Raw genomic sequence first — 288,358 nt, forward strand, 5'->3', positions numbered from 1 at the left:
TATGTTTTATTTCTTATTTTTACTTTTAATTACTATTTTACTTTCTTTTTCTAACTTTTTTCTATAACTTTTGTTTACAATTTAAAAAATCTAAAACTGGAATTATCTACTCAAATATTCAGAATAATTATTAAAAACTTTTTGAAAAATTTTTAAGCAATTTTTTAAGTTTATTTTTTCAAAGAACAATTGTTATAAAAATGTAATTAAAGTTTTAAAATGAATGATGTTCTTTATTCCCTTTTTTTAAAGAGTCAAAAATTTACTTAAATTTCTCTCAATTAATATTATAATCTTTTAATAAATTAAAATTATTAAAAAATTTAATTTCAAAATTTAAATTTTTTAAATTATAAAAAAAATTAATTCAGTTATTTAAAAGTTTTTCTTTTGGTTTCAAAATTTCTTCTTATGTTCCAAATTTTAGCTTTCTAAACGATTACTTTCTCGCGAAGTATTTTTTGTTCGTCAATGAAGCCAAATTGGCAAACCTATAATCACTACAGTCGTGAATTCACTTGCTTCCATTGAAGTCTAATGAAAATGCTTGAGGTTTTTAATTTCTTATTTGAGTTAAGTTTCTTCACCTAAGTTTTATAATTTCACTAAAGTTTAAAATACTTTGGATTATGTGATATATGTTTAAAGGTAAAATTTAATTTATTTTTTTCAGTGAAGTATTAAAATTATTCACTTTCGGTTTTGAATTCTTTAAAAATAATAGAATTCTCCTTATTTAAAGTTCGAACTGAAATTTTTCCCTTGTTTTGGGGATGGACCAGAATTTTCGGGTGAATTATTATAACTAAAATACATTGAAATGATTCATCGGCTAGTTCTGGATACAGAAAAACAAAGATTTTTATAGAAGAGAGATCTGAACTAACTTCAATGTTCCTTTTCCTTGATGAAGTAGCATTGAAGTTGAAGAGTGACCGCCGCCCAGACGGTAAAGTAGTGAAGGGAGCCTACTGCGATACCGAAGGGCCCGGTTTCAAATTTTGGAGAAAGCATGGATGTTTGTAAGTGTACAGTGTCTGTGATACATGGGCGTTCTCTAAATATGGGACGAGCTGAAAGTCCTCTCGAGAGTTTGGGGTTAGGTATAGAAGGCGGGAGCTTTTGTGATCCGTCCTCAACTCAGCTTATGCAAATAAGGCGAAAGGGCGTCCTAAAATGCAACCCAGTCGTGAAACTTCTGAGATGTTCTGTCAAGTGTATTCCAGAATTAATCTGTCTTGAAGTTACATATGACAACAAACTTTCATGGATGCCTCATCTTCATGGCATTAAAAAAAAGGTGCTGTATCTATTAATTCTTGAAAATAACAACTTCTCTCGCTTGGAGAATTCTCCAATATTACTTGAAATTGCGGAATAAAGCCATAACAGAAAGAGTTATACTTCACGCAGCTCCAGTTTAGAGGCAATATCTTAGAACACATATAAAGAAACAACTGATAGCGATTCAACGAAACCAACTACTTTTAATATGTAGAGCTTATCGGATTTCACCTGCTTCAGCTCTTCAAGTATTAGCGAGAATTCCTTCCTTAGATCTTACAATGGAGGCAACAATTAGAAAGGGAAGCAACAATCACAAGAATCACAAGGCTACAAAGTAACGCAAAACTTTGGTATGATAAGTTTTTCAGTACGGATTTTTAGCCGCATAACCATGTTATACTGGGACATCCAGCACACATAGATCTCACAAAGAATATATCTATGATCTATAAACCTGTCTCTTCCAACAAAACTGTGATATATACGAACGGCTCACGCACGGAGTTAGGGACCGGAAGTAATTACCTCGCTGTACAAAACAATTAGCGGCTAAATGCTTGAACTAGACGAGTGAATATCAACAATACGGTCTTTGAAGCTGAGCTGACAGCATTGAAAGCAGCCAAAATAATAAAAGCGAGCTAATCAATAGCATAAAACGTCTGCTAACAAATTCTCCACTGCACCAAAGACCTTTGCTGTGCTGAGTGCCAGCACACATTGGTATTCAAAGCAATGAGCAAGCAGATGAATTAGCTAAACAAACTGCGAACAAATATCTCACTACAGGACTACCCGATAAAATTATCTGTGTCATACCCGAAAAAGATCATATCTGCAAAACTCACTGTGGCAGAACAAATGGGCTGAGGTCGCAACAGGACGCAGAACATTTAAGTTTTACCCAAAAGTAAACTTCAAGCTTAATACTCGCAACTGCTATATAACTCAGTTTCTAACGAGCACGGCCCCTTTCCGAGTTATCTTAAAAGATTTAATCACCGTACCTCGGATAACTGCAACTGCGGTGAAGTGGGGGATTCAAATCATTTCTTGTATCACTGCAGGAATGCTTCTCAAATACATTTGATAAAAACGGGTGAAAATAACTGGCACATGTGGACTGAAAATTAATTAGAAAATAAAACTGCGCTTAACAAACTATCACAGACCATAAAATATTGTGCAGCACAATATGCCCGGTTGGAACTAAACCTTTTCTACATTACTTTTCTTCTTCAATCCTGTAACGTACGCTCTTAGACAAAAAAAAAAAAAAAAAAAAAAAGACGCACCACGATGCACCAAGAAGATATAAAGCAAATTGGACACAAATTGATACGCATACAGGTTTCGACGGAAAATGCAAAATTTTACATTTTGGCTACCAATGAAAGAACAGTTGTTGCTACAGCGCGTCTGATCTGCGCAACTGGCAGGATATTTAAGAGAAGAAATTACGATTCCATGTCATAAATTCTTCACGAATTTCATTCCGTGTACTCTGGTAGACAGTAACAATGCCTCGAATACAGGTGCGCAACGATATGCGCAGATGTCAGAATTTGAGAGAGGTGGTGTAGTTGGGCTCAAAGAAGCCGGTTGATCTTATCGTCGAATAGCTCGACATTTGAACAGGAGCGATGTCAATATTAGACGATGTTGGCAGGAATGAGTGACCCATGGCCGCACACAGTGTCAAGAAGGAAGCGGTAGGCCTAGAGAAACGACAGAACTTGAAGACCGAGCAATCGTAAGAGCGGCACTCACAGCCCCAGATGCATCATTATCAACGACTGTACGTGCAACTAATGCTTCAGTGACCGCAAGGACCATTCATAGATGGCTCACAGAAAGGGGGCTGAGGTCACGGCGCCCCTTGCGCAGACTGCCATTGACCTCTGTACAATGTCAAGCCCGTTTGCAGTGGTGTCGGTCTCATTCGCACTGGAATGTCACTGACTGGAGTAGAATAGTCTTCAGTGATGAGTCCCGCTTTGAACTGAGCCCCGATGACCAGCAAAAGCGAGTCTGGAGACGCTCCGGACAGCGGTGTGATACCAACCTGACTGTCTTCCGGCAGACAAGCAGACAACCAGGAATGTTGGTCTGGGATGCCATTTTCATTTCATAATAGGACCCCTTTGGTTGTCATCCGTCGCAACCTTACAGCACAGCGATTACGTCGACGAAGTTCTAAGGCCCGCTGTGTTGCCCTTCATATCACGCTACTCTGGGCTTACATTTCAGCAAGATAATGCCCGCTCCCACACTGCACATGTTTCTACTGCTTGCCTTAGTGCTTTCCGAACATTACCTTGGCCAGAAAGGTCGCCGGATCTCTCTTCTATTGAGCACGTTTGGAGCATTATGGACAGGGCCCTCCAACTAGCTCGGAATGTTGACGATCTAACGCTCCAGTTGGACAGAATTTGGCACGATATCCCTCAGGAGTGCATCCGCAACCTCTATCAATCGATGCCAAGCCGAATAACTGCTTGCATAAGGGCCAGAGGTGGACAAACGCGTTACTGACTTTTTCACTTTGTGACGCTCTATCACTTCAATAAATCATCCAAATTTTTTAAAACTGTAATCATTTGTCTTTCTGTACGTGTACATTACTTCTACCAATTTTCGTCCCATTCGGATTTTTTTTTTTTTTTTGTCTAAGAGTGTATATTTCTAATTAGAAACTCTGTTGTAACATCTTCTGTTCCCGAGGAAGTACTATTTAGTGTACCTGTATAATATATTCTAAATAACTTTTATAATTACTTGTGATTATGTCAACTGAATAGTATCACTGTATTTTGTTTCCCTAATTTTTGTATCCCTAAACAAACACATCTAGTGTTATTAATCAAATGCATTTGGCTGATCAATCAAATTATTTCATACTTTGTTTGTTTCTCTAGAATCCAATATATATATATATATATATTGATATTGTAACTAATTTATAAGTAGTTAATATTTTGTACTATATTTAATTATTAGGGTTATAGCTTCCTTTTGCATATTTGTTTACTTTGGTCATTTGGGTATATTGATTTTAATCGATTCTGTTGTAACTATTTTTTTATGTAAAAGTGTCGATTTTGTATTTAATTCATAACAGGATCTTTTACCATTGTGCAACTATAAATTTTGTATTTAATTAGTAACGTGCTTTGTTAACCTCCTTGTAAAGTAACCTCTTGAAACTGTTCAGTAAAATGGATCTTTGGTAATGTCTAACTAAAAGAAATTGTAACTGCTAAGCTAAGTAAATCGTAACAAACAGCTGTATTGAAAATCCTAGCATTGGAAATGTATAGCATTACATGTAAAAATGTCTCTGTAAACCTGTATATATATCTGGTACTATAACCTTTTGGAGAATTGTTAAAAATGCCATCCTGCCAGCTAGATGTAAAACGAATAACAGATATTAGATGGCATCTGCCAACATGATAATTACACCGAGAGACTCGTCAATTCCTAGGATCGGTGGTCATTTTGGTAGTGTGTCCGGGATGCTCTCCGTTAGAATTGGAGTGGAAGTGTAGGGTGCTTAAGGTTCTTGCCAAGAACTGGCTCAATCTTGCAATCGTGCCACAATGAATTTCGTGGGCTTGTTCTGATATTATTGTCACACAAGTGAGATATGTCTCACACACACCTACATACTAACAGAACCAACTATACCGCACACCACCTATTCATTAGCTTTATTTATTGATTACAGGCTGTATATGAAATGGGGTAATATTTCTATATTGCTTCTTGAACGTGTATAACGTGTATATTCCTCCCGCCTTCCTAGCGTACCTTCGTAGTGTAGTGGTTCTGCACGCTGGGCCGGTATTACAGAGGTCCGTGGTTCGATTGCCGGCGAAGGCGATTGTTTATTTTTCATCTTGCCTGATTTTTAAAAATAACCTATGTCTCTACAGTGGCGCCCGAACTAAAAGGGTTGTGGATGATGATTCTCTTCAACCGAGATTTGACGATTGTGTCCCCTAAAAACCCCAGTCGCCCTTTAAAAGGGGAGTATATAAGGTATTCCTCCCGCCTTCCTAGCGTGCCTTTGTGGTGTAGTGGTTCTGCACTCTGGACCGGTAATTCAGAGGTCCGTGGTTTGATTCCCGGCGAAGGCGTTGTTAATTTTTCACCTTGCCTGCCTCCAAAAAATGCCTAACACATGAAAAAAAATTATTTAAAGCTAAACTATTTTTAGTTTATTTTCTACCTTGCAAAAACTAATGCACTTTATAAAGAAACTTTCTTATCACTTCCTGACTGAAATATTAGATTACACTTATCTCTTATTTGAGTTTGAAAACGGATTTCCATACCTTCCTTTGTTGAAATAATATGACTAAAGCGTGTATGTTTTTCTCTGATCTCTATTTATTACATTCATTCAGTTTAACTTAAATGAACTCAGAAAATTTTGGAGAGTAAAAATTATTAACTTATATAACAAAAGATACAGCAACGCCAAGGAAGTATCTTACCTTGTAGGTAAGTTTATTAAGTATGAAATTTTCACATTAAGCTACTATTATAATTAGTTTCCTTTAATTTCCACTCTTTTAATTCCACTTTTAATTTGTTTTTCTTATTTAAAAATGTTTAAGCATTCATCTCAGCAGGTTATACAAATTAATTCGAGCAAGACAAACGAATTGTTTCGATTAGTTTTTAAGATAATTCCTCTACTGCAACCTAGTATAAGAGTATACAATCATCTAGAATACCGAGTACCTCGTTATTTTAGGAAGAATTGGACACTGTTTCATAAATCCAGCAAATTTCTTACTGTGTTTCCAACAATCCAAGAGATTTTTAAGGCTCTCATACTACTTAATGAAAGATACTTAGTTTGGGTATTGTTTTTTTTACTTTGTTATGAAATTGGTTTGTAAACCCTTGACCAGAGATAAATCGGCATATAAGCACTACAGTCATTAATGATAAAAACTAAATTTTTAGTTGTTAGTTTGAATACAAATATCAAATAGACTAGAAATTACAAGTAAAAGGCTTTTATTTAACCTAATTATATCATATTACTCATTTTAAACCAAAACATGTGCCTATCTACAAACAGTACCAGTATTAAAATTTAATTAAACGCCATGTACATTTGACAACTGTGCAGCATCGAGAGGCGTTTTAAATCAAAAATATTACATTTCCCCTTAGGCATTCCTAATATCACAAATACATTATGTTAGGACTTCGTTGATTGCTTTATAGTTCCATCCCTCTGTAAAAGAGACCCCCGGTGGTATACTTTTACATTAAATCATGAAACTCAATCAGACTTTCTCTGTTTTTGTCATTTGCAGCCTTTTGAACATTATATGACAAGACATCTCATTACATCTGATTATAAAGAACAATCTTGAATATTTATACAAATATTATTCAAGATATATCCTGCAAAATGTTCTGGATTTCGTAGAAGTCGATATAAATTTTCCTATTGCTGCTTCTTTAATACTTTTTGCAGCACCAATGCAGAAATATATTTAGCAGTCAAATAATCGTATATTCTAGATACATGTTTCAGGGAACTCGAACAGTTAGCAAAAATAATTCCTGGATGATCTGCAAAAGAATTTTGCGGTTCTGTTTCAAATGCGTTTTGCTAAAACAAGCAATACGCTTAAATTAACAATGGAAATTTAAGCGGACTGCTCTGAAAACGTTAGCGTAAAAGTTTAACTTTTGCAAAAGAATATTTTTACGCAAAAAAGTTATATAATTATTTAATGAAATGCTCATTAAAGAAACATATATAACTAATGAAAACTGAAATAGTGGTTCGAATGCTAAACAAAAATTAAGACATAGTAGACGATTTCCCCTAATTTTCAGAGCAATCTTGTTTCTTTCATAACAGATATATTAAATATACAGGGTTTTCATAGATCATGGGACAAACTTGGAGGGGTGGTGGAGCGTACTAAAACATGCATTTTTTGTATAGGAATGTAGGGTCTAAAGTGACGGGTTAAGGCAGGAACGCAAAAAAAAAAAAAAAAAAAAAAAAAAAAAAAAAAAAAAAAAAAAAAAGACACGACAGGAAAATGCGTTTATGTACGAAATCAACGCAAAGTGCTTCTTTGCAGCAATACAGTATTCACAATAAATGTTCAAAAAAGGGAACACTAATAGTAATAGGAACTACAGCTGTGATTGGCTGGCAATGTAGCGGTAGAGGGAGGTAGTGAACCGGACAAACCCCAATCCGATGCATCAGAGGATCATTCGCAACTCTGATGTCGAGTGTGATGGGTGAGTTTACGCACAGGGTAAAAGCTGACATGCATCTCATGTATGGTGCTGCTAATGGGAACGGCAGAGCATCGCTACTGTTGTACCAGGTACGGTTTCCGAACAGGCGTATGCCGAAGCACCCAATGTTCGAGAGGTTGCAACAGTATCTGTGTGAAAACGGGTCATTTAGGACCACCTCTGACACTAGGTGTGGAAGAAGTGCACGACAACCTCGCATTGAAGAATCCATCTTGAACATTGTGCATGAATCACCTCAGACAAGTACAAAAGCTATTGGATGTCGTCTGCAGCTGAGTCATTCCACCGTATGGAGAGTATTGCATGAAAATGGTTTGCACCCATACCATTTTCAGAAAGTCCAAGCCTTGCAAGAGACAGATTACCCTCTTCGAGTTCATTTCTGTCATTGGTTCTTGCATCAATGTACGGCGAAGGCGGATTTCCCATCGGATGTCCTATTCACGGAAGAGACAACTTTCTCACAGGACGGCATCTTCAATAGCCACAACATGTACGTGTGGGCAACTCATAATCCACACGTCCACATGCATTTCAAACCCGCTTCTCCGTGAATGTGTCGGCGAGTATTATTAACGACTACCTCATAGGCCCATACCTCTTAACTGCACGTACAAATGACTTATGTTACCATATGTTTTTGCAAGAGGTGCTACCGGAATTGCTGCAGGACGTTCCGGCTGTTGTTCGTGATCGCATGTGTTTCCAGCATGATGGTGCACCAGCCCATAACCACGTGCGGGTCCGCAATTACTCGGATAGGACATTTCCGAGCCGATGGATTGGCCGTGGTGGACCCGTTCGATGGCCACCCCGTTCGCCAGATTTATCCAGCTTGGATTTTTTATGGGGCCATCTGAAGAGCATCATTTACGAGATTCCCGTTGACTCACTGGAGGACCTCGTTGCACGACTATCCATTGCGGCTGCAAGCGTGAGCGAAATGCCTGTCATTTTTCAAAATGTTCGTCAATCCTTTCTCCGATGTTACCAAGCATGTATTACTTCTGGTGGTCGCAATTTTGAACATTTATTGTCAATACTGTATTGCTACAAAGAAGCACTTTAGTTGATTTTGTACATAAACACATTTTCCTCTCGTGCCTTTTTTTTTTTTTTTCGTTCCTGCCTTAACCCGTCACTTTAAGACCCTACATTCCTATAAAAAATGCATCTTTTATTACGCTCCACCACCCCTTCAAGTTTGTCCCATGATCTCTGAAACACCCTGTAATTTAATCAAGTTTTATTTAACAGAAAACATTTTCATAAATTTTTTAAATAGGCAAATTTCAATTTTTAAACTAAACTACTTTTTACATACACAATCGTAAAATATAACCTAGAGATAAACTATTTCGACTGTTTATAAAAATTTCATGTTTCTATAAACTACTTAGATTCATCAATACCATCTGTGGACATTTAAGGCCCACCAGCGGCCGAGTGGTAAAGTCGCTAAGCGCTAGTAGTTCGAACCACAGCGAACGGGCTGGCTGCATGAGGTTTTCTTGATTTTCTCCATGTGTAACGTATATACAAGCCAGGTTTCCTTAGAAATTCTCCCACTTAAGTATCCCTTATTTTAGGCAGATAACCCTCGAGTGATTTGCCATAATCAAATAAATCAAAAAAAATGTGGACACTTGAGGAAAGCGACGAATTGCCTACATGTTTAACCTTAATCACATGTAAGATGGGTATCTTTATTTTACGCTGCGTATTTTCTTTGTATTAGCTTCTCTTATTCAGGGCTTTGTGACAGGGACTGTCCCTCCCCTTTTTTCTTTCTCCATTTGCATTTCTTTCATAATAACTACTTGCCGTTTGCCATCGAACGGGAAAAGACACTGTTATCTTCTAAGAAAATTAAATTATGCTAGGCGCTAGGCTTTGTGAAAAGACATCATGGCAAAACAATCATGAAATGAAACTTTACACGGACATACAGTTAAACAATGACTCAAAGAGAAGAGCATTTATGACAGAAACTGATTTTTTTTTTCATGTATCAAAAATTCCTTTTCCGACCTCATTATGCTTTATCGTTTTTGTTGGTACGGAGAAATGACATTAAGTTGAGTGCGAAATGATTACTTATTTGAAATAACACAATCATTGATTGAAATAATTAAAGAGGGGCTCACTCAAAACATACTAAAAGCCCCTAAACCCATAAAATTGTCAAAGTCGACACAGTCTCTTTGCACGAATAAAAAAGATACCTTAAACGATGGTTAATCAAGAGCATGTGTTGTGAAACATGAATAATGTGAAGTACGATAAATATTAATAATAAAAAGAAGAAAATTCAAGCTTTCTGCTTGAAATCCTCACCAGAGACGCCAAAATAATTTTGTAAAGTAGTTAGTTCACTGAAGTCTTACAACACCGAATTTTATATGGTAGAAGGATAAAAGCCTTGAAAATTTTTTCGAGGCTATTCTTGTGGCAATAGCCTATTTTTAACCGCCAAACATTTCTTGTGATTTCTTGATCGGTTAACCAGATATCTAGACCTAAACCTTACATGTATATCTGGGGAACTCTTAGGAAAGTTTCACATCGTTTTACCTTTCTCAAAAGGACTGCAAACAGCGTTACTGCAGGAATGGAACCGATTGCCATAAAAACTCATAAACTGCCTGATTTCCAGACAAAATCCATAGACCCTTTAGGCCTCGTTTCTTGTTCGATCTTAAAATTTCTGTTTCAGACTTTCCTTTCAGACTGTACTGGTCCGATGAGCCTTATGTATACGATCCTTTGTGTGTACTACGGGTGTTGCATGGCATATATTTTTGGATTATATCAACTTCTGTCTGTACTTTGGAAATTTTTCTGGAGACTATGAATTCTTCTCTTTTATTGGAGTTTCTTAGTGTAAATTATTTTTTAGTCTTGTACTAGTTGTTTCTATTCTTTCATTTGCAAATAATTCGAACAATTTTTTAAACTAGCCACGTAATCCCAAGTACATTAATTGAACTGCTGGACAATTTCTAAGGATGGATGGCAGTAGCAGAGATAGCAACCACAAAATGTACATCAAGAAAATAGAAAAATTACTTGTACAGTAAACCGCGTCTTGTATATGCAAATTTTGCACTGCCGAAGTTTTTCGTTACGTGATGCACTGATAAAAGAGACAAAGGTTTTGACATATTGTTGTTCAAAAGCAAAATTTAACGGGAAAGTATCAGTTGATGAACTTTTAGTTTTCGATATGTCTTCACGACATCACTAAGATCATTTTATGCTTGGCCGTATTTTTGGCAACATTGAAAAGGGGCAAAAAATAACAGATGTTTCTAGCGTTTTCGATGTCAGTCACAGTGTTGTTTCAAGGCTTTGGAAATCATTTCAGACAAATGGAATGTGTAGCAAACGTCACAGGGTAAGTCGTGTTCGAAGAGCGACGCCTGCAGAATATAGATACTTAGTGCTACCGACAAAACCAACTGGTACAGCAAAGCTATTAAGGTAGAAAATCAGTTACCTGCTGCTACTGACAAGCGAATCTCTCGAAAAACTGTAGCCAGACGTTTACATTAAGGAGGACTATAGGCCTGCCTCCCTGTTGTGTTCAGATTCTGTGTCCAGATAGCAACATACTGTTCGTTTGTAATGGTATCCCGAGCATCGTAATTTGACTCAACAGAACTGAGCTTGTGCACTATTCTTAGATGAGAGTAGATTCAGTGTGTTACCGGATCATACACGCAGACTGATCTGTCGTGTTAGTTGTACTGCTTGTTGTCCAGGAAATATTTAGGAAAGGACTAGTATTCTAGAGGCAGTATAATGGTATGGGCTGGCACCATGATCAATGACCGCCCGCCTCTTACAATTGGGACTATGACTGGCCACGATACATTAACGATGTTCTGTTGCCTCATGTACCCATGATTTGCTGTGCTGTCGTTAATAAATTTTTTTCAAGGACCACAACGCAACGTTTCATCCAACAGTCGATGTCCGCTTATGTCTAGAAAGCGAGGATATTCAATGCCTCGTACACCCAGCACATTCTACAGAACTAAAAACCATTGAAAGTGTTTGGGATGATTGCTGGTTGACAATGCTCTCCAAAACACAAGGACACCCCCATCCGTTCACTAACACAGGAATGGGACACATTACCCCCAACAACTGTTGGATAATGTTGAGAAAAGCTAGAAAAGATGTGTGGAATGCTTACATCGCCCTCCATGGTGCCATATCCCGAAATATCTTCTTACGATAGAATGCCTGCGGAAAGTAACTGCATTTTTTCACTTTCGTGTATTCAGCAAAATATGATCATTTTGTCCCTTGAACGTTTTTAAAAGCCTTCTAGATTTCACAGCACAATAAATTGTAAGGATCTTAAGTTTTACTAACGTTTATTTTATTTTAAATCTTTACTATCACTTCTTATTTTCTACTTCCGGCCAGAATTATAAGCGTGAAGGTTTTTATGCAAAGTTTGTCTGGCGAACGCCAAGTATTTAAGTGTGGCCTTTTTGCCAAGCAAAAGAGAGGAAGCAGTGAGTCAACGCAGGCCGCTTACCTTAGAAGTTACGCAGTTGCTGTTTGCCTTCCAGGCCAGAGGTTTTAATCCTCTTGATAAATTAAAACGTATTGTAGTGTTCACAGTCTCTGTGCTACATACGCTTCCTGTTATTATAAGGCCAATCTTCCACGTGTATTATTCTAAAGTTAAATTAGAGTTTAGTTTTATTTTATACTTTTACGTTAGACCCCGAGTGGCGGGTCATTGTATTCCGAAGTACGGAAGTTATTGTATATAGAGAAAAAATAAAGGGTTTTGTATACCCTTCGTCTGTATCCTGTCTACTTACCACAATTAGTGAACATAGCTTTAGTAAGCTCTCTGTTCCGAGTCAGGTCCTTGTATGTTCCCGAAGAAGGTTAGAAGGAACATTGAACTTGATATTGGCGCCCAACGAAGAAGAATAACCATGGCCGAGTTTCAAGAAGAACCTGTGCTGCCTGCAGAAACGGCTCAGAATCCAGAAATGCCAGCTGCCGCCCTGGAAGGATTCGGTTACATCGTCCAGACCATGCGCGCTTCGATGAAACCAGAAGCAACGTTTAATGGAAACTCACCGGTAACCAGTTTTTTGGGAAAATTGGATGACCACTTCATGCTCTACCCCGTGCACGAATTTCAAAAAGTTACCTTAGCTACCAGCGCTTTGAGGGGCCAAGCGCTTAACTGGTTCAAATGTATCGGCAGAAGTCTCTTGGGTCAAGCAGGAAGTCCCACCTATACTTACGAAAATTTCAAGACTGCCCTACTAAAAGCCTTCCCTGTTGTAAGGGATCGTGCGAAATTAGAAACGGAACTTTTTAGTATATATCAACAAAGAATCGAAAACCTCTCGAGCTTTATATTAAGAAAAATTCACGTTTTCAAGCTCTTGTACGGAAACCGTCCGGATCCTGAAATAATTCAAGTGATTTTGCCGAGGTTACTGCCCCAAGTGCAAGACTTTATTGAATTAATAAATCCGACTACACTGGAAAAGTTATTTGAGCTAGCAATCCAGTTTGAAAGTAGAAGAACGGCGGACGTCGAAAGAAGACGCCAATATGAACAGCGAAACCAATTTGGTACGCCAAGACTACAACAAACTCAAGCACATGGCTACGGAGAAAAAGCGAATCAGTGGGCAAGGAAACCCGAGCATTCAAAAACAGCCGGCGAACGTCGACAGTTCAATAGCAACCCAGGAAAAAAGTCTCAAGGCCAGTGGAAAAAGAAGGAAAGCACGGAAAGGAAAAATAATTTAAACTAAAACGGATTTCTGCGGACGAGAGGGTGCGGAAATCTGAAGGCCACGAAAATCCCTCTTCCTACAAGTTAAATACAGTAATGGTGAAAAATTTGACTCTTCCGAAGATTGAAGTCTTGGTGAATAATATCCCAGCCACCGCAATCCTGGATACCGGCGCGCAGTGTTCCTGTGTGGCAGAGGAGTTTTTTAGAAAGTATTTTCGCGAATACCGCATATATAATGCGGATAATACGACAGTATTAGCGGCGCAAGGAGAAAAATGTAAGTGCGTAGGTAAAGTACCTTTGTATATCCGTATCAAGGACGAACAAGTAAAGGTGATGTTTTTATAGTAAAAAATCTGCAAGCACATTTGATCTTAGGAGTAGATTTTCTTTCAGACGCACAAGCTACACTGGATTTTAATGAAGCGTCCCTTAAGCTGACAATGAAACCAGTGCGTGTAGAAAAGGCTGAACCGCCAAGGTTAAATCTTGACCACCTGCCTAATGACGAGCAAGATAGAATCCGACAAGTGGTAAGTGAATTTGCTTCGTTATTTAGTGATATTCCAGGATTTACTCAGGTTACTAACCATAGTATTGACACCGGAGATGCATTGCCAGTTCGTCAAAAACCATACCGGTATGATAAGAATAAGGAAAAAATTATAGAATGGCATATTACCGATATGCTACGTAAAAAGATCATAACGCCCATCTCAAGTAGTTATGCTAGCCCGGCGGTTTTATGTAAGAAAAATAATGACTATCCTTTGGAGCATAAAAAAAGGTGGAGATTCGCTATTGATTACCGTAAATTAAATTCCATAACGAAATATCCGGTATATCCGTTACCGATCATAGAAGAAATTTTAAGGAACATAAAATCAACCAAATTTATGACGACTTTAGACTTAACGACTGGTTATTTTCAAATAGGGCTTAGGCCTGAGGACCTGCCTAAGACTGCTTTTATAACCAAGTCTGGCACTTATGCATTTTTGCGTATGCCGTTCGGCCTTTCAGGGGCCCCGGCAACATTTCAGCGATGCATGGACATTGTGTTAAGACCTGTTCTTGGAAAGTCCACATTTATCTATTTAGACGATATCATTATTACTAGTGATAATCTCGACCAACATGTACAGGATTTAAGACAGGTGTTTTCTTTATTAAATGAGGCCGGTCTAAAAGTTAATGTCGAAAAGTGCAAATTTGCAGCCCCTGAATTAAAATATTTAGGTTACAAAATATCTCAAAAAGGGATCGAGACAGATGAATCAAAAATAATTGCTGTACAAAAGTATCCGACTCCAAACACGGCAAAGAAGCTCTCTTCTTTTCTAGGACTTTGTTCATATTATAGGTCCTTTATAAAAGATTTTGCGGCTATCGCTGAGCCATTGTTAAAATTAAAAAGGAAAAAGGCAAGATCCTCGTGGACGGCCGAAGCCAATAGTGCTTTCGAAAAATTAAAACAAGCATTAACGCAAGCCCCTGTGTTGAAATTTCCTGAAAAGGATGAAAATTTAGAAATTTCAGCGGATGTTTCGGATTATGCGGTAGGAGCGGTACTTTCGCAAAATCAGCAGCCCGTGGCATTTTTTAGCCGAACTTTAAATCAAACACAAAGAAACTATTCCGCGACCGAGAGAGAGGCACTTCCAGTTCTGTTAGCAGTGCAAAAGTTCCGAGTCTATTTTGGAAAGGCGCCGATAACAGTATACTCTGATCACGCGGCGGTAACTAGATTGTACTCAGGGAAAAATTTATCCCCAAGGTTAATAAGATGGGCACTCAAGCTGCAAGAATATAATCTGCTAATCAAGCATACCCCTGGAAAGGAAAATATCGTAGCAGATGCCCTATCAAGGATTAAAATAGACGAACAAGGCAATACCGTAAAGATGGCAATGCTGACAGCATGTACAATAAATTCCCGAGAAACTGTAGTAACCGAACTGGGTAAGGATCCTGAGTTTGGAAGTATTTATGAGTATTTGAAGGATCCTGAAAATTTTAGCCACCAAGATATTGTGGCGATAAGAAATAGGGCGGCCCATTACGAACTAATAGATGGTCTATTATTTTATACAAAAACTACGAATTCCAACAACGAATTTCGACCTGTTATCCCAGCTAGTCTTAGATTAAATATCCTGCAGGAGCTCCATGACAGCCCTTTAGCTTCTCATGCTGGTATTCGAAAAACTATCCAACGCGTACGCGAGGCAGTCTACTTTCCTGAACTGCAAAAGTTAACAAGGGCGTATGTCTAGTCCTAATTCTAGAGCTAAAAGTCAACATGTCAAGCAGTTAATTATATTAATTTCCGCCCGGCCGGGTTTCTAAATAGTATTAAATCCGAATTTCCAAATGAAATAATTGGCATCGATTTATTGGGCCCTTTCCCAAAAAGTCAGTTAAATAAAAGTCGCTATCTCCTTGTTATGGTTGATCATTTTAGTAAATGGACCGAAATTGTTCCCTTAAAACGAGCCTCCGCGAAATTAGTTACCGATTCTATTTTAAATAAATATATTTTAAAATACGGGGCGCCCCTAAAAGTTATATCGGATAATGGTCCTCAATTTGTAAGTAATATATTTGAAGACATGTGCAAAAAACTGGGCATACGTCATTTAAAAATGGTCCCGTATCGGCCGTAATCAAATATAGCGAAACGGGTCAACAGAAATATAATGAAAATTATCCGTAGTTATGTTAAAAATTTTCATAAAAGCTGGGATAACTATGTCAATGAATTTGCTTTCGCCCTTAGGACCGCAAAACATGATACAACGGGCAAAACTCCTGCTGAGTTATTTCTAGGCAGAAAGATTATAACACCGTTAGATAAATTATTTTATGTGCAATAAAGAGCCCCAGAATTTAAAATGGGTGATATAGAAAAACTAATAAAAGAAGCAAAAAAGAATACGGAAGTAGCACAAAGAAAACAGAAGCTATATTATGATTTGAAACGAAGGGGAGTAACTTATAAAGTAGGGGATGAAGTTTTAAAAATTAAGCATTCACTTTCTTCAGCACCAGAAGATAAAACTGCCAAATTTTTTCCACGATTTGAAGGACCATATGTTATAGAAAAAATAACTCACGCTGTTGTAGTGTTAAAAGCCAGAAATGGTGAAACCTGTTCCGCAAACATTGATCAAATCAAGCCCTACTTCGATCGTAATAAAATGCAAATCTTTTCAGATCTTTTGCAGGATCCGGCACGGCATACACCGCAGGTACAAGTTCCAGAGGTGAAAAAACGACAAGTACAAGGGCAAGCCAATGAGAGACAGAAGCAAGTGAAAAGAAAATTGCCCCGCGGAAAAATTGAAGGTAACAAGAAAAAGAAGCCGTTCCACCGTCCAGAAAACAGAGTTCACGAACACCCCCAGAATGAAGAAGGGAGAAGGACGACGTATGTGAAGAGGACCAGGAGAAATGACGGCAACTATAACCCGGCTTTAAAACGGAAGATCTACTCATCCGACAGAACTCTCCGCAGCAATAGTCGCCGAACTACAGAAGGGCCATCAGCGGCGTAGGAAAAAGTACAAGGAAAATTTGAACGGCCAACAACGAGGTCCAAGCAGGATCCCGACAGAAGTTTCCCGGTTCCGCCAAGACCAGCTGCCTTCAAACGGCCAAGACCACAAGCAGAGGAGAAAAGGAAGGTGTTCAAGGGTGGCCGAACTGGTGAAAAACGGAAGCTTCCAGAGGAAAGCACTGAAGGGCGAGCCCGTACAAGAAGGAGGATAAATCAAGCTACTATCTGCAGTACCTTTAAAGACTGGGCCCAGAAAAGGATGTCCGAATATTACAAAGATAAGTAAAATTTTATGTTACTTTGCAAACTTAAGTTAATCTTTCATTCTTACTGCAAGTGGCAGATTTCAAGAAGTTTTACCTCATGCGAGGTCTACCTTTATCGCCAAAAAGGCGAGAAATGAGTAGTGACCGATTTTCGTATTATGTTTTTCAATTACTCGTGCGTAAAACTAAAGTTGATGTATAATAGCGTTGTGTAAAGACTTAAATATTGTAAAAAGTTATTGTATAAATTTTATTTAAAACATTCTAGCAAAGTTTTAGTCTGAAAGACTTTTTGAAATGTATTATTTCAATGTAGAAAGAATTGGCACTTGCTTTGAAAAGAATAGAAGTTAACAATGTACTACTAATGTATGTTTTCAAATCTGTAAAATTAACGGCATGTTGATATGTTCTGTTATTTTAAATGTTAAGAAATACCGTGATATGGTAAAGGTGAAAGTAATGTTAAAAATTTGTTATTCGTGTGACTGTAAAGACTAAATCATGGCGAATATGTGTTAAAGGTTCAATGATGTAGTTAGGCTCTCTGACGCTACACTTTAGAGTTAGCCACTTTTAGAATAGTACCTCAGGGTTTAGAGTTGAAATTAGGGTGTGTTAAGATGTCTCGTTATGTTGAATTTTAACACGTTAGTGTTTGGATTGTAAAAGGAAGTGTGGCACACGTAGACAGAAACACATTCGTGTTTGGTGTTCTTTTACAACACATGTCAGAGAGCACGGGGAGAGATAATTAAAATAGTCATGAATGAAATAAGAATGTTAAGAGAAGTATATTCTATATGTTATTTGCAATGTCATTGTGTAACATTTCATTAAACTAGTTTTCCTTCCAGATCTCTGGAAGGAACCAGAATTGAATAAAGCTCCTGTTTAGATGCAGTACAGATGAAAAAAAGATTGTTGTATATCCTGGGAGCTGCTATTGTAACAAATTTCTTTCTTTTAAATTTTCTAGTTTCTAGCGAAGTTATGTTTGTAAAAGATTGGCCTCGCGTTAGATTCTAGAGCTAAAAGTTTTCAACAAGGTCGTTTTAGACCTCAGTTTCAAACTAATTAACTCTGGCGGGAAGTATGTAAGGATCTTAAGTTTTACTAACGTTTATTTTATTTTAAATCTTTACTATCACTTCTTATTTTCTACTTCCGGCCAGAATTATAAGCGTGAAGGTTTTTATGCAAAGTTTGTCTGGCGAACGCCAAGTATTTAAGTGTGGCCTTTTTGCCAAGCAAAAGAGAGGAAGCAGTGAGTCAACGCAGGCCGCTTACCTTAGAAGTTACGCAGTTGCTGTTTGCCTTCCAGGCCAGAGGTTTTAATCCTCTTGATAAATTAAAACGTATTGTAGTGTTCACAGTCTCTGTGCTACATACGCTTCCTGTTATTATAAGGCCAATCTTCCACGTGTATTATTCTAAAGTTAAATTAGAGTTTAGTTTTATTTTTATACTTTTACGTTAGACCCCGAGTGGCGGGTCATTGTATTCCGAAGTACGGAAGTTATTGTATATAGAGAAAAAATAAAGGGTTTTGTATACCCTTCGTCTGTATCCTGTCTACTTACCACAATTAGTGAACATAGCTTTAGTAAGCTCTCTGTTCCGAGTCAGGTCCTTGTATGTTCCCGAAGAAGGTTAGAAGGAACATTGAACTTGATAAAATTACCTATAGTGTTATGTTCTTGTATTCTGTCATTAATTTATTTCACATGGCACCAAACACACTTACTTTTTAAAGCGCTATATAGCCGTTTGTAGTCCGTCCTTAGCAATTGTCTACCAGTGTACAAGTGGATTTATCTTCTTGTATGAGAGGTACGAAAAGTGATCGCAATCACATTTTACTCACTTTGAAGGGCTGTAATTTGATCAACTATGCAAACAGTTAGGGGTTGAACCATAGGGTCAGACTTGCTCTAGCTCTGCAGCTTTGAACCTTCAAGTAGAGAGGCTGAGAGATATTGTAATCGTTCTGCCGACGGTTCGACTAAGAATACTGGAAACAGAATCCGTACGTCCTTCTTCATCGTGGTAAATTTCTGTACCTTCAAAAGTTTTGTGATTTCAGGTCCTTAGCAGTTACAAAACTGTGATATTTCTTGGCAAGTTCTTAGTGACTGATTAGATGGTTTCAAATGCTTTCGTCAAACATTTCATCCCATATGGAAGGGCCGATATTATTCTTCAATAGCCTTCCAACAATGGGGGAAATATCACTGTTTTTCGGAAAAATTCTGAGCAGGTCATTTTCAAACTTTCAGTTCAAATTTCGTTTTCAGAACTCTGTCATGTATCTTATGATTAACTAACCATTAATTATGATATTGATCTTTACTATAACTTTTTCCTTCCACATTCTTCAGCAGAATGCAAACTAAGTACATTTAAGCTGATGGCTTTGAATCTTAGAAAGAGGAAGCCTCTGGTACTCGTAGTTTGCTCTTAGTTTTCTCCAGCTCTATTTGAAAGTACACTGTAAAAAAAAAGTTCGCTCTTTACAGGCAAAAGTTTTGTAAAGTTACAGAAATCAAAAAGTTACACAAGAATTCCCTGTAATGGTAACAGGTTGAAAGCAAACTGTGGCGGGTACAGCTGATTTGCCTGTAGCATTACAGATAATGTTTCAGAAGCCGCGCGGAAAAATCACGTGACTGACTGGAAGTTAGCCAATTAGGAGAAAAGTGTTTGAAAGCTAGTTGCAGAAAAAAACATGGCTGAATGCATGTTGGTTGTATAGCGCAGGTAAGTAAGAAAATGTTTACAATTACTGCTTGAAATATTTTTTGTTCATTTTATGCAGATTATTCTCATGCACTTTGCACTGTTATATGTAGTGAGTAAGTATTTAAACGTTTAAGCTTTGCGATTAATTAATATCAGCGTTCGTAATGTCTAATGAGTTGAAAGAGTGCAAAATATTTATTCCAAATGCAGATCTAATAGCAGTATTTTGTCATTGTGCATCCGATAAATTACGCCTTAAATTGCCCGTATTATTATTTATAACTAATTTTCCAAAATTTAATCACTGTTGTGGTATTTAATTGAAACGGTAATGTGGTTGTTGAAAACAAAATTAATCATGTTAGCGTTCGTTTGCAATCGTCTGACCAAAGAACGTTTGACATCTTTTTCCCGGCAGGCCTTGCGAGAAAAGTTTATGTAAACATTTAGAATTCTGAATGTAATGTATATATTTTTTGCTTACTAGGTTTAGTTTATTCTTTTTCTAGGATTACCTAATTAATTATACTTGGTTTATAATTCAGTCTAATATGTTTATGTACGAGTGTGTTATGAAGTAAAATTACAAAAACTTGAACAACGCGGTCGAGAATCTCTTTTATTCTTTAGTGTAATAATATTATTTTTTTCAATGGTATTAATTTCTTAGGAAAATGTTATAATTCCAAAATGAAGTAATTATATTGATTAAAAATATGTCGCATCATACCTTTCGTAATGTTTTGTTTTACTAACTAGATGCAACTTAATTATCCCATATATTTTAATATGCCAATATTAACAGGGACAACATGGAAATAAACTACTACTATCACAATATTATTTCTTTAAAAGAAACCTCTATTTCAATAAGAATACACATAATTGCAACATCTAATAAGTTATCTCATTTCTTTATAATTTGAATTTCTCTCATTCTCATTATTGTTCTTGCAACTCCTTAGGCCTCAGATCATACATACATAATTAGAGAAGATGAATATGCAGCTGATATGGCGAAATTGCACAGTGAATGGCAGTTGGTATTTGCTTTCACTATCATAGATCATTTTTTGTATTAGGCTGACATAATATTCAACAGTTAGAAGAGAAAGATTCAATGAGGCCTTTAGTGTAAAAAAGTTTGCCTTCGTTAGATGACGAAAACAATCATTATGTCGATAAATCCATTTTAAAATCAGGACAATTAATTAACAGGGACAACATGGAAAAATATTTTACGATGATAAAATATTTTTCTAAAAATTCGCTAGACTAGTTATAAAAGAAAACTAAAATTTCGTACATTATTTCCAAAAATATCATAATATTTTATGAATTACAAAATATATTATATTGTATATATAACTACCATTGCATACTTATAAGTTTTTAAACATTTAATGTAGAATTTATGTTGATTTTATTTTGCCCAATTTTAATACAGTTTTGAAGCATGATAGTCTTGTTACTAGGATAGCATGAATCTGCTAATACAAGTTTAATACATTTCTTGAAAAATGTTTCTTTTATTCATGTAATATAATATATAAATCATAAAATAAGTTTTCTTAAAAATAAATTATGATTGTTTATTGGAATTTAAAACAATTCTGTATCTGTATGTTAGTATTAAAAATAAAATAAAATGAAAATATTTTTTTTAATGAAGCAATTGATTTTAGCATGGAAATGCAAGCTATTTTTTCTTACAAAGCCGTCCATGAATATATACTTCCTTTTAGGCTGATAGCCTTTGCATGCTTTGCCATATTCTATCATTCCAAATGATGCAAATTTTTACTTTCTTTGAAAGTTAATGCTGGAAATAAAATTCAGTGCATTTGTAAACTACATTAGTTCTCTTATAGCTTGGCATTTAATTGTCCAATGATTTACTAGTCCAAACTAATGTAGAATTCAGATATCTTTCAAATCAAGCCCACCAGAGGCCGAGCGGTAAAGTCGCTGAACACTGGTAGTTCGGTCCGAGGTTCGAATCCCGCGAACGGGCTGGCTGCATGGGCGTTTTCGTGGTTTTCCCCATGTGCAGCGTGTATGCGAGTCACTTTCCCTTAGAAAATCCTCCACGAAGGCATCCCTCCCCTTACGCAAAGAGTCCTTGTGTGCTTTGCCGTAATTAAATACACCAACGTTCAAATCCAAAGAAAATTAATATGGTCTGATTTTTAGAAGTATATATGAAGATTTATTTTTTAAATATTATTTTAATTGAACTAAATTAATTTTAAATTTAAGTAAGTATTCATACCTTTCAATGGCATTATTTTTGGAAATCTTAAATTAAATAATTGAATGCAATATTTCTTGTTAATAAAAGAAAAGCAATGTTATGAAAGACTAGCGAAGTGGATTTGCATGTTCTAATTACGAAAGGTCCCATGCTCTAAGGGGTCATTTTTAAAAATACTTAATTAAAAAAAAGTATTTAACGTAAAACTTCCAACTTCGCACATGTGGAATATTAATTCTATATATTTTATCTCATTTTATTGATTAATTTCATAGCATTTCGTGTGACACTAGTAGAAATTATTTATTAAATTTTATGCAGTTTCTGATCTATGTTTTGATTTTGTTATTAATTACGTTAAGTTACACAAGATTTAAAATTATGTAAGGTACAAAAACCTTCTGCATCTATTAATATATGCTGAAGTGAATGAAGTTATGCCAGTGAAATGTTTTAAAATCAAAAACAAATTTCTGTGGAAAATTAAAGTTATAAATTCTAAATGCAAACAAAGGAGTGAATTTGAAAGTTCTCAAATAAGCCAAAGTGTTGGTAATTTTTGCAGTTTTGCAGAAGAATTTTTATACTGTGCAGAATGGGAATATGACGTTTGGTTTTGTTAGTATTAATTATTACAACTGAAGTATTGCAACTTAAACACGTAATTTAGCTGAAAATTTATTTGAACTTAATTTTCTAATTTATTTTGATCATGTATATTTCATAAGTCTTTAAAATGAACTTAATTCTCATCCTAATTATTAACACAAATTTTTTAAAGAAGAAAAAGTCACATTTGTTTTGCTTGGTTGCACACGAAGATACATGCCTCTATATATAGAGAGAAAGAGGAGTTATGTTTACTTGCAGACTTTTTTTCCTCCTTTTTACTAATATTATAGTATGAAAATCAAGAGGGAAATTAAGCAATCAATTTAACTTTGAAGGATATGATTACAGTGTAAGACCATAACCAATCAAAAATATTCATGAATGAACTACTGGTAACTATCATAGTATTATTATATAAAATAAACCTACATTCCAATAAGAGTGCTTAGTAACATTAACATTTCAGTATCTGATAATAATAATTTTCATTCCTACTTCCCTATACCTTGAATTTCATTCTTATTATTGCCCACTGCGATTCCCTAGACCTCAAAGCATTTAATGCATCTGAAACTGCAATTTATGTCGTCTTCTACAGCATACAAGTTATCACCACTCAGTTTGTACTACCACGAGCAATGATCTTCCGAATTACCGTATTGCGTTGCATATTCCACCCCACCCAGCTTTAGAACGAGATTCTGAAAATTAAAAAAAATATTTGCATAATTTTCCCCCTTTTAATGCATTTAGAAAATGAATATCCCAAGATTTTAAAATGGATTTATCGACATAATGATTGTTTTCGTCATCTAACAAAGGCAAACTTTTTTACACTAAAGGCCTCATTGAATCTTTCTCTTCTAACTGTTGAATATTATGTCAGCCTAATACAAAAAATGATCTATGATAGTGAAAGCAAATACCAACTGCCATTCACTGTGCAATTTCACCATATCAGCTGCATATTCATCTTCTCTAATTATGTATGTATGATCTGAGGCCTAAGGAGTTGCAAGAACAATAATGAGAATGAGAGAAATTCAAATTATAAAGAAATGAGATAACTTATTAGATGTTGCAATTATGTGTATTCTTATTGAAATAGAGGTTTCTTTTAAAGAAATAATATTGTGATAGTAGTAGTTTATCCATTATTACTTTTCATTTGTTATATTCCTACTGTGACTGTGTTCTTCGGAAATTAAATTATTCGTTTAATTTTTCCCTCTTAATTTTCGGAAGGTAAAATTAGTAAAAATAAGTGGGAATAGGGCATCAAGAGCATTAGATATCCCCATTTTCTCGAAGCTGTTCACTATTATTGTTTCATCAATAATTGTTTCATCAATAATAGGCCATGCACGCAAAATCCACTAGCAAATTAGTTAGTAAGATGAAAACGACCACTATGAGAACGAAAAATTTAGGTTAACTTGTTTTGTGAGCACCTTAAGGAAGACAAACATTACCTAAATCATTAAAACAATTTCAGAATCCTATTGCTAAAAGAAAGCTAGGGGGAAAATGTTGTCCGATTCCTAGTGATTCATTTGGACCAATATGTAATATTGTTTTAGAAATTTAAGGTAATAAATATAATATTTTTCGAATGCTAAAACAGTTCGAGAAATTTATTCAAGTTCTGAATTCTGAATATAAGTATACTGTATGTTATATTTAATAACTATGGTGGCTTCATTTATGAAAAGATTTGCATATTGGCTGTTTTTGTACAATGAACCTTCTCTAAGCTAGCTATGCGTGATTCCTGAAGATTTTGATCTTCAATGATAGTGGGCATCTTAGAGAAGTTATGTTTACTAATTAGTTATTTTATGAGGAATGCTGGTTAAATTTAAAAAGTGATTGACTGAGGTAGCTTGTCGTAATGAGACGGTTCACTGTAATCCAATTTTTTAAAGTGTTTAAGCTGTTCCTAATTACTTAAGATATTATAAAGAAATATGATTAAAAGTGTTATATGAGCACATGTTTAAAACATCTATTAAAATAATTTTATAAGCTTTTTAAGAGCATGATTATGGTTTTAAAAGAAATGTTTTTGTTCTTTATTTAGGAGATATGGTGTACACAAAGGGGAAAAACCATTCATTTTTTCCAAGCAATCGAAACGAGATTTTATGAAATGTTATATTGTGTTATTTTTTAATTCTTTTTTCATGTTTTATGTAAAGTTTATGAATTAAGTAATAAATTACTTTTACTTCTGTATTTTAATTAGCATATTATTTGCTTCATAATGTTTCACAATAAAATTATAAATTCAATAAACTTCTTAATTAACATGCTGTAATATATATAGAGAAAGAGCATAAAGTTTGTTTTCTGTTGTCACATGTATATTTCACAATTGTGTTTGCAAATCTCGAAATTTATAATAACTAGGAATACTTTTTAGTATCACTTTCTAAATGGTAGATATTAAGCTTAGGTTTATTACATTATCATGCTTGTAAAAAATTATAGGTAAAATTAAAATGCATTAAATTTTAAGCTAAACTGAAGTATTAATTTTTGAAACAAATTTGTTAAAGGCATAATTGTATTAAGCATCAAGAATTTTAATGGAAGCAAGGCTTTAAAAATTAAGGTCAGTTGGTGAAGTTTTATGCTTATTCAAAAAGCATGATATTAGGGTTTTAATGAAAGACTTCTATCTGTTAATTCAAAGGAAATTATTTGAAGGTAAGGTAAAAACGTTATGCAGTTACCATCTATTATTTCAAACAATAGCAGACTGTTGACAAACACTGAGTGCAGATAAGAATAAAAAGATTAGTTGGACGTTGTAATTCAAGTGTATGAACACAGTTTTGAAATCCTTGTAATAACAAAATGAAGTTCATTGCTATGTTGAATTCTTTAATTTACTGAAAATGTCATTTTTTAGAAGGAGAGAATATAATATTTTTGAAACATGAAGAACAGCTGTTCTGAGTTTTTCATAGAAATATTTCACAAAATGTCTTTTACTGTAATAATATGATCATATGAACATGCAACACGTTTACTCATATAAGTTAAATCTAAAGCAACGTGTGCCTATTTTAGCTAAAATTACTAAAAAGAAATTTCTAGAACATATCTTATTAATTGACACTAAAACATACAAATAAAACATACTGTTTTTTTTTCAGCTATTTTACAGGGCAAATATAAATTCCAGATGTCTTCCATTATTTTATGTAAAGGATATGCGTGTGATTTAACGTAAGGAGTAGCATATCAATTTGGACTTTTAAATTAATCAAAATGATAATATGAAAGGCCTTTTAATAATATCAGACATAAGTTTCTCTTCATAAAACAAAAATACTCTGCAACCGAATAATATCACTTTTTGAAAAAGAACACTAAATGCTGTTGAAAGCACATCTTTTAAATTATTGCTATTCTGAGGTCAAACTGGCTAATTTAAAAAGCCAAACTATTATGCTTCAATTGCATATATCTGTATAATGATATCTGTATGTATATATATATATACAGATATCATTGTTTTACTCAAAACAAATTGATTTCACTATGTTTTATTATAATGAGCATCATTTTAGACAAAAAATCGATTACTTTTATAGACATATCCTTTAGTGTTTCATCAATGAAAAATATATTCTACACACATAGTTACTTAATGGGATATTAAAAGGAAATAATCTGAAACCTATAGATATAACAGATACAACCATTGGAATTTTACGTAAGAAAAGTATCTTCTACTCACATAATAACTTGCTGTAATAATACAAGCAAATAACCTGTAACGGTTACAGATATATCTGTTGAGATTTTACATGAGAAAAACATGTTCCTTTTACATAATTATTTGCTGTATTACACGCAAATAATCTGTAACCATTACAGATATATCGTTTGCGATTTTACATGAGAAAAATATGTTCTACTTACATAACTATATGCTGTGATATTACAAGAAAAAGATCTGTAACCATTACAGATAAAACTCTTGTAAAGTTACAAAGAAAACACCTGTTACTATTACTCAAATAACTCATGGCATCCCAGTTTCCATGAGTTTTTTTAGTAACCTTACAGATTTTTTTTTTACAGTGTAGATAGCTTGAAATTTCATGCCCACCGTCATATATTCCAGTGCACTCTTATATGACTAAATAAATTTAAATTAATTTCAAACATCTGGAAGCTCTTTTAATAATGGAAAACAGTTGTTAATCATATAACAATAGGAAGCGTATATAATTTTCACCATATATATAAAATGATACGTCAGCATAATAACGAACAACAATGTAAATAAATTGCTGCAGAGGAAGTACGCATTAAACAGTATTAGAAACGTCTTTTATTGATTGTACTAACAATACACTGACGAATCAAATTCAGTGCTTAAATTGCGCAGGGCCCGGCTCCGGTACTTCTCAATTTTAAGATGAATTACAATTCTAGCCGGAGCGCACCGGAGCCCTAAATAAGATGAGCTCCGGTGCTTCTTTTTATAAAACTGTGCCACAATTCAAAGGGGAAAAAATTTAGAATTCCTAACTTTTTAGTTTAACAATAAGCTCACCTTGCGATACTCTATTTCTCTACAAATATGAACTCATGAGAACATGAAACGTTCAAGTAAAGTCCCATGACTCACATGCGGAAACCTTTTGCTGTAACAAGAGCAATAAATTTGGGGGAGTTTGTTTGGGAACGTGTAAATTTCTCACCATGCCATCCTATCTAGTGTATTGTTATCGATGTTTACTGTTAGTTATCCTCGCAGGAAGGAAAATTTGGGTTCTTAAATGTGCGTTAAGTGACAGCGAGTACAATAAAAGTGAAATACTGGGATACACTGCTCAAGTACGTCCTATATATGGTCTGTCCCACAGTATCCACTAATGTAACCAAATACGGGGGAAGGTAGGGCGAAAAGTGTAATCACTGTAACGTCGTCAGCTATTTTCCCACGGACTCCCACGAAGTCTGGGAAAAGGAGACTTCAAATGGGCGCCAGATGACCACCCTGATGACACTTACGAATTCTTGAGGTCGAACGCGACCCCCAACAAAGTGCGGAAAGCATATTGTTTTTACGAAAGGAGAAAACTTTCATACAAGTTCTCACGGGTTGTGGAGTGTCCATTGTGTGTATGCGACAGACTGTCGCCAACTGCCTGTTTCTCGAAATAATTTAGATAGACCTCCCAAAAAGACGTTCTGAATTTTCCCACGGAAAATTTCAGTTTCTCAGGCTGTCAAGACAGTATCTGAGAACAAATCAGCGCCTGTTAACCAATGGAGAGATGCTCCGAAAAAGACGTTTAGCGAATCACTGCAGCAGACGCACAAGACACGCCCAGAAAACCTGGACATAAAAACAGTGAGTGAAAATAATTAGAGAGATTAGTCTGAAGAATACGAAGTCGTTGCGTAGAGAAGAGAGAGCCTTTCTCTTGTATTTTACGGCTCGTCCCGAGTCGCTAGTAAGCTTTAGAGAGCCCCTTTCTCTCTTGTGTATTTTACGGCTCGTCCCGAGTCGCTACTAAGCTCTTTCAAGAGCGGAAAAAGAAACTCTGAAAGAAGCGTAGCCGGACTTTTTCTCCGCTACCTTTGTTTGAACTCAAGTGATTATCCTTTCCTATGTAAACGGACTATTTTGCTAAGCAAACTACTTTGTTATGATAAGCAGTTGAACTGACCTTAAAATTCAACTTGTGTAATTCAGCACATATCCTTCAGTTAAATAAATATTTTATTTACGCTACCCAAAATAAAAATCTGACTGTTCTCAAATCGCTACAGCTAGAAGGTATGTGTTAATTGGTGGCAGCGGTGGGATCGTAAAAACCCAATAGACAAACAAAGACGTGATCATTTTGGAGAACCGTCCCGGTTCTTATCTTCATTCAAATCAGCCGATTCTAGCAGTGGAAAAGAATTCTTTCGCAGTAAAGTTTGGAGAGTTTAACCAGCAGCTGAAAAGGGATCATCGATGAGAAGCGTTCGTGAAGAATCAACTACTACAAAGACTAGTTCCGTTCTCCCTCGGTATAAAGACAAGATATAAGAAGTCCGGACAAGAGTGAAGTGTTGTGAATTCGCGTTTGGTGTTTACCACCCTCTGTGCAGTGAAAGTGCTTTTGGTGTTTAGTGAAAGAAGAATCGCCCAGTCGACTATTGTTCAATTGGTTTCCTTCTTCGGTCATTGAATCGCGTGTGCAAATAGAAAAGAAAGGAAAGAAGAGCTGTTATTGTTTTTGTCTGCAATAAGTAAGTTGATATGTCATTATCTTTTTAAAGAGGCATTTTAATGGAGTTTGTCTTTTGTGTATCGAAATTATATGTTTAAATGGTTACTCGTAAATGTTTTGTTTTTGATGAGTAGAGAATTTTATAATAGTATTTTCAACCTTTAGAAAGCACGCATCAGTTGTAAATTGAGTCAATAAGTATTGCTCTTTGTGACTAATATTCTTTTGCCAATAAATATTTAGCAAATTTTTTTTTATACTGCATTAAGTATGGTTATGTGTTAAGCTGCAACAGATTATTTAAGAAATGCTTAATTTACTTTAATGTTTTTCCTATGTTGCTAATGGTACGTATTTTATGTCATAAATACCATAAATTGCATTGCTATGTTGTTTTACTGTAGTATTTCTGGATAGTGTGAAACTTTCAGAGTAGACAAACTGGTACCTTTAGTTTTATTTTATTGTATCATTTTAAAATTTTGTCACTGGCAAAATGTCATATCTTGGCAAGGGTAGAAAGCAAGACCTCATAAATCTGTCTGTAGAATTAGGTCTAGAAGTTCCCCCAAATGCAAAAATACAAGATCTTAAAAACCTCATTGTACAGAGCCCTCAGTATGACGAAAAATTCGTCGAGGCAACACTAGAGTCGATTATCGAAGCGCGAATTGAACAACATAGACTCGAAGAAGCCGAAGAGCGTAAACTTGAAAGGGAAAGGGAGAGAGAATTTGAATTAGAACGTCTAAGGTTGACAAACGCCAATAATGGCAGAGAAAATTCTCAAAATAATATTCCGAGATCTATGAGAGATTTTCAAAATTTAATGCAGAGATATAATCCCGAATCATCGGATATTTCGCTTTACTTAGCGATGTTTGAGCGTCAGGCTCGCAAAGCGAAGATAGAGGAAGGAGACTGGGTGTCACATTTGATGGCTCTATTGCGAATGGACAGTGTTTCTATTATTCTACGAGAGCCGGAACAGGAGCTAGATAATTACTCCTACGTAAAGAAAATTCTTTTGCAGCGGTTTAAGTTGAACCCAGAGGCGTTCCGCGTCAAATTTGTTCAACACCAGAGTCGTGCGGGTAGTTTATATAAAGACTTTGCTTTTGAGTTAAAAAACTATCTAGAGGAATGGTTAAACGGAGTAGACGTACGAGATTTCGATGCGCTAAAAGACTTAATGTTAACGTATCAAATTAAACGTCGAGTAAACAGCGAAATTCGCGAACACTTCGTGGATGAGTGGCCGAGTATAATATCTTCTGCCGAACTAGTGAAGAAATTAGACGAATATGAAGCAGTACGAAAGTCCGTAAAAAAACCACCAGGTTTTACTAAAAATACCGAACAGGATTCAAATATTAAAGAAAGGAAAAAAGGAGAATTTTCAGATCGAGTACGTCGCCATAATAATGTTTCGAAAGAAAAAACTGTGGAGAAATGGAAGTCAAGTGTTTTCCAAAAACGAAGAATACCTAGATGTTATGAATGTAATTCAGATAGTCATCTCCGACCTCAGTGTCCTCGGTTAAAAAGACAAGAGGCCGCTGAAGCTTTAACCCTTTAACTGTCAAGTTATTTTGATGATTTGGGTACAAAAATTGTCAAATTTTTTTATTGGAAAAACCAAATGTAGCCGAAATAAACATCTCCCGATATATATTCGAGTATGACAATACGATGCACTCAAAAAAATTACCCCGAGAAATATTCGGGCGTGACATTTTCGAACACCAGTGGTGTGCCCGAGATAATCTCGGGCATGACAGTTAAAAGATTAAACAAACTAGGCACTTCAGGATCTCCAGATACATGGCTAGCTCCCTATATGAGTATAGCAAGAGTAAATAATCGAGAAATGCCTGTACTCCGAGATACTGGCTCCACTATCGATCTGATCGGATGGGACCAAGTAACACATCAGATGCTTCTAGGAGAGACAGTATGGGTTAAGCAGCCGCTAGATTTACATTCCTTGTGTTTACCCTTGGCTCGAATTGAATTAGAGGGAGAGGACTTTGGGAAAGTCATTACTAAAGCCGCAGTGATTAGCTCCGACCTGAATCAAGAATATTATCTGCTGGGAAATCGAACAGCCCGATTGATAGAACAGAATAAAATGCAGCCCCATAAAATCAATGCTGTTATGACTCGCAGTCAAACGAAAGCTTGCAGCAGGAAAGAAAATTCCCCTAGCCAAGGTCCAGAGAACAAAGAAGTTGAGCGCCCCGCGGGGCGAAAGAATGACGAGGAGGAAGGTGAAATTTCCCCCGTTAGAAGGGTCAGCGCGGGATGCGCAGAAGGAGAAAACCACTTACCCCCCCCCCCCCGGTCGAATGACGAGCCGATGAATACTCTATTAAGAGTGACTAAGGAAGATTTTATCAAGGCTCAAGATGAGTGCAATACCTTAAGCGATCTCCGAAGGCAGGTACAAGAACAAAGGACCGCTGGAAAACGGGAGTTTGTCCGAGAAGACGGTTTGTTTTTTCGAATTTCCGAAGATCACCATGGGAATAAAAGAAAACAGCTAATCATTCCTGAAAAGCTACGGGAAAAGGTAAAGGTTTTGTGCCATGAAGGAACGGCTGCAGCACATTTAGGGATTACGAAAACGAAGATAAACTTTTCAGGTATTTTTATTGGCCAGGTTGCTTTAAAGAGATAGAAGAGCATGTTCGCACGTGTGACCCGTGTCAAAAGGTGGGAAAACTCGGAGAAAAGAAAAAGGCACCTATGAAATTAGTGCCCATTATAACTGAGATTTTTTCTAAAATCAATATCGATGCTTGCGGACCCCTACCAATCACTCCGAACGGAAATAAATATATCATAATTGCCATCTGTATGTCCTCCAAATATCCTGATGCAGTCCCCGTTGCGGATATCAGTTCCGTGACGGTAACGGATGCGTTGATGAAAATTTTTAGCAGAATGGGGTACCCCAAAGAGGTCCTATGTGATCAGGGAACTTCCTTCACGAGCAACCTAACAACCGAGTTTTTCACAAAATTTGGTATCAAAGTGACTCACAGCTCTGTTTATCACCCGCAGTCGAACCCCGTAGAGAGACTTCACCGCACAATCAAGAGACTCTTGCGAGTGCTGTGTTTAGAGGCCGGATCGGAGTGGGAGAAACATCTCCCATCTGTTCTGCTAGCATTGCGTACGGTTACACACGAAAGTATGGGATTTAGTCCCGCCGAATTAGTCCATGGTAAGAACCTAAGGACCCCAGAAACACTATTGTATCAACACTGGGTTGAGCCCCAAGAGGAGAATGTCACTGTTACGGATTATGTTCTCTCGTTAATAAATAGACTGAAGAGGTGCCAAGATCTAGCTTTTGAAAGGTTAGGAGAGTTGCAGGGAAAACGTAAACTCTGGTATGATAAGAAAGCAGTTAAGAGACAATTTAAAGAAGGGGACTGTGTGTTAGTCGTTGCCCCCTCGAAAGCAAATCGATTATCAGTTCAATGGTTCGGCCCTGGTATTATTGAGAGTCAACTCTCAGAGACTAATTACGTAGTGAAATTACCGGGAAAAAAAGAGCGGTCTCAGATATATCATGTTAATATGCTGAAGCCGTACCATCAGCGGCCGGAGACAATTAATCTACTATTGCAAGAGGTTGATGATAAAGGTTTAGAACCGAAAGTTGATATTCCATACTTCACTGCTGATCCAAATGTGTACGACTTTGAAGATATAACTCGGGAGAGTAAACTAGAAGAACGGTTGAGTTCTGAACAGATAGCTCACTTGCAGACTTTGCTAAATACATACATGTCAGTGCTCTCTAACGAACCTGGGATAACCGATTTAGTAGTTCACGACATTGAATTAATCAATAATCAGCCCGTGAGATCGAAGCCATACCGCACATCACCTAGGAGAAATGATATTTTAAAGTCAGAAATCCGGAGAATGCTGGATATGAAAATAATCGAAATCGGCGAATCGGATTACACCTCTCCTATGATTTTGGTGGAGGCTCCGAACAAAGACCCCCGGCCTTGTATTGTATTACAGACGTCTGAATCAAGTAATTAGGACCGAATTTTTCCCGTTACCGAATATTGAAGAAAGGGTCGAGACGGTAGCTTCGGCTAAATATATTACTATATTAGATTTAGCAAAGGGTTATTGGCAGATTCCGCTCAGCCCCAAGGCCCAGCGTCTTGCCGCGTTTGTAACTTCCTTTGGCACTTACCGTCCGCTAAGAATGCCCTTCGGGCTTAAAAACGCTCCGTATTTCTTCAGCAAATTAATGGCACAAATACTTCAAGGATGCGAAACATACGCAATTCCCTATCTAGATGACATCGCCATATTTTCAAATGTCTGGAGTGAGCATTTAAAGCACTTAGGCCAAGTGCTACAAAGAATATTGCACGCAAATCTTAAAATTAAATCGTCAAAATGCAAGTTTGCACAAAATCATGTAAAATACTTAGGGCATGTGGTAGGAAACGGTTTCCGAACGCCTACGGAAGTGAAAACAGAAGCGATTCTGCAGTTTCCTCAACCCACAACAAAGACTCAAGTCAGAGCGTTCCTTGGTTTAACAGGATATTACGGACACTACATCTCTAAGTACTCTATAATAGCTGCACCCCTCACAAACTCACTGAAGGGGAAATCTAAGAAAGGAGCTATAGACTGGACTGAAGAATGCGAGCGAGCCTTCCTAAAGTTAAAAAGGCTATTAACCGAAAAACCTGTGTTATTCGCACCTGACTATACAAAGGAATTCATTGTACAAACAGACTCCTCCGATGTTGGAATGGGAATCGTTCTTTCGCAACGGGATGATCTCAACAAGGAGCACCCGATTTTATATTTAAGTAAAAAGTTCTCAAAGGCAGAACAAAACTACAGCACTACGGAAAAGGAGTGCGCGAGTATCATTTTTGCCATAAAAAAATTGCATCATTATTTAGATGGGCAAAGGTTCAAAATCGAAACAGATCATAATCCCCTGGTGTGGCTAAACAAAAACGCAAGTTCAAATCCGAGATTATTGAGGTGGTCTCTAGTGTTGCAACCTTATAACTTTGAGGTAGTTTACCGCCCAGGCAAATTGAATAAAAATGCCGATGGGCTGAGTCGTTTCGAATCGGGCGAAACATAGAGTGTAAAGAGGTGATCATGCCAGTTTCTTATCTGAATAAGTATTTTGTATACAGTAAAAGTGTAATATAAGAATATATCATCATTATTTTGTCCCTTTGTTAAGAATATTTGTGATGTGTATATGTATATATATATATATGTGTGTGTGTGTGTGTGTGATTCTGATTTTAAATATCCTATTAATTCTCGCCTCTAAAGTTAATGCCTTATTGACTTATATGTGAACTTTTCAATAGTGACATTACTAGTACTGTTATTAATCAATGTAGCTGTGTTCCTGTAAAGGTGTGTTTGAAAGTGTTATTGAGAGAACAGTTTATTTCGTGTCATTTTTAAATTAGTGAAATGATGAGGAGAACTTTCCTCTTCGTTTCAACTCGAGAAAAGTTCTTCCGAAGGGGGAAGGAATCTATAGCTGTAACGTCGTCAGCTATTTTCCCACGGACTCCCACGAAGTCTGGGAAAAGGAGACTTCAAATGGGCGCCAGATGACCACCCTGATGACACTTACGAATTCTTGAGGTCGAACGCGACCCCCAACAAAGTGCGGAAAGCATATTGTTTTTACGAAAGGAGAAAACTTTCATACAAGTTCTCACGGGTTGTGGAGTGTCCATTGTGTGTATGCGACAGACTGTCGCCAACTGCCTGTTTCTCGAAATAATTTAGATAGACCTCCCAAAAACACGTTCTGAATTTTCCCACGGAAAATTTCAGTTTCTCAGGCTGTCAAGACAGTACCTGAGAACAAATCAGCGCCTGTTAACCAATGGAGAGATGCTCCGAAAAAGACGTTTAGCGAATCACTGCAGCAGACGCACAAGACACGCCCAGAAAATCTGGACATAAAAACAGTGAGTGAGAATAATTAGAGAGATTAGTCTGAAGAATACGAAGTCGTTGCGTAGAGAAGAGAGAGCCTTTCTCTTGTATTTTACGGCTCGTCCCGAGTCGCTAGTAAGCTTTAGAGAGCCCCTTTCTCTCTTGTGTATTTTACGGCTCGTCCCGAGTCGCTACTAAGCTCTGTCAAGAGCGGAAAAAGAAACACTCAAAGAAGCGTAGCCGGACTTTTTCTCCGCTACCTTTGTTTGGACTTTGTTTGAACTCAAGTGATTATCCTTTCCTATGTAAACGGACTATTTTGCTAAGCAAACTACTTTGTTATGATAAGCAGTTGAACTGACCTTAAAATTCAACTTGTGTAATTTAGCACATATCCTTCAGTTAAATAAATATTTTATTTACGCTACCCAAAATAAAAATCTGACTGTTCTCAAATCGCTACATCACCAACTTTACATTCATCCTTAGAAGTCGGATTCAGGACTCATTTTACCCCAGACACACATCGTGGCCTTCGAGAAGGCCACGCACACTGCTTTCAAATGTCACGTACTTATCCGCTTGATGGCTATGATTCTATCAGCAGAGAGCCGCGGTCAAAGAGAACGTTCTCTCTCTCACCAAGATTCCCCTCATTTTTTGTTTCCACCCACTCATACCCTCACGCCCTCATTCTGTTTCGCCCTGTTTTTAACATTATCTGAATTTTCATCAGCTATACTTTAAGCATATTGAATTTTTGTTATGATAAAAAAACATTTCCCCCCTCCCCTACGATCAGAGCTTAAATTGTGCCGGGGCCTCCGAGTTACGGCTCAGATGCTTCTTAGTTTTTTTAATAAGTCCTAATTCTAGCCGGAGCACACTGGAGCCTTAAATAAGAAGGCTGCGGCACTTCTTTTATGTAACTGAATAACAATTTCAGCAGAAATTTTATCTCGAAAATTTTTTTAAGCAATAAAATTATATTAAAAATAGCTTATTAAATTTTAACTTATCTCTTTACATTTAATATAATTATTTAATTACTTTAATCTTTAATTATTTAATTATTTCAATAAATAAAAAAAGAGGTTTCACACTTTAAATTACGTGCAAAGGGTTTTTTTTTAATCTTTTCAATTAAATTACAATTAATTAATCACATAATAATTATTGATTAAATAACAATTAATAAACATTAATAAAATAGTTGTTGATTAATTTGATAAAAATTAACTATTTAATTTAAAAATTATTAACGAGATTAATAGTCATTTTATTTATTTATTTACTCTTGTTCCTCTTTGCTGACGGTGTTCCATATGGCTCTGGCACTTCTAATTTTAGAAATTAAGCCCTGATCAAAACATTATGATAATCCTCACATTTTTCTGTAAAATCATCTGCACGACATGGAAAGCAAGTGATTGGGATCGAATGGTATTTAACTGCTTGCTGGAGAAAGTAAGGAATTTTGCACTTACTTTTGTGAGTGATAGGAAAGGTTGCTGATCTAAGCGAATTTGTCAGAGGCCCGAAGACTCGGAATGAGTATTTCCAAAACTGCTTTTATTGGTAGGATGTTCATTATGCGTCGTTGTTACTATTTATGCAAAGTGAAACCAGCAGTAGACCAGCAGTAGACGGTGAATTTTATGCAAAGTGAAACCAGCAGTAGACGCCAAGGTGTTGGACTTCCATGCGTCATCAAAGAAAAAGGACGTAGGAGACTGTCCCGCTTGGTACACAAAATCGTCGCTAGGCAGTGGCTCAGATAACAGCCCAATACAATGCAGGTTCAAGTGCAAGTGATTCGAAACACACAGTTCAGCAGACACTGTTGGATATGAGACTGCGTAGTAGACGTCCCATTCGTGTTCCTCTGTTGACCAAGTGTCATTATCAGCACGCCTACCTGCGTCCAGGAACATCGAGACTAGACTATAGATAAGTGGAATACAGTTGTCTGGTCGTATAAATCACGATTTCTCATTATCACGTCGATGCTCGTGTCAGCGTACGCCGTCCTTCAGGCGAACTGTTGCTCCCCTCTGTACAGCACGTTACACACAATCTGGTGTTGGCGGCATTATGCTTTAAAAGTTGTTCTCATGGGGCGCCTCTGGGACCCTTAGTTGAGGTAGAACATACCACGGACACTATGTAATATCGGAATATAAATGTAAATCAGTTTTACCCCTACATGGCATCGGTCTTCCTAACTTGAAATGGAATCTTCCAACAAGACAACGCCCCATGTCACAAGGCTCGAATTCTGTTGGAGTGGTTCAACGAGCATAAGGATGAATTCCAATTAATGTCTTGGCCACCTAACTCGCCAGATCTTAACCCGATAAAGTATACTTTGGATACCATGGAGCAGCAGCTTAAAGCTCAAACACCACCATGCTGGAATATCTCGACTTTGCGTGATTGCTGCTTAGACATATGGTACAACCTGTTTCCAATAAATTTACCAAGAACCTGTAGCATCCATGTCAAGATGAGTTGCAGGTCAAATGTCGCGCAGCCTGCTATTCAGTAGGTGGTCATAATGTTTTGGCCCTTCAGTGTATACAGCTTAATAATACAAAATGATATACAGCAAACTCTTGCCGAACATTGGGGCTACGTCATTAGCAGTTTGCGCGTACTGCAAAATCGTGTTACACGCAGCTCTATGGAAAAAATGTGCTAAGTTTAGTTCAGATTAAGAAAATATATAGACGTTAAACATATCTAAATTTTGTTTTAAGAAAAAAAAATTAATTTAAACTTTAAAGGATTGTTATTACCGCACAGTAAATACACCATACAATTATTTTTTGCAATTGGCATCATTTCAGTCCCCAATAAGCACGAGTCAGGGACTGACGTCACATGATGAACTGATACGTTTAAAATTCTTAGACATGGACCTTATAAGAGATAGACTAACCCAGTGGGCGAGGCGCGCGTCACCGACATGTCGGCAAGAAAGAGTAGGGACGATCTGGTTTACTTTAACACTGAAACCTATGGCGTTTGTATCATATAACTCTATTTAATTATTAAATGTGATACGTTGTATAGTGATGAGATTATGAAAGCCACAGTTTTTTCCAAATAGGATTTAATATATCTCATTAAAGCACTTTTAACTGCATTTCGCGCAATTTTTTTCACGCATAATTCTTGTTCAAACATCTTTACTTTGATAAAACAATAAAAACTCTAACCACAAAATTTATGAACTTAATTTTGCATACAAATAACGTAAAATTAAATAAGATTGATAATGCATGATGCTTTGAAATAAATAAGGTAAAATTAAACAAGATCTGATAATTTTTTTTAATTTAATGACCGTTTACAGGCAGTGATTTTTCAAAACTATAATAACATTACAAAACAATCATTTATTTGATTATATCATCATTAACTTATTAACATGAGGAATATTTATTTTAGAAATTTATAAAATTCGGAGCATAAAATTTTCTGAGTGTAATGAAGGGTAAAAAAAAAGGTAAAATAAAATCTACAAGCATTCAGATTTTATATTACGCCCAAAAGGAACCTTTTTTTAACGTTTTGTGTGTTACCCATATTTATTGAATATCATGTTCTTCGCCCGTAAACTCCATACATTTGAAAACAGCATATCTTTAGAATTTCCGCACTGGAAATAAAACTGTTATTTGCCTTACAGTGCTCGCTCTGAACTCGTTGAGTTTGTTAATCAAAAATTTGTTAAAGTTTTACAAAATGAAATAGATTAAAACAAATTCGAAATTCGGCCGTCCAGATGCCCATGCTCGGAAGGAGGATTACATTATTCAAAATGTGATGTCTCTAGATACTGTCGTTTTTGTTACAGTGCGAGAAACATACATATATTCATGCAGATTCTTCATTATTTAATTTCTTTAAATATAATACAAGGCGATAATATTTGGTAACAACAATTTGCAAGGAGACACGGACATTTATAGTAAAACAGCACAAAATGCCGCTTCTAAACTTTCTTTCTAGGCTGCCGCCCCTTTGGCTAATAAATTAAAATAACCATCAATTTAAAAAAATCTTATGCAGAACTAAAAATAAATTAAAAAAATAATCACTATAAAATACAAGCAAAATTAATTATTACGGTTAAATACAATTTTAATATTAGAATTAAATGTATAAAAATTTTTAAGGAGTCAAAAGTATTTATCACTATAATGTATTATGAAATATAATTGAAATAAAATTCCTTTATAGAAATTGTGCCGTAATACTCATCTATAATTTTAAAAAAGCAGCACAATTTAGAATTTTAACCAAAACTTTCAAAAATTCGTTTTTAAATATTTTAGTATTTTTTACTTATTTACACCAATAAAAAGCATAAAAATTGCAAGAGAAAATTGCTTGTTTGAAATTTTCTGTTAGTTAAGGTTTAAAATGTTATTCTCTAAAAGAAGTAGTTACAAATTTCCTTACAGCATAGGAAAAGCTTAAAAAATATCCAGCCCTGAAAGCATGCAATAGCTTTACAATTATTTGGAACGTTAATTATGCTTGATAAATATGCTAAATTTTTAAAAATCAATCTCAATTTCAAAATAAAAATATGTAGAAATTCTAATTTGTGAAATGAAGCACTACAACCAGCTTTTTCTTGACGCTGCATACACGCTGCAATAGGCAACCACTGTTAAATTTCTGTAAGTCGTCCCTACTCCTCTGGATGCATATTTCACAAGTGCACATCTGTGTAGCCACCGAGGGAATGGCTTTTAGGATGAACCAATGAGCATCCAGTAATATTTCTGTCATATCACATGACTTTTCGCGTGCTTTAAGATGGTTTAAGATGTTTGAAAATATTCTGCCACGCAATTTTCTGAACAAAATAATTAAAGCATCTTCGATTTCTTCCGAAATTTGCGAAGTTAAATTATTATTCTGAAGATTTCACTACCTGGTTGAAATAAATGCAAATACATGTTGGATACTTCGCAAAAATATCGATGTGAAATATTACTTAATAAGTGGTAAATAAAATGAAGAAAGAAATATGTGATAAAGATCTGAGCCCAAATGCAATCTTTACATAAAACTATGCATATGAGAAAAATATTTACACCAATTATATATGTAAATAGAAGTCAGCATTTTTTATTGCAGTCTGTATGAAAAAGATGTTCTATAATAATAACCAATGCAGAATTTTATTCAAAGTGAGCTTTACTAATTTGCATTCGAATACATTTAGTGTGTTAAACACTAAATGGGATCGAATTTAATTTAATAACTGCTCACATTTAATAACTGCTCACTCTTAAAGCCCTTTTTATTCCACTTTAAAAATAACAGCTGCGTTCACTTGACGCTCACAAACTACGCCGAACCGGCGGTTTAACAGAAATAGAAATGTGAAACTAAAAAATAATGACTGGATGAATAAATAGCTAGATCACTACCTACGAGGCTCTGAGATCTTAACTAACCTAACCGCGTTCTAAAATACAGCTGAGATTCAGCGAGCTTACTAATTAAGCAGTTGAAAGATTCAGCAAACTGCCGAGATAGGCACACAGGCCGAAACGCGCGGTTCTTAAATTTCTACCTAGCAACCTTCACGTTCGCGATTCAAGAAGCACACATACAATCTCGTTTTCCTTCTATTTAAACTCAACTTACTTCTGCTAAAATTTGAATATACTGCGCGCTCCAATACAATTTACATACTCTAGCATTGGCAATTCTAGGGGAAAGTAAAGGCTTGACAGGAAAGATATCTTAAACCCTTCTTACGTGTTTGTGTAAATTTACATTTCGTAGCAGTCACTACCACAGTTGCTGACAAGTTGGCGCCACCACGTTACCACAACTTAAACAACATACGCTCACAGGCACGAAGGTTTAGCGTCACATGAGCAATAGCACCTCATTAGTTCATTTTCGAAACCCCTCCCTTAGTAGCTATGCTGATGTGCGCTTGTGAAATATGCCCTCCGGATGTGATCAAGGTGACAACCGGGAACGCCTCGTATAGGTGTATGTGTATATGCATGTGTATACACGCACATATTCGCTCTTTAAAATTCACTATATTTATTTACCATAGCGACACTCTGGCGCTAAGTTCACTTACAGCGCTCATTTCGTTTATATTATAACTCAGAATTTATATCAGAATGCACAAAATTTATATCATTTGAAGAATTATCTAATCGTTGCCACATGTTCTATTCAAATACTGTAATAAATCTAGAACGATGTATAAAAGAAATTAAGAAAACGAAACAAAAAAGAAACAGTTTTTCGCAGACGATTTAGTACTTCTCATTCAATTAATTCAGTTCGCGACAAGGCAAATTTACATAAAAATTCAAAATACCCATATTAAAAATTACGAAGTAAATTTTAAACACTTATTTCCTCGAAAAAATTCCAGAAAGGATTAAGCATGATTTAATTCGCAATAATAAATGAAGGCGTTATCTTTGTTGTTGTGAAACTTAGTCTCTCTACTATTCTGCTGTTTCAAATGTACTATTCTGCTGCAACAAATCTACTATTCTGCTGTTTCAAATGTACTATTCTGCTGCAACAAATCTACTATTCTGCTGTTTCAAATGTACTATTCTGCTGCAACAAATCTACTATTCTGCTGTTTCAAATGTAAACAAATATGTTCGTAATGTTATTCAAAAATTAGCCTTGGTTAAAATGTGCTTTAGCCCACTGCTTGGCGATCTTCAGTAGTAACGAAGTTTTGAAGATCGCCAGTAAAATCTCAGAATACGTTGCATAAACAAATTTGCGAAGGCGGAGCTAACTGACGTTTATAAATGGATGGGACTAAAATTGTGACATCAGAATATATTCTCTATAAATATAGAAATAAGTATAATAAATTCTTTATATTTTAAGTTACAATAATGCAGTAAGTGAATTGTACCAGGTATTAAAACGGTAAATAACGTCGCAGTCTCTCATATTTGCATTTCATTCAGCTTCAGTATTTTCAAAGATTTTTAAGCTTTAGAATTTATACAAATAAAAAAAAGATTTTTTATTAAATTTATTGCGGCAATTATATCAGAATGTTGTAAATTATTGCCTATCTTTTAAATAAAATAGTATATACTCCAATTTGTGTTTTAAATCTATTTAATATAAGGGCTCAATAAATTTCAAGACTTACCCCTTTGATGCTTTTCTTGATGCTGGATTATATTCCGGATAGCTGCTAGAAAAAAACTAATGTCTTCTTTTGTGAATGATTCATAACGTAAAATAAATCATACACATGACTTTGCTTTTTCTTGGTTGTATATTGACATAATATTACATACATTTTTAGTTTAAAAGGATAACAATTTAAAAAACAATATCCGATTACAGCCGATTCAAAAACTACCAGAAATCGAATTTCAGTTCTAAAAAGAATGCTAGTTCTACGGTTTTCGTCTGGTTTCTCTCTGTTGCCAAAACGCTCGAATCAATAACTATTTCCCTCTTCCCTTTTTTTTTTTTTTTTTTTTTTTTTTTTTTTTCTTTTGTCGGAGTAGTTGCCAACAAATTTAAATTCATATTATCGAACATTTTAATTTTATCATTTTTACAAATTACCTTGTTGCTATGTAACGACACAATCCCTTAGGTACTAGTAAGTAGACAATCTTCATTATTTTCTAAAAATTTTAAACTTTACATTAATAAAAAATACTTATTGCATATCAACATCATGCACAGCTTTCATACTGTTTCTTAAATTCTTAAATCATGTCATATTCTGTAGTCATACTAGAATTCTACACATTCTACAAATAAAAAAATCTAATTTCTCACAATGAAAGAAAATAAACACTACAAATTTGGAACACTAAGCAATGCTTCACACACACACACAAAATATCAATGAACTCATACTATCAAGTGCAATTGCGATAGCAAATAAACTTCGACCGCCTCATCCACGACCATGAGCGCAAACACGCATCCGAATTATTCTCAAAATAAGGTGGAAGGAGGGGGACTTTTACCCCCTCCAGCATAGCTCTTTCCTCAGAAGAGAAGACCTTTCACGTCGCAGCAAGTAATACTGCCCCTTTTTGATGAGTCTATGTGTTTTGGCAAAATGCCAACCAGGGTTGCGCTTCAGACGGTCGAACTATACTACGTATTAAAATAACAAAGTAAAAGTTATTTATAGGGTCAAAGTTTACAGTTTTGCTACTATTGAGTAGATCGTCGGATTATCGATATTTTTCGGAAAGCATTATCAACATATCAAAAACAAACAATTAAAAATACAATTTAAATTTAAAAAAAAAAGTCTAAAGTATAACTTGCAATTAAAACAACAATACAAATTTAAAATACACACGTTACATTACTGCTCGGTATAACATACAGCCTCCCTTTGCCCATGTGCACAATGATTTCTATTCGCTCGAAAAACATCAAAAAATTGCAAAAACTTGGTGGTGTCGATGTACACATCGATCTATTTTCACACAAAAAAATCACAGAGAATTGCTCAAACTCGGCATTGCGCACTGCCTTGGCTTTGTCCATGTGCACGTCGATCTATTTTTACTTAGAAAAATTAGAGAATTGCACAAACTCGGCATTGCGCGCTGCATTGGCTTTTCCCATGTGCACATCGATCTATTTTCAATTAAAAACATAAGAGAATTGCACAACCTCGGCATTGCGCACTACATTGGCTTTGCCCATGTACACATCGATCTATTTTCACTTAAAAAACATCAGAGAGTTGTACAAATTTGGCATTGCGCACTGCATTGACATTGCCCATGTACACATCGATCTACTTAAAAAAAAAAAAAAAACATTAGAGAATTGCACAAACTCGGCATTGCGCACTGCATTGGCTTTGCCCATGTACACATCGATCTATTTTCACTTAAAAAATCAGAGAATTGCACAACCTCAGCTTTTCCAATCATCTAGGATTAAGCCAAAAAGATAACAAAATATTTAAAAAAGCAACTTTAAAACGAAGCATACAAGAAAAAAATTTTTCACTTACCTTTTTCAGGAAAAATGTAAAGTCTTTCTAAGGGGTTTTATATATGTACGTATATATTTTTTAAATTTATCTCAGGGGGAAACCCTTTTGCCCCCCTCTCATCATTAAATACATTTACTAACGTTTTATCCGCCTTTTCCGTAATATATGCAGAAAAATGGGAAAAACTTACAGGGAAAAAAACACTCGATTAAGAACCACCGCATGAGAACATTCAAACCGCAACAGAATTAACTGCTCAAATTAACAAGTAAAAATTTTTTTAAAAAATAAAAGCTTTCAGATTTTACGAGCATTGCGCCCGTTTTTTTAACGTTTTGTGAGTTACCTTTCTTAATCAAATATCATATTCTTCGCACTTAAACCCTAAAATTCAGTTCAACAGCAATATCGCAAAATAATTTTAAAATGAACATAGCTTTAAATTTCCGATACATAGTTTCGCGCTCCGTACATAAAAATGTTTCCCCCGCCCCGTACTCTGTTGCTGTTGCTCACTTTGAAATCTTTGAGTTTGTTAATACAAAATTCGTTAAAGTTTTACAAAATATGAAACAGATATTAAACAAATTCCAGATTCCAAGTATGGGCCTCCAGATGCCCATATTCGATTGGAAACGTACGTTATTCAAAATTTGATGGATCTAGGTACCAATTCAAAATTTGATGGATCTAGGTTTATCACAATGCGAGAAACATTTATGCAGATTTTTCAATATTTAATTTCTGTAAATATAACACAGGGTGATAACATTTAGTGGCAACAGAATAACAACACAGCTTCAAAATATCGGGTTAGCCATGTTTGCGCGTTTATTGTCCATTGAAAAAAAATCGCCAAGCAGTGAGCTAAGCCGCATTTCAAAAGAAAGAGTGCTTCGAAAAGAGTGCTGAAACGAGCATTGTTGTCAATGAACTGACCGATAAAATGCGAAGAAAGAAAGAATACAGACTCTCAGTTGTCCTAGATTATCGGTGAGCCCGGTCTGGGCACACCTAGGGTTCGCCGTTTGATTTTAGGCAAGATTTCAAGATAAAAATTTTAAACTTATATAGAATAAGAAGATTAGCATACAGCCAAAAAAAAAAAAAAAAAAAAAAAAAAAAAAAAAAAAAAACAGCTTTTCAAACAATTCCTTTTATACCCTAAAAAAAATCTGGAAGATTTCTTTGAAAAATGAGGGTCTTAAAAAACTAAACATGGCTAAAATATATGGATTGGTTTGTGTTGAGCTGCCATCTACTATAAATAAAGAAGGTTCAGAGTAACCTATAGTAACCTATAAATTTTTCTGTGCGTAAAAAGGGAAATTTTTAGCTGTGTACAGACCGGACACACTGTGCCGCAAAGGGTTAGACAAGAATTCATTTCACTTCTGTTTATTTAATTTCAGTTTTATTATATGAAACTGAAGTATAAATCACTTTCGCATATTCTAACTCATGCGAAATTCAGCACAAAGCAAATGCAAGTAGGAAAATTATTTCGTTCACCTTAAGTTATAAAGTCAGATCAAACAGCATTCTGGTATATGGATTTTTCAGTTTTATTTACATCACAAGGCTTAATATACAGAATAAGTAAGCATATATACGAAAATTAACTACCTTTACTTCAAATTTCTCATTTCACAATTTACTGGATAAACGGTAGAGCCTTTTTCCTCCGGGTTTCAGTTGCTGTTTTTCTACATCGTTTGGAGGGCTATGCTTTCCTTAATGCTTTCAAAATCGATCGGTGAGTATTACTCACACTAAATTCAAGAAGTTTATCCGAGTTAAAACTCTACTTGTTTTGGAAGAAATCTTGAAAATAAAAAACCGAATGCCTCACATTAAAATAGACAAAAGATTGTTTATTTATTTGAGTAGATGCAAACGCACATGAAGCTATCTACCTAACATAAGGAATGCCTTAGGGGGAACTGTCTAAGAAAAGCTGACTCGTATTGACGTTACGCATCGAGAAGTTCAGGGAATCACCCAAGCAGTAGCCCGTTTGTCAGACTATACCGAAGTTAAATTATTAGAGTTCAGCGATTAGCTCGATCAAAAATGAATTAGATTGTATTATTTGAGTTATGGAAAGCACATAAGAGCTACCTTCCGAAGAGAAGGAATATCTTCATAGAGAACCATTTAAAAGAAACTGTCTTGCATTCGCATTATACACATTATTCACATATGTAAAACCATGAGAACTTCCATACAGACAGCCCATTTGCAAGGACGTGAACAACAATGTATCCAAATAAATAAGACAAATAACTTTTGAAACTTCACTGATCATGTAAATAGAAGGAATACGCGAATACATGTTTTCACTTAGTATACATCTTTTTTGAAATTTCATTTTGGGGTTGAGTTTAGATTTATCAGATTATTGCAAAGCCCACCAGAACTATCTTCCTGAGAGAAGTTATGCCTTTATGGGGGACTTGTAGGGAAACCTGACTCACAATGACGTTACCCGTGAGAAAAGTTACGAAATGCTTATGAAGGCAGCCCATTTTACCGGTATTTGAACTTAGGCCGAACTAAAAGTGCTTCAGCAGTTGTATCCGCTCAGCCGAATGTGAGTTTTCTTCTTTTTTAAATAACACTAGCACTTAATACACAATGCAATATTTCATTCTGATATTTAATGTTCAAGCAGGTCTTATTTAAGGTGATATTTCAATGCTTATTTCCAATTCGATTCATGTATTTCGAAAAAAATGTAAGTTATCTTAAAATTTTAGAAGACTATAGAAAAATAATACTCAAAATGTGTATAATTTTAAAATGAAAAAGAAAAAAAAAAAAAAAAAAAAGCTTTTAGAAACCCCAAGTTTTTGACAATTCAGTTAAAATAAATAATTTTTTAAATTATAAAGTGTAACAATTAACTTGTAGGCCCACCAGCGGCCGAGCGGTAAAGTCGCTGAACACTGGTAGTTCGGTCCGAGGTTCGAATCCCTTCGAATTCGACCGGGCTGGCTGCATGGGTGTTTTCGTGGTTTCCCCATGTGTAACGTGTATACGAGCCAGTTTCCCTTAGAAAGTCCTCCACGAAGGCATCCCTCCCCTTAGGCAGATATCCCTCGAGGCTTTGCCATAATCACACAATTAATTTGCAAAGATATTGTACTAATTTTTAAGGCATTATTTGGAAAGTTATTTTTTCATTTATTAAAGAAAATAAGGGATAACTTTTTCAAAAATTATCTAAGTATTATGGAGTGCATATCCACGTTTGAGAGATTTTTTCCCTTGGCTGAGTGATGTCCTGATATAACTATTTATTATTTAAAATTTACTGAATTTTTTTCCATTTCTGCAAAGTAACTGTAATGTTAAAAATATTCTTATGAATATACACCTAAAATTTTCATATTCGGGTGTGATTGAACTAAATCATATTCGTGAATTATATTTAAATTATCTTATAACTGTTTTATTTTCTGGTGTTATATAGATAGCTGTCCTTTTAAATGATTGATTTCTGACGAAATTTCTCTTGCATTTATTTCATTCAGGTATTTAATTTAACTTTTCAAGCTGCTGCTCCAATGACTCGACAAGCCTGAGTGGACCCTGGCTTTCTCCGAAAGTCTTGTCCAGGCATCTCTTTTGGCAACTGTTTTCTAGTTTTTAATCTTTAAAATTTTAAGATAACAATCAATCCATCTTAGCGGGGATCTACCCCAAGGTCTATTTCTCATGGGCTTTGCTAGAAAGATTTTCTTCCAGCAACGATCTTCATTCATTCTAGCCAGATGGCCAGTCCATTTACGTCTCCGTAATTTGATGAAATTTACAATATCATATTGTTTCTAAATTTTATAGAGTTCTAAATTAGATCTTCTTCTCCATGATCCATTCACTTGGACCCCAGCAAGAATGCAAAGTACGATCTTTCGCTCAAAAATTCCCAGAGCTTTCTCATCACGTAAAGTCTCCGATACTACCCAAGTCAAAGTCTCCGATACGACTCAAGTCGAGACAGATCGTTTAACACTTTTTTGTAAGGAAGCAGTTTAATTCTTAATTTAAGAAAGCTGGATTTTAAATAACTATTCAGGGAATAAAGTTATCTATATGCAGCAATGATACTTTTATATATTTCTGGGCCCAACGCATTTTTAATATTTACCTCCGTTCCCAAATAAGTAAAACTGTTAACTTTTTCAAATTTATAATTGCCAATTTCTAGGTGACTAAGTTGAACTTCAGACGTTAGACAAGATAAATATTTAGTTTTATTTTCTTTTACAAATAAATTCATTATTTTAGCACTTTGTTCCAATACCGTAAATGTTTATTTGAGAATCGGTGCGGTTCAGGCAATAAGACCAATGTCATCAGCATAAGCCAGTATTTGAACTGAGTAAAAATATTTTCTCTAATATTGATCTTTCAGTCTCTAATAACTTTTCCGAGTGCTATATTAGCAAGCTGCTTCTTTAATTGTTAAAATCCTAAAGCATTAATTTTTCAGGCCTAAGAAACTAAGAATCTAAAGTGCATAAAGGAAGTATTCTGTTACAGTAGTTTATCATAATGGAACTGGTGAAGAAAATTAAATAAGATTAAAAAGCGTTGTTACTATTTTTAGATACGAAGAAGAACCCAAATTAAATTGAAATAGAAATTAATGGACTGTTTCTATTTGAAAGTATATTTAGTTTAAAGCTAATTTAAAGTATATTGCATGTGTTAGTATTTACAGTACATTATAGTTACATTATAAGTACATTATAGTTATTCAAAAATGAAGTATTCGATCAAATCCATAAACTGACTGATCTGTGTCTACTTTCCATTATATGTTTTGAAATTTCAAGCCAGAAATGGCACCACTCCTGGAAGAATTGTCATGTTCCCCACGATGCGTGAAACGCGCTGGACTCATGAGACTCAAGACTGGATAAAGGACGCTTAGACGTCCTTAAGTGCTGCAACTGCGGAAACGAGGGTCACTCAGCCTCGTATAGGAGTTGTGAAAATTTCCCTAGCCTTACGAGACCTAAAAAGCCTTCTTCGAATCGCCGCAAAGGTGGGAGTTATGCTCAAGCTTCAAAATCAGATAGTGAACAACAAAATGCCAATTCTTCTTGTTTAGAACCTGCTGCTATGGACTGCTTCTGTGGAAAATTTCTGCAAATCTGATCAACGGTAGAAATGCCATGAACCTTGGTAGTTTGCCAAACGGCAGTAATCTTATGGAATTATTGGAACTAATGAAAACTCTATCTAAATTTCAAAGAGCATTTGGAACTAACCTACACAGGGTCCCACAATTTTTTTAAAGTAATCTGCCTGTGATGCAAGCTGCAAATGACTTAGGTACTAAATCTAACATCATCTAATGGAGGAAATAAACGCTTTAAAGTAACTTGCTATAGCGCCTATTTTAGTGCTAATGCACTTAGTAGATCTCTCATATATTAATTCTATAATACATTTATATTAATATATATATATAATTTTCTGTATTTAAATGTTTATATTTAACTGTTTAACTTTTGGTACCATCTCTTGCTTTGTCAGACAGATGGGTATTTTTGCACTCCTTAATTTTTGCTTCCTTTTAGTTAAAGTCTACTCCTCATCTTACTTGCATTTTCTAGCCTAATTTGAGCTTCGCCACTGGTATAGCCCTGAAACATTTCATCGACGACTTTTTCCACTTCTACACCGTTCCTGATCGACGTGATATCTATTTCGGAAACTCTATAATTGCTTTTCCCTACGACTTCTTCAACCTAATCTTCTCCCTCTTCTGTGCTCGGACACATTACCAGATCGAACATTGTCATAATTATTGTCAAAATTGTTAGCCCGGGATAGAGCTGCCGCGCGGTTGCCTGATGTTTGCGAACTGCAATCGCCTGAGTCGACTAAATCTAGATTTCAAAGGTACTTTGTCTACAGATTCCAGGAACATGTTCCTTCTTACTGTGTCCGCCATTGTTCATGCAAGGGAAGAACAACATCGCTTTTTAGTCCATCATTTACTCTCAAGATTTATATCACCGGACGCGCAATCGTGTCAGGTTTTCCTTGGAACTATTTTCGTAGTGATCAGATTATTATTACGTTAATTACGTAAGATTATTTAGCTAGCACGTGGTGTGATGAGTCATCTGTGAAATTGCAGGAAAAAGTACGGTTTCATCCCTGAACGTATTGCTAACTATGACAAAGAGCTCCAAAGAGATAAGAAAAGCTGGTGATAACAAAAGGTACTAGTGGTTTCTTTATCAGGCAGTTTCTCCAGTTTTTACAGACCTTTTTTCATGAAAAAAAAGATGACAACAATTAGCGGAAAATGACGATTAAGGATTTCTAAATTAAAAGATTCTCCGTCAAATAGTTCAGAAAATATAAAATTTGGCTTATTTTCTCCTTTCTACCCACCGCAGCAATCCCCACAAGGAAGGAATCTACAACGTTCTCCTTTTTCCCCCAGGACTCTTACGAACAAAGAGCCTCTCCCACTACGTTTGCGGTTTTTATGACAATGGATATTCCTCAATTGTGCAGTCACTCTTTTTTCAATTAGAAAACGGAAACAGGACAGAGAAATTCCCTCTCAAGTCTTCCAGAGTACTTTAAAAGTGAACTTTACATCTCTATCGGTCATCTACTTCAATTTCAGTGCTTTTGGTGAAATTTTGATTTTAGTAACAGCTTGTACAGACTCTATATTGTGTGATAAGATTAGTGTTTCATTGTTTTCACACTCTTTTCTTAACAAGAATTGAGAATTTTCTCTCTTGGAGATAGTCTAACTTACGGAAGAAATACTGCTACCAAGGTAGGACTTTTTACTCTTTCGTCCCCGCTTCTCATTCTCCTTGCTTTTGTAATTGATTAATTATACCACATGCATTGCATAGTTTAATAACAAACAGAGTTAATTGCTTAGTGTTTAAAGAGATGAATTAAGGTGCCTAATATTCCTTATTTTCTTAAGTGCTGAATAACGCAGTTGACTGAATATATATTCGACCTAACATTTTTCATTTCATTTTACCAATGTTTTTAATAAGTTACATTCTTATATTAGTTACTTTTTTCATTTATTGCACTGAATAGAATCTATTTGTTCTTAACATTCTATTATTATGATTGTACTTGTTTTTTGTTATATATTTTATATTTAACTCATCTAATCTGATTAGTAATTAATACTGGTATTATTCATCCTAAAAAAAAAATTGGCTCTCTACGTATAGAAAGCATTTCCATTCAATTATCTCTGTACTACGACATTTCTCAGGAGTGTGTGCAACTTATCACAGTATAACTGTTCACAATTTATAATATTAATTCCCTCATAGTCAGCTTCCAGCATGGCTCAAACTACACGTCCTTCGAGCCCAGTGTCCGTCAACTCGGAAAGTATGCTTTTACCACCGGAAAAAGCAGCAACAGTACGCCAAGAAACGCATATAAGAGCCGTAAATCTTTATCATGCATGTCTAGATCTAGCCAGTACTAGACGAGGCGGAAAACGCATCATCCCACCAGGAATGTTCACAAAGCTTAAAAAGATGCTCGATGAGCTCAGAGATATTGCTACAAGTAATGGGATCAGTAACGTAAGCGACGTTCCGTTTCCGATAGGTATTCCGCATCCCTCCCACGCCGTCACATGTCAGTGCGATGATTCCACCACAGACTTAATTAATACAGAAACAATGCCGTCATTATTAGAGGATAATAATGTTCCTAAAATTTCATATGCTAATGCTGTAGCAAAGGTACCAAGAAAAAATAACCCAACTATTTTGCTATACCCAAAGCAAGAGCTAAAATGCCATATTACAGAGAAACTAAATCAGATCCTTCCCCTCAAAGAAATAAATGCCAATATTGATTATATAGCAAATATTAAGAATGGAGGCATCGCGATCAGCAGCACTTCAAAGGAAGAACTCAACAAGATTACTAACGCCATAAACGTTTCCGAAGAAGCAAATAACTTAATAGAAATAAAAACACCAAGGGTTAAAAAACCGAAAATCTCAATCAATAATATCCCGAATACGTTACCACCAAAATTAGTTCTCGAAGAACTAGTTGACCAACTAATGATTGATAAAGAGGAGATTTCACCTCTCTTTTACACAAAAGGCAAAAACCCCAACACCATTAAGTGGGTTCTCGAATGCTCCCCTCGTCCTCTATCAAAATGTATTGAACGTAGGAAAATTATAATTAATTGGAGCATTCTCCCAATCGCAGAATTCTACGGAGTGAGGAGATGCTACAGATGCCAAGATTTATCACATTCTGGTAGTGCATGCAAATTTAGGACTTATTGCGCTTTCTGTGGCGGACCTCACTCCATAAGGAATTGCAAAGAAGACGTACCGGATTGTATCAACTGTAAACTGTTCAACTGCACATATGGAACCTACATCAATACTTCACATGCTGCATTCTCCCCCAAATGCCCATTATATCAGAGGGAAATCTCAAAAATTAAAGCTGCTGCAGTTTACACATCAAAGCAAGAAGAATAGTTAGCTTACTACCTAGTTTCTTTTAAGTTAATTTAAACTTCCCTTTCTGTACATGAATCCATCAAGTACTACCGCCGCCCCTTCAGTTCCCCAATCTCAACTGTTTACGACAATTTTACACAATAATTCGCCTCCACAGGACAAGCTTAGAATCCTTCAAATAAACTTAGGCAGAGGAAAAAAGGCGTCAGAACAACTTAGTGAAGTAATTGAAAATAACAATCATGATGTAATTTGCATTACTGAGCCGTATTGCGTAAAAGGTGAAGTTAGATGCCCTCCCCTTCACTGGCAAATATTTCAATCTACCGAAAAGGATCCTCTAGTTAACCCACATGCCAGTATTATAGTCACCAATACCAAATGGTCCCCTACAATTATATTAAGCCATAGAGATGTGATGACGATAAGTATTAATTGTAAATCAGAACAGCTATTAATTACTTCCATTTACTGCTCACCACGAGAGGATATGGGGCCGAATCTCCACACATTAGAAAATATCTTTAGTAATCTCAGAAGATCACAGCACGTGATTACAGGTGACTTCAATGCTCACCATCAAATGTGGCATTACAATAATACAGATAATAGAGGACATACACTAGCTGACTTTATTGCTACACACAATCTGTATATACATAACCTCTCTTCAGACACTCCTACATTTGAAACAACAAATGGTAAAGGATGGCCGGACTTAATACTGTCAACATTGAGTATCTCCAATAAAATACAAGAATGGAAAGTTCTTGATGATCCAAGCCACTCAGATCATAACTACATCTCATTTGAATTATCAGAAGAAATCCCTGACCTCAAATTAAGAAGATTTTCAATCTCAAAGCAAAAAGCAAGGCAATTTGGAAGAAAAATCTCCACATGTCTTCAGTATGCGGAGAAACTTATAGATAAATGCACATCACCCGATGCAGTCCATGATTTAATGGAAACAATTATCAAAACAATACAGGAGACAGCGACCAACACATTTAAACTCCGTAACAACAACAAGATTACGAAGACTAACTGGTGGACAAAGGAATTAAGACGTGAAAAGCAACATACAAGGGCCCTTCGTAGAAAAATGAAAAGTGCTCCGGAAGGGTTGAAAATGGAAATATGGATAAAATACAAGCAACAATTAGCAAATTACAAAAAGAAAATAACTGAAGCAAAATTACGCAGCTGGAAGAATTACTGCTGTAGTAATAAAGATACATACGGCCAGCTGTATAAAATGGCTACAAGTAAAGTTTTTAGTCCCGCGCATATCGGTCTTTCGAGAGATCAACTCTCACGTAACAGCCAGCTTGGTAATGTCACTGAAAAGATTCTCAACAATATTCTAGATGTTGTTTTCCTAAAAGATAATGCAGAAGACGATGGCCACTCACATTCCGACATTAGATACAATAATACCGCTCCAAATACTCCAGACGATGTGGAATTACACTCACAAGAAATTTCAAAAATTATTAAGTATCTTCCGAATAATAAAGCTCCGGGATCTGACGGATTAGACAACAGGATTATTAAGATAATTCACCACGCAATGCCTTTTCTGTTCCACAAACTACTAAACCTCTGCCTCAAATTTTATGTCTTCCCGAATTGTCTCAAACAGGGACAAACAATACTATTCAAGAAAAATAATAAAGATCCTACGGATCCGGAAGCCTTCAGACCCATCAACCTCTTACCTGCAATAAGTAAACTTTTGGAACGTGCAATCGCGGGCAGATTACGCCACCACTTAGAGAAAAACGAAACCATAAGCCCCAACCAATACGGCTTCAGACCTCTCAAATCTACATCACATGCGATAGTAGAACTTCAAGAGCAGATCCGTAGGAATAAATCTTCAGCTCTCCATACAGCAGTACTCTGCATGAATCTCAAAAATGCGTTTGATTCCGTGTGGTGGCCTGGTATCCTTGAAGCCTTGCGCAACATTAAATGCCCTCGGAACATATTCAAGCTAATGAATAGTTTCCTAACAAACAGAGCAACGATAATCATCAGCAACAACTGTATAGTAGAAAGAAGAATAACGAGGGGCTGTCCACAGGGCTCTTGTCTAAGTGCAGACCTGTGGAACATCACCTTCAATTATATCACCTCCTACAAGTGGCCGGACCATACAAAGCTCATCGCCTTTGCCGACGATGTGGCCTTTGTAACAAATGGGCATTCAAGAGACATACTAGAAAAGAATAGTAACGAGACTCTCTCCATATTCCATTCCCTCTGCGTCAATCAAAAACTAATAATTTCAGAGCCCAAATCACATATTATTTTATTTCCAAAACCGGGCAAATCGCTACAAAGGCTACCTTGCATTAAAATCAATAATAGAAGAATCAAGATCTCAAAAGAAATCAAATTCCTCGGATTGAAAATTGACCAAAAGTTTTCTTGGATCCCACACCTCATGGAAATTCGGAAGAAGACCCACACTATTTCTAGAGCCCTCGCAAGGATGCAAGGCACAACGTGGGGCCTCAAGTCGAGGATGCAAAACATTCTCTATAATACCGTGATCGAAAAAATAATCCTCTACGGGGCATCAGCATGGACTCACCCTATGACAGTGAAAAAGAAAAGACTCTTAGCTTCGATCCAACGCCCCTTCCTCTTACAAATAGCAAAAGCATACAGAACTACCTCAACGGCAGCTCTCTGTGTATTAACAGGAATCCCACCCCTCCACCTGAAAGCAAAAGAAGATGCAGACTTAGCCACGTTATTCCACCTCAAGAAAAACATAGAGGTAGAAGATCAAAACATGTGCCCCCTTGATTTTGAACAGCCACGAAATCCTTACCTAAGACATCCTGCAGTACATGCAAAACTCAGAATATCTACAAAAGAAGACACCCTCAGTGTACCTTCATTTCCAGTCGTGTACACAGATGGGTCAAAGTTAAACGAAGAAGTAGGATGCGCGTTCTTTGCACTCCTCTCAGAACAAGAAACAACAGAATAGAAAGGACACCTAAGGAACAACAACAGCGTTTTCCAAGCTGAGCTTTCAGCCATAAAACACGCTATTCTATGGTCTCATCAAAAGCATCTAACATATGTTACCATCTACGGTGATAGCCAAGCGGCAATTAAAGCTGTCAATGATGCAACAAACAAATCATCAATAGTGCAAGATATCTACGATTTATTATCACAGCGCAAGAGAACATCTATAAAAATAAAGTGGGTAAGAGCGCATGCTGGACAAGCCCAAAATGAAAGGGCAGATGAGCTTGCTAAAAATGCAGCTCAAGACCCATCTCTACCTCCAATCAATGTCCCATTCCCTAAATCGTATGTGAAACATATGTTGAAAAAAATTACATTAAAAAATGGCAAACTGAATGGGAAAATGCAGAAGTAGGTAGAAGGCTTTTCAACTTCTACAAGAAACCCACATATGACCCAATCTCTTATAACTTCTTCATCAACATATTCTTATCTGGACATGGTCCTTTCCCCACGTACTACTTTGCACGAAATTTGAGCGAATCAGACAAGTGCGTATGTGGGGAAAAGAGAGACCCAGAGCACTATATTTTCAAGTGCCAGCTCACAAAAGAGCTACACTGCAAAGGAAGGTCACAAATTACGCCTGAGTACATTAAATGCATGCTAACGATACCTCATTTACAACAAAAGGTTTCCTTGATTATGAAGAAACTTTTTGCATATAAAAGAGAAGGCATATGTCAAGATGCTATCGCATCTGTATAAATACCTCTTATTCTACAACTTGCAAAAATAATGCAAGATTTCAGAAATATTGCAAGTGTCTGAAACAGGCTAAATATGGTATAAATAGTTTTTATAAAATAGTTACATTAAGAATTTGGACTGTATTAGTGTAATAATTAAATCGTTAATTAAAAAATAATGTAAATAATATACGACTCTATTAGATACATTAGTGTAAATGTAAGTATTATGTGATTTTCTAATGTATATTTTCTGTATTTATGATACATTAATTTACAAAAATAATAATGTAAGACTTCAGTGCTGATGCATTTGTATGTAACAAGTTAAAAAAATGAAAGGAAATGTATTAATAAGAGAATTCGCCTTAGTAATTCAACTAAGTATGATAAAATGCACACAAAAAAAAAAATCTTCAATTAGCTCCTTAAAATGATGTTTATTTTAATTCGATGTAACTAGATATACTGATGTAAATATATTGTTTGTATGAAGTACAATGTACAATGAAAGTTTGTATGTATGTTCGAAGTAATTATGTTATTTCAATCTGCCATAATCCAACTTTTGTTGATAGGTTAATTTCTTTGCAATAATTGTATACTATGTCTTTGTAATTGTATATTCAATACGTAAGTCTAATATTAATGTAAAATTACTATGTAAATGTCTTGGTAGGCTAGCATCCGATGCGGGCCAACTAAAAGCCTAGCGGGGTACAGTAGTGCGGCGGAGCAACACCTGTAAAAGTCACTGACGAAGTTCTGGTGCTCCGTCCACTTTTCCCTGTCCCTGTTCCTTCTTACTATCGTGGGCGAGTTTTCAAGATTCCCTTTTTGCAATACCTTGCCCTGATATGTTATCTGGTACTATTATTGCTTCTCTGCCAAACAGTTTCTCAATTTTTGAGATGCTAGCTCATATACATTCTGATAGAAGATCTTCATTTATGTTCATCCATGTTAGAAGATCCTATAACAAACGCTGTTTACCTATATGGATACCACAACCCGGAACAGTATTTATGAAGAACCATACACGAGCTAATGATTATGACCCGATTGTGCAGGAAGTAGAGCTCATTGAGGCTAACCCAGATTATGCTTATATTAAACTTCCATATGGTTGTGAAACCAATGTTTGAATATGATGTTTAGCACCTATATATGCGATATGCCATGATATCAGGTTAGATGAAAATCAGCAATTTTCAGATTCTTTAGCTCAATAGAATGAAGATTTGGCCACTGAAGATCCTAAACCTGTATAAAAAGTTGTAAGAAAATCAACAGAAGAGGATTCCCAAAGTAGTGATTTACCATGCCCTAGCAGACCCGAAGATCTTAAAAAGACTTCAAATAATTACTTGTATGCGAGGAATCCTTGAGTCAGAGACATCAGCCTTCTTATCTGGCAGACTATATAACTTATTAATAATCTTTGGAAGGGGTGAATGTGGTAATATTATTATTTGTTATTATTATTATTACTGGCAGCACCGAAGATGTTCTGTTTTATGCGTTATTTTAGTTAATTAAAGCTTTATTTGAACTTATTAAAGAAAATGATTTACTATAGTTACAACATCCTATTTATTCAACAATAGCCAAGTGTCAGAAGAAAATTCTACAGACTTTTCAAAATAAGGTTCTTTGTATAATCTCCATGGTTTATTAGAAACCAGCAGATTCATGACGATCACAAACTTGAAACGCTGGGTAACTTCTTTCATCTTGAGGACAAATCTGAGTAAGAACTATTACGTAGCCTAAGTAATTATGATCCTACAGAAAACTGTTAATACGAAAGATAAGCGATTTTTCCCAACAAAGCATGGTAAACGTTAGTAGAAAGTTGAGCTTTAATCTCTTTTAAACGACATCGCTAAGAATATGAATTATAACGAATAAGCAAAGATGCTCTCGTCAGCACTGTAGTTTGAACATTCTTCGTGAAGGGTAAGTAGTAACGAGAACGGAGAACGCTAAAAATTTATCGAAAAATCAACTGGCAAGAACCAGACTTTGTTATTAGATAGCGTAGTACCAATAAGAAAAGTATTCTGTTCTTCGAACTTCTTTTTCGTACTAACTTAACAATTCTTACCAGACATCTGAAGTTGCAGAATTTATAAGAATTGTTAACACTTTTGCAGAAGGGGTAAAGGAAGAAATAAATTTATTCTTTGACATGGTCTTTGGTTAACCTTTATAAAATAGAGGACTTTAAGTAAGTAATCCTGAAATATAGAAAATTTAAATTAATGAATGATAGTGTTATAAAACTGCACAATAATTTTATACTTATTACTTTATTTTAACACTGCCCTATGAGCATATCGCGGTAGAAACATCTATTTTCATAAAGCTAAGAAAAAGGAACAAAATGGTAATAATTTATGTATTTCTATTAGACAGCATAATCAGCTGGCTGAAAAAGATGGATGCTTGTGAAATATTAAGTTTCTGTATCTCGGAATTTCAAATTTTTAACTCCAAAATATAAATGATCTCTAATTAATTTATGAAATGCAATTATCGGAAAATCAGCTCCGGCTTTACTTATGTAGTTCTAAGAATCATCTAGACTGAAAGCTGTGCATGGCAACGTCATTTTCTGATTGTTGTGTTCGCATGCTGATAAATAATGCCATGCGTTGTTGCTCTAAATATGCGGGTTTTACAGCATTTTAAAAACTTCTAAGTTATAATTTAATAGGTAAGAACTATTTATGATTCTTTTAAGGTGCCGTGAAGTAAAAAGTCATTTCTCTTGGGCTGATTTCTTTTTGAAAAACATTTCAGACCTGGCTTGCACTTAGCACCTGTTATACCTATCGGAACTAGAAATGTCACTTTTAACATTTCTCTATACGCTTTTAGAAGTCTTACTATTTTATTAATTTATTGTAATGAAACTCAAGAAGAATAGTAATGCCTTAAATACTATATAAGGGATTTTAATTGCTATATGTTGAACTATAAATTTATTTTTTTGTGTCAACTTGTTTTGTTAATATAATAAAACGAAATACAATATTGTAATTTACGTTTCGTGGTTCATTTTGTGCATCGGGATTTCTCTTAAAAGAACTAATTTCATTATGGTCATTCTTTAACTTTAGGTATCACATAGATATGTTATTTCAGACTGAAAGATTAAAAAAAAAAGATTTTTGTAAAATAATAAACTAACCATAATAAACTGAGTACACGCTTTGTTTTTTAAAACCTTCAGTAGTGAATGTATCAAATAGTTAAACTGAATCTTCAACAATGTCATCTTTGATATGTAATTAAGTTTATAAACTTAATGAGTTTTGTTAAAATTGTTTAAAAAAGAATGAGAATTATGCATAATATTATGTGCAATTGACAACATCAAAATTACAAAATATTATGCAGCCTATATATTTTTAATAGTTTCCTGTGTGAAACATTGCATCCTTTTCAAAATACAGTTTCCTCTTTAAAATGTTGTGGGATTTAATTTAAGAAAAACATAATAAACCTCATGTGCTTATGTTACTTTGTATGTATGTTTGAAGTTAGTGCACTTTACTTTAACTCTACAAGAGAAGGAAATAGGCATATTAATTTTTAAATGTATGGAAAAGTATCAAACCATCTTTTAATTTTCAAATTGTAGATAACCATTATAATGTAAATTTAGCTTATATTTTCTTTTTATTTATACTTGCCTTTATTGTAAATAACTACTAATATGCAAACTTTCCTCTTTTCTGGCCTTTATGCATCATTTATTTAAGTTAATTTATAAAGGATATTTTTATGAATATTTGATATATATACAATAAAAAATTGTATATATATCAAATATAGATTAAACAAAAATTTTGTTTGTTCATCTTATGATATTTATTTTATTTAAAACTGGATATGGAAAAGAAATAGTATAGTTTATTCCCTGCTTTTATTATGTAATTTCATATGTAACCTTGAATGGATACATTAACATCTGCAATTTTATGTTCATATTTCGTTTTACTACTATTTTACATTCAAAATTCAAAAAATTTTTCATCTTCAAATGTTTTTTATTATAACCACCATTTTGCAATTCACTTCAGAAAAATCTGGAAGCATTAAAACTGTCTTGGTAATCAGAAATGGGGCTTCATCGCCAAAACTGGACAAAATTTGTTGCTAACCAAACAGCCACCTAATTCTACAATAGAGCCATAATTTTATTTAAAAAATAATCATTTAGTTTAGTTTGTTTTGATTGTTATGAACAACGTTTCATGTCATAATAAGTCTCAAATCTTTGCAATGGATGGAAAATGTCTTCTTGGTTGATCTGTACATTATGGTAACTTGGCGTTTTTTTTGCGAAAATTTGGCGACCAACTCTCCTACAGCAACCCTCTATTTTTTTTTCCCGCCGCCATTTTGTCTTCACGAAGTAAAGACATGTTTCTTTTCTTTTCATCTACTGAACACTTCTTCCAACAATCTACTAGCCGAATTACACTTATGCTAGAAATTTTATCTAACAAAACTGCTTAATCATGACAAATATTCACTGCAAAATTGGGAAAAAGTGCACAATACCATACTCCTTACGCGTTTTTCAAAATAACACATACACATAAACCATGTACACGCCGACTTATTTTTACTTAAAAAAACATCCCAGAATTGCACAAAAATGGCATTGCGCACACTCTTCACTATATCCATGTACACTGCTTTTTTCTCATAAATTAGAAAAATTCCACGAAAATGCATAACAATTTTTTGAATCTTTAAACCCGGTAAAAAGAACATATATGAAATTACCTGATTGCGAAAAAGTACAAACCCTTTCCAAATATGAACATTTCCCCGTATAAAATAAATAAAATATCCAAAAACTTTTACCTCTACATTATCTATTATATTACAAACGTCACTAACTAATTCATACCTTTACTTCATTACAAATGGTTACAAATACTTAGTGTCAAATATTTAAATTATTTCCATGCACGTTTACGCAAATTTACTTCCACCTTACATTTAGAACAATGCATAAAAATAATATCCTCAAATAATTAAAAATACTAACTTACCTATTCTTCTTCAGAATCTTGATTACGTGTCTGATAAATTTTTCTTATTTCTGTTTCAGGATCTTTAAAATCATACTTATAGTTCACACCAAGGTACCAGGTAAAATAAATAACTTAATAAAACATCTTTACTTCTATCTCGCACAACCTTAAAGAAACACTTATTACCCCTTTCAATCCCACTAAATACCCATTTCGAATTCACTTTACTTACGGCCATGGATCCAAAAATTCACAAACACTGTTTCACACAACACAGAATAAAGGCAAATACAAAATTTCCAGATTTTTTCCCGATTTCCCCCCTTTTCGATTAAAGAACCATAATTCGTCCATTAATATCGCATGACATATCACATGATCTCTCATTTCCCTCACACAAAATAATGCGTAATCAGAACTGAGTACTGCTCACATTATTACCAAAGTCCCAGGTAGTAACCTTTATCGCCTCGAAAATGTCGCCAAACTACCAGTTACCATATTGTAAAGATCAGCCGTTTTCTTGTGCACTTTCTTCAAACTTAAAACTGTGTCATAGACACAGTGTAACAAATCTTCTGGCAAAGATTTTGTATATTAATTTTCATCATCATGATCAGCTTTCTGGCTGGCTTGTTTTTCTTGTGCTTTTCAGTAAGATATTCCTGGAGTCTCACCATCATTATCTATAAATAAATAAGCATGTAGTTAGTTATTCATTATTCTTTAATTCTCTGTAATTTTTTTCAACTGCAGATACATATTACTCAGTTCCATGTCTTGCCCATCAACAGTACTGACACTGCTCTTATCAATATTATCAATCTTGGTGATGAAGCCAGCTTTTTTTAAACCAATTGCGAAGTTTTTCTCAGTGAAATCATAATTCTATATTTTTGCGTGTTCAGGTATGTAATCGTGTAAAATTAATACACATAAAGGCTGATTACTTTGAATTCCCATTTGGGTCTTCTTCAAAATTCTTTTGTGACAATGTGTTTTAACATTTTTATTGGTTCTTCATCCATAGGCTGCAGTTTTGAAGTGTTATGTTGAGGTAAGAATCAAGCCTTAACATTTTTATGTTTGTCTTTGATACCTTTAGGGAGATCGATATAATTGTCTGTCACTAGCGCAATTTTTCATTTCTGTGTAGCCATGATTTTATATAAATGTTTTAACCACTTTTCAAAAATATCTAAAGTCATCCATGAATTTTTCTTGAAATAGTAATCTACTTCCAGTGATTTAATATCTCAAATAATCTTGGATGCTTACTCTTTTATATTTGTCTATATAAAAGTTTTTATATAAGTAATATATAAGTTAATATTTTTATACGTAAGGTTTAAATTTTTCATTTCCTTCCATATTTGCACATAGAGGTTCAGTAACTCTAACCTTGCTATACTTGTCTCTTGAACTTTTTTTTTTTTTTTTTTTTTGTTCTTCTTTAGTTTTAGATCCTTCTATATGATACAGTCATTTTCATTAACATCTCTGCTTTTGGCACATACAAATTTTGAACAACTTGGTACGTTTTTTCTTTTTATTTCGTTAGCCACACAATGGTTGTATGAAATTCACTTTGTCCTAATGCTTTGGCAAACTTTGTAGCCTTTTTTTCAGTATTGGTGGCATTGATATTGGTATACAGTCAAAAGTCTTTAATCCGGACTCGTCGGGACTTCGGCGATTCCGGATTATCGATCATCAGTTTAAATCCGGTAAGATGGCATGCAGAAATAATAAAATTAAAAATATGAAACCGTAATTTATAAAATAATGAGCAATTATGATCTAAAGGGTATCAAAATTTACAAAAAAAGAAGCTTAATATTTATTTGTTTACTTTATTAAAAATTTCTTTCAACGTGCGCATGTGTACCTTACGAATAGCCGAAATTAGAAAATTGCAACCAGAAAACTATTTGATTTGTATTTGTGATATTTATAATAACGAGGAATTTGATTTAAATCATATCAAAGACGGAGTACATCGAGATGAAATACTACATTTAGTAAGGAATTATAAGCCGAATAAAATAAAAACATCTGCCCTGAAGATAACGATAGTGGTGACAGATCAACTTCCACTTCATTGCACGCTGCGACATCCCCCCCCTCCCCGCGCAGAGCAGCGTGAGTGAAATTGATAAACATATTTTGGAACAGTTAGATAAACAAAGGATATACCTTTATCCATTTTTTGTAGCAATTCATTTTTTGTTTGATGGACATTGAATCATACTTTCGTTTTCTAGATCCTTTGGGCGCTCCAGCATCGGAAATTGTATTTGACATAATCGAAAGTTCAAGCTTACTTTTATAAAATTGCTCTTACAGTCTGCAAAAAATAATAAGCCGGATCCAATTCGAAGATTAAGAAACAACGCAATCATCAACATTAACTGAAATAGATAATTAGATAATTTTAGCTTATACCATCCGTTATACATTAAACGCGCACGCGAAAACATATTCTGCACTTGCGCAGACGCATATGCGCAGTCGTAAATGTCTTGCGCACACGCTTAAAACGCCTATGAGCATGCGTCAACGCGGCGCATGCGCAGAAAGATTTTAGCTTTGAGGTCCGGATTATGGGTGTCCGAATTAACGACTTTTGACTGTACTATGTTTTATCTCACCGAGCACATACTTTCTATTTTCTGTGTCTGCGTTCCAGTTTCGGTTTGACAAAATTATATGGTTGATCTTTACATTACGGTAACTTGGCGATTTTTTGGCGAAAATTTGGCGACCAACTCCCCTACAGCAACCCTCTATTTTTTTTTTCCCCGCCGCCATTTTGTCTTCACGAAGTAAAGACATGTTTCTTTTCTTCTTATCTACTGAACACTTCTTCCAACAATCTACTAGCCGAATTACACTTATGCTAGAAATTTTATCAAACAAAACTGCTTAATCATGACAAATATTCACTGCAGAATTCGGCAAAAGTGCATATACCATACTCCTTACGCGTTTTTCAAAATAACACATACACATAAACCATGTACACGCCGACTTATTTTTACTTAAAAAACATCCCAGAATTGCACAAAAATGGCATTGCGCACACTCTTCACTATATCCATGTACACTGCTTTTTTCTCATAAATTCGAAAAATTTCACGAAAATACATGACAATTTTCTCAGTCTTTAAACCCGGTAAAAAGAACATATATGAAATTACCTGATCGCGAAAAAGTATTTACCCTTTACAAATATGAACATTTCCACATATAAAATAAATAAAATATCCAAAAACTTTTACCTCTAAATCATCTATTACATTATACACGTCACCAACGAATTCATACATGAAGCATTACAAATATTTAGTATCAAATATTTAAATTATTTCCATGCACGTTTATTTCAACTTAAACGTAACCCAAATTCCTACAAGCATAAAATTCACAAAATAACTATCATTTCATTAAAATATCACTGAACCATGTACACGTCGACTTATTTTTACTTAAAAAAACATCCCAGAATTGCACAAAAATGGCATTGCGCACACTCTTCACTATATCCATGTACACTGCTTTTATCTCATAAATTAAAAAAATTTCACGAAAATACATGACAATTTTCTCAATCTTTAAACCCAGTAAAAAGAACATATATGAAATTACATGATCACGAAAAAGTATTTACCCTTTACAAATATGAACATTTCCACATATAAAATAAATAAAATATCCAAAAACTTTTACCTCTAAATCATCTATTACATTATACACGTCACCAACGAATTCATACATGAAGCATTACAAATATTTATTATCAAATATTTAAATTATTTCCGTGCACATTTATTTCAACTTAAACATACACCAAATTCCTACAAGTATAAAATTCACAAAATAACTATCATTTCATTAAAATATAATTAAATTCAAAAACACCACTTAAAATATACATGAGCACATACATTCAATTAATAAAAATTACCTTACAATCCTAATTACTTTAAACTAAATCATTGCTAATAACAATTTTCCCAATAATACCAAATTCCTTTCCACCTTACATTTCCAACAATGCATAAAAATAATTAAAAATATTAACTTACGTAATCTCCTTCAGAATCTTCATTACGTGGCGGATACACTTTACTTCATTCTCTTTCAGAATCTTTAAAATCATACTTATCTTTCAAAGCAAGATACCAGGTAAAATAAATAACATAATAAACCATGTTTATTTCTCTCTCACACAACCTTAAAAAACATTTCTTACTATCCTTTTCAATACCACTAAATACCCATTTCGAATTCACTTTACTTACGGCCATGGGATCCAAAAATTCACAAACACTATTTCACACAACACAGAATAAAGCCAAATACAAAATTTCCAGATTTTTTCCCGATTTCCCCCCTTTTCCGATTAAAGAACCGTAATTCGTCCATTAATATCACATGACATATCCCATGATCTCTCATTTCCCCCACACAAAATAATGCGTAATCGGAACTGAGTACTGCTCACATTATTACCAAAGTCCCAGGTAGTAACCTTTATCGCCTCCAAAATGTCGCCAAACTACCAGTTACCGTAATGTAAAGATCAACCAATTATATTTATGGTTCACTTTGAAATGCTCGAAACTTTCCTTTTCTGTTTTTCAGTGCAGTATAATTTCCACGAATCGGAATATATCATAGTTCCTTTTTTGATATTTTCCTTAATTACTTCTAATATAATGTTCATGGATCGGTTTGGCTCCTTCACAAGGAAACATTCGTTTGTTTCAGGGCAAACTCCACCAAAGATCCACTGCTGTGATAGAATCTGCCCCACATTATTTTTGTGCTTTGTGAACATATTTTCATTTACTTCTATGATCATACCAGGTCCTCTTATTTTCTGTTGTTGATGTTTAAGCAAAGAATTCACACAAACCTTGGGCATGTAGTTATTCCAGTCCACAACTGTTCTGTGATTGATTTCTAACTGATTTTCACACCATTTAACTGAAGTTACTTCTCTCTGACCATAAATAAGCCTCGCACACTTCAAGAAATAACTTCGATGACTCAGATCATGTGCCTTTCCCAGTAGTTATTTTACTGGGACAAGTTGAAAGGTTGCAACATCATTAAATTGGTCTCCGAAATACAATTTCATTTCATGATTATTAACACAAGTAGCAATTTTAGCCAAAATGCCTTTCACTTGAAAGAATCTGACAAATTCTTCCTCTGTTTGTGACAAATCTCAAATGTTTCATTGGTTTTTCATCAATTTTTGATGTATTAGGAGAAAGACGTCACTGATAAGTAGGGCTGTGAATAGGGTTCCCATCTCTCCCGAAATTCCGCGATTCTCCCGGAATTGAGTCGTGAAAATTAAAATCTCCTGGCTCCTGGAAGGAATTTAAAATAAATATTACTCTCCCGGAATACCAAGTTTCTCGAAAATAACAACACAATGCGCAAAATGGTTGAGAGCATCGAAAATCACACAACCGAGCACAACAGCCAAAAAACGTCTATGTCAATACATAGTCTTTGGGGCAGCGATCTACGGTGAATGGTGAGTAAGCGCCTTATGGGATGAGCAGTGATTTCATGCCGGCGTATCGCGCGCACATGCCCTCATCTCCCGTCACCCTCTCATTTTCAATCCATTCATTCATTTAGTCTGCAATTACCTAGCTATCCACAAACAAGTGCATATTTTGAAATTATTTAAATGCTTTCATAATAATGTCTAGTGAAAAAAACGATTCTGACTCTGCAAGTGAACAAGTGCCACAAAAAAAGACAAAATATTCGGCGTCGCTTCAAGACAAGTGGTTAACTCAATTTGATTAGCTTATAAAGAGAGACAACTTTAACAAAGAATGTAAAGTATGTCGGAAAATGGTTAATATTAAGTACGAGGATGTTAGAGCTTTAACTGTACATTCCCAAAGCAAGAAATACCAGTCGTTAATATTGAATAGGGATTCATCGCAAATGGTTTCGAACTTTTTCGTGAAGAATTTTTCAAAAGAACAGGACAATATATTAGCAGTTGAAATTACTTCAGTCTATCATAGGATTAAGCCATCACACTTTTAATAGCTAGGATTTCACAAATTGTTATAGCGCTCTATTTCCAGATTCTTCTTTGGCAAAAATGATTTCTTGTGGTGGAACAAAATGTACAAGTATTTGCGAGAGTGTGCTTGCTCCTGCAGCTCAAAAAATACTTTTAAACGAGATTAAGGAGGCGAAGTTTTTTTCAGTTGCGATTGAAAAAAATGCTAATCTTTGGAATATGGTAACAGGTAGTTTGGCGACATTTTGGTAAGGCGATAAAGGTTAGGTACATGGATAAAGTCAAGTGTGTGCACAATGCCATTTTTGTGCAATTCTGGGATTTTTTTTTAAGTGAAAGTAGGTCGACGTGTACATGGATGATACCGTGTATGTGCAATTCTTAAAAACACGGCAAGCAGTGGGCGATTCTGCACTTTGTCCCAATTTCGCACCTAATCTTTGTCATGATTAAGCACTTTTGTTCCATAAAAGTTCTAGCATAAGCGTAATTCGGCTAGCAGATTGTTGGAAAAAAACGTTGAGTAAAAAAAAAAAAAAAAAAAAGCCTTTACTTCGTGAAAACAAAATGGCGTCCAAACAAAAACTAGCGGGTTGCTGTAACAAGGTTGGTCGCCTAAAAATCGCCAAGTTACCATAATACGAAGATTAACCAAAAAAACCCTTTTTTTCTTCTCCCTTAAACTTTTTTTCCTCTCCCGGATTTTGACAGCCAAGAGGTGGCAACGCTAGCTGTAAAGTCAGTAGGGAAAATGACTGACTTCGACTGACTCCGACTCCTGGAATTTTAAAGACTTCAACATCCTCATACAGTCAAAAGTCTTTAATCCGGACTCGTCGGGACTTCGGCGATTCCGCATTATAGATTATCAGTTTAAATCTGGTGAGATTGCATGCAGAAATTATAAAATTAAAAATATGAAACCGTAATTTATTAAATAAAGAGCAATTATGATTTAAAGGGTATCAAAATTTACAAAAAAAAAAAAAAAAAAAAAAGGCTTAATATTTATTTGTTTGCTTTATTAAACATTTCGTTCAATGTAAGTTGTTTAAGTTGCTTCGTTTTATGTGCTAATACTTTCTCTTTAATTCTATAAACAGGCATAATTTCTTGTTCAGTTACAAAGTTCCTCTGTTCAAGTCCCATAATTGCTGTGTCGAAGAATATCGACTTATTTGTCAATCGAAATTTTTTCGTTTTCAATAACCTCTCTGTCACTTTCTTCACTATTGGAAGCAGTACATCAAAACATGCTTTTGCTTTGTAGATGCTTTGGCAGCTCCAGAATCGAAAACTCTTTTTGACATAATCGAAAGTTCAAGCTTACTTTTTATAAAATTGCTCTAACAGTCTGCAAAAAATAATAAGGCAGATTCAATTAGAAGATTAAGGTACAACACAATCTGCAACATTAACTGAAATAGATAATTAGATAATTTTAGCCTAGCTTATACTGTCCGTTATACATTAAATGTGCATGCGTAATAAGAAAGTTTGTAGCTTTGAGGTCCGGATTATAGTTGGACATCCGGGGATTAAAAACTTTTGACTGTATATGTAAACATAGGTATGGGTTACAGCTTTTTTTTTTAACATAAAAGAAGTAATAGATGCTACAGAAAAAAAAAAAAAAAAAAAAAATTGATGGCATAGCAAATTATTTATATTAATTAGCATTTCTAACGAAATGGAAAAATTAGCTTTAATTATTTCTAAGAAACATTATAGCATCAGCAAAATCTTCTTTCTTGGAGGACTGTAGATCCGATTTGATAAACTTCAGAGCTGAGAAGAGTCTTTCCACACTGTCTTGAGTAGGAGGAGGAGGAGCTGTTACTGTTAGGGCTACTTCTTAACTTTTCAGTATAGATTTTTAGAAGTTCGAAAAGAGGTGTCTTGCAAGAGCAATCATATTTCTCTATTTCTTCTTCAAAAGCCATGTAGAAATCTTGTTTGTATTTCTTCATTTTTATATTTAAAGGCTCTTGGTTCTTTATTTTCATTCGCGTTGCCTTAGCCTTTTCAATATTATGCAAAAATATAACTCAAAATCTAATTCATCACTGAAAGAGACTCAACTGCAGTGTCTGCAGTTTGACTGTGCAGATTCAAATTCTCCAATTGTTCCGAGAATAATTTAATTCTTAATGAAAGTTCATAGATGGCTTTCTTTGCCTTTTTAATTTGTTTGTCATCCAAGAAAAGTCGGTGTTTCGGAACTACATGATTTTGAACCCAGCAAGATCTCGTTGTCTAGAAAACAAGTTTCTCTTTTCTTCATAGAAAAAATGATTCCTTCCACAATAAACCCTCCATTTCAGAAAGAACAAACTTCACATTCTTCCATTCTTGTCTCCTGTCAATTCTTCAGATTGCAGCCTTTCTGTGGCTATATACGGTGTAGAAAGAAGAGTTTCCAATTTTGCAAAATCATTCCACAGTCTTTCTGTTAGTGAAACATTAGAGTTACCTACATCTTCTAAAAAAGTTCTTAACCTCTTTATCTTAAAAGGTTGCCAGTGGGGATATTACATTTGGTGTCAGTTGTATCATCTTTGGCGACTTTATTGCTTACACTGGCGAAATGGAAAAGTACCCCCGTGTTGTGAAATCCATTTTTTTTTCTATAAAATGTGCTTTTAGTCAAATAATGAACATAAAAGTAAAGGAATAAGTAAAAAGTATTAGGAAAAAGATGTGACTGATAAGAAAGGCCGTGATTTGTTTTGAAAATATAGTGCTAAAAGGTTGCCAGCAGGCTATTATGTTTAGTGTCGGTTCATCTTTGGCAACTTGAACCATCTTAACACTGGCAAAATGGAAAAGACCCCCAGATTATGAAATTCATTTTCTTTTTCTATAAAAATTGTTTTTAGTCAAATAATGTATGCAAAGAAAGTTGTCTACCAAATTATGTTTCATACAGCTCTAAAAAGGCTGCAAATCATAGCACGTGAATATCTGTCTCAGTTTCACTCATAAAACCAAGATGACTTAGCTGATCACTCTGTTGCTATCTTCGGTATGTTACTACACATTTTAACTTCCGCCCTCTGGTACCTGTAAAACAGAAAAGTATCCAGAAAGAGAGCCAATTGCTTTTCTGTAGGACCACGACTGCATGCGAACACATATCACAGGAAACGAATATATTTCAGAGTTGAAAGAAAAATCGGTACTTTTCTATAATCGGAACCGGATTTAGAAATGTATGCATATATGCTGTGTATACACGCACATATATACATACAAGCACATGGAAATGTCCAGCCACACATATATACATTTCTGAATCTGGTTCCGATAACAGAAGAGTACTGAAAAATCATCCATTTAAAAATTTCATAAGTGTACTTTACTATTTAAAGTTTTTATCCAAAGAAATCCACACAAAAAACTTCGGTAAATAGAGGCGTTCATAAAATGGATTTTTTCAGTAAAAGTTTGACTGTAATTTTTTTTAGGCCTACTCAGTCAGGTACATAATAAATAACTGCATATCTTACATAAATATAGAATTTTTCTATTGCCATCATAGTTGGATGTGAAAGGAAATTTAGCACATTTCTGTTATTTTTTTTATTTTCTAGTAAAGCAAGTTTTTAAAATTTATAGCTATCACTATTATTTAACTTTTCTCTCCTTACATTAATTCATTTCATATAAATCATATTTTCTTAAAGTGATTGAAATAATAGTTGTTTTTAGCATATTAATATAATTATGCTTTTCTGTTTTGGTAATATTTAAAATAAAATTGATTCAACTATTCTTGATTTGAATATACTTTTAAAAAATGTATCATGGCAAGAAAATTTTTCTCTAGGAAATAGTATTTGCCTGTTTATCTTTTCAAAAGTTTTTAAGAGCAATTTTTTTAATAAAATTTGTTTATAATTACAATGAGAACTTTAATTTATTCTCACATCATTTTTTAATTTAAGAAAACCTTTATGTTGCACACTTTAGTTATATGGATCACTGTAAAGTTTTTATCGAGCTATAAAATCCTAGAATCACCATGTTGAAATAAATTAACCCATATAATGGCATTTAAAGAAGCAAAAATTCTTTACTGATCTGTTTGGTATTTTTATTTTTCTATTTATATTTTCTATGTCTATTTAATATTGAATAATTTTATAGTTAGTTACATAAGTCATAGGTACATAAAAAGTTATAGTAAGTTACATAGGTAATAGTTACATAAAAATTTGTCCTTTTTAAGTACAGTCAAAAGTTGTTAATTCGGACACCCATAATCCGGACCTCAAAGCTACAAACTTTCTGCGCACGCGTCGCGTTCATGCATGCGCACAGGCGTTTATGAGAGCGCGTAAGACCTTTATGGCTGCTAATATGTTTGTGCGCATGCGCGTTTAATGTGTAACAGAGGTATAAGCTGAGCTAAAATTATCTAATTCAGTTAATGTTGCAGATTGCATTGTTCCTTAATCTTTGAATTGGATCCGGCTTATTATTTTTTGCAGACTGTTAGAGCAATTTCATAAAAGTAAGCTTGAACTTTCAATTATGTCAAATAGAATTTCCTATATATATATATTTACTAATATGTAATTTGTATCTACAAAGCGAAAGTATGTTTTGAAATCCGAAATCTGTTTATCAATTTCATGCCGCGGATCGGAAGTTGATCTGTCAGCACTATCCTTATCTTCAGGGCAGATGTTTTTATTTTATTTGGCTTATAATTCCTTACTAAGTGTAGTATTTCATCTCGATGTACTCCGTCTTTGATATGATTTAAATCAAGTTCCTCGTCATTATAATTTGCTTCCGATAGTGAAGAAAGTGACCCACAGGTTATTGAAAACGAAAACATTTCGATTGACAAGTAAGTCGGTATTCTCGGCACAGCAATTACGGGACTTGAACAGCGGAACTTTGTAACTGAACAAGAAATTATGTCTGTTTATAGAATTAAAGAGAAAGTATTATCACAGAAAACGAAGCAACTTAAACAACTTACATTGAAAGAAATGTTTAATAAAGTAAACAAATAAATTTTAAGGTTTTTTTTTTGTAAATTTTGATACCCTTTAGATCATAATTGTTCTTTATTTCATAAATTACGGTTTCATATTTTTAATTTTATAATTTCTGCATGCCATCTTACCAGATTTAAATTGATGATCTATAATCCGGAAAAATCGATTTCATAAATTACGGTTTCATATTTTTAATTTTATAATTTCTGCATGCCATCTTACCAGATTTAAATTGATGATCTATAATCCGGAAAAATTGATAATTGCCGAAGTCCCCACGAGTCCGGATTAACGACTTTTGACTGTACACCTAAACCTCAGTTCATGAATTTAATTTGTTCCTGAAAACCATTCATGAAGCAAAAAAGTTGTATAAAACGATTTTCCCTATAGGAATTGATGTAACATGGATTAATTTGTTTCTGCATCAAAGATGATTGTTTATTTATACTTTACAACAGCATTTTGTGCACAAGTTTAAAATCCCAAACCAACAGAAATCATTAAATAGAAAATGAAGATAAGTCCAATATTAAACAGATGAAATAAACAGAAACTGATTTTGTTGTACCCATGCAAAGAAGAATATATAGCAAAAGCGAAAAGTCCTGAGGAAGTAGTTTTTCTTTGTATGTAAAATTTTTTCCGTAAAAATATCAAATAACTGTCTTTAGGAAGAATCTTTGGTCTCTGAGTGCCTCTCGACGCTGTTCAAAACTCACTGGGCTTTTATTTCCTTCAAAATTTCTCCATTGTGATTTGTTATTTCACATATTTAAAAATATTTCTAAGTGAGACTTTGCATTCTCATTAAAAATGCTTATGCTGTTCTTTTATTAGTGTGATATCGTAGGGTTTATATTTATTTTAACTAACATTTATTTTAAGCTATCTTTCCTGTCAAGCCTTTACTTTCCCCTAGAATTGCCAATGCCAGAGTATGTAAATTGTAGTAGAATGTGCAGTATATTCAAATTTTAGCAGAAGTAAGTTGAATTTAAATAGAAGGGAAACGAGATTGTATGTGTGCTTCTTGAATCGCGAGCGTGAAGGTTGCTAGGTAGAAATTTTAAGAACCGCGCGTTTCGGCCTTTGTGCCTATTTCAACAGTTCGTTGAATCTGCAACTGCTTAATCAGTAAGCTTGCTGAATCTCAGCTGTATCTTAGAACGCAGTTAAGTTAGTTAAGATTTTAGAGCCTCGTAGGTAGTGATCTCGTTATTTATTCATCGTGTCATTTATTTTTAGTTTCACATTTCTGTTTTGTTAAACCGCCGGGTCGGCGTAGTTTGTGAGCGTCAAGTGAACGCAGCTGTTATTTCTAAAGTGTTAAAAAAGGGATTTAAAACCTTTCTTACGAGTTTGTGTAATTTACAGTTCATAGCAGTCACTACCATAGTTGCTAACAAGTTGGGGCCACGCAACACTACATTGGCGCCCGAACATCTTACGAACTTAGATGGCTGATAACTGGATGGAAGCTCCTGTACAACTCCAACAGCAAGAAATGGCAAACCAGTTAGAAGGGTTTGGATACCTGGTCCAAACGATGAGAGCATCTATCAAGCCAAATGTCAATTTCAACGGAAAAAATTCGGTGGCGATATTTTTAGAAGGCCTCGAAAATCACTTCCAGTTATACCCTGTGCCTGAAAGACAAAAAGTTGCCATTGCCACGTCTGCACTTAGAGGACAGGCCTCACTATGGTGGAAGAGTATAGGGAAATTTTTATTAGGAGAATTCGGAGGCCAAACATATACCTTTGAAAATTTTAAAATATCATCATTAAAGGCCTTCCCCATAGTGAAAGACCGAGCAAAGTTAGAAGCCGAACTGTATAGTTTTTATCAACGTAATATGGAAGATTTCACGGACTTTATTCTGCGAAAAGTTAAGCTGACGGACATGCTGTATGGAAAGAAACTCGACACGGAGATAATTTAAATAATCTTACCAAGATTGCTACCTGCTGTCCAAGATTACTTCGAAATCCGAGCACCTTGCATGAACTCTTCGAGTTGGCGGTCAAATTCCAAAACCGAAGAATAGCGGAAAAATCTAGAGGGGCATCGTATTCTCAAGGTCCCCGCAGGCAATTTTCAAATCAACAGACCGGAAACACAAATTGCTCTTATGGGGAAAGAGCTATCAAGCCAACTCATCGAAGCTAGAAAATCAAGGCGCAAAAAGGAAATTTGAAAAAAACCGTCCGCGTACCCAAAAGACTGAAGTTGAAAGGAAAGCTTTAAACGATTAGAGGGGCCTGTAAAAGCGAGGGTCTAGACCCCGGAAGTTTCGAAAAAACCCTCAAAAAGATACTTAAACACGGTCGTGGTAAAGAATTCCCAATTACCAATTTTACAAGTCCTGGTTGGCGATGTTCCAGCGGAAGCCCTCATTGATACAGGGCAGAAGGTAATTTTATTAGTGATAAATTTTTTAGGAAGAATTTTAATAGGTTACGGTTATTTAAAAATAAAAACACAGAAATTATAGCGACCCAAGGAAAAATCTATCAATGTATTGGGAAATTATCATTAAAAATACAGATAAAAGAGGAGAGCCTTAAAGTATTAATTTTTGTGGTGAAAAATAGAGTCCAGTCATCTTAGGCATGGAGTTCTTAAAGGCCACAAAAGCCAAGCTAAATTTTCAGGAGAATTCGATCATGCCGGAAATGGATCGGAGGGTGGTGGAGCCAGTGAAACAATCACAGGTAGACCTTAGCCATTTGAGTGTCCAGGAAAGCCAAACCATCCAGCAAGTGGTGAGTACTTTTTCAAACTTGTTTTCAGAACGGCCTGGTAACTGTCAAATTGTAACACGTGATATACAACTAACTGCTGTTAAACCCTGTAGGACTAAACCCTACCGGTATGATAAACAGAAAGAGCAAATTATTGAGGAACACGTTCAGGAAATGCTGCAGAACCAGATAATAACGCCCATAAATAGTGAGTATGCGAGTCCAGTCGTACTATGTAGGAAAAGGAACGATTTCCCTACTTCAGATAAAAGGGCTTGGAGGTTTGCTATCGATTATAGAAAACTAAATAGCATAACTAAATTCCCAGTTTACCCTTTGCCGGTTATAGACGAGATCATTAGACAGATCAAATCGACGAGATACATGACTACATTGGACTTAACGTCTGGCTACTATCAAATAGTTATGAGACCTGAAGATATACATAAAACCACGTTTATCATAAAATCAGGCACTTATGCATTTTTACGCATGCCCTTTGGGTTGTGTGGGGCAACGTTCCAGAGAGCTATGGACGTAGTTCTAAAACCTGTTCTAGGAAAATTGAGTTTAATCTATCTAGATGATATAATTATAACGAGTAGTACGTTGGAACAACATATTAAAGACTTGGAAGATGTTTTTAAATTATTAAAAGAGGTCGGTCTTACAGTTAACACATCAAAATGCAAGTTCACGACTAAAGAACTTAAATATCTGGGTTATAAAATTTCGCAAAAGGGTATAGAAACTCAGTATTCAAAAATAAAAGCCATCAAGAATTTCCCACCTCCCAACACCGCCAAGAAACTTTCTTCTTTCCTTGGGTTATGTTCTAATTATCGGTCGTTCATAAAAGATTTCGCGCACATTGTTGAACCGTTGTTAGTAATTAAAAGAAAAAAAAGTAAGTTTACGTGGACGGCAGAAGCAAATACATCATTTGAAAGGTTAAAAGAAGCACTCATCAATGCCGCTGTGTTTAAATTCCCGAAAGGGGACGAAAACCTGGAAATTGCAGCAGATGCGTCGGACTATGCCGTAGGTGCGGTTCCCATGCAGAATGGCCATCCTTTGGCATTTTTTAGTAAAACTTTAAATTCTACGCAAAGGAATTATACAGCTACAGAGAGCGTATTAATGGCTGTACAGAAATTTCGAGTTTATTTCGGCAAAGCACCAGTAACAATCTTTTCGGATCATGCGGCTGTTGGTAGACTTTACTCGGGGAAAAACCTAACGCCCAGGTTAATAAGATGGACTTTAAAACTTCAAGAATATAATCTAATAATTAAATTTAAACCAGGGAAAGAAAATAATGTAGCTGACGCACTTTCTCGTATGAAACTGGACGATGAAGGGAATGAACTGAAATGCGCTGTGTTGACTTCTAAAATTTTAGATTCTAGAGAAACATTTATTGCTGAATTGAAAGCTGATCTTGAATTTGGAAGTATTTATGCTTATTTAAAAGACCCCGAAATCTTTGAACATACAGATGTCGCCGCAATAAGAAGTAGAGCAGAAAACTATGAAATAATAGATAATTTATTGGTTTATACGAAATCAACAAACGAAAATTTTGAGTTTGGACCAGTCATCCCAGCCTCTCTTCGATTGAGCATTTTGAAGGAATTGCACGACGCACCAACATCGGGTCATTTAGGGGTCAGAAAGACTATAAAAAGGGTACGTGAGGCTGTATATTTCCCGCAGTTATACAAAATAGTAACTGTGTATTAATTACAGCCTGGCCGGGTACTTAAATAGCATTCGTGCTACATTTCCGAACGAAATTTTAGGCATAGATCTTCTTGGTCCTTTTCCCCAGAGTGAGTTAAATAAAAATCGTTTTCTTTTAGTAATTGTAGATCATTTTTCAAAGTGGACAGAAATTATTACACTTAAACGCGCGTCAGCCAAAACAGTTGCAGATGCATTCTTACACAGGTACATTTTAAAATACGGTGCACCGATAAAAGTCATTAGCGATAACGGTAAACAATTCGTTAGGCAAATTTTTGAAAACATTTGCTCTGGACTTGTCATACGCCATATCAAAATGGTTCCGTATAGACCACAGGCAAACATCGCAGAAAGAGTTAATAAAAATATTGTAAAAATAATTCGAAGCTATGTTAGCACACATCACAAGTGCTGGGATGGCTATATAAATGAGTTAGCTTATGTTTTAAGAGCAGCAAATCATGATACTACTGAAAAAACTCCAGCAGAATTATTTTTAAGACGTAAGTTAATTATGCCACTAGATAAATTATTCTTTGTGCAACAAAGTGAAGAAGAATTTAAACAAAAAGATATACAGAAACTTATTGATCAGGCAGTTAAAAGTTTAGATACGGGAAAAAATAGAAAGAAACTTTACTATGATCGAAAACGCCGTGAAGCAGATTTTAGAGTAGGCGATAAAGTGTTAAAGCGGAAATTTTCTTTATCAAGTGCCCCAGATAATTTCACTGCAAAATTGGCTCTAAAGTTTGAAGGCCCCTATGTAATACAGGAAATCAAGGGAGTCATATTGTACCTTAAGAACGAGAGAGGGGAAACCTGTAAAGCAAGTCCCGACAAGGTGAAAAAATATTATAATCAAAATGATTTTGAAATCCTTAAAAGTTTCTTGCAGGACTCAAACACAAAAGAAGTGGAAATTCCAGAATTAATGCCACCCGCTCCACCACCCAAGAAGCAGAGAAAGAAGAGGAACCTAGCCCTTATACAAGTCATTCTAGGGTCCCAAAAAGGAGGAAGGAAAATGGTCACACTCCAGCATTCAAGAAGTGCAGGAAATCAACGCCGCCGCGTAAAGAATCTTTGGTGAACAGGAAAAGACCAGGTACAACTTCCCACAGTAGAAAATCTGCATCGAGGAAACCATTTCCAGGGCCAGATAGGAGCAAACAAGGCCGCCGTTCACGAAAAGAAAAAGACAGCAAGAGGAAAGAAAAGATTGGCACCAGCAGAAAAAATTCAAGCAAGAATGCAGACCGGAAGCCGCCAAGACCAGCCGTCCAGGGACCAAATGGAAAAGACAGGAACCTGAAGACTACCACCCCAAGAGGCCGGTGTACAGAGGGCGAAAAAGGAACGTCACCATGGAGGAAACTCGAAGAAACCAAAAGCGGAGATTAAGTTCCATGAACTCTGTAACTTGAGATCAATTTTGCCAGAAGAGGATGTCGGAGTTCCAAGCATCGAAAACTCAAAGATAAGTTAAAATCTTCAATAAATTTTTCTTTTGTTCTGAAATGTTATGATTAAATACGAAGTTCTATGTGTTGATGGAAGTCAATTTGTCTCGGTTGAGACTTAGTTTTGTTTTACTTTATTTAGCTAAGGCATAAGCATTATTTTCTTTAAGTGTAAAATCTAAGAGCAAGCAGTTCGAGTTGGTCGAAAGACTGGTTCTGTTATGTTGAAGCCAAAATTTGGCCGAAAGTAAAATAACTTCGTATTCTTGTATTAATGTAAAATTTAGTTTCAATGCTGCCAGCTTGGCGAAGAAAGCGTGAAGTAAATTTTTATTTTTCTCTTATTCATTTTATGGTAAATTGTAAAAATCATATATATTAGAATTTTATAAATTATAGGTAAATACTTGAAAGTTACGTAAAAGTAGAATTTAGTCTAGAAGCATAAAATTTTAGATTCTAAAAGTAAAATGCTCAAAAGAAACGAGTTCAAATCTAAGTATTAAACAGTAGATAAAATCATGCCTTAGAGCGAAAGCCTGCATGTCTAAAGATGAATGAAGGGGAATTTAGAATGAATGTGTTTTGTAGGGTTCTCCACCTACACTTGAATTTTAAGAATGTTAAACTTAGCTCATTGAGTTTCAGTATGTTGGATTAAAGTGTGTCATATTTGGTCGTTTGAATTCTAACAAATCATTGTGGTTAGGAGGAAGTGTTGTAATACAAAAACACGAAGATTCCCGTTTGACACCACACATGGTGGAGAACCAGGGTAAAGTTAAATTCATGTTTTAATATTTGAATGAATGTGAATGTAAGCAGTTAATTAAGTAAAAGAAAAGGATCAAAAATGAAAACTTTATCCAGCGTTAAGAAAGTGTAAATCATAATGTATTTAGAATATACTGATACTTATTCCTTCCAGATGCTGGAAGGAAGAGAAAAAGATTGATTGATGAAGACCAAATACCAGAAAGGATCCTGTAAGAAGATATGGTATTTTAATCATCTACAGAAACCATTGTAATTGTTTAAGACAAAAGTTTGTTTTATGTAAACGGGGCTCTTGAGTTTTAGGTCAGAATATGGAAACTTTACCACAGGTCGTTTCTAGGACCTGCTTCCAAGTTTACCAAATTCTGGCAGCGCCAAATGTAGGGTTTATATTTATTTTAACTAACATTTATTTTAAGTTATCTATCCTGTCAAGCCTTTACTTTTCCCTAAAATTGCCAATGCCAGAGTATGTGAATTGTAGTATATTCAAATTTTAGCAGAAGTAAGTTTAGTTTAAATAAAAGGGAAACGATATTGTATGTGTGCTTCTTGAATCGCGAGCATGAAGGTTGCTAGGTAGAAATTTAAAAACCGCGCGTTTCGGCCTTTGTGCCTATTTCGGCAGTTCGTTGAATCTGCAACTGCTTAATCAGTAAGCTTGCTGAATCTCGGCTGTATCTTAGAACGCAGTTAAGTTAGTTACGATTTTAGAGCCTCGTAGGTAGTGATCTCGTATCATTTATTTTTATCTCGTTATCATTATTAGTTATCATGTCATTTATTTTTAGTTTCACATTTCTGTTTTGTTAAACTGCCGGGTCGGCGTAGTTTGTGATCGTCAAGTGAATGCAGTTGTTATTTCTAAAGTGGAATAAAAAGGGATTTAAAACCCTTCTTACGAGTTTGTGTAATTTACAGTTCATAGCAGTCGCTACCATAGTTGCTGACAAGTTGGGGCCATGCAGTACTACAATATTATTATACAAAAACTTAACATCTTAAGCCATCTTGTGCAAATTTTGCAGAAAAAAGAACTAGGTTCATTTTTCTTTAGAAAAGGAATATGAACCTAGTTCGAAAAACCTCAGTTTAAATGTTACCTAACTAAACATGGTGAGGCAATCTAATTTAAGAACAGAAACAATCAAATTTAAGTTAAATTTGTAACCATAGTCAAAGACTAGAGAGTTTTAAATCTTAATCAAAGCTGGCTCAGCAATTCTACCCAAGCATTAAAATCAATGTGTCAACTGCAATATAATGCATAGATGGTTAATAGCAACTATCAAAACTGGCAGGAACTAAGTATGTGCATGCTGCCAGAAACACACACTGTCATTAAATCCAAAAACCTCAGTTTTAATGTTAGCTAACTCGTTTATATTATGGTGGGGAAAATTGGAAAGAGAAGTTAAAGTACAGATCCAAATCAAAATAACTGTCTAGTTTCAATTATGCACACATTTTCAGTAAGAGATAAATTCCTTTTGTTCTAATGGTCAAGAATAGATTTATCGTTTGTCGTATATGTTGAGTGGTCAATTTGTTATGACTAACAATTTTTTACAAATCAACTGGAATAATATGTATTATTAATATAAATGCTGTTACTATTAAATAATAAGATAGGGATTACTAGGTAGTGGTAAAGTGTATTGCTTGTGAAAGAATGAATAAATTTGCAGCATAATTATGCATGTCCAAAGCAATTACCGTATATACCCCCGTATAAGTCGAGATATTTTGGACAAAAAAAGACTTCAAAGTGGGGGGGTCGACTTATACACGGGGCCATAAAAAATTAAAAGAATCGGAAGTTAAAAAATTTCTTTATATAATGCAGTTGTTTTTTTCCCGCACTCAAATTGGACGACTTATCAAATAAGTCACTTACTTGAAGTAATTTCATGACTTAAATTATGTGATGAACTAATCACAGAGTTTCATACTTTAACTAGAGTAAGTTTCGATAAAACGTACGTATAAGTCTTTATAATAGTTATTGTTCATTCATGAAATACTTTTGTTAACAGGCGTACACATCAAAATTTAAAAAAATAGCCCACGCAATAACTGAACAGTTTTGAATATTTCTTTTAACTTTTAAAAAGGGGAAATGCAAATAGATTTTACGTACGCGAATCTTTTCCGCAACAAATTCTAGAAGAAGGATTTTGATTTTGTTTATTTACCAAGGTATTTTTTATCGTATATTTGCTTTTTTTTTTTTTTTTTTTCTCAGATGATTTTGAATAAATGTAGTACTTAAAAAAAATTTTTCGAAGTTTCTCGATCGATTTCGGAAGTGGGGGGTCGACTTACACGCGGGTTTCTTATTGTCTACGCATTTTTTATGTTGAAGTGTGGGGGGGTCGACTTATACGCGGGTATATACGGTAGCTATCATCAAGCAAACAGGTGCACATATAAAATGGATTAGCAACAAGCTCGAGGCTTGCAATTTGTTGATTACTGGATGCTGAGCAGAAATAAAAGTTTCTAGATTTGTTCAGGCCAACACAAGGGAGGGATAACAGCAATGATAGCAAATAGTGTTATGATATTTATAACATGAAAATGTATTGCTGTTATCCTAAGTGTTTTTTTCCATGACAGTGCATGTTTTGACATAGATAAGCATTTAATATTAAGCACAAAAGCAATCATAATTTGGTACAGATTTTGAGGGCTTTACCTGACTAAGGCTTCCTTTTTGGCTAATTTTAGATTGCCATGTTTGTCTCTTACTGTGATGTATAATTGCCATGTTTCTCTTTTACTGTGATGTGTAAGCATTATTAAATCATTTGTTAAAAATATATTGCTGAATCATTGAAAAAAAGTGTACAGCCATTAATTTTCTGTTTCCCATTGACTCCTATTGAAATACTAGAGCAATATAAACAAAAATATTGTTCTTACTATTTTGAAATGTGTTCTTGTTCTGAACTTATTCTCTAAAGTAAACTGCTTAAAAATACATATAAATTGTTAACAGTGTTTTTTTATGAATTGTAGGATAGGTGGCTAGCTATGAAAACTTTAACAAAGGGCTCATAATCTTATAAAAAAATATCAAATTTGGATTGTTTTATTTTTTACAAAAATGAAATACAAATAATTGAAAACAAACAAGAAAACATTTAATTTTTTTTTTAATCTTTAAAATTACTAATGATCACAAAGTATTACAGAAATTACATAAAATAATGAGCAAATTTAATTTATGCATCAGAATGTATGCCGGAAGCTGCCACACACAGATCCCTATTTATATAGGTTATCACAAACACTTTCTATAAACAGGTTATCACATTTAGCACTTTGATGCATGATTATGGCTAACACTGCATTAATAAAAAAGAACCGGCTTTTTTTTCCCCCCCCCTCTATTTTTATCTTGTTCACTTATCTGGATTGGTCTCATAAAAAGTATGTTTTCTGTTCTAAAACTTATTGTTTGGGTTTAAGATAATCATTTTTAATTTCAAGAACAAAAAGAAGGGGCCACTGCAAGTGTTTTGTCTTAAACTAGAAATACTGTGCCAGATTTCCAAAAAAGTGAAAACTGTAGTTGTATAATATGTGTACTGTTTAACCCTTTCTGGCACACTACCTCTTAAAGTTAGAATTTCAAAAAAAAAGTTAGGAAGTCTAATCAGGCCTAGAAAAAAGTTAGGAAGTTTAATCAGGCCTAGAGAAGTGCACAGGTAACATTTTGTAAATTTTGTGGGTGGCACTTGCCGTTTTAATTATGCGCAAAGTGGGCTCACTGAATGAATAGAGCTTCGAAAAGAGTGCTTAAGCGAGCATTTCTGGGAAGCACGCAATAGAGAATAAAACTTGCCTCTGATTAAAAAACATTAGATTCTGATTACCCTTATGTTGAGCATTATCCAGGGTGCACTACAGAGAAACGTTCTACACTACAACCCCCAAAAAATCTCTTCTTGGTTATATAATGATTTGAATGAATGGAAAAATTAACTTGGCTATATGATACAGTCAAAAGTCGTTAATCTGGATTCGCCAGGACTTCGGCGATTCTGGATTATCGATTTTTCCGGATTGTAGATCATCAATTTAAATCTGGTAAGATGGCATGCAGAAATTATAAAATTAAAAATATGAAACCGTAATTTATGAAATAAAGAACAATTATGATCTAAAGGGTATCAAAATTTACAAAAAAAACCTTAAAATTTATTTGTTTACTTTATTAAACATTTCTTTCAATGTAAGTTGTTTAAGTTGCTTCGTTTTCTGTGATAATACTTTCTCTTTAATTCTATAAACAAACATAATTTCTTGTTCAGTTACAAAGTTCCGCTATTCAAGTCCCGTAATTGCTGTGCCGAGAATACCGACTTACTTGTCAATCGAAATGTTTTCGTTTTCAATAACCTGTGGGTCACTTTCTTCACTATCGGAAGCAAATTATAATGACGAGGAACTTGATTTAAATCATATCAAAGACGGAGTGCATCGAGATGAAATACTACACTTAGTAAGGAATTATAAGCCAAATAAAATAAAAACATCTGTCTTGAAGATAAGGATAGTGCTGACAGATCAACTTCCGATCCGCGGCATGAAATTGATAAACAGATTTCGGATTTCAAAACATACTTTCGCTTTGTAGATACAAATTACATATTAGTAAATATATATCGACATAATCGAAAGTTCAAGCGTACTTTTATGAAATTGCTCTAACAGTCTGCAAAAAATAATAAGCCGGATCCAATTTGAAGATTAAGGAACAACGCAATCTGCAACATTAACTGAATTAGATAATTTTAGCTCAGCTTATACCTCCGTTACACATTAAACGCGCATGTGCACAAACATATTAGCAGCCGTAAAGGTCTTACGCGCTCTCGTAAATGCCTGTGCGCATGCGTGAACGCGACACATGCGCAGAAAGTTTGTAGCTTTGAGGCCCGGATTATAGATCATTCCAGATTATGGGTGTCCGAATTAACGACTTTTGACTGTATTTACATTATTTGCATTTCATATTTACACTTGCGTCTATTTTTTTTTTTTTTTTTTTTCCACGCTAGTACTTTTCAAAACAAGTGACACCACCTTTTAAAGAGCAAAACACAGCGCTGCATGTTTTGCACATGTACCAGGATCCGTATCTGATTCATTATCTGAAGGCAATTCATTTAGCACTTTCACTGCTTCAGGAATGGTCAGCTTCTCTAATCCATTTGCAAAATAATTAAAAATCAGAAGAAAAAAGAAAAACTTATATCTACAATTAAGAAAATTTAAACTATAAAATTAAATAAACATCTTTAAGTCAAAACTATCAAAACATTGAGCTAACTGATAAAATTACCCCTGACCTTCAGAAAAACACCCTAACAGTTTCTTAGTTAATAACCAAACATCAACTTTAAGGGGGAAAAAAGAAAGAAAGAAAAACAAATGAGACACATGTGCACCCATCTTTGTGTTGTGAATGAGTTCAGCGATGAAAATACTGCAGTTGTTGGTCTGATCCTGGTGTTTCAGTCATCCCACTCTGGGCACACCAAATGTTTGTCGTTCGATTTTAGGCAAGATTTCAAGGTAAAAATTTAAAACAAATATAGAATAAAGAGATCAGCTTACAATCAAGAAAATAACATAGAAATTTCTTTTCAAATGATTCCTTTTATATCCTAAAAAAAGTCTGGAAGATTTTGAAAAATAAGGGTTTTTAAAAACTAAGCTAAAATGTATGGACTTTTTTTTTTTTTTTTTTTGTGTGTGTGTGTGCTGCTATCTAGTATAAGGTGGTTAAAAGTAACCTATGAAGCCTCTTCCATTCAATTTTTCTGTGTGTACAGAGGGGATTTTTTGGGTATACCAGAAAGGGTTAATGTTTGCAATATCAAGGCTATGTGCAGGGCTGAATTTGTGCAATTCTTATATTTTTTTTAGGGAAAACTGATTATTGTGTACATGGGAATTAAGAAGTACCATTTTTTTCTTGCCCCACATAAGTCATCACATAAATATTTATCAGCAAACATTAATGATATATTTAAAAAAAATGGTTAAAAACAAATTTGAATTATTAAATAAGAATTATATGATACATAACTGTTTTTCTCTCCATGTACACAGTGAGCGGTTTCTGTTTAAGAAAAATCATAGAATCGCACAAGTTTGGTATTGCATTCATTAAACATTATATATTACACTCATGTCCATAAATTAAGGATAATTCGGAGTCACGTGGAAATCGAACTCCAAAATAAATATATCATCTGTAAAATCACTACACACATCTTCAAGAATCGTATGCAAATTTCAGGAAGTAACCAGATGACACCGATGGTACATCACAATGACGAAAGTGTAAGAGAGTGATATATAAGAAATACAGGCAAAGAAGTAAAATTGTTCGCAGGCGCTTTATAAGCATTTCAGTGCAATAACAGAATAGTTATGACACAAAGGATGCATTTGGATGATTTTTTACGTGGTAGAATTATCGGCCGTCTGAAATGTAGATGTACCCAACTGGAAGTATCAGACGAACTTGGAATTGCCCAGAGTGTCATCTCCAGGCTTTTGCAACGGTTCCAAGATGATGGTAATGTGGGTAGACGTTACAGCACAGGTCGCCCCAGAGTTACAATGCCGAATGAGGACCAGTATTTGGCAGTTACTGCTAAAAGAAACAGGCGGAGCACAGCCTCAGACCTGTCTCGTCAGCTCTCTTCAGCCACTGGTACGACAATTTCAAGGCAGACCGTGTACAGATGCTTAGGGCAGATTGGTCTATATGCTCGTAGACCTGTCAGATGTGTTCCACTTACTGCAACTCACTGTCGCCTGCGGTTAGCCTGGAGTAGAGAGCATGCATTGTTGACACCGCAACAGTGGACTTGTGTAATGTTTTCCGACAAGTCCAGGTTTAGCTTGCAGTCTGATTCACGCCGGACTTTCATATGGAGAGCTCCAGATACCCGTTACCACTAAGAAAACATCATTGAACGACACCATTACGGTAGTGCAGGAGGGCTCCTTTGGGGTGGAATTATTCTGGGTTCCAGAACTGATCTGCATGTTCAAATTCGAACCATGACAAGCCAAATCTATCGAGACGTCATTCTGGTACAACATGCACGTTTGTTTCAGGGCGCCATGAGCGCACAATTTGTGTTTATGGATGACCAAGCCGTCCTCACCATGCAAACATCATAAGCGAATGCCTTCAATCGGAGGATATCACCCGTATGGACTGGCCAGCATTCTCACCGGACATGAATCCAGTAGAGTACGTGTGGGACATGCTTGGCCGACGAGTTACAGCCCGTCAACCTCCTCCTACATGTCTACTGGAACTTCGGAGAGCATTGCTTTTTGAGTGGTGTAATATCCCCCAAGATCAGATCGATAATTTGATACTCAGCATGCCTAGGCGTTGTACGGACTGTATTGCATCGTCTGGGAGACATACAATGCATTAACAATCAACACCAACCATGTAATATTGTTTTTTGGTAAATAAATTTTTTGTAATTTGCTCCAGGGAGAAAAAATCACTAAATTTTTTAATAATATCAAACATATAGCATCTTTGTTTTGCTCTTTACTATTTGCTTAATAAATAAGTTTTACAAATAAGTCAAATTTGTTTTACTTCTAACTCTTCGTTTGCCTGATTTTGCATTATCCTTAATTTATGGACATGAGTGTATATGATATATTACTGGTATTACTAGTTTACTCTTATTGTTATTTCTGGAATTACAAATTTGCCAGTTCTGAAGACAGCCGCTTTAACAAAGAAGTATTGAAGATTTTTTTAAAGTAATGTATAATTTTTTTTTTTTTTCTCATTTTAAGAAAAATATATAACTGTCTGTTATTCCTAGAAGTAGCAATTTTTGTGCTTTTTAAATTTAAATTGCTCAGAAATATAAAAATAGTGTAGAGTTCTTCATGGCTTTGATTATTGTGTCTTAATTATTTTTTTAATGTTGTAACTTATTTGTTAGAATTAACATTTTACCCCTTTTTCAGGTTTTCTTAATTTTGTTATGGCGTAAATGATAGAAAAAAATGAACAGCATTACAATGAAATCCAGCTTCAACAAAGAAACATAGCTGCTTAAAGCCTTTGCAGTTTACATGGTTGTATACCGTAAAGAGTCAAATAATTTGGATAATTTAACTGGAACTACGGCTGCTCAGTCAGTTGAAGACACAACAAATGAAGCTGGAAAAACTACTACCACTGTATGTCATCTGGTACCTAGAGCCATCCTGACATCTAGACCTAATTCTCATCCTTTTCAGGAAAGGCACCTCTTTCTTGACCAGCCAATTAAAGTTGGTCGTTCTGTAGCTAGGTGTAGACCTGCACCTAGCAATGCAATCTTTGATTGTAAAGTTTTATCTAGGAACCATGCCCTCCTTTGGTATGAGAACGGAAAGGTAAAGTTCATTTTATAAGTGTATTATCATGTATTTTCATCCTCAAATAACAAACAATGAGACATTGTCTCGTATTTCATTCCATTAGTCAGAAATTGTTTTAATAACTTTCTCTCTTCTCAACCAGTTACTGTAATAAACCACAACACTGTGGACTATTGTCCATTCTTGTGTCAGAAACTTTTAGAATCGATGGTGATTTAACTGTTTTGCTATAATAAAGTTGCTAACAATCATAGTAACTCATACATTCTTAAATCCGAGAAATTCTTGCACATTTTTCTTAGTGGAGTAAACAGTGGTAATAGGCAGTCACAGCCGGATTTAGATTTGATAAGGCCCTAAGCTGTTTGAGATATGGGAGTTTAATTTTTTTGGGCCCTCAAGAGAGTGGAGGGCTAAGCTGTAGTTTGTGTAGCTGATACATAAATCCTGCACTGTAGGCAATCTTGTCTTAGTTTCAGCTGTTATCATAGCAGCACTACAGAATCTTTAGAAGCAAGAAAATCTTTAGGCTTTGGCGTAGTAACAAACAGCAAAATAGGGCACTTAGGGTTGGGATTAGAATTAGGGATGGAATAGGACAAACTTTATAGAATTTAGGGGAGCATTGGGCAATAAAATTTAGGATCGAAAAATTTTTGGAATTTAGTGAAATTCTAGGTAACAAAATATAGGACTTGCAGAAATTGCACCAGGCAGCAAAATATCCAGTGCTGGACCTGTGAGCCATAGTAGTTCTGTTGCATAGTTTTTCAATACCATGTGTAAATATAGTCTTTTTTGCTGTATCTTTTCTGTCTGTGCTCTTGTATAAAGTACTGCAATTATGTAAAATGAGACAGCTTTTTTTTAAAGGCCTGCCATTGTTGGGGATAAGTTCATTGACATAATGAACAGCAGTTACCCCTGTCAGACTCAGATTTTTAAGCACTTCTAATGGCTCACCCTGCATGAATGATATTACATTTTTTGCAATATTTTCAGCTATTTTGTAATTAGTGGATCATGACGCACACTCCTTGTCTTTGCCCTAGCTCTTTGTAAAAAACTATGCTGCCATTTTAAATCACTTTTGCCCACATGAAGTTGTCAGTGTCAACAATATATAATTCCTTTGTAGTCTCACTGCATGCAAATGATTACTTTTTTGAAATGCAGCCACTCTCTTGATATTACTGAAGGAGTTTCATTCGGCCTACTCTGATTTTTTCTTGTAACATCTTTATATGTTATCCACTTTTCATGTCCAGTAATGAGCAGTTTCTTCATTTTGTTTCAGCAAAGAATCACATGCCAAAATTCAAGCAAGCATATTCTACACTGTTAAAATATGGAGTACAAATACATCATACCATAGTGGCTTACATGCCCAGTCTTCTTGAAAAGATGATATGCTATAGTTTTGGGGATATTTAGTCTGGCTAATAGTTCTTGAACTATATAATATAATATGGATTTTCAGAGACAGCTTCTTTTAATAAGTCCTTGTGTACAGAGGATGGTCATTCTGAGTGAGCATCATCTTTGCAGCTGAAATTTCTCTGCTTGAACATCTCAAACCCACTTCAAACTGTGACATCAGAAACCATGCCTATATGCAGCGCAAGTTTAATGAGCAATCTGATTAGCATTTTTTTTCTCCCCTTTTTTAAAACAAATGAGAATAATATGACAGAAATGAACTTTTGGGTTCTTCATTCTTAACACTGTACCGAAATAAAAATTTTGTCACAACACTGCTAGAATTATGCAACATAAATAGAGAAAATGATATTTACACATTTGCTTCGATCTATGTTACTGCTTGTCAGTGCTAGCAAAATAATTATATGGTTTAGTTTGGTTTGGTTTATTAGATTACGGCAAAGCACTCGAGGGCTATCTGCCTTAAGGGAGGGATGCCTTCGTGGAGGACTTTTTAAGGGAAACTGGCTCGTATACACGTTACACATGGGAAAACCACGAAAACACCCATGCAGCCAGCCTGTTTTCGGGATTCGAACCTCGGACCGAACTACCAGTGTTCAGCGACGTTACCGCTCGGCCGCTGGTGGGCCCCAAATAATTATATGATAGTGCACTTTGATTTAAAAGACCGTCAAAATTTCCAATGGCCCAGTACCGTTAACTATGGCAAAACATTTCAATTTTCTGTATATTCTAATTTTGTGAATTTACCATTAGAACTTTTAGGCACCTGAAATATTTTCTTTTTTGTCTGGATATATGGCTTTTTCTAAAATTTTGTTAGTATTGTCAAAACATATAATTTAACTATTGCATTAGAAAATATTTTAAACTTTCAGTAATAATTTAATATGTAATTTTTATTCACAGTTTTTACAATGCTTGTTATGTAATACAACATTAGGAAAAGGCAAAATATTATGTAAGAAATTTTCCTCAATAATTTTGGTTATTGCACATGGTAATCCAACTTTTTGAATTTTAAAATGACTAGAATTTACTGTATGTTAAAAACATTGGTAGCATAAACTAATTTGTATATTTCTTTTCCTTTAATTTTTCAATGTGATATTCACAGCACATTAGTTATGTTACAAAACGTGTTAAATATGTCTAAAATTATGCATCATGAGACTTCCAAAAATTTTGAAGTAAGAAACTTCTAGATTTATCTCCTTTTTTTAGGCCATGCATTGTTTTTATCTGCTTCTGAAACTTGGAAGTCAGCAGCAGTGATATATTAATTAAAATAAAAGTCTAACTCCAAGCGACAATTTTAAAGGACAGAATTGAGGTAGTTTAAACTTCTCGTAACTCAAACCTTTTATCCCCTATTTTTACTACATTTTATTCCCTTCTAACTGCCAAAGCATTTTTAATTTTTGATGTGTTTGAAAGAAAATATTGGTTTTTATTTGCAAATCATATGTATAAATACCAAAGGCAATATCATTATTATCTGAACTGTAATATTTTATTTTGTAAAAGGTATCTTTTTTTTTATTCAAGTTTCTGAGCTCCGAGTTCCATATTAGTTCTTATTTTTGGCTGTTATTTTCATCATTGATGTAATGAATTTAAATGTAATTTAATTTTCTAGATAACTGTAATATGATTAATTTCTTCAGTCTACAAATAAGTCACTTATTTGAAGCACGTTTTGAATAATAATAAATTTTATTAATTAAGAGCACTTTAAAAATGAATTTTTGCTGTAATATAAATATTATCAACAACTTAGATAGTTCTTAATCTTAAAAAATAGTATTGTCAGCAAATGCTAAGGTCAATATATTGTATGTATGTGCACACTGGAGTCTATTTATAAATCTGTATTTACAAACTACCAAATTAGCTTCTGATATTACTTTAAATGGCTTTTATAATGCCATTCCTATTTACAAACATTTTTTTGGTGGGCCCATGCTATTTGAGTATGTAAAATTGGTCTGCTATTTTTTTAAAAAGCTAAATCTTTTAGCAGATTACAGAATTTACTAAGCATATATTTGTTGGTATGTAAAGTGTGCATTTTTTAGTTGATTATGAAACATGTAAAAATACAATGCTAGTGCTTTTAATGTTATTTCTGTATTAATCACATTGTGCTTCATTCAGGTAACTGTATGAGCTTTAATTATGCTGACATATGAACTCAGTTATAGTATTAGTTATACTTAACAATGATTGCAGAATTAAATATTAAGTATAAAATGTATTATTCACATTAGTTCATATGATTGCCAAATCCTGAGTATACAAAATATAGTAGAGTTTGAACAAATTAAGTAAGGTAAAATATAACATTGGCTTTTAAGCTGTGAGGTTTATATGTGCATTTCTCTAAAAGATTATTAAAAATTACATATTCTTGAACTATTTTTCAGTCATGCAATTAGTTGATCCACTGGTAAGTGGTTCAACAGCTAAAATGGTTAAATGCTGGTACAGTAAAAGCAGTATTTGCCATTCAATTAACTGGACAATTTTAATTTTATTTCAGTTTTTTTTAACGTCCCTTTAAAAAAATTAAACAAATGGAAGACTTGTAAAGCCATTAAAAAGCATGTACAGGATTCTGGAAACTGTACTGATAGCTTCGAAAATGTGAACAGAATTACATGGCTCTCATTCAGAAGACTTTGCTTTTACTTACTTGTATCATTATATTGATGGTATTATTGGATGTATGAAGTACTGGAAGATATCGAATATCTTGCAATATTTCATTCATGTCCTACTGGCTGTTTGCAGTCCCGGTAACATAATACAGTCAAAAATAGTTCATGAATGATCTATAATCCGGACCTCAAAGCTAGAAGCTTTCTGCGCATGCGTCAACACAAATCCGTTGACTCATGTGCGTGTACGAATGCGCATAATATGTTTGCGCATGCGCGTTTAATGTATAACGGACCGTATAAGCTAAGCTTAAATTATCTTATTATCTATTTCAGTTAATGTTGCAGATTGCGTTGTTCCTTAATCTTCGAATGGGAACCGGCTTATTATTTTTTGCAGACTGTTAGAGCAATTTAATAAAAGTAAGTTGGAACTTTCGATTATCTCAAATAGAATTTCCAATGCTGGATCTACAGAGGGAAAGCATGTTTCGATGTCCATCAAACAAAAAGTGGAATTGCTGCAAAAAATGGATAAAGGCTTCTTTGTTTATCAATTTCATGCTGCTCCTCGTGGGGGGGGGACGTTGCGGTGCGCAATGAAGTGGAAGTTGATCTGTCAGCACTATCCTTATCTTCAGGGCAGATGTTTCTATTTTATTCAGCTTATAATGTAGTATTTCATCTCGATGTACTCCGTCTTTGATATGATTTAAATTAAATTCCTCCTTATTATAAATATCACGAATACAAATCAAATAGTTTTCTGGTTGCAATTTTCTAATTTCGACTATGCGTAATGTATGCTTTACGCATGCGCGCGTTGAAAGAAGTGTTTAATAAAGTAAATAAATAAATGTTAAGCTTTTTTTTTTGTAAATTTTGATATCCTTTAGATCATAATTGCTCTTTATTTCATAAATTACGGTTTCATATTTTTAATTTTATAATTTCTGCATGCCATCTTACCAGATTTAAACTGATGATCTATAATCCAGAAAAATCGATAATCCGGAATCGCCGAAGTCCCGACGAGTCCGGATTAAAGACTTTTGACTGTATGACACGTGAGCAATATTAATTCAAGGCTGCACTTTGGGTTATACCATATGATACTAGGTATGAACCTTATTATTAGTCACTGTAATGTGTATAATACAGAACCTTTCACATTTGTGTCCCCAGAAACTGATTCGACCATTATAGTATTCACACAGAACTTAGATTTGTTTAAAAGGATGCTGTGATGCAAGGCGCTCATTCATATTTAATATTCGTTTTATCAATAAATGTCTGTGTTGTTCAATTTTAATTGTCAAACTGTATCTGCCTCATAAAGATATCTATCTCTTTTTTGAATCAGTTTTGTCTTCTTCGTTCTGGTGATATCTTTTATTTGTGTTAGTATTCTAAATTGAATTTATATAATTTTCCCAAGTAAACTCATTTTGTAACTGTATTATATAGAAATTATGCTTACATTAATTATTTTAAGAATAATTGGAAGATAAATATTTAATTAAAATACTAAAAGAAATTCAAGAAAATTTGGAAAATGTACAAATTTTAAATTTAGTGTGCGTTTTGTGCTATTAATTTCTGTTATTTCCCTGTATACATATTGTATTTTTCTTTAGAAGTATCCCACAATTGTTGTCTTAGATTGCTAGTAGTTTGCAGTAACCAGTTAATGATTAAAAATGGATCTAATTATTGTATTAGTCTATTTACATTTTAAGAGAATCCAATTTTAAACATAACAAATTTTCAATCAATTGTTTCGATTAACTAAATTATTTGATATGTGCTGATTTTGCTAGTTCTTGTGAATTCTGGAGAACATGTCAAATAAACCATCAAAATTAATGAAGAAAAATTCAATTCACTATAGTCTTTCCCTTGAAGTGTTGTTTTCAGGTGTTTCCCCTCTTTTACAGGTGTAATTCATTTATCCCTCTTGGTATATCTTGCACAATGTTCTGAGTCATGTGGCAGCTAAATGACTGATCTCTTCAGCCCTACTAGTAAAATATCCAGTTGCTAGGAAAAATACTGAAATGATCGCCACTAAAATGTAAATTCGTTATCAGACCTGCTAAATATGTATTTGTTACTGCATGCCGAAAGAAACATTTTCAGGAAAATTGCGTTTGAGATATCTGACTGGTTGACTTGCATGATAACCAGTTCTTTGGTGAAAATCTATGTGAGATACAGCTGCAAGCCATTCATTTTCTCCAGCATCACAAATGTCCCATGTATGTAGTAGGGACATAGCTTCAAGTGGGAAAGTTTCGGCAAGAAACCCTCTAATTTGAACCATTGCTGGAAGGAACTTGTAGCTCTGAAAAGTTTCTTCTAGTTTTGCACATCACTAAATGTGATAAGCCATAAAGTTTACTGTACACTTAACTGCTAAGAGAAAGCAATCTAATAATATTTTTGTTACACGAAGAAAATATACTCATAAAAGTATACAAAATGTACTGAAAAACTGTTTAAAGGAAAAGATTTTATGAAATTGACCACCGAGACAAAAAGTCATGACGACTTTTTTTCAGATTGAAAGAATATTGACAAATAAGTGGAAGTTTATTCTTCATTAAACCAAGCCAGCAGAGCTACACCAAAACTAGAGCAAGAAGATGTTCTCGATTTATTATCTTATGTACATTGTTTGATTGCCTATAATTAGTTATTGTTTAGCCATAAAAATTAAATTACAAAAATTAAAATACAGAATATCTTTATTAGTTTTGTTCTTATTACCATTTTTACTTCCTTGTATGAAGTAAAAAGGAAATATTGTAATCGCAAAAAATTTCAGGTATCATATTTCAATGAAAATATCCTTTTTGACCGTTATCGAATGCAATGTAACGATGTTTTTGCATGACATCCATATGTAAGGACAGAATAAAGGACTGTTTTTCCCTAAACGAATTGGAAAACTGATTTAAAATGGATTCAGAAGAGATTTTTTTATGACGTCTGTACATACATAGGTATGTATGTATCTCGCATAATTCAAAAACTAATACCTCAGAACGTTGAAATTTTGTATGTGGAACTGCTATAACATGTAGATGTGCACCTCCCTTTGGGTTGCAATTGGCCGCACCATAAGTATATAGATTGAATTATGTTGTTCTTATCATCCGATTAAGATTTTTATGCTTTTAGTTAACCTGCATGTTTTAGTTGTATAACTATCAACAATTTAAAAGTTGTTTAATTGTGGCTATCCCATATATTGTTTCAGCGTAGCGTCTATAACAAATTAAATGTTGGTTTGTGCATGAGCACTGAAGGCGTAATTAGTAAGTTTCCTCAAGCACAGTTTTCATTAAAGAATCTTAAGTGAAAAAATTAATTACGAAATCTTTATTTAATAAAATAGGATAATTTTGCTTAACTTAAGCATAACAAAAAATGTAATAATCTTCTCAGACATTAAAACACTGAAGTATTGAAAAGAATAACTTGCATAGAATCATCATCAGTCCTAAATATCATCAGGCTTACCTATTTAGGCAATAAGAAAAGAGCATACATACTTTGACACCGTACCTGAAAAGAGAAAGTACTAACTGAATACACTCCACGTAGCTAAGGTGAAAGTCAAATATACTGCATTGCTCACAAACTTTACTTTCTCTCACCAATATATATCTTGGCGCACGTTCGTTTCGTATGCCTTTCGAGTTTCATTATGCAAAATACCTAAATTGATGCTAACATTGCCCCTGTTTTGCCAATGAAACTCATACCAATTGTAATTCATTCCTGCAAAACTGAAATTTAGCTTTAGGAATTGGTTTAGTCATAATATCAGCAACCATTTGCTCTGTTGAAAGATAAGCAAGTTTTATTATTCCTTTGTTATTCAAGTTGTGTATATGATGAACTTTTGTATCAATATGTTTTGTGCGCGAACTGAATTTTTCAGATTCTACAAGTCTTATTGTAGACTGATTATCTTCAAATACCTTTATCGGTAGAGTTTGGGTTAGATTGAAATCTTCTGTTAATTTTAATAGCCATAATAGTTCTTGCGTAGCTTGCGATAGTGCAACATATTCAGCTTCTGCTGAGGATAAAGAAACACAAGTTTGTTTTCTTGAAAACCATGAAATACGGTTTTTTCCTAATAAAATAACACTTCCTGATGTAGATTTTCTATCTTTAATATCTTGTCAACAATCAGCATCTGAATAAACTGTAATATTAGGTTCTTCACTCGACGAAATTTGTAAGGATAGATTCTTTGTCGTGTTTAAGTATCTAATGATTCTTTTAACAGCATTCCAGTCCTTTTGACGTGGATTATTACACCTTCTGCTGAGTATATGAGTTGAAGCTGTGATATCTGGTCTTGTGATAGACGATATATACAAAAGACTTCCAATAGCTTGGCGAAATTTATCATTTGAAGTTAAGAGATTTTCTTCCTTGTTTAGGTTATAATAGTTTGTTTCCATTGGTGTGCTAGCGGGTTTCGCTTCTTCAAGTTGAAATTGCTTGACAAGTTGATTTATTTTATTTTTCTGTGATAAGAGATAACTTCCATCTTCTTTGCAATTTATTTCCATGCCTAAGAAATATTTAGCTTCACCAAGATGCGTTATTTGGTAACATTTCTTTAAATCATTAATTGTTTGAAGAATTAGTCCTTCTTCTGTAGAACTTATTAGGATGTCATCAACATACAATATTAAATTAATTCTTTTATCACGAACCACTTTTGTGAAAAGACACGGATCTGCTTTGCTTTGACTGAACCCAAGATTCTTCAATGTATTTTCAATTTCTGCATTCCAGCACCTAGCTGCTTGTTTGAGACCATATATCGACTTCTGTAATTTACAAACTTTATGTCTTTCTTCCGGAACCATGAATCCTTCTGGTTGTTCCATATATATTTCTTCATTTAAGTGGCCATACAAAAAAAGCTGTTTTAACATCTAGTTGATGTACCTTGGCATTATTATACGCTGCCCATGCTAAGAAAACTCTTATCGTAATGTGTTTCACTACTGGTGAAAACGTTTTATCATAATCACTGCCGTATTTTTGAGTAAATCCTTTGGCTACTAAGTGTGCTTTGTATTTTATATTTTTACCATTTTCATCTTATTTTGTCTTAAACACCCATTTGCTGCCTACTGCATGTTTTCCTGGTGGTAATTCTGTAAGTGTATAGGTTTCATTTTCTTTTAGAGAATGTATTTCTTCTTGCATAGCCTTGATCCAAGCTTCTTGTTCACATTTTGGTAAGTTTAGAATTTCTTCAAAGCTTTCTGGATCTTTATTTTTAGGTAAGATTGATTCTTCGTCTTCTGCTTTATAAGAGAATCTTTCCGGTGGGACCCCTTTGGTTGATCTGCTAGAAACCCTTCTTTCTACATTTTCTTCACATTTAATTAACTCTTCAGAACTTTTTGAATCTTCTGTAAAATTATCGCCAAGAGATGTTTCTTCATTATTTTCTTCATCTTCTTGCGAGTTATTGAAGTGAATTAATTCTAAATCTTCAGCATTATTTTCTGCATGTTTGTCAGATAAAGACGCGTTTTCTGAAAATTTAACAGTTCTACTTACTATTATTTTCCTTCCACCTACATAAATCCTGTATCCGTTACTTCGTAAATCGTATCCTACGAATATTCCTTCTTCAGCTTTGTTGTCGAATTTACGCCATTTTTGTTTGTTCACATAATAAAATGCTTTACAGCCAAATACTCGTAAGTGACTTAAGTTTGGTTTTCTACCATTCCACAATTCATATGGTGTTCTATCTGTGGCTTTAGTTGGTACCCTATTTTGAAGATATGCAGCAGTAACTGCTGCTTCAGCCCAGAATCCTTTCGGTAATTTAGAGTTTATTAGCATAGCTTTTGTCATTTCTTTTAAAGAGTGATTTTTCCTTTCTGCGACACCGTTCTATGCCGGACAATAAGGAACCGAAGTTTGATGAAAAATATCAAGTTTCTTTAAATAATTTTCAGTGGTTTCGTTACAGTATTCTGTACCGTTGTCGGATCTGAGAACCTTTATTTTCTTTCTAAATTTATTTGTTGTCGATGCAACATACTGTTTAAGTTTGTCGAATGCTTCATCTTTTGAAGTAATAAAATAAATTTGAGTATAACGTGAATAGTCATCAATGAAAGTTACGAAATATCTTTTCCCTCCTAAGCTGTTGACTTCAATTGGCCCACACACATCTATGTGCACTAAATCCAGTGGATTTTTAGATCTAAAACCAGTTTTAGGATAAGTTTTTCAGTTAGTTTCGCTTTTACACAAGTAGAACATTCCACACTATGAGTGCATTTGCCAAGTTTAATGCCGTCTGCCAAATAATTTTTCTCAAGTGTTTTTATGGCATCTCTATTTCTGTGGCCTAATCTTTGATGCCATTTTAGTATACAGTTCGTATTAGAACATGAAACATCATTAGCTAAGTATGCTTTCTCGTCAGTTGAGTTTACGGTCAATTTATATAAACCTTGCTGAGCATTGCCGTCGGCTACGAGTATATTGTTACGCTTTATGTAACACTTATTACTATCAAATGTAACAATGCAGCCTTCATTCGTAACAGATTGAACAGAAAGTAAATTACTATCTAAACCTGGTACATACAATACATTTTCTAATTTTATTTGTGTAACCTGACCCTTGAAGTTTTGAACTTTAAAATAGCCTTTACCAATACCATAAGAATTTAATTTAGCACCATTGGCTACAGTTACTATTTGTTTATTAGAGTCATTTAACTGAGAGAAAAAAGTCTTATCACTCGTTATATGAGTTGAGGCTCCTGAGTCAATAACCCATTCTTGCATTTGCGTATTTTCATGTTTATTTTCCACTTTTAGAACTTGATTAAACTGAATCTGCGAATTTTTAGTTTCAATACTTTTAAGATACTTATTTTCTTTAAGTTTTGTTGTGTTTTCTACACTTTGCGTATTTGCTATTTGACATGATTTACTTTTATAATTTTGAAAATAATTTCTTATTTTACTGTTATTTACATCTGTTTTCGGGGAAGTTCTAGTGTTGCGTTTTAAATGAAAACAGTCATTTATCGTATGATTATTTCTCTTTCAATAAGTACAGTATCGTGTAACATACTATGATTTATTTTCGCTTTTACTTTTTAAAGCAACTGAATCGTATTTTTTAACTTTCTTAGTTTCCACACGTCTACAGTACTCATCTATTAGTTTGTTTTTAACATATTCTAGCGACAATTCAGCTTCCGATTTACTTTCTATTGCAGTTATTAAGGAGTTGTATGAATTTGGTAAAGAACATAGTAATATTGCTATTAAGTTATTTTCTATAATTTCTTCACCTATACTACGCAGCTTTTCAGCCAATTCTAGTACTCCTTTGATATGTTCCTGCATTTTAGAACTTTCATTATATCTAATAGAATATAGTTTTCTAAGAAGAAATAACTTGTTTGTTAAATTTGCACGTTCATGGACACATTTTAACTTCTGCCAAACTTCTTTTGCAGATTTACTATGCAAAACATGGATAATTTGTGAATCCGAAATGTTTAGGCATATTAAAGCTTTAGCTTTACGATCATTCTTTAACCAAATATCAGTAACAGTTTCCGGTTTTTCTTCCAATACAACATCATCTAAACCTTCTTTTATTAGAAGTTGTTCTATTTTAAATTTCCACACAATAATTTTCATCTGTTAATTTTTCTATACAAATTGATTCTTTTAGAATAGACATAATTATTCATTAAAATTATTCTTTTAAACTTTGTAACTAGTATTTTCAACAATGAGTTTTAATACTTTATGCCCCTGGAATCTTACAACATTTCAGTTTTTTTAGAAACATTTCTACAAGGCAATTACCCTATTCAGTCTCATAATCTTTTGTTGGTTTGTGCATGAGCACTGAAGGCGTAATGAGTAAGTTTCCTCAAGTACAGTTTTCATTAAAGAATCATAAGTCAAAAAATTAACTATGAAATCTTTATTTAATAAAACAGGATAATTTTGCTTAACTTAAGCATAACAAAAAAGTAATAATCTTCTCAGACATTAAAACACTGAAGTATTGAAAAGAATAACTTACATAGAATCATCATCAGTCCTAAATATCATCAGGCTTACCTATTTAGGCAATAAAAAAAAGAACATACTTTGACACCGTACCTGAAAAGAGAAAGTACTAACTGAATACACTCCACGTAGCTAAGGTGAAAGTCAAATATACTGCATTGCTCACGAACTTTACTTTCTCTCGCCAATATGTATCTTGGCGCACGTTCATTTCGTATGCCTTTCGAGTTTCATTATGCAAAATACCTAAATTTATGTTAACATTGAATCAGTTTCTACACATTCAGTGTCTTTTTGTCAAGCGAGACCAAAAGTAAACTTTCAGTTTTGTGCACCGAAAAATCTGTCTTCTTGCCCGCTGGCCGATTGCTTGTTTTGCACAGAAACTGTAATTGTAATTGTGAAAATTAATTTTTTAACTGTATTTGCTGTTTTATGTCTTTCTATATCTTTAAATTTTTTATGAAGATATTTTGTGTTTTTATTATTTTTGCCTTGCCGTGAAGTAAGAACTGGATTAATTGAATGAGAAATACATCTCTTATGAAATTTGAGAAAATAAGTATTTCATAGTAGTAGAAAATACTGTCGTCAGTCTATTTCGGACAAAGCAGAATGTTTACGAGTAGTGCATGTGCAGTAGGTAAGCACTAAATAATCTGTGAAAAACTATGATTTTTTATTTGTTTAATTTCTTTTAGACATTGTTTTAGATTTATTATAATATTTGAATAGAACATGTGGCAATGATTAGATAATTCTTCAGACAATTTTTTTTAAAAAATTCATTCTGAGTAATAAAATGAATGAGATGCAAGTCTCTTAAGTGAGCCTAGTGCCAGAGTATCGCTATGGTAAATAAATATAGTGAATTTTAAAAAGGCACATTTATTCTATTCTAATTTATGCACTATCGAGGAAGTAGATTTAATTCAATAAATTTAAATGAAATGCTGGAAAAAATGCATATAGTTTAATGTTCTGTAGAAGGAAGTCGTGGTTTACACATCACATTTTTTACTTTTTAATCAATGTCAGCTTATGTCTACAGGGACTATTTTGAAAACTTTAGTATCATATGATTAGTGAAGTCACTGAGCAGTATCAAATGCTTATGAATAATTATCTCATTCTACATAGTGTACGGAAGGAAGAGTTAATTCCAACTGAAGTGTGAAATTTTATTTGGATTATGCATAGGAGCTGGAACCATGTGGTTAACAGAAACATATTATGAGAATGAGCTACCAAATATTTATTTATTATTAATGAGTAAGTGTCTTATTGATATTTTCAATGAATGAATGACTGATTAGAGCCTGATATTTAAATTCATTATAATGTCTATGAAAAACTGTAGGAAGATGAACCACAAACTTTCAGTTATTGGCTTGGACAGTTATTGGTCCTATAGTAGTTAAGAATTCCTTTTTATAAAGTGGTTCAAAAGCATCTGGCAAAAATGTAAAGTTAGATGCAAATGAATAAGTTTCATAATGTAATGTGTTGCATCTTTACCTCGTATTTGAGAGCGATGCATAACTCACAAAATTCACATGGAGAATGATAATTTAGGTCCGAAGGATAGTTTTACCTTCCACTCAACAGCATCTTGGATCATCTGTATGCATCTTTTTGGCACATATTCCATTAAAAAATCTGCTTATTTCTATCCTCTCTACCTGCTTCTACATTTTTGTCAAGTATTTTTTAATTATCATGTATATGCTTCAGCTGTAATACAATTCTAAGTTTTAACAGTTTCTCACACTTTATTTTGAATGTAGATAAATATCTTAAATTATTTAAGCTGGCTATGATTTTATTGCTATCATATAAATGCCTGTTTGAGAAATTGAATTTTACAGAGCGTAATTTTTCATTATTTTCAAGTAAAAAATATACTGTTTCAAATTCTTTATTGTTTAAGATTTATTTAAAATATTTTTAAACTTTATTATTTTTTAACATTTATTCCTTTTTGTTTTTTTTGTTTTTTGTTTTGTTTTGTTGTTGTTGTAATGAAGCCTGTCCTCTCCAAATTATGGGCCCTAGACAATTGTCTTGTTTACTGATTGATTTATCCTGCACTGCGTGTATGAAATCTAATTAATCTTAAATTTGTTTGGTGAAAATTGTGTCTATAGTTGTCATAGTCAAGTACTGACTCTTAAATAATATTGTAATTCTGAGAAAATGTTTTAAAATATTTTATTCACAGACATGATTAATAATTTTATTTTAAAGTTGAAATGATAAGAGTTTTACTGAAAATGAAAAAAATATTAAGATATTCTTCAGGTGGTCTATGAACACTAAAATTTATAAATCCAAAATAAAAAATTATGTTACATAAAAATATGATAGCCATGTCCTTGGGACTCATACCATATGAGTTATGGCTGATTTCAAAGTAAATCTAATATTTATGTATTCGCCATGTTTGATTCATTGAAGTATTACTGATTTTGTGCATTTGAAGTTTTTAGTCACTATTTTTACGCTCCTGCTCAAAAGATAAGCAAAGGTAAAACATAGAATAAAACAAAAACTAATTAATGGATATGTGTGAAATTGACCAAAGAGGTTGGTGTGACATTACTAGAGCAAATACAAATAACAAAGACACACAAAAACATATGTATTATGATCATCACATCGCAAGTGATCAAATGGGTTGGAAGAATATGCAAAGGAAACATCGCGTTAATAACAGTTATACCCTCTAGCTGGAATCCATGCTTGACAATGAAGTAAGCTGGCAGTAGTGTCGGTGACCACTTGTTGTGGCTGTTATGCCCATTTCTGTAATAATGCATGTTGGAGCTTTGGGAGGGTGCCTGGCACTATGACCTGCTATCCACATGTTGGGACATGCATGACATGTTGGTTTTTGGGATTCAGGTTCGGTGATCTAGCAGACCACGGCAGGTGTGGAATGGTTTCACTCTATATAACTCTGCACCACCTGAGCTCTATGCAGGTGGCCGTTATCCTCCATAAACTTTGTGTTGGACCCATTGCAGCAGTAAAAGGATACGCAAGAGGGTGTAGATTTTATATTGCGACTTCGGCAGCTGACTTCGGTTGTGACTTCAAGCTTCCATCAAGAACTACCAGGCAGAGGTCAGGCCAGCCATTCATTGCTATCTCAATCCACACAAGTAAGTCTCTATCTCTGTAATGGTCTCTTTCGATGATGTTTGGCACCCAGTAGCAGTTGGCCCCACTGTCCAACTGCAATGTTCATGGGCCCAGTTCAACTGTACTCTGACATGTGATGGGAATAAAGGAACACAAACAAGAGGTCACCGGGCGTGCAGTCCACCTCTATATAGTAGATGCGACACAGTTTGCTGGCTATCCAGCAACAGCAGAGAAATGCCAGCTGCTATGCTGTTAGTGATGTATATAGTGATGTATGCCGTCTTTCACATAGCAACGGAAAGCAATCATGTGCTGCTATGGTAATCCTCCGGTGTCCAGACCCACATCTTCTACAGGGGTTTTATCCCTCTGGTAATGATTCTACAGTCTATGATGACACTACGATGATAATGATGACATTGAGGATCATTATCACAAGATGATGATTGATGACACTACGATTGCACATTCTGCTCTATCACAAAAGCAGATTGTCTTGCACCAGCTTACAGCATCCTGACAGTCCTCCAATGCATTTCATCGTACAGATAATATCTTCGGCTCATGCTTTCTGCTTTGGCTATCTTGGATTGTGCAGAAATATTGTTGCTTGCAAACATATATCTAGGTTTGGCAGCCTTTTTTTAAGGTGTTGAGATATGACTGCAGGATTGGGTTTTATGCTAATTTTGGTTGCATATTTGTATTCAGTGGTGTAACCTCTACCTGTTATGTAAATTGTTTGTTTTAATTCTCTTTTTTACATTCATGCCTTTTCTTTTAGCTTTCCCCCTTAATATATTATCATATTTTATCTTTTCTGTGGTGAAACTGAAATAGTATGTAGTTTTATTTCCTTATATTTTGTATTAAAGCTGTGAAGAACTGAAGTGCCCTGCATATATGACCATAGAACTTGGATAATTTGAAACGTTTCCTAATGATAAAAAATTTATTTAAAAAAGTGAATTTTTTGTGTTAAATCAAATATTATTCCAAAATCATGTAGTATCTAAGTAGAATTTTTAAATATAAAATTATTTATACTCTCATTATTTGGGGATCATTTAATTTTGCCTGCAAGCAGTTATGCTCTCCTTCATGTGTTTTAAAATGCACTGTAAAATTAATTTGCAAGAAAGTCTCTATTTGGAATAGAGAAAAGTTCAGCTGTTTGGCATACTGCATTTTTGTTTTAAAACTGAACATAATTTTTTAAAGACGATTTCTTTAAAACACGATTTTTTTATTCTAACATTTAATGCTGTAAGAAGAAAACTAGAATTATTGAATACAAAGAAAACATTTTATTAACTTTCATTATGACTCTCAAGCATATGCTCTCCACTGTTATTTTTGTATGACAATTTTAAGGTAAATTATAATTTTGCTTCATTATTTTTATGTATAAAAATTTTCAGCATTAATATAGTCATTCATTTTTGTGTAGCTGTGTGAAACATATGCATATCTTTGAAGAATCCTATTTTTTAGGCACAATTTTGAGGAAAATATTGTATAATAGAACTTGGTATTACTCAAAAAAAAAAAAAAAAAAATTCTCTTCAGTTTAGTTTATCAACATTATGTTGTATTTGTAATTTGAAATACCACTTAAGCTTAAATTCTGCTTCTGTTTTCAGGAAAATTGAAGAAAAAAGTAATTTTGTTAGCTTTATGGCTAAAGGGAAATTGAAACTTAATTTCAAAAGCCAATATGTTATCTTTAAGGTTAATTTTATTTTTACAAGCTGTAATTAATTTATTTATTTATATTTACTTACTGTTTCTCTTAAATGGCATATTAAAAATGTGTGCCTTTATAGTTCTATCTTCAGGATACGAAGAGTAGCAATGGGACCTTTGTCAATAACCAGAGACTTAGTAAAGGCTCTGAAGAATCACCAGCACGTGAAGTTTGCTCAGGTGACATAGTACAATTTGGAGTTGATGTTGTTGAAAATTCTAGGAAAGGTAACGAATAATGTTTAATTTAACATTAGTTTCTTTATATACTGTATATCTTAATAGGAATTAAAATGTATTTTATAATTTTGTAGTGGTTCATGGTTGCATTGTTGCAACTTTGAAATTGTATTTACCTGATGGAAAGGAAGCTAAAGCCAGGTAATACCAAAATTTCAGCCTTAATCTTATGTTTATGATTATTCCATATTTTATAGTAATTAGGCTTTAATTCAGTGTGGGGATTTGGGGGGATTATAGTATGTGTTATTTAATTTTAGTAATGTAATGTATAATATTAATATTGATATTTTTATGACTATTTTGAAATTTGTTTTGATTGCTGTTTTTCTATTATATATATTTAAAACTTATTTTAAATTGTACTAAGGAATATAAAATATTATATAAAAGTACTTTGTAACATATTTTGATTTAAGAAGTTAATTAATTTTATTATTGAAGTTATTTAGCATTTTTTATCCCATGTCTGCACTTTCATTTTATAATAAGGATGGGTTGTGGATCTCTGTACATCTTGTAAAAAATGTCTTTGTCTGCAACTTTCCAGATGATGAGTTTCAACTTAAATGCACCTCATAGCTAGCTTCTTTACATTCTGCACAAAAAGCAAGTTTGTTTACATCTGTTTTGAATAGGAATAGATTATTAAAGATAGCAGTAGTAGAGATTTTTCTGGCATGAGAAATGGAAAATATGGTGAAGGAAAGTGTGCTTAAGAAGAACAATAAATTCTAAATTTCAATTCTTAACTTTTTTTATATAAATTTGTAATGATATTATTAATCCAATATGAAATATGCAAAATATGATGGTGAAATTAATGTAGGATTTGAATTTTGGGAAAATCTTGCTATAGAGATGATTACCATCTCTCTCTATCTTCTGATTATCATCTTATTAGATAGCAGTAGTACAGATTTTTTTGGCATGAGAAATGGAAAATATGGTGAAGAAAAGTGTGCTTAAGAAGAACAATAAATTCTAAATTTCAATTCTTAACTTTTTTTATATAAATTTGTAATGATATTATTAGTCCAATATGAAATATGCAAAATATGATGGTGAAATTAATGTATGATTTGAATTTTGGGAAAATCTTGCTATAGAGATTTTTGTGAGCAGTTAGTTATTCCCCCTTTTCATTTAAAGAACATAAAAATGACTTATTTTTCCATCAAATCTGTACCATGCATTTTTGGTGCCATGTTGGCATATTTCTTTCCATACAGCTTTGGTGTGATGCTAGATGAAATGGAACAGTTAGGAGTAGCAGTAAGGAAACATTCTCTAATTTCACTTAAAATGCATTGTATGGGGAGAAAGTAATTTATATTGTATTTTTCTTTTTGTGAATAAGCTTTTGTCAAGTTTCGATATTTAGTTGTGGCCATCAATTTTAACATTAGAGTGAGATAGAAAGAATTCATTGCATTCCCATGCACTGATATTATTATTATTTTTTGGGTTGTATGGTAGTGTCACCATATCCAGAGATAAAACATTAGACTTATTACGGATAATAATGAACACTTTATACCAGATATTCATATAAAGTACCGCTTACAGTTAGTTGATGACTTATAAGACCTTACTATCAGGAAATGAAGTAACGATAGAGTATTATATGCATAACCATCAAAAAATAGTAATAGTTGTTTTGCACATTCTTTATATTTTGGATCAGCGCATAAGGTGGTGCCATTCTTTATTGGGTTGGCAGCACTGCATTGCTTCGTTTTTCATTATTCAATTGTTTCTGTTCAGTTTTGGGTTTGATTGGTGTGAACAAGAGCTCGTATATTGTTAACAAGTTGTTTAGGCTATTTGGTATGGAGTATCAAGTAAAAACAAATTAACATGTCTGACACATTAATTCCCCTTCTGATTACCATCTCTCTCTAACAACATTCAGAAGCCCACCAATGGCTGAGCTGTAAAGTCGCTGAACACCGGTAGTCGGTCTGAGGTTTGAATCCCGCAAATGGGCTGGCTGCATGGGCGTTTTCATGGTTTTTCCCATGTGTAACATGTATACGAGCCAGTTCCCCTTAGAAAGTCCTCCATGAAGGCATCCCTCCTCTTAGGCAGATAGCCCTCGAGGCTTTGCCATAATCACACACACATTAACCACATTCAGGATCAAAAGCTTCATAATGAAGCTTGTGTTATCAACTGGCCAACAGATATCTTTAACTCAAAACCACAACATTTCTACAGTAGAGGCACTGATTTCCTACCTGAACGTTGGCAGGCAGTCATTGACAAAGCTGATGATTATGTCTCTGCTATTGATTTATGACATGAGATAGCATATCAGTGTCATTTTATTGTGTATTGTAGTGTATCTTACATTAATTAAATCTTAGCATGTAAAAACAGCATGAACTTATGCACCGACTCAAGAATACATTATGTAAAATTTTTTGTATGCTAGAATATACTGTTTCTCAAACATATTTAACAAAAGATTCCCACATTTTAATTTAATCTATGAAAGGCAAATGAGAAATAAAGAAGTGTAAATCTTGTACTGTGTTGCATAACGTACTGTTTCAATGAAAAGTAGAAATACGTCATACATTTTCTTGGCCCTAATAGCGTGCCAGTAATTTCCACACACTTGTAGCATCAATATTTGACCATTCTCACATTTTGCATCCTTTACTTGTGATAGATAAGATTGTTTAGAGCAGGAGAGCTGCAGTAACATATTATTAATGAGAAAGATGGAAATGCTGAAGCAAGAATAAAAGAAAAAAAATTGGGTATGGAAATGAAGATAAGCCAGTCTCTAACCACTCGATAATTTATGTTCCCTAAGAATATATTTATGACCAAGTTAGTTTGTAAACTCAGAGTTTGAGAGATAAACTGTGAATGCACATTAGGCTCTAACGTGACCACTTCCATTCTTTTTGTTTAGTTGCATTAGTTAGTTGGACCATTGTAGATTGTGTTTTTATGTGTGTAAGCATTATTATCCATCACATCAGTACCTATATTGAGAATTCTTACACATCTTTCTCTGAATGGTCCATCACAATTTCCATAGTGTTTAACAGCAATGGTCAGCATTTACGATTTCACTCTGGGAAATTAATGAGCAGAATGCCCTCTTCCAGAATAATATGTATATCAGTTGTTATGCAGACAGAGTGCTTGAATTTTGTCCTGCACGACAATCCACCATGATGCCAGTATATTGATTTCTGCTTGTTTTCTGGGATAAAGTGAACAACCCATATTTCATTTTGTCTGTGAAAATTTTCTTGAGAAAATCTTGTGTCATCATGGTATGGCTGAAGGAAAGGCAATGATGATACCATACGTTGGTTGTGTTTGGTATCTTATTGTTTGGTACCACCTGAAAGACAATTTCCAAAACAAGAGGCTCTTAGTGATAATTTCGTGCATTAAAGTGGATGCTTAGTTCCATAATTGTGTAGTGACAATTTTCCAAAATGCATTGTCTAATCTGCTGCATGAGACCATTATATACTATTGATAAACAGCCTGTTAGTGCTTTCCTCGTTATGTACAACTTGATTATTTTTGTAAAATTGCTGCACAACAGCATACTATCTTCATGCTCATGATATCAGGTGCATAGACTTGACATAGCTTATGATAATATTTGATAAGTACTATGTTCTCTGTGTTCGAAAACTTTATTGCAGGCCTGATGTTGTACTTGGAAGATTGGCGATGGAGTGCGGAGACTCCTAGTGGTTATCAAAGGTTAGCAGGAATTATCTCCACCTTCCTATCAGAGTTTATTACTAAAATAATAATTATTGTAATTGTTTTATCACGGCCAGACAAGGGTAAGAGTACATAAATGAACAGTTTGTTTTCTTTAGCATTTGTCCTTTTGTAACTATCATTTTGAATTGTATTGGCATCTTCATTCTTTTTGACAAATGTCTTAACCCATAGTGAAAAATAGTGTTGATTGTATTGCTAATGAATTGATGCATGGTTTTTTATAATAAATTTCTTAAGAGAGCTCATACTGCAGGTTGATTGAGGTAAATAAGTGGCAGCTGTAAGTGGACAGTAGAGGGCATAATAGTCAAGTGAGCCTTCTAATCTGCAAACACATGTACTTGTATTTGAGATGCAAAAGCGATGAAATTAGATTGGAAAGGGGCCATGCCCCGTAATAAAATTAGTTAGCTGTGAGATGGCTATGTATTTATACTGACTGAAATGAAAGTACTTGGAAGGAGAAAATATAAGTGCTGCTGACATTTTAAGCTACTGTAACTGCAGTACTGCCTGAGATGACAAGCATTATGAGTTATGAACAATCTTGGTAATGAATGATTTTCAAAGGTGTTTTGAGAGAATTTGAGGTACAGAATTAACACTTAGAGACTTCCTGAAAAGTCGTTTTAATATTTTCTATTGCTTAACCCTTATTAATAAGATCTAGCAGCAGATGACATAGAGGACCTGGAATTATTGCCAGATTGTGTTGAAGGCAGAGACTTTGAAGGTTATGACATTTAGATCATTTTTTGTTACCTACAATATTGTGGCATACTTAAGCTTTTAAATTAATAATGAATATGTGGAAAAATTACTACTGAATTTTAAAAGTGAGCTAGTCAAAACGGAACTGTAACAATGAAAGGTGATAGTGATAGAAATGTCTTCAGAAGAAGTGGGAGGAAGAAAGGATGATCTAATTCTTCAACCAATAAATTTTTCCAACAGAAAGCAAGATGATATCATTCTGATGGTGGAATTCAGATTAAAATAGTGGGAAGCTACAGTGTATGCATTTACAGTGGCAGTGCCATGTTTCCCTTAGAAACATTTTTAAAACTTAGAACATAATAAATCACATGGAATAAATTTGTAATGAAACTGTGGCCCAGTGATTCTCAAGCAGAGTGGTGCTAAGGCTCAAGGAAAACTGAAAGGTGCTCCAGGAACAGTCCAAACAGTAATATCTCTTTCTCATCACTTCAAACTTAAGGTGCTTTTATGCCCCTTCATATAGGTATACTAAACTTAAGTTTTCATTTCTTTTATGTTTAATATTGAAATTATCTTTTTTGTCATAGGTTTTATTGATTTTCATTAGTTTTCTTTTTATGAACTTTTCCCAACAATATGCAAATTACTGCTGTAAAGTTTAAATAAGTAATCATTTGTGATCCAAGACCAAATTAACCCATTTTACATTGATTCCTATACGCGAAATAGTTTTTGGTTGATAAACGGCTTCAGAAATGAATTAAATTCATGAATTAATAGCATCAGCATTCATGAATTATTAGCATGAATTAGCATCAGCATTGACATGACAGTCCTTTGTGGGCCATCTTCAGTAGCCTTTCCCATTCTGCCCTCCTTCCAGCAATTGATTTCCAGTTCTTAATTTTTAGAATGGCAAAATCCTCATCCAGAAAGTCCTTCATCTTTTCTTAAGTCTTCCTCTTGATCTTCTGCAAACAGGAGTTGCATTAAATACCTTAAGGAATTTTAGAAATTAAGTGCGTTAAAATGTCAAGATGGTTCTAGTCTCTGTAAAACACCTCATTTTTAATGTGCATTATTCAAAAAGAAGTGTGAATTCATGAAGATGTACCTTACAACAGGATCCTGGCATCCTGATTAAGCTTTGGATGTGTTTGATCAGATTTGAAATAAAAGTGGTATGTGAAATCTTGGTTATAAAATGTATTAAGTTTTGCTGACAATGTGTACAATGTGTGGGATTTTGTTAATCTTGCATATATATATATATATATATATAAGATAAAAAAATATGATCAAAATTATAATTTAAACTAATGGTAAAACATTAATTCTCCCTCTCTATTCTAAAAATCGCAATAATTTTTCTGCATTGCGTCATTTCTAGATCTTTCCTTTCCTCCCTTTTTTGCATGGCCTATGCAGCGCTGATGACGTAATAATCGGGAACTGAAACTACCATTGCAAACCAAAACTTTTCTTTGCGAGTGCTTCCATCTTGCATAACTACGCACTTCAGCTTCTGTCTGTGCTGTCAATGGATACAATTTCCCTATGCTGCTTCCTATTACAGTAATATCAATATTGTAAATGGTCTTGAACAGGCATGACTAGGGCGCCAAGTGATCTGTGGCCACATATGTCATTTGGAAATAAAAATGGAATTAAAATTGCCTCGGCTGCCAAGTTTTATTTACGAAGTCAACACATTAGCTTACGACGCAATCAGAATACTTCCTTTTCAGTATAGGATAACTACACATCAATGGTGCTCCGTCTTTTCCTGTGATTTTATTATGTCATAAATATATATTTTATAAAAAATATAAATAAATTTTACATTATCATTCTGTTATCTTTAGCTTTTCTGCTAAATAGGAAAATATTACAAACAATTATAACAAATATATTAACATTTCATCCCTAATTAATTTTTTTAAACCTAAGAACCATTTTAATTCTAAACTTTAGGAATATTAGTTTTATTGAAATCTGGTAGAATGGTCATTAAAAAAAAACGAGCTTTCAAATGTATATGTCAGTGCAACCATTCAGCATGATGCCTACCTATGCCATAATTCCACCACCTTCATACTGATGCTTTTTATGCATGTTTTCATGTTTATTGCATGTTTTATCCCCCCCACACACACTAGAATAGATGTAGAATTATAATACAAACAGAATAAAGATTCATCAATGAAGAAAACTTGGGTCCAGTCTCAATTTTGCTTTCAAATTTTTTGTCTTCTGTGGATTTCTTTTAATTTTTTTTTATTCCTTTTCTTTAATTCTTTTAAAATGGTGCAGGAACAGCCTTTATCAGTGCCACACAGTTCAGCGAACAATGTTGGATATGGGACTGTGCAGTAGACATACCTCTCGTATGTGTCTGCTTACCAAGCATCATAGTCAACTATGCCTACAGTGAGCCTGGGAACATCAAGATTGGACCATGGATGATTTGAAGACAGTTGCCTGATAAAATGAATCATGATTTCTCATTCATCACGTCAATGGCTATGTCAGGGTATGCCGTCTTTAGGCAAACAGGGTCATTCCCTCCGTACATCAGGTCATACACAGGCTGGTGGTGGCAGTATTATGCTTTGGGGGCAATCTCATGGGGTGGCTCTGAGACCCTTTGTTATGGTAAAACAGACACTGAAAGCTGCAGTCTGTCTAAACATAGCTGCAGTTCAGTTGGTTACCTTTACCTGTCATTTATCTTCCTTACTGGCAGTGGAATCTTGCAGCAGGATAATGCCCCATGTCACAAAACTCAAATTGTGTTGGATTGTTTCAAGGAGCATAAGGCTGAATTCCATTTAATTAGATATTTGGTACAATCTGTCTCCAGTCATCTTCCAAGAACTTGTGGCATCTATGCCAAGGCGAGTTGCAATTGTTTTGCAGGTCGAAGGTCACATAAGGCATTACTGAGTAGGAGGTTATAATGTTTTCTCTCTTCAGTGTACATAAGAACTTTCGTTGTAGCTCCCATTTTCTGAATGATTTAAGTTTTTGCTTTCTGTGTATTTTATTTCTACCTTGCTTAGTATCTACAGGCAAACTCTTTGGATTATATGCTACTGTTTAAAGGTAAAATTTTGATTTGAATTTTTCACTGACATATTTTATTATTTCACTTTCGGTTTGAATTCTTTAAATAGAATTCTCTTCATTTAAGGTACAAGATTCTTATTAGAATTTACTTTTTCTTCCTTGCTTTGGGAAGGGGTCAGAATTTTTGGGTGAACTATTATAATTAAAAAACATTGAAATGGTTCATCGGCAACCTCTGGATACAGGAAAGCAAGAATATTTGTGGAGAGATTTCAATTGATTTCATTGTTCCTCCCCCTGATGAAGTGGCATTGAAAGTTGATTGAATTCCTCTTCTATTATGTTTGTTTTAAGTTTCATAATTTTCTTTAATTGGAGTTTTGCTTGTTTGAAGTTTTGGTTTTAACATTTTTTAAATCCATTATTGCATTTATAGGATTATATGAAATTTATTAATTATGAATTTCAATTTTTGGTATTTGTGAAAAATTAGTTCTAAATTTCTTACTTTATGTCTTTACTGATAATTTTTCAGCAGCTTAATGTGCGAAAATACTGGGCATGTTTATATTTTGTTTTTAAAAAATTGTTTTATAATTATATTTATGTATATCTATATAAACTTACCTTTCCTTGTAAATTGTTGTTTCCTCATAAATGAAGTCCTACTACTGCAGTTGTGCCATTATCACCTGAAACTTCTGTTTCTTCACAAGAATTATATCAGCTTTCTCAGTACCTGCAGGTAAGTAAAATATATATATATATATATTTTAAAAGAGTATATTATTTTTTGTTACAAAATTAGTTCATAATAGTTAAATTCCTGAAGTCTTCTTCAAAAAACATACTTTATCTGCAATGAAACTTCAGTTGTTATTATTCAGACAGTTCTTTTTCTTTAAAAATAATTAATAAAAATCGGTGTTTTTGATAAACTGTGTATTTTTGGATGAAAATGTGGAGATCTGAAAGCAAGCAAATGTTGAGTAATGAAAGCTATAAGAAATATTAAGCTTTTTTTGGCTAAATTTTTAATGGTTTTGAAAAATTAGTTTAAAACTAAGTAGTAATGAAAATAAATTTATTATATAGTAAATGCAGTTATGATATTGTTGCCTACATACGAGTGCATAATAGATTGAAAGCACACAGAACCAATGAAATTAATTTTTTCCAGAAACAAGTTTTGGAACTTTTCACACTAAAGTACTTGTACAATTGTTCTCAGTATCACAGAGCTAAACTGAAAACTGATGCTTTCACTGCTCCTATGTAATTCTGCCCCATCTCCTCAGAAATTTCTAACACCTTCGGTTTCTCAAAATTGCTAGATGGAATGCACAGTTACAGTTAGATAAGGTCAAATTTGCTAAATGATCATCGTCAGATTATGCCAGTTCCTCTGCCACAATCAAAGGCAATGTGTTCAAAAGGTGCTCCTATATTGTAACACTGCAGCTTTCCCATCTGTGTTTCATCGGTCTTTTCCAACCCGCACAGGCATTATACAATGTACGTCCAGAAAGTAAGTTCCATTTGGTAATAAAAGTAAATTGTGTACAGCTACAGAAAAGTTATTTATTGCACAAAATTCAACAACTCTTAAACTACTTTTCCACATAACTGCCGAAATGTTGCAGGCATTTGTCATAGCGTGGCACAAGTTTTTGTATACCTTCTTCATAGAAATTTGCCGCCTGTGTCTTCAACCATTTGGAAACAGTTTCTTTCAGCTCATCGTCATTGTTCAAGTGTTGACCGCCAAGGAAAGACTTAAGATGTAAGAACAGATGAAAGTCGCTAGGAGCGAGGTCAGGGCTGTACGAAGGTTGGTCAAACACGTCCCAGCCAAATCCCTGTAGGAGGTTTTTCGTCACATTTGCAGTGTGTGGTCGTGCGTTGTCGTGAAGAAAAACACCTTTTGACAGCAATCCTCGGCGCTTATTCTGTATTGTGCTGCGCAATTTCCGAAGTGTCTCGCAATAAGCATCTGCTCTGATTGTTTGACCACGTGGTAAGAAATCAATGAGTAAGATTCCAGTCCCAGAACATTGTGCACATTATTTTTCGAGGTGTCAAGATTTGCGTCGGATTAACCTTTGCTGGGGATGAAGTGTGCCTCCATTTCATTGATTGCTGCTTACTTTCAGGGGTGTCGTAAGAAACCCAAGTTTCATCTCCTGTGACTATCTGTGTCAGAAATTCTTCGCCGCTTTCAGCATAACGGGTCAAAAACTGAAGTGCACTACCCATCCGTTTTGTTTTGTGTTGCTCAGTAAGAATCTTTGGTACCCAACATGAGCAAAGTTTACGAAATTTCAGTTTTTTGGTAACAATTTCATGCATTAGTGATCGTGAAATTTGGGGAAATTCCATAGCGAGAGCACTAATTGTAAACCTTCGGTTTTCATGGATCTTGTCATCAATCGTGTGAACCAGTTCTTCTGTAACCAAAGATGGACACCCACTTCGTTCTTCATCGTGCACATCACTATGTCCGTCATTGAACTTTCGGACCCATCTTCTCACCATTGAATCACTCATCACTTTTGGTCCGTAAACATCGCAAATTTGCCAATAAATTTCACTAGGTTTCACTTTCCTTGTATTCAGAAAACATATCACAGATCTGATTTCACAAGCGGCGGGATTTTCAATCAACACCGACATTGTAAACAAGGACAACAAAGCGTACGTGACTGACAGCGATCTCCAAATGGCGCGCGTTTCTTCTCCTTGATACAGAGTGTCTACTGCGCATGTGTGGAACTGCGATCGCAGAGCTGCAGCGGAGATAAATTGAAACGGATCTTACTTTCTGGACGTGCCTCGTAAGATTGGCACTACATTTTGCATGTCATCCCTTGCATTGCTCTAGTAGAAGCGATCTCGAACTCTATGTAACATCTTCATTTTTCCAAAATGGCCTCCTATTGGACTGCTATGTAATTTTTTAAGAACATCTAGGATCATGGAAGTATCAGCTGCCATCGGAATGCCTTTCCATTATTCGATTCGAACTTAGGATACAAGGCGCTGTTTTGAATATGAAGTGAGTCCTAGAGAGCCCAGCATTGTTTTGTTGTAGGACTATAGAAGAAAATGTCCTGCCAAGTAGGTTTCTTGTTTGAAGATTCCATTAAATCAATTATAGATTTAATGTTGCCGTCTTCCGATAGGTCTTTCCTGATTTCTTCATCACTCCGTGGGTCTCAATCAGCCGATGCTGAAGTTGTAACTTGTCATGTGACCGAATTCAGCTGCTCATATTTCACTTCGACCCTGGAGCAATATCAGCAGCTTTCTAGACAGGACATCAGCATTTCCATGTGATGGTCCCTATGTAAACAGATAGTTATATCATATTCCTGGAATCTCTGTATCTACTTAGCTGTTTGACCTTCAGGATTCTTAAAATTCAATAGCCAGGTCAACAATGCTTGGTCTGTGTGGAGCTGGAATTTTCTTCTGTAGAGATAATTACGGAAATATTTATTCTGTGGCTTTAACTGTTTGCGAGTAACTCTTTCCTGGTGGCATAATAATTCCTCTCTAGTTTACATAGACACTTGCTCCAGTAGGCCATGACTCATTCTTGACTATTTATTTTTTGGCACAAAACAGCACCAGCACTTTCATTGCTCGCATCTATGTCAAGAATAAATTATTTGTCGAGCCGAGGATACTCAGGATTGTAGCAGATATTAAAGCTTCCTTCAGTTTGTTAAATGTAACTTCACACTCTTTTGGCCAGAACTTTTGTTTTCTTTTTGTCAGTTTGTGCAAGTGTCTTGTGATGGAAGAAAAGTCCTTCACAAATCCTGTATACTATGTGAAAAGTCCCAGGAAACTTCTCAGCTGATAGAGATTTTCGGAGCTTCTCCAATCTTTAATTGCTGACATTTTTTTCTGGATCCGTACACTCTCTTTCAGCAGAGATGCCATATCTGAGGTAAGTTACTTCTAGTCAGAATAGTTTACATTTGGCTGGACTTAACTTTAGATTCAAATCGTTCAATTGGCTTCTTTTACTGAAGTACTTTCCTAATATTTTCTGAATGCTCTTGTAAACTTTTCCTCATGATGATATCATCCAGAATATCAGGCAGGCTTCAAGGAAAGGCCTCTCAGCACAGTCCCCATGAGGTGCTCGACTGTTGCCAGTGTTCTGCGTAATTCAGACAAATTATCCTTAACTAAGTCCTTGTATGGTAGTAAATGCTATCTCTTCCTGATCATCAGGATCTATCTCTACCCATCAATATCCTCCCTTGGGTAGGATGCAGGAAAACCTGTGAAGCTACTGGTTAGGATCTGTACCTAGTCAGTCTCGGCTACATGGGCATAAAATTGCTGACCGGGTTCCTGATGCCTGAAGGGTAATCAATACTATCCTGGAAGGTAGGTGGCTTTGGCCTTCCGAGTAGACTGGTGTTGCATCCAGCCCTTCGTCTCTGCTCTTCGTGCATGCGTGTTGGATTGAGCTTTCCGAGCTCAACTGCTCCTCCCTGAAACGGGGTATAATTGTGAGACATGTTGTACATTCTTGAATAGATGCTGCACAAGTAATCTCAGACTAATTACCTACCAGTATCTACACTTCAAATCAAGCGTCGAAAATCACTTGCTTTCAGGAAGAATGTCCTCGCCTTAGAAGAGATTAGCCATCTTTCTTCCTGATATCGTTCAACTGGCGATAATCAATGCAGAATCTAGTTGAGCCATCATTCTTTTTTACCAGGATAGCAGGAGAGGTGCAAGGACTTGCTGAAGGGTCTATAACATCACTTTCTTGCTTGTCCTTTAGATGTTTTCCTCCGTCTTCCTGTTTAGCAATGAGTAGATGTCTCAGATGTTGCTTGATTGGTGGATGATCTTCCATATCAATTTTATGTTGTGCCAAATCATTTCAATCTACATCAGAATAGTGCAAAAGAAATTATCTTGAAATTTTTGAATGGCACATTCTTCAGCACTCCTCTCTTCACTGCTTAGTTGTGCATTCTACAATAACTCCAATGTTATGCTGTCCAAAAACACATTGACTGGAGTACTGTTGGTCTGTTTCATGCAGGTCACCAAAATATATGCTGCAAGCAATTCACATTTCCTAATCACTTTTGCAACATCACTTATATTGGCAACTCTCACCAGGATAAGCCAGCAAGTGCTGAAGCTTCTAATATTTCTTTCGGGCTGATCTTAGGATATTCCGTTATGCCATACTGGAAACTCCTGTTTTTAGATGTGGATCCAGGTAGTAAAAATTCTGGTCTTGCTGATACTGTGATATTGTTCTGAGCTGTTTTGTAAATGGATTTCATTCTGAGTAGAGTTTTGTGCATTAAGGCAGAATGCAATTTATTATTTTTGAAATCGGAGAAAAAATTTTATTTCCTTAGGGAGTCTAATTCCAACTATACAAGGGTCTTTAATATCTGCTAAATATGCTGTGTGATGGTAGTCAGCATGTCAAATGCAATGTTAGCATTTAACTTTCCATCGATGTCGATTTTATCACTAGACATAGTCTAGAGGGTGCCGCCCAGATGAGTTCACCTTCCGCTCATTGAGCCGTATCTTTTCAGATAATGATAACAGTGGCTCCTGTATCGATGGTCATACTGCAAGGAACTCCTTTTATATACCCCATCATGAAAAGTTCATTATTACTGCCACTCATTGTAGAAATCTGAAGTGCTTTAAAATAGGTCTTCTCAATAATCTGGCAACATACGCCTCTTGAGATGCCACTAATTAGTTTCCCTCTTTCTCGCTGGGAGGTAATGTTTTATTTGATTATGCCAAAGCACTTGGTTATCTGAGGAAAGGAAGATGCCTTCGTGAAGGACTTTCTAAGAGAAACTAGCTCATATACAAGTTACACACGGGGAAAACCATGAAAATGCCATGATAGGCAGTCAGCCCGTTTGCCAGCATTCAAACCTTGGACACCAGTGTTTAGAAGGTCCTGTTGTGAGTGGTCTTAACTTACATGTCTTGAAGTGTTCTGCAATTCCTTCATACATGGCCTTCACCGCTGTAGTTCTAGCAATTTAGGATCAATTTGTTGTCGCTCATATTCTGCCTGAATGCATTGGTAAAACATCTAAACGAGCAGTCACTTATCTGTGACTGCTGGACATAAGCAGCTCTGACTGTGTGGTTGTCTGTATGAGTTGTTTACTATGCTGCCTCGAACTTCATAGCATATGCTTAAGGGCTTTTTACATCCTTGACATCTGCCATTCACAGGACTTTCTGCATCTTGGAATCCCGAATGTGCTCAACAAAGTACTGCAGTGACAGGATTTCCCTTGTTTCTGTTGGGCATTCCAAAAAGGCACGATGAGACAGCCTTTCAACATCTGTGGAAAGTTCCTAGAATGTTTCCATAAGCCTCTGGTGGTAAGATTTTAACTGAAACCTGCTATGGCCTTTTTGTTGTAAAACATTTTATAGCCTCGAAATTTCACAACAAATTAATAAAAATAGAGAGCAAAATGATTCTTCTTACCTTGTATCCAGTGCAGCATCAAGCGAGATCATACCTAATTAACTTGTAATCCAAAATAGCTGTAGACGGAAATTCTAAGATCACAAAACACATTCTTTATTAATACATGAAAATAGATAAAAATGCCTTAGTATTCCAAATATATACATTGAAAAAAAGGAGTTATATTTTAGAGTGTCATATCACTGTCCTTTCCTGAAGAAGTGAGAAAAGTAAGGTGTAAAGAATAAGCGATTTACACAGTTAACTCTTTTGCAGGGTTTCCAGTTCATACAGTTTATCGCGCTATTGACGACAGTCCATCACTATATGCATACCAACACTTTTAAATATTTTGTATCAAAGCACAGCTCCAAAGTGCCATACAAAGCTGACCTCTGGTTTGGGGGTAGTCTAGACTCTTGTTTTCGAGCAGAGTTTGATGGCTATCCACTGTGTCTGCTCTTAGAGAACTGAGTCTTGTACACTTTCCAGGAGGTCCCTCCATCATGCATAGATAGCTTTAGAACAGAACTTTATTCTCAACTATGTCAGTTCTACTTTCCATGACCTTGAATTTGTTTTTTTATTATGGCAATAATTTCTGTTCTCATTTCCTCTTGATCTGCTTCAATGTCCCCTTTCATCAATTCTTGGCCTGCTTCATCTGTTCTTGAACTGACTTGACAGCTCTTTCCATCTTCTGCCATTTTCACCGTGAAGTCTATTCCATTATTTATTGGAATGCAGCAAAGACTGTTGCAAGCTGCCTTAGTTGCCTTTCTGTCACTCTTGTCACCAGCATTCAGCCCCACTCCTGACACCAAGCATTGTTACACATAATGGATTGAATGCAAACAGAAGCAATGAAAGCTTGATGAAATTTATTGTTTCCTAAAAACCCTTAACAGTTCTGGAACTTTTCATGCAAAAGTGCTTTTACATCTGTTCTCAGTGTGACATAACACAGTCAGTAGTTGCCACCTCAAGCATAAGCTCATACAGGGATCTCTCAGAACTCTGAGCTAAACTCAAAACTGGTATGCTCTTCACTCTTTTCTGTCGAAAAATTTCTAGTGCCTTTTATTTCTCAAAATTGCTAGAAGGCATGCACAGAGACCATACCAGTTACAGTAACATAGAAAATGGAGCAAAATGTCAATGATTTTGGAGGTTTCTCGTCAAATTTGGCAATAAAAATGAATTACCAAAATCATCGCATTGTTAAATGAACTTACCCCCTTAAGTCTGTTTTTCCAGCTATGGTTTGCATTCTGATGTCTTTCATATTACTTTGCAAGAAATGCTACCATTTATATACATTTTCAAAAAAATTATTTCTATATGTAACAAATTTGTAGCAGTATTAAAAAAATGATTGCTGTGATACATTTTGGGCCCCTTTCTCCTTGTGGTGGCCTTTAATCTTAATTGAACTATTGCTAGTTAATAGTTTACAAAAATATAGATACTTATTTAAGTTTTGAAAGCAAACTAATTTTTTTATCCTTATAATCAATATGTTAATCACAGGAAATATGTAATTCATTTCTCCTTATCTGTTTCTGACAAGAATATGAGAAACATATTTTGAGAATGATTTTAATGTGTTTAAAATACTGCTTTTTTAGGAAGCTCTTCATAGGGAACAAATACTTGAAAATAAATTGGGAACACTTCAGAAAGTAGTTGCAAATACACAAGATGAATCTGATATAGGATGGAAGGTATTTTAATGTTTTTTTATTTATCAGCTTTTTATCTGAAATATAGTTATATATTTGGTTATAATGATATAAACAGAGTTGCCAACTCTTCCGATTTAGGCGGGAGACTCCCGATTTTCGACCGCTCTCCCGCCAATCCGATTTACAATATATTTCTCCAGACTTTTTCTTATTCTTAATATTTCTCACAATTTTTATGGAACTTGGCTTAATACTTCGTTATATGAACCAAAAAAAAAAAAAAAAAAAAAGTGACTTTGGACGTCTGGAAAGCAACTGAATTTTCTCTAGATTATATCTAAAATAAAACCTTGTTAATCAGATGAGAATTTCTGCTTTGTGAGTGACAGCAAACGTATCCAGAAATGTCATTCTCCAGTTCTCCAATGGGCATCAAGCTCCACTGCATGTCATCTGACATATATTAGCCAATGAGCACAAAGCAAGCTCAAGGCCGTTATTTGGATGTTCTTTCGTTATTTCGTTCATCTTGTCCTGAGTTGTGTGAGTACACGTGCGTTTGGGAAATAGTTTTAGAAATTATCATCTTTTGTTATGTCTGCAAGAAAGGTGAAATACTCGTGCACGTTTCAAAAATCGTACACAGTTGACTTTCCTTCCATTATTTCCTCAAGGAAATGTAATAAATTTGCGATGTGTACAATCTGTCATTGCGATTTTTCGATTTTGCATGGTGGAAGGGCAGATGTTCTCAAACATGTGCGTACACAAAAACACAAAGACAACATGAGTTGTTTTGAAAAAAACGAAAAATTAAATTTTTCTTCAGAAACAAAAGACCAAAAAGTGATTAATGCAAAATATCTGTTCTCTGCCCATATACTGGAGCACAACCTGTCACTGAATGCATCGGATCACGCTGCAGCTTTATTTAGAAAAATGTTTCCCGATAGTGAAATTGCTAAGAAATACTCAAGTGCAAGAACCAAAACAGGTGCAATTGTTAAAGAAATGGGTTTGAAAAATAAATCTTCAGTTATTGATTGCACAAAACAACTCTGTTCTGCCTCTCTACGGATAGAAGCAATAATACCGATTCAAAACTGTATCCAATTGTTGTTTCTTTTTTTAATACAGATTCTTAAGAAATTGAGTGCAGTTTACTTTCTGTCTCCATTTTAGAAGGACATTTGACAGGCTTTAATATACCACAGCTAATTATTAAACTTTAAAAGAAAATGCAGGCCCTCTGGATAATTGCTTAGCACTTGGTGCTGATAATGCACCAGTATTGGTACGCTTGAAGACTGGTGTTGCAGGCATCTTAAGAAGGGAAAATTCAGATTTGCAGATTATGAGGTGCACCTGTCACCTCTTAAATTTAGCAGCTGAAAAAAGGGCAGCTTATTTACCAATAAATGTGGATGAACACATTGTTGATATTTATTATTATCTTGAAAGGATTTCTAAAAGAAAGGAAAAATTGAAACAGTTCCAACAGCTGCGTAATACTGAAATAAGAAAAATTTTGAAATGTGTGTACACGCTGGCTGTCTTTAAAGAAATGTTTATCTAGAATCCTCGATCAATGGAACCCACTTCTTGCATTTTTTAAAGAAGAAGTAAATGCTTCGAGCGTTAAGATAAAAGGCTCTATTGAAAGTTATAAAGTACCTAAAGTAAATGGAGATGTAGTTACTACTTCCATTGTTAAAAATAGGTTTGAGAAAAATAAAGTAATTTCTGCATCATTCAGCAATTCAACTGGCAGTTGTCATGCAAAATATAAGCGTAAAACTGATACAAATTTCTCTCAAAATAAAAAAATTGCTCAACACACAAAACATTTTCCGATTACTTTAAGTTTATCTTGTGAAGAACGAATATTTATGTTTTTTTCTTCGGACCTTAACAAAGCTTTTTGCTTTTTTTTACAATTCATATTGCCATCATTCGATGTTCTTAACACAGTTCTACAAAGCAGAATTCCATTAATTCATGTTTTGCAATCAATGATTTATGATCTGTTTAAAGACATTTTATCAAAGTTTGTAAAACCAGTCTGTGTTTTGTCTTGTAATTCTATATATAATGTGATTTATGGTGAAATAGAAAATCAGAAGAAAGATGAAGATTTGGTAATAGGAGCTGCAACTACAAAAGTTGTGGAAGAACTTTCAGAAGAAGACAAAAGTATGTTTTATCTTCATGTTAGAAGTTACTTCTGTCGAGTATGTGATTACATACTACATAAATTTCCAGTCAACGATGAAGTGATTTTGCATGCTAAAGTTTGTGATGTTTCTGGTCTAGCAAATGCATTTTTTTTCTGATACAAGGTACTTTTTGAACAGATTTCCTGTGTTACTTTGTTTAGTCATGAAAGATGATGATATTGATGTTGCTACTGATATACTGCAGTTGCAATTTTGCAGTTTACAATTATAAAACTTGGATGAAGTTATAAAATCAGCTAGGATTGACACCCATGGAGTTTAATTGGAAAACTGAAAGGTGCTGATGGAATTTTAAAATATAGTGAACTGTCTAGAATTATGTTGGCCATTTTGACAGTTAATTCATTATTAAAAACTATATTTTTATCATTTAAAAAATATAGTTTAAGTCTTTTTAACATTGTGAAAAATCTCCTGATTTTTGAGTGTCATAGGTTGGAAAGTATGTATAAACTTCAGTTAAATTTTTGCTGATAAACTTCAGTTAAATTTTTGCTCTTTGTTAGTTCCATTTTCATTTTATAACCTGTTAACTGCCAAAACTACAAGACAGAATTTTTTTCCTTATGTAAATAATGATAAGTATTAAATTAAGTATTTATGACATAAATTTATACTGAAAATTTTTTAAAAAAGTGCTCTTACCTGTGGAAAAATTGAGTTTTGCTTTTGCACAGCGTCAGCGGAATAAGAATGTGGCGTTTAGTAAGTAGGCTTGTACTCTTGTGAAGTTTTCTTTGAGTGGAGCATTGGATTACTTTTTAGTACTATACTATGACATTTTATAAATCTACAAATAATTTTACTTGTAATTAGTAATTTACATTGTGTTTCTTTTATAAATACAGATTATTTTCAATTGAAAGATTCAAGCAAGGAAAGCTTCACTACAATCATGATTTAAAGTTACATTACATACTTTGCATCTGTAAACAGTCTGGCTATAGCACTCTTTACAATGAAATCTTCTGTTATCCTCAGATTTATGATGAAATGTCTACCACCTCCAGGCAGTGGTTTTTGAATGCTGAATTTTCTAGGTCTTTTTGTAGCTTGTTCTAGGCATTTTTAAAGAATGGATGAATCTCGACCAATTCATCTAAAGGCAGGAGTAAAATAGTGGAATACCTTTCCCCCACTGACATTTCACTAATACAACGCCTATTTTCCCTTCCATCCCCACTCAAATACAAACAGCCGTTTGATGGAATGTTCTGATTAGTAGTGACTTTGGCTAAAAATAGAACACTCCTAAAGATGGTGAGGTGATTCTTTTGTTATATTTCTTCTGCAAAAGTACCTGGTCAAAAATTTTGTTTAAATTTTGCTTCAGGTACGAGACTTAATTATTATGAACAAAATTATTGTTGAAGACAAATATTTTTTATAGAAATAATCTTCATAAAATCATCTACTAGTATAAAATATCTTTTGCAGTTATACTTTTATACACATTTATTTTATCATTTGCTTCAATGCATCACCAACGTCAATGCAAGCTGCTAATGGGTTAAAGGATTCTTTTTTCTATAATAACCATCCCTTCCATATTATAACTTACAAACTTGTTCTTTCATTTGACTTTTACCCAGTATTGTTAATTTTCGTACATTTCACCATGTAAGTAACTGATATGCAATGTGTACCAGAATTAAAAATAATCTTTTTTTTAAATAATCTTTTTCATTTTTTGCTATTTTTATGCATTAAAAAAATAGGATATTGTAAAAATGATTTTATTTTTATCATAGTGGTACTCATCTGTAGAAAGGAATTTCTGTTTTAATAAGCTATCAAAAATTTAAAAGATGCATCTTATACATCATCTCTTAAAGTTTTCTAGAGTTGTTCTCAGCACTTAAATACTCAAGTAAGACTGAATAACTTTTGCACATTCTAGATAAATGATGGTTTTTAGAACAACAGAATTTTTATTTAAATCTGAAAATTCAAATATGAAGAAAAAAATTATTGAAGAAACGATTGATTACATAGAGCAAAAAGAATTTGCATATTGACAAAGGTAAAGAATATTGATAAAGATATTAACAGATTAGTGGATATTTGAGAAGCTGATTCAGAAACTAGTAAGAACATTGATTTATTTATTAGAGTATATGAACTTGAAAAGTGAATAAAGGAAAGAAAATAAATTAGCAAATCTATCCAGAAAAATTTCAAATTATAATGGTGTAAGTATTTTGCGGTGTTATAGATGTTTTTCATCATTTAATGTGTAACTGTTCTACTAATTTTTTAAACCTACATAATGAATTATGCATGTAGTCGTCTATTACTCTAAACTGCAAAAGTTCATTGATTGAGATTTCAGTAATGTTTTTAATGAATATTTAAAATAAAAGAACTTTTTGATTGTGAATATATAAATCTCCTTTAAAATATGTGGGACAATGCTGGCGAAAAAAATATAGGAACAATTATGTAATCTTGTGTATGTATGATATTGCAACTAAGAATGTGGAATTTGCATAAGATCTTTATTTTGTGGTACCTGTTCTATCTTAAAAATGTAGAAAAGCCTATTTCTGAAAAAAATCAGTTTTGAGCTATAGCACTCTTTACTAGTGGGACACAAGCTATGAGTTATGAAAAGTTGGTGTTAAAACTTTTTATAGCTAAACAAGGGGGGGGGATTAATAAGATGTATATGATCACTCTTGACTGAAATGCAAACAGTGCTATGATTTTCATTTCTGTGCATTGATTGCCTGTGAGTTCCTGCTATAACAAAGTTTACTTGCTATAAACAATGTCTTAAAGCTCCAGGAGAATGCTAGGTGGAGGCTAAATAGATGCAAATTAGCATCTTGGTGTATTCTATATGTGTTCTATCAAATTTTAATTTGGAGAGTATGCAGGTCACTCTATCTGTTGGACTCCTTTGCTCTCAAGATAATTAATTGTTCCTAGTGCAGCATAGTGGATATGAGCATTCTCTTTCAATAGGAGGAAGGTATCACCAATTACACCCCTAAATAAGGATCAGGGACCTCATCTTTGTATATTTCTGCACTTATAGTTGCACTGGTAAAATTTTGTAGGTCACTGTGTCCATTCAGAATGATGCCTACTCGTACCATGGTACTACCATCTTTGTACTGATACTTTTCATTGTTGCTTTCAGGTTATGGTAATATATTTTGCTTTTTCCAGATTTGTAAAACATCTAGAATTACTCTCTGAACAAAAATCATAATCCTCTGTCAACAAAACTCGGCTTCAGTCTCTGATACTCCAATCACAATGGTCACTTCACCAATGCAACCCAGTACATTTCATAGCCCAAGCTAGTGGGACATAAATCATGAATTTCCTTGTATACTGTCCGCTTATATGCAAACTGTCCTGGTAATTACCTGGATACTTCAGGTTTTGTAGCTGTAGCAATAAATAAGATGTATGTGATCACTCTTGACCGAAATGCAAACAGTGCAATGATTTTCATTTCTGTGCATTGATTGCCTGTGAGTTCTTAACATGCAAATGCAAACTGTCCTGGTAATTACCTGGATACTTCAGCTTTTGTAGCTGTAGCGAACTCCCTTGCAATCCAGCCTAACGTCATTTCTGAATTTCTGTTAGAAATCGTTGCTAGATAACAGTTCTAAATAATTTTTAGATTCTTCATATAATTCTGTTCGCTATATAGACCTATGTCGGTGTCTCTCATACTTCCAAAATCCCATTTTCATGCTGTTCCTCATAATACATCAGATGCCGTTTTGATAACATATTCTACCTTTCACATACGAAAATTTTATCCAACTATTCATAATCAGAATTTGAACCATCCCCTGGTGCTGAAAGAATGGACATAAAAATTTTGCATATATCAGTACATCGAAGATTAATCCCAAAATTGATCTTAAATTGCCAAACAACTCTATTTCATTAGACTTCATTTAATAGAATTAACATTGGCTCTTTTTTATAGTTGTTTCATTAATATTTCTCAGTGTATTATAAGTGTAAAATATAAGTGTTTCAAAAAATTATGTTTGCAATAATGTTTACTTGAAAACTTTTAGGAATTAATAAGATGTATATGATCACTCTTGACCGAAATGCAAACAGTGCAATGATTTTCATTTCTGTGCATTGATTGCCTGTGAGTTCCTGCTATAACAAAGTTTACTTGCTATGAACAATGTCTTAAAGCTCCAGGAGAATGCTAGGTGGAGGCTAAATAGATGCAAATTAGCATCTTGGTGTATTCTATATGTGTTCTATCAAATTTTAATTTGGAGAGTATGCAGGGCACTCTATCTGTTGGATTCCTTTGCTCTCAAGGTAATTAATTGGTCCTAGTGCAGCATAGTGGACATGAGCATTATCTTTCAATAGGAGGAAGGTATCACCAATTACACCCCTAAATAAGGATCAGGGACCTCATCTTTGTATATTTCTGCACTTATAGTTGCACTGGTAAAATTTTGTAGGTCACTGTGTCCATTGAAAATGATGCCTACTCGTACCATGGCACTACCATCTTTGTACTGATACTTTTCATTGTTGCTTTCAGGTTATGGTAATATATTTTGCTCTTTCCAGATTTGTAACACATCTAGAATTACTCTCTAAACAAAAATCATAATCCTCTGTCAACAAAACTCGGCTCCAGTCTCTGATACTCCAATCACAATGGTCACTTCACCAATGCAACCCAGTACATTTCATAGCCCAAGTTAGTGGGACATAAATCATGAATTTTCTTGTATACTGTCCTCTCATATGCAAACTGTCCTGGTAATTACCTGGATACTTCAGCTTTTGTAGCTGTAGCGATAAATAAGATGTATATGATCACTCTTGACCGAAATGCAAACAGTGCAATGATTTTCATTTCTGTGCATTGATTTCCTGTGAGTTCCTGCTATAACAAAGTTTACTTGCTATGAACAATGTCTTAAAGCTCCAGGAGAATGCTAGGTGGAGGCTAAATAGATGCAAATTAGCATCTTGGTGTATTCTATATGTGTTCTATCAAATTTTAATTTGGAGAGTATGCAGGTCACTCTATCTGTTGGATTCTTTGCTCTTAAGATAATTAATTGTTCCTGCAGCATAGTAGACATGAGCATTATCTTTCAATAAGAGGAAGGTATCACCAATTGCACCCCTAAATAAGGATCAGGGACCTCATCTTTGTATATTTCTGCACTTATAGTTGCACTGATAAAATTTTGTAGGTCACTGTGTCCATTCAGAATGATGCCTACTCGTAGCATGGTACTACCATCTTTGTACTGATAGTTTTCATTGTTGCTTTCAGGTTATGGTAATATATTTTGCTCTCTCCAGATTTGTAACACATCTAGAATTACTCTCTAAACAAAAATCATAATCCTCTGTCAACAAAACTCGGCTCCAGTCTCTGATACTCCAATCACAATGGTCGCTTCACCAATGCAACCCAGTACATTTCATAGCCCAAGTTAGTGGGGTATAAATCATGAATTTCCTTGTGTACAGTCCTCTCATATGCAAACTGTCCTGGTAATTACCTGGATACTTCAGCTTTTGTAGCTATAGCAAACTCCGTTGCAATCCAGTCTAATGTCGTTTCTGAATTTCTTTTAGAAATCGTTGCTAGATAACAGTTCTAAATAATTTTTAGATTCTTGATATGATTCTGTGTGCTATATAGACCTATATCAATGTCTGTCATACTTCCAAAATCCCATTTTCATGCTGTTCCTCATAATACATCAGATGCCTTTTTGATAACATATTCTACCTTTCACTTATGAAAATTTTATCCAACTATTCATAATTAGAATTTGAACCATCCCCTGGTACTTTTTTTAACACGTGCTGAAAGAATGGACACAAAAATTTTGCATATATCAGTATATCGAAGGTTAATCCCAAAACTAATCTGAAATTGCCAAACAACTCTATTTCATGGGAATTCATTTAATAGAATTAACATTGGCACTTTTTTATAGTTGTTTCATTAATATTTCCCAGTGTGTTATAAGTGTGTCAAAAAATTATGTTTGCAATAATGTTTACTTGAAAACTTTTAGGAATTATATTTTATACTCAAACTTGTTTTTTGTTAAATAATATTGGATTGTATGGAATAATAATTATGCACATTACATATTTTTTCATTATTTTTAAAATAATATTACAAGAAAGAAGGTTGCACAGATAACTGCTTTAATTTATTCAATTCTGTTTTCTGATAGGGCCTTTAAATTTTTTTCATTTATGTGCCTTAATATCCTTAAAAGTCCTTAACTTTCATTTAAATAAATGTATACAAACCTTGCTAAAAGTTTCATGTTCTTAGCTGCAAAATTGTGCAAGTTACTGGAGGTTTCACAGTTATTCCTTTAAATTCCACCCCCATTCTATTTTTCACGAAAGCGGAATTTCTCAATCCGGTCTTGGGCAAATATTACATTGGAAGTGCTTATTTCTTTTTCACGTATAATGGATACAACTACAGGAAGCAGGAGATTAGCCAAAATGGTGACTCATCATTTTGATTTTTGTAATACTGTGCTAAAATCCAGTCTGCCTTGTGTGGATTCTTTCTGTGAAGCTACTTCTGACATGAGTGTTTTTAATGTTCACAGAGCAAACATGTGGATGCATGACAAATCGCAAACCTCATGTTGCTCAGTAATGGTTGCACTATTAATGTTTGGATGAGCATAGTCTTAAATTGTTTCATTTTACTGTACATTATTCTTTTCTGACTTGACGGACAAGTTTATAAAAGATCTCTGGCAATCTTTCCAGAAATGCTGCACAAATCATTTGCCATGCCATGCCAAAACATATAGTTACAACACAATAGGGCTTTGTATTTTTGTGCAAGAGCATTTATGCATCGTCATTGGCACACTGGATTGGTTGGGATGGATAATCCATTGCTTAATTGCAGTGATCAGCTGATGTGTACTGCATCTTCTTGTGAGGCTATGCAAGCATCTGGCTTTTTGATATCTGCAACCCCTCTCCCAATGAATTGAAAAATGACCTTATTGTATTATTGATGCAGCTGTGTATGTTAGAGCCCTGTGTTATATTTAAAGAAAATAAATAATGAAGAATCTGCATAAACTTATCTATGTTTCTTGCATTGTGATAAAACCACATTACCTAGAACCATCAAATTTTGAATAAGGTAATTCTTCACCGAATATGCTATCTGCAAGCTCTACTTTGGAATTTGTTTCATTATCGATTTCATATTTTGTAACACTTTAATGAACTTTTGATTAACAAACTCGGTGATTTCATAACAAACAATGGCAACATTGTACGGATGGATGTACAAGTGGAAAAAAAAAATTATCTCCAGCGTGCAAGACTGTGTATCGGAAATTCTAAAGATATGCTCATTTTTAAATTATTTTGTGATATTGCTGTTGAATTGAATTTTATGGTTTAAGTGCGAACAACATGGTATTTAATAAATAAAGGTAACACACCAAACGTTATTTTTTTTAAAAAAAAAAGCCCTTGTGACCATAATATGAAATCTGAAAACTTTCTCCCTCCCCCTTTTTTTAGTAGTTAGCAAAATTCTAGTAAATAGCATGATTACTTGTGTCTAAATGTAGAACACCTGATATACTCTAAAAGAGGTGTCGGTAATAAAGGATACAATTTGCAGCATAGTTTTAGTGAATTTATTCCCCCTTCTCTTTCCCCTCTTTTTTAAGGCTCTTATTGAAGAAGACAGGCTTTTGAGTAGAATAGAAACATTAGAAAGCCAGTTGCAAACATGTGGAAAAGTAAGTTCTTTTGTTATTTTCCTCCTTTATTTAAGAAAAGATTATTAATATGGGTAATAATTATTAAAATAAGACAATTTTAACCAGAATTTCTAAACAACTGCATTATAAGCAGCATAATACAACTTTAATATATGTAATTGTTACTTCAAACTATGTGTAATTTATTGTAAGAAATTTCACTCATTTTTACTTAGCCATTCATCTTAAATATTACACACAACTGCTTATCTAAAATATAACACCATGTAGGACTTCAATAGTCTATGTAAATGATTAACATTGTAGCATATATACGCAAATGTGACAGTAGCAGCACATAGAAACACAATAAAATGGGAGGAGAGTAGATAGGTTTTAAGCACTGAAATTCTGTGTTTTTTTCCTACTAATTAACTGCATGGGAAGCTTTAGTGTGTCTCCAGAAATAAATAGATAATAGTCATGTTTGTTCTGATCAGTGGTTCTCTGTCTCTAAGCAGTCTGCTACAGGGGGGGGGGACAACAGCCAAGTTTCTGTTATAGGTCATGGCTGATTATTATTTTACTTCACTATGCCTCTTGATATAAAATTTGCATAAATGCTGGTCTAAATGAATACATGACAAAAATAAGGCATAAAAAAAATCAGTATAAAGCTATCTGTTCATAAAATTTAAATAAAAAGCTACTAATCTCCTTTAAAATATGTGGGACTATAAGTGTAAAATATAAATGTTTAAAAAAATTATAATTTAACGGTAATTACTTAAAAAAATTAATGAAGTCGATTTTATTTTTGGATTTATTTTATAATTAAGATAGATATTAGATTATTTAATAATAATGCACCCTACTTACAGATTAATTTTATAATTACAAATTACAGAAGTGAAATTAGAAAAGTGGTATTACAAAAGTGAAGTTTGGATGTAGATAATTGCTTTACTTTATTCAGTTCCTATTTGCTTGATAAGCCTTTAATTTTTTTTTTTTTTTTTTTTCATTGATGTGCCTTAAAAGTCCTTAAAAGTATAAGCATAAAATTAGCAAACAGCAACCTTACATTTGGCATAGGTTTAGACAAGAATTCAGTCGATTGAAAGAGCAATTAGGTACAGCTTCCTCTTCATCACAAGCAAAAAAAAAGACTGGAAAGAGCTGGTGCAAGAGTCATATTTATAAATAAAGTAAACGAGAAAGTAGTGCCGTCTGTCAGCAAAAATAGTAACAAAACTTGAAAAATTAAGTAATTAGAATTTTAAAAGCATTAGATAGGACTGGATTGAACTTAAAGTTGTTAACTAAGAAAGATTAAACTTTATGAATGTCAAAAGCATCAAGAAAATTCAGTTTCAGTAATGGAAAAAGTTTTTAATTAATTTTTGCAGATCCAAAGTCAAAATTATGATTAAATTTCCAACTATGATTATAATCAGAAATGGAATCTTTAAGAATCAAAACGGGGATCTGACTGATAGGTGAGAAGATGGCTTTAAAATTTAACTCTGGAGAATCTATGCAATTTTATAACTGACAGTAGGATAAAATGGAAGCATGACAAGGTTTTTAATGTTATTGCTAATAGCAGAATGTCATTTAATGGCAAGCTGAAAAATTTGTAAAGCCTTTATCAATTACCACTTGAGAAAATGGCAATCGAACTCAATAGTTTAGTTCATTAGGAAGGAGATGTTTTAAGGAACAAACTGTGAAAGCATGAAATACATAATAATAAAATAAAAAAAAAGCTTAGTCAGATGGCATGACTTATTATGGGATTGGGGGGAAAAAAAATGGTTTATGGTAAACAGTAGTGCTGAAATTGGATTCATTACAAATTTTAAGAATATCAGTGAAGGGAATATATTGTCGGATTCAGTTTCAAAAGTGAACTGGATTGCAGGATCAGTCAAATTTATAATAGATAAAATTTGGGATAAATAATTTTTATTATCTTCAGAAAGCACAAAAATATTGTCTACATAATGAATTTAGAAACAAAGAGATAAGGAAAGTCCTTAAAATTATTATTATTTCATTCATGCAGAAATGTATATGAATCCTGTTTGTTGATGGCTGGAAATCAAATTATACAGCATGAACTTTGCCTGTGTGAGGAAACTGCAAAGATTGCCATATCCTAAATATATATCCAAAACTGTTTTCATTCTGTGACAAAATGTGCTACAACAATTATTAACAATGGTGCTACCCAAAATACTTATTTCTTCATCTTTCACAAATCAGATAGGGTTGTAATTTTAATCAATTCAACTTTTATCTTACATTATTTGTCCAGTAATTATAGCTTTAATATCTTTTGTACTTTTTGATGTTGCATTTTGGATGTTTAGTATAAAAGCATTACCTGAATTTTTTTGTTCTATTGCCAAAAAAAAAAAAAAAAAAAAACACAAGACTGTATCTTAAAATAAAAAGTATAGGTGCTAGTTCCCAAAAAATTCAAGATAGACAGTTACAGGTAAGGTTGATTCTCTTAATTATTATATAGGGCACTAAAAATATTTAACACACTGAACGTGGTGCCAAATTTGCTGTCCTTTCCGTTCAGCTGGCAGCGAGCTAAGCCATATTTTTGTTTAGAATGTTTCTTTATATTTCATTAAAACTAAATTTGATCACATTTCATTGAGACTATATTTATTTTTTAACTTTAATACTGTTGGTCCCATGGACCGACACCGGCCACATAGAAAGTTCACTGCCTAGGGACCGGCGCCGCGTTCAACGTGTTGATGAGAATTAGCCTGTGCATTTACTCGTATTTGTATACCTTGAAAACTTAATCGTAGCTTCCCATTTATGAAAACATTAAAGGAATAGTTCATTTGCAGTAATAGCACTGTAGTAATTTAATGTGCAGTTAAAAACTTATAAAGATTGATACATTCAACAATCACCAGTTATCCAAACTCTAGGTAATTGCCAAGCAAATTATTGCTATGTCTAAAACAATAACTGAAACTTAAAAAGGGTGTAAAAAGATCCTTTTATTGAAAACTAAGAATAAAAGGCGCATCTGGTGCTTACAACTCAGCCAGTATGGTGAGATAACTTGAATGAACAATCAAATATAAATTTAAATTCAAGTAAGCTAAGCAAACCAATTATGGGAAGTTGTCTCACGAACCTAACCACTGTAGATATTCAAATACAGTCAAAAGTCTTTAATCCGGACTCGTCGGGACTTTGGCGATTCCGGATTATAGATCATCAGTTTAAATCTGGTAAGATGGCATGCAGAAATTATAAAATTAAAAATATGAAACCGTAATTTATGAAATAAAGAGCAATTATGATCTAAAGGGTATCAAAATTTACCCCAAAAAAACCTTTATATTTATTTTTTACTTTATTAAACTTTCCTCTCAACGCACGCATGCTTAATGCATATAAGCCGAATAAAATAAAAACATTGTTTGATGGACATCGGAACATGCTTTCACTTTGTAGATCCTTTGGTAGCTCCAGAATCGGAAATTCTTTTTGACATAATCGAAAGTTCAAGCTTTTATAAAATTGCTCTAACAGTCTGCAAAAAATAATAAGCCGAATCCAGTTAGAAGATTAAGGAACAATGTAATCTGCAACATTAACTGAAATAGATAATTAGATAATTTTAGCTTAGCTTATACCATCCGTTATACATTAAACATGCATGCGTAAACGTGATGCATGCGCCAAAAGTTTGTAGCTTTGAGGTCCGGATTATAGATCATTCTGGATTATGGATGTCCAGATTAAAGACTTTTGACTGTATTGGCAATTATAATGCAAAAACAACTTAAAAACTAAAAATCTTATCTAAGCTTGCAACACTTAGTAATTTGGTTGCGAGAGGCAGAACACGCTCAAATGAACAGGAAGTGTCAATCAAGGTCTAAAAAGTAACATAAAGATTAATTAGTGAAAGTGAATTTTGCATTGTTCCCCACCAGAATTTAAATAATCGCAACGAAGGTCTTTAGCGACATTGATAAGCTCTTAAATTCTTAAGATTAAAATCCTTCTTCAAACCTACTCTTACAAGCAGTAACTTACAAAATAAGATATAAAGATTTTACAGAAGTCTCCTCCCAGGCCTTGTTTCCTTGAACAGCTCTACACTTTTTATTTTCCTGTATGAAGTAAGAAAGTATTCTAATTGCAAAAAATTTCGGTTATCATTCCATGAAAATATCCATGTCAACTGCCCTCGAAACTATTTGAATGATATATTTTTGCATGACATCTGTATGTATGAACAGTGTAAAACCTTTTGCCAAAAAGGATTGTGAAATAGATTTAAAATGGATTCAGAAGAGATTTTTCTTGACATCTGTACGTATGTATGAATCTCACATGACCCAAGAACGAGTAGCCATAGAACGTTGGAATTTCATATATGCGATTGCTATAACAAGCAGTTGTGCATCTCCCTTTTTTGTTGCAGTCGGCTTTGCTATATATATTCCCTCTCTATTACCTGTCTGGGTGAGCTTAGTTTTTTTTTTTTTTTTTCTTATATGTTGGTAAATTGTACATATTTTACTTTAAAAGAGATTGAATTATGTGGTTTTTTATGTTTTTTGTTAATCTGCATCCAATAGTTCTAGAGTGATCGACAATTAAAAAGTTTAAGTGCTGAGTTGAGCCTAACGAGCCGCCATTTATTTACATTTGAAACTCGGTATAATAGTGAATTAAGTTAGTTTCTGTGCCTTCAGTGTCTTTTTGCAGTGTGGAACCAAAAGTGAACTTTGTTTTGTGCACCAAAAAATCTGCCTTCTTGCTCACTGCCCAAATGCTTGTTTTTGTGTAGAATTTCTAATTTTAACTGTTTTAATTGTAGTTGGTATTTTATTTTCTTCTGTATTTTACAATTTTAATGAAGATGTTATGAGTTTTTATGTATTTTTGCTTTGCCGTGAAGAGAGAATGAAATTAATTGAATGAGAAATGTATCACCAATGTAACTCGAGGAAATAAGTTTAAATGAAATGCAGCAAAAAATGTGTATAACTTAATAGGCCATGGAATGAAGTCATCAGATATTTTAATCAAGATGTCTTTCCACTTGGAAGGTAATAAATTTTTCCCAGAATTAACCTTTTAACTGTCATGCCCAAGATAATCTCGGGCACGGCACTGATGCTCGAAAATGTCATGCCCGACTATTACTCGGGGTAAATTTTTTTTTTTTTTTTTTTTTGAGTGCATTGTATTGTTATATCCGAATATATATCGAGAGACGTTTATTTCGGCTTCATCTCTTTGTCAAACCCGAATGTATCTCGGGAAAAGTTAATGTACACTCAATTCAATAGATGACAGCACTTTACTGAAGATTTCAAAGGTTAGAGGTAATAAGTTCTTTGGTTCAAAGGGCACGGTTCAAATTGCTGATTTTATTTTTTACTGTTTTCAGTTTTTTTTTTTTTTTTTTTTTTTTTTTGTGCATATAAGACATTTGTAAATTGTGTAAATTTCAGACAAGCAGTAATTTAAATGCTACTTTAAAAACATTTTGAATCGCTTCATGGGAGAATACTGTAAATATAGAATTCTCGTATAACTCTTGAGTTCAAAGTTTTAATGTTGATGCATGTAAATGCATATTCACATTCAGGTGCACAGCCTGGAAAAGTTGATCATATTTTGACAAGTACAGAAATTGCAGCCTGTTAAAAAATTTGGATAGTAGATTCTTCGTGACTAAAAACAAACTTGGCTGTCTGCATTATTATATGCTCTTTGCTATTAGCATAGTTTTTAACCATTTTTGGATTTAATTACTGTCAGTGGAAAGGTCTTTCAACCAATGTCTAATGGAAGTTGTTCTCCAACCTAAATTTTTTGTTTGCACTTGTTTAAGCTGAACATCTAATAAAGACTTAGTGTTTTGTGGGATAAAAGCTGCTATCATGAGTTTCTGCTCTTAGTCAAAGCAAATATACTTACTATAGTTAATCCAGTTCTTTGAAACATTATATAGATGATTTAGATTCTTCAACCAAAGATGAAGGATGTGTGTTTGATGAGCAGTATTTATGATACTTCCATGGTCAGCCTCAAAAATTAAAAAAAAAAAAAAAAATGAAGATATACTCAAGCCGAAGACTGTTTCTGACTACAGTCTAACTATGGGTGGGGTAGATCGCTGTGATCAGGAAATATCCTTTCATCCAACAATCCGAAAATGTCAGAAAAATATTATAAAAAGATATTTTTACATTTACTAGACAGGGTACTTTGGAACTCATATTTGCCCTATAAAAATGTAGTTGAGAAATGTATTACATTTTTAAAATTTCGAATCCAAGTTGTAGAAGAGCTTTTACATAAATATGATGGAGCTTCTGGACAAAAGAATGTTGGCAGACTACCTACAATAGATAACCCTGCCCGTCTTACTGAACAACATTTTATTTCCCATATTCCACCTACTCCTGTGAAACGTGAGCCTACAAGACAGTGCAAAGTGTGTTGTTCGAAAAAGGATAAAAATGGGAAAAAGATAAGGAAGGAAACAAGATTCTGGTGTAGTGATTGTGGAGTTGGTTTGTGCTTGGAAAAGTGTTTCCAGTTGTACCACACAAGACTGAATTACTGAACTACTAATAGGTATTCACTTTTATTTATTTTTTCATTTATTTATTTTTTAGAAAATAATTAATTTTTTTCATTTTTAGAAAATAATGCTCCACTAGAAGCTAATTTTACAACTGCCATGTTGAGTGGCAGCCGCCTCAAGCAAACATGCAGTGGCTACAAAACTTTAAAAGTTTTACCCATGTACTTAAAAATATCAATTTTTAACTACTTAAGTATATTTTATTCTGTACTAAACATTTGATTTTTCCAATAAAAAAATTTGACAATTTGTGTACCCAAATCATCAAAATAACTTGACAGTTAAAGGGTTAAAACTACTCATGGTGTAAGTAAATTTTAATAAGTGCTTACCCAAAATACACTCAAAATTTCAAACCCCTAAAAGAATTACTAAAGTTTCCCTTTCTGTAGCCATATAATTCCTCTAAATTTGATTCAGAGTCTTGCTAAAATGTGCAACTGGATAATTGTCTTGCATAAGTGCAACTCCTACTGCATAATCTGATGCATCAGTGGCAATTTCAAAACTGGCACCTGAATTAATGCTCTTGTAATTTTTTCAAACGCTGTGTTTGCTTCAGCCAACCAAGTATATCTGTCTTTCTTTTTAATTTTAACAACAGTTCTATTACCTGTGCAAAGTCATTGATAAAATCTTATAATAGAAACAAAAGCCCAAAAATAAGGACAGCATTTTTTACTGTATTTGATGGCAGGTAATTTTTTATTCATCATTACTTTGGAAAGCTTGGTTTCATTTCCTTTCTGAAATAACTTATAACCTTCACCATAAATTTTCATTTTAGTGTATTTATTTTTAATGTGTCTTTGCTCAGAAGTTAAAACACTTTGTGCAAATCCTGAATATGTTCATCTATAGTATTGGTAGATAGATACAATTATATCATCTAGGTAGATATAAATGCTTTTCCTGAGGAGAGGCCTTAGTGTAATATCCATCGACCTTTAAAACCTGGTGGATGGCCCATCAGCGGGAAATTATTCTTTTTATGACATAGTATTGCTGGGCCAGCATAAGGGCTGCTGATGGTAATTATGACCTTATTTTGTAACATCTCAGCGGTAGGGTTTGCTGCACTGGGGGGGGGGGTTCTATTTCTGTATCTATGCTGTGATTTACAGTTTGGGTTAAACCTGGAGCATCATCAATTTAGCAAAATGGCTTACCAATTGTTTCATCTTGTATTTTTCATCGGGCATCAGGTGTTCGAGATCCACTGTAAGAGGCTTCATTTCTGTTGCTTCCAGTTCATCATCTGCAGCTGTACTGTCTTCCTGAAAATTAATTTTAGCCCCTGCCCTCTTTAAAAAATCTTATACCCAAAATTACTGGAGCTTGCAAATTTTTCACAATGAAGAAAAGTACGTTTTCTGATTTCCTACTTGAACATGTAATGTGACTTTTCCTACGTATGTACACTGTTTGCTTTGGGTAGCCACAACTGTCATTCCTTGCATCCCAGACATTCAATACACTTAAATTGTTTTCTATAGAAGTTCTCCTCTAAGAAATTGCTTTGTGCCTCTGTGGCCACTGGCATGTTATTCAACAATATTTAGATTATAGGCGAAGCCAAATTTTTTGTAACAACTGTATTCAGTGGAATTTTGGAGAAATTTTCTTGCTTTGGGAGTAACTGTACCCTCTTATTTTCAGTACCCCTTATTAATCTAACTTCTTACTATCCTCCCCTTGTTTCCTCTTTTGTTAATAATTTTGGTGATTGCCACTCACTGGTAAAAATTTCTTTCTAACTTTTAAATGTTAATTACCATCAAACCGCACTGCCTTCCTTCTGCTACAGACATATAAAACTGTTCGTTCAACCTTCGGTCATATCCTGGTGTAACGTAGTTTGTTATTTCTTTTCTGCCTTCAGACCTCACTGCAAACTGAAATAACTGCTCAGGTCTCTGAACTGAAAAAAGTTCTGAATTTGCAATAACAGCTTAGACAAGTTAATTTGTGTTCCCTCTTTATCAGACCTTTTCCCATGCAACAAATTAACTACTTGAGTTTTTCTTAATATTAATTCGGTCAGTTCTTCGACCTTCTACTAAACAATTCTGCCTCTAGTTTGGCACTATCCTTCATCACAGGAATGCTTTTACCAGGGCAGTTTTTAAACACTTGGAATGTAAAATTTTCACTGCTTGATTCACCCAAATTCATTCACTAAATCAGCTCAGAGCCTGGCCTCACAATAACACGGTTGCTGTGGTAACTTTTTGTGCTTATTTCTGCCATTGAAACAATCTGTGGTTTCACTGAAGTGCACATCAATCTATGATGTATCCAAAATCCCTCCGTAGAACTTACCGGTGGAAGTCGAACTTGTGGTGTTGAGGGGGCGAGTCTAAACATTAAATGTTTTTAGCCACAGTTCTCACTTTTGTTCGGGTACCACTATATAGTTTGGTATTTTTAGCAGTCATCAGACAGTGTCCAAACTCTTAGTAGATGTTAAGCGAAGTATCACCAAGTCTAAAGTAACAACTGAAAAGGGGTGTAAAAGATCCTTTTATTTAAAACTAAGAAGAATAAAACGCACACCTTGTGCTTACAGCTCAGCCAGTAATTAATGGCAAGGTAACTTAAATTCAAGTAAGCTACTAGCCAGAGGCTATACAAATTGATTTAATGCAAAGTTGGCTGACAAACTTACTGGTGTAGGTATTCAAATATTGGAAATTATAATGCAAGGCCAAGGACTGAAAATCTTATCTGAGCTAGCAACCTAGGGAGGCAGAGCAGGCTCTGTCGTAGAATCTAAAAAACCTCATCTTGAGTACATGTGAGCTTATTTGCATTCTGGCATGGAAAAGGAAAGAAGTGACAGTAAAATTCTAAATCATAAATAACTGGTTAATTAACATAAAGGAACAAACTTAAAAGGGGTAAAAGAATATTCCAGTTCATTTTTCTGAAAGAAAAATCATTGTTTTTTTAATGTAATGTGGTTATAACAAATTTGCATTAGCACTGGGTATTATGATTAATAAACTATTAGCTGTAGTATCTTTGCAGCATAGGGATTCTTAAAATCTCTTGAGTCAAAAATTCCTTTTTGGGAGATGGGTGATAAAAAGAATGGTTCGGATACAGCATAAGCAAACAACCCTTGTCAGTTTTGCCTGAGCAGAATAATCCAGTGTGGCGGAAATTATTGAAAATTGATGATATGGCTGTAATTAACAAAAAACATAATAATTTTAATTTGCGCATATTCACTTTTAAATTTGAATTTAATTATCTTATTTATTATAAAACTTTTAATGATACATAAAATACATCTTTACGATTAATGTACTGTATGAATTTTGATAATTTCAGTGGTCTCCATTAATCATCATATAAGACAAAGTGATTTGTTTGTATATTTTATGCACAGTTTAACAATTAATATTCTCATTGATGTTGTTATAAACACGAAGATGAATTCATGGCCCTGTTTGTTTAAGGGGTTATTTTTTAGACTACATTTGCCTATACAGTTTTTAAATATCGTATAATTGTTATTGTTTACAAAATGTTAATACAATATTATTAAAAAAATTTTTAAAGTATTCTATCTCTTTATTAGAATGTAACAGAAGAAAAACTGAAAGATGATGTTATTAAACTGCAGGAAGATAAAGATAAATATCAAATGGCAGCAAAGGTATTAATCATATTTAAATTTTAATACAGTTTGTGAAAATATAAAAATAAATGAATTATTTATGCAGTACTGAAAATTTTTACCAAATTTTCAGGAATCATTAAGAAAAGTACTTCAAGAAAAATTAGAAGCAGTTAGAAAAGTTCAAGATTTAGAAGTAAATTCTGATTTTTAGATATATATCAGCATATATAAAATTATTGATTAAATTATTTTAGTTTTTTTAGGATAGTGTGCCTTATATATGACCTTACTGTATTTTGCTTGTAGAACTCATTAAGCAATACAGAAAATGAATGCACACATCTAGATGAATTGAACAGGAAAAAAGAGCAAGAAATTCAGTTGTTACTAGAAAAAGCCTCTGAAAATGAAAAAGAAATTACAAATCTTACAAAAAAATTGCAGGTATGTGATATAAATTAATGATATGTACATATATTTAAATTTTTAAAATCCTTGCAGTTATAAAACTTGTTGCTAAAAGTATGCATTTTATTTTTATTAAATACCTGAAATGTTTATATACATATATGTACACAGGTGATTAAAAACTAGAGGAACAAACCTCTAGAAGAGGTGAAGTATACCTAAATATACAGGGGTTATTAGGGGCTGTCACTGGAAAACGGTCAACAGCCATCTTCAAAAAGTATTAGGATAAAAACTATGAATGCAACTTGACATTTAAAGACCCTAAGCTTAAAATAAGTCATGACTTTCTTGATAATGAAGTTGTCCAAAGTTTTGTGACATTGACTTCGCATGGGATTTCTAACATGTTGAAGTAGGCTGGGCATTCATCAATCAAAGATATGTGAAGTATGCCAAATAATACAAGGGTAATTAGGGGCTGTTACAGGAAAATGGTCGAGAACCATCTGCAAAAATGTTAAAATAAAAAATATGAATGCACTGTGATCATAAATTGACATATAAAGACCATAAGCTTCAAATAAATTCTGACTTTCTTGATAATGAAGTCCAAAGTTTTGTAGCATGGGCATCGCATGGAATCTCTAATTTTGAAGTAGGCTGTGTATTCATCAGACATTTTGTGAAAGCTATGAAGATGTGCCATTTCAAATGACCAATATTCCATACCTTAAACGAAGTTATGAAATGACGAAGACCTTCATCATCAGGAAAGATGGGGCGTATCTTTTAGTCTTTAAATGTTAAAGACCTAAAGATACTAAAACTAATGTCTTTAAATGTCTTAAAATGTTATCTTTTAGTCTTTAAATGTCATTTTTGATCACAATGAATTCCAACAATTTTTTTCCTATTACCTCTGATCATCTGGAGGATAAATAAAGAAACGGGAATGACAAGCCAATAATGGGTGGAAAAACTCTTTGACAATAATTTACAATACTTTCACAGCAAGTGCTTAAAGTTCCAACCATTCATTACTGAATTGCAGCCTTTGTAACGACGATGTGTGGACTGTTGAACCCCTCAAAAAATACCCAGCATATAGGGTACATTTGCAGTACCTACAGAGATTCTTGCACTAAGGTCAGTCAACCAGCATCTGATAGATCTTGGCTTTCAGGGTTCCCTCAAAAAAGAAATCTAGAGTATATAAATAGTGTGATCATGGTGGCTATGGAATGGGTCCTCCATGCCCAGTCCACTGCTGTGTAAGTGTATTGTTCAAATAATCCTGTACAGCATGGGCAAAATGAGCCCCATTGTCCTAGTGCCACAATGCATGTGAAAGAGTGATAGGAGCATTGTTGATTAATTGGGGCAATTCCTCCTCCAGAAAAATGCAGTATTTTCTAGCTTCCAGGAGGAGTAAGATATATGGCCCAATTAAGTAATCACTAACAGTACTGCCCATACATTCACGAAAACCGTTGTTGGCAGCATGAGCGCATACTTCGTGAGTAGTCAGGGCTTCACACATGATCATTCTATTAATTGGAGATCTCTTATATGGCAGAAAATGGCTTCATCTGTGAAAAAGGAATGCAGAATGAAAATGCTGGGTTCTGGTTACGTTTGTCCATGTACTAGTGCAGAAATTCCACCTGTTGAGGGTAGTCTTCAGATTACAATGACTAGGCCTGTTACAAATGATATGAATGTAATCTTTTCCTATGTAATGTGCACCATCCATTGAATTGAGATGTTGCAGTATTATGGGCAATGGTTAGTGTACTTGTACCAGGAGCTTCTTCATCTCGAAACAATATCTCATCTTCTAAGGTAGGTGTACATTTCATTTGTGGCCACCCTCTGTCATGCTTGCTTTTGCATGATGCCCTGTATTCACAGTGCAAATTTGCAAACATTCAATAATTCGGTGCATGTCTGTTCGGATACTGTCTGGCATACCTCCGTGCCGCAGCCCTTCCCTTGCAGTGAACTTTGCTATATACAATGTGCAAGTCCACCATTTCCATGTTCATAAATTGTTCCGTGCTTTCCATTTGCAGTCTGAATATGAAATGTCTAATGCTGCATTTCAACTACAGCTCTGACGAACAGCACCTTTAAGCAGATAACTAGCACCATCAAATGTGCAAAACTGTGGATGGTATGAAACAGGCACAAAGCCAGAGAACTTTGGCTAACTTCATTATTGAGAAGGTCATCATTTATTTTATACATGTGGTCTTTAAATGTCAGTTTCCGATCATGATGTATTCATATTTTCCACCCTAACACATCTGCGCGTGGCTGTTGATAGTTTTCCTGTGACAGCCCCCAATATCCATCCCCCCCATCTTGTTAGGATTACATTTATTACCCTCGTTGCTATGTGATTCTGAGTCATCTAGGTGCTGTATCCTACCCTTTCTGGCTCTGTATACCATAGATTCTTCAGATCCAAAATGAACTATTTGTGGCTGAAAAAGTTGTTTGTAGTTCAATCATTTATCTTTCAGTTATGTAGTGCTTCAATAAAACATCTTCAGCAAAATTTTGGCAAGTGTAGGTTGAAGCAATACCCCTGGGGGTGTTAGGTAGCCTTCCCTAGTCCCTATATGACACGATTTGCAGATCTCTGTGTCGAGACTAGAGATGAGAGCGGCAGAATACCTTTATTTTATTATTTACGAAAATAGTCTTGTAGAGGCATTAGAAATAAGTTCTGTGATTGTAAATGAGTGTTTCCCAGGATTACAGAAAAAATTGGCACTGGTTTCTTTTCTCAAACACCAGCTGATAAGAAATGGAAGTGCATTAAGCGGGAATAATCAAAACACATTGTTTGTAACTCTACCCTGGAACATTCAAATGTACCTTGCATTTAAAATGAAGCAGTTGTAAACTTTAATTTTAACTGGAAAAGAATGCTGTATGATTGAAGTAAATATTTCAGTAACAATTAATGGACAAAAATGCCACGTCATGAAAATATGATAGGAAACAGATCCAACTTCTTCCATAACTTGTAATCAAGTATTTAAGAAATAATTTTAATTTTCAGAAATGTACAAATCATCAAAAATAATTGCAGCCACATTTAAATTCTTAAACATTTTGTTGCATCAAATCAATGAGTGTCTAGGCAGATAGTATTTTGCTTGTTGATATGACCCCACAATTCATTTTTGTTTTGCAAAGAAGGGAAGGTAATTAATTAACAGATGCCCAGTCATGTCCAGTGCAGGCTCATTTGGGAAAATCAAAGGTTTGGGCTAGATAAGTGAGCACTTACAATGCATTCAAGTTGAATTGAGCAATGTGTTGCTGGGTTTTACCTTTTTTAAAATGGCACTAAGGATGACCTGAAAGTACAGAGGAGAGTAGTTTGCATCACATCATCAGCATAACAGTGTCCTGTTAATGTCATTGTAATGCATACTAGAGATACATGGCTGTTGGCAATAATGCCACCTTAAACCATTATTCCAGGTTGATGGGCCATGTGTTACTTTGCAACATTAGATGCATTCACCTGATGGCTGCATCACCTCCACACCAAGTGCTCATCATTTATGAAATTGAACCGAGATTTATTGCTGACATTTATGAAACAGAAATGAGATTAATTGCTGACATTTATGAAACAGAAACGAGATTTATTGCTGAAATCTGTACTGTTTTGTTTGACTCTAAGAATAATTACTTCAACACCATTGTGAACATTCATTATGATGGATTGCTGTTAGTGGAAGCCTTCATAAAGTATGGCTGGGCACCAATCCCACATCTTGCCAATCATCGTGAAACCGTGCCAGTAATTGGAATATTGAAAGCATCCTGTAACATTCCATACTTTTCATAAAGTGTCTCCATTTCTGAACCGTGGGTCAGACATCGTATGTGACTATTAGTGTTATGTGGCATTCATCTCTGCGACTCCGTACATTTCTTTTCTGAATCCATTTTTACCAAACTGACTAGTAATTATGACAACAATCTGTGTTTCCTTCACAATATGGCCCAAGGACAAATCAGCAATCTGGAAGCTTAACTTAAAGCCCCTTGTGAACTTTACATTGATATCTTAGAAGAAATACCTTGTCTTCTTTTCCCATCAGACTGGGAAAATCTTGCATATTATAGCCATGATGATGTCAAAACTGCTAGCTTCACACTTTGTTTGGGTGCTTGCTATATCTGACATAATCATCTAATTGGCTTGTTAATCCAATCATTTGCAGAACTTGCACATACCCTATGGAAATTTGTATGCTAATGTATTTTCACTTTTATGGCATGGCATTTTTCTGTGTTAGGCAGTATATTTAATAAGTAATAGGCAGTAATAAAATCCAAATTTTCTGACAATTACAGTCATATTTATGCATGTCCTGATTTAATTGCTAAATTTGCTGATACAGGTTTTAAACTGAAAGTATGAAATTGAAAATTTTATTTAAAAATAATTTATACTTGGGAATCATCTATATTTACAATGTGCAGTGTTTTTCTAGCTCAATGATTTCACAATAACTTAAAATATGAATTTATGTGCAATCATGTATTCTTTAAAAATGCTACCATTTAAAGCAGTGATAATCCAAACCTAAGATCAGATACTAAAAATTGACAACTTTGCATGTAGACAAAACATTGTTAAATATTATATGCTCTAAAAATTAACTGTATAGATTTTGCTCATCAAGAAATATGCCGTACTTTTCATTATCATCAGGTGACAGCCATTCTGAAAACATATAGAATTTTTGTTTCCTACTGTTAGTACCAATGCATATACATTGAGCAAGCCTATGCTGTTAATGCACATTTGATCTTTAAGAAATGTTAAATTTACAAAAAAAAATTGTATTGTTCATATTCAGAAAGTTAAATGTTAGTATTCAGAGCAGATTCCATTTCCATCAGTAGTGTTAAGGTTTCTTCGTCTGAGATTTATTTGTAATAATAAACTGTTTGTACCAAATAATAAAAGATTTCTGAATTGAATATTGTACTTTATTTAAAATTATCATTAGTAGTTCTAGTTTCCCGATTTTTATTCTTTTCTCTGTAGATTAAATTTTGTTTAATTTTATCCTTTATAGTAAGTTAGAAAAATCCATTGAGTGGTGTGGGGATGGGCAAGGAATAGAAAATAATGCCAACAAATTTTTATTGGCATGTAGTTCTTCTGTGCATATAATGTATATGTAAAACGAATATATTCTTATCAATAAACATGATAATTTAAATAATCATCTCTCTTAGGAAGTAGAAGAAAAATATCAAGATCTAGTGAATCAGACTGCTGAAGATAAATTAGCTCTAGAAAATAGTGCTGAAGAGATGAGAAAAGAAGAGCAAATACTTTCCACAAAGGTTATAGATATATTTATTAATCGGGTTCTGACTTCTGATTTTTATTATCCAGAATGAATATGCAAGTTCCAAGTATTGAAAATGCATTATACTTTTTTGTGAATCCTGGGTCACTGTTTTGCCTGAAGAGAAAAAGCCTTATATATGTGATTTTAGGTGTAGATTTTTAAAAATATTCAAAACACTTTCTCATTTAAGTAACAATAAATATGCTATATGTATCAAGAAGCAAGAAAATTTTTATGCATGAAATTCCAAGGAAAAGTTAATTCACACTAAATCAGCAATTACCAAAAACATTTTTTAATAAAAATTCTAAAATGTCCTCAAGCTGCAAAAATATAAAATTGATAAAAAATAGAATGGGTACTTTTTTTAAATTTAAGAAACAAAAACTAAGTAAAGTTAATTATCAATTAATCCATTAAAATTCTAGCCACAAAACATTTTAAAATAAAATTTATATTTAATTAAGGTTTTTAACCCCTTTCCCCAGTCTAATAGTAATAGTATCCAGTAAAATAGAGATTAGAAAAATGAAGATTAAAACAATCTTTATAATTCTACATTTTCAAAAAAAAAAAAAAAAAAAAGTTTTAAAATGTTCCATGACTAGAAGTTTAAGATTAACAGATAATTCATTTTATTCGAGTTTTGTTTCTTAAATTTGAAAGATAAAAAAAATTACCCCATTCACTTCCTCCCCCCCCCCTTTTGTGTTGCATTTGAGAGCATTTATTTTAGAATTTGTGGAAACTTGGAGGGAAGGTGCAGAACAAAGATTTGAATAATATTTACATAGGAAACCCAGGTTGCAATCCATTTATTTATAGCCATAAATACATGGTGTCTTACTTCAACTGAAATAAGATGTTTACAAGAACTGTTTGAAATTCCATCCCCAGCAGCAATACATGCTTGACAGCATCGGTGGAGCGACAGGTGTACACTGGCAAAGGTGCCAGGTCTTTCTCACGCACACACATGCAACAACTACCGATATTAAGCAAATTGTCGACTGGAGTCACATAACTTCAGATGTCCTCAGAAAAAGTAATGGAGACTTGATAAATTCAGAGATCGGGGTGGTGAAGAGACTGGTCCATCAGAGCCGATTCATTGCACCCCAAAAGTATAATTCAAGTAATAGCAAACATTAAAACTGAAGGGGGCTGGCTTCCCATCAGGCTAAAACTACATTCAGTTACGAATGGAGATTGAAACATCTTGCAGCAGTTCTGGTAACATCTGTTCCAGAAAAACGAGATAACTTTAGCCATCGAGCCGCTGCGGCAGTAGGTATTGGCCAATTAAAAAGTCATGGACAGTACCACATCACACATTCACACTGATTCATTGTTGAGACGCATGTGGTCGCACTACATTTGGATTCTCAATGCAGTGCTGTAATGGGTAAGTGTCACCTCATCTGTAAATAACGCATGAGATCTGAAGTTTGGCCTGCAATGCATATTGCTGCAAAAGCTGTTGGCGGAGTTCAAAGGCAGAGGAGAGTCCTGCAGATTAAAAGCTTGTACTTACTCAAAATGGAAGGGGTGTAAGCGATTTCCGTTTAATGATCTCCAAATGGTATGCTGACTCACACCTACGCTTTGTGCAGCAGCTTGGGTCTGTAAGCTGAAATCTCGGGTTGCGTACAGTTCATCCTGGAACAGCATCCTATCTGGTGACATGGAGAGAACCTGTTTTTCAAAGTTGAGCATGTAACTGTCAAAACATTCTGTAATCCAGCATTCACTTATTTAGAAACTGCATGTGGTTCATTTCGTAGCACAGCTGTAGTGTTACCATTTGCATAGCTGTACATATAATGCATGTCTGCTTTTTTGCCATTATCTCATTTTAAAGTTTTCTTATTGTGAATGCATTTTATGTTGTATTTATAACTAAATAAATGGAATTTGACCTGGATTTCCTATGTGAATATAATTTGTATTGTTACGTATTTCTCTTCCTTTACTTCGTGTTTGTACGGGGGTCGTGCGGATTTGGGGTAAATAACGACGACAGCACTCGATAAAGTATTGAAACACACTTTATTGGCCAATATTCTTCAAGACAGCTCTAAAATCACATTTACAAGTCGTCAAAGAACTGCTATAAACACGCTGACACAATCAGCGACACAGCCTTCACACTATCAGGCTATAATGATGGAGACAGTTTCACTGCAAAGCCACCAGAATACAGCTCCCGAATCTGCTCTGTCATTCTCGGAACTCCTCGTACTCTCAAGACTCTCCACGTTACAGTTTACGATGCACTTGATGATACACAAGAGTACAGCTCCCGATTCCTTGATTCAGTCGTTCTTGGAGCTCAACACACTCTCTCGGCAATGCACTAACCACTATACACTAAGAGACTCTTTCGGTACACTTGACGACCAACTCAGCATTCACTGATTGACTATCAACTTGATGGATTCTCTAACTCCGCACTGACTAACCAACTACATACCAGCAGGGTTTATATAGCTTTTGGCTTGTGTTCGAGAACATTCTGAGATAAACCGGTAAGAATTCATTCCAGAAGGTTCTTCATCTGCCCGTGCCATATTACCAATTTCGTCACCAAATAAGGCAACCCTGCCTTACCTTGCCATTTTCTGGCAACCCTAAACCTGCTTTGCAGGAAAGCTATCTTACTGTGGCTGTACATTTCATAACAGTATCTTTGTTCTGTACCTGTAGCATAGCAATGCATTCAGGACTTTTGGATGAGGGTGCAGATGATCAGAAATAGCGAAAAAATAGCATTCCAAGTGCTCTATCTGTATTGTTATTTATTTTCTCCCAAATGAAATAATTTAGAAGTGCTATTTTCTTGGCAGCATCACATATATTTCTCATAATTAACCAAATTCTAATAACTTATTATATTGATATACTTTTTTTTCCCTCTGTATGTGTATCTTGTTGACCTTTTACTGGGATATGTCATGATTTATTTCTCTTTAAAATAAAAGTTTTGTTGCATGTTATTTCTTTCTGTATGTATCACTGTTATTTTAAAATTTTAAAGAAGGCTCTTTAAAATTTGAGGGAAGGGAATAACTTCTTTATGCCTCTGTTTCTTCATTATACAGTCAAAAGTCGTTAATCCGGACTCGTCGGGACTTCGGCGATTCCGGATTATCGATTTTTTCGGATTATAGATCGTCAGTTTAAATCTTGTAAGATGGCATGCAGAAATTATAAAATTAAAAATATGAAACCGTAATTTATGAAATAAAGAACAATTATGATCTAAAGGGTATCAAAATTTACAAAAAAAAAAAGAACAGCTTAATATTTATTTGTTTACTTTTTTAACCATTTCTTTCAATGTAAGTTGTTTAAATTGCTTCATTTTTTATGGGATAATACTTTCTCTTTAATTCTATAAACAGACATAATTTCTTTTTCAGTTACAAAGTTCCGCTGTTCAAGTCCTATAATTGCTGTGTCGAGAATACCGATTAATTTGTAAATCGAAATTTTTTCGTTTTCAATAACCTCAGTATCACTTTCTTCGCTAGCGGAAGCGAATTATAATGATGAGGAATTTGATTTAAATCATATCAAAGGCAGAGTACATCGAGATTAAATACTACATTTAGTAAGGAATTATAAGCCAAATAAAATAAAAACATCTGCCCTGAAGATAAGAATAGTGCTGACAGATCAACTTCCAATTCATTGCGTGCCGCGGCGGTAAAGATAAACAAAGTTTAGATAAACAAAGGATATGCCTTTATCCATTTTTTGCAGCAATTTCACTTTTTGTTTAATGAATTTCGAAACATAATTTCGCTTTGTAGATCCTTTACATATTAGTAAATATATGTTAGAAATTCTATTTGACATAATCAAAAGTTCAAGCTTACTTTCATAAAATTGCTCTAATAGTCTGCAAAAAATAATAAGCTGAATCCAATTCGAAGATTAAGGAACAACGCAATCTGCAACATTAACTGAATTAGATAATTTTAGCTTGGCTTATACCGTCCGTTATACATTAAACGCGCATTCGTAAACGTATTTTGCGCACACGCATATTCGCATTCCGGATTATGGGTGTCCGAATTAACGACTTTTGACTGTAGTAGATTAAGGAAATGTAGATTAAAATATTTTCCCATTGATCTGCTGAGAATATTGTGCTTGTCCACTCAATTGATTTGCATTCAACATCTTTTTTAAAAGGTTATAACTAGTGTTTATATTTTGGCTGATATTTAATCTCTCCATATTATTGCATAATTTTGTGCATAATATCTTAATATTATAAATTATCTTAACATATTCATGAGATTTTTCAGTTTAAATCTGTTAATTAAACCCATAACTTTGGATTTAGTAGAATATCGATGGCCATGTTATGCATTAGCAAGTGAAGTATTGAGCATAGAAAAAAAAAATAAATGAAATGAGTTCAGTATAATGATTTTATAAATGCAAAAAATGTAATCCTAGAAAAGTTTGATATGTTTTTTATATTTATCACAATTATTTAAATATAATTACCTTATCAAGCTTCCCCCCTCCAAAGAATAAATAAATGAAACACAGAAATATGAAAATACAAGTAACTGAAAGACTACAAGATATGAATAGATTTCTCTGCGATATATTTTTCAAAGATGTAAGAAGCAAGATTCTTCAGTGATAAGTTAATCTTAAATTTCAAAAAACATTGTTTAATAGGTTTTAAAATCATTAGTGCCAAGTCTATTGAAGCTTTGCATAAATGTGTAAAATACTTCTTTGGTAAAGACAGTTGTGATATCAGTCTATTTATATTCAAAATTTGTGCCAGAAAATTATAAATTAAGCATGGAAGATGTTTAGGGGGTTTATTACATAAAATTAAAACTAAGCAAGTAATATGTAAAATAAATAAGAGCAGATAATTCAATAAAAATGTCATTTTTAGCTGTTGTAAAACTCAAAATATGTAAATAATCTAAATAGCAGATTAATATATGCCACAGAAACGTATGGATAGATAACATTTAAGTGATTGAATACAGAATATGGGCAGATTACTCAGTGGATTCATTTTTCAAGAATGAAACAGGGAAGATTCTGAACTAATAGGTAAATTTTGAATTTTAAATGAATAGAATGTAACATATAAGGAAATGTTCACATTCTTGTGCTTTTCTATGGATTTTGACTATGGTATCTTGATTGAAAAATAGTATGAAATTTCACCAAAGCATTCTTCTACCATTCTTATGTAATAGGCGAAAATATCTAAAAGGGAATGTTATCACTTGTGAAATTATTTTTGTTTCAGTGGTTTCTGCTAGAAGCTTATATCTACATGCATCAAACAGATACAAACATTGGTGCGCTTTACTATATACTTACAATTTCTTATTATTTTCATACTTTTGAAAGAAATGTGTTAACATATAAAACCATATCCTGTTAAAATCAAAATGCATTTACACTCTTCCAGCTCAGAAACTGATAAATGAAGAATGAAAAAAAATCAAAAACTGCATTTTTATGTATGTTATAGCAAATGTACCATTGCACAAAGCATAAGGTCTTCCATATGCAATCTCATGCATAACTGATTCTCAGTGTAGCCGTTCAGCAAAGCAGACCTTTCAAATTTTATTAATTTGCTAGTGAGTTGACAGGTTGAGCAATTTAATAGCAATAAATGCACTATTTAATCATTTAAATCTTTTTCTAAAAAAGTGTAGTTGATATGAATTAAATTATAATATCTCCAATTGATACACTTCATGATAATTTTAATCTTTATTGTAATTAGTGAAAGATGTTTCAAGTGCCATATGTTAATAATTGGAGCACAATCATTTTATCTGTTTTACTACTTTACAATTGCAGTGCATTTTTAACTTTTAATAAATCTCTTCTTGGAGGTGGTGGACCCTAAGGTTTTGAACTTTTTTTTTGTCTCAGGACACATTCATAAGTTTGGTACATTAGGCAGGTGACATAGTATAATAATGTAAAAATAAACATTTATGTATCCGAGTGCTTCTTTAAAAATTATTATTATTTGGCGGAAAATATTTTATTTTTGACAAATCAGCTTTGTAATTGCTTCATGCCGCTCTTAATACATCATCATAGTGAGAATCGGAGCTTATTTGTAAAAAATTCTTCATTTATTTCATATTAGAATCGGATGATTCACAAAGGTATACTGACAATGAGTGATTTATGTATAAGCTACGCAAGCTATAGCTTAGGACGCCCACTTTCTTCACCCCCCAAAATATATAGTATAAAAGACTTATAAAGGGCTCCATATCTCAAATAGCGTAGGTCCTTATCAAGTTTATATCCAGTCCTGTATATTGATATAAAAAAAAATAAGCACACTTCTGTAGTCTTTTATTTTCAAAATTCCACATACTCTTGTTTTCATCTCTTCTTTTTCAAAATATCCTCAAAATTTATATCTTTCTGAGCTTGAGGAATTCGTCAAATAGCATTGCAAAATCATCCCCCAGTGCAGCTGGTTGTCCTATGTGCCAAAGATTTTCTGCAACAAACAGGCACTTCTTCATATTTCTCAGAGCTTGAAATCTCTTCTTAAAGTCCTTGAATCAGCAACTAAATAATTTAAATTTTTTGTATAATTTTATGGGAAAATAGTCATTGTCTGCAAGATACGTAAACAGCTTCTATTTTGAACCACACATAAAAATATACTGGACTGCAGATTGGGTATAGTAGTGTTAAACTATACTTTGAAGATTTTGTTAATGTGCAGAGACATTAGGTTAATTGGAAAAGCCAGAGAGATGAAAAATTAGCAACACCTTCGACGGAATCGAACCACGGACCTCTGAAATACTGGCTCAGTGTGCTGACCACTACACCACGAAGGCACGCTAGGAAGGCAGGAGAAATATCTTACATACGCCTCTTTTAAAAAGGCAACTAGGGTTTTTAGGGGACCCAGTCGCCAAATCCTGGGTGTGGAGAGTCATCATCCACAACCCTTTTAGTTCGGTCACCACTGTAGAGACATTAGATTAATTGGAAAAGCCAGAGAGATGAAAAATTAGCAACGCCTTCCCCGAGAATCAAACCACGGATCTCTGAAGTACCGGCTCAGTGTGCTGACCACTGCACCACGAAGGCACACTAGGAAGGCGGGAAAAATACCTTACAAATGAAAACACTCATTTTATGAATCTCTTAATGAGAAAAGAATCTTATAATCTTACATTGATTATTTTTTCTTTGATTTAATTAGCTAGTGTTACTCTTAAATGAATTTAAGCGTGAAAAAGAATTTGGACCTTATTTCATAAAATATATTAACGTTTAATCCCACTGGGAATTGGATTGTGACTTTTGCTCCTGGTTAAAAAAAAATAAATATTTCTGCTAATAAAAGACTTTAATAACCCTTATTTACTGCATGACAATGCAGTTAAAAAAAATGTAATTTAAGTAAATAGTTCATGTTCATTTCAGTTTTTCTTTATTCCTTTTATTTCAGGTTGATAAAAGTTGTTTGTATTATTTATGAGACCTATAGAATAATATTCAACTTGCTTAACAAAAATTGCTTCCTTTTTTGTAGCATTTTGTATGCCGCATAATCTTTGAATTTTAAAATGTTCATCAGAAGCATGTTTATAATTTTGTATTAAAAAAGGGAAATCTATGTCCTTATTTATGTTATTAAAAGGAAAAATTACTTTAAACCCTGTTTATAAATTTCTGTACTCATTTAAGAAAACTTATTTTGCATGATGCTTTTATAATGATATATATGCACAGTATGACCAAATTATAAAAAGCCTCATTGTGGTGTTTGACACAGATGACAGAATTTAAACAAGACATCAGCTCCAAAAGGTACTGGAAATGTTTTCAGAGGAGTTGTAAGCCATGCTTGTATAGCAGTATATCCATAATTCCACATGTGACGAATGATCCATATTCTTAGATCTGATTTGACTCATTTCATCCCAGTACAGTTTAATCCAGTATCATTGGTGACTTAATACTTAAATCCAGTATCGTTGGTGACTACTAGCTGTTTGTAAATCATGTTAAGTTTTCCGCAAGCCATGTGTGAGTAATGACACAGAGGGATGACATATTATCTTCCAAAAAATAATATGTTTTCTTCATGATGGAAAAAAGCTATGTATAAAAACTTCAAATAATCAGGAATAATTTGATTACTGGCTCTGAAATAATCACATTGTTTGATACTTATAACCCCAGATGCCTTTGAGGATCTAATCACTTCAAAAATAGACTGACTTATGTGTGTTGAACAAACATTGTTTTCACAGTTAGTCATTAAGGTCACCATATTTATCCATTTTTATCAGTTGAAGTCCATTTTCAGAAAGCTGAATGTGCCAGGTTTGGGTATGTTCTGGTTGTGTTTAGAATATACTTTCCATTGCTGTTTTGCATAATGTTCTGTGTATATGTAAGCATTTTGTTTTTAAGTGACTGAAATTTTATTTGACTTTAAACCAATTGTGTGACGTCTCAAAGCATCATGGCATTCAAACTTCTTTCATTTTATCAAGTGTTTGCACCTGTCTTGCCTGTCCTCACAAAATCTCTTATTTTTAATTGCATTCCCTCTGTTTCTTTCTTCACTGTTTTTTAATACCCCAGGTTTGCATGCTTTAATGAATATCGTGTTTGCAAATTTATAATACAACCTAATTATGTTTTTTTGTCTCATGAAAAGTTTTTTTTTTTTTTTTTTGTGTGTGTGTGTGTGTGTGTGTTTTGCCATGTGAATGTAATTGGTTTATTTAGAAATTTTATATTTGTATTCATTTTATTTCTTCTCAGATTGAAGCATTGCAAGCAGAAAATGATTTTGCAAAAGAACAATTAAGTGCTATGAAAGGTAACACAAATTTCTTAATGTTTATTTTCTCTAGCTTCATTGAAAATTTTGTCCTAGTCAAAAACTAGGTTTTTCTTATTCTGGCCTTATAAAAAATATTCTAGATGCCATTTATTTTTTCTAAAGATATTAAGCTAAGGCTTCTAATGACTATTTTAAGAAGTGTGTTTTAACAGAAAACTTTCTAAGAGAATATTCGGACATTCATATTCCTAAACCATTATTTAACTTGGGAGATAGTAAAGGTATCACAGATAAAGTATTAAACTTGATTATGTCATATTTCCATACCTGCCAACTTTTACGAATTTTCTGTAATTTTTCCGAAAATGCGTTTGTCTTTACAATTTTATGATAGTAATCCATTTTTTACGATTTTTTTCCTTTTTCAAGTGTTTTTAGTGATTTTTGTCGAAATTTTAGAATTTTTCGCAAATTCAGCGATTTTTGCCAATTGCATCGTGTTTTACCGCCAACTACCGACTACTTCGAATCCAGTAACCTGCGGTTTCTCCCAACTCGCCGCTTAACCAGCCAATCCAATGCGCTGAACTTGTTTCTCCCACTCTTTTCTTTGTGGGCGGCAGATTAATTTTTTCGCTTTCGCTTCAGCAGCAAGGGAATTACTCAGCGAGCGTGGATTGTCGCATTTTTTTTTTTTTTGTTTGTTTGCACGTGTTACGAATGTTCTTAATGTGTCGTTATTACGAAATGAGTTAAAAAAAAGGTATTCTCAATATTTTCGGCCTGCCTACAAAGCCGAATTTCCAACAATTAAAGAATCCTTCAAAGGAAATAACTATGCATTTTGCAACGTGTGTGACTTCATAATAAGTCACAGTGGAAGAAGCGACATTGTGAAGCATGTTAAGTCTAAAAAGCATGAAGTTAATGCTTCGGCTTCGACAACGTCAAAGAAAATATATGATTTTTTTTTTCAAATTCGGCTACGAATTCGGATGCCGATGTCATTTTGGCAGAGTGTTTGTTTACTGCATTCCTCATCGAACACAACGTGCCGCGAAGCGCTGCTGATCACGCCGGTCAACTTTTCAGACGGATGTTTCCCGACTCTAAGATTGCTCAGAAATATGCTCCAAGAAATATGCTTGTCTCACACGAAAACATCTTCTATTGTGAACGAAATTGCTTGCAATGCACAAAGTAAAACAATAGCTGCACTCCAGAATTCAGCATTTTCGGTGTCAATCGATGGCAGCAATGACAGCGATTGGAAGCTTTACCCCATCATTGTCACGTTTTTCTGTGATGTTTCTAATGAAATGAAAACAAAACTATGTTTCGTTCTTCAATTTCACCAAAAACTCTAGAAAACATTTTAATTGCTAAATGTTATGAGGAAACTAATTGTTATGACAGGAAATTTTCCAAAGAATTTTTGGCTAAAGCCAAAAAATGCACTCTAAATTCATTGCAATAATTTTTTTGTGTAACATTAAGTTCTTGTTTTATGTTTCCTAATAATTTTTTTTAGTTACTACTTAATTGAGATTTACTAATGTAAGTACACTTTTCTTTTTTCTATTTGTATACATTGTTATTTTTTTAATATCAAAGCATGATATTAATTCTTTGTGTTCTTCTGAATTTTGGAGAAATCTTCTGAATTTGGGGGAAAAATCTGAATTTTTATCTTTAGAGGTTGGCAGGTATGTATTTCAAAAAATGCTTAACTTGCAAATATGCTAAAAAATACATTTTAGCTCTGGTGGAACCAAAAATGCAGCAATCATATTTTCTTTTACAATGATATTTTTTTTATTTTTATTTGAGTCAGCCATTTAAGATTCAGAAATTTCAAATAAAGGAAAAGTTCTCTTGTTTGGGAATGTCTAATTAAGTATACACATATGTATATACTTAATTTGAAAAATTAAATATTTCATATGTTGTGAATTTAATAGAAAATTTATTATTTGACAGCTCATTTTGACATACTTAAAAAAGATCAGGATATTGAAGAAAAAATAGAAAAGAATGGAAATTTATCTTCTCATGGTAACTGTTATAATTTAGAATATTATAATTTAGTCATTTTATGTGTTGTTTTATTTATTATAACTATACATATTTTTTTCCTGTAATATAATTCTATTGTCTACTATTTTGTGATATTTTAATTTTTAATGTACTTCACATGCTTAAAAAATAGTGTTTTTATACTGATTGTAGCGATATGAAATACTGTTTAAAAAAAAACTGTTTTTACTTAACATTTAAAATGTGCTGTTAATGATTTTTATTGCCAGATATCATTCAGTAAATTTTTTGGAGGGAGGGCATGCGTGTAAATTACTGTTTAGGATTTTGCATTAGCAATTACAGAAAATTCATAAATATTGCTTATTGCAATCATGTAGATCTATGATTGCAAATTTATATAATAAATCATGTATAATAATCTAGTTTAAACATTTTTCCTTTACCATATCAATGAAATCTCACTAATAAATATGAAGTTTTATGAATGATTGATTGTATTTAGAATTCTGGAGAATATAATTACTTAAAAGTAGAAGATCTAAAAACTTTTAATAGCACTTTAATTAGTTGGCAGACTTGATTCCCTTAAGTTATGCAGGGTGTCCTAAAAGGTTACATTATAATCATACATTGTTTAAAAATGAACAAGCCAGATGAGGACTATCTCCCTAAGGGTAAGAATACCATCAGAGTACTTTCTGAGGGAAGCATAGTTTGTATTCACAGATCCTGCATGTTGCACATGTAGCGATAAAACTGTGAACAACAATTATGCAGGAAGCCCATTTGCTTGGGTTTGAACCTGAGTCAAACTGCCAGTTTTCGGTGACCTTAATCACTTGCTGTTGTTGATAAAAGTTTTGTGTTATAACTGACAAAAATTAGCTATTTCTGTGATCCACAGACCTCAGTCCATGTTAGTTTTATGCGGAAGAAAATTTAAAGACCATTTTATATCAGGAAGAGCATGCAAAACATGAATAACTTAAAAGAATGCACTAGAAATTGTAGTTACATGCATAGCATCTGATGTGTTCAAGAGGAGTATAAGAAATTATTTTTTGTTTATAAAGAAATGTCAATTATGTACAGAATATTTAGTAAGTAAAAGGATAGCATTTTATATTAACAAAAAAGTTAATTTATCATGTGTATAAAGATTTAAGACATCACACTAAACATCCAGAGTTTTAGATGCAAAAGCTTTGTTTATGGAAATATGTCTAAAAATATTTTTTAATCTAAATATCATGTTCTCTAAGATTGCATGAAAGCATTCACATTTTTTATTGATTAATTCATATTTTATTTATGTGGTACTTTTTAATTATTTGCATCCCCATCCAAAAAAACCGACAGCTCATTGGCGACTAATTTTTGACCAGCAAATATGCAAAAAGCAACAGCCGTTTTGAAAAATGTGGCAGACTTAAGAATTTTATAAAAAGAGAAATAAAAAATAATAAAACTATTACTTTTCTAAAAAAAAAAAAAAAAATTTTTTTTTTTTGGGGGGGGGGAATGTTCTCCCCATGTTTACAACGATCAGTTTTTGGTTTAAGAAACATCTGAGAATAACACAAATTTTGATTCATAAAATTTGGTTGTTTATGAAGTGCAACTTCATGTGAATTTTTGTATTCTCTATTGTTGGGCAAAGTAGCCAAAAAAAAAAAAAAAAAAATGCAATGCTTTCTTTTTCAGCAAACTCCACAGCCCATTATGATTAAAAAAAAAACTGTACTGTATGCGATAAAAACAAACATGAATGACCATAGCATTTGGAGATGGAAATCCTCCCTCGTCTACTGTGCATGCATGAGTTTTCCCATAAGTATGTTTTGGCAATGTCATGAGATGCTTATTTTGGTGAAATAGCAAATTCATTCATGAATACATATAAGGGCGCGTATAATCAGGAAATACCATTTATTTTTATAAAAAAATATATGATGTATTTGATTATTTTCAAAATTAAAAATATTGAAGAAATTATTACTAAATTAAAAATGAACTATAATTCACAATGAGTAAAAAGGTTTTCTTAGTAAAATTATATTACCACTACCACCTTTCTTTATATATTTCCCCGCATAGCTTTATAGTGTTAGGTTCTGAAATTTTTTTAACTATTTGTTTGATTTTCCCCTTTTTCTATTATATGCAGTCAAAAGTCGTTAATTCGGACACCCATAATCTGGAATGATCTATAATCCGGACCTCAAAGCTACAAAATTTCTGCACATGCGTTGCGTTGACGCATGCGCATAGGCTTGTGCGCATGCACATAATACGTTTACACATGCGCGTTTAATGTATAACGGACGGTATAAGCTAAGCTAAAATTATCTAATTCGGTTAATGTTGGAGATTACGTTGTTCCTTAATCTTCGAATTGGATCCGGCTTATTAATTTTTGCAGACTGTTAGAGCAATTTTATAAAAGTAAGCTTGAACTTTCATTATGTCAAATAGAATTTCCAATATATATTTACTAATATGTAAAGGATCTACAAAGCGAAAGTATGTTTCGAAGTCCATTAAACAGAAAGTGGAATTGCTGCAAAAAATGGATAAAGGCATATCCTTTGATTATCTAATCTTTCCAAAATATGTTTATCAATTTCACGCTGCTCTGTGGGGGGGGAACGACGTCGCGCGCCATGAATTGGAAGTTGATCTGTCAGCACTATCCTTATCTTCAGGCCAGATGTTTTTATTTTATTTGTCTTATAATTCCTTACTAAATGTAGTATTTCATCTCGATGTACTCCGTCTTTGATATGATTTATATCAAGTTCCTCATCATTATAATTCGCTTCCGATAGTGAAGAAAGTGACACAGAGGTTATTGAAAATGAAAAAATTTCGATTGATAAATTAGTCGGTATTCTCGACACAGCAATTATAGGACGTGAACAGCAGAACTTTGTAACTAAACAAGAAATTATGTCTGTTTAATAAAATTAAAGAGAAAGTATTATCACATGAAACAAAGCAACTTAAACAACTTACATTGAAAGAAATGTTTAATAAAGTAAAGAAATAAATATTGAGCTTTTTCTTTTTGTAAATTTTGATACCCTTTAGATCATAGTTGTTCTTTATTTCATAAATTACGGTTTCATATTTTTAATTTTATAATTTCTGCATGCCATCTTACAAGATTTAAACTGATGATCTATAATCCAGAAAAATCAGTAAATCCGGAATCGCCGAAGTCTTGACGAGTCCGGATTAATGACTTTTGCTGTATAGCTTTTCCATCTGAGGGCTAGTGTATTGGTAAATAATATACACTTGATTTTTTTTATTATTATTATTATTTTATTTCGTGTATTCAATTTGTATTAGCGGGTTTTCATCCGCAGAGAACCCGTTGGCGCCGTTACATTTTTATTCGCCAATCTCGCCGTTCATCGACAATGAGCCGAGACGTAAACGTGATATTTTGTAAATGTGATTTTTAGTGCATGTAGATTCAAATTAGCAGACAAAACAATATATTAAGCATATGGTAGTAAAAATTCACAGATAATACGCATGTAGATGTAAAACTAACCGGTTAAACGTGATATACGAAAATAAATTTGCATTAAATTCAAGTTAGCACAGAAAAGAATATATTAAGCATAAGATAATATATAAGGATTTATAACAGAAATAAAAATTCATTTAAAAACATAAATTAGTATTAACATACTGAAATTAACCGGTTAAGCGTGGTGTACGAAAAAATATTACGAAAAAATATATTAAATTCCAGTTAACACAGAAAACAATATATTCCTTACACCAGCAGTGGTTTGCTAATTTTGATGACCATGTGCATGGAACTATTCTGTCATCTTAGATAATCAATATTTTTTATTTCAATTTAATAATCTATTTATGTCACACCGGCCATCCTCTGAAAGGTTATTGTTAGAAAAGCATTAACAATATATTATCTTGTTAAAATTTTACGCCATAAAAATTGATTTATTCACATAATTTTAGATGACAATAACCAATAATCAAAATAAAAGCATTTCTTAATTATTTAAAATGCACATGCACATTTTTGCAGCCTACGAAAACAAATTTTAGCAGTTGGGAACCTCATGGTTCTTAGAGCTGTTAATAATTAAGGAACACAACCTGAACAGCCGTGTTGCAAATTAGCATTCACCCCTCCCACCGTATTTTCTTCCTTTCATCGCAAACCGAGAACTGGCATATATCTACGAAAATATTTCTATCTATTCGTTGTTAAAAAATTCAGAAAAAATAATAATAAATAAGAGAAGAAGAATATAAATCTGCAAATGCGAACAACGACAGTAATAATTCAACAAAATGAACGCATGAGAAATGGTTGCAAACTTCGAACAAGAGAATAGGATAAATCCGATGGGTTACCAGGTTTGAACTATTATCGCCAAAGTTGGTGATGTTTACATTTACCGGGTTCTCTGCGGAAGTGCTTCCGTATTAGCACTTCATCCATTTCAATGCTTCATCTTGCTTTTTATTAAATAGTTTCTTTATCTCATAGGTGTTTTAAATTCTACAGAGAGTGAAACTGCAGAAAAAAATTTAATTCAGGAGCTTAGTTGTAAGTTTTATCCTTACTTTCTTGTGTGAATGAATGCTATCATTTATTTTTTCTGTGTGTGTGTTTAAATAGAAGTACCCAGTGTTCCATTTTTTAATTAATTTTCAGGTTTTTAATCATATAAGATTAGCTATTTTTGTGTGCTATTGTGTTTACTATTTCAACAAATTGCTTGTGCTGTAATTTTAAAAATTAACTTGTATTTGTTGGAGGTATTTTTTCTTTATAAATTTAGGTGAAGTGAATAGACTTGAATTGGAATTGCAAAGAGTACAAAAAGAAAATCTTAAAAATGAAGCTCTTATGTATTCAGAGACTGAAGATTTCACTTCAAATGGTGATATCAAACCTTCTGATTTTGTAAATAAACTTCAAAGTGATATACAGCAGTTAAAAAGTAAGAATGCTATATTTTTTCTAGTGTAATTTTTGTTTTTAAGTATATGTGGACTTTAGATGTGTTGTTATCAATTATTTCAATGTGTTTTGTAATAACTTTTAAAATAAATGATTAAATTTTGCTCTTTAATATATATTGTAAGTAGTATTAATTAAATTCTGGAAATGAAGCAGTATTTTACATTAAACTTATTCCTCACTTGAGAAGATATTTCATTTTTGAATATATGAGAGTTTAAAAGAAAATTAGAGATTTTTCTTTGTGCAACTTTTATTCGGTTATGATTTAACATAGTTCCTGTTCACCTGAAAAGTTGTATTAAATCAAGAAATGTGAAACATACTTAGAGAAAAATCTATGTATGTTTCCAAAAATTTATGAAAATTCAGAATGTTTTCTAAAATGTGTCAGGAAAGTTTTAAAAAAATTTATAGATCATTCCTGTCTAATAATAAGAGTTCATGTTTTAAAAAACACCCTGGAAACATAAATTACCACTCTTAAAAAAGAAAGTAAGTGACACATTAATTAACCTTCCTACAGAAAAGTTACCCCTCCTTATATGCAGTGCAGCTTTATTAACCCTTAGCTTTCTTTTCCATCTCTTGAGCAGTTGTTTGTTCTTCTCTTAACAAACAAATAATTTATTTAAAAACTTATGTTGTGTGGTAATGCATTATAATCAATAACTGTATTAATTAAACACTTCAATGTAAATTTTAGTTGCTCAGCTTTATTTTCAAATATCCAGTATTCATTATGGATAATAATACTGTTATAAATTTCTTTTGCACTATGAACTCAGAACAGAAAATATAATAGATATTGTTGCGTGCGTACGGGTTCGTTATGAAATGAATGCACAAGTCCGATGAAAAATGAACAAAAATTTATTATTATCACAACAAAAGTGCTTAAATTTTCTCAAATTATCATGCAGTATTACAATATCTCACAGTAGTTTTCTTTTAACTACTCAAATGTCAATAGAACGTAATTCAAAACAGCTAAAGAACGCTAATCCGCGAATTCGCTACAATCAACAACAGTAGTTTTCTAAACAACAACAAACTAAGCAACTACTAACTACAAACTGAGATGTTTTCCTCCTTTTATAAGATTTTAAAATCACGCGCTAGAATTTTCCAGCACTTTCTCGAAATCAAAAAGAGATATTTATTTATTTAACGCACGCGCTCTTGTATTTTTAATTTTTCCGGCTTAGCTTTCTTTTAATATTCGTCACGCGCTGCACTGCGCGAGAAATAAAACCATTTAATTTATAATTGAACTAACATTAGCTTTTTAAATACCAAATTCGTAACACTGCCCCCTTCCCAAGGACTGCACGTCCCGGGCAGTACAATCCCTGGACAGAAAGCTAAACTTACAACTGTGGTATAAATGCAATTGAGGCATAAACATTACATTACAATATCAAACAATATAAACAATAAATGTAATAACTAACTTAAACAAATCAAATGCTATCAAATACTAAATACAAAACAAATACTAAATACAAATCAAATACTAAATACAAATCAAATCAAATACACATTTATAAACAAAAAAGACCATGGTCTGATACTATTTACAATTATTTACATTACGTACTATGGCCATAGTAATGAGCTAACCTGTCGTAAGAGTTCGAAGACTCACGGATCCGAACCATGACGTAATTTAGCCTGTTTAGGATTGTGTGCGAACCATCCCAAGGTGACTGTAAATCAGGCCTGACTCCTTTTCGTCGAATCGGGTTCCACAACCACACCTTGTCTCCTTCGTTGGATCTATGTCCAGCAGCTCTCGTGTTGTATCTGGTCTCCACTTTCTCCGTCGCCAAGTTCACTCGCTTTCGTGCGGAACGGTGCATCACTTCAAAACGGGCCTTGACATCTTGGATGTGTTCCTCAGGCGATGAAGGCGCATCCGTACGGCGATGAAACAGGCGGTCACAAGGCAGACGAAGGTCTCGACCGAAGAGCATCTGAGATGGCGAATAGCTGGTAGTCTGGTGTTTCTTTTCGACCCTAGCATGATTTCGGCTGTTTCTCGAGCTGGTTCTTTCGGACAAAGCGTCGGCATTTCCAGGTGAGGATCCCTTCTTAGGATGGATAGTCATGTCTTTAGATCCTGAAAGCAATTTGTTGTTTTTCAAGTCTAAGGAAAAATTGTATTTCCTTAAAAAGTCCAATCCGAGTATGCATGGATCTGTAATATCCGCCACATATGCCGTGTGATGGTAGGCGGCACTTCCAAACGTGATGTTTACGTTTAACTTCCCAGTTATGTCGATCTTGTCACCAGACGCAGTCTGAAGGGTAACACAGGATGGCGTCCAAATAAGTTTATCTTTAAACTGTTCAGCTAAATCTTTCCTAATGATGGTAACATTAGCTCCTGTGTCAATGATCATACTGCAAGGAACTCCATCGATATTCCCATTGATGGACAGTCCGTTATTGTTGCCACTCACTGTATAAATTTTAAGAGCTTTAAAACAAGGTTTTTCACTATCTGGCAACCTCCGTTCCTCGATATGGTCACTAATTTGTTTGCTGCGTTGTTGCTGGGAAATGGTCTTATTTTCCGTACCTCGGGGTGTTCTGCAGTTTCTGCGTATGTGGCCTTCAACTCCGCAGTTCCAGCACTTTAGAATTAGTTTCTTTTCACTTCTGTTCCGTCTCAAGCCACTGACTTGTCTGGTAAAATCATCTGCTTTATATTCCGTACCCTGGGGTGTTCTGCAATTCCGCCTTAGGTGACCTTCACTACCACATCTCCAACACCTTAGAGCCACTTTCTTCTCGCTCCTACTCCATATCAAATCTTCGACTTGTCTGGCTAAATCATCTAAACGAGCCATCAGTTGATCCACTGGCTCATGGACTCGCACAGCTCTAACTGGGTAGCGGTCTCGACGAGTGGCTTGCTGGGCTGCCTCAAATTTCATGGCGTACACTAGAGCACTTTTTAAATCTTTTACATCCGCCATTCGTAGAGCTTTCTGTATTTCAGTATCTCGGATGCCGTCGATAAAGTATTGCAAGGACAGGATTTCCCTTGTTTCTGTCGGGCATTCCGAAAAGGCGAGATGGGACAGCCTTTCAACATCCGCGGCGAGCTCCTGAAGTGTTTCGGTAGGCTTCTGTTGACGAGATTTTAATTGGAGCCTGCTGTAGTCTTTTAAACACTTCTCCCCAAAGCGCAACTCCAAGGCGCCGGACAGAGCTTCGAAATCTAACCTTTTGTTTTCGGGAAGAGTCTGAAGGATATCCGCTGCGTCGGCTCTTAGAGAAGCGGCGAGATGACAGGCCTTAGCTTGGGAATCCCATCCATTCGCATCCGCCACGATAGAAAATTGTGTCTTATACACCTGCCAGGAGGTCTTTCCATCATATGTGGATAGCTTCAGAGGTGGACGAGCAGGCATTGGTAAGAATTTAAAATCATCACTCCTGCTCCCTGCCGACGCTACGAATTTCTTTAAAGTATCCATTTCTTTGGCAACTGCAGAAACTCTCTCATCAATTTGTTCTTTTACAGAAGAAACTCTTTCTTCTATTTCTTCTTTCACCGAAGAAACTCTTTCTTCAATATGTCCAACTTTATTTTCAACTGCGTCAATTCTGCCTTCCATAGCTTCAAATTTATTTTCTATTATGCAAGTAATTTCTCTTTTCATTTCTTCTTGACCAGCTTGAACGGCTTTCATTTCGTCCTTAACGGATTCCTGGCCCAATTTCATTTCTTCCTTAACGGATTCCTGGCCCAATTTCATTTCTTCCTTAAATGGCCCACCAGCGGCCGAGCGGTAAAGTCGCTGAACACTGGTAGTTCGGTCCGAGGTTCGAATCCCGCGAACGGGCTGGCTGCATGGGCGTTTTCGTGGTTTTCCCCATGTGTAACGTGTATACGAGCCAGTTTCCCTTAGAAAGTCCTCCACGAAAGGCATCCCTCCCCTTAGGCAGATAGCCCTAGTGTGCTTTGCCGTATTCTCAATACATACATTTCTTCCTTAAATGATGCTTGGCCAGCTTCCATCTTTTCTTGGAATGCAGCAAAAGCACTAATGAGCTGTCTCAATTGTTCTTCCATCGCTCTTGTTATTGGCATTCAAATCCCACTTCTGACACCAAAAATTGTTGCGTGCGTACGGGTTCGTTATGAAATGAATGCACAAGTCCGATGAAAAATGAACAAAAATTTATTATTATCACAACAAAAGTGCTTAAATTTTCTCAAATTATCATGCAGTATTACAATATCTCACAGTAGTTTTCTTTTAACTACTCAAATGTCAATAGAACGTAATTCAAAACAGCTAAAGAACGCTAATCCGCGAATTCGCTACAATCAACAACAGTAGTTTTCTAAACAACAACAAACTAAGCAACTACTAACTACAAACTGAGATGTTTTCCTCCTTTTATAAGATTTTAAAATCACGCGCTAGAATTTTCCAGCACTTTCTCGAAATCAAAAAGAGATATTTATTTATTTAACGCACGCGCTCTTGTATTTTTAATTTTTCCGGCTTAGCTTTCTTTTAATATTCGTCACGCGCTGCACTGCGCGAGAAATAAAACCATTTAATTTATAATTGAACTAACATTAGCTTTTTAAATACCAAATTCGTAACAATATGATCTAATAAAATTTATGCAAATTAAAATTTCCAGGAAGACTTTGTTATCTAGTATGTTTATGTTCAAATAATCGAATGAATAAAAAAATATAACTTTGTTAGTTACTGTATTATAGAAATAAAAAAATAAATATAATAGTCTATCAAATGTTTAATAGATTTCTCTAGCTTTGGCATACCAGATAAGTACTGTCTGGTGGCACCATTTTATAAAGGTGCCATGGTTTCCATGGCTTTGTGGGTATGTCAGTGATCTGGAGAGTCTAATTAAAGTCTGTTGAGTATAAATCGCATATTGTGTCTCTAAGCCAAAAGTGCTGTTATGGCCTGCAAGACCCATATATCAATTTCTTTTTCAGTGCAAGTACTGTGTAACATAAAAGCTGCTGTTGATTTTGATTATTCCTTTTTCTGGCCGAAGGAAATGAAATACTTCATTACAGAAATGATTTAAAATTAGTAGCTAATGTAAATTTTTTTAAAACATAAGCTCATTTTATTAGAAATTTAAAACTTAATTTTCCAGCTAATTTCTATGCAATACAATTCTGTACAAAGTCCGAAATCCAGAATCGTCAAGACTTCGATGAACGATTCTGGATTTAGGGAATTTCCAGATTTTTAACTCGTTGGTTTAAATGTAGTAAGATGACATGCAGACATGGCAACATTGGGAGCTTCATATTATTTAAATCAGATCGAAAAATGCTAGCCCCTGTCGGGGCCTATGGCAGAACTGGAACAACCGGTGTGACCACATGAGGTATCAGAATTTGGGGGTAGAAAAAATTAAGGATGGCAGAATTTTTTCGAATTTAGTAGAGGCACTGAGCAGTGGAATTTGTGAGCGGCAATTCTTATAGAATTTAAGGAGATAGCAGGCTGCAGAATTTAGGAAATGAAGAGATTCCTAAATTCTGCTGCCTGTTAAACAGGTGAAAAATGCATATCCCCCTCGCACACACATGCATGTGTGACTACTTAAAAAATCTTAAATTGTGATCCTGACCAGCATCAGTGCATTGCTGTTAGGTAAGTGCGGATCCCAAACCTATGGGTGTTTGAAAGTAACATGCTGATCTCAACTAGTCTGGAGAAAAATCGCATTATGTCACACATGCTTTCTTTTTTTATTATATTATTCATTCTGAGACTTCATAAGGGAGGAGTTTTTATTATAATTACTTTTATTTATTTGGCTGGCAACATGAATAATAAATCATTCCGGGTATAACTTAGAATCTGTCTAAAAGGGTTACAGAATTGTGGTAGTGCTTTCAAAACTGTATTTTTCTTCCTTTATATTAATCTATTATATTTAATAAAGTGTTCCGTAATTGGAATGAAAATGGTATCAAAGTATATAATACAAGATATGAATTTCAAATTTGACCTTAAGGAGATTATAAAATCTGATCTTTGTGAGAATAGTAAAATGTAATGAGACTATATTGTAAATATTTTTAAAACTAAGTGCATGTTAAACTTTGAATGTTCATGATTTTGCTGTACTTTTAGAACTTCTAAATGAAGCAAGAGACAGTAAATTGCTGGTTGAAATTGAATTATCACAAGTTCGAAGTGAGTATAATTTCGCATTATAATTGCTGTTTAAATAGCATTCATTTATTTTAGTAATGTAGTTTAGTTTTACAATCAAGGAGGGGAAAAAATTCAAAAAAATTGTTAAGATTTTCAAGTAAAATTTTAGGAAATTTAATTTTTTTTAATATAAAATACTAGTTGGTAAAAAGTATGTAACCAGAGTTTACAGTAAAATACACAAAAACTGTGAATTTTGCTGTAATGAGATATGTTAATTTAAGTAGCATAGAACAATTAACCTAAATTAACAGAAGAGGAGATTTGATTTGAATTTATTGTATCATATCATAAAAAACTGCCTCTTCTGGTTTTTCTACACATCTCTGAGTTTTTAGTTTCTTAGCTAAGGAAAATGTTTCCTTGTAATAAATGAAATTTAAATTGTGCACATTGCATCCCCACCCCATTTCTAGTGAATTTCTTAAGAATAATTTTTTGTGTTAAATAATGATTTCATCTGATTTTTTTCCCTTATCACATTTTGTGTTCTTTTGCACATTAAATTTTATTTACATTAAATTTTTCAAATTAAAGCTTCATTTCATTTGAATCTGCATGCAAAAAAAAATGATTTTGGGTATTTGAAAGTGCTTGGCCTTTTTCTTTTTTTTTTTTTTTTTTTTTTTTTCTTAAAGAGAGAGAGAGAGACAGAAAGAAAAAAAAAGAAAAAAAGGTAATTTCATCAGAAGACATTATGGCACTCTTTTGCTTTATGAGTAAGAGCACGTGTGTCTAAAAACATAGTGTTTCAGTTCTCCAGTGAGCATCAAGTGCCACTATATGTCTTCTCATATATTAGCACAAAGCAAGATTGAGGTTGGATTTTTATTTCGTTCGTCTCATGGCTGAATGCTGTGTCACGTGCTTTCAAGAAATAAATGGTTTAAAAAATTACAATCTTTCACCTTAGTTTTGTTTGTGAAAAAGGTTTAATTAATACTCATGTACGTTTAAAAATTCTTAATTCTTACTCAGATGACTTTCCTTCAATTATTTTGTCAAGAAAATGTACACTGCTTAAAAAATAAATAAATAAATAAATAAATAAAAATAAAAAAAATTTAAAAAAAAATGGGGACAGTGCTATGCCGATTGACAAAATTCAAACTGCGTTTTTCATGTCTCAAAAGCGTGACTTAGGATATGTATTAGATTTATATATAGCACTAATCTAACATATGTATTTTGACTCAAAATCAGACTTTTTCTGAAATAAAACACCGATTTTTTTTTTTTTTTTTTTCCCCCATATTTTAATTCTACGACTCAAATTATGCCAAAATGCCAAGTTTTGTAAAAATTGCACTAGTAGTTTTTAAAATATTAGCTCCTTAATGTTAATTGAATTTGGCAAATATTTATTAATATCTCTTTTTTATTAAATTTTTTTATTTTTCCTTTCACATTTCGAAATTTAGGTTCAAATAAAATTTACCAATTTTTTGTGCTTTATTTTTTAAATTTCTATTTTGAAATAATTTTTATAAATTTTTCGAAAAAAATTTTATATATATTATTACCTATAAAATTATAACCTATAAAATTTTTGCCATCATCTTAAAGTAGGTGTATTTCTGAGATATACACGAATTTACATATTTTCACGTTTTGAAATTTGGCTTTTTTGGGGGGGGGCGATAATAACGCCAAATGTAATTTATGGATTTTGTTACAGTGAATTGCCACAGCTATTTTTAACCTTAAATTTCAAATAAAATTTTACGGAGAATTAATTATACGAAATTTTTTCCCTCAATGATGCATAATAAATATTTATTAATACTGTATGAAAAGCTATTTTTTTAAATTACAGATGATATTATTCAAATTTTTAACTATTTTTTTTTTAATTTCTTTCTTCCCTTTTTAAAAAAATATTTGTAAGAGTAAATTTTTATTTTCGGCGTTTTATCATCTGCTACTTTACTTTAACTTCGTTTAAATCGAATTATCTAAAACTGAGAACTTTCGTTTGATGTTTATTTGAATTTTATGAAAATATTTTATGACATTAACTGCATAATTTATTTCTAAACAAGCTGTTGGTTATGAAGTGGCTACAATAGCGGCTCAAACTATCATCCATATTTTTAAAGCACAGTAAATTTTTATAGAAACATAAAATTTAGAATAATCATTTTTATAAAAATCAAATTATGATATAAACATACAACCTTCTAGAGGCCGAATTCAATGGATATGTAGAAATTATCTGCAGTTACTTAACCTTTTCACGACGGTGCGCCTTTGTTTAAGACAGAAGGGAATCGAAGGCAGTCACCGTACAGGACGGAGGTTTTGCATCGCTAAGCCTAATTTTATAAAAAAAAAGTTTCACTTCTAGCATCGTAATTTTTAATATCATTTTAGATTATTACTTGAGCTCTTATATATGTTAAAATTAGTACTTAATAACGTTTTTTTCTTTATTTTACATGAAAATATACTTTAAAAATTGCTTATCTTGTAAAATAATTTTCGGAAGCGCCTTTCAAATTATTCCAAAGTTTTAATTGATAAAAATCCATCAATAAAGTTTAAAATTAATGAAACAGCACAATAAAGACTATTTACAGTAAGAAGTAACAAAATTTAAAACGAAGATTGCGGTAAATCTCGAAGCACGGAGAAGTATCACTTTCTAACTCTTTAGAAAATGAATCATCACTCTCATTTGCGTTAGTAAATGGTTCACTAACCATACGAGGGTATTCTTCCTCTGATAAATAGCGCCTTCCCGCCATAATAGACTGGAGGTGCGGCTTTCCTAAATAAAAAGAGAAGAAACGGTAATATATCTGAAGGCAGTTCAAAACGTAAAAGAACTCCACACAGTAGCCCTAAAAGACCATACATTGTAGAGGGGAAAAAATAGAATTAAAAAAAGGAATTGGATATAAATCAGACATGAGAATGTTTTCATTAACACGCAGCAATTTAAAGAGCCCACGTCTGTTTACGCTTTCCTTTTCCCCCTCGCAACAGCTGATGAGTAAAATGCCAAAGTCAGGCAATATATATCAAACTCAAGGTCAAAAACCTAAAACTGTGTACATTTCAAAAGTAATGGACATAGGATGCCATCTAGTGGCCTTCAGAAAAACGTTCCAGCTTAAAATGCGTGTACGCATCCCCCGTCCTCTGAATGCAATCTCTTTTGATGCGTGGATGAGACACCAGGCTGTAAGAGACGTTCTTAGAGAATGCGTATATGGGACGCCCGTCTTGAAAGGGCTAATAAGTCAGCAGGTTCTGTAGACAAGTAAGAATAATTATATAAACGACACCCAACATTCTGGATTCAATTAACAATGAGGGTACGATGTTTATTAAATGAATTTAAGAAGTTTTTAAACATAAAAAATAAACCTAAAATGTATTTTTATGCATAGTGTATTTTCATTATATCCTTAAAATTCTAATTTAGAATGTAATTGTCAAGAACTGAATTCTAATCATCAGTAATATAATAAGTAATTATTATGGTTATTAATAAATCTTTCTTATAAAGTAATTGCAAATATTTCAAAAAACTTTCTGTCTGAATGCAAATATTTCTAATTTTATATTAATCAAGATTGCACACAATATTATTTACTTCCACTTCAGTTCTTACCGTCAGCTCTAGTAGAAGTTACAAATCAATTATATTTAATTAAGAAATGACCATCTAATTTTAGAAACAGCGTACCGTAACAGCAATTCAATTATTGGCGCCGTATCTTTTCATGTTACTCCCAATCAGCAAGCTACATGATTTTTAATGAGTGTTCGGGTTTTGCTAGTAATTTCACTTAGAAATCGCGCTTAAACTAGGTTAGTTGGTTATTTGAACATAGAAAGAACATGGGAGCTCTTTGGTTAAGATGCTTTCATAGAGAACCTAGAAAACTATGAAAACCAACCATACAGCCTGGGTTAGACTTCACAACAAACAATTAGTATTTAACAATCTTCAAATGCTAGGCAACTGGTGAGGCTCCAATTTAATATTTTATTTGTAAATATTTAAAATATCATTGTATTCTTAGACACAAAAAGCAGAATTTAAGTTTTGTTAACTCGTTAGTAAACTACCCAGCCATAGTGCAAATGAATATTCAATTTCTTTTGCAATAATTGTATTCACTTAATATTCTTGGAATATGAGCTAAAGAAGGAATGTTCTTGGAAGATTAAAGAAGTGTTTAAATCCAGTGATATTAGGTTTGTCTTACAAGCTCAGGATCAAAACAATTATGCAATTGCCAGAGTAGTTGACTTGTAAATAGCTGTGAATTAACCAGATGACTTTTAATCTTATGTTATTTGGTCAGAAAACGTATTCCAAATGTTTTGTATTGCATGGCAATGCATCTTTTCATTATTCAGTTACCAATCGGAGAACTGCTTGTGTTCTAAAAATAAGTATGTGTACTCAATCGTCCTGCATGTTCTTCAAATTTGTCTTCTTGTGATTTTTTTTCTTCAAAGGAAAGTTTTTTGACATTGAAGAGACAAAAGGAGTATGACATCTACTTTTAGAGGCTTGTCGAAAACAGATCTCTATAAACCTTCTCTTCCATTACATGTTGAGCATTCAGACAAAAAGTTGCATCAGCGTAAATTCTATAATCTATTTTTATTACATTCTGATTACTTTATTAACATACAGTGAATGTATACTAAACCTTTTACTTCAGCTTCAGTAATTCGGAATTGTTGTCGGAACTATGACATAGAAGATAAGTCAAATTGAATATTTTGGATAATCCAATAAATTCAAGGTTGAAGTTTCAGTATTTTATTTTTGGAGGGAGGGGAAATTTTTTCCATTTCGGTCCACTATCCTAAGTATATTTGCTTCGATTCTTTATTTTTTCCATAAAAATGAAAATCTTACGCATGGTATAAATATAATGCATATCTTCAAATTAAAATTTAATAATATACAGCGTGGTTATAATTAAAGTTTCACTTTGAAACAGTCATAAAAGGAAAACTACTGGATCAAATGTTATCAAACTTGGTAACCGTGTAAAGGAGGTCATGGGAACTTATTTTCTGCTAAAAAAAGAAAGTTCGAAACCTCACCACCAGGGGTGAAATGGCACTGTATGTAATATTGTTAAACGAAATATGGGTCGGAATCTAACTTAACCTTTTGTTACATGTTTTTAATATGTTGTATACTCTCAAGAAACTTTGAAGTAAGCAAATTACCATTTAAATGTGTTAAATTCAATAAAAGTCGAGTGCACTATCCGTATAAGGGAGAAATTCGTCCGTGAAAACCACGATTTAGCGGTTAGAAAATGTGAGATCACAAATAACTCACAAGTGCGTACAATCTGGAAATCGTTTTCATACAGATCGCTAATTTGTGATTTTTGAAGCCTGAATTCAGCCCTAAAACGGGAACATACTGATTCAAAATGCTTTTAATCGATCTGGACCAAAGAAATCCCTCATGTTATCTACCTAGTTCCATTGCATTCTCCTACTGCATTCGATTGCATACCAGTCATTCCGCACCGTTTGGTGTGGAATGACAGCTAATTTCATAACTGAACCATTTTTCTCTGAAGAGCAGTCGGCAGCTGGACCACTGTGATTGCAGCTCACTTAGACTCAATCTTAAAATGTTTCATGATACATGAACTGCAGTAACGTGGCATTTTAGATACTACAATTTTTATGCAGGGCTGAGCCCCACTTCACGTGTGTCGCACAGTTACTTGGGCAACATTTCACAAATGAACGTCTTATACGCCGACACTTCCCCTCTTCCAACGCCACCTAGGTGGCATTGGAACCTCTGTGACTTTTGGCTATGGGATTATTTCAAAAGCTCTGATGAGATAAAAGATAATCTAAACAATTTGGCAGAAATGAAAAATGTGATGCACCGACATGTCCGTAACATACCTCCTGTTATGCGAAGAGCTGCTGTTGAGAATGCAGTAACAAGATTTAACTTGCTTTCGGAAAATGCTGGACACTACATTGAACATGCTTTGTAACATGTTTCGGAAATGACAAAGCACATGTTAAACAGATTTTTCATGTCTTATTTCATTTAACAATATTGCATACAGTGCCATTTTTCCCCTGATGGTGAGTTTTTTAACTTCTTTTTTGTCCCGCGGAAAATAAATTCCTATAACCTCTTTACACAATTCCCAAGTTTGATAACCGTGTCCGGTAGTTTTCTTTTTATGACCCCCCTCAGGGGGCTCACTTTTGTGAGTACAGGTGTGGCATTCCAGAGGTACCCTAGCCCTTCAGGGGATCATCTTCTTGGTGAGACGGGTATCACGATCCTGGAGCCCCAGTGATCTATCCTCTTTTCCGTCTCCTCTCTTCTTGGCTGGAACATTTTCCCTTTCCTTCTCCCTTGTGGTTTCCTCTTCGGAGTTTGGGGCTCGTCACGAGAAACTGGAACAGCCCTTTATTCTAGCTTTCAAGTGGCGAGAAAACTGCCCACGTGTTTGCCATGCGTGGAGACCCGTGTCGCTGGAAAGGAGGGTCCTGGTAGTTGAGGGGAGAGGTACTGTCTCCAACACACTGCTTTGGCCTCTGCTTCAGCTAAACAGCAGGCACCTTAGTCGTCCTCTCGGTTCTCAATCGGCTGGTCACTAGTCCTTGTGTCAGTAGCATGGGGTCAAGTTCTCGGGAGTACTTGCTTTCGGGAAAGTCGACTGTGGAGCTTCAGTTTGCGTATAGGTCCGGCTAGCCCTAACAGGAATCTGTGTTCCCTTGTTGGGCCCCATGGTGGGCGGGGCCATCGGACCCGAATCTTTTCTTCTTAAATATGGCTTCTCTCTTTATTCTTAAAAAACCCGAGTCGAATGAAACCAACCAAGATATCGAAATTGTCGACAAATCCATCAACAAGAAGATCCGTACAGATGCAAATGCCAAAGATATTGAAATTGTTGACAAAACCATTAGCAAGAAGATTTGTACCAATGCAAATGCCAAGGAAACTACTGAAAATCCTCACTTCCTTGTTGTCTCTAGTCCTTCTGGTGAACTGCAAAAGATGTCTCCTTTTCTCGTAAGCAAATATATACATTCATGTGTAGGTGAGCCAAGGAACATAAAGCATCTCCGATCAGGAGACCTGCTTATTGATACCATATCGGCCACCCAGTCTGCTTCTCTTTTCCGACAAACCAAATTTGGAGAAATATCTATAACTGTGTCAGCGCACAAAACACTTAATTCTTTAGAGGTGTGATCTCGGAGATCGACCTTCTGTGTGTCTCAGAGGAAGAGTTCGTCTCCGAGTTAGCTGACCAAAATGTCTGTGGAGCTAGGCGGATCGAAAGGAGATGCGAAAGGAAGGCCAGTTGATTGACACGAAAAACGTGATCCTGACCTTCAAAACGCCTGATCTGCCTAAGAATATTAAGGCCGGATATCTAAATCTTCCTGTAAGACCTTATATTCCTAACCCTATGCGATGTTTCCAGTGCCAGCATTTCGGCCATTCTAAGATGTCTTGTCGTGGCAGCCTCACATGCGCCCGATGCTCGCAGATTGGCCACGATTCTGAAAATAGTACCGCTGCGCCTTTATGTATAAATTGCAAGGGTCAGCACCCAGCATTTTCACGCCTGTGCCCAAAACGGAAATCCGAAAAAGAAGTGCAGACTGCAAAAGTTACCAGGAACATCTCGTATGATGAAGCCAGAAAACTAGTTCAAAGCAGCTCCAATCAAACAAATCATATGCCAGTGCAGTTAAAACAACACGTAGTATTGCCACCCAAACATCAATAGGCACGCAGACTGTACCAAATAAAACCCAACCGATGACATCCACAAAGGAAAAGGAAAATTCAACTCATTTAATACAAAAAAAAAGAAACAGTCATTCAAAGTAAACCCAAAACTGTAAGTTACAAAATAATTAATAAAAATAGAAGTTCTAGCAATAGCTCTCTTGACGATATGATTTCTGAATCTGCGGATTCAGACGGTATGGGAGTAGAAGAGGATCTAAAAGTTTCCACGCATCTACTTCCACGAAAAACAAAAGAACAGCACAGAAAGAACAGAAACCATTCATAATGGCCACCCTCATCTCATGGAACTGTCGCGGTTTCCACCGAAATTTGCTTGACATCAAATCTGTAATAAATGCATGTCATCCTGTGTGCTTAGCAATACAGGAAATAAATATGAAACCAGAGCAACATGCAAAACTTCAGAGGTTTTCTTTCGTCAGGAAGGATAACCTTGCAGGTGAGCGTGCCAGTGGAGGTGTAGGTCTCCTCATCTCACTGGATTATCCCTCAAATGTACTTTCTTGGACAATATCCCTCCAAGTTGTCACTACTCAAACAAATTTCGATATTGTTGTTTCAGTTGTTTCTCTGTATTTGCCCCCAAATGAGCACATTGATCAGCAAGATTTAAATGATCTTATTGAGCAGCTGCCTGAGCCCTATATCATTATAGGAGATTTTAACGGCCATAGTCCGCTCTGGGGTAGTAAAGATACAAATTGCCAAGGAAGACAAATTGAGCAGATGATCGAAGATCATAGCCTTTGTCTCCTGAATAATGGACAGGATACGTACTTCCATGAGCATTCAAGGACTTTCCACGCTCTCGGCCTTGCCATCTGTTCACCATCTCTGTTGCCTTTTTGCACTTTTAATGTGGGAAATGATCTTTGAAACAGCGATCACTATCCCATTTTTATATCTCTGGCACAAAAAGGAGGAAACCCCATGTCAAGATCCCCTCGTTTCATACTTGATAAGGCAGACTGGGAACTCTTCTCTTCCATTGCAGAGCTCACAGATGAAATGGTAAAAGATGCGCATATCGATGATGCTGTTGAAGCTGTTACTAATACTATTATTGATGCAGCTATGCTTTCCATTCCTAGAACATCAGGAAAAATACTAAAATATTCGAAACCATGGTGAAATCGCGACTGTCATGAAGCACTGAAAAAACAGAAAAAAGCATGGGGTATTTTTCGTAAATATCCTACTCTGCGAAACCTCATAGCATTTAAAAGAGCCAAAGCAAATGCACGAAAAGTAAGGAGGCAGAGCCAAAGGAATTCCTGGATTTCATATGTGTCATCAATAACATCCTCCACGCCTAGTAAGCGGGTTTGGGAAAGAGTTCGAAAAGCATGCGGAATATATAAAGACCACTCACTTTCCTTTTTGGAAAAAGATGGCCGAGTGATTAGTTCCATAGGAGAAATTACGAATACTATTGGTGAGACATTTGCTGCCGTTTCTTCCAGCAGAAACTATTCACCTGCATTTCTCTCTATCAAGCAGCACTTTGAAATAAATCCCATCGCGTTCAACTCTTCCAAATCTGAGCCTTACAATAGAGCATTTACTATACTAGAATTAAAGAGAGCTTTATTGCAGACACATAGGTCTTCTCCGGGTCTTGATGGCATGAATTACGAAATGCTAAAACATCTGTCCTATAACTCACTGAATGCCCTTCTCACTCTTTACAATAGAGTGTGGAAGGAGCGTACTTTTCCCAGTGCATGGAGGAGAGCTGTTGTCATTCCTATTGCTAAGCCAGGAAAAGATCCAAGGAATCCCTCCAACTATCGGCCAATAACCCTTACGAGTTGCCTATGCAAACTGTTTGAAAAGATGGTAAACAGCCGCCTAGTGTACTTCTTGGAAAAGAATAATATTATATCGCCTTATTAAAGCGGTTTTCGAAAGGGAAAAACGACCGTAGATAATATGCTTCTTCTAGAGACATCTATTCGAAAAGCTTTTGTCAAAAGAAGTCACCTTGTCTCAATATTCTTTGACATTTAGAAAGCTTATAATAAGGCATGGAGATACGGTATACTTCGGGATCTTCACGAGAGTGGCTTGCGCGGCAACCTACCAATTTTCATTCAGAATTTCTTGAATACTAGGACTTATCAAGTAAGGATTGGCTCTGTTTTGTCAGATATTTTTGAACAGGAAGAGGATGTGCCTCAAGGCCGTGTGCTTAGTGTAACCCTGTTCATTTTAAAAATAAACTCTGTACTAAAAGAACTTCATCCCACCATCTTGGAATCTCTATATGTTGATGATCTACAGATTAGCTGTCAAGGGGCAGACATGAGATACATAGAGAGGCAATTGCAGATGGCTCTGAATAAGATCCAAAAATGGTCAGACAAACAGGGATTTACTTTTTCGAAACAGAAAACTGTGTGTGTTCACTTTTGTAGGAAGCGAGGTCTCCATCCTGAGTCTGAATTATATCTGAATGGTGCAATCATTCCAGTTGCACCCGAAGTAAAATTTTTAGGAGTGACGTTCGATCAAAAATTGACTTTCCTTTCTCATGTTTAAAACCTGAGAAATAAGTGTCTAAAAACACTAAATATTTTAAAAGTGTTGGCGAACACATCCTGGGGTGCAGAGCGTTGCTGTATGCTTCACATTTACAGAGCGCTTGTCCGCTCTAAACTGGACTATGGCTCAGTTGTTTACGGATCTGCCTGGTCATCAGTATTGTTGGAACTGGATCCTGTTCACCATCAAGCTCTGCGGATTTGTTCAGGAGCTTTCAGGACTTCTCCTGTCCAGAGCCTGTATGTTGACTCTAACGATTCATCACTTTATCTGAGGCATGAGCAATTGTCCCTTTTGCAATGTTTTAATATTCTATCCCAACCTAAACATCCCAATAAGCTGTGCTTACTTGATAATGTGTGTAACACTTTATTTGAAACACGTCCATCCTGTGTCCCTACTTTTCCTTTAAGACTTCGCCCCGTCATTGAGGAACTTTCCCTCTCTGATATGTACCCCCAAGCAGTACAGAAAGCTCTACCACAAAAAGTTCATAGTTTATACAGACTCGTATAGTGCTCTTAAATCCTTGGAAGCTTTTCCCAACACTCAGAATCCTGTGGTAGTGGATGTTCTCAAAATTCATGTAAATTTAACGATTCGAGGATATGAAGTCCTGTACTGCTGGGTTCCTGGACATGCTGGAATAAAGGGAAATGAGCTTGCAGATATCGCAGCCAAATCTGCTGTTGAACTGTCCAGTCGCCTTATCCCTTTTAGAGATATCTGCTGTGTCATCAAGGGAAAGGTCCGGGAAAAATGGCAGCAAATTTGGAATGTTCAGCATCACAACAAGTTGAGAAACGTCAAGCCTAGAATTGAGCATTGGTATTTTGCTGGAAATCGTAAGGAGGAAGTTCTTTTAACTCGCCTCAGAATTGGTCACACTAGAGTGACACATAACTATCTTCTCAAAGCTGAAAATGAGCCTGTGTGTTTTAATTGTAATATTTGTTTATCTGTTCGTCATATTTTAATTTAGTGTCCATGTTTTAATAATCTTCGCCAGAAGTGTTTTAATAGCTGTGACTTATCTCTCGACCGTTTAATTGGAAGAGAGGTCAATTGTAATTTATTTTATTATTTAAAAGAGATTGGCTTTTACTACCTAATTTAATTTGTTTTGAGGCTTGTGTCTTGGATTTTAATGTATTCTTTTACCTTGTTTTTATATGACTGCATCCTCTGGATTTGGTACAGTTGTCCACTTGTTTTTATTTATTGTATTTTAATTTCATAAATTTCGATCATTTCAACCTGTGTTTGGCTCATCATAATCATCTTTGGTTTTGCGCCAAAAACCCCGCTCACCCACCCACCCTTTTATGACCATTTCAAAGTGGAACTTTACTTATAACCACATTTTAAATTAAACTTTAAAAGTTTGACTGTATGGTTCAAATCGCAGCTTTAAAAATATATATATAAATATAAATTTTTATATTAATCCTCTTAGAAAGAATGTTTTAAGAAGCTAATTTTTCTCTCGCATTATAGATTGTATAAAAAAACAAGATCTTTAATATGATTTAGACTGTTTCAGCCGATATAAGAATCGTGTCACTTGGTGGTACAGAATAAACAGTGCTGGACAGTTTTATTTCTTTGTCATTTAGCAAAAAATCTTTTAATTAAAATATTTATCCTTTGGACTTCGCTTTAAACTTTATTTATAGTTAAAATGACTAGAAATTGAAAAGCTGTCTTCCGTTGAAATGCAATTCATATAATTGATATTTTAAAAAAATGACAAGAATGCAAAATTTATGGAAGTCTAGCAATCGAAAAATCTTAATATTCTTGTGTGAGCACTGAAAATAACTGTAGAAGGAAATTCAGGGAGAAAAGTAAACAAAAATTTGCAGGGAAATTTGGCTGTCAGACATACCAAGATGTTTCAAAAAGTTGGACGCTTTTGAGTATACTTTCAGGATACTTCAAAGAATTTAGGTGTTCAAAGAGAAAACACTTGGACGTGTACACCAGCAAATACCATCAATTGAGCTTATGTTAACAGAAAAGACAAAAACAATATCATTGCAGATTAAAGTGAAGAGCGACTGGTTTTCGACTACAGTCAAAAGTCGTTAATTCAGACACCCATAATCCGGACCTCAAAGCTAAAAACTTTCTGCGCATGCGCATGGGAGTTTACACGTGCGCGTAAGACCTTTACGACTGCGCATATGCGTGTGCACAAGCGCAGAATACGTTTTCGCGTGCGCGTTTAATGTATAACGGACGGTATAAGCTAAAATTATCTAATTATCTATTTCAGTTAATGTTGATGATTGCGTTGTTCCTTAATCTTCGAATTGGATCTGGCTTATTATTTTTTGCAGACTGTCAGAGCAATTTTATAAAAGTAAGCTTGAACTTTCGATTATGTCAAATAGAATTTCCAATGCTGGAGCTCCCAAAGGATCTACAAAACGAAAGTATGTTTCGATGTCCATCAAACAAAAAGTGGAATTGCTCCAAAAAATGGATAAAGGCATATCCTTTGTTTATCTAACCATTCCGAAATCTGTTTATCAATTTCACGCTGCTCAGCGCAGGGGGGGGGGTGTCGCGGCGCCCAATGAACTGGAAGTTGATCTGTGAGCACTATCGTTATCTTCAGGGCAGATGTTTTTATTTTATTCGGCTTATAATTCCTTATTAAATGTAGTATTTCATCTCGATGTACTCCGTCTTTGATATGATTTAAATCAAATTCCTCATCGTTATAAATATCACGAATACAAATCAAATAGTTTTCTGGTTGCAATTTTCTAATTTCGGCTATGCATAATGTATGCTTTACGCATGCGCGCGTTGAAAGAAATGTTTAATAAAGTAAACAAATAAATATTAAGCTTTTTTTTTTTGTAAATTTTGATACCCTTTAGATCATAATTGCTCATTATTTTATAAATTATGGTTTCATATTTTTAATTTTATAATTTCTGCATGCCATCTTACCAGATTTAAACTGATGATCTACAATCCGGAAAAATCGATAATCCGGAATCACCGAAGTCCTGACGAGTCCAGATTAAAGACAGAGTTGCCAACTCTCCCGATTTTCAACCGATCTCCCGCCAACCCGATTTACAATATATTTCTCCCGATTTTTTCTTATTCTTAAAATTTCTCACGATTTTTATGGAACTTGGCTTAATACTTTGTTATATGAACAAAAGTGATTTTGGACGTCTCAAAGCAATTGAATTTTCTCTAGATTATATCTAAAACAAAACCTTACGAATCAGATAACTTCTGCTTTGTGAGTGAGAGCATTATACGTATCTCAGAAACGTCGTTCTCCAGTTCTCCAATGGGCATCGAACTCCACTGCGTGTCAACTGGCATATATTAGCCAATGAGGACAAGGCAAGCTGTTATTTGGATGTTCTTTAGTTATTTCGTTCAATTTGTGCTGAGTTGTGTGAGTGCACGTGCCTTCGGGAAATAGTTTTAGAAATTATCATCTTTTGTTATGTCTGCGAGAATGAAATACTCGTGTACGTTTCAAAAATTGTACACAGTTGACTTTCCTTCCATTATTTCCTCAAGGAAATGTAATAAATTTGCGATGTGCACTGCCTGTCGTTGCAATTTTTCGAATTCGCAATATGGAAGGGCGGATGTTCTCAAACATGTGCGAACACAAAAACACAAGGATAACATGAATTGTTTTTTAAAAAAACGAAAAATTAATTTTTTCTTCGGAAACAAAGGACCAAAAAGTTATTAATGCAGAATGTCTGTTCTCTGCCTTTTTACTGGAGCACAACCTGCCACTGAATGCATCGGATCACGCTGCAGCTTTATTTAGAAAAATGTTTCCCGATAGTGAAATTGCTAAGAAATACTCAAGTGCAAGAACCAAAACAGGTGCAATTGTTAAAGAAATGAGTTTGAAAAATAAATCTTCAGTTATTGATTGCACAAAACAACTCTGTTCTGCCTCTCTACGGATAGAAGCAATAATACCGATTCAAAACTGTATCCAATTGTTGTTTCTTTTTTTAATACAGATTCTTAAGAAATTGAGTGCAGTTTACTTTCTGTCCCCATTTTAGAAGGACATTTGACAGGCTTTAATATACCACAGCTAATTATTAAACTTTAAAAGAAAATGCAGGCCCTCTGGATAATTGCTTAGCACTTGGTGCCGATAATGCACCAGTATTGGTACGCTTGAAGACTGGTGTTGCAGGCATCTTAAGAAGGGAAAATTCAGATTTGCAGATTATGAGGTGCACCTGTCACCTCTTAAATTTAGCAGCTGAAAAAGGGGCAGCTTCTTTACCAATAAATGTGGATGAACACATTGTTGATATTTATTATTATCTTGAAAGGAGTTCTAAAAGGAAGGAAAAATTGAAACAATCCCAACAGCTGCATAACAGCAGTTTACAATTAGAAAACTTGAATGAAGTTATAAAATCAGCTAGGATTGACACCCAGTGGAGTTTAATTGGAAAACTGAAAGGTGCTGATGGAATTTTAAAATATAGCCAACTGTCTAGAATTGTGTTGGCCATTTTGACAGTTCCCCATAGTAATGCAGAGTGTGAGAGGATTTTCAATGTTGTTGCGTAAACGAGGACTAAATTTAGATCTAATATTAGTGATGACACATTAGAAAAACTTTTCTTAGCGAAAGCAGGCCTACGTGTCAATCGCAGTGAACAAAATTAGTTCTTTAGCAAAGTAACTTCCTAATTTTCTAAACTAAAATTCCCTCCTTTTTTTTTTTTTTCCGTAAACGATGCAAGTAATAAAAATGTTTTTTTATGTGTAAGGTATTTTTGTGTTGCTTGCATTTAAGAATTAGTTACTATTAAAGTTAATTCATTATTAAAAACCATATTTTTATCATTTAAAAAGTCTTTTTAACATTGTGGAAAATCTCCTGATTTCTTAAAAAAATCTCCTGATTTTTGAGTGTCATAGGTTGGCAAGTATGTAAAGATTTTTGACTGTATATGGTTGTATAAATTTAAATTACGTTTCAGAACATCATATCGTATCATAAACAGAGAATCCCATGATTTCTCTGTAGAATTATTTAAAGATTCAGGAGTTTATCCAGTTATGTATGTGGATGTAACCTAAAGACTTTTTTTTTTTTTTTTTTTTTTTTGTCTTGATGAAACAGCAGTAAAGTCGCTGAACATTGGTAGTTCGGTCCGAGGTTCGGATCCCACGAACGGGCTGGCTGTATGGGCATTTTCGTGGTTTTCTCCATGTGTAAAGTGTATACAAGCCAATTCCCATAGAAAGTCCTCCACAAAGGCATCAATTCCCTTAGGCAGTAGCCCTAATGTGCTTTGTCATAATTAAATAAACTAAAACCTCTTGATGAAACCAGTCTTTCCTTTCATCTCATACCTTCAAAATGCTTAGCCTCTAAAGACTGAAAAAGGCTCTGACCAAATACTGATGAAATGAATTGGATTATTAAGTTATGGCAAAGCAGAGCTATCTGCCTAAAAGGAAGGATGTCTTCGTGAAGAACTTTCTAAGGGAAACCAGCTGGCATACACGTTACACATGAGAAAATCTACAAAAACGCCCATGCAGCCAGCCCGTTTAGCGATAACTTTATTTAAAATGATTGTCAGAAATACAAAGATATTTCGAAAAGTTGGATGCTTTTTAATATACTTGCAGAATTCCTAAAGAAAAAGAGCAAGAATGAAGCAGAATGCCTGAAGAAGAAAAAAAGAAAAAATTAATTTTTTGCGTAAAATTTAGTATTTGTATTTTTTTTAATTTAAAACGTTTTAATCTTATGATATTTGATTCTTACGATTTCAAAAATAAAATATTTGATTAAAATATGAATAACATTTTTTAAGAAACCAAATGTAGGATAAAATTGTGTAAAGCAATGGGTACAATGATAAAACTGTTTAAAGTGTATGCAAGTCATCCTAAGTTAAAATGTTTGTTTACATCTCTCTTATTTATATATATCTTTTCTGAACGGAAACATTGCATGTTAACTGTGCTTTACTGTGATTTCTCTTTTAATATATGCAGTTTTCAAAACGCATCGTAGTCTGGGTTACAAAGTATTCTTCCGAAAGAAATGCAATTCAAGTAAATAAAATCAAATTCTGAAAAATTTATATTAATAAATATATTTTATATGCTCAGTTCGAATGAATAAATAGAAAATTTTAAAATAATTATCTGAAGAGACAATGCAACTCTAACAATTAAAATAAAAGTCTAAAAATTTGGAAATTACCTAAAATAGTAAGACTAAAAATATAGTATAAGGAAAACTATTTGAAAAAATAAATAAATAAACGATGCACCTTTGATTTAAACTACGCAGTTCGAAAGAGTAAACAGAAATTTTTAAAACAGTTAATTCAAAAGAAACCATGCACATACCTGCCAACTTATACGAATTTTTCATAATTTTTACGAAAATGCGTTTGTCTTTACGATTTTACGATCGTAATCCATTTTTTACGATTTTTTTTTTTTTTTCCTTTTTCAAGTGTTTTTAGTAATTTTTGTCGAAATTTTAGAATTTTTCGCCAATTGCATCGTGTTTTACCGCCAACTACCGACTACTTCGAATCCAGTAGCCTGCGGTTTCTCCCAACTCGCTGCTTAACCAGCCAAGCCAATGCGCTGAATTTGTTTCTCCCACTCTTTTCTTTGTGGGCCGCAGATTATTTTTTTAGCGTGGATTGTCGTATTCTGTTTTTATATATATATATATATATATATATATATATATATATATATATTCCACATGCTATGAATTTTCTTAATATGTCGTTGTTACAAAATGAGTTCAGAAAAACCGTATTGTCAATATTTTCAGCCTGCCTACAAAGCCGAATTTCCAACAATTAAAGAATCATTTACAGGAAATAACTATGCATTTTGCAACGTGTGCGTGTGTGACTTCATAATAAGTCACGGTGGAAGAAGCGACATTGTGAAGCATGTAAAAAGCATGAAGTTAATGCTTCGGCTTCGACAACGTCAAAGAAAGTGGATGATTTTTTTTTTTTTTTTTTTCAAATTCGGCTACGAATTCGGATGCCAATGTCATTTTGGCAGAATGTTTGTTTACACAGTTTGAAGACTTTGCCAGTTTTGGAGAAGATAGACTTGATGTCCTCGTTGGTACCTTAAAAAGAGCTGATGGAACACCAAAACATAATAGACTAGCAAGAGTTTTATGTGCTATTCTCGTAATTCCACACAGTAATGCTGAGTGCGAGAGAGTCTTCAGTGTTGTGAAGAAAAACAAAACTATGTTTCGTTCTTCAATTTCACCAAAAACTCTAGAAAACATTTTAATTGCTAAATGTTATGTGGAAACTAATTGTTATGACAGGAAATTTTCCAAAGATTTTTTGGCTAAGCCAAAAAATGCACTCTAAATTCATTGCAATAATTTTTTTGTGTAACATTAAGTTCTTGTTTTATGTTTCCTAATAAATTTTTTAGTTACTACTTAATTGAGATTTACTAATGTAAGTACAATTTTCTTTTTTCTATTTGTATAAAATTGTTATTTTTTTAATATCAAAGCATGATATTAATTCTTCGTGTTCTTCTGAATTTTGGAGAAATCTTCTGAATATTTATCTTTAGAGGTTGGCAGGTATGCATGCAACTTAATTAAAATGAAAATCGAAAAAGAAAAAAATACGTAAAATAATAACAGTTATAATTAAAAATATAATATAAAGAATATTATTTGGGAAAAAAGGAACGATTGTGAATTTTTTTCCTCTCACGGGAAAGGAAACTAGGTTGCCATATATTAAGGAGTTTGCCAAGTGAACTATTCTTGGCGCAAACTGAAAAATAAGTGCCAACATAAATTTGTGAATTTCTTCGTAAATTTCGCTCCAAATTTTACAAAATTTCATATTTAGGCGTAATTTGAGTTGTAGAATCGAAATATGTAAAAAAATTGGTATGTTATTTCAAAAAAAGTCCGATTTCGTGTCAAAGTAACCATGTTTAGAGTAGAGCTATATATAAATCTAATATGTATCCTAACTCGTGCTTTCGAGACAGGAACCCAATTTGAATTCCGTCAATCGGCCCAGTAGAATGAGAGATATAAAACTGCCCCCCCTTTTTTTTTTTTTTTTTTTTAAACAGTGTACATTAGTGGTGTATACCATTTGTCATTGCGACTTTTGGATTTCGCATGGTGGAAGAGCTGATGTTCTCAAGCATGTGCCTATGCAAAAACACAAGGAGAATGAGAGTTGTATTTTTTAAAAAAAAATTTTTAATTTTTCGATGGAAACAAAGGACTAAAAAGTTATTATAGCAAAATGCCTGTGCTTGTCTTGGCCTTTTTACTTGAGCACAACCTGCCACTGAATGCATCGGAAAATATTATATTGTATTATTTAGAAAAATGTTTCCCAATCATGAAATCACTGAGAAACACTCAAAAGCAAGGACAAAAACAGCTGCAATTGTTAAAAACATGAGCATGAAAAATAAATCTTCCTTTATCAATTGCATTAAAACAGCTCCATTCTGCCTGTTACAGAGGAAAGCAACTGATGCAAAATCCAGTTGATGTTTCATTTCTTAATTCAGTGTCTTCAAAAACTGAGTGTAGTTTACTTTTCTGTCCCCTTTTTAGGAGGAGATTCAATAGGCTTTAGTACAATTAATTATTAAAACTTTAAAAGAAATGCAATTCCTCTGAATATTCATTTAACGCTTGCTATAAACAATACACCAGTAATAGTAGGCTTAAAGATTGTTGTTTCAGGCATCTTAAAAATGGAAAATTCAGATTTTCAAATTATGAGGTGCCCCTATCATGAATTTAGCAGCTGAAAAAGTGGCAGCTTCTGTGCAAATAAATGTGGATGACCACATTGTTGATATTTATTATTATCTTCGAAAGAGCTCTAAAAGGAAGGGAAAACTGAATTCTGAAATAAGAAAAGTTTTGAAATGTGTACATTCTGGCTATATTTAAAGAAATGTTAAATATCTATCAATGAACTTCACTTCTTGCATTTTTTAAAGAAGTAAATGCTTCTAAAGTTAAGATAAAAGTATGTATAAGTTATAATACCTAAAGTAAAGGGAGATTTAGTTACTACATGCACTGTTAAAAATAGGTGTGAGAAAAATAAATTTATGCATCTATGAGCAATTTAATTGGCAAAATAATACTATAAATATAATTTGAAAGCTGATATAAAATTCTGTCAAAAGAAAATTGCTTGACAAGGGAAACATTTTCCAATTGCTCTAAATTTATTTTGTAAATAATGAATATTTGTGTTTTTGTCTTCAGACCTGAACAAAGGTTTTTTTTTTTTTTTTGTACGCTCTATTTTTGCCATTATTTAATATTCTTTACACAGTTCTGCAGTGCAGAACTCTGTGAATTAATGTTTTGCAATGATCTGTTTAAAGACATTTTATCAAAGGTTGTAAAACCAGTCTTTGTCTCATCTTCTAATTCTACACTCATGTCCATAAATTAAGGATAATTCGGAGTCACGTGGAAATCAAACTCTAAAATAAATATATCACCTGTAAAATCACTACACACATCTTCAAGAATCATATGCAAATATCAGGAAGTAACCAGATGACACCGATGGTACATCACAATGACAAGAGTGTAAGAGTGATATATAAGGAATACAGGCAAAGAAGTAAAATTGTTCGCATGCGCTTTATAAGCATTTCAGTGCAATAACCAAATAGTTATGACACAAAGGACGCATTTGGATGATTTTTTATGTGGTAGAATTATCGGCCGTCTGGAGTGTAGACGTACCCAACTGGAAGTATCAACTGCATGTTCAAATTGGAACCATGACAAACCAAGTCCATCGGGATGTCATTCTGGAAGAACATGTATGTTTGTTTCTGGGCGCCATGGGCGCACAATTTGTTTATGGATGACAACGCCTGTCCTCACCGTGCAAACATCGTAAGCGAATGCCTTCAGTCAGAGGATATCACCCGTATGGACAGGCCAGCATTCTCACCAAACTTGAATCCAGTAGAGCACATGTGGGACATGCTTGGCCGACGAGTTGCAGCCGGTCAACCTCCTCTTACATGTCTACTGGAACTTCGGAGAGCATTGCTTTTTGAGTGGTATAATGTTCCCCAAGATCAGATCGATAATTTGATACTCAGCATGCCTAGGCGTTGTACGGACTGTATTGCATCGTCTGGGAGACATACAATGTATTAACAATCATACCAACCATGTAATATTGGTTTTTTGTAAATAGGATTATTTTTTGTAATTTGCTCCAGGGAGGAAAAAATCGCTAATTTTTTTAATATCAAACATATAGCATCTTTTTTTTTTTTTTTTTTTTTTTTTTTCTCTTTACCTTTTGCTTAATAAATAAACTTTACAAATAAGTGAAATTTGTTTTGCTTCTAACTCTTCCTTTGCCTGATTTTGCATTATTCTTAATTTATGGACATGAGTGTATATATCATGTGATTTATGGTAAAATAGAAAATGAAAAGAAAGGCGAAGCTTTAGTAATAGGGGCTGCAACGAACATAATGGTAAAAGAACTTTCAGAGGAAGACAAAAATAAGTTTTATTTCCACAACAGAAGCTACTACTGCCAAGTATGTTATTACAGGCACCATAAATTTTTAATCAACAATGAAATGATTTTATATGCTAAAGTTGCAGGTCTTTCTGCCCTAGCAAATGCATCTTTTTCTGATATAAGGTATATTTTGAATAGATTTTCAGTTTTACTTAATTTAGTTATGAAAGACGATGATTTTAATGTTGCAGCTGATAAATTGCATACACAATTTTGCTATTTACAATTAGAAAACTTAGATAAAGGTATAAAATCAGCTAGGAATGACACCCAGTGGAGTTTAATTGGAAAACTGAAAGGTGCTGATGGAATTTTAAAGTATAGTGATGTGTCTAGAATAATAATGTTGGCCATCCTGATAATTTCCCATAGTAATGCAGAGTGTGAGAGGATTTTCTGTGTTGTTACTAAAACAAGGACTAAAATTAGATCCAGTATTGACAATGATAATGACACATTAGAGAAACTTTTATTAGCAAAAGCAGGCCTACTTTGCAATTGCTATGAACATAATTGTGAAGTTTCTTTTGTAATGAAAGGAAAATATGCTGCTGTTCATAGCATTTGTATGAAAACTGATTAAAGTATTCAAATATATATATATATATATATATTATTAAAAATATGAAGCTGATATTCGAGAAAGAACTCTCAATAATTTGCAGTCCATCTAGAAGATTGTTTTGATTAATGTTAAGGAAATACTGTTCTTTTGAAGTCCAATGCTGACATAGAACTCTTAAAATTAGTGTCTCACAGACATAGGAAAAGGGGTATAAGAAAATTCTGGTTAAACTGATTTATTGAAGTACTGCATACCTGAACAATTAAGCAACAATATGCAATTATATGTTAAATTGGTGAATTATGAAATATTAATACATTAAATGGATGAACTGTGAAAAGCAAGAAAGAACAAGAAGGCAGCCTGGTTGGTAAACTGCTGCTGATATTCTCAGTGTGAAAATCTGCTAGTTTCCATTGATTCATATTCCACATTTTATCTTCTATCCATTGATTAGCATTCCACATTTTACATTTCATTTTATTTTATCATATATCTTTATATTTTTTGAGGGGGTAGTAATAATGCTCTTTAAATCCTGTAATCTTCTCACAAAGTTTCATTTCTCGTTCTTAATTTTGTATCACAGATAGTGTTTTGCCACTGATGTTCTGTTATGACTTCAGACCCAGTACCTCTTTTAATATCCCCAATAACATTTTGATTAATGTTACTGAACCTTCTGTGTGATAAAAGATTGTAGAGTACCCCTTTATGAGAGATACCTTGTAGTGGCAACTTTGTCTCAAAGCCTGGTCGCCTAAATTCCTTTCAAAAGAGGACTAATGACCTACTATACTGTCAACATGTAGGCCTGCCTCGAGGATGAAAGAACGAATTAGATTCTATGTATAGTATATTGAGAGAATCAGGTCTGCTAGAGCATAGTTCTCAGCTGGTATAATAAATGTCTCTGTGGTAGGGATAGATAATTATACAGTATATCTGTAGTTTGCTGTATTTCAGACTGTGTCGTTTTGCATCATTTGCCCTAAAATCACTTTTTCAAACTTCAGGTTCGAATGCACTCGCACATTTTTTTAAAAGTATGACTAGTATGACTTATTTTCTGTTACATTACAAGAGTACTTCCTAGTTTTTCCCAAAAAAAGAAAAAAAAATGTGTTAGTCTTTACTCCCCCCCCCGCCCGCTTTAAACTACATACTCCTTTATAGTAAGTCATCAAAGGTCTTATACAGTCAAAAGTCGTTAATTCGGACACCCATAATTCGGAATGATCTATAATCCGGACATCAAAACTAAAAACTTTCTGCGCATGCGCCGCGTTGACACATGCGCAGAGGCGTTCACGCGTGCGCGTAAGACCTTTTACGACTGCGCATATGAGTGTGCGCAAGTGCAGAATACGTTTTCGCGTGCGCATTTTATGTATAATGGACATATAAGCTAAAATTATCTAATTATCTATTTCAGTTAATGTTGATGATTGCGTTGTTCCTTAATTTTCGAATTGCATCCGGCTTATTATTTTTTGCAGACTGTAAGAGCAATTTTATAAAAGTAAGCTTAAACTTTCGATTATATCAAATAGAATTTCCGATATATATTTGTTAATATGTAAAGGATCTAAAGCGAAAGTATGTTTTGAAATCCGAAATCTGTTTATCAATTTCACGCTGCTCGGCGGCGGGCGCGTAATGAATTGGAAGTTGATTTGTCAGCACTATCCTTATCTTCAGCGCAGATGTTTTTATTTTATTTGGCTTATAATTCCTTACCAAATGTAGTATTTCATCTCGATATGCTCCGTCTTTGATATGATTTAAAACAAGTTCTTCGTCATTATAATTCGCTTCCGATAGCGAAGAAAAGTGACAGAGGTTATTGAAAACAAAAAAATTTCGATTGACAAATTAGTCGGTGTTCTTGATACAGCAATTATAGGACTTGAACGGCGGAACTTTGTAACTGAACAAGAAATTATGTCTGTTTAATAGAATTAAAGAGAAAGTATTATCACATGAAACGAAGCAAAACTTAAACAACTTACATTGAAAGAAATGTTTAATAAAGTAAACAAATAAATATTAAGCTTTTTCTTTTTGCAAATTTTGATACCCTTTAGATCATAATTGTTCTTTATTTCATAAATTACGGTTTCATATTTTTAATTTTAGAATTTCTGCATGCCATCTTACGAGATTTAAACTGATGATCTATAATCCGGAATCGCCGAAGTCCCGACGAGTCCGGATTAACGACTTTTGACTGTATAAAATTCTTTATCACAGGTCAACAAAAAATAAGGAGTAAAATTACAGTTCATTTATCCAGCATTCAACTAATCAGAATATTTTTTTAATTTTTCATTTTTTAATAAAAAATTAAGCAAATAAGGTCCTTGTAAAACCATTATAAAACAGATATAGGACTTGGAATAAACAAAAACTGTTACCAAATAGTGTACCCAATAACAAATATACATGATGTCATGATACAGATCTTAAGATCTTTATCTTGATTTTATGTAAACCTGATTAATTCTTGATATGTTGGTTTTAATTTTTATGAAGAAGTATCTAAAGCAATTGAAGGGCCTAGCTCCACTTTGGTATATTTTGGGTTCAACGGTCTTTTTTGTTTAAATTTTTTTTCTTTGCATTGGAGTAAAAAGCCATGACCATAAGAAGTTATTTTTATTAGCACTTTTAAAGAGGACAAACATTTAAAATATAAGTTTAAAAATGAATTTTTGAAAAATTTTCTGAAAATTAAAAAATGTAGAGCTGGGCCATGCAGTTGCTATTTAGCTGTTTTTCCCTTGCATTCTGGGAATAATTTGACCTTATAAAATGGAATAACATGTATTTACAAGGCATTTGAATTATGTAATTCTGCAATAAAGAGAAAAATGTGTATGAATGGATATAATAAATTTCTTCCGTCATTCATTTGGCTTTACTACCATGAAGTGCGTTTTTCACTTAACTATCCGTAATTTTCACACATTTGCCTTTCTTGAGTTTTCTGGATAGTCAAGCTTTTATTGATTTAAATATAAAACTTACGAATTACATGGGATAACTAAAAGAAATTGCACAGAAATGCTGTTTGTGAAATAAGTGAAAACATTTTTTAATCTGATCCATATCATTTTAGAATGTTAGAATTTAAAATATATAATTAGTCAAGTAATGGACTAAAAATTAGCTTACAAACTCAGTGTGCTGTACTGTTGCCAAAAATGTTATGAAAGCAGCTGTAGTAAATTTAACTAATAAATTTAATAAAACAATTTTATATAGGTAAATTTCATATGAAGATACAATTGACTGTTTGTCAAACAAAAGACAAAATTTAATGTTTCTCTTCATGAGAATCTGTCTGAATATTCTTGAATGATATTTATTCAGTTATGAAAATTGAGTGCTGTTGAAGGTTTTGTAATCTTGTAATTTTATAAAGTGGTGAATTTTTTTTTATTTTAATGTTCAAAGGGATTTTTAAATGATTAGCTTAGTTGGCAATTAAATGATTAGCTTAGTTGGCTTAGTTGGCAATTAAAAATATAAGGTATCACTGTTTTCAGGAAAGTCTTATATCCTGCCTTTGGAAGTGTAACAAAAGTCTGCCTGTCTTTCTGTGCTCAGATTTGAAAAATGAAGTATAAATAGTTAAAATCCATTAGAATTCTTTTATAATCTTTCCTCATCGTTGATAAAGTATTGCAAATGCAAGTGTGTGTAATGATAATATTAATCTAGTGTTAAACTTATTACATCATCCTATGAATATTTTTAATACAGTTCGAAATATTTCTATTAAGCATATCAAATATATTTTGAAAATCAAAAAGAAGTGTCTTTTAATGTTATCAGTTTCATTTTGTGATGAAGAAATGGTAAGTGAAATTTCTGAGTAATACAAGTCTTAATTCCATTATATTTTTAAAAAATAATAATAAATCACAAAAAAATTTTGTATGGTGGTATAAATTTCACAAATCATTATACATATTGTTCAGTTTTTATTCACATCCTGAATTCTTCTGTGGTTTTTCATTTTTCTCCTTTTAAAAATTTTGTTTTATAGGTCAGCTGGATGAAGTTCAGAATAATTATAAGAAAAGTGCATCTGAATTGCATAATGTTCAAGAACAATTAATTGCTGCCAGGCAAAATGTTAAAGAAAAAACTGAGCAGGTGTTGGATCTTGAAAGTAAATATAATTTTATTACTAATTAATCTTGCATGTTAATGCAGAAAATCTCTCAGAGGTTCTTTTTCATCAACAAAAATACATAACTTTCTTTATGTGTATATAGTTTCAAATACTATTTTCACAAGATGCAGGTTTGCGCACAAAATATCATACACTAAGAATGGAGTATGAAATTTTGGTGTGGTATTTTCTGAAATGTGCACAGATGTCAGATGTAAGAATGTATCTTAATTTTTAGTATATAATCTCTCCTAGATACGAATTCAGATGTGATAACTCTATGGTATAAATTTTTTGTCTGTCCCTAGAAGAAACTTGTGACGTCCACTTGCAATAGTATAGCTTTTGCTAAGAACAAACAGGGCTTAACATCAGTGCTTTCTGATGACCACATCGAACCGTACCAGAAACTAACTTGAAATACCACACAATCACAAAAAGTATGGTGTGAAAAATCAGAAAAAAAATATTATTAAGAATGTTTTAGATCTTGATGGGACATCATGCAAAATTATGGATTTTAATACTTGACCATTAGAGCTCTATGTGGTGTTCCACGAATATCAAAAATCTTTATCCCTGTGACTTCTTGTGGAGATATCTAAAGAAGAAAGGTCTCTCACTCACCACCATTACCACAAGAATTTTTTTTTTTTTTTTTTAATTTTCTCTTTTATAAATGAAATAATATTGTATTGAATACTTAGTTGGGTTTATTTAATGATTTTAATAACACTGAAAGGATGTTATTTATGTTAATTATACATAACTCCATGTATTTATTTAATTTGCACACATTTTTATGAATGTATTACGTATCTTTTAAGTGTCCCTTCCCTGTGCTGTTTAAAGTTAGTATTTAGACAGATTTTGAAAGATTAAGCTTCCTTCACACCTCTTTCAGCTATGTTCTGTCTTTATTGCATTGTATTAAACAGGCAAGGAACCCATTTAAATGCAAGTTGAGTATTAATGTTTCATACGATATGATCAAGAAACACCAGTTTCATTTGATTTTAAGTATTATTTTGTCTTGATTATAAAATAAGCTTGAATATTTAAGTTTTGAGTTCAGTCTAAATAGAAACTGATATAAACTTTTTAAATTATATATAATAGATGAAAAATTATGAACGTACCCACATTTTTCAATGAACTCGTCTGGCTGATGTAGAGAGCATGTGATTAATTGGGAATAGTATTTAACTGCTGCTGGAGATATTAAGGAATCATTCTTGTACTTTTGCGAATGATGAGAAAGGCTGCTGATCTAAGTGAATTTGATAGAAAGCACATTGTAATAGCCCAAAGACTCAAAATGAGTATCTCTGAAACTTCACAGCTGGTAGGTTGTTCATAATCTAGTATTGTTGTTAGTATTTATGAAAGTGGATAAATGGCGATGAAACCAGCAGTAGATGCCGCCAAGATGCTGGATATCCACATGTCCTCAAAGAAAAAGGGCTCAGAGACGGTCCTGCTTGGTACTGCAAAATTATGCCAGGCAGTGGCTCAGCTGACAGCCCAATACAGTGCAGGTTCAAGTGCAAGTGTTTTGGAACACACAGTTCACCGGATACTGTTTGGATATAGGACTGCGCAGCAGACGTCCATTGGTGTGCCTCTGTTGACCCAGCATAATTGTCAACTATGCTTACATCACATTACAGTGACACATTACAGTGGTCCCAGGAACATCGAGAATGGACTATGGATAAGTGGAAGATAATTCCCTGGTCGGATGAATTATGATTTCTCATTTATCACACTGATGGTTATCTAAGGGTACACCATGTTCCAGGCGAGCAGTTGCTTCTCCTGTACAGCAGGTTATACACAGGCTGGTGGTGGTGGTATTATGCTTTGAGGATGTTCTCATTGGTAGCTCTGCGACCCTTAGTTGTGGTTGAACAGACCATGTAAGCTGTAGACTACAGGGATAAATAGAAGGGCTAGGTCATTTCTTTATTCGACACCTCGCCAACGCGAGCCTCATGGAGGGGGTGAATTAGAAGTAATCTGACATGTTTGTGTTGCACCTGCTCTGATTTCGCGCGTTTAAAACTGTAGTTTCATTCAGTTGCAAAATGATTTTCTGGAGGTCGCATATCCCAAATTAATTTTAATCATACATATTTGATTTCTAATAATGCAAATATTTAATAATTTGTATATACAGTACACTCCCGATTATCCATGGAATTGGGTTGCGCGACATGACAAAAGTCACGGATAATCCGATAAAAGCTAAAAACGGGTATAGCAAAAGAGAAAACAGTCATTCCAACTTTAAAAAATTGTTTTATGTAAAATAAAACGTAAAATGAACAGCAGGAAATGTTTAACTAACATTAATATTTTAGTATATCACTCAAAACTAACCTAAAATGCATTTTGTTAATGAAAACAGAAAAGTGCTTTGTATGCTTACGAGAGGCATCAAGGATACACAGAAAAATTAAAACGTATGTACTGTTTTAATACTGTAATGTATTATGTAATTACAAAAGCATAACTGTAAAACTACACCTTTTTGAAGAAATCAGTCATTTGTGTTTGCTTCTTGCTTTGGAAGCATTTTCTCTTGATCCAAGATTGCATTTTTCGTAGCATAAGTTTCTCGGCCAACTCCGCATCATCTTGTTCTTCCACGTAGCTCAGCAGTCCGTCGACCTGTTGCAAAATCCCTTCGTGAGTCTTCCGCATCTGCACAGTGGACTCCTCTTTGCCTTCACACTGTCGTTCATTCTCGGTCTCTCCCCTTGCTTTCTTCACAATTTCATCATCTGTCAAGCGTTCGAAGCCAGGTTCGTTGACGTCACACTCCAACAAGTCGTTAAAGTTTTAAGCATCGACGTTCTCACCACCTGGAACTGTTTTCACCGTATCGGCAAGAGTTGCCGTGGGTGTGTCTACATCTTCATTCTCTTCTTCACAACTCAAAGGGGTTTGGTTGTTGTTGGCTTCTCCATGATTTTATAAGGGTTGAAGGTTTCACTGAGTCCCATGCAGATGCAATATCGTAGGTGCTGCTAAGATTGTGTAGTGTTTTCAAAACTCTTTCAGATCATAACCTTCTTCAATTTTGGTCATTAGCAGCTTGGTTTAGAATGTTCTCTTCATTGTTGCAATGAATCCTTGGTCCATGGGTTGGATTAGCGCAGTAACGTTTGGAGGGAGAAACTTTGCAAAAATTTGTCCATCAGGAAATTTTAGCACGCTTGTTGCTGGGTGAGAAGATGCGTTTTCGATCAGTAGCACAGCTTTTTCAAGCAGGTTTTTCGATTTAAGATGTTTACACACTTGAAGAACAAAGATTTTTTCGAACCATTCTTGAAAAATGTTTCGGTTCATCCATCCTTTTTTTTGGTTAAAGTAATCAACGGGCAAATTTTCTATTCTTGTGCCTTTAAAAGATCTCTCTCTCTGTCTCTCTTCTTTTTTTTTTTTTTTTTTTTTTTTCTTTTACGTTCCAATGACAACAAATCTTTATGTCCACCGGTAAGCATTACTGCAAGACGTGATAATGATCCTTTCCTTGCTGCTTTTGTGACCCGCTGCTTTACTTTGACTTTCAAATGCTAAAGTGCGAATTGGAAGACATTTCCACAAAAGTCCCAATTCGTCGGCATTGTAAATTTGTTCAAAAGATAGCTCTTCTTTCAAAACAAATTCTTCAAATTTATGGTGGAAATCGTTGGCTGCTTGTTGGTGTTTCTTCCCATGAAATCCAATTTCTCGAATTCCATGTCGCTGTTTAAAACAAGTCAACCAGCCAGAAGATGCATCAAAATTTCCTTTCAGGCCTAACAACTCAAAAAAGGTTTTTGCCTTCATCACAATGATAGGACCATTTACAGGAGTACCCTCTTTTCGAACTTGAGCTAACCACTCTGTCAATGCCGTGTCTAGCTCATCAAAGGTAGAACCCTTCATAGTTTTTCGCGTTTTCATCGCGGAAGCACTGTCCGACATTGATGCAAAGTTCACCAGTTTGTCTTTTTGCTTTAAAATGTCACGCACTGTTGTTTCCGCAATTCCGTAATCCAATTCCATCTGCTGCTTTGTAGCGCCGTTTGCTACTTTGGAAATTAATTCTAGTTTTTGCGCAATCGTCAGCACAACTTTCTTTCGTTTTCCTGACATTTTAAATTGGTAACGAAAAACACAAACCAAAAAGCACAAGCACTGAATACAATAAAAGATAAGAAATTAACTCTGACTGGTTCGCAAACACTATCAGGCTTAAACTAACAATGGCGAGTGGGAGGAAGTGGGCGTGTCAGTAAGACAAGAGGGGGCGGTGGAGCGGGCACTGCAAGGGTGAGTAAGAAATCACTTACTCATCAGAGGGGAAGGTTCCAAGAAGGCCTGGGATATTTTTGCTATAAATAAGCACGATGTTAGCAAATTGAACGTTTCACTCAGTTTTGTGAACATTTTTTTTTCCCTGACATTGTAAAAAAAAAAAAAAAAAAAGAAAGAAACTTTTTGCGGCAGGCGTGTATAATCGTATATATAATTTTAGTCGGTCTACTGTATATATAATTTTAGTCAGTTTTCCTTTTAAATTCTATACTATTTAAAGTATCCTTTATGTGTAGCACAAGAAGCCATATAGAAACGCTTATAGAAATATGAAAGGAAGAGATATTGTATTTCATGCTTTCCCAAAGGACAATTTGCTTTTGATGAAAGAATGGATACATGAATGTCGAAGACAGGATTCTATTAATGTGAAAAATGCAAGAATTTGTGGCGAACATTTTCTGTGCAGTGATTATGAAGATGACATAAGAAATCGCTTGCTTAAATTGCCGCAAAAGAAACTGTTGAAATGCAATACTGTGCCGAAAGTAAATTTATCATATGCAATAAACAAAATAACACCAAGAAATCGGAGACATTTGAAAAGAAAACTAATGCAGAGTGGTTTTGAAAAACTACATGAATTAAGCCCAAAGAAAATTTATTTTGAGGTCGAGAACGAAAGTGAAGCTGACAATAATAAATCAAATGTCAATGATTTTGAAATAAAATTCACAAGTGACAATGTCCTAAGTGACAATATCCCTGAATGCCCTAAGTGTAAAGATAAACAAGAATGTATTGATAATTTGAAGAGCAAAATAATATCCTTAGAAAATTGTAATAAAATTTTGAAAAATAGAGAAAAGAAAAATTTTAGAATGTTTGCTCAGCGACGAAGAAGGTGGATGACATCTAGAAAGAAATTTATATCGGAAATTTAGAAATTAAAATCCCAAACAGCAAAATTTAGGAAAAAACAGCACGGATCAGAGAATTTGGAAAAACGGTCTAAAACATATTTTAACCAAGACGCAGATTAACGCATTGCTAGAAAAGAAGGAAAAAAATCCGGTGGACTAGTGAAGATATTTCACATTGCATTGTCATAAGAGCTCTGTCATCTAAAAGCTATGATTTTTGGTAAGAAAAAATAGGAATTCCTTTACCTAGCACTAACATATTAAGGAGATGGTGCACTAAATTTTCATGTAGTCCAGGAATACAGAGTGATGTTCTTGCTGTAAAGAAGGAACAATGCGAATATTTGAATTCTGTAGAAAAACTATGCATTCTCGGTTTCGACGAAATGCATATAGGTTCTAAACTCTGCTATGACTCTAGACTGGACCAAATTCTTGGTCCTTTTCAAAAAGTGCAGTTTGTTTTAATCAGAGGTCTCATTTCGCAGTGGAAACAATATTTTTTTATTTTAACACTCCAATGAAGAAAGAACTTTTTTTTTCATTCGTAAGACATATTCAATCATCTGGAGTAGAAGTCAAAGCAAATAGTGTCTGATTTAGGAGGATCTACTACTTTGTGGAAAGAGTTACAGATTTCGATTAATAGTTCTCAGTTTCCAAATACAGTATTGCAAACGAAAAAAATATGGGTTTTTGCATATTTAGCGCACTGCTTCAAATTACTGTGAAACCACTTTTTAGATAAAGGACTTGTTTTAGAAGATGGAACTGTTTTAAATGTTAATATTATTAAAGAGGTTTTAAATAGAGATTCAGAAGAAATTAAATTGTGTCACAAACTAAAACCAAATTATTTAATGGTCAAGGGAAATGCAAGACAAAAAGTCGTTCCAGCGAAAACGTTATTTTCAGGAACTACAGCAAAAAGGTATACTCCACCTCACAGGAAATCAAAAAACATCTGACTTCTTTGAGTTAATCGGCAATTTTTTTGATGTTTTGAATAGTAACAAGCCATACTCTCCTTCAGATAAAATACTTAAAGCAGCATTTGGATTAAATGAACATCATGAAAAACAAATTCTAGTTTTGGAATTAATGAACAAAGTCATTGGTGGATTAAGAGTTCAGAGAAAATCCAACATAATGCCTTTCCAAAAAAGAATAATAATTTCAATAAATTCTCTTTTTGGCCTACACCAGGATTTGAAATCATTGTATGATGCTAAATATATTTTAACCTCTAGATTAACTCAAGAAGTCTCTTTAGTCAGATTCGAGTGCTTGGTAGGTTTAATGACTATCCATCATCTAGTGAAGTTATACACCGCTTAAAGCAATTAATACTCGCTAATAAGCTGCCAAATTTATCTTCAAAAGTGTGCATGACTAAAGAAAGCAGAAATATTGATTCATATGTAACATCAGAAATACTTGAAAGAGCTTTGAAAACTGAGGAGGAAGGTGTTTTTCCATTAAATACTATTGATGATTTGAATTTGGATATCATAGAGGAACCTTCTCTTATGGCTTGGGAATTAGAATTGAATTCCGCCAGACAATTTTCGACCACCGAAAAAGAAGCATTAACATATTTTGCAGGCAGAGGCGTGCGGTAGGTTTTCATGCAGGGTGTGCAGAGAACAACAACAATAATAATAATAAAACCATAAAAATGTACATTAAACACTTCTTTAACTAATTCATTTGTACACAAAATCCATACGTCTATCAGTATTACTAACAAAATGAATTACATGATCATAAAACTCTGGTTTTGACTGTAAGAAGTGTAACATTTCTTTTTCTATTGTTATTAGAGATAAATCGCTTAATCTATCCTTGCTCGTTGTAATTGCGTGCAAAATTTTTTACTCTTTTCAATGCTGAAAATGATCTCTCCACTGAAGCAGCTGAAAATGGAATTGTACATATGAAATGTGCCAATTTATTTACTTCGCTTAGGGCATCTGTCAAATCATTCAGCATTATATGCTGAATAAGTTTTGATAAATTCATTTCGTGGTATGCTTCACTACGATAAAGAGCACATAATTCATTGGTTAGCTTTACAAAATCGAAATGTTTTGCATAAGCGTTCTTTAACAAATTCAGGCATTCATCCGGAAATTTACTTTGATATTTCTTAAAAAAACTGAAATTCATTAGTTCAAAAAAATTTGAGCGAATTTAATTTTTTAAAACAGACATCTAACTGACAATAAATAGTGTCCATTATTTCATAATATAAATTTTTAAAATGTTGGTCTTGGTCTACACTTGAGTTTTGTAAATTTACACGACGTTTTTTTTAATTTGGGGGACCCACTGCAGAAATAGTCTCTTCATAAACTTCATCAAATGCAACAGAAGTTCGCATATTTTGAATTGCATCTTTTACTTCCTCTACTTTTTGACTAGAATATGCTATATCTAAGTTAATTTTTTGTAAAATATCAAATAGAACATCAGTATAACTAAACACTTTGGCAAAAATATGTAGGAGAAAATTACCGTTAAATTCTTCAAAAAAAACATGTGATAACTCTTTGCAATATTAATTGTATCGTTATCCCAGCTTTCTGGATTCTCAATAATATTTTCAAATAAATCAGATAGGCCTTGCCTTTCACTTTTTATGGTATTAACGAGATGAATAGCTCCAACATGTTGTAGCTAATTTTGGAAATTTTCTTTTAATAATTTCATTTAAAACATGATTTCTTTTTGTAGACACCGGAAAAAAATGAGGCTATGCCAGAAATTGTTGCAAAAATTAATTTACAATCTTTTATAAACAATACAGATTGCGATAGAACTAAATTACGTACATGTGCGCAACAATGCGCAAACATAGCTTCTGGAAAAATGTCTTTTACTTTTTTCTGCGTCCCATTCAACATTCCTGCCATGACTGCCCTCCTCCCCCCCCCATCGTACGTTTGAGCAATCGGTTTATTCTCACACCCCCAACTCAAAATCGCTCCTTGCACAACATTTCACAAAGCTTCCGCTGCACGATCAGCACTAACATCTTTAAAAAACAAAAATCTTTCCATTGGTGCACTACAATTATTAACATATCGTAGCGCAGCTGATAATTGGGATTTGTGAGATATTACCTTAGATTACCAGAAATTTTGACAGATGTTTCATCCAGCATAATAGCAACGAATGGCTTTTGTTTTACCTCATTTCTAATTTCTGAAATTACAATATTTTTTATCGATGCAATAATCTAATTTTTATCTATTAGAGGTTCCAGAAAATACAGTTGCAGTTCTTAGATGGGTTGCTAAAAGGTTATCATATTTACTAATTAAAGTTATTAATTCTATATAATTTTCTCGATTAAGGGAATTTATATTCTGTGTCCACGAAATGCATCTTCTTGTTTTGCTAAGTAAGAAACTACATCTATTAATCTCTTGAGAATATTTCTATTTCTTGTTACTTTTTCATTGTGTTGAACAATCGATGAAGCCTTTTGTTGATCTAACATTAAATCTATCCTGGCGGTACCAAATGTTTTTAATAGTATTACGGCATTTATGTGAGATTGTGTTTTTTCATGTTTCTTTGCAGCTTCGTGGAGATGATTTAAATCACTGTAGCCTTGTTTTGTCCAAATATTCTTGTACTTTCCAATTACAACTAAAGGTAAACATGGCCAACAGCACAACTTATTCAATTCACTACAACCGGTTAACCATTTAAATTTTTCATACATAGATTTTTGAAAATGTCGTACACACTGTTGTCCTTTAATCTTAACGTTTTGCGATAGAATAATATCCAGCATCGGTCTACTTAATTTAACTATTTCGTTTTTTGTAGTAACGTCTCGTCTAGAAAATGTATTTTCCAATAAATCTTTAATTATTGAGACATCTGAGTTCTCCATTCTGAAATGGGTTATTTATTATGAGTATAAATTTAAAGAATACAATAAATGAAATATTTACATACGAGTAGTCAAGGTATAACTATAAAAACAGCTAAACTTACGAGAATTCTACTAGCACTGAAGCAAAAATCATGTCTTGTGTTGTATGGTGTCATATCGGCGGCGAAAAAGCAACGCTTCGGGCTTCCATGAAAAACTTATATTTTCAGCAAACGTAGCACCACACGGCACCCACCGCTGCAGTGCCTCATCATCAGGATGCTCATTGGTGATGACAAACTGAACGTGTATTCCACGTGCAGAGGATTTCACTGCATGCTGACACAATACAACGAACTGTTTCTTGTTCGGTCAGTGGATTAAATTATATTTATTAATTGTTTTTATCATTTGGAAATCATATATTCTGTGAAAAACATCTTGACAATTTTTAGAAACAAAACCAGGGATATGGTGTTAGACAGATATACTGTCTGTAGGACACAATGAATGGTAAAATTTGGACTGTTCTGTTAAAATTCGTTTCTTTTTTGTCTAACAAAACAAAATTGTTTTTCAGTGAATTATTTCTATAAATATAATACATCACCAAAATTACTTTACCACACTAAAACATTTCCCTTTATATTGATGAAATACTTCTTTTATATTTCCATAAAAACAAAATCTTAAAATATATAAATTTAAACATTAACTGTCTTCAAAATCGTATGGCCCGTTAATCAGTTAAAAAACCAAAAGCGCTTCAGCACGTAAGTCCCCGCTCTAATACAACGCTTAATAAACCGTAACTTTGGATGATTCTGAATGCCAAGTGCAGAAAAATTAGCTGCACTTGCTATAGTATGCTGTGCTTCTCCAGTAGCCCATACATATAAAGCGTATGTGATTTTCTATTAGTGCGCAGTGCGTACACATTAAAACTTCCCATGTTCGTTTGCTTTTGAACGCGCTATGTGGTGCAGCACCTAGTACCGCACGCACTGCAGGAATACAAGCAAGCAAATCAACATAATATATATTATATACCATATAAAGATAGGTGCAGAAAATTATTGTCTCTCATAATTTTGCCAGGGCGTGCAGTGCACACCCTGCACATATGGACCACACGCCACTGGTTGCAGGTTATATTGCTTACCGTGTGTGAAACAAAGACCCATCATTGGGAACAATATCTAACAATAGTGCTGATGAACCAATATTTTAATTCAGAATGGATTAAATTATTGTCCTTAGGAGGTTTGACTACACCTTCCCATTCATAGATGAATATAGTTTGTGAGTTCGAAAGCATATTTTGTGCAGTTCATGGTACAGCTTACTATAAAGGGAAGCTTGTAATTGGATCTTTAATTAATAAGCTGGAGAAACATTATCCTGAAGTTAACAGAGAAGCAATTCGTTTATTTTTCAGAGTGAGAACTTTTATTAGAATATGTTTCTTAAATAGAAATGCATATGTTTTTTCCCAAAGAGAAGCAGTCCAAAAGACAAAAAGTGGATTGCTTCGAATGTGGCAGCCAATAAATAATATTTCAACAACTTGTTGTTGTACTGTGACTGTACAAGAAAGTATACATAACATGTTTTGATTTGAAATATTTGTAGATGACAGTTTAGAAGTTAATAGCGTAAAGCATATTTCAAATGAGAACTAATTTTGTTAAGTTATTGTTAAAGTTATTTTTATTGTATCCTGTGTTATTATTGATTCAATTTTGTGCTAGCTTAGCATTCTAGATAAAATATAATAATATAACTTTAAAGTAATTGGCACAAGAAGATTTGCCTCCTTAATCCCGACTTTTGAAAAATTAAATAATTTTTTTTTTTAGGTACTGTAAGTAAAGTTGTTTTGTCTAATCTTACATGTATTTATTTAAATGTAATATTGATGTAAGCCTAAGTTACAAAATTATTTTTAAAAAAAATATGTTATTATATTGAATCGGGAAATTTACCAACGTAAAATTTACAATTAGGCTGAAACTCAAACTTAGATTACTATGCCAATTTAAGATTGCTTTTTGATTAATTTTAAATAGCTGTTATTATAGTTATCTTAGAAGCAGTAGTAGAGTTCTCTTAATTAAATCACAGATAAAGAAATGATTAGAAATAAACAGACATTTAAAGAAAAAAAAACTGTGCAAATTTAAAAAAAAAAAAAAAAAAAAGGAATTTTATGTTAATATTAGCGTATTTTATTTGTTATTTTAAAATTGAGTAAGAACTATTAATTTTTTTAATGTTCAGTGTAAAACGCATACTACAGTAACATTGTCTCTTCTAAATTAGAACTATCTTTCATACACAGCTCATTTTAAACGCTGGTTCTTTAAATTTAAAACACTAATTTCTATGTTGTCAATTGCATCTCCGCTGCTCAATGTCCTCATGGCTACGTCATCACTCCCCGGTGCCTGTTTCAGGGGAAAAAGCTCTATGAGCTAGCGCTTCTCTTTTAAGTCCTGGTAGAGTATTTGAATATAATTGTGGATCAGTTGCACTACATGACATCTGTCTTCCCAAGTGAAAAAAGGATCTTCCAGCAGGGTAACGCCCCATGTCACAAGGCTCAAATTGTGTTGTAGTGGTTCAAGAAGCATAAGAATGAATATCAATTAATGTCCTGGCCACCTAACTTGGCGAATCTTAACTCGATAAAGCACATTTGGGACATGGAGCAGCAGATCAGAGCTCAAACACCCTCATGTCGGAATATCTCAGCTTTGCGTGATTGCTGTTTAGGCATTTGGTACAATCTGTCTCCAGTCATCTACCAAGAACTTGTGTGAAGGCGAATTGCAGCTGTTTTTCAGTTCAAAGGTTGTGCAATACATTATTGAGTAGGTGTCATGATGTTTTAGCTCTCCAGTGTAAATGTACATTTGAAATTTAATACTCTGTGAATTGTGTTATGTCTGTGAGTCTTTTTCCTTCAAGAACAATGTATAAAGCTTGAAGTCTCTTTATGTTATGTATATCTTTTTAGGAAAGCTTACTGGAATTCATTTTCCAGAAGAAAATAAAAATGAGACTGAATTATCAAAGAGTAAGTAGTTGAATGTGTCATTATTTATCGATCATTTTTGTGAACTTGGAACATTCTTCATTATTGTAATGTTGTTGTTTTAGTTAGCTAATGTATTAAATTTTATCTGCAAAGTCGAAAATAATCTTTTACTTTAGTAGATTATGAACATGTTAAGAAAGAATGTGCCATATATCAGGAAAGGGTTAAAGCTTTAGAAGCTGATTTAATAAAGTAAGTTCTTTTTTTCTACCCTTTAGTAAATGTATTCAATAAATTTCAGTGCATAGTATTTATGTTTTGATGGTGATGCAAATCTCATATACTTTATTATTGTAATAGAACTGTAAAAGAAAGTTTGTATAAATAAGGATCACTTTTTTTCTAATAAGTGTTTTCATTTCAACTGAAATTTGGTTAAAAGCTTTCATGTATAGAGGTATTTTGTTTTGTTTCAAATTAAGTTCAGAAAAAGTGCTTTTAAAATGCTGGTAATAACTTTTTATTTAATTACAGGTGTATAGTTGAAAATACAAAGCTAGAAACTCAAAGTAAAGCTTTGGCAGAATCATGTTCACAACTTGAAGCAGCATTAGGATCTAGGGATGGAGATTATTGGAAAAGCCATGCTGTAGTTTCAAAATCTGAATTAGAAGAAACAGCTAAAAAGGTAAAATTATAGCTTAGCTTTAGAAGAATATTTACTGTAAAGGTCTGGTAAATAAACAAACATCTTCTTTTATTCTAGTTAGCTGATGCCCATGAAGAAATAGTTCTGGTCAAAGAACGTTATGAAGAATGCAATAAAGAAAAGTCATATCTCCAAGGAGAATTAAACAGTCTTAAAGAACAGCTTCAACTTTTATCTGTGCAATCTAAGACGGTCAGTTTATTTTTTAATAATGTGCTATATAAGCTTGTAATGACTTTATAATTAGCAAAGTGTATCAAGATTTAGAAATAAATTCTAAATGGTAGTTAGTTTTGTATTGGAATGCCACTTTGTTGTCATGGTGGTAGGAGAATGGGTTATCCAAGCCCTAAGCCTAAGTTTGAATCCCAGAGAAGGCACGGATGCTTCTGGCTGTTTTCTGCCTTTTCCATGGATTTGATGTTGGTCTACCCCCCTCTGCTGAACCCCACATTACATTCTCGTTGATGAGATGGCTAAATAACCAACATTTAAAGAGCAACTGCCTTTTCATTGGGAGAAATATACTTTTTTTTTTTTTTTTTAATTAAACATCAAGTTTGGTTCAAATTCTTCAAACTAGCAAAATTTGGAAGTACTCTAAAGCAGTGGTTCCCAAATTGTGCTCCACAGAGCATTAAAGGCACCTTAACCTACCCTTAACAAGGATTCTATGGCCACTCCAGTAAAAAATAAAAATTTATAACATTAAAGAAAAGTAAACTAAAAAGGGGGAACTAGAAATTACATTCTGAATGGAAATTCAACAAATTCAGTCTCCTCTAGCAGCCGAAGCGTCATTGACTAGAAGACATGCAATTTAATCATGTGATGTGAAACAGATCCAAAACTGTAATAGATTCCTCTTCTCAATTGCTTGATCTGTATAGCAGTAGCAATGTTGTCTGCTGTGTATCATTGCGTTCAGTTTTGGTCCCACAAATGTGTGGATGCTTTTAAGTATGTAGTGTCTGTGGTTTCCAGGCAAAAGCCCACTGGACGAAAGCGAATGCGACAAAAGCCCACAAAAGAAAGCCCACTATGGTAATTGCCCACGCGATGAAAGCCCACACTGATGAAAGCCAACGTTGATAAAAGCTCACATAGATATAAGCCCACGCTGATAAAAGCCCACACTGATAAATGCGCACATAATTAAAAGGGACTTATGCTTTTTTAATTATTTTTATATATTTATAATTTTAATCATAATAAATGGAGTATTCAGATCTGAATTTTAATGTCTCAAATATGTCTGTTTATATATTCTATTACTACTTTATTTGTTTAATTTATTAGGTTGAAAGCAAACTTTCTACTCTCTGATTAAGTGATTAGCTATAACGTTTCGATGATAAATCTGAAATTGCATTTTATTATTTATTTACTTATTTAACTTTGGTATGTGTATGTGAAAATGAAAAATATCATTGTGGAGTTTCTCACATGCTATTTTTAAGGTAATATGGCTGAGATTAAATATAATTATGTTTCATTATTAAAACTATTAACTTTTTAATTAAAAACACTTGATTTTTTTTTATTTCTTTTTTGAGAAGCTGTTTTGAATGTAACAATTATTCGGTTCACGGTTTTAAAGGATTTTGGTTGTAGATATGGTGGTTTTAGAAATGTGATATTCGCTGGCAATTTTCGTTTATGTTCACAAAAAATGCAGTTCCCTTTCATAAGGCGACCTCTTAGAAATGCCGTCAATAAATATAATTAACTGTAATTATTTTCTAATGGATAATGGAATTAATTTAATCTAATGTCAATATAAAACGGGTATTTACAATAGGGAGATTTAAAAGCACTATAACTGTAATTAAAAGCACTGTAATTTTTCTTTCACAATCAGCTGTTGTATAAGATTAGCTGCTTTCTGTGTATTTTCCATGTTGTATAACTGATATCCATGCGTCTTGAACAAATATGCAGCAAATGCCAGACAAATTATTAAAAAATTTCAATTTGAAACATTAATACTAATTTTCTATTACTATACATAATGCTATTAATGAATGATGAATTTATATAATATGTATACTTAGAATCTAAAAACGATGAACTTTGGATCTGATGACTATAAATTTATATTTATGTAGTGACAAAGTTTTATTAGATGTTATTATATGCATTGTTCTCTGCCATCTTCGCAATCTCTAATAAAATGCTACATATTTATTACTATAGTTTGAGGTGATTGTACTTAAATTTGCAAACATATCGACTTCTAAGAGTTGTTCCATCCCCCCCAAAAAATAAATAAATAAAATTAAAATTAAAAGCACTATTCCAAATTGCTGTAGTTGAAAGATTAAAAGGTTACATTTGGAATTCATTTTCTGACAGGGCGTCAGCTGACAGTTTTAATTTATCTTTAATTGAAATTTAATTTATCTTGGTTTGAAATCTAAAAGAAAATATCTCTAGAAAATTGCCAAATTATAATTGTTACATTCAAAACAGCTTTCAATGAGAAATATGTTTAAACTTTGATAATAAGCTCAGTCAAAAGTAAAGAATAAAATATCTCTTAGCCAAGTTTTCGTTGTTAATAATGAAACATAATTATATTTAATCTCAGACATATTACCTTAAAAATAGCATGTGAGAAACTCCACAATGATATTTTTCATTTTCACATACACATACAAGTTAAATAAGTAAATAAAATGCAATTTCAGATTTATCATCGAAACGTTATAGCTAATCACTTAATCAGAGAGTAGAAAGTTTGCTTTCAACCTAATAAATTGAACAAACAAAGTAGTGATAAAATATACGAACAGTCATATTTGAGACATTAGAATTCAGATCTGAATACTCCATTTATTATGATTAAAATTATAAATATATAAAAAAAAATTAAAAAAGCATAAGCCCCTTTTGATTATGTGCGCTTTTATCAGTGTGGGCTTTTATCAGGCTGGGCTTATATCTATGTGGGTTTTTATCAACGTGGGCTTTTATCAATGTGCGCTTTCATCAGTGTGTGTATTAGTCGCGTGGGCAATTATCGCAGTGGGGTCTTTTTTGTGGCCTTTTGTCGCGTGCGCTTTCGTCCAATGGGCTTTTGTCTGGTCACCATTGTCTGTATGGCATAGTAATACTGGCAAGTTGAGATGCCTCTTGAATAATTTGGCAATAGGGAAAGAAAGGTGAGAAATCTTCAGATCCATCCCCTGTGGGGCTGTCCATCATAAAAGGGATGGAGATACATGGTTAGTACAGTGGGACTGTACCTGTATGGAGCAGTGGTGAAATTTTGGATATTTCACCTACTTCTACCTACACGTGTTTGTTGTTACATGAGAATTCTGAATTCAAGCTTTTCACAAGATAATATTTGATCTAATAATTTTATCTGTCTTTTATTTTGACTTTATGTTAGGGATAGGTCAAATATAAGATGTATGTTTTTGTATGTATTTAGCATTTTGTACAGCATAGTAAAATGTTTGAATTATAGTGGTTAAAATTTGCAGTTTTAAAACATTCTTCATAAACAGTGAAAACAAAGAAAAATGAAATTTTTTAGATTAATTTACACATCCGGTCAAGCACTTCTAACCACATGATGGTAATAAATATTAATCACAGAAACAGGTTCTTTCATTTGTGTAGGAATAAGTCATCAAAACATTCTTTGATCATAAAGTTGAGATTTAGTGGCTCTTCAGAATATAGTTCTTATAAACAAGTGCACAGAATTGATATATTTGGCTTACATTTTTAGCTAAATAAATAAAATGAATCTATCATTGTTAAAAGAAAATGCCACAATTTTTATGTGAATGTCTAAATGTCTTCTTTTAGAAGGAAATTGGTTTTTGTTGAGAGTGCATAGTAAAGAAGATATCAATTGCATACCTCTTACATAAAACTTCTTGATTGAAAATAAGATCAGAATTAGAGATTGAACAACATAACAGAAAAATATTCATGAGCATCTCGAAGCTTAGAAAGACTTGTTTGAATATTATTTTCCAGCAGCTCAAGAGAAGATGTCTGATGATTTTAAATCTATTCTGAATGTGTTCTGTGGAAACAAGAAACTACACAGCTTAAATTCAGCAGAATGGGGTCTTTAAGCGAACTAAAATACATATTTTAAAATCAAAGTTTACCATAAGTTTGGCTGCATATACAAGATGAAATCAAAATCTTATCTAAGAAAGCAAAATTAGTATTGCAGCCTTTCTCAGTTGCTGTGTTTATGAAGTTGGATTTGACACCTATTCAAGTATCAAAACAAAATACAGAGCCACTGAAATGCAGAATCGGACATTCTTCTGCAAAGTCTAAACTTAAATAAGAAAACTATACCAAAACTTGCAACTACAGTCTCAATAAGCATTTATGTATTCTGTCTTAAGTGAGGCCTGTTTCCCTACAATGCACTTTAGTTGGTAAATTTTCTGTAAGGAATGATAAAAAGTTTGAATAGCAAATAGTGTTTTCTAGTTGAAGAGGATATAGTGATTAAACTGAAGGAGCTGTGTTTATTATATATATCTTTTTTATTATTGTTGTCATGAATAATATGTCTTGATGTTAATGGTGTGATTTATATCTTTGAAATAATTTTTCTGTGTGGCAGAGTTTTGACTAAATCATGGCTATTGCTTGGTAGTTGAGTATAAACCAAGATTTTTATTATTACTGCAAATTTCAAAGTTTTAAAAATTTCATTACTCTGAATTATGTGGTTATTTTGATTCTTTACATTCCTTTACTATTTATATTATCTTCATCATCCTAACACTATTTCTAAATGCTGTTAACTTTTAAAGTAGGCACCTAAGGATCTCCACGACAGAAATTGATTCTGAGGAGAGCTTTGCAAGCGAAGTTTGGAAACTGCTAACGTCGATCTTTATACAACAATGACAGTGATATTACAATGCATATCACTGCTTAAGTGTACCACTTAAGTAGAGTTTTCGGTTCTATGTGAAGACCAATAGCTGCCTTCACAGTGACTAGAACATTTATTTCCACAAGCAAAAAAAGTTTGAGAACTGTTGCTGTAAAAAATACAGATGATTTATTACTTGTGACAGCATTCTGGCCGTGGAAGCCTGCTAGATTTATACTAATGTTTGTCCATTAGATTTATACTGCCAATTATAGATGTTCTCATAGCAAATATCTGTAAATTATACATACTGGGAACCTGAGGTTAAAAACAATAAATATGAATTGGCAGAGAAAAATAAAATATAATTGAATCATTAATTTGTAAAATAATACAAAACGTTTTTAACAAGAAGTGTTCTGACCTTATTATTCTATTGGAATAAACTAAAAAGTGAGTGTGATTTCTGTCAGTATCTCAATTGCTAGAAAAGTTTTCCATTTTGAATCACTCGTATTTGTTTATTCTTCTATCATTTTTTCAATTACTTTTACACTTTTTTATCTTTCTGTGGTGATGCATGTAAAAATTATTTGCAGCTCAATAGTATTCAACGGCCCGAATGCACATTCATTAGCAATGCATGGTAAAAGTCATAAAGATAACTCATCTTAAACATCTGGGGCTCAAAATATGCATATGTCCAATGGCAGTAAACATGTTAAATAAATTGCATTATATATGATCATCCTCGAATAAAAGTAGGTATAATGTAATGAGTATATGTTTAGCAAATTAAATAAAATTAAAAATATAGTATATGTGTACTCTTTTCATCTAATAAAAAAAAAGATGTTGTAATGCAACAAAATAAAAACATGAAGGACGTATAATTTAATGATATCTTTTATATTTAATTATTAAGGAATTAAAAATGAAAAAAATAAAAGGATAAATATAGCATGTATATTGAGGCAGTACAGGAGGAAAGAAATTAAAGTATAAAAATTATCATTAAATTAATAAAAATATAACTATTCTAGCCTGTTCCCCTCCTCGATATTTTTGCAAACATAAGTAATATAATTTAGAAATCACCTCACTATGTGGCTTTATATAATTAAACATTTTTTGGGGTGTTTAATTCTTAAGCCTTCAATTGTGTTTTAAAATGTCAATGGAATAATAAACTGCTCACCTTCCAAAATGCAACAGCATGAAGAAAACATCCAAGCAGTATGAAACTTGCATCATGTATACTATAATAGAATATGCAAGTGATTACAATTTCAGCACATGTGTACATCATGGGCAATTCCAGCACTCCTTACAATCCGTACATAAAGAAAGAAAAAAATGCCATTTTGAATAGCATGAATGGATAGATGATGATGTTTTGTGAGTGCAGCTTCATTATGCCTCTTAGAAAACATGAGCATCATTTGAGGTCACTTCTGAGTTCGACTGAGGAAGCATCGTTGCATACAGAGATTGCAAATTATCCTTCCAGGAAATTGGCAAGTCATGCAATATGGAATCAGTTAATGCAGGAGGGAACGACTGATGGACAGGAGTAATAAAATGCCTAGTTGCACCACTCCAAGCGGAGATGAGCATATTATGCACATGGCACTGATGAAGCACATTATCACATCCACAACCATATCACAATGAATGCAGTCTGTAACACAACAGTTGGTATGTGCATAAACAGTTTAATTCCGTGTACAGTACAGTGGACTGTCCATTAGATATCGATTGTTTCACTTGCCTTTTTAACTGCTTCCCTTGCCCCCCCCCTTTTTTTTTGAAAAAAAATTGCAAAAAATCATCACATTTTTTAATTTTACTATTAAATACAATGAAATGAAACAAATCAAAATATGCAGATTTTAAGTTGAATTTTTAATTTTTTGAAGGTGTAAAAGCATTTAGTTTTAATATTAGTTTACTATCCCGAGTTATCTCGGACAAACGAAAAAAAAATTAAATATTAGTCTTTGTATGATAATTTTTGACAGAGGGGAGAACATAAAATGATGCCTGACATTCTGTACAATGGTATCTGGTCTCTTTTCTTACTGGCTCACCGATGGAATTTCTTTTACGGGAGCACAGAGTACACTATCTCATTGGATTTGATTTTTTTTTTTTTTTTTAATATTTTTTTTCCCACCTCTTCATAATCACTATCTGAAAAATCATCACTTTTGCTATTATGCATCATCGACATTATTTTACTTTTTTTTTTTTCGATGTAAGTATCCTTCTTTATTCATTACTAAACCACAAGCCGACGTATACTATACAATAGGGAAACACGTGACCAGTCCCGTCAAAAGAACCGCGCAACCAACAAAACTTGGCAAACTGCCAATCAAAGCTGAATATTTCCTTTCATTTCCTCCAGGCCGAGGAAAACCGTGATAAAACAAATCGTACTAACAAATTCTGCTTCGCCCAAATTTTCTCGGTATAATAATTAACTGAAATATATAGGAGCCCGAGATAACTCTGGATAATCAGGCAAGCGGTTAACTACAGGCATTTGCATTTGCTATGGTGCGCTGAACAAGGGAGATGGGCATCCGAACAGCATGTTTTCTGAAAAATCACACTTCTGCTTGCAGCACAACGATGGTTGCATTAGAGTTTGGAGACATTGAAGAGAAAGACTGCTCATATGATGTGTTTTGCATCATCATAAATAAATGTCCTGCAACTAATGTTATAATATGGGGTGGTATTGGGTTTAACTCCCGCACCCCCCTAGTATGCATTATTGGTCCACTTAAACAACTAACAGTATATCCCTGGGGTTTTGCAGCCTGTTTTCCTTCCTTATGTTCAGCGCTTTCCTGCAGTAATATTTCAACGGGGCAATGCACTACCACACATTGGGTGCAATAATCAAGTGAATTCTTCATTAATCAAGTAATTTCTTCTTAATCCATCATATTGCATTATTGCCCTAGCCTGTCCGTTTTCAAGATCTATAGCCTGTCAAATAAGTCTAGTGAATGATTAGAGATCTCCCATGACGGCATGTCCTATTTGCCGGTACACCAGATGAACTTAGGCTATGTGGAGGAAGGATGGGCTGCCATTCCTCAAGGACTTATTCAAAGCCTCTTTCGCTCAGTGCTGCTCTTTTCACTCTAGTGTAGTTGAGTCAAGTTGCTTATGAATTTATATACAGTACAAAGTTCATTATCTGGAATGATCTATAATCCGGACCTCAAAGCCACAAACTTTTTTTTGTATGCTTTACACATGCGCACTTCCGATACGCATGCGTGCTGTGCTTCCGATAGTAAAGAAAGTCGCAGAGAGGTTATTGAAAACAAAAAAATTTCAATTGACAAGTTAGTCGGTATTCTCGACACAGCAATTACAGGACTTGAACAGTGGAACTTTGTAACAGAACAAGAAATTATGTCTCTTTATAGAATTAAAGAGAAAGTATTAGCACAAAAATCGAAGCAACTTAAACAACTTACATTGAAAGAAATGTTTAATAAAGTAAACAAATAAATATTAAGCTTTCCTATTGTAAATTTTGATACCCATTAGATCATAATTGCTCTTTATTTCATAAATTATGGTTTCATATTTTTAATTGTATAATTTCTGCATGCTATCTTGCCAGATTTAAATTGATGATCTATAATCCGGAAAAAACCCTAATCCGGAATCTCCGAATTAATTGCTCTTATATCAAATAGAATTTCCGATATATATTTGTTAATATGTAAAGGATCTAAAGCGAAAGTATGTTTTGAAATCCGAAATCTGTTTATCAATTTCACGCTGCTCGGCGGGGGAAACGCGGCGCGGCGGGCGCATAATGAATTGGAAGTTGATCTGTCAGCACTATCCTTATCTTCAGGGCAGATGTTTTTATTTTATTTGGCTTATAATTGAAGATCAGATGTTTTTATTTTATTTGGCTTATAATTCCTTACCAAATGTAGTATTTCATCTCGATATGCTCCGTCTTTGATATGATTTAAAACAAGTTCCTCGTCATTATAATTTGCTTCCAATTGCAAAGAAAAGTAACAGAGGTTATTGAAAACGAAAAAATTTCGATTGACAAATTAGTCGGTGTTCTTGACACAGCAATTATAGGACTTGAACAGCGGAACTTTGTAACTGAACAAGAAATTATGTCTGTTTAATAGAATTAAAGAGAAAGTATTATCACATGAAACGAAGCAAAACTTAAACAACTTAACATTGAAAGAAATGTTTATTTAAGTAAACAAATAAATATTAAACTTTTTCTTTTTGAAAATTTTGATACCCTTTAGATCATAATTGTTCTTTATTTCATAAATTATGGTTTCATATTTTTAATTTTAGAATTTCTGCATGCCATCTTACAAGATTTAAACTGATGATCTATAATCCGGAAAAATCGATAATCCGGAATCGCCGAAGTCCCGACGAGTCCGGATTAACGACTTTTGACTGTATATGACGTGAGTTCACTGTGTCGTGTATATGCACATGTAAATGAATGCTTTGGTAATACAAATAGTGCCCATAAAGTTATAACCTGTGATATTTTCTTGACCTCTATCTTTTAGCAGTTTGGAATCATTAGAAGTTTTCATTATGCTTGTCTTTTTTTTTTTTTTTTTTTTTTTTTTTTTTTTTTTTTTTTTAACTTATTTGGTGTTTTAGTAATGGGAGACTGCTGAAATGTGGTAGAATGTACACTTTCTATCCAATTTTGCATCTTTTTTAGAGTTTACTTATACAGTCAAAAGTCGTTAATCCGGACTCGTCGGGACTTTGGCGATTCCAGATTATAGATCATCAGTTTAAATCTGGTAAGATGGCATGCAGAAATTACAAAATTAAAAATATAAAAACCGTAATTTATGAAATAAAGAACAATTATGATCTAAAGGGTATCAAAATCTACAAAAAGAAAAAGCTTAATATTTATTTGTTTATTTTATTAAACATTTCTTTCAATGTAAGTTGTTTAAGTTGCTTCGTTTCACGTGATAATACATTCTCTTTAGTTCTATTAAACAGACATAATTTCTTGTTTAGTTACAAAGTTCCGCTGTTTAAGTCCTATGATTGCTGTATCGAGAATACCGACTAATTTGTCAATCGAAATTTTTTCGTTTTCAATAACCTCTGTGTCACTTTCTTCACTTTCAGACGCTTATTATAATGACGAGGAACTTGATTTAAATCATAGCAAAGACGGAGTACATTGAGATGAAATACTACATTTGGTAAGAATTTATAAGCCAAATAAAATAAAAACATCTGCCCTGAAGATAAGGATAGTGCTGACAGATCAATTTCCAGTTCATTGCGTGCCGTGACGTTCCCCCCTCCCCCGTAGGGCAGCGTGAAATTAATAAACAGATTTCGGATTTCGAAACATACTTCCACTTTGTAGATCCTTTACATATTAGTAAATATATATCGGAAATTCTATTTGACATAATCGAAAGTTCAAGCTTACTTTTATAAAATTGCTCTAACAGTCTGGAAAAAATAATAAGCTGGATCCAATTAGAAGATTAAGGAACAACGCAATCTGCAACATTAACTGAATTAGATAATTTTAGCTTAGCTTATACCGTCCGTTATACATTAAACGCGCATGCGTAAACGTATTATGTGCATGCGCACACGCATATTCGCAGCCGTAAAGGTCTTATGCACACGCGTAAATGCCTATGTGCATGCACAGAAAGTTTGTAGCTTTGAGATCTGGATTATAGATCATTCCAAATTATAGGTGTCCGAATTAACGACTTTTGACTGTATTCCTCTTTTTGAAGTAAATACTTTGTTTAATATTTTTGAATTTTTTATCACATAGGAGAAGGTTCTATGCAATTGTTTATAATTTGCTTTTGCAGTTTAAGAATTACATAGTATCAGAAACATTGATCTGGCTACCCTTTAGATAAAAGGGAAAATTGAATTATTTTTGTCCATCTCCCTGATGAGAGCAAGAATAATTTAATCTGACTGTTCTAATAAATTAGCCATTTGGCCTTGTCTTCTCCAGTTTTGCTTTTGTTCTTATCGAATCTCAATGTACTGTATTGCATTTTGTTAAACTTCAGAAAGTCTTGATTTTAGTATACATGCATGAATGAGTGAGATATTTCAGTAAGATTCTTTGTAATTTTTTAAGTCATAAAAGATTTCTTCTTGATATAATTTTGACAGATAAGAAGTGGATTTTTTTTCTCCCCAATTTTTTAAAATTTTATTAAAGGTACAGTATAATTGTTCTCTAAGTTACAAAATCATGGGACTGCATATTTGAAAAACCTATTATAATAATTAATGATATAGAATTTGCCTTGGAGTTTCTCATGATTTAGAAAGTGCTGACATTTCAATTAAGCTGTGAGTCATCTTGTGAAATTACATCATAGAATGCTAGAAAATGATACATGAAATTGAATTATGTTTGCAGAATTAACAAAATTAGTTTTAAACAATGTTTAGTTGAATAGTTTACTTTGTAAGAAGTAAATTAAGCATTATTAACTACCTATTATTTTAATGCAAATATATAATATATATATATATATATATATATATATATATATATATGTCTTTTTGTTACTTGAATTGTACTGCTATTTCTCTGCTTATTTGATTTGTTTATTCAATTAGGTATCAGTGTGTTCAGTCATACCATTAATGATTCTTGCTATTGCCATGATGTTGGCATTTTATCCAACTCTGGCGCATCTCACTGCCACGTCCGACCAAATTTAATATTGAACTACCTGAAGACCCAGATGCCTTAGCTGTGAAGGAACAGCGGAATTATATAAGACTGTTTGCAACTGTCGAAATAGAACTGGCTTAAAATTAAATGAAAATGAGGAGTAGTGTTTATTTTGTTTTCCTTTCTGGATGCCGATATGAGTAATTTTTATTAGATTGTTTATAATTTGCTTTTGCTTATTTGTAATTAGTGTACTGTAATATTTTATCGACATGTCATTTGTACAGTGAAGTAAAATTTATTTGATCAACTTTGAATAAAAATGTATTATGTTTAAAAATGTATAGTTTTCTTAACTGTTTTTATTAATAAAACAGTTATTAGATTCACAATTCAAAAAGTATTTTAAACTGTTCCTTGAAAAATTGTATTTTATTATAAGTCTACTCTATATTAAATATAATGTTGCATAAAGCAGTGTATTGGCTGATCCTAAATGTAAGAAATGTGTGTGTAATAAATGGCAAGTGTTTTCAAGCAAAACAGGGATAATTTGACGAAAATTTTGTAAGCATTAGTATATATATCTGAGTATGTTCAGCCTGTGAAAATAAGCTGCTAAATTATATCTGAAAAACCATAATATTACTAAAAAATGGTTTTTGGTAGCCAAAAGTGTTACATTGTTTGGTGATAAGTCTTGAAATGTTTTCTGGAATATTTTGTAATATTGTAATCTGCTCTGAAGATAAGGATAGTGCTGACAGATCAATTTCCAGTTCATTGCGTGCCGTGACATCTCCCCCTCCCCGCAGGGCAGCGTGAAATTGATAAACAGATTTCAGAATGGTTAGAGAAACAAAGGATATGTTTTTATCCATTTTTTTGAAGTAATTCCACTTTTTGTTTGATGGATATCGAAACTTGCTTTCGCTTTGTAGATCCTTTGGCAGCTCCAGAATCGGAAATTCTTTTTGACATGATCGAAAGTTCAAGCTTACTTTTATAAAATTGCTCTAACAGTCTGCAAAAAATAATAAGCCGAATCCAATTAGAAGATTAAAGAACAACGCAATCTGCAACATTAACTGAATTAGAAAATTTTAGCTTAGTTTATACCGTCCATTATACATTAAACGCGCATGCGTAAAGGTATTATGTGCATGCGATGCGTTGACGCATGTGCAGAAAGTTTGTAGCTTCGAGGTCCAGATTAACGACTTTTCACTGTATCTACTTACAGAGTTTAGCAGTGTTCTCAAAAAGGTCCAAGCACATCAAGAATGTTGTTTGTTAAAATTCTCAACTGAGGTGAAGAGATATCATAATGAGATATGCTGTACAATTGAAAGGAAATTTTTACTACTTAATCCGGGGTTCAGCTGAATTGTATGCCTTTCTGATGGCCACAACGTCCACATCAAAGTCCAAATCCTGCAACTGCCTCAAGTCATTGATTGTTCTCATTTGTAACTTATCTGAGATGTCTTTGGTCATCCTGGCACAGACAGTCACCTCCTTTCTTCATTCCTCAGGTCCTTCATAAATGTTCAGTCCATTTATGATCAATATTCTTACTGACAACAAAGTCATTCTTACTGATAACTAAGAACGTGGAACAAAAAGCATGGAACCAGAAAGCTCTTGCATTATCATCCAATTTCCTGTTTGAACTTATGCAACCTGTAATAGCTGGAAAGTTATTTTATAAATATACCTCACTTAAAAATCATAGGTATTTTTAATTACACTACATGGATTACAGGTGTAGCAAACTTAAATTCTGCATTTTTTTAAATATTCAGTTCATTCGCTATTAAATACCCTACAGCTATAATTGTTGAAGACTTGTAAAGTGATTTTTCCCCTGACTAGTTTTACACAATCCTGATCATGTAAAGTGTTACAAATTTAATTTTTTAAGCATATTTGACAATGATTTTAGTAAACAAATTGTTTTAAAATCTAGTTTTATGTAGAGAAGTTAAGTACCTAGTTTATATGAAATATAAAATCAGAAGAGTGTTCAAAATATTTAGTTTTTATCAGTTTCATACTTATTATAGCATGGTGAAAAAAGTTTATAGTGTACAATTGTCTGCAGTATAAAAATATTATGTCCATTGAAGTAAATTTATTTTAATTTTTTATGCATAAGCAAATAAGAAAATTTTCAAATAAAATCTTTCTTGATCAGAAAACAAATGTATTCGAGGAATAATTCTGAAAGGCATGAAAAATGATTTCAACCTGTTTTCCTTTACACTTTGAATTAAATCATCACTGGCTAAGAATTAGCCAGAAGTAATGTTTCATTTGGTAATCAATAAATATTAATGCAGTACTTTTTTCCGGATTTCAGAATATGACAGTATAAATATTGTTAACATAAAATTTTTTGTTTTCACCATTGACTGTTGACTGTCCTTTTGGTTCACAATATATTACCAAAAACATTATCACAACTTGTGATAGTGCTGAACAATGGCTGAGTAAATAAGATCACTGAATGCTGATTGTAGGGGGTCCCAGGTTCTTCCATTTTTCTCACCTAAATTTTATTCCTTTGTTTATTGTTTTCCTGAAATGTATAATTTACTGTGATTTTTTTATTCAAGTCTATTCAAATTATATTATATTGCAAACTGTATTTCATTTAGATAGCCATTGTTTCATTGTATGCATGCTGGTTCGAAAATGAATTTTTGCAGGATGCAAGGGCTCTTGTACTGCACTTCACAATTTTTATCATTGCAACTTACCACCTTGAGAGCTGCAGACTTTACTCCAGTACTCCACCTTAACATAATTCTTGGCAGCCCCTATCTCACTCTCAACTACTTCACTGGAGGCTCTGTCCTTGACCTCTTCATTACATCTTCATAGCCATATATGAGTTTAAAAAATCTCATAATTTCATTACTTATGACATAACATACCCCCTTGAACTTACTAAGTTCAATAAAAAGAAAAAATCAATTAGATATGATTAATCACAAAGCAGTTTAGAACTACACATAAGCATAAAAGTTTAACAGATTTTCTAACATTATCCTCAATTGGTAAAATGCTAATCTTCAAAACACTTTTGAATATGCCATGTTTCATCTTCATATTTGCTATTCGTATTTTGTTGGTATCTCCTGGAAAAACATCTACCACTCTTTCCAGTAACCTGCTACAAACTGGCATATTATCTTCCTTAATGATAGCTATAAAGCTTCTAATTTCGCATTCTTTGTGAATATATTCTTTTACTTCTCTGTTGTAAATGGTTTAAATAAGTATATGACCTTGTTTTTCCAAATGAGTTGAATCAGTTTTATTACCCAAGCCAATGAGAAAGTCTATTATCTGTCAGAGTACTAAAATCTTTCTCGGGGATTAAACAACTTATGAAAAAATATATGCAGGCATTAGCACTTCAAAATCATCTTTATCTGCTGTCAGAGACAAAATAGGACAACAAAAGTATTCCCTCAATCTGATTTGCCACCATAAGAAACTCTTACAAAATTAAGTTTGCATTACTCACGCAGCATTTTAATTGATACTTGAAAACCTTCACCCAACTTCCTACAGTCTTCTAAAAGTCGGGGTTCAGGAAGGAAAAAAATTCCATCCAATACCTTCTGTAGCTAGATATCTAATTAATATCTTGTTTGGCTTTTTAATAATGCTGTAAAATTTCTTTATTTCATTGTGAGCTATAATAAATGTTTTAACCTTATCATTAAATAATTTGCTACTTTTCCCCATGTCCAGAAAAGAATCTCTTTAAGGTACCAGCAGAAGATTTAGATGAAAGATCTGTAATCAGTTCTAAGTGTATGGCACAAGTTAGAAAACAAATGGAAATACCAACATAAATTTTATTATAAGCACCTTTTCTTTGGTGTTTTTTTATGATAAAGGACCACAAAAATCAACACATGGATAATTAAAATTATAATTTTGATTCACTCGATCCCAAGGTAAATTACCTAAGAGTTGATTTGTACCATTTGGCTCAGCCTTGAAACAAGAAATACATCTAATGAACTATGCACAAATTTTCTGCCAAGTGATTTACCATTTAACGGTGAAAAGACTCGCTCTAGATGATGTAGCAGTGATTGAGATTCAATGTGTGAATATTTCCTATGAAAATATTGTACAATATATTTTATTAGAACTTGTTTGTTGGCTAAAATAATTGGATGCTTCTGGCAGAATTTTAAGTTAGCATTTTGTAACATACCACCAACTCTCAAAACTTGGGGTAAACCATCATTATCTATAAAAAGGATAACTGAGAATGTGTGGGTAATGATTTCTCTGATTTAATGCATTTAAGCTCGGGAGCAAAACTTACTGCTTGCATTTAACACAACAATGCTGTATTCCAACTCTTTCATAGTTAGAAATCTCAAATTTCTTCTAATAGCAGTTTGGCATTCTTGTTAAATCTTAGACACTGCACTATCACCCTGCAGTTTTAGAAAGGGTGATAGCTTTGAAATAGCATGTAACTCTTCTAGGCCTACTCCAACAGCACATGAAGAGTGTTTATGTTCTTTCAATACTTCCTTAAATTTCAAATTTTGGGGGGAAATGGAATTTCTCTTGAGTTTAACCACTCTGGGCCGTTTCACCAAAGTTTATGAACTATCAAATAAAGTCCGCCTGACATACAATCAGCTGAATTCTCCTTTGAATGTGATTCCAGTTTTCGGCTGTATCTATTGGCTACAAAGATTTGTCATCGATTCGGTTGAAATATTAGCCAAGGTAATAAAATATCTGAATCACTTCATGCATGTATAGAATGAATTTCCACTTGTAATGCACTTACAACTGCTTGTATTAAGCATGTTAATAAGGCAGGATCATGGAATTGAAATTTGTTTAGTGGAAGCAGCTCGAGTTTTTATTATGAATAGTTTTACACAAATAGTTGAGTGATTAGATGACCTAACATAAATAACCACACCATAACCTTTCTCCACTGTGTCACAAAATCCATGCAGTGTAATCTTCAAAGATTTGGATAAAAGAACATTTCTAGGAATACGAATTGAATTTATGTTTTGAATTTCTTTACACATAGTCCTCCACTTCTTCTTAATTTCTTCTGTTACTGAATCATCTCAAGCAAGTATTTAAGGCACAGCTTTAGTATTGCCCACCTGGAATTTTAAACAAAAAAATATCGCCAAGAGAGGCGATAAATGATATGATCTGGTAACCCATACTATACGCCAAACGCAATGTAAACAAGAGGATGGAATTACGGTTACAGCTAATTTAGTCAGTTACATTTATTCAATTTCAATACAAATTACCGACATATTTGTTTACTCAAAGTTTAATGCACGTGCCCTGTATTCTTACTTTTCCGGTATAGATTTCTCTTAAAATTTGTCTCACGCTGCGTTGCAGGAGGAAATACAACATTTTAAATTAGAATTCTTCTAAAATTAATATCTAAATACACAATTTGTAACACTGTTATTGGCAATTGTTTAACGCTCAAATACCGTGAATACTATCTTGTATATATATTTTTGGCTACTTGAGGTGATATTTTTGCGTTTAGTTATTGCTTGCTCTAAAACTGCTGTTAGTGATGTTGTAATTAAATATCAAGAGATTATAAAGGAAAATTTAAGGTGGGAGTTTTTAAACAAGCGTAAAATTTTGGAAACAGATATTTTATGTATGAATTAACAATAGAGAATGAACTTTTTAGAGGATTTTTGATGGATTGTCGATTATTGAAGGATAATGTTTTCTGTGAAAAATGTAAGATACCATGCTAGTTAGTTAGTCAGAAAAAGTCATCGAATGGTAGTATTTGCAAGAAATGTATGGCTGAGAAATCAATTAGGCTAGGATCTTGATTCGCCTGTAGTAAGCTCAATTTTTCTAGAAACTTTTTTTTTTTTTTTCCCAACGCGAATCAATGGAGTTGCTTATGCGCGAATTTCTGCAATTCTCCGATTTCTTTTAAGTGAAAGCAGATTTCTTAGTATATGAGCAATGCAGAGTTTATTCAATTTCTGATTTTTAAGTAAAAAGAGATCGCTATATACATGGGCAAAGCCAATGCAGTGCGCAATGCCGAGGTTGTGCGCGGTGCCTAGTTTGTGCAATTCTAGGATGTTTTTTTAAGTGAAAATAGATCGATGTGTACATGGGCAAAGCCAATGTAGTGCCCAATGCCGAGGTTGTGCGCGGTGCCTAGTTTGTGCAATTCTAGGATGTTTTTTTAAGTGAAAATAGATCGATGTGTACATGGGCAAAGCCAATGTAGTGCGCAATGCCTAGTTTGAGCAGTTCTAGGATGTTTTTTAAGTGAAAATAGATCGATGTGTACATGGGCAGAGCCAATGTAGTGCACAATGCCGAGGTTGTGCAATTCTCTGATATTTTTAAGGTGGAAATAGATGGATGTGTACATGGACACCGAGCTTTGATGTTTTTCGGGCGAATACGGATCGATGTGTACAAAGGAAAATGAGATAATGTGTGATGACGAGCTGTAATGTAACGTATTTTATATGCAATGTTTAACATATCGTTTGTGTATTTTAAATTTGTATTGTTGTTTTAATTGTGAATTATATTTAAGACATCATTTTTCATTTAAATTGTATTTTTAATTTTTTGGTTTTGATATGTTTATAATGCTTTCCAACTTACGATATATATCGATAGCCCGACGATCTACTCAACAGTAGCAGAACTGTAAACTTTGACCCTATAAGTAACTTTTACCTCATTATTATAAATACGTAGTGTTTGCAATCGTAATCGCACTTGATAATATGAGTTCTTTGATAATACAGTGTCTCACAAAAGTGATGGGACACTTGTACTTTACAAAAGGAAACTGTAATAAAATAAATTAAAAAACATGTAAAAATTTTTTGTGGGTGTGTTTCATACTTAAATTTAGTAACAATTATTACATCACATACATTTTCTCAAAATATTAATTTAATAAAAATACAATTGTTTAGAACGGAGCAAAAAATGGTTCACATAAGTGATGGGACACCATTAGATACTACTTCATACTATGCAACAAAAATCGTCTGAAGTAAGCAATAAAAATATTTTTTTGGGTTTTTATTTTTACTCAAAAGCAATTGGCAATAATTTATCGCAATCGTCTGCAGTATTTCTCTCCAGTTTGTTTTGGAATTTTTGTGTTTTTTATCTCTGTGCAGCCATGAATGCTAAACGAAAAGAAATTTTGCCTGAAATTCGAGAATTAGTTATTAATTTGCATATTGAACGTGGAAATTCTATTATAGAAACTGCTGAAACCGTTAACCTGAGTCATTCAACAGTTTTTAATATCATTAAACGATATAAAAAGAATCATATGATTCAGGATACAGAGACCTGGCCGACCATCAAAGCTATCCAATGGACTAAAGCGAATTATCGTTCAAAATATTAAAAAAAATCCAAGAATGAGTGCTTCCAAAGTCGCTGCTGATTTACAAGCATTATATGGAGTAATTGTTAATCCTGAGACTATTGGAAGAGTAATTCGATCTGCTGGATATCACGGTAGAGCAGCCAGGAAAAAATTCTTCGTGAGTGAAAAGAATAGAAACCTCAGACTGGCTTTCACAAAATCCAACATAAATAAGAATTCTGATTACTGGAACGAAGTTATATTTGCTGATGAGAGTAAATTTAATATATTTGATTCTGACGGTAGAATCTTGGTGTGAAGAAAACCCAGGGAAGAATTTCGCAAACACACCATTTCTTCAAAACAACAATTAAAATCGGTGCTTCAAGAAGAATGGGGTAAAATCACTCCAGAAATCACAAAAAAATTAGTCGAATCCATTCAAAGAATTTTACTTTTAAATCATGTTTTAAAAGTAAAAGGAAATCAAACAAATTATTAAAACCTTTTATAAAGTAAATTTTTTGGATAAATATTTGATGGAAAAGTAAGTGTCCCATCACTTATGTGAGCCATTTTTTGCTCCGTTCTAAACAATTGTATTTTTATCAAATTGATATTTTGAGAAAATGTATGTTATGTAGTAATTGTTACTAAATTTAAGTATGAAACACACCCACAAAAAAATTTTTACATGTTTTTTTAAATTTATTTTACTACAATTTGCTTTTGTAAAGCACAAGTGTCCCATCACTTTTGTGAGACACTGTATGTGTGTGTGTATGTGAAGCATTGCTTAGTGTTCCTAATTTGTAGTACCGTATTTACGCGAATCTAATGCGCATCGTTGTTGGCCAAATGTAGTATTCAAAATTGGGGTGCGCATTAGATTCGAGTGCAAAGTTCGCCGATGACGTCAACCAAATTTCTCGACTACATTTACCGTTACATTTATCGTTGACACAGTATTGCATAGAGGATACAAACTGCAGAGTACGTAGTCACGAAATGGAGGGCAAACAGAGAAGAATGTCATATAACGCTACTTTCAAACATAAAGTAATTCTTTATGCTGAAAAAAATGGCAATAGAAAGGCAGGGAGAGAGTTCAACGTAGCTGAGAGCAATGTTCGCTTGTGGCGGCAACAGAGATTGGCACTGTTTGCAACCAAAGCTAGTAGAAAGAAATTCACTGGCGCTTGCAAAGGAAGACACCCTAAAATTGAAGAAAAAGTTTTGGAATTTGTACGTGAAAGGAGGAAGAAAGGACAACCTGTGACTAGTAACACCATAAGAAATAAAGCAAAAGAGGAGGCTGAAGTTCTTGGAATACCGAAACAAGAGTTTAAGGCTAGCCGTGGATGGGTGGATCGGTTTATGAAGCGGATGGCTTTACCTCTAAGACGCCGTACAACAATATGCCAAAAGCTTTCCTGCAGATTTTGAGGGAAAACTACTAACATTTCAGCGGTATGTCATCACACTTCGGAAGGAAAAGAATTTTTCATTGGGGCAAATTGGCAACGCTGACGAGACGGCAATTTGGTTTGATATGCCTCGTAACTACACCATTACGGAGAAGGGGACTAAGGAAAGTATCATCAAAACTTCGGGATGTGAAAAACAACGCGTAACAGTGATGCTGGCAATAACAGCAGACGGGTGCAAACTTCCCCCTTTCTTAATCTTCAAACGGAAAACATGCCCTAAAACCCCTAAGAGTGAAAAGCTGTTCCCAGATGATGTCCTGATTCGAAACCAAGAGAAGGGGTGGGTGACGGAATCATTAATGCTTGATTGGCTCCGAAATGTATGGAAACAACGTCCCGGTGGGCTCTCTAATCCACCATCAATGCTTTGTCTGGACGCATTTCGTGGTCATCTCACCGACGACGTAAAAAAGAAGATGCACAGCCTAGGCAGTGATCTTGTTATCATTCCTGGAGTCTGTGTTACAACCCCTGGACGTTAGTATAAATAAACTTTTTAAGGGGTACGTTCAGGCGGAGTACGAAAAATGGTTTTGTGAGCCAAACCGTGTATTGACCCCGACAGGAAAAATTAAGCGTGCTGCACCGCACATTGTTGCACACTGGGTTTCTGCTGTCTGGAAAAGCATCGAAGCACCAATGATTGTGAAATCTTTCAAGAAATGCTGCATTTCAAATGCATTGAATGGCAGTGACGATGACGATGATGAGGAAAGAAGAAATGAATCTGTTTCTGACGAAGAGAGCTGCGAGGATTCCAGTGATGAAAACATTAGTGAATAAAGATGTTTACTATTAATCACTGATTGTAGAAACTGTTAGCTAGATAGAAATGTTGCGATTTATTTCATGTTCATATTTTACGATAGGTACCGTATATATGGTAGTGCTAATTAACAATGATTGTTTCACATCACAATAGCCCACTAATAGGTTAATTCTATGTTCTGCTGCTTTATGTATAAATCCATTGTTGTATAAAATATGGTATCTAAATTTAAATAAAATTATCATACCATTAATTGATAGTTTATATACAAATCCATTGTTGTATAAAATAAGATTCAATAAATTCCTCATATCATTGATGCGCATTACATTCGCCGACAAACAATTTTTTTATTATTTAAAGTTTTAAAATGGGGATGCGCATTAGATTCGCATAAATACGGTATTTATTTTCTTATAATATTTTCTTTCATTGCGAGAAATTAAATTTTTTATTTATTTATGTGTAGAATTCTAGTATGCCTGCCTATAGAAAATATAATATTATTTAGAAATTTAAGAACCTGTTTTTCATTAATGTGAAGTTTAAAATTTTTAGAAAATAATGAAAATTGTCTACTTACTGGTATATAAGGGATTATGTTGTTACGTAGCAAAACGTTAATTTGTCAATATGATAAAATTGATATGTTCCAGAGTATTAATTAAAAAAGACTTTTTTTATTTGTATAAATGCTAAAGCTTAAAAATCTTTGAAAATATGGAAGCTGTATGAAATACAAGTATGAGAGACTGCGACGTTCTTTATCGTTGTAATAACTGGTAGAATTCGCTTACTGTATCATGATAATTTTAAATATAAACAATTTATTATACTTATTTTCAGTTATGCCTAAGCTCAGAAATGTAAATTTAAAGAATTTGATGTTAATTTACAATAATAAACAATTCATTATTTTTTTTAAAGAGAAAATACAAATTACGCATAGCATGGAGAATACATTGTGACGTCACACCAAATTATTTATTAAAGGTGAAATAGATAAAGGTTTCCGGTATTGTTTTTAAAATTACATCCTTTTAACCTTAATCATTTTTATTAATCATTTCTTAATATTTCTTTCTCTTAAAATCGTGTATAAGAGTCGTAAACTTATTTCTATTATCCACGATTTCTGGTGAAATCAAGATGGCTACCATTTTTTGAAACACGGAGTTTCATCGAAAATCTGGATGGCAACCATTTTTCAAAACAACGTATTTCATGTGCTTTGACGCCAAACTTTGAAGGTGGGCGATACTAAAGCTGTTCCGTATTTAAAGAAGAATTTTCATTGATATGATAAAAATTACAACCACCCAAAGGATTGAATAATTTTCCTTTTGATGATAATATAGTACATTTTGTTTGAATGTCTTGGCAGTTTAAAATCACAGAATTACTAAAAAAATCTTCTTTTATTAGAAATTTAAGAACCTAACTGCAGACCAAGCACTTTTATAGCCTTTTTTTCCGCAGCCATATGAGGTTTATCATTAGTTAGATCCTTTATTTTTGTGTTTTCTAGTACTGACTTTTCATTTGTAAACCATTTGTGTAGTTCAAACTCACCATTTCTGAGCATTTGGATCATTTTAACTACTAAGTCAGAATTCTCATGAACATTATCAACACCCATCAACATATCATCTCCATAAAATTTCCTTAGCACTATACTGGCAGTTTTAAAAAATTCCCACTTTCATCAGTTGATAATCCCTTCATTGCTTTTGTTGCCGACTATGGCAAGAAACTGTTCTGTACAAAACAGTGTTCAACCAAAATAACTTGCATGTTTCTTCGAATTATCTCTTAACTGTATTTTTTTTTTTAATACTATGTTTTGGCTTAATTTTAACTTGTCTGTACATTTTCTTAATGTCAGCAGTTATTGCAATACTATGAAACCTGAATCTCAAAAGAATATTAATAAGATCATCTTGGGTTTTTAAACCAACCATTAACGTGCCATTAAGAGAAACGCCTGCTGATGATTTAGCACGTTCAAACACTTCTGTCAGCTTTGTGTTTAAGCGAATATCAGACTTATTTAAGTTATAATGATGAGGTGTATAAAAACTTTCGCTTTTCAATTTACAATCTACTGATGAAATTAATTCCATATGACCCCACAATAAATATTCTTGCTTGAAGTTTCTGTACTGCTTGTATATTTCTGGCCTTGAAGTAAGTAATTTCTCTAAATAAAGAAATATGGAAAGCCATCTTCTGTGAGTTACCCAAAACTTTCCTGTTTAGTCTGAAAAGAAGCTCAACTGAGTATCTTCCATGTTCACCGGCAGCATGCGAATTTTGAAAATTAACCTCAGGTAACCCTTTTTCTGTTGTAAGAGGCTGTGAATCTGGGATATCCTCTGAATTCTTCAGTATTTACACTTCCAACACTGAAATATTCTGTTTATGTATCTTAAAAGCAGTTGCCCCTGCAATAATCAAATTTAGTTTTGAACTTACAACAAAACAAAAGGGAAATTTTAACCATGTTTACTCATTTATACCTAATAAAATGTCAACTCTGCTTGATAAATAAAATGATATATCAGTAAAAACGAATTGCTAAAATTATCATAAATATTTTCAGGTGAAGGGAGATAGTCACTATTATTTTCTATTCCCAAAGTAGCGGAGGAAATTTTCAAGTTGCTATTGAAATGAGGAGTACACAATAAAGCAACTTCTCCATTACTCACACTGCTAAATGTGCCTGAACACAAATTTGAAACTGAATTATCTTTCTACATTCTCTGTAATAATAAATAACCTTTGACTTCAGTATCGAACAAACATATGCATTTTACTAATTCTTGCTTTTCTTTCTGCTTGCATACAATAAAAGGATTATAGCTGAGATGAATTACAATATTTTTACTGAATCTAGTACACTCCAGATTACAAGGGCTGTGATAACAATAAAAGGATTATAGTTGAGATGAACTATAATCCTTTTATTGTATCTAGTATACTCCAGGTTATAAGGGATGCCGCAACTTACCACCTTGAAAGCTGCAAATTTTACTCGACCTTGTCGTAATTCTTGGTGGCCACTGTCTCACTCTCAGCACCTTAACTGTGCCCGTAACCTCCTCACTGCTTCTTCATAACATATATGAGAAAAAATCTCATGACATTACTGCTTTAAATTTCTGTAATACTTCGAAAATGGCATTGTCCCTTTAATTAAGTTGCATTTTGTGAATGTTGGCAACAGTTGAGCTTCTAAACCAAATCAGCTATCATTAATCATACAACAACAATAATGAGCTAGGCTTATTGAAAGGATCTCTGACTTTATTTTCCAGTAGCACTTCCATTCTACTTCATATTCTTGTCTAAAGTTTCCTTCAAACATATTTGTTGCTCACAGTGTATTTTTCATCCATTCAATCTTTGCTTGAATACACAAAAATGTTCGAAGGTGAAGAGCTCCATCGAAGATCCTTGAAAAAATTTCACGTGGTGGACAAAGTAACCTGAGGCAACATGTTCAATACAAGGGAAATATAATTCTGGAAGGGAAACACAAATTATTCCAATCTGGGCTGCGAAATTAAGATTGTGTCCTGTATTACCAGTGATTCCAAGATTAGCTTCCAAGCTTTCATGTGGATGCACTAAAGCGAAAATGATAGTGAAGAAATTCTTTCTTTTAAAAGTATACTTACACCTTTAAAGGTGGAAATGACTAAAGTCTATGCTAAGATGTCCTTCAAATTTGTTTTAATTTTTTCAGTATTTCTGCATGAAACAAAAACAGCCACAAAGTGTTCCCAATTTCTAGCTAGTAATTTGACCCTTTAAAGTGGGGCTGAATAAATTTATAGATTTTGTTATAAGTGCTAAGGAACATTTATGGCAATTATTAATTTTGAGCTGCAGACCTTAGAAAGTACAATTTGGATGTGAATTATGTCTGCTTATTGTTCAGATAATGTTAATGTGAACTTTTGAAAAGCACGTTCTAACCTTTGCTGCGACGTAAAATCTCAAATTTAATGAAAGTTAGTTGCTTTAATAATGTCGTACATATTGCAGTTAAGTTTGCAACAGAGTAGAAATTCATATTGAAAGTGTAAATATAGATGTATAAGCACTTCTTTCTTTCTGCCAAAAGAAGAGAACAGCTTAAATCATTCTTTGAAATTGGAATGGACTGAAATTTTGAAGCATGTTCCAGCCAGGTAGCTCTCATTAAAACCAGTTATTTCACGCTACTTCAGAACAAGGGAGTGATTAAAATTTGCCTCAACAGTATTCTCTAACTGAAGAAATAAATGAGCCTAAATAGATTGTAATATCAATGAACATTTTTAATGACAGAAATTAACTTAAACATAGTTGCGTACAGCAGAGAAAAAAGGCGAAGAAGTAAGAATGGTATACATACATACGTAATAAACAGTTACGTCATCATTCACCGCGCGGATAAACGCGAACGGCGCATGCGCCAGGAGACGCTCTTTTAAGCTAAACGTCGTATTATAATTTATGATACAACAATCCCCCTTTCGACGTTTGGCGGCTGAAAAAAAAAATAAACATTAATCATTTATAGTTATTCCAATTAATTTACAGCACTTAGAATGTTTCGAAGCAGTCAATGTTTTTGTCAGTACATCTGCAGGCATTTTCTCTGTTGGCACATATTTAACGTCTATTTCATTTCTTTCATAAATTTCACGAATGAAATGATGTCTAATATCTATGTGTTTAGTGCGTGAGTGATAAACAGCATTTTTCATAAGCTTCTGTGCACCTTTTTTAACAAGTGCTTCATACTCACTTTGCATAGCCTTATGCCATTCTTCAGCATAACTTCCATTTAATGCTTCTTCTAATGTCGGATTTGTATCTTATTCAGCAATTTGTGCTTCTTCCTTTTCTATGTTTATATTGTGGTACTCCTTTTTTAGTCTTCCTGGCTTCCCAGTCTTGACTTTCTTTGGACGACCTGGCCTCCTTTTAATCTGCATGTCAGGTAGTGCTTCGGAATCAGAATTTTCATTATCAGATGATTCTGCAGATGCTTCTGCCATATTTGAGGGGTCTTCTGTTATTTCATCAGCCGATATTTGCTTTACATTCAGAGGTTCTTTCTTCTTTTTATCAGGAATATTTTCGAGAAATAAAACTTCTAAATCTTTGTCATAATTAGTAGAGTTTTGAAATTCATCAATGAATTACATCTCGGCTTATAACGATTTTTCTGGAATTTTTATTCCACAACCTGTATGCTTTCGATTCATTTGAGTATCCTACAAATATATGTTCTTCTGAACGAGGATCGAATTTCCCTTTAGACCTTTTATTAAGTACAAAACATTTCTGTCCAAATACTTTGAAGTGAGATACAGTTGGCTTGATGCCAAAAAATAACTCATAAGGTGTTTTGTTTACTCCCAGGCTTCGATTCGGGCAACGATTACGAATATAAACAGCACAGTTCAAGGCTTCAGCCCAAAAGGATTGGGGAAGATTACTTTGTAGTAACAAACATCTGGCCATTTCAGTTAAAGTGCGGTTCATGCGTTCAGCTCTCGAATTCTGTTGAGGAGTCATTGGTGCAGAGGGAAGCACTTCCGTAGAGAACCCGGTAAATGTAAACATCGCCAACATTGGCGATAATAGTTCAAACCTGGTAACCCAGCGGATTTATCGTATTCACTTGTTCGAAGTTTGCAACCATTCCCCTTGGGTTCATTTTGTTGAATTATCACTGTCGTTGTTCGCATTTGCAGCTTCATATTATTCTTCTTTTATTTATTATTATTTTTTCTGAATTTGTTAACAACGAATGGATAGAAATATTTTTGTAGATAGATGCCGGTTCTCGGTTCGGGATGAAAGGAAGAAAGTACGGCGGGAGGGGTGAATGCTAATTTGTAACACGGCTGTTCACGTTGTGTTCTTAATTATTAACAGCTCTTAAGAACCAGCAATTTAAATAACTAAGTAATGCTTTTATTTTTATTATTGGTTATTGTCATCTAAAATGAGAATAAATCAATTTTCTGGCTTAAATTTTAACAATATATTGTTAATGCTTTTCTAACAATAACCTTTCAGAGGATGGCTGGTGTGACATAAATAGATGATTAAATTGAAATAAAAAATATTATTGATTATCTAAGATGACGGAATAGTTTGATGCATCACTATGGTCATCAAAATTAGCAAACCGCTGCTGGTGTAAGGAATATATTGTTTTCTGTATTAACTGGAATTTAAGACAAATTTTTTTCGTTTATCACGTTAAACCGGTTAATTTTAGTACATTAATACTAATTTATATTTTTCAAATGAATTTTTATTTCCGTTATAAATGCTTATATATTGTCTTAAGGCTCGTTTCCACTACTGCGTACGAACGCGTTGCGTCAATTGAAGACACGCCTACGGCATCCGTACAAGCGTTTCCACTGCTGCGTATGCGTAAAATATTTTCATTTTCCGCCGCTAGGTGTCACTGTAATATTTTGGCGCAAGCAGTTCGCAAGTTACGACTATGAACATCTGAATTTTTCCCGCTTAAGCGAGTATTGTTTGTTTTGGATTTGATATGGAATTTTAGATAAGTAAGGTTATAATGCATATTATGAACATCACGAATTCCATAGAAGCTGAACTAAATTTTAAAAAAAAAATTTTGTGTTTCTAGAAGCCTTAAATATTATGAAATAATATATATATTATTAAAACTAAAATGTACTGTTAGTGAAAAAGTAAACAAATAAATAACATAAAATAAAAAAGTTAAAGGGATTAAAAAATAGTTGGTACTTTAAAAGTACAGAGCAACTGTAAGGAAAGGTTCACAATATTTAAGCAAAATTTGCTATGCTTGTATACCGCTGACTTCAGGGTCATAGCTGGATAATTTATTAGAAATCTCGTTTGTTTTAAAATGCACTATGGGCAGTTATATTTTATACATAATCCATAAAATATTATTTTTAATTTAAACATTTTTAATTCATATCTCTTTTTATACAAGAAGTTATAAAAATAAGATTTTTCTCTTTATATATACACACATTAGGTAAAGAAAATGGAAATATTTAATTAATTAATTCCTGCGCTTCTGCAGGAGAGGACTGAATTTAAAAGCAATTATTATAGTAATTATTTGTTAAAAAATGTTTAGGGCATTAATACTGTCTCATGTTAATTGGAATGAAAGTTTAGAGTCGTAAACATCCCAAAGTCTGAGCACATGTATATACATTCACATAAAAGTGAAACGAAAAAAATATATATATATATATGCAGGGTTTCAAAATAAATTAAATTTAAATAATTCTCTTGCGCCATTGCTGCAAGGAATGAAATTTGAATTTAACAAACATTTTCTATTCGTAAAAATTAAAAGTTAATTAAATTTAAATGAAATTTAATGCAAACAAATAAAGGATTAATTATTGCTGCGAACTAATATACAATATCATTTAAATTCTGAGAGCATATGTAAATCAAGTGCAAGTATCAAAATCCATGAATAAATATATAATTCCAAAAATTTATTTTTCCTATTATTCAGTTATGCATTTTTATAAGTTTTTTAGGATTAAATCTATCCTATTATTCATTTATGCATTTTTATAATTTTTTTAGGATTAATAAGCTATCCTATTATTCACTTACGCATTTTTATAATTTTTTTTGGATTAATAATCTATCCTATTATTCACTTATGCATTTTTATAACTTTTTAGGATTAATAATCTATCCCATTATTCACTTATGCATTTTTATAAATTTTTTAAGGATTAATAAGTTTTTGGAATTATATATTTATTCATGGATTTTGATACTTGCACAGCAATAATTAATCATTTCTTTGTTTGCATTAAATTTCATTTAATAAATTTAATTAACTTTAAATTTGCTTTTTACGAATAGAGAATGTTTGTTAAATTCAAATATATATGTACAGGGTATGCTTTAAATTAGTATTATATAATTTTCAAACTATTTTGCAGGTGGAAATTTAGATAAATAAGAGCATAAATAAAAAAAAAAATATATTTAACGCATATAATAATAGAAATAAATTATAAAACACGAATGTAGATCAAATTGGAACAAAAAGCTGAAAAAGTTGCAGACAGGGTGCAAAAATGCGTGTGGGATTCGAACTCACAACGCCCAAAAGTAAGCATTGCTAACATCACACAGTAGTTGTATGTATATTTTGGCTTATATACATCATCAAGTAAATCAATTCTTAAAACTAAAATTTTTGGTCCTATTTCAGTGTGCTATCGTCTGAAAAATTCACCAGAGTTTGTTTTTCAGCTTCTAGTACATTTTTTTACAAAAAACATTATCTTTTAAAGTGGCGTTCCGATTGAAGTTAAACGGGCTGCTAAAAACATATTTCATGTGCTTACAAATATATGTTAGCGAAAAATATATATTTATAAAGGGAAATACAAATTTAACATACTCTTCAATGAACTGGAGTATTTAAAAGGCTATCAAATTTAATTTATAATTAACGTTTTTAGTTTTTACCTGTTTCAAAAGAAAAAATAGCAAATCTTTTAATCATATCTAATTTTTATAGCAGTTTGATATAGTCAGACATTCATTTTCATTAAAGCTAAATGAGTATGCAGAACTAAAAAATGATTATCAGAACAAATTTTGCTATTTCATGGACTTGGAATGATAATTTTTGCCGCTGATTTTCTTGAATGAACAAGTACTGTAGTTGCAGTTATCTTGTTTTTCTTATCATTTTAAACTAAATTCAGCTGATTGCTGTCATTTTCAGCACGCAGATTTCTCGCTATAATGTTAATTCAGAAATAAGTATTTTTTAGCAAAACATTCGGTACTTTTCCGTTTTGCCGGCGCAAACGATAAAGTCGCCAATAATGGTACAACCGATGGCAAACGGAATACCTTTGCTGGCAACCTTTTACGCTTCATTTTCAAAACAAGTTGCAGCCATTCTTTCAATACTGGCATACAATTACATAGAATTTTTGCAAGATGGTTCAATTTTATGCCCTAAGACCATTCCCGGTAATTAAGTCAATTAGGATGCAATCACACCGCTCATCGGAAGGAGAAAATATAAAAAAGGCAAAATCAAGGTTTAAATTCATCCATTCTAATGAGAATGCACTAGCGAAGTAAAGCAGTGCGGTTTTACATAATTTCCGAGTAAGCTATTCGTACGAATTGAAATAATTCTTGCATTTAAACTAACTTGTATTCCAAATCAAGATTTAACTTGAAATTAATGTAAATCATTACTGGGAGAATTAGATTTTTGTAGCGTAGTTTACGTCAGATGAGATCACTTGGGGGTCACGTGATAAGAACGGGCGAATCGGGATGTTGAACCATGAAAGCATAGTAAATTCTTAAATTAATGTCTTTTTACGAATTTATTGTCTTTATTTATTGGCTTTTTAAAAAATTTTAAACCATATTAAAATGTTTATGCCTTCAAAATAACAAATTCTTAGAACTAACATTAACATTTTTTATGTGTATACTGTATGTTGTCGCCAACAAAGTCTGCTTGGCGAGATTTGCGCCGGCGAAACGGAAAAGTACCAAACATTCTTTCCCTATTAGCGAGCGTTCATCGCTACTTCTACCGCCATTAATTTTTAGTCACTGCACCTGATTGCTCCTTTTTCACCACGTGACCCCAACGCAACCGCAGACATACGGATAGAAGTTGAACATTGTTGAACTCCATCCGTATGTCATCCGTCACCGCACACCGACCGGATTGCAGATGTCAATCAAAGTGAATTCGCTCGCTGATTGGAGAAACGCATACGCACCGCAACGCATACGCAGTAGTGGAAACGGGCCTTTATACTTAATATATTCTTTTCTGTGCTAACTTGAATTTAATACAAATTTATTTAGTATATCACGTTTAAACAGTTTTACATATACATGCTTATTATCTGTGAATTTTTACTACCATATGCTAAATATATTGTTTTGTCTGCTAATTTGAATTTACATGCACTAAAAATCACGTTTACAAAATATCACGTTTACGGCTCGGCTCATCGCCGATGAAACGCGAGCTTGGCGAGTAAAAATGCAACGGTGCCAACGGGTTCTCTGCGGATGAAAACCCGTGCAGGGAATTCTCGTTTAACCCCGCATTCTTGAATATATTTATTAAATTCTTCTCCGCGATATTCGAGACCGTTATCAGTCCGAAGGATTTTTATTTTCTTTCCTAGACGATTTTCGACCGCAGCTTTGTATTTAATGAATGCATTTTTCACTTCATCTTTAGTTTTAAGAAAACTGACTTCGACATAACGCGATTTGTGTCGTCTATGAAAGTAACAAAATAACGCGAACCAGCATGGGATGGGACTCTCATAGGTCCACACAAATCTGAGTGAATCAAGTTCAGTAATTCATTACTTTGAAATTTTGATTCTTTTTGAAAAGGTTGCACAGTTTGTTTACCTCGGATACAGACTTTGCAGTCTTTTAGAGATTCAGTGTTATTAAAATTTAAATTTCTAACCATGTTATCAGACTTAAGTCTTTTCAAATCAGACTCATATGACCTAATTTAAGATGCCACTTTACAAAATCACTTACCTGTGCTATTGCAGCTGTTTCAGTGCTTGGATGTATATAATAAAGATCAACATGACGAATAGCCTGCACTAGTATAGATCCATTTGGTTCTATTATTCTAGCATGTTGTCCTGTAAAAATCACTGAACAATTATTTACAGTAGCTTTAGATGTTGACAGCAAATTAGATTTTAATTCCGGAACACATAACACATTTTTGAGCGTAAGTTTAATTGTCTTATTTCCGTTAGGTACTGTTATAAGGACAGTTCCAATTCCTGTAATTTTTTCTGTTTTGTCAACGGCTAACTTTATGGTTGAATTCGTTCGAGGGTGAAATTCTGAAAATAACCTTCTGTCATTGCACATGTGAGATGTACAGCCACTATCTAAGCACCATGAGGTCTTCTGATAAGCATTGTTTACTGCTAAACTAATCTGCTCTTCGTAATGAGAAGTCATCATAGAACCTTGATTTCCCTTATTTGATTGCGCAGATTTTCTATCAGCTATTTTCTTTCTGCATTCAGATGCCTTGTGCCCAATTTTCAAGCAGTAATTACACTTCAAGTTTCGAAAATTTCTTTCAGCTGGAAAATTTTTGTTTGAATTTACCTTCCATTTTTCATTTTTCTTCTGTTCTTGATTTCTTCTTTTATAATCAGTATAGTATGCATTCTGTGAATCTTGAGACGTTTTCCCTTTTCTTGCTCCCCATTCTTCTAACATTTTGATTTTCAAAGATTCCGGACTTGGTAACTGATCTCTTGATTCGATGGCGCATCTAAAATTTTCAAAATTTTCTGGAATACTGTATAGTAGAAGAATCGATAATAAATCATCAGTTATGTCAATTTCCATTTGTTTAAGCTTATCAACTATCTCGAAGAAATTATTCAAATGTTCAGACATCGTTTCGCTTTCCGCCATTTTTCTAAATAAAAGCTGTTTTAATAATGTAGCCTTCTTCGCAGGTCCTTTCGATTCATATACGGCTTTGAGTTTATTCCACACAGCATTTGATGTCACACAATGCTTTATATGACACAGTTCACTAGAATTAATTGCAAGAATTATATCTGCGCGAGCTTTTTGATCAGCTTGGAGCCATTTCTTTTCGTCTTCGGTTCCTTCAGCAGGTTTTAGCACTTTACCGGTTACATAATCCCAATGGTCGTTTTTAATCAATACTGCTTCTATTTGTAATTTCCAACTGTCAAAATTATCTTTTCCGAGCTTTTCTATAGTAGTCAAATGCGACATAATGTAATACAGTCTCTCACATCCAAAAAAACAAGATTGAACAATATAAAAATAGGCTTAACTGAACGCTGATCAGTTCTAACCTTTGATTAGACGTAACAGTTCTTGCACTGAATTAGGCTTAAGAGTTTAATGCTCGAAAACTTCAAAATGTTCATTTTAAAATAGGTGTTTTGCTAATTAAGCACAGTTGAAACGTTCCTGGGCCCATAACCATTGAAGAAATAAATGAGCCTAAATAGATTGTAATATCAATGAACATTTTTAATGACAGAAATTAACTTAAACATAGTTGCGTACAGCAGAGAAAAAAGGCGAAGAAGTAAGAATGGTATACATATACATACATACGTAATAAACAGTTACGTCATCATTCACCGCGCGGATAAACGCGAACGGCGCATGCGTCAGGAGAACTCTCTTAAGCTAAACGTCGTATTATAATTTATGATACAACACTAACTTTACCAATTGTTATCTAAAATTTTCATGAAAGATGACCAAGAAGAAGCAGTATTGGTTGAAATCTACTTTAATTTATTAAATAATATTGGAAGTCTTTTGGAAATGGTAATTAAAACACTGGCAGTCTTGTGATGATAGTCATCATCACTATGATGGATCGCATCTTGCTTTCAACATTGTTTGGGTGTGAATTCTTAAGTTTTAAGAATGGCAGAAAATGAGAATCTGTTCTATTGAGGTGTACGCATTTTTTAGTCTAAAATAAAGATATTTTTTTTAATGTGCATGAACTTTGAATGAAGTTCTTGATAAATGCAATGAAAATATAAATTAACCGTGACTGCGGTCTTGATCTCTGAAAATTGCTAAATAAATTTGCAAGAACCTAGCATCTGTTGGGATTGTAAAACCAGAAGTTAATGGAGTGCAACGGTTTTGGGACTCTAGAAATAGCTGAATTAGAACGCAATTTTCTTCCAGAGGACCATTGTTTTTCGTCAACTAAAGAACTTTCTGGAAGATATGCGAAAGCGCAAGCCTTATGACTGATTCTTTCAAAAGTTTCTTGTGGTATATTTAATATTGTTGGCAGCACTAAAATTATATTGTTACGTTTTTTTTTTTTTTTTTTTTTTTTTTTTTTTTTTTCTGTCACCAGTTGTTACGTTATTTTCTTCCTTCACGTTCGCACGGGGTTCGTAGATTTGAAGTGAATAACGACGACACTTGTGAAGTATCGAAACACACTTTATTTACCAATATTAATCAACACAGCTTCAAAAAACGTTTACAGTCGTCGAAGATCTACTATAAACACGCTGGTACAATCAGCGACACAGCCTTCACACTGTCAGGCAATAACGGAGGAGACAGCTTCACAGCAAAGCATTAGAGTACAGCTCCCGACTCTGCTGGGTCGTTCTCGGAACTCCACGTACTTTCGAGACTCTCCACCCTACAACTCACGATGCGCTTGACGACACGCACAGCACAGCTCCCGACTCTTCGGTTCAGTCGTTCCCGGAGCTCAACACACTCTCTCGACGATACACTAAAAGACTCTTTCGATGCATTCGCCACTCACTGCTGACTATCAACTCGCTAGGAGGAACTAACTCGATACTATCTCGTACTGACTGTCCGCGTACCAGCAGGGTTTATATAGTTTTGGCTTGTGTTCGAGAACATTCTGGGCTAAATCGGTAAGAATTCGTTCCAAAAGGTTCTCCACCCGTCCATGGCATGTCGCCCAATGTGGCAACCTTACCATTTTATGGCAACCCTAAATCTGCTTTGCGGGGAAGCCATCTTACCGCACCTGGACATTTCGTAACAATATTATATGGAATGGCAACAGTCATTGTTAGTTAAAATATTTTTCTTACAATGTAACAATTGTTTATGTGCAGTTTTAGTTGATTAAAGCTTCATTTGAGCTTCTTAGAAAAACTGATTTATTATGTTTACAACATTTCTAGAACCCCTCTTGCAGAGTATGAATACGTACCAGACAGCTGGGGAGTTGAGTTGTGAAACGGTTGTGACACCAGTTAGATGTACTACCAGTGCTTAAATTGCGCCGGAGCACGGCTCCAGTACTTCTCAATTTTTAAGATAAATTACAATTTTAGCCGGAGCGCACCGGAGCCCTAAATAAGATGAGCCCCGGTACTTCTTTTTATAAAACTGCACCACAATTTAAAGGGAAAAAATTTAGAATTCCTAATGTTTCAGTTTAACAATAAGCAGACTTTCCAATACTCTACTTCCCTAGAAATACGAACTCATGAGAACATGGGACGTTCAAGTAAAGTCTCCTCAATCACATGCAGAAACCTTTTCCTTTAAGAAGGGCAATAAATTTGGGGGAATTTGTTTAGGAAGGCGTAAATTTCTGGCCATGCCATCGTATGTAGTGTATTGTTATCGATACTTACAGTTACTTATCCTCGCAGGAAGGAAAATTTGTGTTCTTAAATGTGCGTTAAGTCACAGCGAGTACAATAAGAGTGAAATACTGAGATAAACTGCTCAAGCACGTCCTATACATCATCTTCCCACAGTATCCACTAATGGGAGAAAGCCTAACCAGCAACTTTACATTCATCCTTAGAAGACAGATTCATGACTCATTTTACCCCTTACATACATCTGCTTGATGGCTATAATTATATCAGCAGAGAGTCGCGGTCAAAGAAAAAGTTCTCGCTCACCAAGATTCCCCTCATTTTTTGTTTCCACCCACTCATGCCCTCATCCTGTTCCGCCCTGGAATTTTCATCAGCAATACTTTAAGTATATTTAATTTTTGTGATGATAAAAGAACTCCCCCCCGTACAATGAGAGCTTAAATTGGGCCGGTGTTTCTTAGTTTTTGTAATAAATCATAATTCCAGCCGGAACGCACCGGAGCCCTGAATAAGAAGGCTGCGGCACTTCTTTTATGTATTTGAATAACAATTTCAGTAGAAATTTAAAAATTGCGTATTAAATTTCCATTTATCTCTTTACATTTTATTTAATTTTAATTATTTAATTACTTCAGTCTTTAATTATTTCAATAAATAATAATTAATTTCCTTATATTTATCAATTAAATTATAATTAATTATCTAATAATTGTCGATTAAATTATAATTAATTGTTTATATTAATAATTATTGATTAAATAACAATTTATAAACATTAATTAAATATCTATTAATTAATTTTATAATAATTAACTATTTACTTTTAAAATTATTAATGAGTTTAATAGTCATTTTATTTATTTATTTACTCTTGTTCCTCTTTGCTGATGGTCTTCCATAGGACTCCGGCACTTCTAACCTTAGAAATTAAGCCCTGTGTACTACGGATGTGTAACGTATATACGAGCCAGTTTCCCTTAGAAAATCATCCACGAAGGCATCCCTCCCCTTAGCTAGATAGCCCTAGTGTGCTTTGCCATAATTAAATAAACCAAACCAAACCTAGCTGAAATACGGGTTAAAGTTTAGGGTGAGAGTGAATAATGATTTACTTCTAAAGAACTTACTTGCTAAAAAAACTTATGATGAGGTACATAAACGCTGTGGACTCTCTCAAAAACTCCATGGGTTTCGAAGATAAATTGATTGCAATGAACAATTATTTTAAAGAGAATCCTGAAAAGGACGTCAATCTGCATTGTGAGATGGTGTGCGTCCAGATCAAAGAAATGAATGCGCACCTGGAGAACATTAAAGGTAATTGCGAGTTTTTAGGGCTCATAACAAATCTACATTATATGTGAAACCATGTTAAAAAATTCTGATATTCTTAGTGCTGATAATGTTACTTGTAATGGTGCCTAGTACAGTAAGGGTAAGTCTAATTGTGATGTGTCTTTACTTAGTTGTAGTAAGGCTCCCGTTGTTGTAAACGTTAAAAATATCAGATATTCTGGTGTCGTAAAAAGTAGTATTAATATTGACAATGGGAGTGTGACTAGTGCTTATACAAATGTTAAGATAAAATTAAAACGCGTGTTCCGGTGGCTATGTTCTAGGTCCAGCTCGTAAATGAAGACCGATGCTATTCGCACCATCGATGCGATTAGCCGCTTGAGCTATTCGCACCAACATTAACCACGCATGCGCATTGAGTTGTCGGATCCGTCATTTGAACCCAATCGAAAAGAACGGATTTTACGTACGCGAACTACCTAAGTGATGTAGTCAAGGAGGTTAGATTGGTTGTAGTGAATCTTTTTTTAAAAAAAAAGGCGGGTTACTACCTTGGCGTAGTTTATCTATCATTTTTTAGGCGTTGGCGACTTTCAAAAGTTTAGAAAGGAAAATGGGTTCCTTTTCTTATATATATTAAAAGAAGGAACACATTTCCTTTTATTAAAGTATATATAAAAAGGGCAGATTTTTTATGTTCACAATGTTTATCGTTTTCCTGAACGGCTAGAATAGTTTAAATGACTGATTTGGGAAGGGGGACAAAATATTGTTTACATTTTTTGTACTTCTTAAAATAGATTTAGCTTCAAAGATGTGTTTTGCACAATCAAGACTTTAATTCATTTCTCTTTGAAAATTGTCTGAGAAAAGATAATAAAAATTAGACAGAGGATTTCTGTGTAGAAAATTTAGACACGAAATAAGTTAAAAGCGATTAAATCAACTATTAAATGAATAATTAATCATATAATACTGGTTATTAACAATTTTGTAAGCCTGTTTATTTTTTTATGGAAATACTTGGCATTTTCAGGACTCAAAAAGTATTTCAAAGAAGTTTGAAATATTAATACAACACATTAATAAATTAAATTGAAATAAATAATGGGATGTAATTTAAAAGGCAGAAATAATTTAATGTGAGAGATTTAGATTTAAAAATTTGCACACACAAATGATTTATCAGATTTTATAAACTTTTATAAGGTTTTATTTCCTAAGTAACTTTGATTTTGAAATATGGCATTTGAACCTATAAACAAGTGTAGATACTGAAAAAGCAATTTACTCGCCAACTTCTTCTAACTTACCGAGCCTCACGGACTGGAGGAAACGGCGTTCGCCAAAGTCCTCACCTCCTTTCTTCTTGCTCAAAAGCAAGATTGCTACAGATTGCTAAGTTTTCTTAATGAATAATAAATTAAATTCTGACAGCCCTATGCTATGGGTCTAAGTTTGCATAAAAATTCCTCTGTTAAATAAAAGAATTTAAGTAATTTCTATAGCCTTTTTGTCAATACATTAAAGATTTTGTAACTAATTACACGTCCTCGCTTGCAATTAGAACCATCATTAAATCCCTATTTTATCTAATCATTTCCTGAACATTATCATGTATATAGATTGGCCTCGTCTTTGTAACTGATAATTATTACTTGCAATTTATTTTCTTGCTGGTGAACTATTAACAATCCTTTCTATTGCTGAGTTAGGGTTAACTACCTTCGCTTTCGCTACCGAAGTATAAAGCCCACGGAGTATAAAGCCTCGTTTCCACTACTGCGTACGAACGCGTTGCGTCAATTGAAGACATGCCTACGGCATCCCTACAAGCGTTTCCACTGCCACGTATCGGTAGAATATTTTCATTTTCCGCCGCTAGGTGTCAATGTAATATTTTGGCGCCAAACAAGCAGTTCGCGAGTTACGACGCTGAACATCTGAAGTTTTCCACCTTAAGCGAGTATTGTTTGTTTTGGATTTGATATGGATCCTGACGTAAAACGCAGAAAAGTTTTGTTTACTAAATTCCATGTTATTGGAAATTTTTATTTCTGCTTATGAACTGCGAAAGTAAAGTACGCTAGCAATTTTTAGATAAGTAAGGTTATAATGCATATTATGAACATCACTCATAGAAGCTGAAGTAAATTTAAAAAAAAAATTTGCGGTTCTAGAAGCCTTAAATATTAATGAAATAATATATATATTATTAAAACTAAAATGCACTGTTAGTGAAAAAATAAACAAATAAATTAATTAATAAAAAGTTAAAGGAATTAAAAAATAGTTGGTACTTTAAAAATACAGAGCAACTGTATTGTTGAACTGCGGTGCTTAACCACCAGGGTGCCTGGGCGCCATAGCCCTACCCCTCATCGAATAACATGATAAAAGTTTCGAATTATGAGAAATATAACTGAATGTGCTGAATAATTAAATGAGCAAGAGTTTAAATTCATAATTGCTAATAGTTAAATACATATTTTGTCCTTAAGTACCTAATTACTAATCCATACATAATTAACTATTTTTTAACAACTATTTCACAGAAGAATACATGTACACACAAGATAAACAAAATACGAAGTGCGACGCCTTAGTGCCACTAGTAAAAACAAAAAGCAATCAGGAGGAAAAAAGAACAATATACAATAAAGAATCTGAGCAACAATTTGCATAACACATATACAAAATTACACATTACTAACATTTAGGATCGCCCTTGGGCGCTTACTGAAATTGGGGTCCCTAGTATCATAACAATAGTTAACAACCACAGGATTGTCCAGAAGTTCCTGTTTATCATAAAATGCCCTAGATAGGCGGAAATAAAAATCACAAAGATCCTCTATTCTTAACACTCTTTAGGAATTTGGCTATTCCGAATGTACCAGGGGGCATTACATATCATACGCAATACCCCGTTTTGGGCAGCTTGTAACTGCCTTCTCAAACTTTTGCACGAGTATGCCCAGACGGGGCATGCATAACTAAGAATTGGACGCAACATGGTTTTGTAAATGAGCAACTTATTATCAATAGATAGAACACTATTTCGAGCAATTAAGGGGAAGAGTGAAGCTTTACTAGCTCGAAACTTCCTGAGAATATGTGTAACGTGTGGGTTCCATGTAAGAGATTTACTGAGGATTACCCCAAGATAAGGGACCTGCTTGACCCAGGGAATGTCCACACCATACATTTGCAGGTGAGTCGGGAAATTCTTCTTAGTAGTAAACAGTATGGCATGTGTCTTGTCGACATTCACTTTGACTTTCCATTTGGTCAGCCAAGTCTCTAGCGAGTGGATGTGGTGTTGTAGCTGTTGTATTGCTGAACTAACAAATGCACTTTGCGTAAGGATCGCTGTGTCGTCTGCATACATGGCTAGTGTTGTGTTGTGTGTAGTGGGGATGTCGTTCACGTAAATATTGAATAGGGTAGGGCCCAGAAGGGATCCCTGTGGAACACCAGCCCGTATAGGCCGGTTTGTGGATAATGAACCAGAAACATGAACGACAAAGTGTCTACCGGTTAGGTAGGATTTAATTATGTTTGTGATGTAGCCTGGGAGTCACAGGTTGTGTAATTTGTATATGAGGGCATCCAGCCATACTCTATCGAAGGCTTTGGCGACATCTAAGAAAAGTCCACCAGTGACACGATGTTGTTGCATCCCACTGCTTATTAACTCAACAACTCTGTAGAGTTGATGCGTTGTCGAGTGCTTACGCCTGAACCCAAACTGATAGGGTATGAGGATCTTCTGCTCATCCAGGAAGATGTTTAGTCTATGTAGAATAACTGCTTCCACGATTTTGCTAATTGAGCTTAGCAAACTGATTGGTCGGTAACTCTCAGGAGCAGTCGCAGGCTTGTTGGGCTTTAGCAGAGGGACAATCTTGGCAGTTTTCCAACAAGTTGGGAAGTATTGCCATCGTAGTATGATATTCACTAACTTGGTGAAGTAGAGTATTATCTTGACAGGGAAGTGCTTGATCATCTCATTTGTGACACCGTCTACTCTCGTTTGTTTTAAAATGCACTATGTTTTAAAATGCACTATATTTTATGCATAATCCATAAAATATTATTTTTAATTTAAACATTTTTATTTCATATCTCTTTTTATAGAAGAAGTTATAAAAAATAAGATTTTTCTCTTTTATATATACACACATTAGGTAAAGAAAATGGAAATATTTAATTAATTAATTCCTGCGCTTCTGCTGGAGAGGACTGAATTTAAAAGCAATTATTATAGTAATTTTTTGTTAAAAAAAATGTTTAGGGCATTAATACTGTCTCATGTTAATTGGAATGAAAGTTTAGAGTCGTAAACATCCCAAAGTCTGAGCACATGTATATATTAAAGTATTGTTACGAATTTGGTATTTAAAAAGCTAATGTTAGTTTAATTATAAATTAAATGGTTTTATTTCTCGCGCAGTGCAGCGCGTGACGAATATTAAAAGAAAGCTAAGCCGGAAAATTGAAAATACAAGAGCGCGTGCATTAAATAAATAAATATATCTTTTTGATTTCGAGAAAGTACTGGAAAATTCTAGCGCGTGACTTTAAAATCTTATAAAAGGAGGAAAACATCTCAGTTTGTAGTAGTTGCTTAGTTTGTTGTTGTTTAGAAAACTGCTGTTGTTGATTATAGCGAATTCGCGGATTAGCGTTCTTTAGCTGTTTTGAATTACGTTCTATTGTACATTTGAGTAGTTAAAAGATAACTACTGTGAGATATTGTAATACTGCATGATAATTTGAGAAAATTTAAGCATTTTTGTTGTGATAATAATAAATTTTTGTTCATTTTTCATCGGACTTGTGCATTCATTTCATAACGAACTCGTACGCACGCAACAATTTTTGGTGTCAGGAGTGGGATTTGAATGCCAATACAAGAGCGATGGAAGAGCAATTAAGGCATTTGTTTCAAAACATTCTAAGATCTATAAATCGACATCAATCACTTTTTAAATGTAACTTTTAATATGTACAATATTTACAGATCATAGATCAAACATGGTGGTTCAGTTGACAAATAAATCTATATGCTTTCATAATCGAAAATCGAAATCAAATAGGAACCGAAGTGTTCCTAATCAAATAGTGTGCGAACCATCAGACATCCATCTATCGAGCTGCCGGTGGAGAGTCTATGGAAATTCAGAAGGCACGTCGCGTCTCGTTAACACACAACGCTAGCGCCATCTATCAATTAATCAAAATAATTTCCACACACTCCCCACCTGAACTCTGTCAAGAGTTCACATTAATCAACAACAATCAAATTTATACCAATAAGTATTTTAACATATAATTATAAAACAATTGATAAGTATATTAAATGAATAGAAAATATATTCAAATTATAATCACTATACTAAATTCTAAAAAAAGGTATGTTATCATCAAATATAATTTGACACTCGGTAAATTTAAACGATTCTTAATCTAATCATATGAAACTAAATTATCAAAATAAACAATTGCATAAAACATATTCAAACATATTCATATTATTAAACAATAAAAAAATGTTTTTAAAGTTCTAAAGGATATAATAATTGAACTGGTCGTTTTATTATTGTTCCATCAGCAGTTTTTAGTTCACAAGAACGAACTTTGTTGTCACGACCACGAAAAACGTTTATCACTCTACCACAATTCCACAAAAGTTTGCACTTATTGTTACCTTCAATTAATACAAGATCATCAACTTTTAGATCATCATAAACGTTAGGATTTTTTAATTGATGAGCTGTCCGAAGATCCATCAAATATTGTTTTTTCCATTTAGTCCACAATTGCCTAACCAATAAATCTTGATAAATCTTTCTTTTAGTCAGAGAGGACTTGTTAGAGCCATCTTTAACAATGGAATTAAAGTTGATAGGTAATGTAGAATCTTTGTTTCCAAAAATCAAAAAATTGACTGGCTTCAGTGGCAACGGTTCCTTGTGGTCATTGTACACATATGTCAAAGGACGAGAATTCAAAACAGCTTCCACTTGTGCTAAAACTGTTGACAATTCTTCAAACGTTAGTAAAGCTTTACCGAGAATTTTTCGTAAGCACTCTTTCACTGATTTTACTAATCTCCCGTAGAAGCCTCCCCACCAAGCCCCTCGTTCTATTATAAACTTCCAACTGATTCTTTCATTCGACAGAAAATCTTGGAATTTCTCATTCGACAATAGTTTAGAGAAATGTTCGAGTTCGTTTTTTCCCTTTTTAAAAGTTTTTGCATTGTCCGAATAAATTACTCGACAATTGCCTCTCCTAGATGTGAATCTTTTGAATGCCATCAAGAAAGAATCTGTAGAGAGATTCGGTACAAGTTCCAGATGTATGGCTCTAGTGATAGCGCATGTAAATAATGTTACATAGGCTTTTTGACTTCCTTCGATGTTTTTACGTAAATCGGTCCAGCAAAATCTATGCCAGATACGTAGAATGGTGGTGTCTCATTGATTCTGTCTTCTGGAAGTTGAGAAGTGGTCTGGTCAGCAGACTTCAATGAATATCTTTTACAAATAAGACACTTGTTTATTATTTTCTTGATAAATTGACGTCCTTTTGGGATCCAAAAGCGACTTCGAATTTCAGCTAAGGTCGTTGCTACTCCTCCATGCATCATTTTAACATGTGCACTTTCTACTATCAAATTTGTTAGCCAGGAGTCTCTTGAAAGAATTGCCGGATGTTTTTCATCATGTGACAAACTAGAATGTTCTAATCTTCCACTTGCTCTCAGTATCCCGTTCTGGTCTAAAAATGGGTTAAAAAGATATAAGGATGATTTCTTTTCGACTTTATTCGCTCTCTTCAGAGACTCGATTTCTTTGGAATAAAAACGTTCTTGTTCAGATCGAATCCAATAATTTTCGGCATCTACTATTTCTTCGGTCGTTAATGGACCTGTCAAATGGTTTGTTTTCCTAATTTTACCGATGAATCTCGTTATCCAACCAGTTATTCTCAACAATCTTCTTAAATTACTATATTTTGAGATGTCTATAAGCCTTTCTTCAACTGCCGTGCATACAAATTCATAAATATCATTAATATTTTTGCGGTATTCTAATTCTTCTTCAGTGACAGGTTTCTCTTCATTCTGTCGAGGCCACAACTCAGACGACATTCTAAGCCATTGTGGTCCTTGAAACCAGATAGGATTGTTTTTCAAATCTGGAAGTTTAGCTCCTCTCGAAGCCAAATCAGCGGGATTACATTTACCGGGGCAACAATGCCAATTTTCTGGGGATGTTAAATTTTGTATTTCCTGAATACGATTTTTAACGAAAAGCTTAAATTTCTTTGCACAGTCTTTTATCCAGAAAAGTGTGATTTTTGAATCAGTCCAGAAAAAACAAGAAAGTTGTAACTTCAAAACTTTAGTGATGCTAGTGCCTAATTTGGCTGACAAAAGAGCTCCCATTAGTTCCAACCTGGGTAAGGTGAGGGGTTTTAAAGGTGCTACTCTAGTCTTTGAAGCAACAAAAACTGTATATATTTGTTCATTGCTAGAAATTATACGTAGATACGCTACTGTACCATATGCCCTTTTGCTAGCGTCAGAAAAACAATGCAGTTCAATTCTTTCCACATCACTATTACCGATTGCAGAAAAATAATATCGTGGAATACCGATTTCGTCCAAATTGGAAACTTCTTTGCACCATGTTTTCCATACAGAACATAAATTTTCTGGTAGTTCATCATCCCAATCTAAAGCAAGTGTCCAAATTTGCTGCAATAAGATTTTGACTCTAAGTACAAACGGTGATAATAGACCTATAGGATCAAAAATTCGTCCTATTGCTTGTAGGACGAAACGTTTAGTATTAACTTGTTTTGAGATAAATGTTATCAAATTTTTTACATCAAAGTAAATTATGTCACTTTGGTTGTCCCAAGCGACTCCTAACACTTTCAATGGAGGATTTCCAGCTTCCGAAACATGACTAGATTCCTTGGATTCAATACCTTCTTTAATCCATAATTCGCGCAGTTCTTGAGAATTGGTGTGCCATTTATGTAGAATCATACTAGCATCTCTAAAAATGCTAACGCATTCTAAACTGGTATTGAAAGCAAGTTCAACGTTTTGGTGTCCTCCAATGATGTCATCTACATAAATGTGATCATTTAGAAATTCGCAAGTGGCAGGGTAGGTTTTCTCATATTGTTTCAAATGGTGTTTAATGGTTGCAGCCAGTAAAAATGGACTGCTATTTACGCCAAATAACACACGTGTGAACCGATAAGTTATAAAATTTTGTGGATCATCGAATGGGTTTTTAGTAAACAGAAAACGTGTTACATCTCTGTCCTTCTCATCTACTTCTATCTGAAGAAAAGCCTGCTTTATGTCACTTGTAAATGCTACAGGATGAAGCCTGAAGGCCAACAGAAGTTCAAGAATGTCAGGATACAAATTTGGACCAATATGCAAGCAGTCATTTAACGAGATTTCACCAGGTCCATGTGAAGACGCGTCGAATACGATACGTAGTTTACTAGTAGTTCGATCACTACGAACGATTTCTCTGTGAGGCAAATAAAACGTGATTTGAGATTCACTATCAACAGTGTCTGGAACTGGTTCAATGATGTTTTGTTGTAAATAATCTTGTAGAACTGTTTGATACGAATAAAAGAGTTCAGGGTTATTCTGAAATCGCTTTACAAGTTTCTCAAATCGTTTCAGCGCAATCGCTTTATTGTCATGTAACTCATATTTTCTATCAGACTTCCATGGCAGCCTAACCTTGTAACGAGAATTTCTGTATAAAATTTCCGATTCGAATTTTTCCATTATGGTATTGTCAAATGGGTCGGATAATTGATTTTCAGGTTTAATTCCTAAACTTTCAAGCTCCCAAAATTTCTTTATCTGATCAGATATTATATCTTCCTCAACTATGATATTAAAGGCTGTGGACGTGTGTGTTGTACCTTTAGTGTAACCTAGCAGAGACCAACTGAATAACGTTTCAGCAGCTACTAAATGTTTGTCTAAACGCTTAAGTTTCCCAGTTACTACATCATAATAATGATCAGCTCCTATCAAAAGAGTAATTTTTTCTTTGCAATCCCAAGAATCTGCGAGTTGTAAACCTTCTAACTGTTTGCCTAAAATGTGTCTATCCAGATTAGGAGGTGGTAAATCAGAACTTGAAATTTGTTCAGTCACGAGAGCTTCAATTTCGATTTTCAAATTCGGTGTTTCCTTGTTCTGTAATTTTATCTTAACAACATCAAATGTTTTTCTAATGGGTGTTTTATTTCCAAACGTAAATACCGAAAGAGTCTCTGTTCGAATAACAGGAAACTTCAATTTATCCGCGATTTCTTTTCTTAGGAAGGAACGCATACTACCTGAATCCAGTAAAGCTCTAATTAAAACCGACTGCGTAGTTGTTCGAAGTGTTACGCAACAAGTTTGAAGTGAAATAGTTTTAATTTTGCTGCGTGAGAATGCTGAAAGAACATGCGAATCTTCTATACTTTTATTTTTTTGATTTCGTTCTTTCTCAGCGCGAAAGCATATTGAACGGTTATGTCGACCTTTGCACTTGGAGCAGACGAGATCGCTTCGACACTGCTTTAGGCGGTGGTTTAATTTCAGGCAAAGGTAACATCGGGAATGTTTATGTAATAAATTTCTCTTCTCATCAACTGTCAGTGATTCACAGTCTTCAGTAACATGTTTGGATGTATTACAAAACAGACAGCAATTAGTATTTTTGTTTTCTTTAACCGGCGCCAAGAGCTGGTAAGTGGAATGAACGATACTCCCCTTCCCACCCTTCTTTTTATAAACACAGGAAGTGCTTTCTGATTTATGAGTGGAGAGCAAAAGATGGCTTCTCTCGCGACTTTCCGATTCTAAACGAACAAACTGCAATAATTCGTCAACATTAAAAAAGGATGACGAATCCGTTTTACGATTGAATTCTAAGGTTATATCAGACGGCAGAGTTTTCATTATGGCTGGAATCAACATATAACTGTATTTATCCGGTGTGACTTCTAATGATTTCAAGCTGCGTATTTGAATTTCGATAGTGTTACAAAGTTTGCGAAGTTTTACAGTGTCACTGGATTTGGTTACTGGGGTAAGATTCAGGAGTTTTTGCATGTGTGAGTTTATATCTTTTCTGCCAAACCTGTTTTTAAGTATTTCGACAACTTCATCGTAATTTGGTTCCGAAATGCAAAAGCCTTCTATCGCGTTTGCGGCGTTGCCGCATAAGTACGATTTTAAATAATTAAATTTTTCGATCTTTGTTAAAGATTCATTATCATGGATTGCTACCTTGAAAGAGTTCCAAAAACTTGTCCACTGGGTGTAATCTCCATAGAATTTAGCGATGGTTAATTTTGGCAGACGTGTACATTTATTGCTTTCGATTTTAGAATTAGTTTCGTTAAGAGAGTTTTCATTATCCGAATTTGTTACTTTATTAAATTCTTTCAATTTTTTATTTGCTCTGAATTGCCATAACTGAATTTTCTCTTCGTATTCGATACAAGATAGAATTTCTGCTTCAAACTCTTCTGCCTCTGATTTCCAGTCACGCTCTATCTGAACATTTAACTCACTCAGAGCTTTTGATTTCGTGATTAATTGATCTAAATTTTCTTCTAATGTACATGTATCAATTTCTTCTTTATTCAACTCCGATTCGATTTTTTTTAGAATCTTGGACACGGTGGTCCTGATAACTTTGCGTTTCGATTTTAATTTAACAACAGACTCTTGCGCCATAGTTACTCTACAAATCAGAAAGTTTAGCCTTACCTTTTTTGCCGACTTCGCACACTTGCAACGTGCTAAATCCAATTCTTGACGGCCTAATGCACCAGCTGTTTCAAAACATTCTAAGATCTATAAATCGACATCAATCACTTTTTAAATGTAACTTTTAATATGTACAATATTTACAGATCATAGATCAAACATGGAGGTTCAGTTGACAAATAAATCTATATCCTTTCATAATCGAAAATCGAAATCAAATAGGAACCGAAGTGTTCCTAATCAAATAGTGTGCGAACCATCAAACATCCATCTATCGAGCTGCCGGTGGAGAGTCTATGGAAATTCAGAAGGCACGTCGCGTCTCGTTAACACACAACGCTACCCACATAGCACAAAAACATCCTTGGGATATCCCAAGGATGTTGCTCGCGGGATATGCGCACATCCTTAGGACATCCCGGAATATCCCGCGAACTTCCTAAACACCTCCTCCCGAGTGCTTAATGTCACATCCCGGGATATCCTAACCAAGTCCCATCGACAGCGTGCGGGATGTTATTAGGATATGAACTCCTACTTACTACATCCTCAGGACATCCCGGGATATCCCACAAACCTCCTAAGCACATCCCATTATATCCTAAAAACATCCTATCTATGTCCCATCGACAGCATATGGGATGTTATTAGGATTTAAAGTCCTACTTACTACATCCTCAGGACATCCCGTAATATCCCAATTTCCTCCTAAACTCATCCTCCTGAGCGCTTAATGTCACATCCCAGTATATCCTTAGAACATCCTATCTACGTCCCACCGACAGCGTATGGGATGTTATCAGGATTTGAAACACTAGTTACAATATCCCTTTAACCTTTTAAATACATACTCTCAACTGCTTAGGGTCACATCCCAGTATATATACAGAGGAAAATTCCAGTGAAAGTATGTGAAGGTGTGATGATCTAAAACCTACTTTTTTTTACACAGATAGTCTCAAATCGTTCTTCTATGGTTACTATGGAAAAATCAGAAATGTTGAAAATATTTATACAACTTATTTTGTTTTTAAATCTGAATTTGTGAATATATTAAAACTGAGCAAGGAAATTAAAATGAATTATTAATACAAAATATTAAAACTGAAAATTTTGCTTTTATTTTTAAGATATTAAAAATCTTTTCATCATTTTTAAACATCCAATAGCCCCCAAATTGAATTATTCATAATTAAATTATTTTACAAAATCAGTTTCTAATTTCAGTTAATTTGTATTAAAAATTGAATAATAAAATTAGCCATTTAATAATCTTTACATAAATGAATCATCTTTCTTTAAAACATATAAGGAATTTATAGTGTTTTGATGACACTGTTGGGAAATTGTTAAAAGAAATAAATTGTATTTTTAAAACTAAATCAATTCCTAGCCTCAGAATAAATAAATATGTTTTTGTAACATGAGAATGCTGCAGGCTTTTTTATATATTTAATATTTAGTTGTAAAAATTTGACATTATGTTAACAATTCTTTATATCATTCAAAAGGTAACTCAAGAAGCTCTTCTAAAATTCTATCTTTCTGCTCACACAATTAAAAAAAAAATCTGAAAGGCCTCAGATTTTAGCAGTCACTCAAAGAGGCTAAAAGTTTATAAATGCATAGATTATCAATACAGATGGGGCAGTGGAAATAGCAAAACATTTTATAAGATACTGACACCAGAAAGTTATATATCTTCTATATATTTGAAAAATGAAGAAATATATCATGTAATTATGTAAAAATATTAAAATGTTTTCAATTAGATATATCATGAATTAAATGCATTTTAAATAAATCAGATTAAAAATTAAAAAAAGCATTGTTAAGAATTGTGTGTAATGCTTTTAAATAGCTTGGCTTGTTAGTCAATAATATATTAGATTTTAAAGGTAAATATGTTAAATTTTGCCAAATGGCAAGACTTGAATGAAAAGCGAAACAAGTTTACGATTGACAATATGAAGTCACATTTCAAAATTAATAGCCCTTTTAGATTAAAAAAAAGTTCTGAAAATAATTTGCAATGGTTCATTGGTATTATTTTACGCAAAATTCAGTAAAATGAAATTTACCCGTTGAAATCAGCACCAAATTAAACTTTGTAAATTCTAGCGCATGTTAAAGGTTGTCTCATCCATAATTTTATTACTAACCATTCATTTAAGAGCAAAATAAAACAGTAATTGCCATTTATATGACAATCAATATCAAAAATTTAAATCTGCATTTTATGCAACATAGAAAAACTTCAAAAGATCTACTGTTTACCATGCAATTAAGGCATTTTATTCTGCGATCAACTCCACCAATTATTCATTCCATTAAGTATATTCAGTTTACACTTTCTGCTCAATATATGCTATGTAAAATTTTCCATAAATTTATTAATTCATTTTATTTTGAGGTGAGCTTTTATTCAACTCTCAATGTCAACGAGAATGTTTAGTTCATTTTTTATTCGGTCTCAAAAGAGAAATCAAAATACGTGGATTTATGTACGTGTATTTATGAATCAAAATACATGAGAAATCACAGTGAGAAAAGCACTGCTACCTTAAACTGTGATTATATATAACAAATGCAGTGAATTATAGTTAAAAAATAGTGAAAATATTTATATTTATGAACTATTTTATATATAACATTTTCAATTTCGCATATGTGGCAATTTAAGAACTTTTTTATGTATACCAATTTTTTGAAAGATCTGCAAATTTTTGTATCTTCAAGGAAAGCTTATTCTTTCACCTTTAGTATATAAGTAATGGTAATTTACCAGATAAAATTACTTAATGGGGAATACAGAAAAATATCTAACCACTTACCTTTGTGACTTCATCTGCAGAGAGACTAAAAAAGTAGTTCAGCTAAATCTGCTATAATAAATATGTATAATAATGCTAAATTATGCAATATCTATTAATATGACAAATTTTTGTAAAGCTATTTGGATGAAAAATAAACACATTCAGAAATTTATGGCACTATATTATGATTAACAGAGGAAAAACACTTTTCAAAATTCAAAATAGTTTTTATTAATCCAATTTATCACATTTTATTTGAATTCATGAAAAACAATCTTATATCCATGTATTCTTATGTATATAAGAACTCTTGATAAATTGGATCTCTGTCATTGCCTTTCACAGCACCTAAAATAAAAAAACACTCACAATTACTATATGTGAATATAATTCATAATTAAATTTAAACAAATGACTATTAGAATGCAAATTAAAGGAAGCATTTAAAATATTTTAACATTTAGCACCTATAAACAGAGTAGCAATTATTTGATTTTTCGATTATAATAAAATAAACATGGGGGATGCCTTTTAAAATTTTTTATGTCAGAAAATAAACTCAAACCACCAGCTGAACATATGAGCAGTTTTATCAATCAGCCACTGGTAGGTAACCTGGATACTGAATTAACATATAAAGTTGCCAAGATAAAGAGAGAAACAAAATTATGATAATCACATCTTACCTATTCATAAAACTATTTTAAATGTAATGTGTAGGCAAGTCCAAAAAGAGTGAGAATGAATTTATTTTGCAACACAAAGTAAAGTCTTGCAGGACCAAAAAAAAAAACTTGTCTCATGAGATTGGCAAGTAAAAAATAATTAACTGCATCTGGTAACATTTATCTGACAACTCATAAGTAATTGTTAGCTACGTGCAGAAAATAAAATCTGATCATGTTAATGCAATTTTAAACTTTTGAATTTAACCGCAGAAATTTACCAAAGAAGTACTTGTAACAGTAGTAAATGAAGATGTGGCTAATTTTTACTGTATGGTACACTTTGGTTTCTGTCTGAAAAAAAATCGCAAAGTGGTATTGGTTGTTTGTGAAATGTAGAAGCCCGTTGCGTCAAATAAGTTTTTCGGTAACCCTAATGTTGATAATGTTGGCGAAAGTAGCCTTTGGGAAAAAAAAAAAAAAAAAAAACTTTTTTTTTGTCAATAAAAAGGAGTTATTTCTGCAAATATTGCCAATGTGTTGTGATAAATTTAGTTTTGGGCTACTTTTTTTAATAGTAAACCTTTTGTACGGACCCAAATTTTTGGTTCTTACCATTCTTTTCAATTGCTGTGTTTGGTTGCACGGAAGTGGTATGGTCTTGTATTTTGAACATGCTATTTACTATTTTGGTGTGGGTACCATCGTTTGAGTATGTCTGAGGTAACTAAGAGACGAAAAATTTAATTGAATTGCTTACCTGGAGGATGGTGGTGGGAAGCCTAAACATATGCATGTGAAAAAAAAGGTATGTTAAAAAAATGATGTTTCATTTATTTTTTTGTCTTTGTGTGTTAATTTTTGTTAGAAGATTTGTTGTTTAATGTTTTTATGTTAGGAAATATGTATTTTTGGTAACTTATTCCTCTCTGTTTGTGTATTTTTGGTTGTCTGTGTGTTAGGCAGTGGCGAATTTTTTCTGGTAACTATGATATTTTTAACTTTCTGATTTTCTTAAAGTGAAAATAGATCAATGTGTACATGGACAAAGTTAAGGCAGTGCACAATGCCCAGTTTGTGCAGTTCTCTGTTTTAATAGGTCGATGTGTACATGGACACAGAGTTTGTGTATGTCTTTGACTTCTTATTTTGGTTTTGTGTAGCGGCCACCCTGAAATTGGTGCCGATTCTCTCAGGTGACGATCTTGATATAAAAAAAAGAAACGATTCGCCAAGGGTTACATTAGAGTAAATTTTTATCAAAGATGTTCTACCATAATCACCATTTCAGTGGTTTAAACACTAGTGGAGCAGTATGCAGAGATGAAGATTTGAGTTTGGTTTACACAGCATGATGGTTTAGGCACTCCAGCCATTACAGTGAACAAAATTATAATAAACATAGCCACAATAATTGTCTATAAATATTGATGTATAACACTGCATTAACTAATATATTTCTTATGCTAGTATATACAGAATCCTTAATCGAAGGGAAAATCAGAAGACTGTGCATACATTTTCCTTTAACTGAAACATGGATTTGACCATACAAATCTCAGTCTTATGGGACATGCCACACTATGCAGATAGACAGTAAAAAGTGCTTGTGTTGTTTTTATTTGTTAGAGGTATGAAATAAATATACTTCTAGATTTTAATTTTTTTCTTGTTTTACATTTGGATTACCTATCAAAAAGTAAGGAATTTTGATATTATTACAATATCGGAGTTAAAATAACAATTATTGGACATGTTAAAGTAATGAAAATTTTAAATTAGGTTAAAAAGTAACCCTTAATGTGGCATATTTTTGAATTAAACTCTATCAATATTAAAAACAACAAAACGTCCCTCTTTATTAAGGACTTTGATTAACTAATTTTAAATACGGAGCTATGAATGAATTTTTTCCCTTGCATGTTATAATAACTGAAATAAAATTACTCTGATACAGTCAAAATTCCTAAATGCAAGTACATAAAATTTACTTTAGCAATTTAAAGAGATGAGACACATTGAACACATGAATAGATTTCTATCAAAGAATAATTTATTAAATTTGGCCCATTCCATAGTAAACTTTAACCATTAGATTACATTATTACACCATGTTATCAGTTTGAAAAGCAAGTCATATGCCAGATCTTGGATGTAAAAGAAATGCACAAAATAATATACAGATTATTGAAAAATGATGTATACCAATGTTTATAGATATGATTAAATGTAACAGAAAATTTACTGTCACAACCACATTTTTAAGTGAAATGTATTATTTTAACATTTTATGATATTTAAGGTATGGCATTAAATGCAACATTATGTGCCTGGACATAAGTTAGTAAATTTAAAAAAAAAATAATAATCAAAGAATGAATGTCATGAAAAATTTCAAAAACAAGCAGAATTTAAGTTAGAAGACCTTTAGACACTTATGATAAATAAATTTGAGAATTCTTCACCCAAAATTAAATTATAATTAACTAAAACCAGTTTGACTGACTTTCTACAAAATCCTTCAGCTGCAATTTTTTTCTAGCTTGAAAACCAAATTCTTCTCCACATGGTAATAACATCTCAACCAGTTGAAATTCCTGCAGAAAGTTTGATAACACAGTAATAGAATTAATAGAATAGAAAAATTAACACAAAAGTATAGAACATCATTTAAACTTAACATTATTACAAATTTTGGTGCTTTCTGACTATCTGCAAAGCTGTGAAAATTGGCAAAATGGTTAGTTTATGGTTCATATCTACTGCTCTGTTCACAAGTAGTAATTCAAATAAGCACTTTATAAGAAACAAGAAATTTTAGGATGCACACACACAAAAAAAATATATATTGGGTCAATATTCACATATTTTTCATCGAATGGAATACTATTCAGAAATAAAGATTAAATATAAAGCATGTAAATACATGTGTGTGGTATGCATATTCATAGTTTGCTATTATCGTGTGCATACTCTTGCTGTTTTAGCTTAAGTTGAAGCTGTGAGGGTAGATGATAAGAAAGTATCAGAATTTTTCATGTATAAGAAAAGATTGCCCTGACAATAGTATCTCAATTGTTTAGCACTGACATTTACATAGCGCATTAGAAATATATAGTAATATATGTATAATAAAAAGATAATTGCATATTATTAATTCATTTTTTTAAATGCCAAACTTTAACAATTCTTTCACTAATTAAACAGAATTCTTTCACATGAACATCTAAAATCCATTCTTAACTAAAGAATAAATAATAAAACCATGTAAATTTCTTATCAAGCCCATCATTTCCGAAATGTCTACTTCTGAAAGTTCCCAGCATTTCTCAATATATTATTAAACTAAGCATCAATGATCGTCATGTTCGCTAATGTGGCAATATCTTTCACACTTCTTTGTTACCACAAGTAACAAGTAGGCTTCAATAAATCTTTAACTGTTACATGCTACTTTTTTCTAAAATCTGTACAAATAATAAAATTAAATGAGCTCTTTATAATATGCTCAAAGAAATAATTTTGTATGAAAATTTGTATGTTATATATTGGCCTGATTAATGATTCAGGAAATAATTCAGGTTTTCAAAGTGCTTCCAATAATTCAAATTTCAGCTTGTGTCAAAATAAAATCTATAACACAAAGATAAGCAAATTTCCTTATGAACAATGCATTTTAACATTATTCAATCACACAGTACTGATTGCTTCAATAAACATTACTGTAACTGTGTTATTTAAAAGACTGTAATGTTTTAATTATTTCCTTAATTAAAACATTACAGACTTTTCCTCCTTCTAACACCAAAAGAAAACTCAGATAAGAAGAGAAGGGGGAGAAACTTTAATATTGACATTTCTAAAATGATATAAACATTAATCATTCAGTACAGTTTGTTATTTCAGGCAAAAAGAATTCACTTTTCTGGATAGCATTTGTATTTCCATCTCACTTTCAATGAAACATTAAGAGAAATGCATATAATTTAAACACCAGTTTATTTTATTTATCAGGCAGATTATGTCAACTCGAAAAAACCTATCAGTAAAATTCGGTAGCAATAATTCTGAATGTTAGGCAACTTGCAAGATTCAACAAAAATTATCAATACTTTTATTATAATGACAATACTACAGTAACATGAACATAAAATTAAACTGCATATAACTATAAAATAAGCCAGCATATAATAATGGTGCATTGGTTTCTAAAACAATAGGCTCGATGAAAAAATACATGTATTATGGTAGCTATTCATATTCTTCAGCTTTCCTAATATTCTTATGTTCACTTTACATAACTAAAGTATCTAAAATACAATAAAAATGCAAACAATATTTATGAGAAAATGTTAAAAGCAATCATAAGCATTTGATTGAATGACCATATTTTGTCTTCCTGCAAGTCGAATCTTAAAATGATACTGTAACTGTGTTATTTAAAAGACTGTAATGTTTTAATTATTTCCTTAATTAAAACATTACAGACTTTTCCTCCTTCTAACACCAAAAGAAAACCCAGATAAGAAGAGAAGGGGGAGAAACTTTAATATTGACATTTCTAAAATGATATAAACATTAATCATTCAGTACAGTTTGTTATTTCAGGCAAAAAGAATTCACTTTTCTGGATAGCATTTGTATTTCCATCTCACTTTCAATGAAACATTAAGAGAAATGCATATAATTTAAACACCAGTTTATTTTATTTATCAGACAGATTATGTCAACTCGAAAAAACCTATCAGTAAAATTCGGTAGCAATAATTCTGAATGTTAGGCAACTTGCAAGATTCAACAAAAATTATCAATACTTTTATTATGTAGTTTGAAAAATGCTTAATCATTTTATAAAATATTCAAAAAAGATTAAAAAAAGGTACTGTTCTGTTATCAGGACCGGGTTCAGAAATGTATTTATGTATGCTTGTATATTTGTATGTGTGTGTGTCTACATTCAAACATCTATGCACATACTTACGAACACAGGTTCATACATTTCCGATTCTGGTCCCAATAACAGAACAGTAGTCCCCAAAAAACTTGAATTACAAACTAGATTAAGATAATGTTTCAACCATACATATTTTGAACAAAACAATGCAAACTCTTATTTTTATACAATTGTTCAAACTATTTAACATAAATTTATTGCTGCAATAAAATAATAAGCAATCTGATCACACATATTATTTTGAAACTGAATGCATAAACTAAAAAAAATTCAGTCATAAACATTTGGATAGCAGGGCAAATTAGATATTTGAAAAGACAGCCAGCCATTGAGATACACGTAATTCACGACAGAATGGTAACAATTCATAAAGCTGTGAAACATTTAACTGTCAAAATGACATAAATTCGAAAAGCAAAAAAAGTAAACATACAAGTATTGCAACTGAACTTACCTTTCATGCAACAAAAAATATCCATACAAGTTAACCTCATGGCGCAGCCATTTTGGATTTCGTTTCAAATCAGACAGATGTTTACGGATTTGCGGAAGAATACGAGGAACTAGTAGTTTGCCGGATACAATGTGCAATGACGCGAAAGAATATAGTTCTGTAGAACTTCCTACATTATTCCGTAATAAACAGAACTATTTCCTAATTTTTTCTTTATCTAATTAATTAATTAATAGGGAAATAGTTAAATAATGCCGAATTCATTTTTAATGAAATGTAAAATTTTGCATGTATGGGACGACCACCATCCATCCAATATTTCTGAGAATATAAACAAATTTTGGAATCTGAGAGTATCAGTAAATAAATATATAGAATATCGCCTCTCAAACGACCACTTCTGAAAGTGACCAATAGTTCTGAGATTATAAATAAATATTGATATTAAGCATTATTTCTATAAGACGACCATCTCTATATAAGACCAAAGTTTCTAGAATCTTGGATAGTCATCAGAGATGTATCTTTACTGCGAAATTATCACACGACTGTAATTCAATATCAATAACAGATCGCGCGATTGAAAAACATTTTCTGTCCTGTAATTAGAGGAAAAAAAATTTTCCTTATGAGGTATTTCTCCCGCTTTCCTAGCGTGCCTTCGTGGTGTAATAGTTCTGCACGCTGGGCCGGTATTTCAGAGGTCCGTGGTTCGATTCACGGCGAAGGCGGTTGCTAATTTTTCATCTCTACGGCTTCCCCAAAAAATCCTAATGTCTCTACAGTGGCGCCCGAAAAGGTTAACTAAAAAGGTGTTGGATGAGGTATATCCACACCCAGGATTTAGTGATTGGATCCCCTTAAAAAAAAGTCGGCCTTTAAAAAGAGAAGTAATATAAGGTATTTCCTCCGCTTTCCTAGCGTGTCTTTGGCCCACCAGCGGCCGAGCGGTAAAGTCGCTGAACCCTGGTAGTGCGATCCGAGGTTCGAATCCCGCGAACGGGCTATCTGCATGGGTGTTTTCGTGGTTTTCCCCATGTGTAACGTGTATACGAGCCAGTTTCCCTTAGAAAGTCCTCCACGAAGACATCCCTCCCCTTAGGCAGATAGCCCTAGTGTGCTTTGCCATAATTGCCACACCACCACCACACCTAGCGTGTCTTCGTGGTGTAGTGGTTCTGCACACTGGGCCGGTATTCCAGAGGTCCGTCCTTCGATTCCCGGCGAAGGCAGTTGCTAATTTTTCATGTTTCCTGCTTCCAAAAAAATACCTAATGTCTCTATACCCAAATTTAAAAAAAAAAATTCGTTTCCGTAATTAAATATATTGTAGTAGGGTTTGTAATCTGTAAGTAATTATACATGTAATTTATTCATTTTTTATAAAAAAAATATATGTTATTTAGAATTTTGCAAATATTCTAGAAAATGCTAATCCATTGAAAAAAATCTTTTCCATGACTAAATAATTTTTTAAAAACGTCAGAAAAAATAGCAGTTAAAATTAATAACAAAATAACAAGAATAAATCATCAATAATATCAATATTTTTAATGTACAGCATTTAGAAACAACTTAGTAAAATACATATGAAAAATAAAATAATGTGCAAGTTTCAGATGTGCAATGTCAAAAAATTAAAACTGGTAAATTTGAGAACAAATATCCTCAAAATATTTGACAACGAAAGTCCTCCGGACAATGCAGAATGAATGTCCTCAGGATGTGAAATTGGTGAACTCCTCAGGACATCTGAGAATCAACATCTTCAGGACATCCTGTCATATCCCGGGACATAGCGACTTAAATAAGACATCCTCAGGATGTTAAATTACGATCTCCTCAGGACATCTGAGAATCAACATCCTTAGGACATCCTAAGTATGTCCCGGGATATTGCGACTTAAATAGGACATCCTGAGGATGTTTTGTGCTATGGGGGTAGCACCATCTATCAATTAATCAAAATAATTTCCACACAGGCATTTAATATCAGCCTTTGCCTCATTTAAAGAAGAAATGAAATTGGGCCAGGAATCCGTTAAGGAAGAAATGAAATTGGGCCAGGAATCCGTTAAGGAAGAAATGAAATTGGGCCAGGAATCCGTTAAGGACGAAATGCAAGCCGTTCAAGCTGGTCAAGAAGAAATGAAAAGAGAAATTACCTGCATAATAGAAAATAAATTTGAAGCTATGGAAGGCAGAATTGACACAGTTGAAAATAAAGTTGGACAAATTGAAGAAAAAGTTTCTTCTGTAAAAGATCAAATTGAAGAAAGAGTTTCTTCGGTGAAAGAAGAAATAGAAGAAAGAGTTTCTTCTGTAAAAGAACATATAGAAGGGAGAGTTTGTGCCGTCCAACACCAAATCGAACAACAAATTGATGATAGGGTTTCTGCAGTAGCCAAAGAAGTGGATATTTTAAAGAAATTCGTAGAGACGGCAGGGAACAATAGTGATGGTTTTAAATTTTTACCCTTGCCTGCTCGTCCCTCTCTGAAGTTATCCACTTATGACGGGAAGACCTCCTGGCAAGTGTATAAAACACAATTTTCTATATTGGCGGATGCGAATGGATGGGATTCCCAAACTAAGGCCTGTCACCTCGCCGCTTCGCTGAGAGCAGACGCAGCGGATATCCTGCAGACGCTTCCTGAAAACCAAAGACTTGACTTCGAAGCTCTATCCTGCGCATTGGAGCTGCGCTTTGGCGAGAAATGTTTAAAAGACTACAGCAGGCTTCAATTAAAATCCCGTCAACAGAAGCCCACCGAATCACTCCAGGAACTCGCCACGGATGTTGAAAGGCTGTCCCACCTCGCCTTTACGGAGTGCCCGAGAGAAACGAGGGAAATCCTGTCGCTGCAATATTTCGTCGATGGCATCCGGGACCCTGAAATACAGAAAGCACTGCGAATGGCGGATGTTAAAGATTTGAAAAGCGCTTTAGTGTACGCCATGAAATTCGAGGCAGCCCAGCAAGCCACTCGTCGAGACCGCCACCCAGTCAGAGCTGCTCAAGTCCAGGAGCCAGGGAATAAAGTCACCGCTAGTCTAGACGATTTAACTAGACAACTGAACGCCTTGAGACGGAATATTGGTGAGAAGAAACCGACCGTTAAGTGCTGGAACTGCGGTGCTGAAGGACACATACGACGAAACTGCAGAATAACTGCAGAATACCGACGAAACTGCAGGGTACGGATGTTAAGACCGCTCCTAACAAACAGCAGGGAAACTAATTAGTGGCCATCTCGTGGGGCGGAGGTTGCCCGATAATGAAAAGCCCCAGTTTAAAGCGTTTCAGATTTCTGCAGTGAAGGGCGGCAGTAATGGGACTTTTTATAATAGGACATATTAATGGAGTTCCTTGCAATATGACGATAGATACAGGAGCTAACGTTACCATCATCCGAAAAGATTTGGCTCAACAACTGGGAAACAAACTTATCTGGACGCCGCCCTGCGTTACCCTCCAGACTGTGTCCGGTGAGAAGATCGACATCGATGGAAAAATAAACGTTAACATCACGTTTGGAAGTGCCGCTTACCATCACACGGCATATGTAGCAGAGATCACTGATTCTTGCATACTCGGATTGGACTTTCTAAGGAAATACAATTTTTCCTTGGACTTTAAAAATAACGAATTGCGTTCTACACCTGACGACATAGCCCTATTCGGAATTAATGATGGAGTGAAATCTATCCACAAAATTATAGCTCAAGATGATATCACAATTCCCGCAAGAACCGAGTTTTTACTTCCTGGATCCATAGCCGAAAATAGAAATTTCCGCTACGACATCATAGAATATCCCGATAACTGTAATAGCCCAAAAGGAGTACTAGTAGCCTCAACACTCGTCGACCTATCCAGAACGGTTATCCCGGTGAGAGTCGCCAATGTAACTGAGAAGGCGAGAGTTATTAAGAAAGGTGAAGTGGTTGCAACATGTACTCCAGTAACCACCGTTGATAGAAAGAGTAACATCCAAGAATCCGTGTCTTCAGAAAGCATTACATCAGAGTTACTTCAGAATGCGCAATTAAACGATGAAGAGAAGAATGCTGCCGATCGCGTTATTAAAGATCTTCAAGTTGTTTTTTCCCGCTCGTCTTCTGACGTGGGTCGAACTAGTTTGACACACCATAGAATAGATACCGGCGATCATCCCCCGATCAAGCAACATCCAAGGCGTCTGCCGTTTGCTAAACAGGAAGAGGTGCGAACACTGTTAAAAGATATGTAGAAGGCGATGTCATCGAGCCTTCAACAAGTCCATGGGCATCTCCCATCGTTCTCGTCAGAAAGAAAGACGGCTCAACAAGATTTTGCGTTGACTATCGTCGGTTGAATGAGGTTACGAAGAAAGACAGTTACCCTCTTCCTAGAATTGACGACATTCTAGACACTCTTTCTGGAAGCAAGTGGTTCTCAACGCTTGATTTAAAGAGTGGGTATTGGCAGGTAGAAATACACCCTCATGACCGAGAAAAGACGGCATTTACTACGGGACAAGGGCTTTGGCAATTCAAGGTGATGCCGTTTGGACTGTGTAATGCGCCGGCAACATTCGAACGCCTCATGGAGACTGTTTTGAAAGGACTTTCCTATGAAGCCTGTCTGATATACCTGGACGATATCATCATCGTCGGAAAGAGTTTTGAAGAGCATCTAGAAAATCTTAGAAAGGTGCTTCAGAAACTGAAAGAAGCCAATCTAAAGCTGAGTCCCGCTAAATGCAAATTGTTCCGAAAGGAAGTGACTTACCTGGGACATGTCATCTCTGCAGAAGGTGTGCACACGGATCCTGAAAAGGTATCAGCGGTTAAATCCTGGAAACGTCCCGAAAATGTCCATCAGCTGAGAAGCTTCCTAGGGCGTTGCACCTACTATAGTAGATTCATGATGGACTTTTCTTCCATCGCAAGACCCCTTCACAAGCTGACAGAGAGCAACCAAAAGTTCTTGTGGACAAAAGAATGCGACGATGCATTTAACAACTTAAAGGAGGCTTTAACATCTGCTCCAATCCTGACGTATCCTCAGCACGACCGACCATTTATTCTCGACACCGACGCGAGCAATGAAAGTGTCGGTGCTGTTTTGTCCCAAGAAATAGACGGCCAAGAACGTGTAGTGGCGTACTGGAGCAAGTGCCTGTCTAAACCGGAGAGGAATTATTGTGTCACCAGGAAAGAGTTGCTCGCCATAGTCAAAGCTGTAGAACAGTTCCATCACTATCTATACGGCAGAAAATTCCTGCTCCGCACCGATCATGTATCATTGACCTGGCTTTTAAATTTCAAGAATCCTGAGGGTCAAATAGCCAGGTGGATACAGAGACTCCAAGAATATGACATCACTATCCGTCATCGTAAGGGATCATCACACGGAAACGCCGACGCCCTGTCTAGAAGACCTTGCCAAGAAAACTGTCGCTATCGTTCCAGGGTGGAAGCGAAATACGAGCTGCTGACTCCGGTCGCAAGACAAATTACAACATCAACATCGGCTGATCGAGAACCGTGGAGTGATGATGAAGTCAGGAAAGACCAGCTGGAAGACCGCGACATTAAACCCATAATTGATCTAATGGCGTCGTCAAACAGAAAACCTACCTGGCAGGACATTTCTATCTGTAGTCCTACAACCAAACAATATTGGGCACTCTGGGATTCACTTCACATTCGAAACGGCGTCTTATACCGGAAATTCGAATCGGATGATGGGAAGACGTTCCGATGGCAGCTGATACTTCCAAGATCCCGCATTCCTGATGTCCTTAAAGAACTACATAACAGCCCTACGGGAGGTCACTTTGGAATAATGAAGACCTTACAGAGAGTTCGTGAGCACTTTTACTGGAATAATGCAAAGGATGACGTGCAAAAGTGGTGCCGATCTTGCGATGCCTGTGCAGGTCGGAAAGGACCTAAGAGACGCAGCCGAGGCAAGCTGCAACGTTACAACGTAGGGGCGCCTTTTGAACGAATCGCCTTTGACATCCTGGGACCTCTGCCACGAACTGCTGATGGCAACAAATACATACTCGTTGTCGTTGATTACTTCACCAAGTGGCCTGAAGCTTATCCTATTCCTGATCAAGAGGCTGTCACAGTAGCTGAGGTAATGATACAGCACTGGATTTCCAGGTTCGGAGTGCCTCTTCAGTTACATTCCGATCAGGGAAGGAATTTTACCTCGGTAGTAATCAAAGAACTATGCAAACTACTCGGCATTGACAAGACCCAAACGACGCCATTACATCCCCAGTCGGACGGCATGGTAGAGAGGTAAGTCTTCGAACTCTAAACCTAAAGTTGTTCATTACGACAGGTTAGCTCATTACTATGGCCATAGTACGTAATGTAAATAATTGTAAATAGTATCAGACCATGGTCCTTTTTGTTTTTAAATGTGTATTTGATTTGATTTGTATTTAGTATTTGATTCGCATTTAGTATTTGATTTGTATTTAGTATTTGTTTTGTATTTAGTATTTGATAGCATTTGATTTGTTTAAGTTAGTTATTGCATTTATTGTTCATGTTGTTTGATATTGTAATGTAATGTTTATGCCACAGTTGTAAGTTTAGCTTCCTGTCCAGGGATTGTACTGCCCGGGACGTGCAGTCCTTGGGAAGGGGGCAGTGTTACGAATTTGGTATTTAAAAAGCTAATGTTAGTTTAATTATAAATTAAATGGTTTTATTTCTCGCGCAGTGCAGCGCGTGACGAATATTAAAAGATAGCTAAGCCGGAAAATTGAAAATACAAGAGCGCGTGCATTAAATAAATAAATATCTCTTTTTGATTTCGAGAAAGTACTGGAAAATTCTAGCGCGTGATTTTAAAATCTTATAAAAGGAGGAAAACATCTCAGTTTGTAGTAGTTGCTTAGTTTGTTGTTGTTTAGAAAACTGCTGTTGTTGATTATAGCGAATTCGCGGATTAGCGTTCTTTAGCTGTTTTGAATTACGTTCTATTGTACATTTGAGTAGTTAAAAGATAACTACTGTGAGATATTGTAATACTGCATGATAATTTGAGAAAATTTAAGCATTTTTGTTGTGATAATAAAAAATTTTTGTTCATTTTTCATCGGACTTGTGCATTCATTTCATAACGAACTCGTACGCACGCAACAGTATGTTAATAAAAATAATAATAATATAATATATAGTTTAGATAAGTTCTGGCAACCGTGAGTGTTGTCGTCATCAGGAGATCGTGCTTCGCGATACTGTCGTTCAAAAAATAGATATAGTTTGTAATTCCAATAAAAAGCATCGTATTTTTGCTCTGCTATTTGTTTTCTGTCTATTTTTAGAAATACCTTTTTAGGTTATGTATTTTTTAAGAAATACTTTTTTAGGTTATGGGTCAAACAAGCTCCCATATTGCGTCAAATGTTTTGAATTGATGTTTTCTCGAAGAAACGGAACTCGTTAAGCCTAATCAAGTAAGTGTTTTGTTTTCGTTATAGCAATCGAAAGTTGTTTAGAAATCAAAGTATGGAATTATCTAAGGTCCAAGTAAAGCCTTGATCAGGTGAAAGCGATTGGCTTATATGGAAATACAGGATAAAATTTGTTTTAAATTATCATCCTGGTGCTTTAGAAATTGTAGAAGGAACTATAGTGAAACCAGAAATTCTTCCTGTAGATGCTCCGATTGCTCAATAAGAGAAATATAATGAAGCTGTTAAGAAGTTTCAAAATGCAAACACTAGTGCTATGATGGTATTAACGAATTCCATGACGGAAGAAACTCTGCAAAAAGTTATGAGATTTTAGACTGCTAGAGAAGTGTGGTTGGAATTACATAAGTTATTTGAAGCATCATCAGAAAATCAATTGTATAATATATGCATGAAATTTTTTCAATTCAAGTGGAATGAAAATGATAATATGGCAGCTCATCTTTCCAAATTAAAAAACTTATGGAATGAGTTGAATTCAGGACTTGAAAAGAAAAATGAAAATAAGTTACCTGACATGCTACTCAATTGCAAGATTTTAGATGTCTTACCAGGACAATACCATTTGTTTAAGTCAAGTTGGTTACTCTTGGGTGAAGACAAAAGAACAGTTGATGAGTTAACAGCTCTCATTAAAGAGAATTTAAAAGTCATGAGAAAGGCAATACAAATTACCAAGTGGCATTAGTAATGTCAAAATCTGAAAAACAAAAGCAATATAAAAAAGACAAATTCAGAAGAAAACCAAGAAAAGAAGATATTTGCAATTATTGCAAAAAGAAAGAACACTGGGTAAAAGATTGTAAACAGTGGATTGTTGATGGAAGACCACCCAAGAATAGGTTAACGAAAACCAATGAAGGAAATACATGCAGTGTAATACTGATCTCCATTGACGAAGAGGCTAAGACTGATCAAACATCTTTTTGGATTGATAGTGGAGCTACAAGACATATCATGAATTGTTTCACATACTTTATTGACTTTATGAAGTTTGACAGTCCCTGTAGCATTAAGGCTGCTGGAAAAGAAACTTTAGTTGCTCTTGGTAAAGGTACAGTATGTGTCAAAACAACTATTGGTAGTAAAATCCAAAGAATTTACCTTAAAGATATTTGGTATGTCCCTGAGATACCTTAAAGATATTTGGTATGTCCCTGAGATACCTTAAAGATATTTGGTATGTCCCTGAGATAAACAGAAATTTATTTACTTTACTTGCTGCTCAAGATAGAAATCCGAATAGTAAATTTATTTCAACAGTTACAGAATGCTGGTTAAAGGTTAATGGTCAAGTAGTGCTTTTTGGAACTCGCAAGGTATATGGTACTTTATACAAGGCAGCTATCGAACCTATTATGCCTGATAAAATTATAGAAGTGCATGCTGCTGAAGCAGACAATTCCTTGTTAGAGTTATATCATCAGAGATGGGGACATCAAGATAAACGTCACATTAACCCTTACCCTGTCGAGTAATTTTCTCCGAATCTCTTTAAAACTGTCGCTAGTTTTGGACCGAACTTCCCGTAAACTGTCGCGAAAATAACCCTAAACCTCTGAAAATTGTCAAGCAGTTCTTTTGTTATTTCCCATCCCTCCCAGAATTTTGCTTCAATGATTCCGCTAAGTGAGATTGATTACTAGATATTGTTCCGTAGATGTGAGCTGTCAAGAGAATTGCAAAAGACTAGACTCTCCGTGATGACCGTCTTAATGCCGCAGGGTACAGCTGCGAAACTTAAATTTCCTTCCCTTAAACAATCTTATCTCTTCTCTTCTCTACATATAATAAAAGAAAGAGTCCGTGTGTGTGTGTCTTTCGTTCGCGCTGCGCGTAAGCTAATAGACCCACGGCTACGAAATTTGGTACATAGGTGCTTCTAGACAAGAGCCACTGCACCTCGAAGCGAATTTTTCGAAACTCGAATTAATTTTCTTTTAAATTTTATGTTTCGTGACAAAATCGCGTAATTTTGAGACAATATGGGCTATAGGAAAGCGAGATTTTACTCTACACACTCCATTTTCACATCGTCATGAAACGTAGGCACTTAGCTATTTTACGAACTTAAAATAAATTTCGTGTTTCAATAAATCGATTAAATACGAATTTATTTAACAAAGGGAGCTTAACACCTTTTGAACGGGATTTTTTCTAAAAAGTTTATTTTTAAAAATGTACAGTTTATTTTTCTTTGATTTTTGGACACGTTAAACTTTCATCCTTGCGACTGCTTTTACAAAAAGAATTTTGGAAAAATGACAATATTTCGTATTTTTAAAGACTTTTTTTAAATGAAGCTTCTGAGTACACTTCTCACATCTTTAAAAATGTGATTTTGGCAACAATTTTCCTGTCTTGTTGTTGATAGATTTTTGATGAAATCGCATCATTTTGAATGAATAGAAATATGGGTTTGGCAACAATTTTTCATCGTATTTCTTATGTCACTGTTTTTAAGAGATTGGTATATTTCATTGTCATTTATATATATATATAATACAATTTTATTGATTTTTTTTGATTGTTCTGCAGAGTAAAATTCTGCGCGGAATTTTATGTTTTTCCAGTTGCTTTCATGTTATTTTTTGCTTATTTCACTGTTTGTAAGATATTGAAAAGTTTTGCATGATTTTGTTTCTTCAACGAAATTGGTTGGTTAATTTTTTATTAGGATAATTAATATTTGTATTAAGGAATATATGTAGTTTACTTCATTGTAATTTTTTTCTCTTGAAAATATAAGATAAAATATCATTAATTATACTTTGCTTTTCAAAAATTTTTGTTTTTTTGTATTCTTTTATGTTATTTATTGCTCATTTCATTATTTTTAAGATACTGAAAAGTTTTGAGTGATTTTTTTAGGAAACAAAGTTCTTAACCTCCTTTATACTATTTGAGTTCTTAAGATTTTGCAAAGGGAAGTTGGTTAATTTATTTATTAGGATAATTAATATTTGTATTAAGGGATATTGTATTAATATTTATATTAAGGGATATATTATTTCATTGTAATTTTGTTATACGTAATAACTTTTTTTTATGAAGTTGTTCTGTAGAGTAAAGTTCTACGCAGTTTTTAAATTTAACGTTTAGTGTTCCCCTTCAGCCATTTTCCCGGTACATTTAAAAGCCAGACGAAGGCTGGCAGAGAAGCTGTTAGTTTTCAAATAAATTGGTTTTAAAATTTACCCGGTTAAATTTTTAATTATTACGCATTTTTAACTTAAGTAACCTAAATCTGTAGGTCACTGATTATCACAGGAATTTCAATGCAAACTGATTAAACTGCTATCACTAAAATTCTATTCTAACAAATATCTGGTGCAACTTTCATTCCTTCTGAGAGCCCACCAGCGGCCGAGCGGTAAAGTCGCTAAACACTGGTAGTTCGGTCCGAGGTTCGAATCCCGCGAACGGGCTGGCTGCATGGGTGTTTTCGTGGTTTTCCCCATGTGTAACGTGTATACGAGCCAGTTTCCCTTAGAAAGTCCTCCACGAAGGCATCCCTCCACTTAGGCAGATAGCCCTAGTGTACTTTGCCATAATTAAATACACCACACACCATTCCTTCTGAGATATTGCTGAAACATTTCGTATTGTTTCCGATTTTCTGTATTTTTGTCATTAATTAAAACTTTCAGCATTTTCCTATATTCTTCAACTGCATGCAAATAATAATTATTTTAAATAATTTCTTTTTGCCTTAATTATTACGTAGTTTTAAGAGTAATAAACGAAACATTTGGGTGTTATTTAAGGGTGATAATATTAATATTAAATTTGCATTTTACTTTTTTATACACATTCAAGATATTCAGAAAGAGAATTATAACTTAAACTGTTTTCAGTGTATCATAAATTTATTGATGCAAATTAAAAATTCTTGTTTTCCTGTCCAAGAAACACTAGTAAACTTTATCTGAAATAGAAAAGATTAGACATATTAATAACAAACAAAGCAATTAATTTGGAAGTCAAAGAACAAAAATCAGCGTTATATTTTCAAATTTTCATAGGACTGTTTTCGATGGTTTTACCGAACCATCATCCTCAGCTGCAAAATCGCAAATGAACGAGATAAGATATAATGAAAATTAGATTGTGAAAATTTGAAAATATAACTCTGATTTTTGTTGTTTGACTTCCAATTTAATGTTTGTTCGGCTTGTTATTGTATCTTAATTAAACAAAGCAATGTTGTTACTCATTAACTTACAATATAATTTATTCAATATGGTATTTTTGTAAAGAAAGAGTGTTGCTGTACATTTGGTAAAGTATAAATAAGCATTGCATTTAATAATTATAAAAGTTATTAATTATTTAATAATTAATTATAAGAATATGAATAATTAAATATTTTTTCGGAGATATATTTTCCGACGATATTTTTTTTTTCTAGGGATCCCAGCATACATTTTTGAAGCATTATGCTCTAAATAAATGTCTTGTTTGAACATAGAATTTATTATTGACAAATCTCCAACCAAAGGAAATACCTTACTAGGGAGGATATATAAACAAAAATTTTTATTAGAATAAATATTTTCGTTGTTTTAATACTACTAATAATATACAAACATTAATTAAAGTTCACTATAGTTGAGTGAATAAGATTGCTGGATGTTGGTAGTTTGTTGTTGGCAACCGAAAAGGTTAGCTGCTTGTGGTCTTTATGATTTTCCCGATGCGTAACGTGAATTCAAGCCAATTTTATTTAGAAAATTGCCCACGAAGGTGTTCTCTTAAAGCAGATAACCCATGACTTCTTAAAAACTGTAAAATATAATCTGTGGATATTTTCCGTTATACGATAACACGAAGAAAATGATTTCCTATACGAAACATATGATCAGCGCTGTAATTGCGCGCCGTTTAATTAAATGCATCCATCTTATTCCTTACAATTAATTTTCCTTTTTCAAAGAAAGTTTGATTTCAGTAAAATGTACTATTTACAATGTGTCATTTTATTTTGCTCGTTTTTTATGCAAATATTCAAATTCAGATAGATATTGGGTAAGTTCAGAAAGCCAACTAGTCTCCAAGCGGTAAGATAGCTGAGCACCGGTAAATTCTAGCGGCTGCATGGGAGGTTTAAGGGTTTTTCACAAGTACAATTGTGAATTAACAGTTTGTTTCCCACAAAAAAATCTACTATGAAGATTTCCTTTCCCTTAGGACAAATAGGTCCTGTGTGCTTTATCATAATCCAAAAACCTTTTATCATAGCCGATGATGACGATAAAATATTTTCTGTCTGATGTGTCAAGTTAGCATAATTGTATATTTGTAACGAAAATTGTTTGGCTCATGTTACCCTACAATGAAAAAAAGATTCAAATCGGTTTTTAGCTTAAACAGTACTTTCATTATTAATTATATCACGAATTTTATCAATAGTATTCTTAGTATTAATTGCAGGCATGTATTCAAGAATATAATATACACAAAGCTGTGTCTAATGATTACGGATAATTTTTATATAAAATTTTATAGTATAAAAATTTAGGTTCGTAGGTGAGCCATATTTGAAAGAGTACTTGTGCATTATAAGAAAAGAGAGAGAGAAATTTATGAATCAAAAAATTTACCACGAAGTAATATAAAAATGCAATACAACACAAAAGAGTACAATACTATTTCATGTTTTGTGGATATACTTAAAGACACAAACATGCTTTCAGCTGTATTCGTTCATCAGAGAAAAACTTTTCATATGAAGCTATTTTTTTTCAAATCTTTCACTATACAAGTAATACAAAAGCAGTATAGGAATTTCTTTTCTTAATATCCAACCGAAGAGCTGAAGGGACGTACAATGATTAACATACAATGGGTGCCTTGAATTATTTTGCTTTACATGCAGTTTCCTTATATATGTAAAACAAAATAAACTTTCACCCATTCCAAGATTTCAAGAACTCACAGAGAGAGAGAGAGAAATATCTATAACAAATTTTATTGCTGTCTGACTGATTGCTTCGGGAACAATAAGTCTTCCAACTCAAGCTTCTAGCTATTCAAATACGAACGCTTCTCAGGAAAGCCATTTGAACCGCCATCTGCTTTGTTAAAGAAAACCATTTGGAGATAAAATCTTCCACTTCATCGGGTTTTCCAAACAAAGCAGTCAGTGGTCCTGTTACTGCCTGCTGACCAAGAGAAATTTCTCAGAAACTTTTGTTCGAAAAAAACGAGTTTTATATTTTTAAGAATTTCCAGTCTGACAGCAAGATTTTGATATTCTTCAAATATAGATGAAAAAGAAACTAATTTGTTTTTAGTCAAGAAGAAAAAGAATTAATAAGCTTATTTAAATTGTTTTACACAGCACCGAGTAAGGAGACGAAATTTAATTTTCTTTATAAGTATTTTTCTCAGACAATACTTTAGTGTTTTTCAAATTACGAGAATAGCGCGTTAGTGCATGCATTTTCAAATCAGATTTATTTAATTAATATACTCGTATATGGATATGCCGAACAAGCACACTTTCGCACATATAAACTGTATATTAGTACATACATAAAAATGAAATCAAATTTGAAAACAAGCAATTTAAAAACTACTATATTGAAAAATTATTAAAAATTTGTTTTTACCTCATTTTTTTTCCGTTATATACATTTACTTCAGTTTTGTTATATGCATTTACTTAATTTTATTTTCTTATATGCATTTACTTAATTTTATTTTGTTATATGCATCTGTTAGTGTTTTTGAAAAATTTTTAGATTATTTGAGTACGGCAAAGGAAACAAGATTTATCAGTCAAAGGCAATGGATGTCCCCATGGACGACTTTCTTTGATTGGGTTTGGCCCACCAGCGGCTGAGCGGTAAAGTCGCTGAACACTGGTAGTTCGGTCCGAGGTTCGAATCCCGCGAACGGGCTGGCTGCATGAGTGTTTTCGTGGTTTTCCCCATGTGTAACGTGTATACGAGTCAGTTTCCCTTAGAAAGTCCTCCACGAAGGCATCCCTCCCCTTAGGCAGATAGCCCTAGTGTGCTTTTCCATAATTAAATACACACCAAACTTTGATTGGGTTTGACAGATTTGGAAACCTAATAAAAATAGTATTTAATAAATATAATATTATTACACGAATCGGATTTATATGAACCAAATAAAATTCTAATATCGAACACAACTAAATCTCGATATAACTTACACTGATAAACTGATGTGTAATAACACTGATAAATTCAAATACTAAACGGAATATACGTTAATTCTACACAGATAATTTTTTGTAATATATTTCGCTGGGAATTTGAGGCCGCAAAATCCTGATTATATATACCCTTATTTTAAGGTTATCACATATCTGATGGTTTGACTTTTACCTCAAAACACAAAGAATCCACAAAATTCAATAAAATTAATAACTTTATTTCCCTGTTGAAAATTCTCTGGATCTTTCCAAATATAAAAGCACACGCGCTAAGCAGTTTGCTTTAAATAAATATATGCAGCAACGAGAAGATGCGTTTTTGACAGCAACTCGTTTCGAAAATCGAAAATTTTTCTAAACGTAAGAAATTTGTCGCTTAAATTAATTTTTCATTAAACAAAAAACAAAATAGAATCTCATATTATTAAAAGAATTTTATTGATAATTCAGATTCTGAAAACAAGAACATTGTTGTTATAAAAAAACAAAGAAAAATAAACAACATATTTCATTCAACGGAGGCCAACTTTGGCGCATGCACTTTTTAACAGAAAAATATTTGAAGCATGTTATGGATAATGGTTTATTTGATTACGGCAAAGTACTCGATGGTTATTTGCCTAAGGTGAAGGATGCCTTCGTTCGAGGACTGCCTAACGGGAATTGGCTTGAATACATGTTACACATATGGAAAACTAACTAATCAGCCTGTTTGCCGGGATTCGAACTCCGGACAGAATCATCAGTTGTTCCGTTAGACTCCGCTCAGTCGCTGGTGGGCTGTCCGATAACGGAAAAGTTCAAAATTTCATATTAGAGGAAAAGTGGTAGCATAGTATAATTCGAATTTATTGCCATTTCAGTAATGTGAAGCGATTTCAAGAATGTTTAATTATTTTATTTAGCTTATGACAAACTAAATAAAATAATTAAACATTCTTGAATTCGCTTCTCTTAACATACTGATAGTTTGACCTGCATTCAAACTCCCGTGAACACGCTGATTGCATGGGCGTTTTTATGGTTTTAGCTTTTTGTAGTGCGAGATTGTTTCCCTTAGAAAATGTCACGAAAGCATACCTCCCCTTAGGCAGATCGCCTTCACGTGCTTAATAATCTAACAAGCCAAACTAAACACAACCCGAGCGAGGACTCGTAGTCAAGGCACGTCATCATGAAAAGCTAACTGAAATTGGCTCATATTCACATTAAACATGGGCAGCAAAAATTCGCGAAAACTGGTATGCAGGCAATCATTCGTCAGGATTTGAACCCGCTTCAAACTATTTTAGTATTCAACGATTTTACCGCTACTTCGCTGGCGGCCTTTTGTAGTATCTATAAGAAAAGTAATCGCAAAGACACAATCTCTGCGTACCGACGGATGAACTAAGTTCGGAATTTAAAGAATAACTTTCATTCGTGCTATTGCTGTTAGCATTGACATTTGGACAGATGTTAATTTATTTTAAATTCTTTTAATGTAATTAATTTATATCTTTAAATAATTGATCTTCTGACTGTAATTTTTGTGCGGAGTATAACTAACCCTTTCGTACACTAACTGTTTTAATTAATTTACATTCCATTAATTTTAAGAGATTTTATATCGATAGATTTCTTTCCAAAAATGTTTCAAGGATTACATATTTTTTTCTTTAGATTTCAAAACATTTTGGATTTAAAATCTTAATAATAAAATTTTTAAAACAAATATTTCTAGAAATTCCTTCGGCGTATTCATTTATTCCATTTAATTGAAGTTTCGAGTAGAATATCTTCCTTTCAACATTCATATAATTTTTATAGTATGTCAGTTCGCCAATATCTACGCAGCACAGTGCCACACATACGATTTCGATATAAAAAAAAGTAATAAGCTAATTTTTAAATTGTTTTACACAAAACCAAGTAGGGAGATAAAATTTTATTTTCTTTATATATTTTTTCTCAGAAATTATTTTGCGAGTAAATTTTTTCAAGTTACGAAAATCTCACCTACATGTATTTTCAAATCAGATTTATTTAATATATATGGATAAGCTAAACAAGCGCACTTTCGCACGTATAAAATATGCATTAATACATACATAAAAATGAAATAAAATTTGAAAATAATGCAATTTAGTAATTAGTGTATTAAAAAATAATTTAAAATTTGTTGTGATCTCATTTCTTACGTTATATGCATTTATTTTAGTTTTGAATATGCACTTATTTTATTTTTGTAATATGCACTTATTTTATTTTGTTATGGTATATGCATTTACTAGTCTTTGTTCTTAAATTTTGTCCGATTATTTGAATATGGCAAAACAACCGATATCGTCTGTCTAAAGGATAGACTAGTCGCCGTGGTGGGCCTTCGAAGTAAAACTCATTCATATCCATGTCACACATGGGAAAACTATCAAACCCAACCACGCAGACAATTTGTTCGTTTGGGTTTCAGTGCAAGTGGAACTAGTAGTAATCAGCGGTCTTAGCCAGGAAGGCCACTGGTTATGGTCTGATAGATTTAAAAACCTGATAAATCGTATTTAATAAGCGTAATACTAAAAAACGAACCAGTTTTATAAAACAAAAATAAAATGCTTATACCGGACGTAACTAAATCTCGATATAACACAGAATAACACTGATAAAGGAGAGTGTTATAACACTGAATTTATATGCTAAACGGAATATACATTAATTCTATATATAGAAAAATTTAGCAAATTTCGTTGGGAATGTCTAGCGGCGAAATCCTTACTATATATATCATTATTTTAAATTCATCGCATACCTCGTGTTTCGACTCTTACCTCAAAATATATATAGCCCACAAATAACTTTATTTTTATTTAAATTTAATAACTTTATTTGCCTATACAAATTTCTCAGGATCTTTTCAGTTATAGGACAACACACACAAAAGAATTTTCCCTATACAAATAGATGCACTAGTAAGAAAATGCACTTTTGACAGCAGCTCATGTCTATAATGGTAAAATTTTTCTGAACATAATAAATTTGTTGCTTAAATTCATTTTTTTCATTAAACAAAAAACCAAATAGGTTTTCATTAAACAAAAAACACATTATTAAAAATGTTTTATTCACATTCTGAAAACGAGAACATTGCTATGAAAGCAAAGAAAAAAAAAAGGAACAGCATATTTCACTTAACGGGAGCCAACTTTGACGCATAAACTTTTATCAACATAAAATATTTTAAGCATGTTATGTAGTAATCGTTTGGTTTTTTTGAGTGTTGCAAAGCACTGGAGGGTTATTTTACATAAGGGGAAGGATGCCTTTCTGGAGGGCTTTTTAAAGGAAACCGGCTTATGTACACGTGACACATGAGAAAAACACGGAAGCATCCATGCAGAATCCTTTCGCCGGGATTCGAACCCCGGACAGAACTAGCAGCGTTCTGTTGTGGGCTAGCTTGGGTAACGTAAAAGAACAAAATCTCATAATGGACGCAAAATGATGGCCTGTATAATACGAAATTATTGCCATTTCAATAGCATAAAGTGACTTTCGCGATATTGTATTTTATTTTATTTAGCTCACGATAAAATACACGAGGACTACTAATATAATTATAGTTTGACCCGGATTGAAACCCCTGTGACTGGCTCACTACATAGGCGTTTTCGTGAATTTACCTATATGTAACACGGGTACAAGATAGTTTTCCTTCGACTGTCTTTCACGAAACATACTTTCTTTAGACAGATCGCCCTTTGCGTGTTTTATCATAACCTAAGAAACGAAACAAAACCTAATCCCAAGCGAGGACTAGTACTCAGAGGAGATCTTCGTGAAGGACCTTTTTAAATGAGATTGGCTTATTAGGCAGCAAAAATCCACGAAAACTGCCAGGTAGCCAGCCCATTCCTCGGGATTTAAACTCGCTTTAAACTGCCAATTTCTACTAGGTCGCTGCGGGCTTTTCTTGAATCTTTATCAAAAATATTTGCAAAGTAATCGTGAACACACAGTTATTGGTTTTTAATTTGATTTGGTTTTATGTGATTACGACAAAGTCCTCGAGGGATATCTGCCTAGGAGGAGGGATGCCTGCGTGGAGGACTTTGTAATGGACACTGGCTCGTATAGACGTTACACTTGGCGAAAACCATGAAAACACCCATGCAGACAGCTCGTTTGCGGGATTCGAACCTCAGACCGAACTACAGCAACTTTACCGCTCGGCCGCTAGTGGGCCAAAATTATTGAGTACCAAAGGATTAATTAATTTACGAACTTAATAACTTTCATTTGTAGTGCTGCTATCGGTATTGACATTTGGAGAGGTTTTTTTTTTTCTAACGAAATTTTTTTAATGTAATTAATTTAATTCGTTAGCTAATTGTTCCTCTGACTAATTTTTCGTTCGCAGTATATGTAACCCTTCCATACACTAACTGTTTTACTTAACTTACACTCCGTTAATTTTATGCGATTTTATACTGGTAAATTTCTTTCCAAAAAAACGCGTACTTTTTTTCCTAAATTTTAAAACTATTTTGTATTTCAAATCTTAATAATAAAATTTTGAAAACAAATATTTCTAGAAATTCTTTCAGCATATGAATTTATTCGATTTACTTGAAGTTTTCGAGTAGAATATCTTCCTTTCGACATCCAAGAAATTTTTATATGTCAGTTCGTGTTTACAAGGAACACACAGCCACATATTCGAATACCAAAAATCAGGCATACTGAAAGCACATTGTGATATCATCCCTTCTTCATCCACCGCCTCATAGAGAAATAACTCCACCTTCTTGTATTTTTAAACATTTATTTTACAAACACAAACTAATACTAAACTACACTACTAATAACTGAAATATATAAAGTAATAAAAGGGAATTTCGGTTTCATTAATGGCTCCCACGAGCCTTCCGTATGACCTCTTTGTTGGTCTCCCTCTTGGAAACTAAACTTTTGGCGCCTTTCCAGACTGAGAGTTAGCGCCCTCTATGCATCTTGTTGGTTGGCGTCACCCATACATCACACCCCCCATCCAAGATTGAAATAGGGTGAAAGCCTATTGAAATATGACAAATTATGGTGACGTCAAACGAAAGAGTTACTTACCTACTAAAGTCTACAAATCAATCGATACTGAAGTTGAAAGATATATAACACAATAGTTATACAGGTTAGTTCTACACCTGCTACAAGACTTCTTCTAAAACTGTAATATATAAATGATTAAAAATTAGTATTCAAACAATTCTAATGCAATAGAATACTTAAAGTATCTATGATATACTTAAAGTCTCTAGGAGAGTAGCTGAAAAAGAAACACACACATAAAAAAATAATAATATTAAGAGTTCATAAATGTCTATGAAAAGTTCTTTCTTTCACACAAGTCACTCAATAGTCTCTAGTCTGGACAACGCATCAGCATTGCTTAACTTAGCACCTGGGCAATGTGAAATTGTAGTATCATACTTTTGTAATGCTAAAGCCCATCTCTGTAACTTAGAAGATTGTGGTGCGTTCTTTGTGATGAAAGTTAACGGATTGTGATCAGTTATCAGTTCCACAGGTGATCCAAAAATCCAAGTTTCAAACTTTTTCAAGCTCCAAATAACAGCATAAGCTTCCCTCTCGATAGTTGGCCATGCTTGTTGTGTTTTGGTAAGTTTCTGGCTGGCGTAACTAATCGGATACAACTTTCCGTTTTTCCTTTGAGATAAGCAGGCTCCAACACCTGTTGAAGATGCATCACATTGAATTATAAAAGGTAACCCTGGAACAGGGGTATAAAGACTAGATGCTTCCATTAGGCATTTCTTTAATTTAATGAATGCTTCATCGTGTTTTTCTGTCCAGCACAGCTCTTCAGGACTTCTTCTTTTGGTGAGCTCGGTTAATGGATAAGCTGTTTCGGCATAATGTGGAATGTAGTCTCTGTAATAATTACATAGGCATAGAATGCTTTTCAATTGTTTTTTTGTTTTAGGTCTAGCTAATTTCTGGATAGCCTCCACTTTCTCTGGATCTGTACGATGACTGCCGGAACCGATGATATGTCCTAGATACTTAATATGAGTTTTAGCGAAGGAACATTTCTTGAGATTTACGGAAAACTGTAGTTCTAACAGTTTTGAAAAAATGGTGTCAAGATGTACTAAATGTTCATTCCAATTATTTGAATAAACAGCTATGTCATCGACGTAGGCTCGAGCAAAATCTTTGTATTTAGCAAGGGCCTGGTTCATGACTCTCTGAAATGTTGCAGCGGCGTTGCGTAGCCCGAAAGGCATGACTTTAAATTGATACTGAGCTCGATGTGTCTTGAAACATACTGAAACATACTAATTCTTGACTCTCTCTTTCTAATGGTATGGCCCAATAGCCTTTGAGTAAATCAATGCTGGATATCACTTTGGCTTTTCCAATGTAGAATAAGAGCTCTTTAGGATTTTCCATAGGGAAGTCATCTGGTTTCGTTACTGCATTAAGGGATCTAAAGTCTAATCAAAGGCGAATATTACCGTCTTTCTTCATAACGCATACAATAGGGTACGAAATTTCAGCGTTGGTTTCTTCAATCAATCCCATTGATAACATTTCTTCGATTTGTTTATCTACTTGAGGCTTCAATGCTTCTGGAATTCGATAAACATATGGCTTCTTCCTTTCATTGTCACTTAATCTTATTTTATGTTCTCCTACTTTGGCCATTTGTACCTTATTTATAAATAAGTTTTCATATTTTCTTAACAAGTTCATCATTTCATTCCTTTTATCATCATCTAAATGGCGTAAATCTACTTCGCTAAGATGAAAATGATCGGACTTGTCACTCACACTGGGTGTGGGATGGACTTCTCCTAGTTCTTCGTTCTCAAATATTACACCTACTGCCTGTACTTTTGGATTAAATTTTCGAATTTTATTTACATGTACTCTTCTTATTGTACCATCTGTCAGTCTGACTCTGTAAGAATCTGGATTACAACGAGATACTATTTCTGCAGGTCCTATCCATCTGGCATATAATTTATTACTGGAATCTGGAATCAGCAGGTACACTTGATCTCCAGGGTTGAATTCTTTATATATAACCCTTCGATTAGCATATCTTGCATATTCACCTTGTTTCAATTCTGCAGTTATAGATGCTTGCTCTGCTGCTATTTCTAAATTCATCTTTAGCTCCTGTAGATAATCAACAGCACTTTTACCCAATTTTATTGGTAATGGAATTTCTCCTGACCATGACGATTTTAATACTGACAACGGACCTCTGGCCTCTCTTCCATACATTAATTTAAACGGGGATACTCCCGTAGTACAATTTGGAATTTCGGGGTAAGCGAATAACAGGTATGGTATATGTTTGTCCCAATTTTTAGAGTCGTTTCTAATGATATGATGAAGCATACGTTTTAGAACTTGGTTATACCGTTCAACTAATCCCGAACTTTGTGGATGTCCTGGTGTTGCAAATCTAGGACTTGCTCCTAATCTGGCATGGAATTCTTGTGTTAATTCTGCAACAAAATTGGTACCTTGATCGCTAGCTATTACCCGAGGTATGCCCGTTCTCATAAAGATTTCTAATAATGCGTCGCATGTTGATTTTGCTCTAATAGTTCTCAAAGGGACAGCTTCTGGCCACCTAGAATGTTGGTCGACTAAACATAGTACATATTTGTGTTTACGTGCTGATGGAGGTTCAATTGGACCGATTATATCTACATTCACTGTGTCAAATGGAAATTCAGGCGTCTGAACTGGAACTATGGGTATACGATCGTTGGTTCTTTCTCTACTTTGTAATTGACATTCCTTACAAGTTTTACAATATTCTTCAATATCTCGTGACATGTTTGGCCAATAAAATGAATAACGAATCCTTTCTTTTGTTTTTCTCATCCCTAAATGATTTGCAAAAATAGATTCGTGAGCTAATTTTAAAATTTGTTCCCTTCTAACTTTAGGTAATACCAATTGACTAACTTGTTCTCCGGAAATTCTTTCAGTATTATAAATCAAGTCATCCATTAAAAAATATTTATTTTTATTTCTTTGCGCGTTTTTATAGATACTGCGTAATGTCTCACATTCCCTTTGCTGTTGTTTAAAAATACTGGCATCTGAATGTTGACCCACCCCACTTTCGTTTTCGCCCTGAATGCAACTTATGACTAAATCTTGCTCTCCTCCTGTCATAAATAAATCAGCGCGGCTTTCGCCTTCGAATTGTTTTGACTCATGACTCCTCGTTTCCGGTATCTGCGATGGAGACACTGTGCCGCAATCACGATTCGCGCTAAGCAGATGAGATTCAGAGGTCAATAAATCATAAACATTTGGAGTAATTACGCAGGGAATATGAAGTTTTTCTGTTAAAGCTACTAATACTTCGACAGGTTTCAATAAATTAGGATTATCAGTATTTTTGATGGATAGAGGAATTCTAGCCACTTTAGCTGATATGGTTTCTCCGAATGCAGAAATTAGGTCAATATTACAGTTGTTCTCAATAGAGAAATTTGATATGTGTTTCGGATTTATAACAGAAATTTCAGCACCTGAATCAATTATGGCTTGGATTTCGTTACCTGCAACGCAAATATTTACTTTTTGCAATGGTTGCGTAAAACTTTCATTTGACAAGCATGGAGATCCGATTTTTGCTATTACTTTATCACTAGTATTTTTCTCTGGTGTTTCTTTTTTTAGAGGAGGGTTTTGTGTTACCGATTTGTTTCTTTGTGGACAAGATTTAGCGAGATGCGTTAATTTTCCACATATGTAACAGTCTTTGGGTGGATATTTATTTTTATTTATGTTGCTTCTCATATGAGGCGGAATATATTTCGATTCTCTTGAAGAGTGGGACGATTTACCTATGTTTTCATTAGTGTTAAAAGTGGTTTCGTTTAACGATTTGCCTTTGTTTACAAAATACAAGTCAACTTCTTTAGCTAAATCCTTAGGTTTTAACAAATTTTCTCCGGTTTTAATATTAATGTAAGTTGCCGTTTCTTTGTCTAACGTTTGGAAAAGTTTGTCGGAAATCATTAGTTGACAAAGTGCATCAAAGTTATTAACTTCACGTAACTGACAGTAATACTGGAAATTTGCAGACAGTCTAGAAGCGAACTGAACATGTGACTCTTTAGGATCGCATCGTGCTCTTCGGAAATTCATTAAACATTCATAAGCATTTGGCTGCTATTCTTTTAGTACTAGTTTTTTAATGGTTTCATAATATTTTAGTTCTTCATCATTAGTGTAAAATAATATATTAGTTGCCTTATTCCCTAAAATGTTAATCAAAATTTCGGATTTGAGCTCCTGTGGTACATTTTTAGTTATGAATGCTCTCTCTAATGTTTGAGAAAGCAAATTGAAATTTTCCGATCTCCCCGGAACAGGAATAGTTAACGTTTTAACACTCTTTATCAAATTTTCTAAATAATTTCCCGAACCTGTAATCATGTCTTTATCTGCGCGAGATCCATCTTTAACTGTATTCTGACTTCTAACTTTTTCTAATTCTAATTCTTTCTCTAGCTGCGCTAATTTTAATTTTTCAAGTTCAACCTTTTGAGCTTCTAAGGCTAACTGTATATCCCTAGCTTTTATTTCATTTTCTTCTCTAATTTTTCTTTCCTGTTAAACCAACAGTTTGTGTATCTTCAATTTCACCAAGAAGGTTTACTAAGTCTTCTTTCTTAGTATTCTTA

General features: G+C 33.8%; 1 protein-coding gene and 1 long non-coding RNA gene across 6 annotated transcripts; one reads left to right on the forward strand and one right to left on the reverse strand.

Annotated features, from left to right (window-relative positions):
• Window positions 1-5,663: 5,663 nt before the first annotated feature.
• Window positions 5,664-219,392, forward strand: Slmap (Sarcolemma associated protein). 5 transcript variants are annotated; one of them, XM_085822917.1, is made up of 22 exons: window positions 5,664-5,796; window positions 87,217-87,630; window positions 104,797-104,944; window positions 105,031-105,097; window positions 113,177-113,258; window positions 120,644-120,739; window positions 130,641-130,712; window positions 140,915-140,992; window positions 141,087-141,149; window positions 141,263-141,400; window positions 146,645-146,755; window positions 155,587-155,644; window positions 157,589-157,663; window positions 162,186-162,245; window positions 162,481-162,642; window positions 168,818-168,880; window positions 194,464-194,589; window positions 206,732-206,791; window positions 206,929-207,004; window positions 207,287-207,440; window positions 207,519-207,653; window positions 218,995-219,392. In XM_085822917.1, the coding sequence occupies exons 2-22, from the start codon at window positions 87,325-87,327 to the stop codon at window positions 219,097-219,099; spliced, it is 2,235 nt and encodes a 744-aa protein (XP_085679043.1). In that variant the 5' UTR covers window positions 5,664-5,796; window positions 87,217-87,324; the 3' UTR covers window positions 219,100-219,392. The 5 variants fall into 5 exon arrangements, with proteins under 5 accessions (XP_085679043.1, XP_085679053.1, XP_085679055.1 ...); XM_085822923.1 differs by lacking the exon at window positions 5,664-5,796 and adding an exon at window positions 58,770-59,035 and having other exon boundaries at window positions 206,932-207,004; XM_085822914.1 differs by lacking the exon at window positions 5,664-5,796 and adding an exon at window positions 58,771-59,035.
• Window positions 219,393-258,099: 38,707 nt separating this feature from the next.
• On the reverse strand, window positions 258,100-264,039 carry LOC146999383 (uncharacterized). Its single transcript, XR_015042844.1, has 3 exons — window positions 263,967-264,039; window positions 261,065-261,155; window positions 258,100-258,241 (listed from the first exon to the last, which is right to left on the reverse strand). It is a non-coding gene; the product is annotated as an uncharacterized LOC146999383 (long non-coding RNA).
• Window positions 264,040-288,358: the final 24,319 nt, after the last annotated feature.

The sequence above is a fragment of the Stegodyphus dumicola genome, chromosome 1, assembly GCF_044657685.1.
Source record: "Stegodyphus dumicola isolate Sdum_Otavi_A_Nest chromosome 1, ASM4465768v1".
NCBI lineage: Eukaryota > Metazoa > Arthropoda > Arachnida > Araneae > Eresidae > Stegodyphus > Stegodyphus dumicola.

Excerpts from the sequence above, each read along its gene's own strand:
- Slmap (XM_085822917.1), top strand. The coding sequence starts at position 87,325 with ATGGTTGTATACCGTAAAGAGTCAAATAATTTGGATAATTTAACTGGA. Across the intron at positions 104,945-105,030 it reads TGTTGAAAATTCTAGGAAAG|TGGTTCATGGTTGCATTGTT; the intron begins GTAACGAATAAT and ends ATAATTTTGTAG. Across the intron at positions 162,246-162,480 it reads TTTAATTCAGGAGCTTAGTT|GTGAAGTGAATAGACTTGAA; the intron begins GTAAGTTTTATC and ends TTATAAATTTAG.